The sequence below is a fragment of the Girardinichthys multiradiatus genome, chromosome 15 (genome assembly GCF_021462225.1).
Source record: "Girardinichthys multiradiatus isolate DD_20200921_A chromosome 15, DD_fGirMul_XY1, whole genome shotgun sequence".
In the NCBI taxonomy this organism is placed as follows: Eukaryota; Metazoa; Chordata; class Actinopteri; order Cyprinodontiformes; family Goodeidae; genus Girardinichthys; species Girardinichthys multiradiatus.
The window spans coordinates 31,518,660-31,767,442 of NC_061808.1; the positions used below are offsets into that span (position 1 = coordinate 31,518,660).

The 248,783-nt window shown below is 40.0% G+C and overlaps 6 protein-coding genes and 2 long non-coding RNA genes across 13 annotated transcripts; 3 read left to right on the forward strand and 5 right to left on the reverse strand.

Annotated features, from left to right (window-relative positions):
- Positions 1-2,977: 2,977 nt before the first annotated feature.
- ankef1a (ankyrin repeat and EF-hand domain containing 1a) lies at positions 2,978-26,556 on the reverse strand. 5 transcript variants are annotated; one of them, XM_047387213.1, is made up of 11 exons: positions 26,380-26,517; positions 20,925-21,096; positions 20,264-20,425; positions 14,107-14,306; positions 13,860-14,009; positions 12,185-12,308; positions 11,050-11,875; positions 9,509-9,735; positions 9,117-9,253; positions 4,484-4,639; positions 2,978-4,352 (listed from the first exon to the last, which is right to left on the reverse strand). In XM_047387213.1, exons 2-11 carry the CDS (start codon positions 21,076-21,078, stop codon positions 4,167-4,169), a joined length of 2,322 nt encoding a protein of 773 aa, XP_047243169.1. In that variant the 5' UTR covers positions 21,079-21,096; positions 26,380-26,517; the 3' UTR covers positions 2,978-4,166. The 5 variants fall into 5 exon arrangements, with proteins under 5 accessions (XP_047243169.1, XP_047243167.1, XP_047243170.1 ...); XM_047387211.1 differs by having other exon boundaries at positions 20,889-21,096; XM_047387214.1 differs by having other exon boundaries at positions 20,998-21,096; positions 26,380-26,422.
- Positions 26,557-26,663: 107 nt separating this feature from the next.
- LOC124882062 lies at positions 26,664-79,797 on the forward strand. Its single transcript, XR_007041806.1, has 3 exons — positions 26,664-27,277; positions 55,382-55,462; positions 79,685-79,797. It is a non-coding gene; the product is annotated as an uncharacterized LOC124882062 (long non-coding RNA).
- Positions 30,637-78,629, reverse strand: emilin1a (elastin microfibril interfacer 1a). The gene is made up of 12 exons (XM_047388205.1): positions 78,253-78,629; positions 52,312-52,428; positions 44,830-45,017; positions 44,614-44,713; positions 43,727-43,835; positions 42,883-43,050; positions 41,087-42,364; positions 37,667-38,081; positions 37,258-37,374; positions 34,872-34,889; positions 34,638-34,772; positions 30,637-32,881 (listed from the first exon to the last, which is right to left on the reverse strand). The coding sequence occupies exons 1-12, from the start codon at positions 78,363-78,365 to the stop codon at positions 32,571-32,573; spliced, it is 3,069 nt and encodes a 1,022-aa protein (XP_047244161.1). The 5' UTR covers positions 78,366-78,629; the 3' UTR covers positions 30,637-32,570.
- A 14,443-nt stretch (positions 79,798-94,240) lies between the features above and the next one.
- Positions 94,241-118,288, reverse strand: LOC124882407. Its single transcript, XR_007041894.1, has 6 exons — positions 118,059-118,288; positions 117,443-117,502; positions 107,379-107,447; positions 96,304-96,476; positions 94,622-94,723; positions 94,241-94,540 (listed from the first exon to the last, which is right to left on the reverse strand). It is a non-coding gene; the product is annotated as an uncharacterized LOC124882407 (long non-coding RNA).
- Positions 118,289-133,296: 15,008 nt separating this feature from the next.
- On the forward strand, positions 133,297-156,685 carry stmn4 (stathmin-like 4). The gene is made up of 6 exons (XM_047388217.1): positions 133,297-133,454; positions 141,495-141,557; positions 141,753-141,848; positions 142,016-142,221; positions 153,006-153,197; positions 155,466-156,685. The coding sequence occupies exons 2-6, from the start codon at positions 141,545-141,547 to the stop codon at positions 155,523-155,525; spliced, it is 567 nt and encodes a 188-aa protein (XP_047244173.1). The 5' UTR covers positions 133,297-133,454; positions 141,495-141,544; the 3' UTR covers positions 155,526-156,685.
- Positions 156,686-156,935: 250 nt separating this feature from the next.
- il17a/f3 (interleukin 17a/f3) lies at positions 156,936-162,588 on the reverse strand. The gene is made up of 4 exons (XM_047388218.1): positions 162,431-162,588; positions 161,867-162,072; positions 160,050-160,193; positions 156,936-158,748 (listed from the first exon to the last, which is right to left on the reverse strand). Exons 1-4 carry the CDS (start codon positions 162,437-162,439, stop codon positions 158,619-158,621), a joined length of 489 nt encoding a protein of 162 aa, XP_047244174.1. The 5' UTR covers positions 162,440-162,588; the 3' UTR covers positions 156,936-158,618.
- Positions 162,589-191,862: 29,274 nt separating this feature from the next.
- On the reverse strand, positions 191,863-199,364 carry mcm3 (minichromosome maintenance complex component 3). Its single transcript, XM_047387218.1, has 17 exons — positions 199,165-199,364; positions 198,806-198,918; positions 197,500-197,708; positions 197,254-197,384; positions 196,946-197,184; positions 195,862-195,970; positions 195,633-195,786; positions 194,854-194,985; positions 194,557-194,765; positions 194,307-194,481; positions 194,095-194,221; positions 193,874-194,024; positions 193,633-193,773; positions 193,434-193,543; positions 192,899-192,972; positions 192,511-192,604; positions 191,863-192,391 (listed from the first exon to the last, which is right to left on the reverse strand). The coding sequence occupies exons 1-17, from the start codon at positions 199,237-199,239 to the stop codon at positions 192,193-192,195; spliced, it is 2,442 nt and encodes an 813-aa protein (XP_047243174.1). The 5' UTR covers positions 199,240-199,364; the 3' UTR covers positions 191,863-192,192.
- A 5,430-nt stretch (positions 199,365-204,794) lies between these two features.
- Positions 204,795-208,718, forward strand: paqr8 (progestin and adipoQ receptor family member VIII). 2 transcript variants are annotated; one of them, XM_047388445.1, is made up of 3 exons: positions 204,795-204,991; positions 206,959-207,046; positions 207,471-208,718. In XM_047388445.1, the coding sequence occupies exon 3, from the start codon at positions 207,494-207,496 to the stop codon at positions 208,562-208,564; it is 1,071 nt and encodes a 356-aa protein (XP_047244401.1). In that variant the 5' UTR covers positions 204,795-204,991; positions 206,959-207,046; positions 207,471-207,493; the 3' UTR covers positions 208,565-208,718. The 2 variants fall into 2 exon arrangements, with proteins under 2 accessions (XP_047244401.1, XP_047244400.1); XM_047388444.1 differs by lacking the exon at positions 206,959-207,046.
- The last annotated feature ends 40,065 nt before the right edge of the window (positions 208,719-248,783 follow it).

Sequence of the window (248,783 nt, forward strand, 5' to 3'; positions counted from 1 at the left end):
TGATGATCCCAGGGACTGACCTTGAACTATTTTGTGAAAAAAAAGCCAAATTAGTCACTCTCTAGGTATGCAAACCCAGAATAGACTAGTGGTGCCCCGATTTCCTTAAGATCGGGTGATCGGCAGATACTCATCCACTGATTTTATCTACTTGTCTAACCTATTGTGCAAGTTTTGTTTCTTTTTAAAATGTGATAATGAAAGACTAAAGGAACTGCAATGCTCTAAACTTTTCATTTATTTCTGAGAGCACCACCTCAAGTGCAGTTAAAACAAGTTTGTATATTTCACAGGTATTGTTTAATGTTTCGGCTGCACGGTGGCGCAGTTGGTAGCACTGTTGCCTTGTAGCAAGAAGGTCCTGGGTTCAATTCCCAGCCTGGGGTCTTTCTGCATGGAGTTTGCATGTTCTCCCTGTGCATGCATGGGTTCTCACTGGGTACTCTGGCTTCCTCCCACAGTCCAAAGACATGCCTGTTAGGTTAATTGGTAACTCTAAATTGCCCTTAGGTGTGTGCATGGTTGTTTGTGTGTTGCCCTGTGATGGACTGGCAAACTGTCCAGGGTGTACCCTGCCTCTTGCCCATAGACTGCTGGAGATAGGCACCAGCTCCCCTGTGACCCACTATGGAATAAGCGGTAGAAAATGACTGACTGTTTAATGTTTCTCAATAAAATAAGACTAGAACATTGAATGTGTGTTATGACCTCACAACACCTGACAGTTATAAAAACAAAAATTATATCGGCCATTCGCAGGAATTGGCAGGTCAGGCTTTTTAAAGATCGTAATCGTGAGAAAACTGCAATCTAGTAGAAACATATCCCATTTGATCTGATAATCAAATTTGCTTCTACAAAGCATGTTCCAGTGGGCCTGAATACAAATGCACTGCACACTTTTCAGATTGTATTTACAGTATGTATCATTTTATTTCCATAGTTATACAATTACAATTATTCAGTACTTTGTGTTGGTGTCTCAAATAGCTCTATCTCAATAAAATATATTGAGATTTCTGGTTGTATTGGGAAAAAATCTGAAAAAGCTCAGGGAGAAGGACTACTTTTTCGAGCTATGTTTACTATTGTAAAAGTTTGCATATTTTTGTGTATGGGTCAACACATGTGACATGCAGAATTTGTGTATGAATACATTTTAGCCTAAGGATGTTTTTATTGGATTACATGCATGTGTGAGCACATTTGTGTCTGTGTTTGTGCAAGCTTTATGTAAGCAATGGTACAGCAGTAAATATGGAATATCAGCATGCTATACAATGAGGTAAAGGGCTATAATAAAATATTTTATCGTGTGCTCTGTTTGTGTATCTCGGAGGACTGTTTTGGGACGAAAAGGGTTAGAAGTGCTGAGTAAGCGGTGCAGGGCCAGAGCTTGGAGACTGCAGTGCTGCTGGCTGCAACACACATTGATTGAAGCTCAGACTGATGCTAAGCAGAGAATTGGCGGAGGGCAGGCAGGGGAGCTGCAAAGAGGGGAGATGATTAGCGGAAAAAACCTCTTAAACTGTGAAAAATACCCTCAGATTTCTCTATAGATCGATGTATATTCCACCTCTCACAGAGACCCATTCACAAATCCATAAATGCATATAGTCCCAATAAACCAGTACATGCACACTTGCATAAACATATTAAAAAGTGTCACTAAGGAACTACTGTTTGAGGGCTTTTGTGATGACAATAATAAACTGACCCATATATCTTTGTGTTCTGAAAACGTGTTTAACAGCAACTCACCCAAACACCGTGCACACAAGCACAGATACTGCATGACCATATAAGCCTGAGCCCACGCCCTGACAGACACACTGCGTCACAGCCAACAATCAGAGCCAGCAGCTAGCCTTGTTTACTCCCTCTAACCTGTGTGGCTACTGATTGTAATAGAAAAGCCCTCATCTGCTCCCGCCCACTCCTCCGCTCTTCCCCCTCTCATTCCTCCATCATGCTCCCTCGCCATCGTCTGAGTCACCCTCTGCTGCTCGCTGTCACTCCTCTTTTCTTCTCCCTCCATCTCCTCCCCTCATGTCCCTTTGCCTTCCTAGCTTTCACTGTGGGGCCTCACTGTCACTCATCCCTCAGATGTCATCATTGAATGACCCTGCTGGGGTTACAGGGTTGTTTTGCAGTTCCTCTTCACCGTCTCTGTTTCTCTTTCAGCATATCATTACACATGTTTGCCTTTGTTATGTTCTCTCTCTCTTTCTCTCCATCATCTTTCTCTTCACTCGTTTTTATGACTCTGGCTATGTATATTTGAACAATCCTTGGTGTTTTATACCTCAAAGCTGCCTCCCTCCACCTCCTCTGCCTGTATTTTTTGATTATATAACTGTGTCCCTGTGGACCTTGAAGACACTGCAAACTAATTTCATTTGCCGATGGTGTTGATGATGATGAGCGTGCCTGCGTTTGCTGTTTATTACAGAAATGGCCCCGTTTTCAGAGAATATTCCTAAAATGTGCATTAAAAAAAGCACAAATTATGATGTAGACAGAATGATTCATGCACCTGAGGCAAATATAAAACAGTGAGTGGAGGTGCATTTTTTTAAATCTTACAGGTACATTTTGTGATTACGAAGTAAATTGTTACCCTACAGTTATCAGAGCGATGCATGCGAGAGTGGCGAAAACTCATCGCTGCCATTTTGATCTTTCTGTACTAGAAGAGAGAGCTCCCTCCAAGTTATTTCCTTTTTTGATCTACCAGCCTAATAAACAACAAAACCCTTATGTTGTTAGATTTGCCAAACAGCATCACCTACTGGTCAAAATATGGAACTACAGAAAGAAAACCCTCAATCAATCAGAACAACCCTTGTAAAGATTAAAAACTCCATCAGGTATTCCCTTTGATTAAGTCCCCCTTTTTGCATGCACTTGGTGAAGGATGGCGTTCGTTTTTGACAGGAAGACTTCCAATGGATGAATCTCAAAAGAAGAATGGTGCTCAGAGGTGTGGACTTTTATTAAGCAAATGTGTTGGCTTTTTCACTTGTCATAATGTTACAACCACAAACTCAAATTCAAATGAACACAAAATAGCTCATAACAGTGTAGTGGAAGTAAAATACATTCTTTATAAGATGTTAAACAATATTTTACAATTACATGTCTGGAAATGTGGTGAGCATTTGTATTTAGCATCCCCTTACTCTCATATACCTAAATAAAATCCAATCTAGCTTACAGAAGTCACCTACCAAGACATGGCTGTCCACCTAAACTAACAGGCTGAACAAAGAGAGCAATAATCAGAGAAGCAGCAAAAGGCTAATGTTAACTCTGGAGTAGCTGCATTGATCCATGGCTCAGGTAGGAGAAATTTGGTTGACAGAACAACTACTGCTGCATTCCAAAACTCTGGCCTTTATAGAAGAGTGGCCAGAAGAAAGCCATTGTTGAAAGGAAGCCATAAAAGTCCTGTTTAGAGTTTGCCACAAACCATGTAGTAGAAACAGCAAACGTATGGAAGAAGGTGCTCTGGACAGATGCGAACAAAATGAAACGTTTTGGCCTACATGCAAAATTTTACGTGTGGCAGACAGCTGACACTGCACTTCACCCTGAACACACCATCCCTACAATCCTACATGGTGGTGGCAGCATCATTCTGTGGAGATGCGTTTCTCCAGCAGGGACAAGTAGCCGGTATGAGTTGATGGGAAGACTCATGGAGCTTTACCACCATGGACCTTGTTGGGGCTGCAAATGGCTTAGACTAGGGCAGATGATCACCTTCTAGGCGGACAACTCTGAACATTCAGCCAGAGCAATAATGAAAAAAACCCAAAAAACATTAAAGGGTAGGAATAATTTGGCAAGGGACCATGGGTGAACATTCTATCGGCTTCTGTAGCCAAACTGGAAACTGGCTCAAGAAGAGAAGATCCTAAAATCTAAATGCAAAATAACAAAAACAGTCCCAGAACACTAAAAGAAAAAAACCTTTTATTTTCACTTCATTACTTATTATTCTCATTATCTCTATAGCTTTGTGAGCTAGTTATTAAAATCACATAGACCGGAATAGGCATATACTGGATGTGTTTTTTTCATGTTAGATGTCAAGAATATAGAAAAACTAAAACAAAAACAAAAAAGGCAAGAATGATGACAACATAAAACGAGTAACATTATTATGACACTTGTCTCTGTCTTTCCTCCAGTTTAGTCTTTGGTTTTGTTATCTCCAGGATCCTGGTCTGGAAGCGCTGGCTGAAAGGCATCAGCAAGTCATCAAAGTCCACCTCCAGGGTTAGGCGCTCCTTTTGTCTCTCTATGTTTGACATCAGCTGGCTGGTGCTGGGGGGTTTACCCCAAACCTGAGACAAAAAGGCATCTGGGTTAGGGGTAACACAAAATAATACAACAGAATGTGAAATAGATTTATGTCAAAATGTACAAAATACAGTGTATTTAGTTTATTTGTACAAGCTGGTTAGGCTTGACATACAGTTTTTGGCACAAAGCTGATATCCACTGTGTTAGCTTTTCCTGCAGCGATCCTGCTGTTATAGAGGATGATGCTCTTGGAATTAATCTGTGTGGGGGTCTTCCCTGATGTCTCAGTCATTGTCTTACTCTGCACAGCCCAATTTCTAGTAGCCACCTAAAGAGATCAACAAGAACTGATGTAATGAGCAGCATCTCAGCCTGGAGGTGTTTGACAGCTTTACTGGAGCCACAGATATCATGAATAAAGCTGATATTTAGATCACACACACAGGCTGTGTGGAACACAAAGTGATGTGGTAGAAATAGAAAAATTACACGTGAAAGGTTTACAGCCCTTCAAAAAAATGCTGATGGATGTCTAAAAAAACATTTTTTGGATTAATCAAAATCTCCAAAATGTTCCTGGAGTCAGAAAATAAAACTCAAAGAGCAAAACATGCTGAAAAACCGACAGGTGAGTGAATTCTGACGTATATTTAATCACATAATAACATAAAGCAGGTGTTTTTATCTTCTCCCAGTAGTTTGGTACACAGCATAACTCCTGTTTGGAACGGTGACTGTCACGTTTCTATAGATGCAGCGTTAGCAGCTAAACCAAAGACCTCCCTACCATCTGAACATAACAAATGCAAAGTCTGCATCTGTTGGCCGGCTGTAATAACAAAACCTTCTGCTTCAGACTGACTCACCTGCTGCAAGTTCACTAGAACTTTAGAAGTTACAGAAACGCTATGGGATAACATAAGTTAGGAATTATATTTTCCTTGTTTTTAGCATCTTTGCTTCTGGGGGCTACATTACTGATACAGTGAGATTAATTAATAACTCAACTGTTAATTGGTGACATTAATTATTGTTCACTCCTTAATAAAATGTCATACATTTATACCAGTAAATGCTAGAGAACTGTAATAAACCAAATCTTTCTTGCCTGAAGACGAAGAGCCTTGCTAGGTTCACAACCTTCTGAACATGCAGCTGCTCTGACTCTCTTCCTCTTTGCTGGTGCTGAGCTGAACTGCAGCTGAAGGCTGTGTATCTGTGGTGGTACAATAACTAGGCCTGGCTTCAGGTGACTTTTGTCGATTCCACTGAGTTCCTTCGTCAGCTACTTGTCTGCTTCAAAGTACATCACCTGTAAAAGCTGCTCACCGTAGCACAGATACCTGCTTTCCTGACATTCAACGTGGTATTTTACTCTGTATGATTATTCAGATTTGGAATAACTACAACTATCCCCACACAGTGCACTTCAATACATTAGGATATGTTCAAAATAAATATTTATTACAATGCTTGAATTCATAGTGAAAACTAAACAAATTCAGTAAACAGAGAGTGATATATACAGGTGCTTCTCAAAATATTAGCATATTGTGATAAAGTTCATTATTTTCCATAATGTCATGATGAAAATTTAACATTCATATATTTTAGATTCATTGCACACTAACTGAAATATTTCAGGTCTTTTATTGTCTTAATACGGATGATTTTGGCATACAGCTCATGAAAACCCAAAATTCCTATCTCACAAAATTAGCATATCATTAAAAGGGTCTCTAAAAGAGCTATGAACCTAATCATCTGAATCAACGAGTTAACTCTAAACACCTGCAAAAGATTCCTGAGGCCTTTAAAACTCCCAGCCTGGTTCATCACTCAAAACCCCAATCATGGGTAAGACTGCCGACCTGACTGCTGTCCAGAAGGTCACTATTGACACCCTCAAGCAAGAGGGTAAGACACAGAAAGACATTTCTGAACGAATAGGTTGTTCCCAGATTGCTGTATCAAGGCACCTCAGTGGGAAGTCTGTGGGAAGGAAAAAGTGTGGCAGAAAACGCTGCACAACGAGAAGAGGTGACCGGACCCTGAGGAAGATTGTGGAGATGAAGATTTTATTTTTCAGCACGACCTGGCACCTGCTCACAGTGCCAAAACCACTGGTAAATGGTTTACTGACCATGGTATCACTGTGCTCAATTGGCCTGCCAACTCTCCTGACCTGAACCCCATAGAGAATCTGTGGGATATTGTGAAGAGAACGTTGAGAGACTCAAGACCCAACACTCTGGATGAGCTAAAGGCCGCTATCGAAGCATCCTGGGCCTCCATAAGACCTCAGCAGTGCCACAGGCTGATTGCCTCCATGCCACGCCGCATTGAAGCAGTCATTTCTGCAAAAGGATTCCCGACCAAGTATTGAGTGCATAACTGTACATGATTATTTGAAGGTTGACGTTTTTTGTATTAAAAACACTTTTCTTTTATTGGTCGGATGAAATATGCTAATTTTGTGAGATAGGAATTTTGGGTTTTCATGAGCTGTATGCCAAAATCATCCGTATTAAGACAATAAAAGACCTGAAATATTTCAGTTAGTGTGCAATGAATCTAAAATATATGAATGTTAAATTTTCATCATGACATTATGGAAAATAATGAACTTTATCACAATATGCTAATATTTTGGGAAGGACCTGTAATTTGTTGAGCTGCTGCTGTATGTCCTTATCTCTCCTGAGAGAGTCAATCTCACTCTTAAATCTAATAACTCAGTTTGTTTTTTTAATCACAAATCTGTATCTGTATCAGTAACAACTGGAAAGGACCATTTACTAGAAACAAAAATCTACTTAGTAGAAATCTCTTTTTTTACTGCTTACAAAAAAAAGTAACTTGATCTAAAACAGAAATCCTTACAGGAAGAAATGTATACAACAGTATATTTTTAAAAAGCCCATTTCTACATGATTGTACATGTACATGATTGAAATGTTGATAAGCAGACCACAGGGCATGTTTTATTAGATTACTGGCTCAGAGCCATAGGCTACAATTACATGGTGATGAAAAACAGATGAAGGACATTCCTTTCTGTCTTCTTTTTCCTGTATTTGTTTTGGATTTTTAAACTTTTGACACTTCTGCTGAGATCTTTCCTCTTTATTGCAGCAACTGCTTACATTGCTGGCCACATTTATTTTCCTGCCTACTAAAGATGCGTTCAAAAGCTCTTTAAATAAATCTATGTTTCATTGCAGCATCATCAATTCATCCCCAAAAAAAGTTAAATCCAACCTTTATATTTAGCTAATTCATTCAGTGAGAAAAAAACAAAACAGTTTTAAACAAAACACCCAGCGTGACAATTATTGGCACCCCTGTGTCCTTTTACCTGCAGAGCAGCTCTCAGGTCTCTTCCTGTAACATTTCACCAGGCTGGAGCATACAAAAAGAGGCATCTTTGACTATTCCTCCTTCCACAGGTTCTGTTGATCATGGGGCTTCTGCTCTCCCCTCTTCAGCTCACTCCACGGCCTTCCTGTAGACTTTTAACATTGTGGTAGTTTAGATAATGCGCTTCTGGCTGGTCCCTCTTTGTTGGGGCTGGGCAGCTTCTTCAGTCGTCCAGCTGGGTGGGCGTAGGTCCTGGTTCTGGTCCATTCTTGGGGGCCATCCCCAGCCTTGGGCATTATGGGGTTTGGTGATGCTGCCATTAGCCATGGGGCATGGGGTGGATGTGCCGGTGCCTTGGTGGATCTTGGTGAACAAGGGTTCCTATTGAGGTCATTGCTTGTCCATTGCGTCCGTAACCATTGCATTTAAAATAATCCCAAAGCAATTTCGAGTAAAGTTTTCTATATTTTTTATATATATATTAAGCGGAGCATTATAGAGATAGCCATAACGCTCCACTTGTGAAAGCAAATCTTTTAGTCTTCGTCTTGGCACTAAGAGAAGAATTCTGAATGCTACTCTGCCGGAGAAGACACGTTTAAAAAAAAATATAAGGCTTTACCCTGGTATTACTCCCAAACAACAAGTTGGCATGTATAATGGTTGCTATGGAGACTTGGTGATCCCAAGGTGCGACTTTTACATCCCAGAGCAACAGAAATTAATGGTTTACTAATCAGAACCTCCTGGAAAGTTGGATCAACTTACAAAGGGGAAGAGGAAATTACAAAAATAGTTTTAGTTATGTTTATTTTAAAGAGACTGATAGGTTGCAATAACTGGGCCATTTTGTTAAAATAGTTCATCTTAATGTGGGATTTTCTTCCCTGAACAACATATGTACTGCAACTAAAGATAGATAGGTTTGTTTTGTAAAACTGCCTAGTTTGAGATTACAGTACCGCAATAAAACATGACTTTATTTAGTAGATTTATGGTTAAGTACATAATAATATGTAGTAAAAGTATTCTGGAGCTACTTTCAGAGCTTTAAAGCAGAACATCCTGTCAGTAGTGGCCTGATTGTAATAAATGTAATAAACGCCTTGTAACGAGGCATGTCTGGTGCAGTTTGTTTTTAAATTCCTGGCTGAAGCAATCAGATCTCATTACAAGTTTGGGGTGTTTTTAAACTATGTACTCAGAAGCCATTATACAAACAGTGTCAGGAATGTGGCTTTACTGAATCTATTGCAAGTGGTGTTAGGAAATAGTTTTTTCAGTTCCATGGTTTCAACGTTTTTCTGTCAGGACACTTTTTATAAACAATACTAAATGTCCTTGTGACACATCATATACACACAAAACCAAAACAAAAGTCTCATGCAGAAGGTTTTAATGGTGTTCAGGTAGAGTGCTGTGAAAAGACGGAGCTACTTGGGTACCTTCTTTTTAGCAGGGTTAGATTTGGCTGCTGTTCCTTTTGCGGTTTTGATTTCTGGCAGAGAGCTCATCTCGTCTTCTATCAGCTTCACTATCTTTGAATCTCCAAAACTTATGGCCATTTCCAGGCAGTTTTGTCCTGGAAGGAAAAAAAGTTGAATAAATGTAGTTATTGATGTGTTCAGGAACAGTACTCCTTTTGTGCTTGTTATGAACATTATGAACTGTTGTGAACACTTAATGCCAAGTAGCTCAGATTTTTTGTTATTCCTGTCTGGTATTTTTGTTTATCAAAATATTACAACATTAATTTCCATTTGAAACAGTTTGAGGTCAAATTTAAATTTAAAATAACTTTTCGTCTAAACCTTTGGTAGCTCAGACTAAGTCAGACCTTTCTTGCTCTCTGCATTGACTTTGGCCCCCGCCTTGATGAGGAAGTCCACACACGAGAAGCTGGACCTCTCGATGGCTCTCATGAGCGGTGTGCCCTCGCTGAGGGCCTTTGCGTCGACTGCGGCCCCAGCCTTGACCAAAAGCTCGACAATTTCGAAATGTCCCGCGTGAGCCGCATGGTGAAGGGGCGTCCAAAAGAACTGGTCACACAGGTTCATATCAGCCCTGTCAGATGCAGATGGGAGCTTGTTTTTAATAAGGCTTTATTACTTGTGGAAAGGTTCTAAGCTGCACATTAGAAAGAATTCATGTAACTGTCACCAACAGGAGTTACTAGTGAAAACCAAACACAGAGCCTAAATACAGTATTCATATTATAACAACCACAAACCCCAATATTGGGATTATATGTGAAGTCTTTTGGAGTACGTGTCTACCAGCTTTGCACACTCAGACTGAAATTCTGACCCATTTTCCCTGCAAAACAGCTTAAACTCAGCCAAATTGGAAGGAGAGTGTCTGGGAAAATAATTTTTTTAATCTTGGTCTGGACTTTGATTGGGCCGTTTCAACGCACAAATGTGGATCAATGTAAACCATTTCATTGTAGGTCAGTCTTTAAAGAATGCCTACATGGTGGTGCCAAGATGTTCTATTGGATGTGATTTGCAGTGTCAGTTTTCCACCACCCAGTGTTAATTATGTACAATAAAAAAAATCCTTATTTGACAAGAGCACCATGTTTGCTGTGCCCCCTTAATGGATTATGACAAACTAGACTCCATACGGCTTTCTTCCAACACTGACTTCCTTCTTACCACTCCTGTGTAAAGGTCAAATCTGTTGAGTGTATGGCCAACCAACAGTTACAATGTTAATATATTCTCGCACCTGAGCTGTGGATCTCTGCAGTTCCCCCAGAGCTCCAAGTAGGCTCTTGGCCCCCCTGTGATTAATGCTCTCCCTGCCTAACCTGTCAGTGTAGTTGGACGGCCATGTCTGGGTAGGTCTGCAGCTGTGCCATCCTCTTTCCATGTTCAAATGTTGGATTGAACAGAACTCCGTGACATATTCAAAGCCTGGGATGTTGTTTTATAACCAACTCTGTTTCAAATGTCTTCACAACATACTATTTGTTCTCTAATGTTCTCTAAGAAACCTCTAAGCCCTCCACAGAACAGTTGGATCTATACTGAGAATAACTTTCACACAGGTAGACTTTTAGTACTATGTGACTTCTGAAGGCAGTATGATGCACTGGAGTCTATTCAGCGATATTATTGTGAAGGGGAATAAATACTAATTCATTGTGTTGGTCTATTACATAAAATTGCATTAAAGTCCATTAACGATTTTGTTATATCACCACAAATGCTAAAACATTTAAGGCATAAGAATACTTTTGCACAGTTTTTTACACTGTGAGCACCAGGTTTGAGTTTGAAATGTGAAAACTCCTTTTGTCAAGCAGATGGAGGGAAAATAAACTGCCAAATCAACCTTTATCAAACTGTATCCTCTGGAAGACTGCTTACTCACCCCTTGCTCAGAAGGTACTGAGCCACCTCGTAGTTGCCACTAGAGCAGGCCTCCATCAGTGGGGTCTTATAATATTCATCCTGAACATCAACAGGCACTCCTTGACTGAAGGCGAGGTCCAGAGACTCCAGATCTCCATTCGTCACACAGTAGTTGATGTTTATGTAAATTTTGTTTGGCTTCTCTTTGTACCATCCTGAGTCATTGACTATGGGATGCTCCGGAGGGTGGTCATGGTCAAACCGGTGAATATCTGATAAATTCTGGTACTTCTCAATCATGAAGTGAGGAGGGCCTCCATCAGGTCGTCTAGGCTTGAGCTCTGGTACGATGGTGCAAATGGGGATGGGGAGGACAAATCCACCCTTCTTTTTCTTACCCCCCTTTCCTCCCTTTTCTTTCTTTTTCTTATGAGACGTGTACACAGAAAGCCGGAAGGCTTTCTTGATGTATCTGACGCCTTTGATGAAGTCAGTCACGTTGATATTGCCTTCTCCTTTCTTGTCGTGGGCTAAGATAACCATATGGAGTTGGGATAGTTCAACCGGAGCGATTAGCTCCTCTAACACTGTCAGAAAGGTCTCTGTGTCAACTGTGCCCAATTTGTCCCCAAATGCTTCCCTTAATTCAGCCTCATACTCATTTGACCAATCATGAAGGGTCAAAGCCCAGAGATCTGACATCAAGGTGCTACTGTCCGATTTTTTGCCCTTCCCATGTTGCCTCTCGGCTTTCCTCAGCTCCTTGGCTGCTGCTTTGTGACCGGAGTCTTTGGCAATCTGACGTGGCAGCAAACCTTCCTTGTTCTTCAGTTTAGGGTTACAACCTGAACACAGAGCAGAGTGCTATGAAAAATGAAAACACTCGATCACATTACCTAATTTAATTTGGAGCTGCGTTTGCAGCTGCATATTCCTCTATTTGATTTAATTTCCTAACTTCTGGCTCCACATGCATCAAAGCAGAGATATAAACTTGCAGTACCAACATACAAAAGGTCTATTCTTCATTTTGTAACCAAAATCCTTAAAGCTCTGGAGGACATGTTCCGAGATCAAGCTTCTCCTCCAAGGATGAAGAAATACTTTAGTTTATTGCATTAAAATTAAGGAACCTTTGCGAAGTCACACAGTACCTCTCTGAGCTAAGAATTTGCAGGAGTTGGCATGGCCTGTGGCAGCGGCGTAGTGTAAAGGTGTACAGTTATCCATGTTAATCACATCCATATCTGCTGCAAATGCTGACAACACTTGAATGACCTGAAGGGCACAAAACTTTACAGAGTTACACTTTATAGATTGCCAAATATAAAGCACTCTTTGTGCATTACTAAACTATAAAATTCTGGTTCTGGTATTGTAAAATGTTGTAGCTTTACCTTTGAGAGACTGTTACAGAACTGAAAAACTATGTTAAATTATATTGAAGTGCCAGGACATTTGTTAGTCTCATAATCTATTAAAAAATCATTTTGAGGGATGAATTTATCTGGAAGCTACAGTGTTTCTATAATTTAAAGCAGGACTGAAGAACTTCTGTAGATCTATAAAACTATGATTATTACATGTAAGCGAGAATAATATGTATTGTTAGTCACACTGAGGTCACCTTAATAAGGTGTTTGCAATGACAACCCAAAAAGTACCCACTAGCTATCTTGGAAGACATACAAAAGCCCCCCAAAGAGCAAAGAAATCTTCACTGAGAGCAAAGTGTACTGGAGTCACATTTCTTGTTTTTGTGCACAAACTTGGCAATAAAGATGATTCTGATGAGTGTAACCATGGTGACACATACAGAAATATCAGTAAAAAGTACTATTAGAAGTAAAAGGAAGTTTTTTTTAAGAAAATACAGCAAATAGGTCAAAGGTCTGAATAATTGGTGCTTTGGGAGCCCCTTTCACTGTTTGTTTCAAATCACAGAACATTTGGATTCACTGCCCATATAGTCTAAGCTCTGTTATTTTGCATCTGCTTAGAATTTCAAAATTGCCCTTTGGACTAAAATGGTTGCTGATCCCTGGTTTAAACAGCAGAGTGGGAGTGCAAAACACTCCCATTCTGCAAGTTTCCAACATGTAATCTTCAAGGAAATAAAAAGGAAGGCTTCTATCAAGAGTTTGGCCCTTAAATCCATATCTAATTAGGAAGAACATTTTATTAATTGTGGGTTGTTTTTTTCCATTTGCTTTCCTGAACTCTAAACAAGCAGAATAAGATCAGTCCCTTTGAAGGACATTTGGGTTATATTGACATCTGAACAGCATAGTAATGTCAAAACACACTCATATGTTTAAGATTTCGGGATATAATCTGCACGGTCATTTTAACCAGATCTAACCAGAATACATGGTGGTATTATGCACCATAATTGAAACATACTGTAGGTTTGGTTCAGATCTAAATTCAAATAGGAATTTATGGCAAAACTTGAAAATTGGTGTCTCTAGATGTGCAAAGCTGATAGTGACATACGGCAAAATACTATAGCTATAATAGCTATAGTAACTAAATGTGGTTCTACAAAGTTGTTATTCAGTTGGGTAACACACTGTCAGACTTTATTTTGAAACAATTCTAAAAACCATGCATCACTTTCCTTCCACTTTACAATTATTTGCCACTTTGTATCCTAAATAAAATCCATTGAGGTTTATGGATGTAAAATGTCAAAAAGTTCAAGGCAGATGAATACATTGCCAGGACACTGTATCATCATGTGACCCATATTTGGATAAACTTTCTACATAAACTGATGTGTTTAATGGTTCTTATATATCAGAAAAAGTTCCAGTGTAGCTCCTACACCTCAAAACAGCCGCTCAAGGCAGCATAATGTGCTGCATTGAAGCGCTTTTTATCCAGGGTATTAGGGTTTCCACCCCTCCTGAGAATGTCTCGAACAACTGGCAGGGAGCCTGTCTGGGCTGCCTCCATTAACGCTGTCACACCAGTTTCCTGAGAAGAAATCACACAAACTCTGTATATTTAAATACTTCTTTCTCTTCTTCTCCACCATTCAAATTCTTTTTGTCTTGTTTTTTTTTTTTTTTACCTTATTTGTTGCATTAGGGTCTGCACCAGCTTCCAGCAGGAGGAGACACAAGGGGGTACACTCATCAGCTTTATCACACATCAGCTTAAGGACATGGACCCCTTTCACAGAAACATTGTTAGGATCAGCCTGGTTCTTCAGTGCCATTTGAAGACAGCGGGCGTGACGCTTGGTGGGGTAGTTGCAGTAGAACAGCACGCCTGAATTGCAAATGAGAGATGAGATATGCAAAAATTATGACAGAATTGTCTTTTATATACAGACTTTGGAGAGAATGAATATAATATTGAAATAATCAAATGGATGTTTTAACAGGGCCAGTAGAAAGAGGAAAGTGATGCGGCGTCGCCTGGCACGGCGACGACCCGAGCTCTGGCCCCATCCAAGAGCCAGGGTTGGGGTCGGGGTCGGGACTCCTGGTGGCCAGGTTACTCCTCGTGGGATGTGGCTAGACTAAGCCTAAATGAGAGAACTGGAGCCGTCCCCCAGCGGGCCCACCACCTGCAGGGAGAGCGGTGAGATACCGGTGCAAAGAGGATCAGGCGGCAGTCGAAGGCCCGGAACTCAACGAGCCAATCCTTGGTTGCTTAAACTGGCTTTAGAGATGTGGAATGTCACCTCATTGGGGGGGAAGGAGCCAGAGCTTATGTGGGAGGTTGAAATAGTCAGGCTCACCTCCATGCACAACGTGGGCTCTGGAACCCAGTGCCTTTAGAGAGGTTAGAGTTTCTTCTTTGATGGAGTGGCCTGTGGGGAGAGGCAGCGGGCTGGGGTGGAAGAGGCAGCAGGCTAGGATGGGTTTGCTTGAGACCTCCCAGCTCAGCCATCTCGTGTTGGGGTTTACCCCGGTGGCTGAGAGGGTTGCATGCTTGCTGCTTTCGGGTCGGGGAGAGGTCTCCGACTGTTGTTTCGGCCTACGGGCCGAGCAGCGGTGTGGAGTACCCAGCCTCCTTGCCATTCTTGTCAGGGGTGCTGAAGAGCGCCCCTCTCGGGGACTCCGGCATTCTGCTGGGGGACTTCAACGCCCTAGCAACACCTTGAAAGGTTTGATTGGGAGGAATAGCCTGAATCAGAGTGGTGTTTCGTTATTGGACCGCTGTGCCAGTCATGAATTGTATATAACGAACGCAACGTTTAAGCATAAGGGTGTTCATCAGTCCACTTGGCACCAGGACACCCTAGGTCGGAGGTTGATGATCGACTTTGTTTCAAAACAACGTCCAGCTGTTTGTATTGTAACATCGCAGTTGTTTCAAATATTTCTTCAACATGAAAACTATACTGTGTTTTCTCCGAATAATGCACAAATTAAAACCCAGCCATGTTGCTGGCTGCAGATGAAGAGTTGCTAACGGATGCAGGCGTGCTAACAGTGCTGAATGCAGAGGTTGTTGCTGTATATGTGAGGCAGATGAGACAAATCTTGTTCTTAACTAGGTGCTCCCTCAGATTAGAAGTATTCCTGCTGCTGGCCTTGCACTCTTGGTTGGATTTTAGGACTCATGAGGCAGCTGAGGGGTACCGAGAGGCCAAACATGCTGAGGCTGGGCAGTAACAGAGGCACAAACCTGGAATGGGAGGAGTTTGGTGAGGCCAGAAAGTAGGACTATCAGTTGGCCTTGAAGGCGATTTTGGCAAACCGTCTGGTGCCTCAGGAGAAGGAAGCAGTGCATCACCAACAGTGTTTACAGTGGGGGCTGCTGATTTCGACTGGGGACATCATCAGGCACTGGAATGAGTACTTCAAGGATCTCCTCAATCCTTATGCTACATCTTCCTGGTGCAAAGACTGGGGTCTCGTAGTTGGACTCGTTCAACACCCAGGCTGTCACTAAAGTGGTAAAAAAGCTCCACGGTGGCAAGGCTTCGTGGGTGAATGAGATTCACCCTGAGTGCCTCAGGCCTCTAGATGTTGTGGCGCTGTTGTGGCTGACACATCTCTTCAACATTGCGTGGCGGTCGGGGACAGTATCACTGGACTGGCAGACCAGGGTGGTGGTCCCCCTTCACAAGAAAGGAGACTGGAGGGGGTGTTCCATCTACAGGGGGATCACACTCCTCAGCCTCCCTGGGGCCTATGCCAAGGTGTTGGAGAGGAGAGTCCAACCGCTAGTGGAACTTGGGCTTCGGGAGGCATTACTGTGGACACTGCACTGGTCCGTTGTGGTGAAGAGAGAGCTGTGCCGAAAGGCAAAGCTTTTGATTTACAGGTTGCTCTATGTTCCCAACTATGGGCATGAATTTTGGGTCAAGACCGAAAGAATGAGATCACAGATACAAGCGGCAAAAATGAGCTTCCTCCCCAGGGTGGCCGAACATTCCCTTAGAGATAGGGTGAGGAGCTCGGCCATCCGAGAGGACCTAGGAGCAGAGCCATTGCTTCTCCATACCCAGTGAAGTCAGCTGAGGCAGTTAGGGCATCTATTTTGGTTAGCCCCTGGACGCCTCCCTTGGGAGGTGTTCCAGGCACGTCCTACCGGAAGGAGGCCTAGGGGCCAGCCCAAGACACGCTGGAGGGACTATGTCTCTTGGCTGGGAACACCTTGGATTTCCCTCTAAGGAGCTGGAGGAGGTGTCTGTGGAGAGGGAAGTCTGGGCGTTTCTGCTTAGACTGCTGCCCCCAAGACCCAGTCCCGGATAAGTGGAAGACGACAAGTAAGTTTTACCAGACACATTTAAAATTAGCTTTAACTTTGAGTAGGACTCTGTGTTTTTAGATTCTCCATCGTTTCCTGCTTGGTATAGGTAGTACTTTTTTCTAACAAAAGCATGCTTTAGTTTTCTGTTTATCTTCTGCTTTAAGGGGAATCACTTCATTACGGTTTTTCCCACTCAGATACTCCATTGCACACATACAACTGATCTCTTCGGTATTTATGTAAACACTTATGGTAGCAGAGGTCAAATTATAAGGGGTAGTAAAAAATTATAATTAACGAGGAAAAGGTACATTATTAACTGGTTTAATATAAATAATATTGGAGCATCATCTTTAGTGATGAATCTCACAGGTGTGTTTTGCATAGCCACATCTCTATATCTGGAAACCCTTTGATTCAGTCCAGGAGAAGCAAACAAGAACAGGGGAGTGTTAAACACTAGTGAAGTTCTCATTGGGCTGGCATGTCTACTTGCACTGCAAGTTGTTTAGAACAGTGCTTGACATAATCATTGATTTAGTGGTAACACCAACCTATGTTTGGGTCAAATATGTGATACGGGGTTGCACTGTGGTGCAGCTGTTAGTAGTGTTGCATTGCAGTTAGCAAGTCCTGGGTTTGAATCATGACAGTGGGCCTTTCTTCACAGAGTTTGCATGTTTTCCCCATTATGCATGGGTTCTCACTTGGTACTCTGGCTTCTTCCCACAGTCCAAAAACATGCATGTTACTTTAACTGCCCTTATGTTTGAGTATCTGCATGGATAGATGTTTTCCCTGTTTGTATATTTGTTCCCCTAGGATCCACTCGTCTCACCTACTGATTGCTGGAAATAGGCACCAGCCCCTTTCTTGGCACACCTTGGGCCCCTTAAGATCAACTGAGCATTGTATAAACACCACCGTCTCCCAGAGTACTGCTGCTGCTCATGTCCATCCCTTTATGAACACAGTGCAACTATCTTCTGATGGCTAATTACAGCAGAATAATGCACCTCATCAGTACTATTCACATTCTACACTACTGACTTAATGATGATTTCTCGCTAACTTTTTCTTGATTTTTGTTTGATTATTATGATCAAATCACGTTTATTTCAATAAAACACAAAGTAGCTGTTAAAACCAATGTCTCCCCTTCTTGCTTGTCTAGTAAACCGTATCTCTGGTGGTGGGACAGGCTGGGTATGTTTAAGGTCCTCGCTCTGCGATATTCAAGTGCTGCCTGCACTGAATATGTGCTTACATTTTTGTATTTGGATGCAATCAGGAAAATAATCTGGATTCAGATTTTTTCAGGCTTGTATGTAATAATTGAAAATGTGTGACTAATAAAACTATGAAGAAAAGACCTGGATGTAAATGGTCTGGTTTGGCTGAACATGCCTCTAGGGAGTGAATTATCAGGTTACTGAGCAGGTTTCACATGAGAGGATCACTATGAGGGCTTGATCTGTAATTAGATGTGTCTATGGGGCCTGACCCACGTCCACAGGCAGTTACAGTTGTACTTATGAACTCATACAAATATACAACATAACAAAACAGAGCATTTACAACATAAAAATCAAGATCTGCCTTGGATCTGCTTGCCTGATCCCTTCATGTTTTACTGTGTTTTCTGATCTGAATACACAGTAGTTGAGGCTATCATTAAAACAAGAACAACCTCAGGTTACCTGATGGGATTGTCTGGGATATTTCTTTCTCGTGAATATCTAAAGGGAGGCAACATGCATGTTCAAGAGATGTAAGGCGATGCAGGGCATTTAGCTGACCTGACTTAAGATGGGCAAAAAAATAAAAAATAAACTCTACTTGGACTCTCACTCCTTCAAGGTCACATGAGAATATATACAGCTGCAATTTGGCTGCATAAGTTTGAAATTATTGTGAATTTCCTCTGATCCAGGGTCAAAATAATACCCGCAAGGTTCTGAAATCGTATATTTCTATACAGTCATATTCAATACATTTGAATATATTAAAAAAGTTAATTTATTTCTGTAACTCAGTTCACTAAGTGAACACATTATCTTGATTAATAACACACAGACTGATGTTTTTAAGCCTCTATTTCTGTTAATTATGCTGATTTTACACTCACAGCTAATGAAAACACAACATTTAAGAGAAAACATTACATCAGACCAGTCAGTCATTTTCTACCGCTTATTCCATAGTGGGTCACGGGGAAGCTGGTGCCTATCTCCAGCAGTCTATGGGCGAGAGGCGGGGTACACCCTGGACAGGTCACCAGTCCATCGCAGGGCAACACACAAACAACCATGCACACACTCATTCATACACCTAAGGACAATTTAGAGAGGCCAATTAACCTCACATCAGACCAATTAAAACATTTAATACACAAATGTGGATTTAATATAATTATGATTAAACCCTGCTTAAATTTTATTTTAATGGCACTTTTAATCTTACAAATGAGCCACACTAGAACCATAATTGTTTCACCTTTTCTGACATTGAATCAGACTAATCTTTTCCTGTTTTAGGTCAGTTAGGATTACCAAAATTATTTCTATTTACCAAATAATAAGAAAGAAAGATATTTTTTGTTAACTCTCCTCAAACTCAGAAGTTTATATGTACACTATCGGTCAAAGGTTTTTAGAATGCCTTTCTTATTTACTGGTTTTCTTTATGTGTACATTGTACATAGATTCTCACTGAAGGCATCAAAACAGTGAATGAACACATGCAATCATGTAGCAAATGAAAAATTGTAAAATAACTTTAAATATGCTTTATCTTAGATTGCTTAAAGTAGCTGGCCCTAGCTGTGATGACTGAAATATTAACCTTTGGCCGTCTCTCAATGAACCTCTGGGAAGTTCTTTCAAGACTCTTTGGAAACCATTTCAGGTGACCACCTCATGAAGCTCATTGACAGAATGCTAAGAGAGCAAAGCAGTAATCAGAGCAATGGGAGGCTATTTTGAATAATTTTAAATATTAAAATGTTTAAAGTGATTAAACACTTTTTGTTTACTACATAATTCCATGTGTGTTCAGTCATAGCTTTGATGCCTTTGGTGAGACTCTACAATGTAAATAGTCATGAAAATAAAGAGACTTTGGAACAGTAGTGTTTCCTTAAAATATGGAACAATTATCGTCTAAACCATATAACTTTCACAAGCTTTTCTCCCTACAGTTTACTGGAAAATTGGTTTTGGAATAGATGAAGCGTTTACTAACATCTACAGCCTATAGCACCGTCCAAAGTTGCCCTGAGCTCAAGCTTATTGAAAACTTTTTCAACATCTTTAAAAGCAGCTCTGCACCATAAAACTAACTCGTTTAAATGAATTCTACCATTTAAAGGTTAACACACTTGTTACCCTTTGCGTGTCTTTAGTTTCCACTTCTTTATTCACTACTCTACAACCTGCTATTTGTGTTCTTGTTAAGCTGAATCGAGTCTCATGCTGTTTGAAAGTTTTACTCTTTCATTATTTCCATTATCTGCACACCTTTGCCCTCAGTGTCCACTAGCCTCATGTCAGGTTGCTTCTGGAGCAGCAGCGATAAAATCTCCTTGTTGCCCAGTTCAGCAGCCAACATAGCAGGCGTACGGCCCAGCATGTCTTGGACGTCGGGATGAGCTCCAAGGGTGAGGAGGAAGTCAACCAGGTCTGCGAGGAGACAGAGCACAGAAACACTCAGATCGACATGAACCTGATACACTACGCCTGTGGAATTGTATGAACTAGAAACTCGGTTTGGAAATACTGATGATTAGGATGTCAAAAAAAATCCATCATTTGCTAGTCTGCTGCCATTTTCTATTTGTCTGAGAAATAACATGCGTGTCTTGCTCATTGCGTTTTATGGCTAAATAAACAGATCATGTAGATTACAGTTTCTGAGGTTTTACACATTGGATCAAATTACCTTAATATAATAAATACAACTTTCCAGTTATATATAAATAAAAATGTTGCAGTATGATTGCATTTGGATGTTTGCTGTCATTAAACTTAACTTAGAGAAACTTTAAACGATCACATGGTGCTTGGTCCTAGTATGCAACTGGAGCACTTGTTATCTTAAAAGAGCTAATTTGCTATGGGACAGAGCAAAAATGAAGTCTATCACCGCTATTATTGGCTGAAACTGCCAGATGAAGCACACCCAAGCCGTCCTGTGGCTCTGTGAGGTTAATGAGGTTCTTCACCCCAAGCTTCACCATCTTCTCTATCTCCACCTTGTCTCCTTTATGGATCCACTGCAGCAAGCGGCAGATCTGAAGGACCTCCAGACGGCCCTTTGCCAACGCAAAGCTCATTCTGGTGTCCCTAAGGGCCTGATGGACAAATGTTTGAAAAAAAAGTAGAGATATGACTTCATAAGACAATAACAATGGCTGAGTAAACCTGAGTAGCTAAAACAGAAAAACTAATTTTAAAGAAAAAGCTTCAATAACTTCAATTAACTTCAATAGAAATGAATTGATCAGTCTTCCCAGCCCAGCACTACTCACTATGGAGTTTTGGAGCTAGTGGAGCAACACTGTTATCAACACTGATTCCTAGAATTGATCTTAAATACATCAGAACATCTGAATCTGTAAGCACAGGGCAGGTTTCATCATTTATTCAAACACAACCAGAGCCAGGGAGAAGACTTTCAGTTTCTATTTATGACAAACTTAAAGGGATTCAAAAAAATCAAAAATAAATAACAGAATTTTATGCCAAAAACACACAACAAACTTAGCATTGTGTTACTTGATAATGCTTTTTAATAGAATAAAAGTGTTTTAGAGGCTATTTTCAAATATTACAATTCCATATGGTATCGATAAGCCAGGGTGCAGAGAAGTAAATGTATATGGTGTGAGTACCTGAAAGTAAATCAGTTACAACATTTTATCGAGGAACAAGAAATGTCAACAAATTTGGTAAGACAGATGTGTTTCAGCAGCAGCATGTGGGGCCACCACTGTTTCAGATGTTTTATGAAATGGAAAGGAGATTGCAACCAGTAGCCTAAACTTGATTTGCATTATTTTATGCTTATACTAAAACATATTCTCACTCTTAAATGATATTGAAAAGGGGTTTTGCACATTGATGTATTGCTAGTTGAGAAAGGATAATGTTTTACTTGTTTACTTGTAGTCCATAATGCTCTACCATGCTTAAAGCTGCAGTAGAGAGTTCTGAGAAAACCCAGACCTGGCCTGAAAATTTGAAAAAGCAAACCTTACAGGCCCATCCCCCTTGCTCTCTGCTGCGCTACAGCCCTCTCTCCACAGCTACTCCCCCACATCGGAGCCTGGCGTCAACGCGCCGCTTGTTTTACGTCATCAATCTTTTTCTGTTTACCGGCTTTGCTTTCTGAGCAAGTGCCACTTAAGAAATTGACAGTTTTCCTGTAACGTTGGGTTGTTTCTTTTCTATTACCACAGCTGCAGCAGACCGGCAATCTTAAGCTTGAACCACTGTACAAGCTGTGTGGGGGAAGGGTGTGAGCAGTGTGTACACAAGCGTGATTTACACTGCTAAGTCATTCCTCCAGGCTCTGACTGGTTGTTTCTGACCTGGAGCAATGCATTTCTGCAGATTAAAGTAATATCACTGGGAGGAGCCAGAGGAGCTTGATTTTTTCACAGATCACCTGTCTCACATTCTACTGTCAGGACATAGTGACAGTTTTAACAAATATGTAAAAGATACATTTTTACTAAAGTTACCTCCTGCAGCTTTAAAGAAATATGCTCAAAAACCGATGTAAAACCCTGTGGTCCACTGATTCATTTAGAAACAACTGTCAGTAATCCAAATAGTTTTTTACTACAAATAGTAGTAGGAAGGTACTCAAATAAGGACATACAAGTACATAAATAACATAACAATGTTGTTGTGTTCTTAGGCTTGAGAAGGGCCATTAAACTGCATTATAACGTCCACAGTCATACCTTCTGTACAATGAACACTCCAACATGTAACCACAACAAAAAGTCCAGTCTAAACTTTAGCTTTTTTTACTAAATGGTTAGCCTAATCTGCATCCAACAAAATATTGCAAAAATTATAAATATCCTGTCCAGGAGTGACGCTGAAAAACTAGTCCATGCATTTGTTACTTCAAGGCTGGACTATTGTAATTCTTTACTATCAGGATGTCCACAAAATGCAGTTAAAAGCCTTCAGCTGATTCAAAATGCTGCAGCAAGAGTTCTGATGAAAATTAAAAAGAGAGATCATATTTCTCCTACTTTAGCTTCCCTTCATTGGCACCCTGTTAAATCCAGAATAGAATTTAAAATTCTCCTCCTCACATATAAAGCCCTTAATGATCTAGATCCATCATACATCAGAGATCTGATTGTTCCATATGTTCCTAACAGAGCACTTTGTTCTCAGACTGCAGGTTTACTGGTGGTTCCTAGAGTCCCTAGAAGTAGAATGGGAGGCCGATCCTTTAGTTATCAGGCTACTCTCCTGTGGAACCAGCTCCCGGTTTTAGTCCGTGAGGCAGACACCCGGTCTACTTTTAAGGCTAGGTTTAAAACTTTCCTTTCTGATAAAGCTTATAGTTAGAACGGCTTAGGTTATCCTGAGCTATCGATGTAGTTATGCTGCTATAGGCTTAGGCTGCTGGAGGACATAATGACCACTTTCTCCGCAACATTCTCATACCACTCACCAATTTTGCAGCATTTGCTATTATTTCAACTTTCTGTTCTCTGTGTTTTTCTCTTTCTAGAAGCTACATCTGACCTGGTTCTGTGTTTAGCTGTGGCACCTTTCTGGAGGGGGACATTGGCCAAGCAGCTGCTGCCACCAACTTAGTGCTCACCTTATACAGATGATACACTTTGCCCTGTCTTTCAGTGTTTAACCCTGTGTCTCCTGGACATAGGTACTGGCTGAGCTTCTACTGTGACTAACTGTCCTCTCTTTCATACTCTAGACTGTCTCTACATGCTCATCCAGGAGGAGTGAATGCTACAAGTCACTGACTCGATGCAATCTGGTGGGTTTCCTTAGTTAGAAAACTGTTTAACCAATTTAAATAATCAACTGAATCCGACTGCACTGTTTGATAGTTAGGATTAATTGGAATGTATGTACCAGACTTGAAATCTGTATAATTTGATTGAATTGACTTTGTAAAGTGCCTTGAGACAATGTGTTGTGAATTGGCGCTAGATAAATAAAACTGAATTGAATTGACTTGAATTGAAAGTAGGAACATTTTTTGACTGCATTGTATTATAACTACAATCACATTGAAATGCAGGTAATAGAATTTACATGTTTATATAATTTATTAGGTCTGATATATACACTGCTCAAAAAAATAAAGGGAACACTTAAACAACACAATATAACTCCAAGTAAATCAAACGTCTGTGAAATCAAACTGTTCACTTAGGAAGCAACACTGATTGACAATTAATTTCACAGCTGTTGTGCAAATGAAATAGACAACAAGAGGAAATCTTTGGTGATTAGCAAGACAGACTCAATAAAGGAGTGGTTCTGCAGGTGGGGACCACAGACCACTTCTCAGTACTTATGCTTTCTGGCTGATGTTTTGGTCACTTTTGAATGTTGGTGGTGCTTTCACACTCGTGGTAGCATGAGACGGACTCTACAACCCACACAAGTGGCTCAGGTAGTGCAGCTCATCCAGGATGGCACATCAATGCGAGCTGTGGCAAGAAGGTTTGCTGTGTCTGTCAGCGTAGTGTCCAGAGCCTGGAGGCGCTACCAGGAGACAGACCAGTAAACCAGGAGACGTGGAGGAGGCTGTAGGAGGGCAACAACCCAGCAGCAGGACCACTACCTCCACCTTTGTGCAAGGAGGAACAGGAGGAGCACTGCCAGAGCCCTGCAAAATGACCTCCAGCAGGCCACAAATGTGCATGTGTCTGCAGAAATGGCTAGAAACCGACTCCATGAGGATGGTATGAGGGCCCGACGTCCACAAATGGGGGTTGTGCTCACAGCCCAACACCGTGCAGGACGCTTGGCATTTGCCAGAGAACACCAGGATTGGCAAATTCACCACTGGCGCCCTGTGCTCTTCACAGATGAAAGCAGGTTCACACTGAGCACATGTGACAGACGTGACAGAGTCTGGAGACACCGTGGAGAGTGATCTGCTGCCTGAAACATCCTTCAGCATGACTGGTTTGGCAGTGGGTCAGTAATGGTGTGAGGTGGCATTTCTTTGGAGGGCCACATGGTCCTCCATGTGCTCGCCAGAGGTAGCCTGACTGCCATTAGGTACCAAGATGAGATCCTCAGACCCCTTGTGAGACCATATGCTGGTGCGGTTGGCCCTGGGTTCCTCCTATTGCAGGACAATGCTAGACCTCATGTGGCTGGAGTGTGTCAGCAGTTCCTGCAAGATGAAGACATTGAAGCTATGGACTGGCCCGCCCGTTCTCCAGACCTGAATCTGATTGAGCACATCTGGGACATCATGTCTCGCTCCATCCACCAACGTCACGTAGCACCACAGACTGTCCAGGAGTTGGTGGATGCTTTAGTCCAGGTTTGGGAGGAGATCCCTCAGGAGACCATCCGCCGTCTCATCAGGAGCATGCCCAGGTGTTGTAGGAAGGTCATACAGGCACGTGGAGGCCACACACAATACTGAGCTTCATTTTGACTTGTTTTAAGGACTTTACATCAAAGTTGGATCAGCCTGTAGTGTGTTTTTCTACTTTAATTTTGTGTGTGACTCCAAATCCAGGCCTCCATTGGTTAATAAATTTGATCTCCATTTTGTGTGATTTTGTTCTCAGCACATTCAACTTTGTACAGAATAAAATATTAAATGAGAATATTTTATTCATTCAGATCTAGGATGTGTTATTTGAGTGTTCCCTTTATTTTTTTGAGCAATGTATTTCTATATATGCATCTGAATGCAAAGGGCCTTGAAATGAAATCTGTTAAGAATTTGGTTGCTGAATAAATAAGCTAAATACCCCAAAACACCAATACTTTTCAGGGGTTGCATGGTGCAGCTGTTGTTAACACCGTTGCTTGCCAACATGAATTTCCTGGGTTTTAATCTTTCTGCAAGACTCCCTGTGCATGTGTCGGTTCTCTCCAGGTACTCCTGCTTCATCCCGCAGGGAGGACATCTAGCTGTCATGTTTTGGGGACATAACTGTTGAGTTAATTGGTGGACCTAAACTACAATTGGTTGAGAGCTATTGGCTGATAGCTGCTCCTTTTATACCCAATCCATACCCCAAATAATGTGCTAATAGTACCAACAGTCTTCCAAAACTAAGAAACCTAAATTTTTCTCTAAAATGTACTATTCCTAGCATCCATTTTTATATCTATTATAATGTGTGTTCTAAGATAGAGTTAGAAAACAAACGAAGGTAAATTATTCCGTTTGAACTTAAAAGCACAAAGAATAGGCTAAAATGGTGTAAATGGAAGCTCTTAACTGTGAGAAACACAAAACTTACCTAAAAATACCAAATATTTATGCAGTTTACCAAATCGAAAAACTTCTGGTGAAAGCCAGAGCTATTTTACGTCACATCTTAAAAAAAGTAAATAAAACATGGTGGATAAAACATCTCATAGAGCCATCAATGACCCACCTGTGAACAGGGCGGACAGACTGGTTAGAAAACACCCTGTCTGCTCATCGACAAGCCACTCTTGTTCCCTGTTTTCCTTCACAGACGTTTCTATCCAAACTTTAAAGCACAACCCTTCACTCGGTGTGAGGGGAAGGTTGTGCGTTGTGGGGGAGAAAACAAAGTGGTCTCCATGGCAACGTGACACGCATATATCGCGCGGGGGACGTCGTTGGAGCCGCAACCAATCTCAGTCACGTGGCCCCGAGTGTTCAGCTTTCAAAGAATAATAATAATAACGTTACAGTACTTTGTGTCAATGTAGTGCTCGAGTCTGCCTTGTGCACTTTATCTTTTACTGGCATGTACAGAGGATTTTGAAATATCTGCACAACTTGTAAAAAATGAAACCAAGATTAATCGTTTGAGAACTTTTTCCAACTTTAATATAAAACAACCTATAGCTGTAACGTTCCGGAGCTGTTTGGACTTGATATTCTTCTGTGTGTGGATTTGAATCATTTCTTTGCTGTTTATTATGTTACTTAAATCGTGCTTTCTTTACTTTATCTCCTGTGCTCCAATCATTGGGTGTTTATCTTATCAATTCATTCTTATCAGTTTTGCTTCTTCTAGTGTTTGTACTTTCAGATTATTTTCCTGTTAGATATTTCCCCTGGGGTTTCTTGTATCCTGTTCAGCTCCATTCATGTTTATCCACCCTCAGCCACAGCCGTGATGCAATCAGGTAGATTCTGCTCACCTGCGCCGCCTCAATTAGTCCTCGACCTGCACCTGTTTCTTTGCCCATTAAAACTCTTTGTTTGTAATTGTTCCCTGCAGGATTCTACCCTTTGTCTGTTTATCTGCCATTCATCATCGCTTGTTTAATTCCACCTGTTCCTCCCATGATGACTTCGTGAGTTCCTTTTTATTATTAAAACTTCTTTTTTTGCTACTGTTGCGTTCTGCACTTGGGTCCTTCCTCATCACATCAGGACAGTAGCCTGCACAAATAAAGAGAAAAAGAAGCTGAAACATTTTAAAAGAAAATAATGTGGCTGCATTAGTTTGCACCCAGCATTGCATCTTTTCAAAAAGGTTTCAAATCTCTGTATTACGAGGTCATCTCTTGTCATTTGAGCTCCTCTTTATATTCAACTTTCTATCTAAAGGCAGAATATTTAATACCATCACTGACTGAAATCTGAAACTGTTCATCATCCCCTCTACCTTGACTAACACACCAATCCCAGCAGAAGAAAACCAGTCCCACAGCATCATCAGGTATTTCTTAGTTCAGTCATGATTTTTTCAGCATGCTAATCTTATTCAGTAGAGGTTAATGTTATGCAGTCGCTGTCTATGACTTGCCACACTAAACAAGATATTCTCTTGGTGGCAATAAAAGGAAATGAGATCCAAGTCACTTGGGTTTATTTTTTTTAAGTAATAGTCCTTTAATTATCTCTGGTATTTTTTTACTCACGCCGCACAGATTGATTGCAAAATGTCATACGACTCAGTAAAATCACCCCACTGTAAAAACAGTCCATATCCATTTCCCATCTTGTTGTGCATTCTTACGTCCTAAGTAGTCTAGGTTGAATTACCAGTTTGCTCTTGACCGGCAGAGCATACAGCTCAACTTACACAGTCTGGAGGATGACGTTTTTCTGTGAACGACTGTAGAATGACAGCTCCTGAATCTAGAGATGTTAATCAAGATAACTGTGGCTGCCGTTGATGATTAATGCATGTGCAGAGAATGAGAGACAAGCGATCCCATTTCCTTTTGGGAAATCCTAAATTCTTTAAGTCATGAAAGTTAGTAAGAAGAAGCAGAAAAGCTGGATAGTGTTGATCCTGACCACCAGGTGTCCCTAGAGAGCAGTAAAATAAATCACTTTTCAGCACTCGCCTTTAAATCCTGAGCTGAAAGTAGCCCATGGAGGTCAAAACAAAGAGGGAGAGAGAGGTTTAAGCAGAAGTTAGGGAGTAAAATCATTCCAGCTGTGTGTATTTGTGAAGACCAAAAGAGTGCCAAATTAAACACGTCCAAAGCAGACCAAACAGTGTGTAAAAGGTGGAACAGTTTGGTTGATTTAATAAAGGAACAAAGAGTACTGATGTGGGCTGTGTAAAACTGGGTATCTATATTTGAGGCACACACGTGGGAAAACATTCAACACATATACAGTAACTGGCAAGGTGAAGTGGTAGCTTATAAAAAATGTTATCGGGCTGCAAATGTAGGAAAATATTCACATAAGGACAAGATTTCTCAATACATAGAAATATCAATTTAATGTACATTCCCATACTGAGGACAGAGGAAAAAACACAATGAAAAAACTCATAAGATCTGGATGTAAAATTAAGCTCTGTGTCAGTAAAACAAAACGTTGTGTTGCTCAGTTTGAAAAAAAAAAAAAAACTGCAGTATTTGTTTTTAACATCCATTTAAAGCTGAAAACATATCAATCAACCTCTCATTATGTGCAATAAACCTTTAAAGGCCTGCAACGCTGTTCATAAAAGACATGGCTTTTGCTGCAGAGCATTAAATATGTTTAATGTGATTAATTAATGTTTACCAAGATAAACTTTTAGGAGCTTTGCACAGTGAGGAAAATAAGTATTTGAACACCCTGCACCTTAGCACATTCTCCCACTTAGAAGTCATGGAGCGGTCTGAAATTTTCATCTTAGGTGCATGTCCACTGTGAGAGACATAATCTAAAAAAAACAAATACGGAAATCACAATGTATGATTTTTTAAAAATAATTTAAATGTGTTACTGCTGAAAATAAGTATTTGAACACTTGTCAATCAGCAAAAATTCCGGCCCTCAAAGACTTGTTACTCTGCCTCTAAAAATCCACCTCCACTCCACTTATTATTCTAAATTAGAAGCACCTGTTGGAGGTTTTTAGCTGCATTAAAAACACCTGTCCACCCCACACGATCCGTAAGACTCTAACTACTAACATGGCTAAGACCAAAGAGCTGTCCAAAGACACCAGAGACAAAATTGTAGACTTCCGCAAGGCTGGTAAGGGCTACGGAGCAATTGCCAAGCAGCTTGGTGAAAAAAGATCAACTGTTGAAGTAATTATTAGAAAATGGAAGAAGCTGAACATGACTGTCAATCTCCCTTGGACTGGGGCTCCATGCAAGATCTCACCTCGTGGAGTATCAGTGATCCTAAGAAAGGTGAGGAATCAGCCCAGAACTACATGGGAGGAGCTGGTCAATGACCTGAAGAGAGCTGGCACCAGTGTTTCCACGGTTACTGTGGGTAACACACTAAGAAGTCATAGTTTAAAGTCATGCATGGCACGGAAGGTTCCCCTGCTTAAATCAGCACACGTCCAGACCCGTCTTAAGTGTGCCCATGACCATTTGGATGATCCAGAGGAGTCATGAGAGAAAGTTCTGTGGTCAGATGAGACCAAAATAGAACTTTTTGGTCTTAATTCCACTTGCCATGTTTGGAGGATGAAGAATGATGAGGATGAGGACCATCCTAAAAACACCATCCCTACTGTGAAGCATGGGGGTGGAAGCATCATGGTTTGGGGATGTTTTTCTACACATGGGACAGGTCAACTGCACTGTATTAAGGAGAGGATGACCGGGGCCATGTATTGCGAGATTTTGGGGAACAACCTCCTTCCCTCAGTTAGAACATTGAAGATGGGTCATGGCTGGGTCTTCCAACATGACAATGACCCGAAGCACACAGCCAGGATAACTAAGGAGTGGCATATCAAGGTTCTGGAGTGGCCTAGCCAGTCTCCAGACCTAAACCTTATAGAAAATCTTTTGAGTGAGCTCAAACTCCGTGTTTCTCAGCGACAGCCCAGAAACCTGGCTAATCTGGAGAAGATATGTGTGGAGGAATGGGCCAAAATCCCTGCTGCAGTTTGTGTAAACCTGGTGAAAAACTAGAGGAAACGTTTGACCAAATATTAACAATGATTTTCACAGGTTTTCAAATACTTATTTGCAGCAGCAACACACATAGTATTAAAAAAATCATACATTGTGATTTCCGGAGTTTTGTTTTTATTTTTTAGATTATGTCTCTCACAGTGATCATGCACCTAAGGTAAAAATGTCATACCCCTCCATGATTCCTAAGTGGGAGAACTTGCAAAGTCGAAGGGTGTTCAAATACTTATTTTCCTAACTGTATATATAGTTTCTGTCAGAAGTTTACACCCACACATCAGGGACATGACAGCCATATGACAACACACAACAACAAGAACTGGGTCTGGAATTTTTAATATATTGTGCATTTTCTCTTATTTACAGTGTCAAAATTATACCTCAATATATATACACACACATATATGTATACCCCAGCTAATAATGATCAAATCTCCCTTAGCAGGCTGTAAAGAAATCAACACTTTTGAAGCTAAGAAGATTCTGACATTTGTCATGGATGTTTGACCTCTGTTCTTATCAGAAAAAATAAACAGATGGTTTCCTGGCATTGACGCAACTTTTGAGTGACGTCTACACATTTATTTTTTAAAGGGTTGTCAGGGCCACTCCAAAAGCCTTATCTTAGCCTGCTTTATCCATTTGAAACAGGAACAGTTTTGGTGTGTGTTTGGGATGCCTGTTCTGTTGGAAAACCAAACTTTGTTCAAAATTCAACCGTAGCTGAGTTGAAGTACTTAGAGTTGGCCCTCCATTTTTGTTATTTCATGCAATGCATCAGTGCCACTGGCAGCATGACACTGCCATCACAATGCTTGACATTTGCCTTGCCTGACCTTAAAACGTTTCTATAGAAGGTATTTACCTTTACCAGGTGGTCAACTTCAGATTTCAGCAATCCTTGACTACGCCGTTAATGTTAAACTAATATTACCATGGGAGGTGACACTGGTGTCCCAGCAGCCTACAGTTTGATAGACTTGAGCCTAGGTGGTTCCTGAGTCATTCCTGATCATTCAAACTCACATTTAATTTTAATCGAGGGGGATACCTTTGTTGTTCAAACAGGACTGATTAAAAACACATCAAAAATAGCTTTGGAAGTCATGCATGAATCTTCCTGAAGGGCCAATCAAAAGCCCTGACACCAACCTTTTGGAGAATTTGTAAGTTATGCTTAAAAGCTAGGTCTGTGCCAGGAAATGAACCAATTTCAAACAACTCTTATTAAACCAAGAACTTTGATCAAATATCCAGCCAACTGGTGGTTTCACTGTGGGTGTGGGTCTGTGCAACATGCTAAGGGGCATTTATTTAACAAATAATGGAGGTGTATGTATATATTTAAGCCTGTACGTATGACATCTACAATAATAACTGTTTGCCACAAGTCTTGTATTAACTGGCACTGTAAGAACTGTAAGCATAATCCTTAAAGATCTCCAGAACTTTAACTACTAATCCTCATCTTCTAACTTTAGATGTTCCTTATTAGGACACAAAGGGGGAAAAAAATCCCCTCTCTTCTAGCTGACAAATCCTCTCCTTCCGCTGTGTTTCAAGGCACAGCCAAAGTCCTAAAATGGTCTTATTGTTTTGTGGCTGCATGATTTATAAAATCCTGTGGTTTCTGTGCTGAACTGTCAGTGACTTCATTTGTGCATTTCCTCCTAAAGAATAGTGGTTTGGACTTTTCCCCCCTGCATTTCTTCGCAAGACAATTGGCTCTAAGCCTTGCATTTCTGGGAACTTGCTCGTGGTCAAAATGACACTGTAACAAAAAAAAAATGACCATAGTAAAAAGGAAAAAAAAAGATGAAACAGCTAAGAGTGTGTAATGAATGCTGAAGACTTGATGGGGTGTGGGTGGACAGCACAGATAAATAAAAACACCCAGAGCTTTAATCTTTCTTAATTTTGCTAAATGTCCTTTCTTTAACAAAAGTGAAACTTGAAGGGTGTGCGGCCACAATTAGTAGGGTATCCAAGTTTATAGCAGGGCAGGAACCTTTGGAATTACCCTGCAGTGGCTTTTTTTCCACAGAAGAATACACATAAATCGTAAAAAAAAAAAGAAAAACTTTTCCTTTAACCTGTGAAACTCTAACATTTTTTCTTCTGGCTGGATGAATCCAGTCCACTTGTATCAGTTTTACCAACGATCGATGACTGCTTTGTGTTCGAGTCTAAACAGAGGTTTTAAGCAACAAGACGAACTCATACTCTGAAATCATACTGCCTCCTGTCTGACGGTCTAGTACAGCAGCATCCCACTGAAGATGGTCAAAGGTTCAGAAGAGAAGGCCAGCTTGCCCGTCACGAGGTCGATGCAGACCGTTTCCCCGGCCTCTAAGGACAGGATGATGTTAAACACAGCCAGAGCTCCAGGGATGTGTTTGGCTTCTGCCATGGGCTTCTCCAGGCCTTCAGGCTGATATCCCGCTGAATCCACTCGGGCAACGCCGACGTTTGACTTGGAAAGCACCGCCTCAATCTTCATGTTTTTGTGACCGGTCAGGATGCCGCTAAAAAAGTATCTGCCACGCTGGGGTGCTGTAAATAGCCCTGTAGAACAAAACAGTGATTAATGCAATGTTTATGTTACATATTAAAGGTTATTTGAGTGGGGAAAATAATATTTAGTCTTTTTTTTTGTAAGTGTACAGTGCTGTAAAATGTATTCAACATCTAACACATTTCTGCTTCTTTTTCACATTTAAAATGTTTCAGATGATGGAACAAGTTCTAAAATAAGACAAAGATGAACAGAAACAGAAAATGGAAAATACACTTTTTAAATGATTGAATTTATTAAGGGAAGCTTTCTAAAATAAACCTGACCCTATGTGAAAATATTATTTCCTCCTTTGTTAAATCATTAATTAGTTATTAACCACAATGTTTGGACAACTCAGTTTAATTTTACTTCCCAGATGTAGAATTAAGTCACTTAAATAAACCTGACAACATGAAGTAGGCTAAAATATCTCAAAAGGCAACACACTATGCCTCAATCTAATAAATTTGAGAACAGGTGAGAAACTCATGAACATCTATCAGTCTGAAAAGGGTGATAATGCCATTTCTAAGGTTTTGGGACTCCAGTGAACCACAGTGAGAGCCATTTTCCATGAATGGAGAAAACATAGAACCACCTCAGGATTGGGTGGCCTAGCAAAATTACTCCAAGATCGAACGACTCATTCAGGAAGTCGCAGAAGAACTCAGAACAACATCTAAAGCTCTGAGGGTCCAACTTTACCTCAGTTAAGGTCTGTGTTCATGATTTAACAAGAGCAAAGATATTAAACAAAAGAATGGCATCCATGAGAGGTTTCCAAGAACAAAACCACTGCTGAGAATAAAGAACACAAAGAGCCATCTCACATTTTTTTTCCCCCAAGACTTTGGGGAAAATATTCTGTAGACTGGCAAGACAAATTGGAACTCTTTGGAAGCTAAGTTTCCTGCAGCAACTGGTGTAAAACTAACAGCATTCTTTGAACATCTAGATGGCCTGCTGTAATTGATGGATCCAAGAATTCTGCTTTCCAACAAAAAATCCTGAAAGAGAATATCCGGCTGCGAGTTCAAGTTCAAGCTCAAGTGTGCTTGGTTTATACAGCAGGAGACTGATATGGACAGCACTGGAAGGTCCACCTTTTAGATGGTCTAAACAAATCACAAAACAAAGGATTTGGACCAGCCGTTCATGCTCCAAAACCCTCCCGTGTGGCTGAATTAATAGAATTCTGCAAAAAGCTGCAGGCCTGTTTCTCTTGTTAAGAGTGCATCATCAACCTTTTTCATGACCATTTTGAGTCCCTTCACCTAAATCCTATAGAATACCTGTGGGGAGCTAAAGAAAGAGAGGAGCAGGATTATGGAGGATCTAGAGAGATTGTGCGTAAAGGAATGGCCTCTCTCTTTCTCTCTCAGACAGATAGTATTTTGTAATTTCTTAATGGATGATATTAAGAAGCATTATTTTTTTTCCATGTAAAACGTTAATTGTGTAAAAACATAAGTACATTCTCAAAAACTGACAATATTACAAATTACAACTTATTCTGGGCTGTATCACCAATAATGGCTGGAATTTAATTGAATTTTGTATTAATTTAGGTTTCAATTTACCTTTTTTTTTATATATTTCTGTATTTATTCTTAACGTTGACATTTCTAGCCCTCCATATTATTACTCGTTTTAAATCAATCAAACACAACCAATGAACCTGAATATAGAGAACATCTGCCGTTTCTAACATTATAAACTGAATTGACAAGAACCAATAGAAATGTTTGAAGCACTAAAACACACCTGTTTTAGGATCATAGGCATTATTTTCATTGACAAACACTTCGTTGAACTCTATAGTTCCCGTTTTCCTCATTGGACGAGTTAGTGCAGCAGAGAAGGAAAGGCGTGGCACCTGGGCATCAGACCCTTGAAGACCTGATGACAAAGTAGAAAAAAAGAGTAGAGCTTAGTGAGAATAACAGATTAAAGTGTAATGAGGTCTGTCATCTGTTGTTCAGTGAGTACAATACATACCCTGTTCTCCTCTGAGCCCTGGAAAGTAAGATGAGAGATATAAAGAGTAAGATTAATATCCAGCAGTGCCATTCATTGGTGTTTCTACATACAGAGCATTTTAAAATTATTCATACAGCTTAAACTTTTCCACATTTTGTCATATCCTATCCACAAACATCAGTGTATTATATTGGGATTTTATGGGTTTTACCAACAGTTAGTGGTACATAATTGTGCAGTGGAAGGAAATAAACATTGTTAACAAGTAAAAACAAATACAAATCCAGAATATTTGGCGTTGGTTTGTATTCAGTCAATTATCATCAAATAATTTCCTGAATAAAACAAGCACTACATCATGATGTTGCCACCACTATGTTTCACAGTGGGATGGTGTATCCAGGGTGATGTGCAGAGTTCATTTTCTTCCTCAAATTGTATTTTGAATGTAGGCCAAAAAGGTTAATTTTGGCCTCATCTAACCAGATCAGCTTCTTCCAAATGTTTGCCCTGCGTGACTTGTACAGGATTTATATGGCTTTCTTATTACCACTCTTCCATAACATCAGATTTCTGGAGTACACAACTAAAATCTTCCAAATCAACATATTCTCCCATCTCTGTGGATCTCTATAGCTCCTCCAGAGTTGCCATGGGCTTGTCGGTTGCTTGTTTGAGTTATGCTTTGTACTTCATAATGGTGTTTGCTCTCTAGTGTTCTGTAACAAACCTCTGGGGCCTTCAGAGAAAAGCTGGATTCATACAGAGATGAAATTACACACAGGTGGACTTTATTTTCTAATCAGGTAACTTCTGAAGGAAGTTGGTTGCACTGGATTTTATTTACTTGTATCAGAGTTAAGGGGGCTGATGAGAAATGCACTACACACTTCAGATTGGTTTTGGGAAAAAAAATTTAAAACCATCATTTATCTCGCTTTCACTTCACAATCATGCACTACTTTGTGTTTTTATCACAGAAATTCAAAGACACCCCATTGCAATTTGTGATTAATTGTGACAAAATGTAAGAGATCTACAGGGGTTGGACAATGAAACTGAAACACCTGGTTTTAGACCACAATAATTTATTAGTATGTTGTAGGGCCTCCTTTTGCGGCCAATACAGCGTCAATTCGTCTTGGGAATGACATATACAAGTCCTGCACAGTGGTCAGAGGGATTTTAAGCCATTCTTCTTGCAGGATAGTGGCCAGGTCACTACGTGATACTGGTGGAGGAAAACGTTTCCTGACTCGCTCCTCCAAAACACCCCAAAGTGGCTCAATAATATTTAGATCTGGTGACTGAGCAGGCCATGGGAGATGTTCAACTTCACTTTCATGTTCATCAAACCAATCTTTCACCAGTCTTGCTGTGTGTATTGGTGCATTGTCATCCTGATACACGGCACCGCCTTCAGGATTCAATGTTTGAACCATTGGATGCACATGGTCCTCAAGAATGGTTCGGTAGTCCTTGGCAGTGATGCGCCCATCTAGCACAAGTATTGGGCCAAGGGAATGCCATGATATGGCAGCCCAAACCATCACTGATCCACCCCAATGCTTCACTCTGGGCATGCAACAGTCTGGGTGGTACGCTTCTTTGGGGCTTCTCCACACCGTAACTCTCCCGGATGTAGTGAAAACAGTAAAAGTGGACTCATCAGTGAACAATACATGTTTCACATTGTCCACAGCCCAAGATTTGCGCACCTTGCACCATTGAAACTGACGTTTGGCATTGGCATGAGTGACCAAAGGTTTGGCTATAGCAGCCCGGCCGTGTATATTGACCCTGTGGAGCTCCCGACGGACAGTTCTGGTGGAAACAGGAGAGTTGAGGTGCACATTTAATTCTGCTGTGATTTGGGCAGCCGTGGTTTTATGTTTTTTGGATACAATCCGGGTTAGCACCCGAACATCCCTTTCAGACAGCTTCCTCTTGCATCCACAGTTAATCCTGTTGGATGTGGTTCGTCCTTCTTGGTGGTATGCTGACATTACCCTGGATACCGTGGCTCTTGATACATCACAAAGACTTGCTGTCTTGGTCACAGATGCACCAGCAAGATGTGCACCAACAATTTGTCCTCTTTTGAACTCTGGTATGTCACCCATAATGTTGTGTGCATTTAAATATTTTGAGCAAAATTGTGCTCTTACCCTGCTAATTGAACCTTCACACTCTGCTCTTACTGGTGCAATGTGCAATCAATGAAGACTGGCTACCAGGCTGGTCCAATTTAGCCATGAAACCTCCCACACTAAAATGACAGGTGTTTCAGTTTCATTGTCCAACCCCTGTATAAGTATTGCAATACACTGTTGAATACACATTGATCACACTGTACCAGCATGACATGATGGATCACAGCTAGAACAGTTTGTTTTTTCTGTACCTGGGGGTCCCACTGGTCCCTGTCTGCCGTCTCTGCCTGGGGATCCCACCCTTCCTTGTGGTCCAACAGGACCCTGTGGTCCAGGCTCGCCTCTTTCTCCCTGGGGGCCTGGTGGACCTGATGGAATGGACCATTTAGAGATAGCACAGCTCAAACACCCACAGAAATTCCTTTAAGCAGTGAAAATGGTTCTGAGTAGCTTCCAACAACAAGAAGATTAAGTCAAGAAAGCCAAGACATTTAACCCAGCAAAACTCCAGATGTGTCTTTCACACTTGTGTTTATAAAATGCTATCCTTCAGACAGACAACAGAGTTTATGGGCCTTTAAATAAATTATTTTAAACATGACTGCACATAACTGTATCCTCTTGGTCAAAAGTGAAATCCCATGCTTCCTTGAAACTCACCCCTAAAGTCCTGTTCCCTGAAGACGGTGAACTGCCTGCCCAGGTCCAGCACTGAGGAGTTCAGCTTATGTATCCTGGAGTGGACATGGTCGAGCTGGATGTTCTGGATATTGTCAATAAGCTCTCCTTGGGACGTTACGGTGACATTGAGCCCATTAACACAGCCCCACAGGCCAGACACGTGTCTGTTCAGGCCCTCTTTGATTTTCTCTAGGCTGTCTGTGAAGGAGTCCAAGCGGCTGCAGACTCCCTCCAGCTTGGAGAGCCTTTGGTCCAGACCGTCTCTGGAACGCCGGCACTCCCCCACCTCTGTCACATAGTTGTTCCTGATTATCTGGATCTCTCTGCCCAGATTGCCAAACTGAATCTTCGAGTCGTCAATATGCTCTGTCAGCTCATTCTGCAAGTCATTCACCTTGAATAGGAAACAGAAACGTATTATTTTTTCTGTTTTAAAGTTTCATTTGTTAAACCTGATATGTTAGATCTTTGCCACAATTCATTTTCCAGTGGTATCTCACACACTCCATCTTAAAGATGTCGATGGTATACTTCCAAAGATTCATAACAGCAATAATATTATGAAAAACCTTCATCCATTATGGCCTCTAAGATAGCCATAATGGATGTTTGAATGAGCCAATGTTTTTGAAGCATGCAAAGGAAACTAATATTTACTGTCATACATATAATAAAAAAATAACCATATAGATCAGTCATATGACAGATGTTCTGTTTAAATGCAAGATGATAAAGTGGCGTTGGATCACGGGGTTAATGAGACATTGAAGCAAAACTACTGACACAACTACACACACACTGATGCTGTATTTCATGCAAAAGGAGCCCCAACCAAGTGTTGGATTCATACACAATACAATGCATGGATAAACATTCAGTGGGCTAATATTTCTTTATTAAAACTTCTTTTTTCATTGGTATTATGAAATCTTTTTGCTTTCTAAGAAATGGAATTTTGGGTTTTCATTACCTGTAATCTTCAAAATTAAAAGAAATAAATGCTTCAAACTGAAGCCAGATATTTACTTACACTCTATAAAAGACATGTAACCTTTCTTCATACTGTCTGACATGAAATGAGACTAAACCTTGTTTTTCTTTGCCTAAATGCCAGGTTGATGAGAAATAAGAGGATAAAAGAGGATTTTTCCTTACTTTCAGTAAATTTACAATTTTAAACACACCTGGATTACATAGCCTTTAACGGACTGCGAAAACCCCGCATGTTAATGTTATGGCTTTGATTCTCAACATTTGAGTTAAAAGGAGGAACACCTGCAAATGAATCTTAATGCAACACCCCAAAAACTCTGCTTCCTTGTGTGACATCATGTCAGAATCAGCCAAGATATCAGGACTAGAATTGTGGATCTGCACAAGTCTGGTCCAATTTCCAGATGCCTGAAGCTGACATGTGTAATTAAATTAAATTAAAGTTTTTGGCAATAATCACCATTGTTACATTTGGGGGACAATGAGGAAGCTTGCAAGACTTATAACACCCCACCAAAGCTGTGAAGCACGGGGTTGGCAGCATCATGTGTAGGTTTTTTGCTGCAGGAGGAACTGGTGCATGATACAAAACAGCATTATGTAGAACTATTGAAGCAACATGCAAGACATACACTAGGAAGTTAAAGCTTGGGAACAAGTGGGTCTTCCAAATAGAAAATGATCCTAAGTATACCATCAAATTAGTCACAAAGTGCCTTAAGGACAACACCCAAAAGCCTTCCTCAGATCTGGTCATGGACTGGGAATTCAAGGATTATATATTGTTAACAAGACAGGTTCCAGCTCTTAAACACCTTTAATGCCACACAGACTTTTCACGTGTTTTGCTTCAAAACAATTTAAACCTTGAAACAAACAGTGACCCTTGTAACGAAACATTTTTTTAAAGACAGAGACCCAACTTCTCCTTAAAATGGACACTCCACAAGAATCAGTTTTAGGCCCTTTATGATAAGTTAATGGTCATGCAGAACATTGTCTTGATGCATATCTACAAATGTCTGCAGATGACACTGTTGTACACGTACATGCTAATTCAGCTGAAGTTGCAGCCACCAAGGTAACAAATGTGTTAGAGAGGATCACATATTGGCTTGATCAATTATGTCTGAGCTAAAATATAATTAAGACTAAGTGTATTTGATTTCCCCAAAACCATGGTACACCCTCCTACTGTTGACATTCTTGTTTAGAGGAGAACAAATTAATATAGTTACTGAAAATGAAAACCTTGAACTGACCGTGGATCCAAATCCAAATTCTAAGAAAGAAAAAATAGACAAAAATATAATTTAAATATATTCGATATATTAGTAGCTGCCTATCAGTGGATGCTTCAAAGATATTTATGAATGCAATGATTTTGGGGGAAGGCTGGTGTTGCTTACGTACAACAAATTTGGAGAGTTTTATCAAATTTAAGTCATTTTTAAAAGTGTAAATGGTTTTTCTGCCCCCCTTCAGGCAGCTTTCTCTGTAAAAGCAACAAATCAATGTGACATGCTGCCAGAAAGAGCTCTAGCTCTTTTAGATTCTTTAAAGATTAAGATAATATTTTCATATGTGATGATGTTGCTGGATTATGGTTGTTGTGTATATTTTATTGATTATTCTTATTTAGATTCTTAACTTAAGCTTAAGCTTAAACTTACTCTTCTCATACGGACCTATAAAGGGACTGCAGATATGAATTAGCTATAAGCTATAATCTGGTAAAGTGCATTAAATGGTGACATTCATGTCTAATTTGTACATTATCTTTTTTTAAATAAAGTTATAGGTAAAAAACCGAAGAAGCTTTTCATATAAAAGGTGGAACAATCACAAAAATAAATCTAGTTCTTGTACTGAAGAACTCAGGAGAGCCATTATCATTTTGGAAAGCATTGGCAGTTTCAAAACTCTTAGTAACGATTAGAACCTTAAGATGGTGGTGACATTATCAACGACATTAGCCACTGGCACAGAGCATTTTATAGACTTGGAGCTTACAGCAGGTTTATTTGGGTCCATAGTCCAGGTCTATGTTGACTTAAAAGGCACTATCCAACTAGGAATAGTTTTATCTTTCTGAAGATAACCGGACATATTGGTATCTTGTCAGAACTAAAGTGACACCCTAAGCATGATGTTTTTCTAGTAGAGTGGTAGTTGGAGTTTCACACATACGCTAGATATTAATGATCAAGATGCTAACCCTCCCAGAGAGAAGTACAGACATTGTGATGATGGATAACATATCAAAGAGTTAAGAAATTTAATATTTTCCCAGTACTTCTCAGCCTCATTTTCCAGTAGACTACTTACAATAAGGGGTTCTACATGGCCAATGTTGTAATATACAATCTTAGGTTTAATAGCAGTGATAATATTACATCAGCTTACCACAGATATGGTTTTGTCATTGGTGTTGAATAGATCTGTCAGCGTGGTACCATGTGTCTTCACAGTCCATCCCAGGTCCTTCAGTGTGTTATTAATGTAGTTAAAAGTTACCATGACATTAGCCAGCTCTCCTTGGATGGACTTTAGATCACCGCCTAATTTCCCACTGTGGAAAGTATGACCATCCAACCGTTTCTTCAGGTCATTTATGTTAGTTTTACACTGTCCTGTACATTCCTCCACATCCTCTCTTAGTCGTCCCACCTCTTCCTGAAGGTTGGAACACACCTGAGAGCAGGCGGATTCCCCCGAGTCAACTTTTTTCCGCAGATCTGTCAGTTCTCTCTGGCACTTGTTAAGACCGATCATTGTGGAGTTGGTGAGCAAGCGGAGGTCCTGCTCGATGTTGCGGCAAACAAGACAATCCTCAAAATCTCTGCCCAGCTTATCAATCTCTGTAACAATGCGTGTAAAGTGTTCACCATTCTGCCCGGTCACAGCTTTTATCTTGTTGATGTCATTGGTTAGATCAATCACTCTGTCAATCAGGGAGTCTCCTGTCACAGACAAGTTGTTAAGGGTGTTGTTAAATCTCTTGATGTGTTCTTGATTGGTTACAACTCTCCACTCCAAGGTTTTTATAGTCTCATCTGTCGCTGGGCCTTTTCCATTGTGCCCGCAGGTCTCATTGCACATCTTTGTGGTTGAGGACAATTTTCTGTCAAGGAAGGTTGTGATGTTCTCCAGCTGGCTTAAACGTCGGCTATGGTCCGTCACTGTATCTCCAAGATCTGCCACATCCATTTCTATTTTTCCAATTTTAAAGCCGTGGTCATCTAACTGATGAAAGACCGAATTACGCAGCTGGTTGAAATCTCTTTGGATGGTTTCTTTCAGGTTGCTCCCAGTGTTCGTACACTTCTGCTCTGTCTTCCTCAATGTGGTATTTAACCTCTTTTCCAGTTCTCTTAGCCTGCTGTTAAACCGATCTTCAGTGACTTGACCCTTTCCTCCACCTGTCCTAGCAAGCTCCTTATCCAGCCGCCCTTTAATGCTGTCGCACTTGTCTGAGGTGGACGTGAGTCGAATGTCCAGATCCGACAGTCTCTTCTCTAGCTCTGTGATGGTGTTGCAGCAGCCCTGGGAACGCTCGCTTTCTCTGCGGAAGATTTCCAATTTCTGCCGGACATGTTGGTCCATAGAGCTGATCAGCTTCTCCAAGTCTCTGATCCTTTCTCTGTCCTCCACCTGCTCTCGTCTCAGGTCCTCCACACCGGCCTAGAGGAAAAACATTTTTATTAGGACAATGGACTACAGATTTTTCACATCAAGTTTCCCATACATAAGAGTAAAGTTATCGATGAACTATTTTATTAGTTTTAATAGTGGAGAATACCGTTCACCTGTGTGCTAAATATTGTTTGTTCTATCAAAAGCATTACATAACTGAAATCCCTATTGCATCTTGTAAACTGCTACTGGATCAACAGTATAACAACAATAGTTACACAACATTTCTTGTTTAAATGTTCAGAAAAATCTAAGTTAATTTTGTCTTGGTCATAGCATTGAGGTCTTAATAGTGTTATATGAAATATTTCCATTCTGTTTTAACTTGTTTTTAATTTATTTTATTCTTTAGTTATTTCTGTGTTTTGTGTAAGAGTCTGTATGACTCCATTAGAAGTTATTGCTTTAAGATGGATAGATCACCAAAAGTGCAACACTGGCAGTACAGCAGAACAATTTATTATGTGAATAAGTTTGAGATCTGATGACAGCCTAATGATCTTTACCTGACAGGAAGAGCAGGACAGAGAGACCCTTCGCCCCAGCTCGGTCAGGATCTCTTCCTTCAGTGTGTTCAGCTGGTTTCCTCCTCCTGTCTCAACATTTTCATCCAGTTGATTTCCGCCTCCGTTCACCAAGTGGTTGTTGATGTTGAGCAGGGTCTCATCATGGACCTAAATCATAGATTCAGGGATTATGACCTATGCTTCTGTTACATAGTTGATTGAAGAAACAGACATGGCAGATAGTACAAAACTCATCTTTTATGTTGACATGTTTTCATAAAACGGCACAGAAAAATAATCATGTAATCCAAACTATGTTTTAGAATTTGGTAAATTCAATCTAAGATAAAGAACAACAAGTCTAACATATTAGAGTGGGTCACTGTCTGAGTAAAACACCGCTCTTTATAGATGTGCTGCTGTGTTTTAGTTTTTTGTCCTCTTGAATAACCAGTTCTGTATCACTACTACATCTGTTGGACAAAAAGCCTCAAATTCACCTTTGAAAAACTTTGGTGTACAAAGGAGTCCATGGTCAATCCCTCCACCAAATAACTATGTGGTTATTACTAAATAAAAATCTCCACATTGGTATCATCAGTAGAAGAGCCCAGTAAAACATGCTCCAAAGTAAAAGGAAATTATGAATAGTTCCAAATACCGGTCAGTTTTAAAGCCTTCAGCTGTCTGCTAGAAAGCTGAGGATTTTATTTATCTGCATGACAGCTACCCCACTTATACATTCAAATTAACAAAAGTATCCCTTTGGGTCAGAAGTAAAAGTGCTGGAAGTGTTGGAATGGCCTAGCCAGAGATCAGAACAAAATTTGATGTCAAGGATTACCTGTGTTCTGTTGTAGAGATGGTCCAGCTTAGTTTGGATGCTGTTGATGGTTTCTTTCATGAATGGCTGAGCTGAATCTGCAGCAACAGTGGCCCCATTCAGGCTGGGACTATAAACCAGAACATGTAGAGTTTCATTGGCTTAAATCAAGACCTGCGATAAAACAGTCAGTAATTTTCTCTACCGCTTCTTCCATAGTGGGTGGCAGGGAAGCTGGTGCCTGTCTCCAGCAGTCTATGGGCAGGAGGCAGGGTACACCCTTGACAGGTCGCCAGTCCATCACAGGGCAACACACAAACAACCATGCACACACTCATTCACACACCTAAGGGCAATTTGGAGACCAATAAACCTAACAGGCATGTCTTTGGACTGTGGGAGGAAGCTGGAATACCCGGAGAGAACCCATGCATGCACGGGGAGAACATGCAAACTCCATGCAGAAAGACCCCCGGCTGGAAGTTGAACCTTTTTGCTGCAAGGCAACAATGCTACCAACTGCGCCACCGTGCGTTATTAAAACTTTATTCCGCATTTGGTATGTGATTTTTTTCTAAACACATTCCTGGAGCAGGGAAGTATCATGTTGGAAAATAGGAAGACACAGATTCTGTAGTTTGTTTTACATGCTATCATATTATCTTGTCCACAACGAACTGTTTATCTCTTCCTGTTTCTATATTTGAGTAGAGAAGGAAATCTGTTCTCCAAAACTGACCAACAGCCATAAACATTGACACACAGTATATTATACACAGTGTGTTCCAGATGCTTGGTTTAGAAAATGCTGAAAAACTAACATATTAGTGCATAAACATTACAACTTGCAGGTGATGGCACTTCACAAGGTTATACATGCACTTGACGGATGGAAAACATTCACATACAGCTTTTGGTTTATGCCATCAATGGTGGTCTTCATGTCGTGGAGTTCTTTTTTAAGACTGGTGATTGTGTCCTGCAGCTCCTGGATTCTCTCACTCTCACCTGAAATGAAGAAAAAATTACAGTCTGTATATAAACGGAGCATAAAGTCACATTTCTTAAAAGTCACAAGCAAAATTTAAATGAGTTTGTTTTTTAACTTTATTGAACTGTCCTACCCTCTTCACCCTTCTTTCCACCCCCGGTCTGTGTCGTTTGAGTCTGCCCTCCGTTGACCCGAGTGTCAAGGGTCCCATGCGGACCCTGGTGGCAGTCCTCCCCTGAGTAACCGTGGCAACACTTCCACTCCATTTCTGTCACCATCTTGTAAGCTATCTTATACCTTGGCCTCCTATATGTTCGATAGCTGGAGACAGACAGGACAATCAATGTAGAGATGCATTGCTGTCGGCTGGTCGTGATTGGAGAAAACATTGTGTTCTGGCAACAATTTCCACATTGAAGACAGGGTACTGAGACGGACCAACAGAAGACCAGGTAGTGCATACTGTAATTGTGAAGTAGAAAAAATGATAGATGATACATCTGTATTTAGCCCCTCTGAGATTATGAAATCAAGATTTTCAACTGGATTTAGGTCTGGACTTTGACTAGGCCAGTGGTCTAAAACCTGCGGAACTGGAGTCTCTAGTGATTCATTGGACCTTCCAGGACCAACTAATGTTTTTAAATATACAGTACAGACCAAACGTTTGGACACACCTTCTCATTCAAAGAGTTGTCTTAATTTTCATGACTATGAATATTGTAGCTTCACACTGAAGGCATCAAAACTATGAATTAACACATGTGGAATTATATACTGAATAAAAAAGTGTGAAACAACTGAAAATATGTCTTATATTCTAGGTTCTTCAAAGTAGCCACCTTTTGCTTTGATTACTGCTCCGCACACTCTTGGCATTCTGTTGATGAGCTTCAAGAGGTAGTCATCTGAAATGGTTTTCCAACAGTGAAGGAGTTCCCAGAGATGCTTAGCACTTGTTGGCCCTTTTGCCTTCACTCTGCGGTCCATCTCACCCAAACCATCTCGACTGGGTTCAGGTCCGGTAACTGTGGAGGCCAGGTCATCTGGCGCAGCACCCCATCACTCTCCTTCTTGGTCAAATAGCCCTTACACAGCCTGGAGGTGTGTTTGGGGTCATTGTCCTGTTGAAAAATAAATGATGGTCCAACTAAACGCAAACCGGATGGAATAGTATGCCGCTGCAAGATGCTGTGGTAGCCATGCTGGTTCAGTATGCCTTCAATTTTGAATAAATCCCCAACAGTGTCACCAGCAAAGCACCCCCACACCATCAAACCTCCTCCTCCATGCTTCACGGTGGGAATCAGGCATGTAGAGTCCATCCGTTCACCTCTTCTGCGCCGCACAAAGACACGGTGGTCGGAACCAAAGATCTCAAACTTGGACTCATCAGAACAAAGCACAGATTTCCACTGGTCTAATGTCCATTCCTTGTGTTCTTTAGCCGAAACAAGTCTCTTCTGCTTGTTGCCTGTCCTCAGCAGTGGTTTTCTAGCAGCTATTTCACCATTAAGGCCTGATTCACACAGTCTCCTCTTAACAGTTGTTCTAGAGATGTGTCTGCTGCTAGAACTCTGTGTGGCATTGACCTGTTCGCTAATCTGAGCTGCTGTTAACCTGCGATTTCTGAGGCAGGTGACTCGGATGAACTTATCGTCCGCAGCAGAGGTGACTCTTGGTCTTCCTTTCCTGGGGCGGTCCTCATGTGAGCCAGTTTCTTTGTAGTGCTTGATGGTTTTTGCGACTGCACTTGGGGACACTTTCAAAGTTTTCCCAATTGTTCGGACTGACTGATCTTCATTTCTTAAAGTAATAAGGGCCACTCATTTTTCTTTACTGAGCTGCTTTTTTCTTGCCATAATACAAATTCTAACAGTCTATTCAGTAGGACTATCAGCTGTGTACTGTATCCACCTCCTGCACAACACAACTGATGGTCCCAACCTCATTTATAAGGCTTGAAATCCCACTTATTAAACCTGACAGAGCACACCTGTGAAGTGAAAACCATTTCAGGTGACTACCTCTTGAAGCTCATCAACAGAATGCCAAGAGTGTGCGGAGCAGTAATCAAAGCAAAAGGTGGCTACTTTGAAGAACCTAGAATACAAGACATATTTTCAGTTGTTTCACACTTTTTTGTTCAGGATATAATTCAATTCAATTCAATTCAATTCAAAAATACTTTATTAATCCCAAAGGGAAATTAAATGTTGTTATAGCTCATATTATGAAGGTTTCCTCAAAGAGCCGTTGTAGATGCTGATGGCTGTGGGCAGGAAGGATCTCCTGTAGCGCTCCGTCTTACAGCAGATCTGAAGAAGCCTCTGACTGAAGACACTCTGTTGTTGTAGGACAGTCTCATGAAGAGGATGCTCAGCGTTCTCCATAATGTTCTTCATTTTATGAAGAATCCGTCTTTCCACAATAATCTCCAGAGGTTCCGGAGTCCCCAGAACAGAGCCAGCCTTTTTTATCAGCTTGTTGAGCTTTTTTAAGTCCCTGGCTCTGATGCTGCTTCCCCAGCAGATGATGGCAGAAGAGATCACACTCTCCACAACAGACTTATAGAAGATATGCAGCATCTTGCTGCAAACACCAAAGGACCTAAGCTTCCTCAAGAAGTACAGTCTGCTCTGTCCCTTCTTGTAGATGGCTTCACAGTTGCATCTCCAATCTAGTCTGTTGTCCAGATGCCCGGTACTCTGGCTGGGTCCTTTGTAGGGCTTGGAGTTCATCCAACTTGTTTTCCAACAATCTCACATTGCCCATCAAAATCGACGGAAGAGATGGTTTGAACTTCCTCCTTCTCTCTCTTCTCATAGCTCCTGCTCTGCATCCACGGCGTCTCCTTTTCAACTCATCGGGGATTTGGGGTTGTAGCTGAAGTATTATTTGAGCTTTTGAGATATTAATCAGCTGCTCCCGGTTGTAAGAAACAACCCCGTTGCCATGGCAATGCATCATAACAAATGTCCAAAAATAGAAAGTATTAAGAAAAATCCTCCAAGCTGCACAGCATCCGACACTGGAGTGGACAGTCATCCAAAAAAAATCAACTGTATCTCCCACAAGAGGAATAGTTCCCAAAAAAGAATAAATCAGAATCAAAAGTAACAGAGCTACTCCAACCTGCTGCCACCTTGAGCGGCGCAATTCTAGAACATGTGATTTCCACATGTGTTAATTCATAGTTTTGATGCCTTCAGTGTGAAGCTACAATATTCATAGTCATGAAAATAAAGAAAACTCTTTGAATGAGAAGGTGTGTCCAAACTTTTGGTCTAATAAAATGCAGGTTTTAGCAGTTTTTCAGGGTTTTCATGGAATAACTGCATTGAATTTCCATAACAGAATGACACTAAAAGCACAATTAACATAATTTTAGATCTATTTCTCTTGTCATTAGGTTGGAAATTATGTGCTTTTATTTTAAAGAAGTTTCCACAAATATCAACATCCCATAGAGGAAAATGTACCCAGCGTCTTGTTGCAAATGTTTCTCAGCTAGTTTCCAACAGAAATCCCCTGCATTTATCTGACTAAATCGGATTTACTTGTTCATAAATGACCTCCAGAAATATGTAAAAATGTTTTATTTGGAAGCCGCTGCTGCAGTTTTCTCATGAATGTGTCATTCAACTCTGTGCCAAAAGAGTCTCTCTGTTTCAGTAATTGCACAGTAAATAGCACAGAATTAGCCAGAAATATTAATATGAGATTCAAGCAGCATCAGATGTAAGCTGGCAAGGGCACACTGCAGGTTTCTCTTCTTTATCTTAATCTACAAACAGCCCTTGTAGACCTTTGAGAAGGTCGCAGAAAGGTCAGCCGATGGAAAAAACAATTTGGGTGGGTGGGTGGGGGGGGGGTGGGGGGGGGGGTGTATGTAGAGCCCTGTAGAGCTAAGAATGAGAGGGAAAGAGCGATAATCACAAGAAGATAGCCAGAGTAGAAGAAGAGATTGTTTTTGAGGAGAAAGACTAGACTGTGGTGCCTGGAGCCCCTGTTGGCTTCAATCTAAGCATAGCCTGGGTTTATGCCGAGGCCCCTGGCAGGGACGAGGATCAAGCAGCGGGCCCAAAGTCAAAACAGAGGGAGAACTTCAAAAGAGAAAAAAACATAAGCAGTGTTTGAGTAATGTTTTCGTGTAAGCACAACATTCACGTTTGGAAAAATTGTTTACCAAGTCCCATAAAAAAGTACATTTGGAGCTGGATTTGCAGTTCTGGATATTCCCTTTAGTGCATGAGGCAGACTGGACGGGACCTCATCCTCACCAACACGTGAGACTCTGACACCAACACTATGTCATGATCTTGAGGTGCCTGTGTTTTTTCTTGTATCTTCTCCTTCTCCATCCCCTCCAACCCCCAGCTGCTAATCCCCATTGTGCTGCAGATTTACCTGAATTTAAACATTTCACCAAGCCTGTGCTTATTAGGACCAGCAGAACTCTCAGTCACCACCTGATTATTAACATTGGTTATGAACAACCCACCTTCATCTTCCCTTAATCCGCTGTCAGATAAGATCAACAGTATCTACAGATGGGTTTAAACCAATAGCGCAGTGAAAAAAGTGAGTAAAGCTCAAAATCCTTATAAAAGCTTTTTTTTTCCAAGCATGCAGATGGATCAGAACACTGTACTATTCTGAATCACAGCATATTGAAAAAATAGATATATCACTATACAGAAAGTGAGGAAAAATGAATAAAAAACTCAAATTCTACTCCTTAAAAACCAAAACATTACTGTATAAACTGAAAATCCTAGAAGATTTTGCTTTGCTGTGAATCATTATACTAAAATTTAGTTGAATAACCATTGATTCTGAGAACTGCTTCACATATATATTGCTTGGAGTGGGGTAAGGCTGATTGGACTACACGCCAAAGTTCCTCTGCAAACAAAAGGATTGACATCAGCCAAAACATTTTGTATTAGATTAAGGTCCTGGCCACTCTATAAAATTACACTAGAGCCACATTCACCCAATCGCACTCACTAACGCTCACACATTCATACACCAAAACGCAGATCAGTAGGCAACTTGAGGTTAAGTGCCTTGCCCAGGGGCACATCAACATATGGCAGGAGGAAGCTGAAATCGAATCCACAACCGTCTGATTGCAAGACGACAACTCTTCCTACTGAGCCACAGTCGCCTCTCAATATATATATATATACATATACAGTACAGACCAAAAGTTTGGACACACCTTCTCATTCAAAGAGTTTTCTTTATTTTCATGACTATGAATATTGTAGCTTCACACTGAAGGCATCAAAACTATGAATTAACACATGTGGAATTATAGACTGAACAAAAAAGTGTGAAACAACTGAAAATATGTCTTTTATTCTAGGTTCTTCAAAGTAGCCACCTTTTGCTTTGATTACTGTTCTGCACACTCTTGGTATTCTGTTGATGAGCTTCAAGAGGTAGTCACCTGAAATGGCTTTCACTTCATAGGTGTGCTCTGTCAGGTTTAATAAGTGGGATTTCAAGCCTTATAAATGGGGTTGGGACCATCAGTTGTGTTGTGCAGGAGGTGGATACAGTACACAGCTGATAGTCCTACTGAATAGACTGTTAGAATTTGTATTATGGCAAGAAAAAAGCAGCTAAGTAAAGAAAAACAAGTGACCATCATTACTTTAAGAAATGAAGGTCAGTCAGTCTGAAAAATTGGGAAAACTTTGAAAGTGTCCCCAAGTGCAGTCGCAAAAACCATCAAGCACTACAAAGAAACTGGCTCGCATGAGGACCGCCCCAGGAAAGGAAGAGCAAGAGTCACCTCTGCTGTGGACGATAAGTTCATCCGGGTCACCAGCCTCAGAAACCGCAGGTTTACAGCAGCTCAGATTAGAGAACAGGTCAATGCCACACAGAGTTCTAGCAGCAGACACATCTCTAGAACAACTGTTAAGAGGAGACTGTGTGAATCAGGCCTTCATGGTGAAATAGCTGCTAGGAAACCACTGCTGAGGACAGGCAACAAGCAGAAGAGACTTGTTTGGGCTAAAGAACACAAGCAATGAACATTAGACCAGTGGAAATCTGTGCTTCGGTTTGAGATCTTTGGTTCCAACCACTGTGTCTTTGTGCGGCGCAGAAGAGTTGAACAGATGGACTCTACATGCCTGGTTCCCACCGTGAAGCATGGAGGAGGAGGTGTGATGGTGTGGGGGTGCTTTGCTGGTGACACTGTTGGGATTTATTCAAAATTGAAGACATACTGAACCAGCATGGCTACCACAGCCTCTTGTAGCGGCATGCTATTCCATTCGGTCTGCGTTTAGTTGGACCATCATTTATTTTTCAACAGGACAATGACCCCAAACACACCTCCAGGCTATTTGACCAAGAAGGAGAGTGATGGGGTGCTGCGCCAGATGACCCGGCCTCCACAGTCACCGGACCTGAACCCAATCGAGATGTTTGGGGTGAGCTGGACCGCAGAGTGAAGGCAAAAGGGCCAACAAGTGCTAAGCATCTCTGGGAACTCCTTCAAGACTGTTGGAAAACCATTTCAGGTGACTACCTCTTGAAGCTCATCAACAGAATGCCAAGAGTGTGCGGAGCAGTAATCAAAGCAAAAGGTGGCTACTTTGAAGAACCTAGAATATAAGACATATTTTCAGTTGTTTCACACTTTTTTGTTCAGTATATAATTCCACGTGTTAATTCATGGTTTTGATGCCTTCAGTGTGAAGCTACAATATTCATAGTCATGATATTAAAGACAACCCTTTGAATATATATATATATATATATATATATATATATCTTTGTTAAATTATATTGTTGTTACAGATAAAATAGTAAAAATGATATATAATACAAATTTTAAAGTTTATTAGCTGTGTTATCTTGTCCAGTTCCAGACTATGTTTTTTTTTGGTGGAAGAGGGAGCAAAATGGCTCTTATGGTAATTCAGGTTGCCAACACTTGATCCAGCTGACTGAACTCCAAACCACTATTATTTTAAACACACCTCCTTTCAATTAACGATTCAATAACACAGAATCATGTCGGGTCTGTGGTTTTCTATTACTCTACTACATCTACTAAATTATTTGGCATGTAGAAATACCTTTCCCACAATAAGCAGTGATCATTCTTTTTAGTGGTGTTAGAGTGCTATTATTTTCAATACAGCTATACCTGGGTAACCTATCTCAGTCCTAGAGAATCCACCACGGGTCCTCTTCACATGTCATTCTCCTTAAAACTCCACTGTGTGTCAGCCCTGTTTCATCCTCATTACACATTACCAACAATCACCGTTGCATTTGGATCATACTAAGCTCTCAGGTAATGGCCCTCTGAGGTAAACCAGCTAAAAAATGAGATGTTATCATATAGCTATCCCAGTTACACACATAACCTTTCCTAATAAGGCAGTAAGAAAGGCAACTGAATAAAAATGACAAAAGCTGAGGGAAATTAGTTTTTCTAGACAGGAAAGCAGAACATATAACGGAAGAACAGAAGATATAAACCCAGAGGACAGGAAGTTAGAGCGGCAAGGATGAATACTGATACTAAAGTCTAGTAGCAGAAGGGGACATTTATGGAGAAAAAAAGGCAGTAGATACTCACGCCACTCGAGGACATTGGCCCCAGGTACAGCGTTGATAGTCTGGTTTGATATATGTCTCCACTCCGTCCTCCATAACGCAGCTTACTGTCCTCGTCACCACATAAGCACACCAGTTCCTGTGAAATGGCAGAAGAGAGTTAAGTTCAGAATCGGGCACAAACAGCCTTCGTCTCGTATACAGAACTCTGTTCCGATCTTAGAATCCACCCTGACTGCTCTGTGGACCCGGGGAAAAACAATAACCATTAAATGTCTATTTACTTGTTGATTTTGAGGCTCCACTATACGTTTGAGATTGATAACTCAAATCCTGGACTCAGCTGTTATTCTGTACTCCAGAAATGTGTGCAAATGTCCGATCAGTTTAGGATAACTGTGGTTTTAAACAAATGCTGCCATTGTGCTCTGTTTCCAATGCTAACCAGCCCCCACTGAATTTTACACACAGGCTACACATATCAATGCTGTATTTAGACTGCATATCTCTTAAAAAAAGCTAACCCAGACTCATTCATAATGTCTTGCCTTAAAGTATCTTTCAATGTTAAAGTGCACTGCTTAAAAACTGTTAGTTTTATAGTTGACCCTCTGCAACAAAACTATAAACAATAGATGCAACTGAGTGAACAGAAGAAAATAGTTTTAAAAATGGTGTGACTTTTGTATGTATCATTTATAGGCAAAACCTTTTCCTCATCTTTCTTCTTCCACAAAGTGTTGGACTCAACACACTCAAATGAAATGACAGATTTCTTTTTTTTTTTACCGTATCCTGTTCGGCAGAGTAGTGCTCAGAATTGTTGTGCCAAGAAGCCCAACAGATTTACTTTCACAAGTGGAGCAATACAGCTAACACTTTAATGCTCTCCTTGATATGTATAAAAGGAACTTTATTAGAAACTGCTTTGGGATTATTTCAATTGTTACGGACACAGAGACAGAAACGAAAAGGAAAAAATAAGAAGCACGAAAGAGAGAGAGGTGGGGCAAATAGGAAAAAGGGAGAGAAGGAGAAAAGAATGGGGGAGAGAGAGAAGGATGAAGAGAATACAAGATAACACCCTGCTCGCTTCTACACCTGCAGAAACATACATATTAACAGCTTTTTTACCAAAAAGTGCATGGTACTTATGAATGCAAGCTATATTTAGTGATAAATGCGGCTCAATATAGAACATTTGTGTATCTGTTAACACCTGAATCTGTTAACACCTGTGGGTCTGAGTGTGAGCGCGCTTGTGTATACAAGGTTTCTCCATAAAATTATGCAATGGCGAGTGTGAGGAGCCACAGACCTGCCCCCCTGGACCTGGGACAGATATGGAAGAGAGCCGAGCCATAGACATCCAGAGGCTCCCCAGAGCACAGGAACCCCAGGAGAACCATTGCCGGGACTACCACAACACCCACAAAGAAGAGAGGGGGAGAGTCCCAGGGGAACCACCCAGCAGCCACAGTGCAGAAGCACAAAGGAGCTGCAGCGACAAGCCCACAGGCCCCGCCGGCAGCTGTCTATTTGAGAGCAAATCCAGCCATGGACCCAGAGACCCAAGACATATCACTCCCCAGGCAGAGGCCCAACAGAGCCCAGGGGTCCAGGCCCCGTCAAGCAGCCACCGAGAGTGAGCCGGCACACACCAGAGCACCTAGCCCCGGACATCAAGAACCACAAGTACACCAGTGGGCAGAGACACCAACCTCCAGCAGGTAGTGTGTCGGGGAGGAAATAGGCCCCACATTTAAAGGGGGGCCTAAACTGATCCAGGAGAGGGAGCAGTTCAAGACCCAACCCGACACAAAAAACAGGCACACAGTCATGATCACAGATTTCCACCCTTATGCGTACACATAAAGACACTCACGCACCCAATGTAAAGACAAACAACAATGGAAGTCCTGACCCCAGTGCCCAACAACCCCTATCCTCATCCAGAGAGGGGCCATGTACAAAAGAGGGGTCTACCCAGTCCAAACGAGCCTGCCAACCAGAGCCGCCACAGGATAAAACAGTCCCAACCCCCCAATGAATTCCAATCTCAAACCCATGAGCCCCCCACCTCCCATGAACCCCAACATGAATTTCCCAACAAGGCAACCCCCAACCAGGCCACAGATATCAAACACATGCCCCTGAACCCAAACGCCATGAATCCCCTCCCCACAGCGGCACACCCCCACAGGTGAGCTCTATCCCCAAAAGGCCGACAATTGCCGCAACCACACAGCACAAGATCCACACAAGCTCTGCTCCAAGCACCCCTGCCGCATCCTGCCCCCCACCAGGCCCTTAGGGTTAGCTTGCCTTGCTGTTGTGCACCACGACAGCAAGTATATGGCTTGACACTGTATATTTTGACACCTTCTATAAGAATCAGTATTAACTACTTTAGAAATTATAGCTACAGTGGCCCTTCCATTGCATGCAGACTGCATGAGCCAGACCTATTTCCCAATGGCATTTGGCCACCCACGATCCTGTGACTGGTTAACTATTGCTCTTTTTCATCGATATGGACCACTTCTGACTGGCAACAAGTCTGTAGTTTTAGAAATTGCTCTGACTCAGTTATATAACTATCACATTGGTCCTTTGCCAAACCCCCTCTAATGCTTACACTTCCCACGTTTACCTGTATGTGGAATTGGTTGAAGGAATGTTATGAAACTGTTACATCATTGATACTTTACCAAGACCACTTTACTGTTACAGCATTACAGACCTGGTTTTTATGTTATTTAGTTATTTTTGCAGTACAGTAAGAAATAATTTATCATCTTGTAATCGGAAAACTTTGCAACAACACTACACCCCCACCCCCGCGTGCAACAACACTACACCCCCATCCCTGCGTCCAGAACAAAGGGAAAACAATTACCTGTATGTGGAATTGGTTCAAGGAATGTTATGAAGCTGTTATGTCATTGATACTTTGCCAATATCACTTTACTGTTACAGCATTACAGACTTGTTTTTTTTTTACATTGTTTAATTATTTTTGCTGTACAATAATACATAATTTATTATCTTGTAATCAGAAAAAGAACAACCCTATTTCTGTATTTTTACAGCCAGGAGCAAGCAGGACTGTCTGAAACTCAAAGGACCCAGCCTCCCACCACTTCGCTTGAGCCTTTATCTTCTTCTTTGAGGTGAGACGTCTATTCTGCACACCATTGTAGTTACAAAATAACCCTGATGTGTCATTACAGTGTTAGAGGTTTCAACATTTGTTTGCACAGTTTTTTATACATAACTGCTTTTTGCACATTTGTTGAAAATTCTTGTTTTTAATAAAATCCCATTGTTTGGAGATAAAACTGTCCAATTCAACTTGTTTTTTATTCATTGTGTTGATATTATGCTGTGCACAATTATACATTTTGATGATACACAGGGTAAAAGTAATGACCAAAGGCTATGTCATATGCAGAATGACTCCAACAAAGGTAATCAGTACTTTTATTTGACCAGATTCCCTTTTATGAAGTAAAAAACACATTCGGCACAGTTTTGGCACATTTGGCTAAATTGTGCCGAAATCCTAGCTCTGCCTTCCACATTGCCCACTAAAACCTTTGTGGAACATAAATGCTTCAACTGATTCAGTCCAAATTTGCTGCAGTTGCCACCATGATGTTGATGAATACAACCTGGGGGTTCTCTTAGGATTTCCAAAGGATTTTCATGGTGTTTTAGAATCAGAATCAGAATCAGAAAAGCTTTATTGCCAAGTACATTTTTGGACATACAAGGAATTTGTTTTGGCGTAGTCGGTGCAATACAGTACAAATTAAACAGTATATACATATCTACAATATAATATAAATATATGTGCACAGTTTTAAGTGCGTGAGAGTAAATGTAGAGCAGTATAGGATGCAAGAGCAATACAACAGTGCAGGTGATCATTGTGCAATGTTTTACAATGTTTATTTAGAAAAAAATTAAGGTGAGGGCCAAAAAATAGAAAACTTTCTGTTTAATCATGAATAAATCAGACATAGGAACCGTTGCAACAGTGGTTCCACTGGAAATATATTTATTTATGTCTTACCTATACAGATGTACCAAACGTTTGCATGTAGTTCTTGTAGTTGTGGAGTTATACTTGATTAATATAAAGTATGTAATTTCAGGCGGAAATTGCTCTAAAACCCCTTAGGGCTTAACAGGTTAAAAAAAAACAATCAATCTCTTTAACTTCTTTGCTGTTTACAAAGTTTCTCAGGAAGGTGTTGATATAACTTTAAATGTGGCATGGTTCATATTTACAACTTAGCATATATTTGTGAATCTCTGCCAACTTCCATGTTTTAAGTACACTCCCACATTCTCCAACTGCCTGCAGGGTACTTCATGTGCCCCCTCTAACAACAGCAGGAACATTTAAAACAGACGCAGTTCTGTCATTTTCTATCATCATTTTAATATTGCCCAGAATCCCTACATTGCTATTTCTCTGTTGGTATTATGGTCAATTAGTGTCAGTCCGAGAAGCTCTGAGAACCTTTTGGATAAAAGCCGAAGCACACAAGGACTTTGTTCATCCAGGAAAGTCAATCAGCAGCTTCCATCTAAGTGTCTTCTAGTCTGCCAGTATGTCTCTGCCTCTATTTTGTTCTGTCTTTTGCTTTATATCCTCTTTGGATTTGCTGTATTTTAGATATATTTGCAGTGTTTTGTCAAAGTACTAAACATTTGTTGATAGATTTCATGTGAAACACCATCACAAAGCAGTGCATTAATGTGAAGTGAAAGGAAAAATAAAACAAGGTTTTGATTTTTTTTTTTTCAAAATTAAAATTCAAAAAGTATGGCATGCATTTATATTTAGCGTCTTGTCTGTTACCCTTAGATAAAATGCAATTCAACTAGTTGCCTTCAGAGGTCTGCCTGTGGGTAATTTCATCTCAGTTTAAACCCAGCTGTTCAGTAAAGGCCTTTGAGGGTTATTGGAGAACATTTGTGAACAAACATCATGAAGACCTAGGAACACAGCAAAAAGGTCAGAGAAAGTTGTGGAGGTATTTAAAGCAGGGTTGAGATATAAAATATTTTCCCAAGCTTTGAACTATGGAACCTCCTACAGAGCTCTGTTCAATCCATATTCTGAAAAATAACAGTATGGGATCTACAAAGAAATGTCCACCTAAATTGAAAGGCCAGGAAAGACAAACACTGAACAATCAAGCAGCCGAGAAGGTAATCCATGAGGAGATGTAGAGATTGAAAGCTCAGGTGAAAGAATGTCAGACAGGACAACTATTAGTCATGCATGCCTAAAACCTGACTTTTATGTTAGTGTGGCAAGACAAAAATCTATTGTTGACAGAAAAGCATAAGAAGTGATATTGTGTGTTTGCCACAAGACATGTAGGGGACACAGCACACATGGGAAGAAGGTGGTGCTTTCATGATTTGCAGATATTTGAGTTTTGTGTCTTGCCTCTGGTCGTTATTATTTATGGTCTCCAGGTGGTGCGTTATAGTTCATTCCTTTTGTTTTAGTTTCTTACTTATTCTGTTTATGGTGCATTTTTAGTCCTGTTGCATCTGTGAAACATTTCCTTTGGTTAGATTGTGTCCTTGTATTTCTGTGTGTAGTTCAAGTCATGTTTTCATTTCCACTCTCAGCCATTGCCACCATAATCAGCTTCATTCAGATCACCTTCATTCAGTTCACCAATCTGTCTCCCTGTCTCAACTACGTGTGGCACTATACAGGTCTTTCTCAAAATATTAGCATATTGTGATAAAGTTAATTATTTTCCATAATGTCATGATGAAAATTTAACATTCATATATTTTAGATTCATTGCACACTAACTGAAATATTTCAGGTCTTTTATTGTCTTAATACAGATGATTTTGGCATACAGCTCATGAAAACCCAAAATTCCTATCTCACAAAATTAGCATATCATTAAAAGGGTCTCTAAACGAGCTATGAACCTAATCATCTGAATCAACGAGTTAACTCTAAACACCTGCAAAAGATTCCTGAGGCCTTTAAAACTCTCAGCCTGGTTCATCACTCAAAACCCCAATCATGGGTAAGACTGCCGACCTGACTGCTGTCCAGAAGGCCACTATTGACACCCTCAAGCAAGAGGGTAAGACACAGAAAGAAATTTCTGAACGAATAGGCTGTTCCCAGAGTGCTGTATCAAGGCACCTCAGTGGGAAGTCTGTGGGAAGGAAAAATGTGGCAGAAAATGCTGCACAACGAGAAGAGGTGACCAGACCCTGAGGAAGATTGTGGAGAAGGGCTGATTCCAGATCTTGGGGGACCTGCGGAAGCAGTGGACTGAGTCTGGAGTAGAAACATCCAGAGCCACTGTGCACAGGCGTGTGCAGGAAATGGGCTACAGGTGCCGCATTCCCCGGGTCAAGCCACTTTTGAACCAGAAACAGTGGCAGAAGTGCCTGACCTGGGCTACAGAGAAGCAGCACTGGACTGTTGCTCAGTGGTCCAAAGTACTTTTTTTGGATGAAAGCAAATTCTGCATGTCATTCGGAAATCAAGGTGCCAGAGTCTGGAGGAAGACTGGGGAGAAGGAAATGCCAAAATGCCAGAAGTCCAGTGTCAAGTACCCACAGTCAGTGATGGTCTGGGGTGCCGTGTCAGCTGCTGGTGTTGGTCCACTGTGTTTTATCAAGGGCAGGGTCAATACAGCTAGCTATCAGGAGATTTTGGAGCACTTCATGCTTCCATCTGCTGAAAAGCTTTATGGAGATGAAGATTTCATTTTTCAGCACGACCTGGCACCTGCTCACAGTGCCAAAACCACTGGTAAATGGTTTACTGACCATGGTATTACTGTGCTCAATTGGCCTGCCAACTCTCCTGACCTGAACCCCATAGAGAATCTGTGGGATATTGTGAAGAGAACGTTGAGAGACTCAAGACCCAACACTCTGGATGAGCTAAAGGCCGCTATCGAAGCATCCTGGGCCTCCATAAGACCTCAGCAGTGCCACAGGCTGATTTCCTCCATGCCACGCCGCATTGAAGCAGTCATTTCTGCAAAAAGATTCCCGACCAAGTATTGAGTGCATAACTGTACATGATTATTTGAAGGTTGACGTTTTTTGTATTAAAAACACTTTTCTTTTTTTGGGCAAATGAAATATGCTAATTTTGTGAGATAGGAATTTTGGGTTTTCATGAGCTGTATGCCAAAATCATCCGTATTAAGACAATAAAAGACCTGAAATATTTCAGTTAGTGTGCAATGAATCTAAAATATATGAATGTTAAATTTTCATCATGACATTATGGAAAATAATTAACTTTATCACAATATGCTAATATTTTGAGAAGGACCTGTACTCTTCAGTTTTGTTTGCACCCCGCTGCTTTATACTGTTTTATTGATGCCATGTCTGCCCATGTCCGTGCCTGATTCTGCCACCTCATATCTGGCTGTAAGTTTTTTCTTTTCATTTCTTAAATATTCATACTCACTGTGCTGCTTCTGGCTGCCTGATTCCAACTGCAATCCAAGAGCCCTTCTTGACAGGCACACAACCAATATTGTGCATGATCTTGTGAAATATGGTGGTGGCATCGTTGTGCTGCGGGAATTTTACTTCACGTCCACCGTGTTGTGATTATGAATGTGAATATATTATTTAATATTAATACTGCAATATTTTATTAAATAATATTTTGGTCTGTTAAGGGTTGTCCTGTGAATACCAGCCCAATAAGGTGGTGGTATTAGGACAAAATTAAAAGGGATGAGCCAAGCTCTGGCATTATTGAACAGCAAAACTCTGCACACACAGAATGAATTCACACAATTTCTTAAATACAAGAATGTATGAACAAAAATAAGTCAACTCAAAGTCAAACATATTTCAATCAACAAACTCTTTACTATGCTAAAACAATCCAACTAAACTACCAAGCAGGATTAAAGAATAAGGAAGACTAATGGGCTATGTACAATATAAGCAAGTTGATCAAAGATGGTTGAACCATGACCGAAAGAGTGATGCAACATTACCATGCAATGTTATTTATGTTTGACAGCCAAGGATTATCTTGAAGAATCTGGAAATGAAGTTAAGTTAGTCTTGGAACCAACTTAGGCATTAATTGGCATACCTTCAAACAACCATTCACAATGCAAGATCAGATAAAACATTATTTTAATAAAATAATAATTTAAAGAATGATTTGCTGAATAAAACCAACCTTCTGGATGACCAATTCTCAACGGTGTTTAATTAGCTGCCTTTATTTATTAAAATAATATTTAAAGAAATATTGTTTTGAATAAGAACCAAATCTTCCAGGATAAATGGGTCTTAATGGTGTTTACTTAGTTATCAAGTTTAGTGAAATAATATTTAGGGAAATATTATTTCCTAGATTGGAAAGTAACAATCTTTCTGGGTAAATGATCTTCAGCTGACTCATAGGGTGTATTCACACTTGCCACTTTTGGTCCGCTTTAAACGGACCAGAGTTCGTTTCCCACCTTGGTCCGGACCGTTTATGCAGGTGTGAATACACTCAAGCGAACCCTGGTCCGGACCGAGACCCACTTTTTGAGGTGGTCTCGGTCCGCTTCCAAACGGATTCTGGTGCGGTTCGCTTATGGTCTGAATACGAACCGGCCCCGATCCGAATCAACTGCAGAAAACGTACGTCTCTTTGGACTTAACAAGCCACCGTAGCCGATAGCAAAGCTGTAAGTTATACTCAAATCATACCTGGCCAGCTGATTGTTGCAACACCGGCCATGTGGGACCGGGCACGCAGAGCACACCGTCTTCTTTGGCGTTCAGCACGCATTCTCCAATGCTGTTCCAAACTTATAAATAGAACGTTGCAAAATCTGTGTTTGAATGAGCTGCTCTTCACCCTCACAATAATATTGCAGCTGTAATAATGGCACAAATATGCAGAACAGAAGTGCTGCACGCAGCACGTCTACAGTTGTTTTCCTAAATTTCCGGGTCTGAGCTCTGTCATTTCTGTCCAATGGGAGCAATGATCGTCACCCGCGTGCCTTTGTTTACAAGTAATAGTTCACTTGCAAAAAGTACAATGTGAAAACCAAACCACACCAAACAAAAAAATAAAGTCCACTTTTGCTCCGGACCAAACAGGCGGACCAAAGGACTTTCCTGGTGTGAATACACCCATAAAGTGGGCGAGCACATGTTCTTAGCTGTTAGCGGTTGGAGCTAACAAAAGAAACTTGTAGCTTATCATCAGAATCAAACACATACCTTTAAACTACCACCAATAAAAGGGTTAAAATGCATAAGCATGGACGGCGTGTTATAGCCGATCTTCTGTGTTTAAAATCACCCTTTAAATAAAGTTGGTCTTAGCTTTAAAAACACAAACACAGAACACATAAACTGAGCACATGTGCTGAACAGCTAATCTGCTAGCACTAAGATAGCTGAGTTCTCAGCACAACAAAACCAAACATCATAAAATGAAAAATGTTTAGATTATTTCATTCTAAGCTAAACGTCTCTCTGCTTACGTGAACCGTGCTGAGGAAAAGTTGTCCGGGGCGACGAAGTTGAGGAAAGTATCCATAGTGAAAAAAGGGTTAACTTGCAGCTAACCTCCGTAGCTGTAGGTGGGGCGACTCATTCTATCGGGCCGACTGAACTGCACATTACTGCTGTAGCCACGGTGACACAATCCAGTTGTCCTTCCTTCAGACCGGGAAAAACTGCTCCACTCGTTGTTGTAGAGACAGGATCTCTGCTGGGAACTCTCTGGAACAGTTTGCTTCTGTAGACCTCAGAGAGAAAAGTCAAGCCACGCTTGCATCTTAATTACCCCTGTTCAAGAATGAATACTGGATACACAAACAGCAAAACATTCCTACTTAACTTAGTGCATATGATCGCGTGAACGTATGACACTCTTGGATCCAGTTTGAAGAGTTATGTCTGTTTGCCAGCAAAGAGACATTAGCATGCTGTGTTTCTCCTTCCAGCTCCGCTGGGGACCTGCGTGGAAGAGGTCTGTCTGTCGCAAAGCGGGGTTTTTATTCAAATAGTGACGTCACGGGAAGTCCGTTGTTCCTCCTGTTCCTGGCTGTGCTGGAAGTAGGTTAATGCGATTTATTTTGATAGTTCCAGAAAAGTTCTTACTGGCCTTAAATGTTGTAACCCATGGCTGGGGTCCCAAATACAATAATCTTAAACACACAGCCAGGGCAACAATGGAATTGTTTAGGTCAAAGCATATTTATTTTTTAGAACAGCGTAGTCAAAGTCCAGAACCTAATTCAAAATGAGACTCAGTGGCAAGACTTGAAAAAGGATGTTCCAAGATGCTCTCCATCCTGTCTGACTGAGCTTGAGCCATTTTGTAAACAACAATAGGTAATGATTCCACTCTCTTGATGCACAAAGATGGTGGAGGCATACTGCAGGACCTGTAGCTGTAATTGCAGGGAATGGAGTTTCTACAAAGATTTTGTGGTTGTAACATGACGAAATGCGAAAAAATCAGAGGTATAAATACTTTTCTGAAGCAATGTATGCGTTTTATTTTAGCAGCTCAGATTTAGTCTTACACCTGTTTTTTTCATGCCCATTGGTGTTGACCAGCTTATCCTTCCTGATATTTTTCTTTTCTCAGATGAAGTGTCTCCCCTCATCTCCCCCACACCAGCCACTCTCCTCTTCATACCTGAGCTTCTTTTACTGACCCAATGAGGTTAACGTGTTCTGATCCTCCCAAAGCTTCATGGCCTACTCCTCATGACCTTTATGTAATGAACGAGAGAAAGTAAACATAACTAACTAGCTTACAACCCGTACTTTATTGCTTTTTATCATTTTTACCAAGCAGGTACGATGACAATATTTACATATTAGAGTATATGTAAAATAAACATTATTAATCGAAGAGCAATAGGGGAGTGTCAAGAGTCATTGTCAAAACAAGTTATTTTTATTTTTCAGAGCAATGAATGTTATGAATATAAGCAAAACTGTTTGCATGCTGCAAACACTGTAAAATAGTGTAATACTATAAAAATCTGGAACATTGTATTCTATAAAGTTTTTCACTTTTTCTACTATGGTCATCATTTGGAGCCAGAGGCATCTGTGAATAGACCATCAAACCATGGAAACATCAGTTTTGCTCTAGACCAAATGCAAAAAAGAGTAACCAGACTGTTCTGTGCAGCAGATCCAAAGCCAGGCTACGTGATGGTATGTCACTGAATAAGTGCCCTTGGCAAAATTCATTTCCACTTTTCTGACGGCAGCTTAAGGCAAAAAAAAAAGACTTCTGTGCCACATGCTTCCTTTAGGATACATGTTTTCCAAAGATGCACTTCTCTCCCCTTGGTACCCCAAACTTCCTATCACAGTTTCCTATCTTGCTATGTATGGTGCTGTATTGCTGTATTTAAAAACAAAGAAGGGGATTTTGTAGAATACCAAGACCTGTCACATCTTTGAAGTGTGTTTGTTGCTTTTGACGCCTTCCCGTTCTGAAAAAGTCATGCGTAGTAAGACCAAGGGTGTGGAACTCACAGTGTTCTGCTGCATCAGGACCAGGTATGTTACTTTTATTAAGATGCCACCTTCTTGTACAATACATGGTGTGTGTGTGTAGCTCATTTTGACATGTCCAAACAATCTGTGGTTTATCTGGTGATCAAATTGTGTATGCTACATTCAGAGCTGGCCCAAAGTTGCTGAACAGAATTTGACTTGGGGCCCTCTTTCTGCAAAGAACTTTGCCACCACCAACTGTATTCAACACAAATTAGGCAGAATCTGGGAGATGGGCCAAGTTTAATTGCCTGAGCTTAAAATAACAGATGTTTGGTAATTATTTGCTAAGATGTATTTGTGAACAAGCAAGCTAGAACACAAAGAAAAGATCAAACTTATAGCATCAGATTGTAACTATGTTAACATAAACAAACATTGAAGATTATGATTTGCACTTTTACAATGTAAATTTGCCAATTCCTTTAGATCTACAGTCTGTTAAAATTCAACCATTTATGGGAGACCCATGATGGTTTGTGGCCCCTAAACAGCCAGCTTTGACAACAGTGTAAGTCAGGCGATGCCAGAGTCAGGCAATGCCAGAGCAATTTTCCTTCCATGGCTTCTTACATCATTAAAATGAAACAATGTGATGGGGTATAATGTTTTTTAATAGGATGGATACAGCCGCAAGTACACACACATCAAGTAAGCCTGCAAAAAATACACTACTGTGTTTTTATTTTTTCTAATAACATCTCTGAATCCAGCTAGATGTACTAGAAGCTCACTTCCTTCCTTGCAGGTGACAAAGCAAATAGTGCATCCTGATGCTGTGTTGCATAGCTGTGCCAAACCTCAAAGCATCAAAGGATGTGGTGGGGATTATGACCTTGATCACCTTTCAAAGCTATTTGTTACCAGCCTGGTAACAAATATCAGGCTGGTTTTGAGATGTTGCTGAACAAGGGGTTCATTTTTTATTGTTACAGTCTTTGAAAGTAGCAGACTAAAGCTTTGTACACACCTTTAAGGCCTTCATATACTTATCTACGTCCGTACATCCGCTTGTAGAATAAAAGAACCGAAAAGAAAGCATACAGTTATTTCACACCAGGATATTAATGCAGTTTTGTGTCCTTGTTTTCCATGAAAAATAAAGTAGCCACTCTGAGAAAACAGTGGATCTCTCCTCATCATATTTCTCCTGCTCATGGTCTGACCCATTGTTTTCTTTATATTCTGGCTTTTTTATCCTACCCTCTGACTGCCGGTATTATTGTCCCTTCTAGCTTGTACAGTGCATTTAAGAAATATGTCCTGCATGTGGATGTATAAAGAGGCAGGTACTGATGATGAGGTTTATGTCACACGGGCTTTGCGGCCGAGCAGACAGTAGAGCCCACTGAAAGGTATGAATTAGGCCTTAGGTCACTGTTGTGAAAAATACTTCACAAAATAAAACATTATATTATCCTCCGAGCCTTGTTCTAAGCTTAAAACCCAACTGCATTTAAAGACTTCGTAGAGAAGACCTTTCCAATGAAAACTGTGCTCATCCAGTACATTCACAGTGTATCATATTGCTGCGAGCTAAAACTCTGAAAGAGATTCAGCTCCGTTCAGCTTATACTGGAGCCAGAATCAGCTCCAGCATAACTGAATGTCATTTGGCTGAAATCATCTAATACTTATCTAAACAGTTCTGGAGATCTCTTTTTGTATTTGTGGGTTTTTGCTGTGATCCAGCATTACATTCTTGTTTTGCTTTTCTGTGGTTTTATACATTTTATAAGTTTTTTTCTTTTTTATTAGAACTGTTCCAGATAAAACTGTGACATCAGAAAGCATTTCTAACTATATCATGCTGTCTGGGTTTGTTCATTTATCTTGTTCGAGTCTCTTTTTATTATGCAGTGCATATTGGACAGCAGGATATATAAACAGGAATCCAACATCGCCATCAGGAGCTGAACAAACAGCAGCAGCTGTATATTTTAGAACAGTTCAGATGTCTCCCCATGTAGTCCAACTGTGTTGTTTTTGTCATAGTGATTCAGTGAGGCCTCTATCCAGTTTACTATCTCAACTTACAGAGTCACAGACAGAAGATAAAGCATAAAGCTGGCTACTCACACGTCCTATCTAATCTGACAGAGAGCAGATACTGCTCTTACACAAACAAACCATCTGTCATTTTTTCACTTCTGACCAGACAGATGTCTGTACAGAAACACTTAATGTGTGCACTACTGGCTCTATTTTGCCAGGTTCCACACATACGGTCCGTGTCGCGCTGCCAGTGAGTTCATTTTCCATCTTTTCATCCTCGAATTCTGTGAGAGAAGTCTTTGTGTTTGTTAGAGGAGGAGCAAGTTTGAGCCTAAAACCAATTAAGTGCATGTGGGTGCTGGGTAGCTCAACTGGTTTGGTGGGCAGTCCACATGAAAAGGGCTAAAAGTCCACGTTGCTATCTGTCACTCTCCACATTTAAATAAAGGTCACAGGAGCCTTTAAAAATGCCAGCGGACCTCTACCCCTTCCCCCAAACAACACAATAGGTTTATTTGTGCGTGTTCCTGCATGCACACTGTCTGTTGCATGGGCGCTACGTTTAAAAAGGTTGTGCTGCAAAACAACTGGCCTTTTCTTGCTGTTTTCAAAGTGTTCTTTCATGTGTTTCATTTCCAGAAATGTGAACAAGTGAGAAAACTTTCTAATGAAATGTTTACCAACTTGACTTGAGAACCTTTCCATCATTTTAATCGCCACAGACCAAACATTCATATAATGACAATTACAAGAAATCCACTTGGCTTAAACATGGCCATATATCTTTATGATTTAATATCATAGAAACGTTTATTAATTTTAAAAAAACAGCATGCATGCAGACACCATTAGAAGAACGCATCCTTTCTTCCAAGGTATAATAAAGAGGGAAATATGAATTAAACAAATACACATTTATATTAAATTATAATAGTATCAAAATAATAATGTGTTTAATTTCAAATAGTGAAACTCACATATAGATTCATTTGCACAGGGTGATATATTTCCGGTGTTTATTTGTATTTATTTTGATGATTCTAGCTTATAGCTAATGAAAACCAAAAATGCTGTTTCTCAGAATAAGACAGATTTTTAATACGGAAATGTTATGGCCTGCACAGTTATTGGGAAGGGTGCTGACTTTACCGCTGTCCCACAGACAGTCATTAGCACCATTCAAGAATAAGGTAAGCCACAGAAGGGGATTTCTAAAGAAGTTGGCTTCCATACAGAGTCTCGTATCCAGGCATATTAACTGAATGTGTCTGGAAACAGTATGGTGGAGACAGAGGAAAAAGCAACATGGGAAACTGTTGCCATGAAAGTTTTATGGAGCTCATTCAAGAGTTTGGGGGAGCTGCAGCTATAGTAGGAGTTTCAAGAGCAACCTCACGCAGGATTGGGAATACAACTATCTGAGTCCTTGTACTCCTAAACCACAGACGACATCAAAGGCCTTATATCTGGGCTAAGGGAAAAAAGGACTGGACTGTTCCATCAGTTTGATAAAGTCGGGCTGCACGGTGGCGCAGTTGGTAGCACTGTTGCCTTGCAGCAAGAAGGTCCTGGGTTTGACTCCAGAGGATCTTTCTGCATGGAGTTTGAATGAATGTGTGCATGGTTGCCTATCTCAAGCAGTCTATGGGCGGAAGGTGGGGTACACCCTCCCTGTGGTCGCCTGTGTGTGTCTGTGCTGCCCTGCGATGGACTGGAGACCTGTCCAGGATGTACCCTGCCTCCCGCCCATAGACTGCTGGAGGTAGACACCAGCTTCCCCATGACCGACTATGGAAGAAGCGGTAAAAATGACTGACTGTAATAGAGTCTAGAGGTTCTCTGTCAAGAGAAAATAAAAATGACATACATTTAATAGATCACAAGGAAACAAGTGGTAAATAACTCCAAACACAAATATGGCATCAGCAACAAGGAAAACGTTAGATATTCTACAAGCCAAACATCTAAAAAAAACCTCAAGATTCTGTTTACAATGCCTTTGTATGTGCTAGTGTTCTATGGATTTTGGAAAGTCTTTACTACATGATCAGACTTTGCTTTGAATGATATGCATAAGTTTTCTCAATTTACCTTGAGGTATTTTTTTGAGTCTTTACAAAATAATCATGTTTATTTGGTTGCAAAGTGTATCAATAAAACGGATACTTTCTTGTATAAATTAAATTCTGCTTCCAAACTTTGGGCCTGTATTGTAGGTGATGCCATCAGTTTCACTTTATGTTTCAAGAATTCGCCATCCGAGATGAGTTCATCCTTATCATTGCAGACAAAGCATCTGCATAGTTTTGTATGCGATTAAGTATTGTTACTCTAAAGTCATTGCTGTGATATTTATGTAGCACTTGCGTAAATGCTGGAGCAGTGGTGCATAGTATGTACAGTATACATGGAGTGTAAGAGCTGCAGCGCTTATGCTGTGGAGCACATGTTGCAGTATTTTTTGACATGTCCAAAAAATGTATGGCAGTTTGGTTTGACTGTTGATCAGATTTTGTAGGCTACATTGTCAAATGAATAGAAAGGCAGTGCTAGAGCATTATTTCTACACTGAATTTTTCCATCAGCTATGAAATGTAAATGATAAGTAAGCAACCACAATTGGCATGAAACAGAAATATGAGTAGGAAATAAACACCGATGGTAACTGGGAGGTGTTAGATGGTCTTCGTTACAGCAAGTCCAAACGCCTACCATTGAAACACACATTGCGCAGGTTTGATTTTATTTACACAGCCATAACTCAGCATGAGTGGAAACGCTGCACCTGTCTGGGCATCGCTTTATTTCCCAATAAATTTCACTTCCAATTCACCAGCAGACCCTTCAAAGCCGAGCAGGAAGTTACAGTCTGACATCTCAACCCACACATGCTGGGTCCATTTCACTCAACAGCATCTCTGCTTGAGCCCTACAGGGATGAACTGTGGGTAAAAGAGGAATATTCAGTTGCAAGAGTGACAGAGTAGGAGGAAAAGGGAATTAACGAAAGAAAAAAAGAGGGCTGGGGTTCAGTGCTTTACCAAAGCAATCACTTGGCAGCACCCATTGGAGAGGGAACTTTCTTTGTGCTTTAAAGTAAAGTCCCGGACAGAGACCTGAAAGAGTGATGGGGGGGGTGACGTGTCTCCTTATTTGAACTGGGACCCACTCAGGTCAAGCACCTCTACAAAGCTGTTGTAAAGACATACCCCTGTGCACAAAGCCAAAGGAACACATACTGTCACAGTACACTCTTGAGTGAACTCACTCTTGCCTGACTGAACACACTCCAAGAGACAAACACCCAGAAAGGCAAACGCCAACTTTTCCCTTTGGAACTGCTCCAAAATCGAGGGACAGCAGCCCTGTGTAAACCTTTCTCTGATTGTTTAGCCTGACGATCAAGAAGATATATACAGAAGGTTTCTGATACAGCTGTTTGGTTCAGTATTACTCCTCAGATATAAAGTGCTGACATCTCAAGGGCTTTTTTGGTGCTTCACTTTTAGCCATTTATGGAGGAATTTGTTTGAGTCAGGACAAAGCCTTAAAATAACAGCTGCCCTAAAAGACCCTCAGCTAGTTAAAACTTTACTATCCTCTCTGAAGACTGTCTCCCCATGCTGCTTCATTTAGGCTTTAGGAAGACGTTTATAGTTTCAGTTTTTGTGTTATGGGGTGGGATTTGATAACTGTTGGGAGGCTGTCCAAGCCTCTTCAGCACACCCAAAGGTTAGTTAAACATAATAAACCATGTGAATGCCATGAATGCTGGAAGATATGCTAATTAGGTGACAATAGTGGAGTCTGGAACACATTCCCTTTCCCACAGCATTACCATAAGCAAGGATATTCTTTACTAAACTAATTAATGGTGTGTAAAAATCACAGAGATTGTAGGTGCATAAGAAGAGGAAAATCCTGTTATGCTTTTATTTCCTGATTACACATCAGTATGGTTTGATGGGGTGTAACTGTGTGACAGAGGGACAATACTCATTGAATTGCAGGAAATAAACAGCTAGGCAATGGATTAGAATCGCTTCTTAAGAATTAAACCAATAAAATTTGGGGCTACAAGGCTAGAGACAGGGTTGATGGACCAGAAAAGGCTATGGAGCTGTGCAAGTCCATAAGGGCACTTTCACAGAAGAGCTGTTTAGCCTGTTTTAAAGGGACTAGACTAGGATGGTGTAAAAGCTCATCTAAACTCTGGTGCAGACCAAGCAAGTGAACCCTGGTCTTCCTAAAAACGTGGGTCTCGGATTGCTTGCAGTGAACCTTGGTTAAGTTTGGTTAAAGTTTGGTTAAGTTTGGTTGCAGTGAACCTTGGTTAAGTTTGGTTACAGTGGGAATGCAACTGAACTATTCAGCAACCCAAAAGAAATGAACCAAAGATAGGAAGTGATATCTCTTGAACATATCTGTGATCTGAAAACTTTTAAATTATTACACTACCTCCCTTGGCCTCTGTACTCTACTCCAGTACTGCTGCACTTGTCTCGTGTGAACCAAGCAACAGGCTTGAACAACTCACTGCCTCACTTGCTGCTCATACCTGGGGAGGTTCTTATAATAGCAAGACCAAAAGACCAGCTGTGGAAACTGCAATGGAGAAGTGACCCAAACCAAGTGGTGTGCAGTGTTTTGGCATTTCCCATCCAACTGAACCAAGAAACACAAAATTTACTTATTAGTAAGAAAAAGGTAGGCTACGTCCCCTTTGTCACGTGTCAGTCTCGGGCCGAGGTAGAGAAGTTGGTGACTTGTTTACCAACTTGTTGGTGGTCAGCACTGTTCCAGTCTGCCTTAGTAAAGAACGAGGTGAGCCAAAAAGCAAAGCTCTTGTTCAAAGTTAATCTATGTTTCGACCCTGATCTATAGTCACAAGTTGCGGATCATGAAAGAAAGAATAAGATTCTCGTTACAAGGGGCTTCCTCCCAAGGGTAGCTGTGCCTAGCCTTAGATATAGGGGGCGGAACTCCTTAATCCAAGGGAAGCATATGAGTGCTGATCCTCCACAATGAAGGGAGTCAGATGAGGAGACGTGGACATCTGATCAGGATACTTCCTGGGCACCACCATTTTGAGGTTTTCTGTTTACGGCCTGCTGGAGGAGACCTTGGGGCAGATACAGAACACACTGGAGGGAGTATATTTCCCCTCTGGAAATGGGGATAGGCGTGTCTGGGTTTCCCTGGAGTTGTTATCATTGACGGATGGACGGACTCTGCTTTGTCTTTAACCCTTGGCTGTTCATGCATGCCCTGCCCTACACTGTTTACAGCTGAGGTTCTGTGAAGGCATTTCCTGGGAATACCAAAGGCTTTAAATTTGAAGCCATGAAAGGCATATGTTGACTTTCTATTTAAAAGTGTAACACATTAACTTCAATAAGAGAAAAAAGAGCACATCAAAAGTCATGTTCAAATTAATATATAACAAATTACATGTCTATAACACAAAAAATAAGAAACTAAACCTTAATTTCTGATACATGGCTACTTTAAATGAAGTCTCTAACTGTTTGAGGAAATGTAGTCAATTCTAGAGCTGCACAATATATTTAACTGCAGTCGTAATAGCAATATGAAAGCACAAAATATGATAATCATAGATAACTGCTTAAATGTGACAGCTTAATACATTTGCCAGTCAAATAGACTTTTACCTCACCTCACTGTTATATACTATATGCTCCCTATTTGGCTTAAATGGCACTTAGAGAGTAGAAGGGAGAATTGTGGTGATGAAAAACCAAGAATGAGGAAAACTTGCATAACTTATACTGTCTTTCCGATATTTAAAAACATTATCACTGTTGCATATTTTTCTAATATAACTTCCAAACTTAACTTGAACCTGACATATTACAAGGGAAGAAAAACTGGAAAGCTGCTGTATTTGTACATCTACAGTGTTCACTATATAAGTAACCTCTGCAGTAACTGACTCTTTTCTGCTACACCGTCTTTGATCGTATCACTCTCCAGCATCTTTAGTACATCTGGCTTTCAGAGGTGGAAAGAGTATAAAATTATATAATCAAGTAAAAGTACAGTAACTTTGATCAGATTTTACTTAAATACCAGTAAAGTTACCAGTTTAAAATGTTACTCAAATAAAAGAAACAAGTACCTAATTAAAATTTTACTTTAGGTAAAAGTTACTTAGTTAGTTACATTTTTATGAGCAGAAAAGTCCCTTTTGTTCACTTCATAAAGGAAAAGAGAAAATATTTTTCCCAGGTTTTAATTACAGGAGCGCCTTTATAATTTAAAATGCTACACACAAATAAAACATGTCAACATATGAGATTATGAATATAGGTGAGATATTAAATGTCCTGTTTTCTTCTGTCAGCTGCTGTCTTTATGGTTCTCTGCAGCTGATCATCTCCTCCATCTCAGCATCCTTTTCGGTCACATCAAATCTTCTGCATCTATGAGGCTTCTCTCTCGTTTTCCTCTTCCTCAGAACCTGGCAGTTCTGATCTTCATTACATCCTTTGTCCAAAATATCCACTATCCCTCATATCTAATGGTTTTAAATACCTGACTCCAATCTTATCACCTGATCCTCTGTGTTCTTTAGTCAATATTATTATAATCACAAGTACCTGATAAAACTGTCATTATTTACATTTATTGTTAAAATATTATTTAGCATGTTTACAAGGTCAGAGTCTTGAACATAAACCAGATACTGTCCACTTATTGACTACTACCTGCAGACATTGGATGTGCACCTCGTTAGCACTAATAATGCTATTTGTAGCTTTAGATTAAGTCCAATGTGAGGAACAATGTGATTATATTATAAAAATTAACATGTCCTGTACCAATGTCAAAGAATAATGAATGTCAAAGAATAATCATAGTTTCTCACTAAACTCTAAAACCTTATTTTACTTACCTACAAGTGCTGCGTTGGTTCCATGTTAAGTTTTTAAATGAATACAGTTTGATCTCTTTAGGCAAACTAGGTTTACACTGTATAATAAAACTGTTGCCTTTATTCTAGTTATAGTTAAATTGGTCGCTGAAGTATGGCCATGGCTTTTCTTCTTTTTCTTGGAGGTCAACTTCAGCTGTACTTTATGGGTTTTTATAGCACCTCTAGAGACGTTTGATGTGCCTCCATGTTAGGATCTGATTACTAACTCAGTCAAAGGATTAATGCTGTTGCTTAAGATGTTTTTTGTTCAATTTTATTTAATTTATTTTTCCAATTAGTAACAGACGAGATTTCAAATGTAAAATACTTAAATAAAAACATACTCAAGTAAAAGTTCAGCTTTTGTAAACTACTTTAAAAAGTGCAAGTTACAGACAAATAGTCCTTAATTATGTAACGCAAATAAACGTAATTTGTTACTTTCCATTCCTGATGGCTTTAGTATATCTTTAGTACAATTCAGAAATTGTTAAATTTGTTGCTACACTTTCCTAGAAGACTTTCTATTTTATCTGTCAACCTTTAAGCTCCACCTTTACGTTTCATAGATTGCATTCGTTGCTCAATCTTCACGGTTAACCAGAACGTATTTAATGTTGCTTTGGCGTCAGTGATTGACAGATAATGTTCCACATTATGTAGCACTAATAGGCACAAGGGTTTTCCAATTCATGACTACTGAGTTACAAGCGCCTCAGAGGCTATTTGTCATATACCATGATTATGGGGCCGAGTGCAACACCACCTCCAAGGGCTGGACCACTGGCCCACTAACCCACTGGCCCATTGGGGAAATCCCCAGTAGTCCCATAGGCAAGTCCGCCCCTGATGGCTCATGTTTAGGGAGATTGTTCTGATTAGTTCTGAGGTCTTCCAGCCACAGGTCCATAGCCCCTTTCTGAAGACAGTTCTAAGCTCCACCTTTATAGACAGAGGTAACTTACAACACACTAGTCAAGCTGGCTAAGTTCAGCCACAATGTGTGCCAAAACATGCAACCTTTGTCTAACAATCTTGCCATTTCGTTGCACATAATTACAGTCTTATTCTACCCTAACATTGGTGGGTCAACTTCCACCTTCTGTTTTATATGAGCCCTTGCATAATTAACACCAAGGCATGAACACCACAACTATAGCCAAGCTTAAAATGATCTTCTACGAGGACCTATTGGTGTTATGTGATGCCTCCTTCTCTGACTGCTTCTCCATTATTGGTCAGTCTCTAAGCTGGCTGGATCTTTTCTCCTTAAAATTATCAATAAGTTTATAAGGTACACCTTATTGTATTTCACCTAAGCAGAATGCAGATGGCTGCAGTCATTTTCAAAATAATCTACCCAGTTATTGTTATAGCAGTTGAGACATTTTACTTAAAACCACAAACTTTAACTCCATGGTGGTCCTAAATGAAAACCCCTGAGAGATATTTAAGTCTGGATCAACTGGCTGACATAACCTTCCACAGAGCCAAAATCTGGAGCTGTGTGTGTTTAAAAGCAGACAGAAATCCAGTCCTATTAAAGCCCTTGTTTACTGTTAAACTACTTTATCATTAGTTTGTCCTTAACCTTGTAAGCCATTTTACAGTAAAGAAAACAGGTAACTTCTCTGATCAGTTTTCTGAGATTAGACTATGGTGTCTTTTCATTAGACAAGCAAATCTACTGGCATTTTTACTGAAAATAATTTAATTGTAGTTTATCACACTCTCATAATAAAATACTACTAATTCATAATGGGGGGAGAACAAAGACACTGTAGTTATTCCCAATGGACCCACTGGCATTCATTAGAGACAATTTTTAATGGAGGCTAAATTACAGACAGCTGTTGGCCTCCCATGCCCATATTGGCCAACTCTACAGCATTTTCAAGAATGATTCCTGTCTGTGAGTTGCTGCTCCAACTTTTACCACAATTCCTTTTGGCAACATGCTCTTGGTGCCTCTGGTCACGCACGTAAGCAGAAAGGAAAAAAAGAGGGATGGGTTTCTTTGAGCTACAGGACACCATACTCTTCTGAGGCACCATATTAGTGAAAAACAATTATCTCTACCCTCTTTCACAATATGCTTTAAGCTGTGACTTAAACGCCTTCTCATCATCTCTGAGTGTTTTCTGAAAGAACCAATGTGGAAAGGGGGGTTGAAGTTGACCCTCCTCTGTCACCCCTTCGAAACACAAAAGGAGCTGGTCACAATTCCTTTTGGATGATTTTTGTAAGAGTGAGACAGCTTTTTGACCAGCTGACCAGGGGATTTCAGGGAAAAACATACCGAGACCTTTGAGGAGGTTACTGGACTTCCGCTAACGTTATTTCTATCAGTTGCTCAGTACTTGAGAATAAAACAAGGTGTTTAACCCCTTTGAATGGGAAATGTCTGACACTAATGACCATTCTGAGTCCCATTTCAGGCCTCCTTTGGTTCCATTTTATTCTTGCAATCTAACATCTGCACAGGACATGGTTTGAGTTGTCATTTATGAACCAGAGGCAGCTTAGAGAGGGACTGGTCTTTGCGACTTTATGACGGAACTGCTTTGTAAAAGAAGCTTTGGTGTTCAATTTATTCAGGTGACCTAAAGCAGGTATTTTTGTTAAGCTCATATCTTAGTACAGAGTCCTGGCCTGGCCAAGCGTTTAGTGTGTTTAATTACAGGTGATAGCTGGCACTGTTTGCCAATGGTGAGAAGGTTCTTGGGTTGGTCCTGCTGGTAGCATGTTTTTGAGAAGTTGATCTCCAATTACCAATTAACATTACAGTTTCTGTTTTGACACCCACTTAAATGAAGCAGCCTTAAATAAACTTAACTATATGTCACTGAAGATGCAAATGATTAATGAGAGTGAGCTGATTAATCCTTTTCTATCTCCACTTCCTGCTACCATCCAGTGGCGATCAAATACCTTGTCCATCAAATGAGCTAAAACAGATGAGCGGTCCACTTGTCTAGCCTTAACTACTCTGCCCTGTTCAGTGCATCTAATGGGGTGACGGATAGTACTGAAACTTTGGCAGGAGATGTATCAAAAAGCTCTGGGTCCTCCTGTTTCCCCTTAAAACCTTGTTTAATAGCCTTTGCCACTTTTGGCATACTTCACACATCTGTCAAAACAGATCAATTGAGTTCAAAGAGATGTCAGAGGGGCAAACCGAATTGCCACAGGCCTGTGCATTCTTCCTTCTGATGGGTTACTATGGGTGCGTGTGTATGTGTGTGCGTGTGTGTGTGTGTGTGTGTATGTTTGTGTGTGTGTGTGTGTGTGTGTGTGTGTGTGTGTGTGTGTGAGGCAAAGGGTGGTCAAGCAGACTCCTTCACAGGGAAGGCATTCAACAACAACCCAAGCCCCCTCTTCAACCTATCAGTCTGCATTTTCTCCCATCATGTCTCTCCCCCCTGCCCTTTGTTGCTCTTATATACCCTCTTGTCTTTCACTCCAAATACTATTTTAGTTTTCTCCTAACAAAAAAGTTCAGTTTATCCATTCTGCTTTTCTTATCCAAACAAATCGCCCCTGTCTGCCCCTCTCTTTCTGCCCTTTGCAGCAATCAAGCGTTTAGCCTCCTCTTACACCAACTGATTGACCAGATCTCATCACTCAGGCAGCCAGTGCAACCGCAGAAGCAGCAGCAGGAGTGAACTGTGCCAAACTGAGCAGGAAAACCTAGTCGAAGCCCTGGGCCCATAAGATTGGCGTGCCGTGTGTCCACAAAGTGTAAACACATGCAGGCGAAAAAGCAGACGAGCACCACATGGAGAGAGATATGTCATTCATTCTTGATGATGTTTTGTTGTGACCTCTATAACACTCGCACATGCACACCATCCGGTTCACCACTCAACTGGCTTGCCGAAATATGCTAAGTTGTTGATTTTACAAGCACACAATCTGCACACACAAAACACACACATGCACACAGATTTACGTTCATGGAGGTGGGGGTGGGGGGCTTCTTCCACACAAGGATTCTTCAGGTGGAAAATGGTGAACAATAGAAACATTCATGCCTTGGCGGTAAGTGACTATTTATCACTGTAATCTAAATAATATCCTGAGGAGGTCAATTTAGTACTAGCTGAAATACTGATCCAAAGACTGCTGGGATTTGTAATAAATACAGTTTCATGTACAGCCCAGAGAACATGTGAACTATATTATGAGGATAAAGATTTTGCAGTTGATAGATCATATTTTTAAAGACTCAAGTGAACAGTTAAAGATACAACTGGGAAATGTGTAGAAAATGTGGACCCCTCAAAACATTTCACCAAGGGCTGTGGAACAGTAAATATTTGTAATCCTTAGAAACTTTGTCTTTCTTAGTGCCCCTAGAATCTCCACATCACCCACCCACTGACTCATGTATTTCTCTCCTCAGAGTGCCCACTTAGCAAGAGCCCTTATAACCAATGAGAAACTTCCTGCAAAAAAAGAGACGTCAGTGCATGTGTAACTCCTTTCACTTCAGAATATATTGACTTTCTATGAAGGTAATGCATAGGATAACTTTACCCCTCTTAAAAAGATGGGTTCTTTTTGTTGAAATTATTGCTCATGCGAGACTTTTGTTAAATAAAACTGTATGAAAAAATTGTTTTTGTCAGATCACAAGACTTAAAGTGACATAAAATTGACATGCAGCACCTTTAAAACTACTTTCACTCATTTTGGAACAATACAACTACATATTTCCATGTATTTACTATGGATTTTATGTGATAGATACCCCCCACACCTGATACATGTTGAGGGCAACATCATGCTTTGGACATGCTTTTTTCCAGCAGGGGCAGGAAACCTGGTTAGAGGTTCTGGGAAGATGGATAGAGAAACATAAAGGAAGAAAACCTGTCAGAGGCTACAAACGTCTTGAGACTAAGGCAGATGTTTATCTTCTAGCAGGACAAAGAATAATTGTATATTATTGGCCCAGTCAAAGTCCAGACCTAAATCTAATTGAGTCTGTAGCAAGACTTCAAAACTTCATTTCAATGACGGTTTCCTTACAATCTAACTGAGATTTCGTAAAAAGAATGGGCAAAAATGTAAGTCTCTACCTTCTTTCCACATGTGGCACCACGGTTCAGAAATACCTTAAAACAATTGCAGCTCTGTATCCAGGCAAAGGTGGTTCTATAAAGTATTCATTCTGGGAGACTTTATACATTCTGTATGCATGTCAGACTGTTCAGGTTAATATTGGTAAAACCAGTGTGTAACAGGTATGGATGTTTTCGTAAGGCACAGCAGAATGGAAACACCAATTATTATTTACCCATTATTCGGTTATTGCGTTTACGAACGACGTCATAATGTGTTGCTGGGTCCAAACATTACCTCGGGAACCACAAACATATTTAAATAGAACTTTTTTTCATATTTGTCCTGCAGAGCCGCAGGTTAGTCTTACTGCCCCGACCTTACCTGTGTCTGCTCGCCGCTCTCTGACCTGCCTGAATGCTCGACTCTGCGACATATCCAAGACCCGAACACCCGTGGGTCAACACGAAGGCGAGTAGGTAAAAGAAAGTCTCCATCGTTTCAAACAAATCACTGTCGTGTAGGTCCGAAGCGTCTCCAGGTCAGGTTTACCCTGATATCCGTGAGCCTCAGTAGCGCGCTGGCGGGGCATGGACCAGCAGAACCATGGCTTCAGCGTGAGTGGGTCCGGGAGCTGGGTCCAGACATGTGTAGATCAGACGGTACACTGCTGCTGCTGAGGAGGGAACTGAGAAAGTTTCCTGTCAGACTTCCAGCAGCTCCGATGCCAGCCCTCTGTTTCTCTCTTTCTGTGTCAGAACACATGTTCCCCAACCCCATCCACACACCCACCATACACACTCATAACCTGCCTTATTTCCTTTTCTGTTTCGCTTTAACATTCAACAGAGACCGCATCATTGGCATTTAAATTATTTTTGGATCTTTACAACAAGCACTATTACTAAATAACGGTGCAGAGGAAATCAAACCCCACGTACAATGTTATTGAGAACAGGTGGAAGTTGTTGCAGCAGAGAACATAGAAACTATTTTGCCATGGTGTAGAAAACTGTACAACTCCATCTGAAATTGTAGCAGTTTCTTTTTCTAGCAGACGTTTTCCCTATTGTAACAAGTTTAGAAATTCGAAAAACTCTGGAAAAAACGAATTCCAATCTTATATTTGACTGTAAGATAGTTTGCCAGTGCATTTTAAATACTTTTTTATAAATACCTAACCATCATTTTTATAACATTTTGTTGGACCTTAACGGATATTTCTGTTGGTGTGGATGTACGGATTAGCCTTAAATAGTCAGAATATTCATGGTGGAATCTAACCGATGGTGCAAAAAAAAAAAATCTCACTTTTAGAACACATTTATGGCAACCAAAGCAACTTGAGCCTGAACAATGTCCCGCTGTCGGGGAGGTTCAGGATATTTGACATACATTTTTTTTTTTTTTTTTTTTAAGTTATAAGCAGCAAAGATTCTACCTGCAATGGAGCCAAATGTACCAAAATGGACTTCCATATCTTAAAACAACTCCAGTCTTTTAAAACGTCTTTGCAGTTCTTAGTTGGTATTGCAAATGTTATTTTATGAACCTTTAATCATCACTCTTAAATAAGGTAGCTGTTTACATTGGAGCTGATGATTATTTACACAGAAAATGGAGGCAGGAGCTGGTGTGCCACCAATGACCTTCTTTTGTGAAAAGTACTGAGTAATGAACAAATTCAAAGTTTTCAGTCAGAGCAATTGTCTAATATAAAAGAAAAGTGGTATAAAAAGCAAAAAGCGTTTAAATAAACTGCCATAATGTCTTTTTAAGATGACAGGATTCTGAACTGAAATGTCTCTTATTGCAGGTGTCCGTCATTTTCCAGGTTCCCTGATGACTGAATCTAAAAAAAAAAAAGTCTTAAAGAATGAAAAACTAAGATGGTAAAATAAATAAATCTTGTGGCCACCTAAAGAGAAGTTGAGTCCCCGAAGGTAATGAAACAGGCGCAGACTGGTGGGATGTTAATTCAATCTCATATACTTGTTTTCAATAACCCACTTGTAAATTTGTATCATATCTTGTTTATTTGGCTGTCAATATTTTATTTTTGTGTTTTAATTGTTCATCTTTGTCTACCCTAACATTCATATATTTTTGACTGCTGCTCTGTGTGGTTTATGCTTCCTCTGAACATGTCTCTTAGCCTTTATGTATTAACTTAAAGAACTTTGCAAACTTTCTCTGACTGAAGTGGTTATGATACAGTTTCACAGTGTAAACGCTGTGAAATTTTCACAGGTTCATGGCTATAACAAAGGGTTTTAATCCAGACCAGAGTTGCTTCTCCTTTTTTCCCTCTTCTGTTGCTTAAGGTGATAGATCACAGAAATCTATTACACAATCCCTTTAAAATTTAATATAGTTAAACTTTTCCACGAACTTTGTAGAGACTCTATATAGGTTATAAAGTGTAGACAGAATCAATGGTTATAGTTTTATGATGAAAATGACAGCTTTTATTTTTGCAAGTGTCTCTGTTACACTTACTGAGACCTCACTGAGACTTCATCTGGCTTTTTTGACTTCACAGTGGAAACATACAGGAAAAGGTCAGAGAAAATAAAAGTTCGGGGAAAAAAAACATTCTGGGTCTCATATTCAAAACACTTCTACAGTTTGTGTCTGGCTTCCTGTCATATTTTGTAGTTTTCAGAAGTCTACAATAGGCAAGTTACACTCAGCCAGGCAAAAGTACTAATTTGGCGTACTTTATATCGTGCACCTTTGATACCCCCAAAACACTAGCAGCTAAATGCAATACATAGACTTGTAGTATTGAACCAAGAGTGCTACAGCAATGTGGTCTATAGCTCTTGGTTCTTGAGTGCAAAAACATTCTGACATCTGGCTTTACACCACAATCAGGAGCACTTCTTGCATGAATGGCACCCTGGCTAACCCTAACCCTTTAAACAGTGAGACTCATTAATTTATTTGCCATGTCACAGGTACCCATGGCCACACCATTAGCCATCCACGGTGTACAACCACATGTTCTTACAGCACACAAATAAATGCTAACATTTAAAAGAAAATTCACGGTGCAACTGAAATATAACTGTGTAGGATCTAAATGATAGATTGGAGATGGATTGAATATGTAATGGTTCTTACATACTGCAGTATTGTTCACAGGCTGGCTGCAGCAGTCAGACTGTCTATAAGTGAGCAATTTGTGTTTTCTCTGGTATGTTGGTTGATCACCACCAGCAGGGCTGTTACCAAATTCGGTACTTTTATAGGTTTCAACCAAATTCCTTCGGTACCACCGAGAACGGATTAATGGGAAATCAAACGATACCATGTTTCGGTACCTAAACGCATCATCGTGACACTGAGGGAGTGGAAGAGTGGGCAATTTTCCATGCCAGACATGAACACATCATTGCACGCCCAGGAGGGTAATGGTGTGAGTAGCCGCTGGTACCGTCAACAAAGCATGGCTGATAGAAAGCACTTCTCTTTCAAAATGCAATGCAGATTATGCTCGCTTCAATATTTGTGACGCAAAGTGCAAGGCCAGCGGCGGGAATACTTCTAATCTGAGGAAGCACCTGGTTAAGCACCAGATTCCTCTCAAGACTGAAGAGTACACAATTTTCATCAGCCTCAGATCTATGGCTACAACTCCTGCATTAGGCACCGTTAGCACGCCTGCATTCATTACCAATTGGTCGTCTGCAGCCAGCAACATGGGAGAAGAAATATTTGAAACAACTGAGATGTTACAATACAAATAGCTGGTTGTTGTTTATAATTAAAGTTTATATACTGAGAAATAAACATGTTAAATTGAAAAATGTTGAGATTTTATTATGAAACGGATTAACATTTATTAGCACATAAACACACACAAAAGTACCAGAAACTGGTACCGGTGAGTACTAGTATCGATTCCCAGGTTACTGGGTATCGATACAGTATCGGTTCAAATGTGAAAGGTACCCATCCATAATCACCAGTTCATATTATTGCTGAGAGCAGACAGACAGGTACGTTAGGGGGGACTGAGCTTATGTGTAGGACCAAAATCATCACCTGAGAGTGAGTTTTCCTGGTGAGTTTTGTAGTTGGGAAAACATTGAAAAGACTGAGCCACGAGTTAAGTTCCAGGTTGATATTGTCGAACACATTGAGACAAGGAGTAAGCAACAATCAATCCTTTAAAGCACACTGCCTGGCCAAACAAAAAGTTGCCACCCAAAAAAAAAAGGTCACACACTTGTCACTCATATTTTGTTGGACCACCTTTAGCTTTGATTACAGCATGCATTCACTGTGGCATTGTTACATTAAGCTTCTGCAATGTCACAAGATTTATTTCCACTCAGTGTTGCATTAACTTTTCACCAAGATCTTGCATTGATGATGGTAGAGTCTGACCACTGCACAAGGCCTTCTCCAGCACATCCCAAAGATTCTCGATAGGGTTAAAGTCTGGACTCTGTAGTGGCCAATCCATGTGTGAGAATGATGTCTCATGCTCCCTGAACCACTCTTTCACAATTCAAGCCCGATTAATCTTGGCATTGTCATCTTGGAATATGCCTGTACCATCAGGGAAGAAAATATCTATTGATGGAATAACCTGGTCATTCAGTATATTCAGGTAGTCAGCTGACCTCATTCTTTGAACACATACTGTTGCTGAACCCAGAACTGACCACCTGCAGCAACCCCAGATCATAGCACTGCCCCCACAGGCTGGTACAGTAGGCACTTGGCATGATGGGAGCATCGCTTCACCTGCCTCTCTTCTTACCCTGATGCGCCCATCACTCTGGAACAGGTAAATCTGGACTCATCAGACCATATGACCTTCTTCCATTGCTCCAGAGTCCAATCTTTATGCTCCCTAGCAAATTGAAGCCTTTTTTTCCAGTTAGCCTCACTGATTAGTGGTTTTCTTAAAGCTACACAGCTGTTCAGTCCCAGTCCCTTGATTTCTCTTCGCATTGTTTGTGTGAAAATGCTCTTACTTTCACTATTAAACATGAGCCGGGGTTTTACTGTTGTTTTTCTTTGATTTGATTTCACGAAACGTTTAAGTGATCACTGATCATGATCATTCAGGATTTTTTTCTAACCACATTTCTTCCTCGAAGACGATGGGTCCCCGCTATCCTTCCAGTTAATAATGCATTGGACAGTTTTAGTAGTTTCTGCAATCTCCTTAGATGTTTTCTCTCCTTGATGCCAATGATTTGACCCTTCTGAAACAAACTTACATCTTTTCCACGACCACAGGATGTGTCTTTCGACATGGTTGTTTAATAAATGAGAAGCAACTCATTGCACCAGTTGGGGTTAAATAACTTGTTGCCAGCTGAAACATTATCGCCCAAGCAGTAAATATCCAATGGGAGGCTTGTACCTATTTGCTTAGTAAAATCCAGGTGGTGACTTTTTTTTGTCCAGGCAGTGTATAACTAGAAAGAGGGATTGAATAATGCAACCAAGGTGGACAATCTCGCACCACATGGAGTTCCTGCTGGTCTGCTGTGGCTTGCTGAATAGATAGTTTGCAGGTCAAAGTGTCAAGAAACTTTAAGCTAATAATCCAACCTCCTGCTTTCCACGGGTATTAAGATGATGTGACACAGACACATTATTCTTTGCACCGGGAAAGACATGAGAACACACTGTTTAGTTGATACAGATGTGTGTTAGTCTTCGTAATTTAGGAAATGCCAATAGAAAATGGCTACTCACCTAAACTGGCCCTCATCTACAGTAACATAGTTTTGACCTTTAATGTCCCTGAGTATGACATTTGGTTAACAGTAATGCCTTAAAAACATTATGTGCAAGACTCAATATAATTAATGTAACCAGACCAATTTAGCTATAAATGTATCAATTCAGTTAGACAAAGGTCCTGTACTCGGGCCTCCTTAAATGGAGAGAAGGATTTGTTCATTGATGAAGTGCATTTATTGTAATCGGAAAAAAGATAAAGTTAAGTCTATTATGCTTTGCCCTGGGTAACCTGCATCTCTGACCAGATGGAATAAAAACAGCTAATTAAAAACTTTGAATCAAAAATGCTGCATGAGGACATTCCATGCGTAGGAACGGGAGTGGTAAGGAAGGTGTCAAAAGCCCACTGCTAGCGAGCTGAAGTCATTGTTTCAGTATAAGAGGATTGAACTGCAAGAAGAGGCATATTCATTTTAAGGTTCTTACACAACTTTATTAGTGTTGGACAGTCCAGTGGCTTGGTTAGGTTAAGGTTTTGGAACCATCTTTTCAAGAATGGAGACAGATCATGTTTTGACCTTTAACACAGAATTATCACCTCGTGGCGAAGTCTCAACAGTGTGGGATGGTATATTTATGTAACATTAAAAAAAAGTCAGAATTTACATCTTTTACAATCTGTGTCCTTTCTAAACACTTGATCATTGATCTAGATATAATGCTGTAAAATGTAAAAAAGCCATAAGATAAACAGAACCTTTTAAAAATAATGTTACGTTAGCCTAAATCAACAAGTAAAAAGTGCAGATCATAATGCAAGGGTGCAATATTTGCAACTATTTACTCTGAGGTTGAAATAACTGTTTAATAAATAATTAAAACAATTCATGAATATCAGTACAATGACTTGCTAAGATATTAATAAAGGGGACTGAACACAAAGGTATGGCACCCAGTGTATTGTAGATTTTCCTTTTGTGTACTATTTAGTTTATCTTATTCTTGGAGAAAAAATCTAAAAGCTAATTTGTTACATGGATTGGTCAACGTGTGTGTGTGTGTCTACAGTGATTTGCAGGGGCATTGCCTCACTCTTTATAATCAAAGTCAATCTTTACAAATTCCGGCTGTCTGCTCTGTGTCCCTTTTGATCTGTGAGGCAGATTCCAGTCTGAAATATGCACAACACACACACAGCTGCACAATCTGCATGTAAGTAGCAACTCCTTATCTGCTGGATAAGAAGGCTGTTTGCAAGGTGTGATTGATGTTGTTGTCCTCGTGGAGCCCAGAGACACTCCTGACTTCTGGCCTTGATTTATATTGCACTTTATATTCCCTTCTACTTTTTTTCCTTGTCACTATGTGGATCCAAAGTGGAGTACATTAGTTGCCAAAAAGTTAAAAATAGGACGCTGCAGGCTCAGCAGATCTGCTGTGTGTGTTCCAGAAGTCAGTTTGAATTTCATGTCACTCCAGTGAATTATCTTTGTGCAGTTTACCAAAACACATTTAGACACAGATATTGGACTCCAGATGTTGGTACTGCGTGAATCACAAGGAAACAAAAAGGGCGGATTTATGTTTTTTTTTTCGTTTTGGAAAGTAATTCAATCATCTGCTCTTTGAGCAAACTTTAAGAGAATCTTTGTCATGGTCTTGTTTCTTGTGAGACTTCCTTTGGCTGGATGATTTTTGTTTACTTGTACTGTGATTAAAACCTGTGTGTCTCCTCTGTAGAAGAATACCCAGTTCAGCAGTCCTCCCATCAGCACGCTAATAAGACCAGCTCTCCCAGTTGCTTTGTGACAGCACTCCCCACAGGGAGCGAAACCAACCATACTGAGATGAAACCAAAACAAAAGCATACAGCCACATTCTCATGCATGATGTTAAACAGATACTTGCTTACTTTGTACTTGGTCCAGTACTTACACGAGCCCAGAATATGGATCAAATAAGTAAAAATCTGTTTCCTTGTGCACAGTTTGATAAGTTCGAACTTGCCAAGAATTTGTTCTGTTTTTCTTGTTCTTACATCCTTATGTATCTGTTTGACAGATATGGATCAAACCATGCAAGTTTTCTCTGGACCAGTAGAAATGCATTTCCACCAATGATCTTTTTGCATAGAGCAGTTGAGAGTCATTATGATTTGCAAAAGTGTTCATTCTCCTTAAACTTTTGCACTGCAGATTGCAATGTATTTTGTTAGGATTTATGTGATAGACCAACGGAACACAGTGTATAATTGTGAAGTGCAAGGAAAAGTGTGAGGTGCATTTGTAGTGAGTTTATTTTACTCTGATACCCTTAATTAAAATCCAGTGCAATCCTTACCTTTAAAAGTCACATAATTTGTAAACAGTCACCCTGTGTGTAAATCTGCAGAGGCTTCAGGGGTTTGTTAGAGAATATTAAAGAACAAACAGCATCACGAAGACCAAATAACACAGCAGACAGGTCAGGGAGAAAGTCGTGGTGGTGTTTAAAGCAGGGTTAGGTTAGAAAAAGCAGTATTCCAAGCTTTAAACATCTTGCAGAGCTCTGTCTAATCTACACTACAAATGGAAAGACTGCAACAGTAAACCTACCAAGACATGGTCATCCACCTTAACTGACAGGAGGGCAAAGAAGGCAGTGGTATGGAGGCGACGGTAGCAGCAGTGATAGGAGTCCTGTAACCACTGGGTGGCTGGTTCGAATACCCACTCTGTTGCTCTAAGTTGTTGTGTCCTTGGGCAAGACACTTCACCCACCCTGCCTGCTGATGTTGGTCAGAGGGCTCGGTGGTGTCTGTGTATGGCAGCCTCGCTTCTGTCAGTCTGCCTCAGGGCAGCTGTGGCTACATTGTAGCTCACCATTGTCATGTGTGAATGCGTGAATGAATGGGTAGATGACTGATTGTCGTGTAAAGTGCTATACAAGTATAGGTCATTTGCCATCGTAGTCGTACTCGTCGTCTTCCACTTCATCTGGGAACAGGTCACGGGGGCAGCAGACTCAGTAGAGACACCCAGACCTCCCTCTCTCCAGAAACCTCCTCCAGCTCCTCCGGAGGGAGCCCAAGGCATTCCCAGGCCAGCCGAGAGACATAGTCCATCCAGCTTGTCCTGGGCCGTCCCCTGGGCCTCCTCCTGGTGGGCCGTGCCTCCCTCGGGAACACCTCCCTCGGAGGCATCCAGGAGGCATCCGGTATAGATGCCTGAGCCACTTCCACTGGCTCCTCTCGATGTGGAGGAGCAGTGACTCAACTCCGACCTCCTCCCGGATGGCCAATCTACTCACCCTATCTCTAAGGGAGTGCCTGGCCACCCCACAAAGGAAGCTCATTTCAGCCGCTTGTATCTGGGATCTCTTCTTTTGGGAGAAAAACCACACTGCTTCTCCTGAAGCCAAAGTTCAACTATTGGCCGGACTCTCCTCTCCCATACCTCCAAAACCTCCAATACGCCAGGATTGAGGAGATCCTCAAAGTATTCCTTCCACCGACTGATAATGTCCCCAGTCGAGATCAGCAGCTCTCCACCCCACTGTAAACAGTGTTGGCATAGCACTGTGCAGCACTGCTTCCCCCTCCCGCTGGACAATTTGCCAGAATTGCTTTGAGGCCAACCGGTAGTCCTTCTCCATGGTCTCACCGAACTCCTCCCAGGCCTGAGTTTTTGCCTCTGCCACAACCTGGGCTGCGGCATGCTTGGCCACACAGTATCCGTCAACCACCTCAGGAGTCCCACAAGCCAACCACACCTGATAGGACTCCTTCTTCAGCTTGACAGCATCCCTTACTGCCGGTGTCCACCACCGGGTTCGGGGATTGCCGCTGCGACAGGCACCGCAGACCTTATGGCCACAGCCATGGTTGGCAGGATCGACAATAGATGCGGAGAACATGGTCCACTAGGACTCTATGTCTCCAACCTCCCCCCGGAATCTGGTCAAAGCTCTCGGAAGTGGGAGTTGAATACATCCCTGGCCGAGGGATTTTCCCAGCAGACCCTCACTATGCGCTTGGGCCTGCCAAGTCTGTCCAGACAAAATCCACTTCCAGACAAAATCCTCTTCCAGCGGATCCAACTCACCACCAGGTGGTGATCAGTGAACCGCTCAGCCTCTCTCTTCACCTGAGTTTCCGAAACATGCAGCCGAAGGTCTGAGGAGACGACAACAAAGCCGATCATCGACCTCCTGCCTAGGGAGCTTGTAGGCCAAAACGACAGTCAGAGACCTGTTCCCAACCTGAAGGTGCAAGGATCCACTGGGGTAAACCCCAACATAAGATGGCTGAGCTGGGGGGCAACAAGCAAACCCACTCCAGCTTGCTGCCTCTCCCTGTGGGCCACTCCAGAGTAGAAGAGAGTCCAGCCTTTCTTGAGGAGCTCGGTTCCAGAGCCCATGCTGCGCATAGAGGTGAGCCCGACTATCTGTAGTCGATACCTCTCGACCTCCTGCACAAGCTAAGGCTCCTTCCCCCCCAGCAAGGTGATATTCCAAGTCCCTAAAGCCAGCCAAAGCATCTGGAGATTGGGCCGTCGAGGTCTCCACCTTCATCCGCTGCCCAATCCTCTTTGCACTGGTCCCCCATGGTTCCCCCTGCAGGTTGTGGGCCCACTGGGGGATGGCATCGCGTCTCTCGTTCAGGCTTGGCCCATCCAGGCACTCTCCGACGAGTCCCGACCCCAGGTCTGGGCCCAGGGTGGGACCCCGTCTCCGCCGCACCGGGCATTTAAGCCCCAGACAACATAGCCTCTAGGATCATTCGAGCACTCAAACCCCTCCACCACGTTAAGGTGGTGGTTCAAGGAAGGGGCCATTTACCATTCTATCATCAATCAGAGAAGCAACCGGAAGGTTGATGGTGAAATCTAGAGGATTTATTAAATTCGTTGGTGTACATGTAAAATGCTATGTGTGACAGATAATGATTATCAAATGGCACCCTCAATAGACCATTGTTATGGTGACACATGGTGGTGGCAGAATTATGTGGTGGGGATATTTTTTTTTACTCAACAGAGACAGCTGATGGGGAAGATGGGGGGGAGCTACATACAGGACAATCCTGAAAGAAAACTTTTTACAGCTTGCAAAGGCTTCAGACTTGGGTAGAGGTTCATCTTCCAGCAAGACTGGTCAATAAACAGAGAGCCATAGCTAAACTGGAAATTTCACATTAGAGTGGCCCAGACTTAGATAAAATTTAAAATATGTGGCAAGACTGGAAACCTGATGTTCACAGATACTCTCCATACAATCTGGTTAAGCTTACATTATTCTTCAAAGAAATTTATACAATTCCAGTATATAGAGAAAAGCAGGTATGGACATACCCCTGAAAGTCTTGCAGCTGAAATTCCAGCAAAACATGGTTCTACAAAGGACTGACTCTGGTAGCTGATTTCAAATGCACATCACACTTTTCAGAATTTGATGTGTAAATTATTTTAAAAAACATGTATCATTTGACTTTGACATCACAATTTTGCACTTCTTTGTATTCATCTATTGCATAAAATCCCAGTAACATATTTAAGGTTGAGGTTGTAACATGCCAGCATGTGAAAAAGTTCAACGGGTATGAATGCTTTACAAGGCATTGTAGGGCTTCCTGTCACTTTTGGTGACAGGAAGCCCAAATCCCTTTTTCTGCAAAGCACATGGATAATTAGGACCAGCTGCAGGCAGAAATATGGCTACTGTACCTTTCAAATGATGTGTGGCTGGCGTGAGACACTAACCAGGCCACCCTAAAGTGATAAGGCTGAGAATAAATGAGGGACCTCATGAACCACGTGATGCACGACACTAACCAGATATAAGAAGAACCTGCACTGTAATGGGAGGAAGCTGAAAGCAAGGGCGGAGGTTGTGAAGAGGAATGACGTTCATCATGTAGGAACGCACAAAGTGGTGCCCACACTACCTCTGTTTATTACTATAAATCCTATGGAAGCTATTATTCTAGACAGTTAGAGATGGACAGTACCACCCTATTAACAATTAGCCAAATTCCTATGACAAAATTGCTTCCTTCTCTAAATGTAAGCCTTCCTTTGATTCATATGTATTTCCAAATCAATGGAGCATATGAGGAGCTTTTATGAGCTTTTAGAAGTCCCATTTCAGACAGGTGTTGCCAGTTTATCAACTTCCGATGGGGGAGTTCTTTGTGTTGTGAGCAGATTGTGCAGATTGTGGTGTTCAATTTTCTTTCAGACTATAGATCTAATCAGTTCAAAGTCTATTTATGGAAAAACAGAACAAAGTATGGCACAGCTGCAGCAGTTATCAAGATATAAAATGAAAGAATGTCCCAAAATGCTAGATATTTATTAGCCCTTTAATTATTAGCACTTTAGGTTTCAAGCTTCCTACATCCCAAGATGAGCGAAACCTCATCAGCGCAGACATCAATAAATGTATATATATATATATATATATATTTATATATATATATGGTACTGTCATGGGTTTACTCAGCTGCAGTGCACAGTGAGTCCGCCTTTGACAAATGTACAGGGAGAGTATTCTTCAGAGCCAGCATGCACTGCAGATTGTCCCTTTCAGCTGTGCAGTGTTTACTCGCTAGGCCAGTGGACTCTTGGCCAAAGCCCTTAGGAAGATTAACATTCCTGCAGGGGAACCAGTGTATCTCCACTGTTATAAATAGGAAGGATTAGGCCATGTACACAATAAAACAAACACCGTGCTTTTATGTTTTTGCTTGATAGAATGTGTGATTGAGTCCCCCATCTACATACACTGTCAGTATATTTTACTGTATGAACATAATAAGTTCTCCATTGTATCCACTGTGCCTTGTTTTTTTGCTACGCACCGCTTTCACCAACCCTTTATCTAAACTCTGTGTGTGTGCTGTTTGACTGGCAGATGTTTCTGATGCTTGTTGACATTCTTTGAGATTTGCCCTGCATTTCTCACTTGTGCAGGCCAGGGTATTTTGTTTGCCTTAACTATCATGAAATACCCCCAGTTGGTGTTGCAGAGTTTGGAGACACTATTAAAAGGCATCTGCGGGCATGCTCTGTTTCATCAAAGAAAAAAAAAAATGGAGCTCAGAGGAGGTGGCATTATGGTCAGTTTTTACGGGCTTTCATGTCTGGACTCACTTATTTAAGCTTTAACATCATTGTTAGTTTTTGGCCTTCGAAGATGTATTTGGACCATTCTTATGTCATTGTGGTATTCAATAAACAACTTGATTGGATTCTTTAAACAATAATTGGATTCACACTGTTTGATTTATTGTGGGGTTTTTAATCCACATAGCGTCAAAATCCTACTTAGATGATTAAACATACACAGACAAATATTTATCATACTATCTTTTTGTGGCTTTTAAGCACTGTCCATTTTGATTTGGGTTGCAGTCACAGGTATTCCAGAACATTAATAAGCCCATGTTATTCATTCCAAAATCTGGGTTCATTGTGCTTTTGGAATACACAATTATTCTACCCAATTTGTGCAATGCACCAGTCCCACTGGCAGCTAAACAGATCCACAGCATGATGCTTCCATCCACCACGCTTGCTTGTTGGAGATCCTGGTTTTGATGGTCACATCTTCATCCCTCCGAACATACTTCTTCTTACTGTGGCCAAATATCTCAATCTTTGTCTCTCCTGGCCATAACATTTCTTTTGAAGGCTTGTTGCATTGTTCACCAGCTGTGTATTTCAGTGGTCGTTAAGTCAATGAAAGGCTTGAGCCTTGGTGTTTCTGGGGTTGTTCCTTAACATCCTAACCATGTCCTTTCATCTGAGATTGACAGCTTGGTTCAGATGATTGATACTTAAATACAGGTGGCTGTTCCAACACGACCAGTAACCCAAACAAACAGGTTTTGGTGGGGACAGATCAGGCTCCTGGAATGGCTTTCTCATAGCCCAAGGGTCATCACAAGAAGCCATCCAGTGGTCAAGTGTCCAACAAAAAATCTGTGTTGACTTCTCTGTAACTTACTGGGGAATATTACTGCAGATGTGTGTATATATTTAATTTTGTATGTATAATTCTGATTAGAGAGAAGAGAAAAAATGTGCAAAACATTTAATGGAAACGTTTCACTGGGCCTGTGTGAGACAGCCATACTTTTCTATGCAGTCTCTTTAACTTAGGAGAAGTCCTATTCAAACTAACACTTCATGTGCTGTTCATGTATTCCAGACTTTGCACAGGCTGCAGGAGACTCTTGTCTCTGGAACTTATCTTGACTCTTTTATATTCCCCCACACTAGTTATATCACTTTGGAAAATGTCTCATGTTTCGACACACAAAGGGAAATAAAGCATAAAGTTAAATGTGGCTCAGGTGAGTCAAGTCTGACTAAGGTTGTTTTACCATTTGTCACCTGATTTGCTATCATAAGTCAAAGGTTTTAGTTTTATTGTAAATCATGAGTTCTGGAGTGTTCACACACCAAAAAAGGTACTGCAACTCCGCTGAGTGTCGAAGTGACTCTCCTCTTCGGAACTCCAGTTCAGACACCTTCTTCAGGAGAAATTTTAACTCTGGGGTTTTGCCCTGACACCATTATTGTTTATCATGACTTACGCACTATTCCCATGGAGTCACGCAAAATGATACCTTTTTGACTCAGCTCAGTGCATCTCTAGAATAATCCACTCATCTGTTTTTGTGTCCATTTAATACTTGGGGCGTATTGAGACCTCAGGCATAAGATCAAACATAAAAACACCACTATAATTCACTTTAAAGCAAAGTTTGTCTCACAAAGTGCTATCCAGTCACTGTTTTAGCTAAACTGTCTGGCAATACTTGATTATATTAGCACTGAAGACATCCCTAATGACTTTTAATGCGGCAGCATTAGGGTAATCATTGTAGAAATAGGAAGAGAAGTTGACAGAGAGAAAAACAAGATACTAGCTGATGCTAAACTCAAGGGGTATTTCCCAGTTTTGATGGAATCTGGATCGCAGTGCAAACACAAACTGGCTACAGTCTACAAAAGGAATGGACAATACTGACCTCAAATTTCATCTTGATATTTTGTGGTATTTCTTAAAATTCCTCAGTCTTTTGGCCCATAAATCTGTAACTGCCAATAGGTCAACGTCTAACAAAGACAAATACTGCAGTAAAACTAATATGTATGGGTAAGCAACACATAATGATCAGATTTAACCAGCTATTCGTTCATATCTAATTGATTGTTTTATGGAATACACTTAGGGAAAATTTCATGTTTCAATTTTAAGAGGTTGCTAAACAATCAATCAGACTTTATCATGTTAAGAATTGTGAGTGAGCAGCAAAGCCTCAGTGACCCGTCCCCCCCCTTGTCTTGTGTCATGATGAATGTTTGGATGGGTTGTACTGGAATTCTAATTTCCCCTCGGGGATCAATAAAGTATCTTTGAATTGAATTGAATAGTTTTCTTCCCAATACGATAGTTTGCCATTCCTAACCTACACTAATTTGAGAGTCTTTAAAACACAGTCTGAGATTTATTAAATCTTTTTTCTATTTGTTAATCCCAAAAAAAGTCATTTTTGTGAGTCATTTTTGTGAGGTCAAACACTGATGTTAGATGAAAAGACCTGGATCAAAGTCTCTGCTTTTTTTCATCCCTAAGGTGTTTTATCGAGTTTAGGCCAGGGCTCAGTGCAAGTCTGTCAAATTCTTCCACACCAAACTCCCTCCTCCATGTCTTTGTATATATTATTTGCTCATGCAGTTTGGCGAGGTGTTGCATATCTACTAAAGACATGTCGTTGTGTGTGTGTGCGTGTGTGTGTGTGCGTGTGTGTGTGTGTGTGTGTGTGTGTGTGTGTTTGTGTGTGTGTGAGTGTCTAGACAGACATTCTTTTTTCTACTGGCTTGTTTTAACAGATGCTCTTTGCTAAAACAAATATTGGGAGAACTTACCCTGGAGTGGCAGTACATTTACCAACTATTTCAGTTTACTATAAAACAGAGCCAAAGAGCTGTTTATATGCCGTCATCGCCCCACTGATAACTGATAATATTTTTGTATGAGAACTGCCCATCTGAATAACCAAACAGTCTACATTGCTGTCCCATGGGTCTACAGCCAAAGACCCTCCCTGGAGTTAGTTGAACAGGATATTGTTTGAAAAGTGACAGATGGACACACCCTTTTACATTGTCAGATTTAGCTTTCTGAAGCTCATTTAAAATTTGGGTAAATAATTGTAATTGTGATTATATAGTAAATCTTAAAGGACATTTCTTTAGTTATTTATGAAAAACAAAGCTTAACTCATGTTTAATTGTCTCCCATGTTTTATTCCATTTAGCCTTAAAAATAAGCATTTGCTTTCTAACTAATTTAGATGTAACTAGTCTAAATGTCAGATTTCTGGCATCAATTTCTTCAAATTTAAAGGAAACTTTAAACTTGTGCAAATGGCTTCTCGTTTCATGTGCCATTCTCCATATTAAAGTTGAAACACTTAAGCAAGATTTTTTTCTCAAATATTAGTTTTCCTATCCAGATGCACCAAACGAAATCTGATCTAGCTTCCCTCAAGCAAGAGAATATTTACCTGGACATGTCCCAGATAAAAAAAAAAAAAAAACAGTTCCATGACCAGGTAAACACGGACGCTTTCTTGCAGCTACTTTAAAATGATCCAACTGCAATCTGATGGAGTATTTTAAAGATCTGATTTATTTCATGTAAAAGTGTAAAATTTGTATTTTTTTGTCCTTAATAGATAAAAAAATAAAGCATGACAATGGGAGCTACCAAGTAAACGGTAGAGTGAAAGTATTTTTTTAAGCACCTGTTGCTGATATGCCAGCAAAAGCTGCTCCATCTTTTCACCAATCAGTCCAGTTTTCTTCTTTTTATAAAGTCCAGTCAGCTGAGGAACCTATTCATCCAGTGCAGCATAAAACACATAAGGCAGATGCTGATTTGTGATCCGTTAAAATTCACAGTAGGGCTGAGGAGAATTACAAAAGAAGGACATGAACAAAAACACTGCATACTATATGATCACTGTATCTTACACAGTTGTACTTACCTGCGTCTCATAAAAGAGTCCTGGTCAGCTGTCCTTAAGCTCTGATACAGGAGGAGAAGTTGTGATGATCTCTTCATATTGGACAGCAAAGGTGCGCATCACCTAAAAAAACACTACATGGCAAAAAATTTTAACTTTTGTCATGTAATGGCTAAAATTCTTCTCCGTGTCATGGCTTGCCTCCGACATGGCTTACAAGTTCGGGCAAGACACCGTGATGGCGTGCAAAGCTCAGTGAAGACGTAAGAAACAAGAAGTCTCTCTCAGAGTTAGTTAACTGGAATATTAACATGGGAAGTATCAGGTAGATTTGTGTAGTGGTTTAGGCACTCAGTTAGCGATTAGAAGGTTGAATCAATCGATCTCTTGGATTATATCATTTAGTCTAAAAAAAAAAAATCATATCATTATTCAATTTTACTGTCTCCATAATAACACTAAGAAAAATAATAAGTGCCATTCTCTGCAAATTCTAAACTAACATGAAACTGGATTATTTTGTGGGTTTAAATCCCAATCAGCACCTGATAAATGCAGTTACTGTGTTATTCACTCGTTTTTCTAGGGGTCTTCCAATTCAGGATAAAATCCCTGCCTATATGCATTCAGCATTCCTAGACTGTTAACTTTTAGACACACAGTTCATAGAAGTTACTCTAGCTATTTAGCAGAACTGATTAAGAATAATTTACTTCTATTAGTAAGATTCACCATTGGGTTTTTACAGTGTACCATTGCAGACACACAAACGCTAAAATGTATTTATTAAAAGTTTTATTTATATTTAATTAATTGATAAATTAATTAATACATTATTGTCAGTCAGTCATTTTCTACCGCTTATTCCATAGTGGGTCGCAGGGGAGCTGGTGCCTATCTCCAGCAGTCTATGGGCAGGAGGCAGGGTACACCCTGGACAGGTCATCAGTCCATCGCAGGGCAACACACAAACAACCAAGTACACACTCATTCATACACCTAAGGGCAATTTAGATTGACCAATTAACCTAACAGGTATGTCTTTAGACTGTGGGAGGAAGCCGGAGTACCCGGTGAGAACCCACGCACGCACGGGGAGAACATGCAAACTCCATGCAGAAAGACCCCTGGCCGGGAATCAAACCCAGGACCTTCTTGCTGCAAGGCAACAGTGCTACCAACTGCGCCACGGTTAAATGTTATTATTATTATTTTTGTTTATAATTACCAGGGCCAGCTGGCTAATAAATATCTAGCATTTTTGGACATTCTTTCATTTTATATCTTGATAACTGCTGCAGCTGTGCCAGACTTTGTCCTGTTTTTCCATAAATAGACTTTGAACCGAAGTTAATGGTTCACAAAATCTGGAATGTTAAAGTGTGTGGATACTTTTGCAAGGCACTGTAAGTTTAATAGTTGTGGATATGTGTCTCCAAAATGTTCGAAACTGGAGGTCTGTCTACAAAAAACAGATGCACTTTCCCTTAAATGCTTCCAAGACTTACTGCCCCTCCAACAGCAATGTAGGCAAGCCTCCGTTTATTTTCCCATTATAACATCTCATCACTATCACATGGAGAAATAAATAGCCAGGGACAGGTCTCAGCCTTTGATACTGATCCGGCTCTGCTGAAACTTGTGAGGCAGTGATGTCGGGGCGGGGCACAAGGGAAACAATTTCTCATCATTATAGTCATTACCCGCTAGCCTTATCATCTCGGATGTTTGTCTTCAGATGTCCTGCGTTGACTCAGTCCTTAGGATCAGGGTTGGTATTATCCCTTGTGACTGAGACAATGCCTCGACCCACTTCAGTTGGTTGAGTTTGCATTTATTCAGCCAGCTGCACATCTGCAGAGAGCCCCCTGTTCCCCTGCAAAACAGAAGGCAGATGATTATTAGTGGGGCCTTGCAGTGCAAAATGGAAAATTAAAGCGAGGTGCAACAGTTCCTTCACATATAATTGCTGATGGCTCAACATTCCTTTTATTTTTACAGCACTAATATCTGCCTTTGATGGCACACCTTATGCTGTGATTCCCATATTATCATACATGAGGAAACCATGCTCCTGTGTGGGCTTTAATGTGTGTCTGAAGAAAGTGAGCTCATAAACACACCATGAGGGAGTTGCAGCAGGATGTTTATGGGGATGGGAGGTAGAATGAATTAAGAACCGCAGGGGTTTAGGCACCAGGAGCCCCTTGCCACGCATGTATACACACTCTATGCACACGTATCCCAAATATGCACACAAACACAATGCAACACCTCTGTGTTTTTCATACAGACACAGACAGAGACTGCCACCAACCTTAGATGCAAAAACAGCACTTTAATAGTGTGTAAAATACGCTTAACAAGTTTGGTTTAGTTGTGGTGTTCTCATTCTCTGAACTGTAAAAGCCTTTTCTCACACTATCGGTAGAGGTGGGGGTGGGAGAGTAGGTCACGGATGGAGAAGGTTTGCATTAAAGAAACAGACAAACAGACAGGATGTCAGAAGGAAAAGATGTCCACCAGTCTGAAACCCATCCAGAAAGCTTTAACCTGGAATCTGCTCTACCATTAAATGTTCAAAAACAAGAGCAAATGGCACGACGGTAGCACAGAGGTAGAGCTCGCAACCCATGTACAGAGGCCTTAGTCCTCGCCGCAACCCGTCACGGGTATCAGTCCCAGGCCGTTGACCTTTGCTACGTGTCTTCCCCCTCTTTCTCCACCCCGTTTCCTGTGAGCTCACTTTAAAAAAATAAAAGCTACCAGTGCTGCAAAAGAACCCATAAAAATACAAGTTCAAAAAAACATACAATCACATTTGCCTAATTTCTCACATTATGAACATTGCCCTTCAAGCTTAATGTTTACCACGTGTCTGCAGCAATCGCACGCATCCTGTGGTGGTTACTTCATCACTATGTTTCTCTGTAGAGCGTTAAAGCAGGCAGGTCATAATATTTGGGACTCTGCTTTTTTGTCCTCATTTTGTGCTCATTTTCTGTTATATGAATTTTAATCCGAAGCTGGTCCTTTTGGGACACAAACACGTTCTGGTACTCTGTCGGCCTGTTTTGTGCTTTTCAGTGCTTCATTCTGTTAATTGAGAGGGAAACTGAGAGGAAAATTATTTGGGTTCTGAAAAGAGTGGGATAAAAAAACATGAAGATGTGCTTTATTCTAAGCTGTCTAGTTGCAAGTTTGCTGTTCTGTGTCTCAGCCAACACAAAGCAAAGAAGAGAAAGACATCGGGCTTTGCTCTGAACACAAAGATCAACACTTTCAAGGCAAGGAAAGTGACCCCTACATGGCCTAGGCCTTCCCAGGTCAGAAGTCAAAAATCACTGCAGATTAAAGCATCTTCTTTTACTGGGCCATTAAAATAGCAGGATATATTTCTGTGTGCTTGATCAGGATCCCACCTATATCCTGCTCCCAAACCTATTTATGCTGTTATAGCAAAAACAGTGTTAAAAAAATTACACAGGATGTCATAAGATTTATGTTTCCTCAGATTTTGTCTGTGCATTACTAGAAGAATGAGTCAGACTGTTGATAGCTATTATGACTGTTTTGGCTGAAAAGGAGTAAAAGCAAAATTAAGTTAAAATGAAATGGCAACCAACATAATGTCAGCCCCATACAGAAGCAAACTCTTAAAAAAAAAGTTATTAATTGAGCAAAATACTAACCTAGCATTCAAATGGACAAAAGCAAAATAAAGTAAAAGGATGACATATTTTTAACAGGATACATATTATCCTAAGAAGCATCTTTCCTTTGGATTTCAAAAACACACTAAACTAAGTGATGTTATTCTGGGGATTGGCACGGCCCTGTTACCAGTAATAATGAATACCAAGGTTTAAAATGTTTAAGGTTTCAAAGCCTCTATGAAAGTATTATGTTGTTGCAATGGTTGAAAAATCATTTTAACAAGACTCTTATAGGACTATGGAGATCTGCATCTCTATGGTTGGTGGGATTTTGATCTAATTGCTATGCTGGGGCAGGAGGTGGCAATAACGCCAGTATTGATGACATTCAATTTCAAAAGAAAATCCTGAGCATGACGAAAGCAGTGCAATGCTGAGGATTTTCCAATCCAACATTTGAGGTTTAATGGAAACAGTCAGGACAAAGTCAGTCAGACAATAGGAAAAAATAAAACAAAATTAACTTTATTTTTATTGTGGTTTTTAGCAAAGAAAGTGATTTTTTTTTTTTAAGTAAGAATCAACCATCCACCTTTGGGTGATCATTTTGACAAATACTTATGTTAGTGTAGACTTGGTCTAAAGCAGTGTTGTCCCTCTTCTATCTGTTACTGTACCCTGTTAGTCAGTACAAGGAGCACACCTTTGCATGCCTAGACAAATTCATCTACAGCGGGGAGAACGAGTATTTGATACACTGCTGATTTTTCAGGTTTTCCACTTGCAAAGCAGGTAGAAGTCCTTAATTTTTCTCATAGGTACTCTTCAACTGTGAGTGACGGAATCTAAAACAAAAATTCAGAAAATCACATTGTGTGGTTTTTAACTAATTAATTCGCATTTATTGCATGAGATAAGTATTTGATACATCAGAAAAAAACATTTTTAGTACAGAAACCTTTGTTTGCAATTACAGATATCAGACGTGTTCTGTAGTTCCTGACGAAGTTTGCACACACTGCAGCAGAGATTTTGGACCACTCCTCCTTACAGATCTTCTCCAGACCCTTGAGGTTTCAGGGCTGTCACTGAGCAAAACGGACTTTCAGCTCCCTCCAAAGATTTTCGATTGGGTTCATGCCTGGAGACTGGCTAGGCCACTCCTGGACCTTGAGATGCTTCTTATGGAGCCACTCCTTAGTTGCCTAGCTATGTGCTTTGGGTCGTTGTCATGTTGGAAGAGATTGGAAGGGAGATTGACCGTCATCTTGAACTTCTTCCATTTTCTTTTAATTGCACCAACAGTTGTTGCTTCTCACCAAGCTGCTTGGTTATTTTCCTGTATCCATCCCAGTCTTGTGCAGGTCTACTATTTTATCCCTGAGGTCCTTACGCAGCTCTCTGGTCTTAGCCATTGTGGAGAGGTTGGAGTTTGTTTGATTGAGTGTGTGGACAGGTGTCTTTTATACAGACAAGTTCAAAGAGGTGCAGTTAATACAGGTAATGAGTGGAAAACAGGAGGGCTTCGTAAAGAAGAAGTAACAGCCCTGTGAGAGCCGGGATTCTTACTGGTTGTTAGGTGATCAAATACTTATGTCACGCATTACAATGCAAAATAATTACTTACAAATCACACAATGTGATTTTCAGATTTTTTTTTTTCACTCCCAGTTGAATAGTATCTATGATAAAAATTAAAGACTTCTACATGTTTTGCAAGTGGAAAAACCTGCAGAATCAGCAATGTATCAAATATGTTTATACTGTTATACCTTGAAACCATGGTATTTTTACTCAAGGTAATCATATGTGACAATCTCACACCCGCCCATGCCTTGTCTAAGATCTGTTGAGCATGTCTGCCAGGTCATTTAAGAGTGAAAGGTTAGGTGCTAAGGGCAAAAAAAAATGTAAGCTTCTACTAAGACAGCCAAGAGGCAGAGCCATGTTTTTTTCACATGCAAAAAGGATGATATGAAACAACAATGTTGGTATATCCAGCTGGATTACTGAGTCAGAGAGGTTGCTATGGAGCCAGTCAAAAACAAGGGAAAGCCTTGTTTTGTCTGCAGAAACAGGTTGTAAATAATCTATTGTTATTTTTCAGACAACCACGAGGAGGGAAAAGAGAGCAGTGCATTTAGCTGTCGGTTTTTAATGTTTTAATCCACTGCTGGCCAGTGGCTCTGTTGCTCAGCTAGTGTCTCCAAGCTCCCCACATTATGTGTGCCTCCAGTCCAATCTGTACCTGCCTTTTTAGTTGTTACATGCAGTGGCTAAAATGAGCTTCTGCCGCCTGTTGGCCGGGCTCGTCTTGGTGATAAAGTAAGGAGGGGGCTTGTACTTAAAGGACTCAGTTTAGGTGGTTCGGCCATCTGATAGGGCACCCTAGGGCAAACCCAGTTGGTGGAACACACTATATTTCTCTTCCGGTTGGGAACACCTTGACGGTGAGCTTGAGAACGTTGCTGGGAAGAAAGATGTTTGGGTTACCTCAAAATGTTGCCCCCACAGCCCAGTGTCAGATAAGACAAAGGGTGGATGAACGGACGGATGACTCTGTAATAATGAATGTGGATGTTGGTAACCTTGATATAACACTTAAGATATTAGATGTTTAAAAGGTCCAAACAAACAGAACTCTATTCAGAGAGGTCCCTTTATTCCTCTGCATCTACAGAGCCCGTATCTGTGGCTTTTACATGCATGACTGCTCCCTATCCTGTCCAAATCTCCAAGAAAAATCTATGATATGCTTTATTATTGATGCCAGACTCTTACTCATTGTCTTCATTGTGGTAGCCCACCTGACAAGTGCTTTTGCCTCTGCGTCTGTGCCGTCAATGCAATATTCCCATGTTAATCAAGTGTCAGAATCACATTCTTCAGCCCAAAATATACTGTCGTAAAAGGTTAGATAGTGGCGGTGTCTAGACTTTAAAGTCTCCCAAATAGTTTGCGTGGCCTCTAAACACCTTAAAAGGGAATGTCAAGTCTTCACAGTTTGAGGTCTTTGAGGTCAAACCAGTGCTTGACTGCATGCGTCTCAACCTGATCACTCAACTAATTCCCTCATTAAAACCCAGAAAGCAGCAGCAGGAACTTTAGGGAAAGAAAGACATGAAAAAAGAAATGTATCTTCCTCTGGGAGAAAAAGGACTGAAAGAAAACATTTAGAAGGCAGTGTTTCTTTTTGGATTTAACTTCTGCTTGTGGGAGGAAACCATCATCTTCTGAACTGGCATCTACTAGCAGTTGTCTCTGGCAGCAAGATAGGCTCCAGCAGCAGGAGTGTAACAGTGTAACTCCATCCAAAGCAAACAGAACTCTATACTCATTTCACTTTGGATTCCCGCTACCTGGAATTTTAGTTTTCTCAAAAGTTCCCATTTGTCCCTGTGGATCGATCTGGTGAGGTCAACACTCTCTTAACGCTTGCCCTGGAGACCTGTTTAACTGATTAACTGAAACAGATCCAGCCGCTACCACCTGAATATGCTCACTGGCGACCAGGAATAGAGTTGGTGACTGACTCTTGCAGACCTGGCAGTAATTTCCTGATCTGCACCCCACACCACCTCCTCTATTTTTCCTTCCTGCTAAAATTCCCTGGAAGGAAACAGCCCAGTAGCAGTGATAGTAAATTGCTACTATTGCTTGTCCCTGCAGTTGCAACAACCTATTTTTATTAAAGCTAGTTTTCTCAGCCTCTCCTTAAGCTTTGATGAGAAGGAGCTCAATAGAATCATGAGAAAGTAGTCTGAATTTCCCTATTAAAATCTATTTGTTTTTTTTACAGTAGCAGTCAGCCAGGCCCATTTTTGTTCCCCCTTCATGCTTCCACCTAAGCGGTAAAAGTTAGATGTGTTCCCAGCCCACAAATGCCAAAGTACAAAGCCGGGTATTCATATGTTCATCCAAAGACCTCCACACCCAGCTCTGATGGTATACTGAAAGCAGCAGCCAGTTGGATGGAGGGAAAGTCTGAACAGATATTTCACAGAGAGGAAAAACCCAAAGAGCTCTAAATGAACGGTCGCCTCAACACAGTCTTTTTTTTCTATGAAAGAAGGGGTAGTGTTTGAGGACAACACAGCAGTGATTCAAATTCAACCACTTTGAATTCTTTATTTGAAATCTGTAGCTGCAACTATACTACATCTCATGGGTGAATAAATAATGTTCATACTGGAAAAAATACATAAGATGTCTGGCTAAGAGATTTGAATTGCTTTTAAGGCCCACTTTAATCTGTTCCAGACTGTAGCCATTAATTATGGGACTAGTGTTTCAGTCTTGGTCTGCTTTGAAGCCTTGATCTAATCAGGTTTAGAACTAAACGCTTTGTCTTAAGTCCAGCAGCTTTAAGAGAAAATTATCACGAACAGCTAACTTTGTTAGCACACAACTCCATTCTGTTAGATCTTTAATTTAAACCCGAAAAGTACTTGATACATTTTTTTGTTAGGAGCTCCCAGCTGGTTTCTCTCCGCTGTTTTGGTCTGTTAATCTCAACTAAACTACGACACTGCATTTTGTTTTCCAGATTATATAATTTCATACATTTATACATTGTGATGGATTTCATACATTGTGATGTGAAAATAAGCAGAAATTAAGCACCGTGGGGCTGCAATGGAGAGGTAATATAAGGTGGAGCTACTATTTATAGGGCTGGTGGACTGAAGCAGAGGACTCACACTCCTATCTTGTAGAGCTGATATTATGCAACTTTTCAGATAAGCCCCGAATCAAATTACTAAAATCCCTCCTCAGCATGCAATTAAGAGTCCTGGAAAAGCTCTGAATTAATTGTCTTAGGTGTGTTAAAGCAGATACACATCTAGACTTTGCAGAACACTTGTCTTCCAGGACTGGAGTTCGAGAGCCTTGCAGTAAAGCAAGGCTTGCTGTACCTATACTCCTGGTGTTGTAGCAGGTGTTCCCTTCAGGTTGTGGGGGAAAAAAAGCATTGGAGAGCTGATCTCTGGCTCATCTGAAAACACTCCCCAGTGGCATGAAGCAATGATGGTTTAAATAAGACTTGTTGTTGAGGAGGAGGTGAAAATAAAAAAGACAGCCCATCTGAGTGATGGGGGAATCATTATCACCGCCCAAAACTTGAGATTGAGCATTTCACGCGATCCCTATATCAAGCTTCTGCCTTAGCTATAGAGCATATCTTATCAGTATGCCATAATAGCCTCTCCCAACGAGGTACACTTGGTGCTTAGAAGGGAGACCTCAGCCTTAAACCAGAGGTAAACATCACAATTGTTCTTCCAGAAACATCGCTAGGAAGTACTACTTTTACATAGTTCCTCCGGGGCATCATATAACTTCAAAGAAAACAACATCACTGGATTTCAAGTATCACTGTTGAGCCCTCTGGAGTTGTAGGATCATCAGCAAGACATCAGTGAATCAGGGTGTCCACCGAATGGCTCCAATAACCAACCCACCCTCCTATAAATTAATACTATCTCAGAAGCTGATTCATTACAGTGATTAAAACATCTAATCCGATCAAGAATCCTATTGTTTGCTAACTCTATGCACCCTGGCTGCTAAAATATTCAGGAACCAATCATTTGAATCTACACACTCAAAAAATATATTCTGTTTCTCTAATCAGCAGTTCTTCTGCATACTCTGACAAATATGGATAAAATCTTCTTTCCCAGTAAAGGCATGAATCTAGCTTTTCTGAGGTGGAATACATTTGTCAGTTTTAGCACACCCAACTTTGGCTAGCAACACAGATGACTGGTTGAAAAAAGAGCTGCAAAAAATACATTTGTCTTAGTAATGAAATGTAAAATTAACAAATGAAGCGTTCTTACAGAAAGCCAGCAAATGTTAAATTTACTATTTTTAGTAGTATAGTAATGTTTAAATGTACTTTTGAATTAGCTATGCTCTGTGCAGCTGTTAGCATAACTGCAGCTAAGATGCTCGCTACATACAAATACTCCACAAAATCCCGCTTTAAAAATCTGAACTATTCCATTATTCCTTTATTTTCTTTTATCTTGCAAAGGCCATACGTGCACTTAACAGAACTGTACCGAGCTTTCATGTCAGACTCAGTTCTTCCATCTACATTAACAAAATTTCTGAAGCTATCATGGAGGCCACTAAAGGTCAGCAGAGAATCCTGACTGTGACTTCTTCTTCAGCTTACTTTGGCACTTAGTATTTTCAGACCAGGCAGAACAGAAGCTAGCGCCCATTTATAGACCTGATTGAAAATGAGACTTAGCAATAACAACAGTGGCAGACGTTATTAATGTCCTGACCCTGGTTGAATTTCTCAATAAACAGTCTCTTACTGGGTCATTATCATTTAAGAGCAGGCCCAGGTCGAGTAAACGAGTGAACTGGATTCTTTCTGCTCCACAAACAGTCAGCCACTGACCACCAAGTGTCAGTCAGTATTGTATGACTTATCTCCCACATCATCATGCACTTCTACACTTCATTTAGGGAATCATTTGGGGCTTAGGAATGAAGGCTGGGATAAAGATTGACCAATAATAGCAACACTGTTGCACATAGATGTTATTGGAGGAAAAGAAGACAGTGTTTCAAAATGTCGAACTTCTGTTAATCTTTCACTTGAACCAATCACACCAGTTTATCTGAAATGGTACCAGTGTTTAGTGATTCAGAGGTGATGATGTCATGGCAGGGCATGAGAACAGTCTTGAGTTGAAGTTCTCTGTCTGCCAGTTCTCAGAGATAAAAGGGATCTTGTTCACAGATCCGTGAGCCCTCCCTATCTCTGGTTAGTTGCTTGTGTCAAGGTGGCTGCTCTTCCCACACAGCTGGCATCCATGGCCGAAGTTCCTGGCAAGTACATTAAAGGAGGATTCTGGTGTTTTCTGCTCAGATCTCGGGACATACTTGCAGCAGCCCTCATGAAGGCAACATTTGAAGGGAAAAATCATTTTGTAACTGTTGATATGCTGCAATATGTTGCATTCATGAGTAATGGCTACAGTTTGTTAACAAGAAAAAACACCAAATAGGTTCAGTCCCATCAAGGGTAAATCTAGTGTTGATTTCAACTGTAAAGGAAGTTTTGAGTTTGGCTTGTTTTATGCAGACCTCTCCCTGATTCTGAAAATGATATCCATCTGATCTCTGTATATTGAATGTTCATCGAAACTAAACTTTAAAATAAACTAAAAAAATTAAAGTAGAACCTAAAATAAAAAGGTGCTCACCATGGTCCTGACAGTAAAATAGCTTTCTTATAATATGACTTCAGCAAAGATTCAAACTCTATTTTACAGACAGGAATGCATCACCAAACAACATGCTGATCCACACCTACCTAATCAAAATTTTAAAACTCAAAGTAAATAAAAACTAAACCAAGTAAATGTAAGTAAAAAGTCTAAGGTTCAAATAAAAGATTAAATACGGTCACTTTGTGCTACAGAAGTCTTGCTTGTACATTATCCTTGAACGTTTTGATGAAAGTTAAAAACAAGGGAGACCATAATTACTTACAATTGTGTAAAATGTGGGTGAACCTTCAACAAAATGATCCGTTACTATGTTCTTTTATTTTCATGTTTTATGTTAAATAAACTTTAAATGTTCTGGAGATTGTTTTATAAACTTTTACCTTTTTTATTGTCGATGGTATTTATATATTATATATTTATTATATATTTTATACTTATTTCAGTCAGTTCTTTATGAATCTTATAGGGATCTGGGTACTTGATAATACTGTAAGTCTAACTTCTATTAGCCATAAAAGCCAATGGCAGTGTAGTTCTGTCTGTTTAATGTGTCCAAACAGTAAGTGAGCATCCTTATAAATAAATAAAGGCTGTACTGGACTTTGTTTGAGACTAGTTAATGTGATACATTTGGGTCTGCCAATAGCAGAAATAAGTTGGAATAGTATTGTTTAAGAATGCAACAATGATATCAGTACATTGTCCTCATTATTCTCTTTGTTTTCCATCTTTAGAAATGCCCTGCCACTTTCCATGAGCTTAGGCCATTTAACAGTATGTTGGGACAACTGTGCCAAGCAATTATTTGTGTGCAGAGTGTTAGTGGATGTCATATGAAACACAATACTCCTTTAAATATTAATTAAAAGAAACTGCAATATCTCACACCCTGACAATGTGATGAGGATTTGTGGTTGTGATTTAATGTGCTCTGCAGCTCCAAATACAACCTGTCAATCATAAAAATAAACTGTTTATTCCAGCAACTGGCACAATGTTCTATATGCACAGCGGTCATATTGAATCTGGACTTGGAGTTTGGTTGAGAACCTCCTGGTTGAAATTTGAACTTAAGGATACGTTCTATTAGATTTTTCACAGTAGGAACTTAGACATTTCTACTTCCCAGTACAAACAGAACAATAATTCTACCAGCAGCTACTCAGACTTTATCCACAGAACCTTTAAGTTATTCCCTTTATCAAACCAAGTTAGGTTTAAATGTATCCTGTTGGGTCAGTTCCCATATTGTATCTATTCAGGATTTTGTGAATACCTTGTACCGCAGAGTTTCTGCCATCTTCAGATGATCCTCAGCACAAGTCTCACCAATGACTAACATTTACAAGTCATCTTACTGCACAAATCCTCTAAGACGAGCTGAGAGAATACTCAGATTTATGTGATAATCAGTAGTTGAAACCAATATTAAAACAGAAGTATAGGCTGTAGCAACTTTATATATGTGTGTGTAATGCCTAATGCCGTAAAACAAATAAACACCAAGCTGCCAAAATTCTTAACTATCCCTTTATCTGCTTAGAGTAGGTGCGGGCACAGAAAAGCAACCCATCTCTGGAGGCTTGTCGAACTACACCTTTCCTTGGTGGGTAACTCTGTTGTGTCTACACCTTCTGCTTAAAACGTCTCTGCTGTTGCAGCTGTGGACAATTTTACTCTCAAACAACCAGTCCAATTATTTCTTGTTTTATGAACCATCTGAGACTCTGCCTTCATCCCGGCCCTGCAGGACTCATTTAGAAACTGAATGTGATATTCGGGAGTGGCACCGTCAGACTGACTGTGTTTTTGTAGGAGCAGAGCCATTGGTTCCAGCTTAGTTTTGGACCTTTTTCACTGACTCACATCAGGATCACAGGCAGGAAGTTATGCAGGAGGACAGCTGCAGATAGTGGATGGTCTCAGGTTGTTGAACTGAATAGAGAGAGATAAAAATCAGTGAGGAAGACAAAATAAACATTGGCAAGAGAAAATGATGAAGCACTCATATTATGTTCTTTTGTGTCTCAAAGTTCAAAGTAAAAGGACAGTCTTTGGTAAATGTACAACAGGATTACAGTACCAAAGGCGTATTAGGCAGCTTGTCGTGGAGCTCTTTTCTCTGCTTCTGATTTTAGCGACCACAGTTAGGCACCTTGATCCCTTACTTCCATCACAGTTACATAGTTATCCTAAGCCTTTAATAGCAATCTATTCAAAACACGCTTTACTCTCAGATGTGAAAAATGTGTTTATTAGTCGTATACATGTCTGTTTAAATGCAATTGTTTTAAGAACAGTCATGCCAAAGTGACCTAGGTAATCAAATGCTGCATTGTTGACACAAATACTAAGTTGCACATTGACCAATCATGGTCCAGCTCCAGTAAATGCATTGTTTGCATTTATGATTTTCTGTTCCTCAAGTATCACTTTTATAATTGTAGCCTGTTTCCTTTTCTCTGCAAACCAGTTTTAATGTGTCTGGTATCATTGTCCTGTTAGAATATCCAATTGTGTCCAAGTTTTAACCATCTGATCTAAACTGTTACAACCAGATCAAATAAAGCTGATTAAGATGCCGGATGCAAGCGTCTGAAATGAGCTTCCTTCTTCTAATTAAAATCCCCAAATCATTATGCCAGTAATGCCAGTGATCTTCAGACCAGAACTGTATATGGGTTAAATGTATGCAATGATAACAATTTGATAATGATAGCTACTCACTGACACATAAAATAAATAAAATGTCTTTTTTAGTTTTGGGTTGGAAGGAAAAATATTTTTGCTAAGCAGTTATTTAGAAATATCTGGGACTAATCTGCAATTCTGTCATGAAATTCTAAGTGTCAGAAATGCCCAACGGTCATGATCACAGTACAGACTTATGCAAATTAAATTAAAAGGATTTTGTAATAGAGAAGCAGCATCTTGTTTTTTGGACTAATAGTGCAGTTTGACATGAAAAAAACGTATGCGTTCAATCATGACATCCAGCTGGTTAGGGATGAAAAGCTGAAAGACTCTTAATGTGGACAACAGAGTGAGGCTGTCTTTTATGTTCAGTCCTCAGGGAAAAATCATGAAGGTAGAGGTGATGTTACCACACACACACACACACACACACACACACACGCACACACACACACACACACACACACACAGCAGCTGTAGTCATTATTTATAGAGTATTGTTTCCCCCTCAGCTGAAGTAATAGACCTTACAGACGCTGTAACACATATCAAACACTCCCACTCAAACCAGAACATTTCACGCTGGGCCCTCACAACCATCCCCCTCCACTCAAGCTTGAATCCCACTCCCTTCAGTGTTGTATAATCATTCCACACTTCCTCTAAGCTGCACTGTGACAGCTTGAAAAACAGCCATTTTCCTGTTTGGGAGGGCAGTGGTTAATGGATAGTTATGGTCTCTGTCAGGTGAAAACCTTGAATCCTCAATATGCCCATTTTTCAGGGTGAAGGACAAGTAGCAGTGGACCCAATGGAGTTATGTATTTTACAAATTAACTTTACAGAAAAATGACACTCTTATTTTCAGGTGGCTAGCCTAACAATCTTCTGTTAGTTTAATGCAAGTATTGTAGCTGTTCTCCCGGAGTGTTTTATACTAATACCAAGGCCCAAACTCATTTTGTCAGCAAAGTAAAGTATTTATACCCCTTGAACTCTTCAACATTTTTTCTTGTTACGAGCACAACCTACAGACCAACATTAAGTACTGCTGGGTTTTGAAGTGGAAAGAAAATGACACATGTACATCAGTATGTAAGCAAATGGAAACCTGGAAAAAGTGTGCCATGCATATGTATTCCACCCCCTAGACCCGGATACCGCACAGGCCTTCTTCAAATTAGTAAAAATAGCCCTCCTGTGTGTAATTTCAAAAGTGCAGCATGCATTTACGGATATTTAGCCCTACTGTGTCAAGACTTTCAGTGCAGTTACACCTATAAGTCTTTTGGGTCTTTACCAGCTTTGTACATATAGGCAGTGGAACTTTTGCCCATTTTTCCTTGCAAAATAGCTCAGGTTCCATCAGATTGGAGGGAAAACATCTGTGAATATCAATTTTCAAGCCTGCTACAGATTCCCAATTAGATTTAGGTCTGGGCTATGACTAGGCCATTCTCACACACAAATATGCTGCTTTGGCCAAAACCTTTCTGTTGTAGCTCTGGCTGGATGTTTAGGGCCACTGTCCTGCTGGAAGGTGAACCTCCACCCCAGTCTGAAGTCTTTTGCAGCCTTGAACAAGCTGTCTTCCAGGACTTTCCTTCATTTAGCTCCAGCCATTTTCCAATCAAATCTGACCAGCATCTCTCTACCTACACAAGAAATACATCCCACCACAATGTTCCACCAGTGGGTTGGTTTCCAGGGTGATTTCCTGTCAGACATAGAACACACACATAGAAGCTAAACCTGTAAAATATGTGAGATATAAACCTTGTCTTTAGTTCCGGGTGGTGGGGGTCCAAAACACCAAAAACAAATCAAAATTCTTATTAAAAGTCAGATGTATATTTTCTTTTACTCCAGTCACTTTCATGACTCTTTCATTCAGCTATGAGACATGTGGTTTGCATTGTGCAAACACTGTGAAATTTTAAAAATACATGCAGGTTCTTTTTACTTCCTGTCTCTGAGCTACTTTTGATGAGAATGTCCAGGGAACCACTCCTGAGGGAATGTTGTACAAAGTAAGATCAGACAGATGACTGCAAGGCTTCAACAATGAGTCAAAGTTAAAACAATAACAGACAAGACTGACCATCATCACACACTCTACTAAGCTATTCATATGGCAGAGAATCTGCTTTTAGTCTGTCTGTCGTTTTTCTCTGGTTTTACCCACATTTACATTTTGTCCACCAAGCTGTTATCTGATCCTAAAACTGTAGTGATCAATCATTTTAAAGATCCCAGTGAATTAAATATTGTCATATCTGCCCTAAAAGCAACCGCCTGCTTGGTTAAAGGAGGTAACAAGTGGAAAAATGAAATGATCGGCCTTGAAAAACAAACACAGAGCTTAGTGGAGCAATTGTGGTGTGTTGTTTTTTCAGAATCAGAATCAGAATCAGAATCAGAAAAGCTTTATTGCCAAGTACGTTTTTGGACATACAAGGAATTTGTTTTGGCGTAGTCGGTGCAATACAGTACAAATTAAACAGTACAAACATATCTACAATATAATATAAATATAAGTGCACAGTTTTAAGTGAGTGAGAGTAAATATAGAGCTATTTGAGGGAGACCTGTTTTTGGTTAGTGTGTTTCTCTGTGCATCACCGAGAACCCGATGGTGTGGCATAGAAGAGAAATCAGGATCAGATCAATTAAAGCATTTATAAATTTTAACAGTTTTTTGGAACCTTGAAATATGCCAGCACTGACTTTTAATATTTGATTTCACATGAAAAATGTAAAATATTTTTTTGGACTTATAGACCCCTGTGTTACAGTCTATAAGTGTAACAGTGCATGGCATCAAGTGTTTGTGATAACTGGCAATGAGTGTTTTGCATCAATATGGAGGAATTTGAACTTGGAAGCTTGAAGTCAAACTGATGACCAGACAATTTCCTTCAGGATTTCCTGGTAGAGACGAGAATTCATGGTCACATCAATTACTGCAAGTGATCCAGGTAAAGCAGCCTCAGACCATCACACTACCACCATCAGGTTTTACTCTAGGTATTATTTTTTTTCTGAAATTATGTGATAGTGTTACTAGGTGTAACGAGACACACACCATCCAAAACATCTGGATGGATGCTGTTGTAGCCCAGTCTTTTTCTTATTGTTGAATTATAAACTGTGACATTAACTGATTGAACTGAGGCCTGTGGTGCTTTAAATGTTTTTCTAGGTTATTTTGAGAACTTCTTGCGGTAAATTTTGATAGGCCGGCCACTCCTGGAAAGGTTTTCTTTTTATGTATCTTCCATTTATAGTTTATGGCTCAACATGGTAAAAAGTACATGTCCTGCTCTTGTATAGTGCTTTATCAAGTCCCCAGAGACCCCAAAGTGCTTTACACAACAATCAGTCATCCACCTATTTATACACACATTCATTCACTGACTGTGGTAGGCTACATTGTAGCCACAGCTAAAGACCTACAGAAGTGAAGCTAGCATACAGTCGGCGCCTCCAAGCCCTCTGACCACCATCAGGAGGTAAGGCGGGTGAAGTGCCTTGCCCAAGGACACAACAACTGAGTCAGACAGAGCAGGGGGTTTCAAACCATTAAAATTTCCTTAATGATCTAAAACATCTAAGTGTGACTAAAAAGCAAAAACAGATGAAATCTAAAAGGGGCAAGTCATTTTTCACAGCACTGTTTACCTCCCACTGTATCTGTAGTGAAACCTTATATATTCTGTGTATTTCAACCACAATTTAAATTATGTGTCTATAAACAAATGACATCAAATGTGCCCCTTTACCCCAACACGTGTCTATGTCCACACACTCGATGCACCCATTCATCCCTCATTTGTCTATGCGTCCTGCATTAGCCTCCCGCAGCACTCCTGCACCAAGCAGCAATGTCACGGTCTTTCAGGCATGTCAGAGCTGCATATTTTATGTTCCCCTGTGCCCCCTGCAGGCCCAGCGGCTGTGATTTAAAGTACAAGGAGAAAAGAGGCAACCTCAGGAGGCTCAACTTCCTGCTTTTAAAGTCTGCCACAGGGGAAAATCAAGCTATGAGCTTGGAAGGTAAGACCTAAAATATTTGGAAACACACAGTGGATTTTATACTAGATGAGGAGGGGATACTCTTCAAAGAAATTCTTTCATTCCATTAATCTTTCAAATAAAATATACAGTTCTGTTATCAGCTTTGTGCCAGTTATTTCAGCAATGAAATATTTCAGATTCTTTAAGCCAACTTTAATAAATTTTAAAAACGTTTAATCGGAAGTCTCTGATACTGTGGTATCTTTTCAAATGGGTGTTTTTAGCCTTTTTCCGATTTCTCTCCAAAATTTAAAGAACATGCAAAACAGGTGACACATTAACCACATCCAAATGAATGTAGCTAGCTTTTGTATACAGGAAATGCTATTTGTGTGAATTTGACACATTCACACTTTTGTATATAGCTTAAGCTGTGCTTCTTCAGTTGCATATCTTGTTATTTTCATGGGTCTAAATCTGGGTATTTAAAAAGCATTTTGTAGTGCTGTCATGTACATGTAGTATGTGTTGCATTTGATGTGCACATGCTATGTGTAGTGCGTGTATATTGGGATGAAGTCAGTAAAATTCACAGTGTTTTACCGCATCTGGATAGGGTACGTGACTTTTGCTGTGACATCACCTTGATAGCTCAGTGCTCTATAGACAGAACACAACTGCCTTCAATTATTGAAATTCTTTTTCTTTTTAAATAATTAGAAAAAAACGTGCCACTTCAGGCATGTCGAGATGGGTGAATTTTCATCACTGCAGGCAAAGTGTCTGCATAGTGTAGATATTGAGATTATTATTGGATCAAAAAACAACATTTAGCCATCCTGCCCATCCTGTCACAGTGATGGATAACTTTGGTATATGTTTCACTTGGTGTTGCCAAGCTCATGCCACTGAACTGTCTGGCATCTCCAAAACCTCTAAGGAAGACTGTCTTAACTTACTTGAAGCTAATGTTGTCCACATAAGTGAAGAAGTGACTGTAGGATAAAATCATGGTGACCAAGTAGAATGCCTTGTTGAGAGAGGGTGGCTAGCCAACTAATTGGCTAATTTGTGCCACACTCCTGTCTGTCAGTTTTTTGGCTTTCACATAGACAAGTGCTAGTACATGTCATTGATCCTTTAAATCATATACTCCCAGTAGGTCCCTTAGTGAGCAAAGCTTATTGGTTGTGCCATGTACCAGGCTAAAGACAAAAGGAGACAGAACATTTCAGGCTGTGGCCCCAAGACTCTGGAACGTCATGGATCACAAGTTAGGAGGTGGACCTAAGTGCAGACAGATACATGTGATTAAGTATTTTTTGAACAAAAAACTCACAGCCAGGCACAAGCAGAGCAGAATATGTAGCGCGACTAAAGAACTGGGCAGATCAACATGGAAAAACAGGCATGGTAATGAGCAACAAGCAAACATGAAGTTAATGAAAGAATCCGGCAATTAACAATGAGAACCAATGAGCATATTTAATGAGGGTGTGGAGAATGACACAGAATGTATGTGTGAGTAATGTAGGGATAATGAGGAACAGCTGGCAGAAAGCAGACAGAGAAACTGAGGGAGGAAGATTAATTAACACAGAGGAGCTGATAGGAGATATAAAGAAACCCAGATGAAATATCTAATAGAGATCTAACAGAAAATAACTCAACAACTAAATAATAACTAAACACAAAAGAATTAATTAATATGGAGACTCGTACTAGATAATAAACACAAAGAGAAAATAACTAAATAAGAACATTATAAGGAAATGATCAAAATATTTACATAAGAAAACCAAAGCCTTATTCTTAGTCAGTTCTTGCAATATTAAGCCATCAGAAATACATTGCAAAGGGTTGTGAACTGTTGAAAATTTTGGTGCAAAACTCCCAAAGTAAAATTACATTTTGTTACGTTTTTAATTTAGTTTCACATTTTATGTCAAGTTAAGATCATTTTATATTAATTTGCTTTATACCTTTTATTGGCAAAAACAATTTCACTTAAAACATTTTAACTTTTAAAAGCTGTGATAAATGGTCAGCGGCACTTCAAGATGTGAGGGGATCAAAGGAGTGGCAGAGGTCTGGCCTTGGTTTACAAGAGTGTGGCCATCAGCCCACGGGCCTCAAGATCAGAGGCAGAATTCACTTTTCCACGCATGTGTGTTTGCCACCATGAAGGAGCAGAACTAATGTCAAAAGGTCTGTTCAGACTTGCTACAGGCTCTTTGAAAATTGGTCTGTTGTGTTTCTTTTTTGAATTTCACTACTGACACCCTTAGTTTGTTATTCTTGATTCAAGAAATTCATGTTTGGCCAGAACATTGATTGGTCAATTTCTCAATTTAAAATGCATCACTTATCACATTTTTTATTTCTCCTTCATACATTGAGCAAAACCGACTGGTTACAGGCATAACATTTGTTGAGTTTAATGCTGAGAGGAAACAAGTCCACACAGACTTTGACAGACATGCTTGCTATAAAACAATATCTGATATGTTATTTTACCTTGACATTACAGACTGAAATAGTCCACGGTGCCACCAGAAAGAGAAGGATTACTAATTAAAATCACATGGGTGGTGATTGAAAACACATTTGTCCCGTTATGAAGAGGACATCAAGTTGATCACTTCAAGGTTGATTTTGTTGTTATAAAAACAGTTACAGTACAGCACAATGACCACTGCAAAATAAGAAAGAGTGTTGGTTGACACAGTTTAGGAATGCATGTAATTCAAATTCCCAGCATTCCCAGCTGGACCACCCCAGAGAACAACAACAACAACAAATTTAGAACACAATGAATGAATGAATGAATGACTGAAGACTGGAAACAAACACATAGGAACTGCTGTCTGGTGCAATGCAAGCAGAATGGTAGCATGCTCAGGAGAGTTAGTCCTCATAGAATATGCACAGATCTGCTCCTTCTCAGCATGTCATTCACAAAGCAAACAGAGCCAATGACATGCAGGTGCAACAATGGCAATAATCTCCAGCAAATGTAAATAATTTGCACACATTTCCTGGTAGATCACACAAGCTTTTAAATCATGATCTAAAAATGACCTGCAAGCACCAAAGTAAAAGAGAGAAATAGAAACTGAATTATTTTTGAAACCATCTTCAGATCATTACAAACCTCTCAGGTACTCCTTAATTGTGAGAACAAAGGAATTATACTTTTAAATAATGTTTCTAAATAATTAGGATATGTAGATGCTTTAATGCCCTTCTTTTAACTGATTCACTCTACGATTAAAAAAAAAATAACCGACTGAGCTTCCAGAACATTTCAGACTATACAATAAGTTTATGTAGTCTTTATAAATATGTATTATAACAACCTGTGATATTTTGTAATAATAATAAAATAATTGGCAATGGGAGTTTTTGATATGGGTCATTAGGGGAACTTGCCCAGGGGGGCATTAAACGGGGAGCACACAAACACTGGATACAAAAACAAAATGTGTCAGAAGTGCCCTGAACAAGTTTTCTGTTGCTTTTATGCAATTTGGCACCACTGTAGACTGAGATGTCCCCTACTTGCTGCTGAGAGTGGGGAGATGATCCTACGTGCTTTGTGTGGGGCTGCATTGGATTTTATGCCTATATTCTGAGATAATTGCCTACATTTTAATTGCATTTATATGAGGACCACCACTGATCGCTGGATTTTAAAGCGCCTATGAAATCTTCCCAGACTGGGAATGAATTTATGCATTGGTATTTCTTTTGGACTTTTTCAGGTACCAAAACAGTAAAAGTGCAAAATGGCAAAGGGCAGAAATGATCAACACCATCATCTTTTCATAACTGGGGATTAAACGAGATAAAAGACAGGACTGGGGGAAAGAAACATGTGACATTTAATTATTTACACATGTTTTTATATTCTTTGTCCCAAACGAACCACTAAACAGCCATGTCAGCTTGTCACCCACCCCCACCACCTGTTCGATAAATAACTTCTGCCTCCTCCGTACTGTATCCATCTAGGGTGTATTTTAGGCAAGAGACCACAATTAGAAACAGATCCAGGTGGTGACCTGGTGAAAAAACAAAGACTCAGCCTTGCACTGCTATGACCTTTGACTCTCTCTGGTAAATGAGTTGCACACAGGGGATGCGCGGGGTCAGGCCGAGCATGTGTCTTAGGGCCGCCTGTCATACTTCATTGAATAAAATTTACCTACTGTTAACCTTTTGCCTGGTGGCTGTAACACAGAGCTCAACTATAACTCATAACATGAACACAGAACTGAGAGAAAAATCTGGGATTTCTTAACAAAATAGAGTTGGATTGCTTCAGTTAATTGTTTATTCTCTTGGTATACCTTTTCATTAAAAAACATCCTTACATGGAGGATATTATGATTTAACTCATCAGCTTGATTTCATTATCCAATATACATGCATTACTGCTCTTCAAGCCTTCAAAACACACTAGTGTTTATGTTAAAGTTTAATTTGTGCCTCTTGCTCACTAAAATCCCTCCAGAATCCATTTATGAGCTAAGAATATTTTTGCTCATTGGAGGTAAATTTATGAAATATTTTCTAATTATTTTGAATAAATGAAGAGTCTTTGTTTCTGTTTTGTCATTCTTGCCCCTGTGTCCATCTTTGCTTCTCGGCTACTCAGCCTACAGTGAATTCTGCTTTTGTACCACATGATAATCACAATTATTGTTGAACAAAACTCACCATTATTAGTTTTTTAACCTCATCACCATGCATAAATTACTAATTTCTAATAAATTAAAATTTTTATGCAGGAATTTTGTCAAAAATTTAATGAGAGACTTTTTCATACTATCACACCTTTTTCTTTTTAAGACAGTTAATACCCTGTCTGATTTGCACCACCAACTGTTAAGTTAATACAATATTTAAGTAAAGTTGTAAAAATTATAGCCAGGATCACAAAAAGTGTCAGATTCTAAAAGAACAGCGACACACAATATATTGTACCTTTTCCTGAGAGCTGCTAATAACGTGAAACAGGAAAAAGCCCAAATTGCTGCAATGCTGGATTTACAAAAAATCTAAATGAATGTCATCCTCTCTTAGTGTTATTGTATGTGTACATAATACTATTTAATATAACACTTAATATGATTTGTGTTCTGTTTTAGCAGAGATTGCTTCACATTCAGAGGTTAAAAAGCATAACTGAAAAAGATTCACTTTGTCCTACTTACCCAGCACAGCTCAGCCCAGACCAGATATCCCACTGAGAGCATAAATGAGTCCACTACTTCCTGTGAGTAAAGAGTGATCATTGAGCAACCCTGAGAGTAACAGTCTACTGTAATGAAATGTAGTTATGTGACCCCAACGAAAATCTACTAGCAGAGGATCTGTAAAAGTCCTTCTGGTTTTATCAGAATGATCAGATTTCATAAAACCGGCAATAACAGGAATCCGAAGCACAATTAAAATAAGTTGTGCATATAAGATATAAAAATTAATTATTCATGAAATCTATGAAAATGGTTGGTGGGAAATTCCAGCATGTTTTGTGTCAATGGGTGAAGGGCCCAGAGTCAGAGGGCGCTCATGCTGGTCAAAACAAAAAAAAGTGTATTTGTTATCAGGTGATTAGCCTCCAGTACTCATGTAGTTACCTAACAGAAATACATCCCAGGTTCTTCATTTAACAGCTGTGTTGATAAAATTCACCCCGGCTCAGTTTTTTTAAAGAAACTGAAGTTTTCTAAAACTACAGTTTTCATGAAAAAATAAGTGGGGAAAGAGATAGCTCAGAATTTTTGAAGTGGAGTTCTGTTAAAAGGTTACAAGCAGTTTATATCTTACCTGCGGTAAATAAGTCCCTTAATGTGTTCATTTATAAATCCGGATCAGTTAGACCAAAGCTAACAGATAGTCTGATGGAGCCAAAGCGAAAGTGGACTTCTACTATCTCAAAACAATTCCGGTCTCATAAATGTAAAAGTGGCTAAAGTGAATTCTCCTAGGAACGTTTAAACAGTTGCATTTGGTTTAGTCAGTTATTCAAACCTAAGCTGATGATTATTTACTCTGAAAGGTTAGGTAGGAGGTGGTGCGCCACCAATAATCTTCCTGTGTGAAACACATACTCAACATGTAAACAGTTTCCACTCAAAATACCTGCCTGATATAGAAGTAAGGTGGTGCACACACAAACATCATTTTGCAGTTTATTTGAATGCTATTAATTTATTTTAATACAGCTTTACATTTATATCAGTTTCTCTGATCAGAAACAATTCTCAATATGTTTTTAACACTGGAAGATAAGTGCTGGTGCATCACTTCTGACCACCATTTCCTGTGTAAATATTCATCTGCTTCTGCATAAATAACCACCCACAGCAGTTCAAAGATTCATAAATAGCAATCACATAAACAGCTAGAATGTTTTGGGATTTAGATTTAGTAGGCGAACTGTTAGCTCCATCCTCAGATAATCTGGATTTAAACTAAATGAGGATGTAAAAAGAGGAATTTACTGCCGGTAAGATATTAACTGCTTATAATCTTTTGACAGAAGCTCACTCAAGGTGACAGCGCAAAATAAACAGAGCATTGTAACCTTTGAGGATTTATGTATTTTTAAAATTTCTCTTCTATCCTTAGAATTTCTCATTTTGTGCTGTTATTCCCCTTAGAAAGTAATATAAACCTGTAGGGTTAACAACAGCAGGCGTTTTAGGTGGCATTTACGCTTGAATGTCAGGCCAAATTACTGCTACAAACAGATAGCTATAATCGACATTAATCTACTGTTTGTTCTGCTGATTTTTTTTTTGATTCAGTTAATGACTTTCATATGGTGCTCTTTAAATCCTTGAGAAAATGAGGTTTGTTTATCTTACACAGAATTCACAAAAGATAGAATAAGGTCCCCCATTTTTACCTCTTTTGCATAACAATGGACAACATTATAGTTTATATGGTTGATTCATATGAAAAACTGCCCCCATATGGTATCCAGATGGATTTAATAGTTAAAAGATTTGAGCGCATATTTTTTTCACAATATAGCTCCAGATCCAGTGTGATTTAAACACTGAAAACAGCTCCACAGCCATTGTCTGGCAAACCACCATGTTTGGAGCTAATTTAGTCAATCACATTTGTATTTGAGAATTTTAACATTTCTGTTCTATCAGAGCATCTTAAAAAATGTTGATAAAATGTTATTGCACATCTGCTGTTTTCCTAAGTTTAAATTTCAGTCACATTCAGGCCATTTTCCACAATAGATTAGACTTTGGAAATGATTCAGGCCACTGGCACATGTATTTGGCACATATCTGTTATGAGGGTAATATTTCAGCTTCCATTTCGGAGAATTGAGCAACCACACATGTTCTTCTCATTGGTCGTTGATTTCTCCTACCATTCCTGTATAAACATTACAACCCCATCTAGTTACAGTTAAGCTCATTTGTACAGAAACATTTCAGCCAAATACATTTTTGAAATGCACAAGGTGGGATGATTTTGGATTTTATCATGGTCTCCTCAGCTCCCCACTGTGTTTCTAATTAGCTGCCTTGCATCCTTGCACTGCCTTGCAAAACTATCCATACTCCTTGAACTTCAATGTATTTTATTGGGGTTTTGTGTGATAGAACAACACAAATCAGTGCATGAAGAAGTGGATGGAACAGGATGGTTTTCAAAATGTCTGTGGAAGTTGCATTTAGTCCTCTTTACTCGGATACCCCAAAATAAAATCTTGTGCAACATATCACCGTAAACAATTCCCTCCTAAAAAGAGTCCTTATGTGTGTAATTTCATCTCAGTAAAACCCCAGTTGTTCTGTGAAGGCCTCATGGGTTTGTTAGATAACATTAGAGAACAATCAGCAACATTGTTTGTATGCACGAACTTGGCAATAAAGCTGATTCTGATTCTGATTCTGATTCTGATGATGATCAAAAAACACAGCAGACAGGTCAGGGAGAAGGTTGTGGAAAAACAGGGTCAATTAATTGGAATCATTTGCAACAAATGCAGCTAAGAGGCCCAACTATTACTATAAAAATTTGTCATTATGAACAGGGAGTAGTAAGGAAGGGTTGTTCTAGGAAAGCCACATGAATTCAAATTCAAAGTTTGTCACAAGCCATGTAGGAGACACAGTAACATGTGTGGCAGAAGAATAACACTGGACACACTATCCTAACTGTGACACATGGTGGTGGCTGCATCATGATGTGGGGATCCTGCAGGGACAGAGGACCTTTTTTAGGGTTGATGGGAAGATGGATGGAGCTAGATACTGGGAAGATAAGCTGTTAGAGGCTGCAAAAGACTTGAAACCAGGGTGAAGGTGTCACCTCAACATTCTTTTCAGTCTCTATACATAACAAGCAGGCAGAGACATACTAAAAAGGCTTGTAGATGTAATTAAAATGAAAAGTGACTCATAAATGCACACCACACTTTCTGGGTTTTTATTTGCAATAGACTTAGAAAACTTGTAGCTGTGAAGTTTAACAGATATTCATATTTTTGTAATATACTTTGTGATCTCAAGATGTCCTGGTTATCTGGCTGATCCTCCTGTTAGCTGGGTTCCTTGTTCTTCGTGCCCAGATGTCATTTGTATTGCAGAAATCTCAAAGACTTAAGTTTGCTTCTTTACTCCCTATTCAGGCCTTTTCAGTCATACTTTTATAACACTGAGACACTGCTTTTAAATTTACCCCAGGTTTTGTGTGCATTTGATTTAACATTGCAGGTGCATGTGGATATGCCTGCTCATTGCATGTTGTAGCTTGTCTGGTTGCCTGTGATGTAAAAGTGTTGCGGCCTTTACTGTGGAGCAGATGTCGGGGTAGAACTTCATGTGTAACTGCTGAAGGTACCAATTTTGGTTTTGTGGTGCTGAACCACATCTGCTGTAACTGTTTGTTGGTCCTTGTGTTCTGGCATAATCTTTACGATTTGTGAAGGTTTTTGCAGTAACAGCAGTGATGACTGGCTGATACTGGAGAAATGCCTCATTGCTTACATTAGAAATGACTTCCAGGCAGTGGCTGCTGCAATTACAAAGGGGTTTCAGCTCATTGGATTTTCCATGCAGTGAAGTCATCCTTTTTATGGGCAGCAGAGGGTGACAGAGCTCTTTAATATGATCAGCTGGTGATGGATATGCTGCAGCCTTTTGCCATCACAGATATTTTTTGACAGTTTTTCTAACTAAAAAGCCTAGTCACTTCAGATTAAAACTGAGTTTCATGTTACCATTAATAATTTAGGAGATAAACTGAAACAACTTTGTATCCTGTCCCTTTGCCAATTGTTTTTTTAATTGTAGATTTATGTTTCAAGTTGTTGGATAGAGATGTTTAATTCAAGGTTTTGCCAAAAGAACTGCATTGTTCTAGTACATTTTAATATATCATAAATTTAGGATCATGTTAAAAGATTGTTCCAACTTAATTGGACATCCTTCACATTAGAATATGCATTATCTTTGCCTCATTTACATTAGTTCCTGCTTGGTTTTGCACTTTTTTCCTTAGTATGTAAAAAGCATTCCTTCTCATTTCTTGATAGCTCTCCATTGCTTTGCCTTTTTTTTTTTTTAGCATGTCTTTCATCAGTGCTCATTCATCTGCATCTCTTAAAACAGACCAACTGAGACCCGCCTTGGCACACCAACCACCAGGTTTGTTGTGCTTTGGATTATCGGAGTATATTTTTTCCTTCTTAATATTTTATCCTTTAACAGATTTTTTTTTTTTTTCTCCAATTAAAATTATACAGACACAAAGTCACAACAAAGGCAAATATAGTTTAGGAACCACTGCTATAAAAGCAATGTTCCTTGTAGTCCTCCTTTCTGAAGGTCTTTATCCGTTGAATTGAGGAAGCTTTTAATGCCTGAATGAGGTCAGACTTAAGTGGCTCAACAGTCAGAATGACTCAGGCACTGGACTGGGAATGAGTGGGAAAAGTCCAAAGAAAATCTGTGAAATTTCTTTTGGAAAGCCTGAGGAGTTATTGACAAGGTGACCATTTGAAAAAGTTTTTTTTTTTCTTGGAAGTGAAGTGTAACAAAATAGGAGGCTCTCAGAAAGATTTGTGAGAGGTCCACATTTACTGTATGCAGCTCTCTACAGAGGACATCCATACACCAAATATCACTGATCTGTAGTATAGAGAGAAAGGTGCAAAAGGTCTGTCATTTTGGTCTGTCATTTTGGTTTAAAAATTTTCTTTATATCCCCAACATTTTGTTTTTAAAGTTAGATGAGCATAATGGACATTGAATTTGTTTGATGTCTATTTCCAAATGTCTATATAGCTAGCCATTGTAAAACATAGATAAATCAATCAAACCAATCTAGACTTAGTGGATGCTAAGGGGAGAGATTCATCCTTACCAAATTAATTTTGCCTTCACCATTTATTACTTTCATGCCTTGTGGGTATTCTCAGATCATCACATTGCTCCATTTTTGTAAAAGATAATGATTCACGTTCTCCTAAGGTTTATCCTTTCTCTTATACGTAAAGTTCAAGTTTTTCTGGGTAGTGTTGACCTTTTTCACATTTTTATTTAAAGGGGCATATGTGGAGGGAAGATGTTTTAAACTGCTGCCTCTGTATTTCAAAAAACAGAAACCAGATGAAACAACAATTTAAGGAGAAAACAATCATAGAACAATATTATAGCCACATTAAAGCTACCAAATGCATAGTTACGATGACTCCTAAATAGATAAAAATCTGTTCTAATAAATTTTTATGACATGGAGATAAGGTGGCTGTAGCCAAGGACATTGCACACTGTCTGTTGCAATTAAGAAACATGTAATGATGATTAGTTATCCTGCAGGGGAGTGACAGCACTACCTTTGTTCCACAGCCAAAGTGATCAAAGCTGACTTATAGGTACAAACTAATGAAATATAATAAATGCTAACACAAAGATCCCGTCACAGTCATCTGTTTTAATAAACAAATACAGCCTGGGAACTTTAATTATTGCACTGGTAAGATGTGCATGAGTATGGTGGCAACACTGATGTTCAATCCAGATGCTCATGCATCATCTTCTCCTAGAGTATGCCTATGTTTTTAACAAAGCGCAACTTCCACATTAGTCACCTGATGTGTCATCAGAAAGTTGTTTAACGTGGTCGCATTATTATGGCACATTGGTTTTCAGTGTACACCAGAAAAAGGCCAGTATGGCCAGAAGATGGCACTAACACAAGACGCCAGGACAGTTCCTCTGAAGCTGTCAAAGAGTGTTCCTACTTAGATATTAAGGGTAACAGCACCAGGCTTGTTTAAATGTTATTTGTCTGACAGAGTCCAGTTTGTTCATGTAAATGATAAATCATCTTCAGACTCCAGGGTTAATTGTGGAGTAGCACAGGGTTCAGTACTTGGGCCAATTCTCTTTATTATATACTGGTCCTTCTCAAAATATTAGCATATTGTGATAAAGTTCATTATTTTCCATAATTTCATGATGAAAATTTAACATTCATATATTTTAGATTCATTGCACACTAACTGAAATATTTCAGGTCTTTTATTGTCTTAATACGGATGATTTTGGCATACAGCTCATGAAAACCCAAAATTCCTATCTCACAAAATTAGCATATTTCATCCGACCAATAAAAGAAAAGTGTTTTTAATACAAAAAACGTCAACCTTCAAATAATCATGTACAGTTATGCACTCAATACTTGGTCGGGAATCCTTTTGCAGAAATTACTGCTTCAATGCGGCGTGGCATGGAGGCAATCAGCCTGTGGCACTGCTGGGGTCTTATGGAGGCCCAGGATGCTTTGATAGCGGCCTTTAGCTCATCCAGAGTGTTGGGTCTTGAGTCTCTCAACGTTCTCTTCACAATATCCCACAGATTCTCTATAGGGTTCAGGTCAGGAGAGTTGGCAGGCCAATTGAGCACAGTGATACCATGGTCAGTAAACCATTTACCAGTGGTTTTGGCACTGTGAGCAGGTGCCAGGTCGTGCTGAAAAATGAAATCTTCATCTCCATAAAGCTTTTCAGAAGATGGAAGCATGAAGTGCTCCAAAATCTCCTGATAGCTAGCTGCATTGACCCTGCCCTTGATAAAACACAGTGGACCAACACCAGCAGCTGACACGGCACCCCAGACCATCACTGACTGTGGGTACTTGACACTGGACTTCTGGCATTTTGGCATTTCCTTCTCCCCAGTCTTCCTCCAGACTCTGGCACCTTGATTTCCGAATGACATGCAGAATTTGCTTTCATCCGAAAAAAGTACTTTGGACCACTGAGCAACAGTCCAGTGCTGCTTCTCTGTAGCCCAGGTCAGGCGCTTAACCTGGATGGCATTAAATTGACCTCCGGTAATAAAGTAAAAAACCTTGGTGTTACTTTTGACCAGGACATGCCATTTAAATCCCATATTAAACAGGTTTCTAGGATTTCCTTCTTTCACCTCCAGAATATTGCCAGAATTAGAAATATGCTGTCCAGGAGTGGCACTGAAAAACTAGTCCATGCCTTTGTTACTTCAAGGCTGGACTATTGTAATTCTTTACTATCAGGATGTCCACAAAATACCATTAAAAGTATTCAGCTGCTGCAAAATGCTGCAGCAAGAGTTCTGAGACACCTTGTCTACTTTTAAGGCTAGGCTTAAAACTTTCCTTTTTGATAAAGCTTATAGTTAGAGTGGCTTAGGTTATCCTAAGCTATCTCTGTAGTTATGTTGCTATACATGACCACTTTCACTTCTTCTGCTACATTCTCATACTACTCTCCAATTTTTGCGTTGTTTGATGTTAACTCAAATTTTTGCGTTGTTAGCTTTTAACTCTATGTTCTCTCTCTGTGTTTTTCTCTTCCTAGAAGCTACATCCTGACCTGGTCCTGTGTTTAGCTGTGACACCTTCCTTGATGGGGACATCAGCTGAGCTGCTGTTGCAAACAACTTAATGCTCACCTTTTACTGATGATACACTTGGCCCTGTCTTTCAGTGTATAACCCTGTCTCTCCTAGACATAGCTACTGGCTGAGCTTCTACTTTGACTAACTATTTGTGCTCTCTTTCAGACTCTAGACTTGAAAACTGGCTCAGAGTTAATCTGCTTAGCCGGTCTTCTCTCCTAGATGAAGCCAGTAAAGGAGCTACAACCATTATTGTTTCACTTTCCTTTTCCATAAAAAGTACTCCCGGATCAGTGCTTCTGTGTTCTTTTTATGTCTCTGCTTTGTTCTCTCAAACCCCCAGTCGGTCGTGGCAGATGGCCGCTCACACTGAGCCTGGTTCTGCTGGAGGTTTCTTCCTGTTAAAAGGGAGTTTTTCCTCTCCACTGTTGCTACATGCATGCTCAGTATGAGGGATTGCTGCAAAATCAACGCCAGTGACTGTCCACTGTCTCTACATGCTCATCCAAGAGGAGTGAATTCTATAAGTCACTGACTCAATGCAATCTGCTGGGTTTGCTTAGATAGAAAAAACAGTTTTAACCAATTTGAAAAATAAACTGAATCTGACTGCACTGTTTGATAGTTAGGATTAATTGTAGTGTATGTACCCAACTTGAAATCTGTATGATTTGTCTGAAATAACTTTGTGATGTGTCTTGAGACGACGTGTTGTGAATTGGCGCTATATAAATAAAACTGAATTGAATTAAACGTGAGAGGAGAGCTTTTGAGAATTTTTTTCATTACTTTGTTACTGACCTTGATTGACCAACAAACTGGCACAACCTGAAACCCGTAGAGAATCTATGGAGTAAAGTCAAGAGGATGACGCCACAGTGATGCATTAATTCATGCAAAAAGAGGCCTGACCAAGTATGGAGTGCATAAAAATGAACAAACCTCTCAGAAGTCTGACATTTCTGTTTAAAATATCATTTCATGTTTATCTTATGTAATATTCTAATTTTCTGACACACTGAACATTGGGTTATAATTATCGGTAAGCCATAATCATCCAAATTACAAGAAATAAATATAATATATAAGTTTCACTTTCTGAAATAAGTGACGAAAATATTTAGGTTTTAATGGGAATCTTTTGAGGTGTACCTGTAAGTGTGATAAATCGTAACAGTAGAAGAAACTTGTAAAAGAGCAAATACTTTTTCACAGCACTTTACACCACAGACCTATTACATGAAAAAGAATTTCCACTGACTTAATTGTTTGTTGCATAGAAAATTAGTCCTAACCCAGCTTCCAAACCCCCTAGAAGTTTCTGTTTCTGCATGACTTCCTTAAAAAGTAAGGAAAAATTATATTATGTCTCTGTGTATATGGATCTGCTAAGATATTAATTCAGATAAAAAAATCCATATAGTGAACGTATTTGAAAATAAAGTGAGAAGGCATTCTTGTAGAAGCTGTTACAGTGAAGTGATGATAATCTTAAAAAAAAAGGCATGTTTGTTTAATAAACATTTATGAAGAAAGCTAATAGCAGCATTCAGATGATTCTCAGAGGTGTTTAAATGAAAAACAATTTTAAATTCCACTTAACACCTTATTTGTTTTTTATTAAACAGAAAAATCCCAAGATATAAAGGAAAGTAGGATCAAACAAATGTCCAAGATGTTTTCAAAGGATTAAGCTTCTCTACAATGATCCTAACCCTAACCCAAAATATGTCATCTGTACATTTGTGCAGATGTAATAATTGTCCAGTGTAATACATTTTTTATTCAATCAATGCTTTTAATCTTTGAGCAAATCAGTTAAAAGGCTGAATCATTTACAATATGTGGCTGTGCATTAAAAACATCTTCATCTCTTATTGATTTCAGAATGCCATCCCAACCTCAATTTCTTCCCGATACAGTCAGATGTTGTACTTCCAGGTTTATCTGGAACGACAGAGAGCTTGCTGTGAGGAAGCATCATTTCCTTCTTCTCTCTGTTACTTCTGCCTGCTGTTTTTGTGGTTTCAAATTTAAACTGTAATACGAGGACCTGGATCTGAAGTTAGTTATGCTGTAAATTTCTCACATTTGCTGAAGTTAAGAGGCATGTTTGCGCAAGTGTGTCATCAATCTCATTATCTTTGTTAATGAGACAGAGCAGATAGCAATCCTCTCTGATTCCAGTTCCTTTGTTTATTTGTCCTTTGTTAGGTTAGATTAGTGCAAAATTTCAGAAAACATGCATAAAATTTCCAAATACTACAACAAATCATGGTCACAATAACTTAACAGTGTTTGGCTGATAGAAACAATTATATGTCTATGATGAAACCCTCAAATCTCCAAAAATATATTTCCTCCTCTGACCCAGAGCAAGGTTAATCAATATTCAATACCTTGCAAAAATAACTTTGACTGGAATTTGACTAGGCCATTCTAACACATGAATATTCTTCAATCTAACTCTGACTGCATGTTTCAGGTTGTTGTCCTGCTAAAAGGTGAACCTCTGTCCCAGTCTTAAGTCTTTTGCAGCCTCTAACATGTTATCTTCCAGGATTGGTATTTAGCTCATCAATTTTGACCAGCTTCTCTTTCCTTCCCTGAAGAAAAGTGTCCACATAGCATGATGCTGCCATCACCATGTTTTATCACAGGGATGGTGTGATCAGGGTTTGAAATGTAAGTTATTGTCAACAAACAGTGGCCAAAAAGTTCCCTTTTAGTCTAATCTTGCCAGCACCTTTTCCTACATGTTTGCTGTATCCCCTAAATGATCTGTGGCAAAATGCAAATAGGACTTTTTAAAACCTTTTGTCTTTCCTATGACAGAGGGTGCATGACCAATAACTGTCCTGTTGACAGATACTACCACATAAGCTGCAGTTCTTCCAGAGTTACCACAGACAACTTGGCTTCTCTGTGATTAATGCTCTCCTCGGCCCACCTGTCATTTCAGGTGGACATCAGGTCTTGGTAGATTAGCAGTTGTGCTATCCTCTTTCCATGTTCAGATGATGGACTGAACAGTGTTCTATGAAATGTTTAAACCTTGGGATATTGCTTTGGAACCTAACCCTGCTTTAAACGCCTCCACAACGTTCTCCCTGACCTGTCTGTTGTGCTCCTTGGTCTTCATGGTGCTGATTGTTCTTGTCTCTTGAGCTGTGAAAAATGTGAAAAAGCTCTGCCTATGCAAATAGAACATTTCTCTGGGTTAACATTCATTTCTTTCTCACACTATTTGTCTGCTCCTTGTTGCTATGGTTTCGGGTAGTTGAGGACAGCCTTTTTTTCCACAAGTAGAAGATCCCAAAAAATGATAACTGGATTGAATTTAGGTCAAGACAACACTGCAGGGTGTTGAGTCCACTGTGACAATGCCTCATCAATCTTATTATCATTCTAACCATGGTTATGTTAGCTTATATTTGATCATTTCTGCTGATGCAGTTGTAATTTGTGTTTGGACCCTCTAACTTTCAGTTGAATGCTCTTCACTCTGTAAATGGGTGTGTGTTATCTGTTTCCTCATGACATCAGCCCCTGACTGTTTAGATTCAATTGGAGTAAAAAGCTTGTCAGCTTCAATCACATCACCGCAGAGTGTTTTACTGCTAATCAGATTGGCCCACATCGGACACCTTGGTGAGCACATACCCTGTTCATCCACTCACGTGTTCACACAACTTGACTCACAGTCTGTTTCACTCACTCAGAGATGCACAAACACCCAGCAGACTGGGTGAAGGCTGAAGTTAAAGGAGGGTGATCTCATCCTGAGATGCTGCGAGGATGATGTCAGATTTTAAATCGGAGCTTGCGTGCTGCTGCTGAGCTCCTTTAATTGTTTATGTGCTTAAGGGTCACGAGGGGTCGCAGGGCCCGAAGAGAGGAGAGGGTGTGGGGAGAGGTGTCCACTGCTGCCTGCAGGGTGGGAGCCATGACTTTAGCAGAACTCAGGAAGTGATACCTCTGCTTTTTTGATATCCTGTTTTTAAACTTAGTGTCTGCACATCAGTAACCTGTAGCAGTCCCAATATGTGTGCTAAGATTTTCTCCTTTTAACAGAGAAAGGCCCATTTCTTTTTCCTATTCCTTATCTATTCCCTATTTTGCCTGCCACATTTATTTTCTGTATAATTTCTTATTCCTCCTTTCCCAGCTCTCACATGGGTGTTCCCACTCCTCAGTCTTCCCTCTCCTATCCTTGTTGTCCCAGAATCATGCAATCTCTGTAATCTTTTTTTTGTCCCTTCCTCCTCCTTTTTCTTCTCCACCCATCCCCAGCCCCCTTTGCATCTGTCTTTGTTTCTCCATTCCACTTTCCTCTCCCCATCCAGTGATCTCATTTCCAGGATGTGTGCAATATTTAATGTCACACGTTCATTTCCCATCAGAGGGTGGCAACAGGAGAGGAGAGCAGACAGCAGCGGCAAGACCCACCCTGATGCGACCTCATGCACATTTGTGTCTGTCCTCCACCTCTGTCATCTTACACGTCGGTGGACAGCATTGTGACATCATGTAGGCTGTGTGAGCTGAATGCAGGATCAGAGAGAAGCTACTGCACAGATGTTTACCACAGTTTAACTATGTTAGGTTACCAAATGGAACAATTGCTCTCTTAGCTTTAATGTCTTTTATGCATTGTTTTGATAGGTAGATAATCTATTTGGTTACAAATAGCATTAATAAAAGCAATAGGAACTGAGGCTCCACCCCAGTCTCACAGAAAAAAAAGTGTGGTTAAATTTGGTTGAAATGTTCAAATTATAGACATGTCAGGTATAAGAAGTTACACTTCCCTGGAACCAGAACTTGCTGTTGGGAATATATTACTAGTCTTGCCTGGAAATAACATGGGATTCCTCAGAACGAGCTGGAGAGTGTCATCAGGGAAGGGGATGTCTGAGTTTGCTTCCTGGACCTGTTGCCCCTATTGTCTAATATAGGATAAGTGGACAAAATACAAGCATTCTTTTAACATAGATGACATAATGTAAGGACTTGTAGTCAATTTATCCATCCATCTATCATCTAGTTTTTCTGTAGTTTTTTTTGGGTCATAGAGGCAAGGAAGGAAACGTTAAAATTCCTCTCCCCAGTGACACTTTCTCATTCTTGGGTAACCCAAGGCAATCCAAAGCCAGCAGAATTTATAATCTTTCCAGCAAATTTTGGCTCTGCCCATGGGCCTCCTCCCAGTGGGCAATTGCCAGTAAATGATCAGAGTGAGGTGCCCAGGAAGCATCTGCACTAAATGCCCAGACCACCTCAACCCACTCTTTCTAATGTGGACAGGCAGCAGCTTTACTAGGTCTCTAAGGCTACATCTTAGCCACTTCCCTTACTACATTCTGCTCCACCTGACTATCACTTGATAAAGACACACAAAAATACTTGAACTCCTCCACTTGGACCCTGATCTGGAAGTAGCACTCCACCACTTTGCAGTGGAAAATCATGTCTTCAGACCTATTCATAAAACAATAATTAATAGAGACTAAGAGCCGTTTGCCTGTTAATCAGGTGGTGCCCTGACTTGCTACTTTGATTAAAATGATCAAATAACTTTGTTAATAACTGCCATTGGCACATGAGGTTATTCATAGCCAAAACAAATGTATTGGTCCACAATACTGTTGTACTGCCAGGGGTGTGGCAGTCGTCTTAACTGCTTTCATTATTGCATCATGTTGTAACTCAAACATGCGGACCCACAGCTTTGTCATATGGATGCCAAGGTGCTGAAAGCACAGCTATAATGACCAGCTGGATTCAGATAAACTGATAAGGAGACAGTCAAAAACAAAGAAACAGCATTCCCCTAATTGCTGGTGAACATGCTGAGGGTGCACCTACAGCTGTGAAGAATCCATCTTTATGTTCAATGAATTAGCAAGAAAATTCAAGTGTGTTGTTTCCAGCAGTTCGCTTCCAAGCTGTTCCCAGTTTCCCTTTCCAAGCACGCCATATCTTCCGTTCTTCCTTGCCCGGCGCTGTCAGCTGTGCCACACCCTCAGCTATACCATCACTTCCCTCCAACAAGCAGTCCATCATCCAAGGTCATCATAAAAATCTTAATAAGGTCATCTGGAGCAAGAAGGGTCTGCATAGTCATTCTCAAAATGTGGGTGTCTATAACAGCCAGGTTCTGGAAAGTTCAGAATCCACTCCATATTGGGCTAAGAATCTACAACAAAGCATTTGGTACATTTCTGGTTTGTGCACTAGGTCTGTTGGATTAATGTTAATATTTTTGTGGAAGTTTTTATTTTATTTGTGGGGCACTTTGTGATCTTTACAAGTGAAATGTTCTATATACAGTCTTTGGCAAACGTTTTCATACCCCTTGAACCTTTCCACATTTCATCACATCTTAACCACAAAATTCAATATATTTTGTAGGAATTTTATGTGCCCAACACAAGTGCAGAAGTGTGAAGCAGAAGGATGCCTGTTTTCAAATTATTTTTTATATAACAATCTGAAAAGCATGGTGCACATTTCAATTTAGCAACCTTTACTCAGACACCCCTAAATAAAATCCAGTGCAACAGAGAGGTGGCCATTAAAACTGTATGGCTGGGCAAGAAGAGCATTAATCATAGAAGTAGCTAAGGGGCCAACAGTAGCTCCGGAGGAGTTGCAGAGATAGAACGGTCCAGTCAAAGTCCAAACCTAAATATAATTAAGAATCTGTGGATAGATAGACTTGAACAATGATGCTCACAAATGCTCTCCATAGAATCTGTCTAAGCTTAGGGTATCTCTAAATAAGAAAGTGGTAAAATGTAGTCTCTAGATGTGGAAAGTTGGCAGAAACATATCTAAACGACTTGCAGCTGTAACTGCAGGGAGTTTCAAGAGGCTGAATACAAATGCAGACCACACTTTTCAGTTTAATTTGTAAATATAAGTATTTTTAAGCAATGGGTTTAAATAAAAATTAGGATGCAAGGAAATATAAGATTTCTATTTCAACTTTCAACTTGAAGCTGAACACCACCAAAACCAAAGAGATGGTGCTGGACTAGAGGAAGCCAAGGGGAGACCCTACTCTACTAAATATTACCAGGGACGGGGTGGAGCATGTCTCCTTCAGAAGGTATCTGGGGGTCCACATTGCTTGTGACCCCACCTGGTCAGCACAACATATCAGCAGTGTCAGCAGCATTTCCTTAGATTACTGAGGAAAAACCATCTCAGCGTCAAACTGCTGTTGAGCTTCTACCAATCCAACACCGAAAGTGTTTTGGTGAACTGCATTACAATGTGGTCCATGACTGCACAGCAGCAGACAGGAAAGCCCTGCAGGAGGTGATATAGTCAACACAGAAAATCATCAGCTGCCTCATTCCCTCAATGGAGGACATTGCTAGGTCTTGCTTTCTCTCCAGGGCTAAGAAAATGCTGACAGACACCCTGGTCAAAGACTCAGACTTTACAAAGTACGGCAAATCTTCCACCCATTGGCTATAAGACTGCTAAATACTGATTCTACGAGGTGAAATATGGCAATACATATTTTACAGGTACTTTAGGTACAAGCTAATGTGCAATATTTTTAAACTTTAAATTTTACTGTCTGGGAAAAGGAAGACGCTCGATAAAATAATTGTGTTATGTGAAGTTGTTCACTAACAAAGTTTCTAATCTTCTGTTGTAAAAGCACTTGCCTAAGTATATTATAATTAAGTAATATTTTAGTATACCCATGTTTAAATACTATTAGTGTTTTTTAGTTTTTATAGTATTGACTCTTTTAAAGGTCTAGTTTTATTTCTTTCAATATGTAAAATTCTGTGTCATACACATTGCAAAAGGATTTGTGTTCTTTCCTTTATTTACCATCTGCACCTAACTAATTTATATCTTCACATGCCTTCAAGCTCAGTCTCCTGCTGAGACAGACAGTAGCACACACACAAACACACTCACTGCTCCTTACCAATTTCTCACTACCTCCCTTCTGCTCAGTATACACACGTGCACGCACACATAGTCCCACCCTTCTGCACCATGCAATAAAACACTGACTCCAACACCCACCCTGCAGTACAACACAAAGAGCCGGCGACCCTCCTTCTGCTAACTACCTTCCCTACCCGATTGGCTGAGAGGTTTGGATGCTGGCAGTGTCACGGACCAATGAGGCGTCTCCAAGGTGATGTCATGGAAGCGGCATTGATGCTGTTGCTGATGCTGTTGCCCGGCGCCTGCATCCACAGAGTCAGACTGGGGTAACCACAGTCAGCCGTCCACTTCCAGCAGCAGAGACCACAGGAACAAAAGGGGGGTAAGTTTGCGGCACACGGCTGCACACATCTGTCTCAGCTGGCTCACTCTGGGTTCGTATAGTTAAGTTTGATCATATAACCGAGAGTCCGTGTTCTCGAGGGTGATGGCGGGATGCAGTGGGGTGAAGGGGAATAAATTAATCATGCAATGGATGGTGGGAGCAGAGACGGTAAGAAAGGGATAGAGCACCACTGTAACCTCTGTCATTTATTATTGATTCTACATGACTTTAAAATGCAGCCACCCTTTACAGAAAGGAGAGTGGGGGAGGAAAACGAGGGAGGGGTGCATGTGCTGCAAAGAAGCGTGCAAAAGACAGAAACAGACACAGCGACAGCATGCAGACAAAATTGAAAGGTGGTAAAAACAGTAAAAGTTCAGAACTGTCCAATACTCTATTCACTGTAGTAATAATTTAATACATGTCAAGAATCTCCATGTATTATTGTATGTCCAAAATATATTTATGCAAGCATAAAGCAAGAAAAAGCAGTTGACTGACTGACAATTAGTTTTATGACAATACATTATACTGGATGTGGCTGAGATGTTCTAAGAACTTGTGAACACATCTCCTGAAGTCATCCCATGACACAATCAAGGTAATAAAAGGTGATTCTGCCAGGTTTGGAACAGTGTCTTGATTTGCAGCAATACTATCGTATTAACTCGTGTTAATTGGACATAAAATAAAGCAGAAGACAAACTGGTAAGTAAAGTGAAACTTCTTTGAAGCTAAAGGCTGAAGATGATTAAAATCTGTGCTGAATGAGACAAGCATTATCAAATTTTCTTCTTTTTTTTTTTTTTTTCAATGAAAAAAATGTGTCTGTTCAAGTAGAATCTCAGCAAGAATGACCAAAGTATCTCTAAGGTTTTTCTCAGGATGTTAGACATTTTCTTTCAGCTTAAAGTCACAACTAAACAACCTCAAAGGCTGCCTTCAGAGAAATGTCACTGACTTCCATACATGGAGTACTATCAGCTATGAAGCTGCAGCAAAATCCACATTTGAATCTGGCGGGTGTGGTCTGGTCTTATAAGACACTGTCACTCAACAGATGACTGCTGATGTGTGTCACCATAGTTTCAGCCCAATGATGTTAGCTGAGGCTTGTGATTTTGCTCAGAGGATGTTACATTTTGGGTTAAAGGTAACATTTCCACATTGGTAATGGCATAGTGAAATAGATACTCCTCTCACCTGCAGCGGGCGTCTTCTCCATTGTTTTTAAATAAATAATTAAATGTGATATGCTGAACTTTAACATGTCAAATATTAAGACAACATTTGCTTTAGTGTTTATATGTATGTATGTATCTTTGGGTTGGAAAGCCAGATGTTTTGAGAGTAAGTAGATTGCATCCTGAGACAAAACATTTCCTGAATAAGATGTTACAACAAAGTTCAATGTGATGAAACTTCCTATCAGCATGTCTTTAAAGTTCCCCGGTGTGTGTCTTTGTAAGCTGTTCTCTTTCTCTGTGTCATCAACAACACACAGAGCGCCTTGACTCCAACAGGAAACAGCGCATTGATCTGCAACCTGGGTGGTGTCACAAGATTAGCTGCAGCTGTGTGTAAATGTGTGTGTGCATTCCAACAGTGCTGCAAAGCTCCACTTTTACTGCCTGATTAGTATGTGAGTAAGGGCTGTCCTTGTGTGTGTCTTTCCCACTGGGAGCCATGACAGGCAGGTCATGTAAGGGTGTGCCATGAAGCATATTTGCTCTCCTTGTTGGTGGTGTCTTTCCAGTACACGTCTCCTTCTACAAAGCGTTTTTTAAGGTCAAGCCAATTTGTCTTGTTTGGTTCAAATAGTAGAAGCAGAACAAATCAGCTAGCCTGACTTATTTAGTTGTACTGGGTTAGCTAACAGAGCTAAGCTAGCTGAGAAATATGCAAGTAGGTTAACAAAAAGTGTTCAAGTAACAGTTTCAGTCAGAACAGTGAAAGATTTTTACACAATCAGTAAGTTTTATTCAGAGCCTGACCAAGGTTGTATGGGGCCTTAGACAGAAACTGATTTAAAGGCCTGCCAAACAGAAACAGCCACTTCGCACTTTAATAATCCCAAAGGGAAATTATATCAGGACATTCATTAAATACTTTTTTGGACCTTTGATCAGTCCTTGTATTTTCGAACAGTAGAAGATCAAATGCAGTCCAGACTCATTAGAAAACTGTGAACTGGCTGTTTAGTTTGCACAGTTTGAAAGCACCCTAATGGATGCTGACTTTAGCATCAATGGTGGGTAACGGTTAGCCAGTCACAGTATTGTCAAAGTGCTTAAAATGCATTTGTCACTCATCATCATTCCCTTCTTCTACTGAATACATAAAAGGCTTCTAGATTAATGATTTAGAAGTAGTAGAGTCTTGATGTTTTCAGGGACCACTTGCAACACAGGAACTGTTTCCTTTTTAATTTCAAAATAAGAGCCTCAAACATAAACAATAGGGATTCGGGGATCATACTAATACCTTACGCATTTCACATAATGAAGTCACATGCCAGTGGTTAAGGCTAACAAACTCTTCTTTAATGAAAAATAGTTTAGCATTTTAATTCCGCTAGATTGCATAGCAGTTAGTGCGAATGATACGTGACCCCCAGCACATACACAAGCAGCAGAAACTATTAAACTTACATCAGTAGACTGTGGACATAGCTATGAGGATTATTGTTTTTATTTTTGCAACTAGTGCAACTGTCAGTTTGCCTGAATCCAAACCAGATTTACATTTTCAATGTAATTTGTCAATGAATTCCAAACTTTTTAATTTCAGTGAGGCAATAAAAAATAGGGTTTATTTAGGGATGTCTGAGTAAAGGGTGCTAAATTGGTCAGTGCCGTGGGTGAAAATATAAATTCTCTTGAGAGGCCTCCTGCTGCAATTGAGAGCCCTGAGCAACAGCTTATTTTACCTACGCCTCAGGTCGGCTCTGTTTAGGCTAAACCTCTCTAAGTTTAGCCTAGCATAATTGCTACTGCTACTAGTGCTTCCATTCCTGTTCTCACAACAGTAACAAAATGGACATTAAAAACACTTAATCTCGTTTTTTTACTTTAGAAATGGAAAACAAATAGTGAAACACATACTTACCAATTAACTAACACTTTCCCCTTAACCAGTGTTCTAACACTGAACCTAGTCTTTCATCAAGCCTTAACAAAAAACTGATATAACCTGATATAACCACAATGTTTTCTGTTAAATGTGATTTCAAATTTTCTCTTACTTCAGCGAGTTATTCCCCCAATTAAACAACTTGCTTGGAACAGATGGGCTCTTGCCAGACAGCTCATTTTTATTAAATTATGCCCATATCAGGAAGCACCAGTGTATCTCAACCTGTGGTGGAAAAGAGTCACTTGAAACTCATTGTTTTCCATGCTAAGATTTTGATTCTGCTGCATAACCACAAGATAAAAAAGCTTGTATGCAAATTACATTAGCTCCAAGAATCTAAGGAAACTTTATTATGCGTGCACTTATCCAAGAAAAGAGAAGGACGCAACTAGATTTTTCATTTTTATCAAGTAAGATTTTTGTCTTATAATGCTTTTCTTTTTCTATCATATTTGAAAAGAAGCAAGAGAAATAGCATGAAAGAGACAGATTTATTTTTTCCTTCAGATGTCCAAGCATGGATGGCGCCATCTGGCATTTTTAGCGACAAAGTAATAGCAGCCGGTTATGAAATCTGATCAGACAATTTGATGCTCTGCTACCTCTGTCTTCCTGCGCAAATTTTCATCCCGTTTTGAAATTGATGAAAAATTTACTAGAATCTTCTCACTTACTTGCATCTTTAGCTCTACAGCTACATCTCCTACTTGTCTTGTGCCTTTGATTCATTGATTCAGAACACAGCAGGCTGAGAAGAGGACATGTCCTCCTAACCCCCAGAAACTGGGATTTTGGGGCTTTACTGTGAAGACTGATGGGCATGGAGCAGTGCTGGATCAAGAGAAAGTAGAAAACAAGCTCTGATAATTGAACCTCATTGGCTAATACAAAAGCATTTTCTTAAAATATGTCTGACAGACTTCCCAAAGAAATGGTCATCTTGACATAATACCTACTGCAACTCTCCTAATTATTCACTAATCAAAAACTCAAAGTTGGTCCGAGAGTCTGCACCAAGGCTGCTTACCAAAACCAGTAAGGTCCAGTATCACCTCTCAATCACTAGGCTAGCCTTCAAACAAATGTGGTATTTAGTTCTAAAGTCCTCCTCTTCCTGTCGTAAGAGCCTTGAAAAATATGGATCCTAAACAGGCATGAGTCAGCTAATGGTATCAAGGTGTACTATTTTTGAGTCCAATTTACCATCCTCTTGAATCTGTTTGTTGCTGCTTTAAAAGTTTAATAAAATAGTTTCCTTTAGCCTCTGCCAAACATTTCTTGCGAGATGTCGTTGTGTCATAGAGAGTGGGCGTGACTCAGTAGCTTTGGGGTGATTATTATTCACAGAACTGTAATATAACTTGTAGCTTTTTTAGCTTGTAGAAAAAATTTGTAAAACCTGTAATATTAAAAATCAATTGTTTGTTTTTATGAATAATATCCACTAATACCCATATTATATTTATATATATTTATGCTTTATGAATCTGAAGTAATTATTAGTATATTAGTTCCTTTGTACTTTTACAGTATAGATGATTGGACCATGTAGAAAGATGAAGCGTAAAACATCTAGACTACTTCTAAAATGTTAGCCTACTCAACAACACAATATTCTACCCTGAAAAAACCAACATATAATGTGACTACAATAATTAACGTAGAAAATTTTAAATATCAAGGATCAAAAGTTCAGTTTTGCATGACTACCACTGAACTGTTATTCAAACAAAAAAAAAACTTTTACATTTGTTACCTAACAACCCTCTGTGTTATACTGATTTTACCACGAAGGCTACATGTAAACTTGAATTACATATGAATCACCATTAAGTCTACACATAACCCAGATATTGATGTAGATATTTCTTCTACGTTTAGATTATATTTAGACCGAGCAGTTTTGCCCACCTAAGTTCATTTCAAGATGTGACTCGGTTAATTAAAATATGGAGTTTCACATTCATTTGCTGTGCTTTAGTTCAATCATGTAGCTACACCAGTTAACATGCTCATAACTGAGACATTGGCAGCTTGATCCTTGAGCGTTTCATGTTTGTTATATAGTTTGTTGCTCTATCAAAATTTTGACATCTAATATACATCTGAAAACCTGATTTAGATCTAACATAGTTGTGAAAGGACAATTCAAACATTATTTAGATGTAATGCTCAATGGAACTTTCTAGTGCTCTGTGGAGCGCCATGGTGGTTTTGGGGTTTCTGTTCAGCTTGCATTTGTCTTGGGCTGACTCTAGTTAGATGTTATGCATTGTATGGTGCTCCTACAGTATTCCATCTTAAGCCCAACCCCCAGTACTAGGGGCAGAATTTAACTTTTGTTTTCTTCTACTTTCTTTACTGCAAGTTTCATTAGTTAAGCATAAACATATCTAGTATCCACAGAAATAGTAGAATCTTGGCTAGAAGCTGATATAAACCATTTCTACATACACCAAAAACAGTTAAAACTAAAGGCAGTTGAATCAAAATATAAACAAACTCCACAAAATGATGTAACCGCAAAACTCGTTCTCTCCACACGGCTTCTACACAGACAACCAGCGTGTCTGCTGTAAGCAGAGAGCTCACAGATTCCCAAAAATACATTTTATCGCAATCCACCCAAGTTTTAGTCAACCAGCAGCAAAGGAAGGCCAGAATTATCACTCCAATTTGAAAAAACGTAATTATTAAGATAAAGATTGTTTAGATAGAGTATGTCAATTCTCAAAACATTCAGCTAGAGTTAGTCAACTCCTGGCCGGGGGTCTTTCTGCATGGACTTTGCATGTTCTCCCCGTGCATGCGTGGATTTTCACCAGGTATTCTGGCTTCCTCCCACATTCCAAAAACATGACTGTTTGGTAAATTGGTCTCTCTACATTTCCCTTAGGTGTGCATGGTTGTGTGTCTGTGTTGCCCTGTGATGGATTGGCGACCCGCTTATCACTCTATGCCTCTTTAGCCCGGGGACTGCCACTCCCATTTTTCACTGATGACCTACCTCTGTGTGGGGCACATGGCTGCCTCGGAGGAAATGCCCCGTGTTTGTCTGCCTGGAGCTTGTCCTGCCTTATAGAGCCGAGTATTTGCTGCTTTTGGTTGTTGTGTGTTGCAGGCCTCCTACCGCTCTCTTCGCTCTAACAACAGGTTACTTTTACATCAATGTGGCCTGCCTAATTTGATGCTGGGTCCATTCTTGATTTAATAAAGTCAATCAGGAATTTAGTACTTTGTCTTGGCATATCCTTTTTGAAGAAAAGAACTGTTATGTTTTTGCTTTAGTCACACAAAATATTTTATATCATGAAGCAAATTTAAATGTCAGACAAAGATCACAGGAATAAAGACAAAATGCAGTTTTCAAAGAATAATTTTATTTAGTGAATACCTAGCCCTATGTGCCACTCTGTGAAAACTAGCAACAGTAATTTTACATAGCTGGGGAAGAATTTTGGCCCGCTCCTCTTTGCAGACTCATTATAATTCACCCACATTGTTTTCAAGCATGAAAGACCTTTTTAATGTGAATAGCATCAAATTTAGATCTGTAATTTGACTAGGCCACTTGAAAACTTTGGGACTTGCTTGCATGATTTGAATCATTGCCCTGCTGTATAATGCAAATGTATTTGGAGTTTATCATTACAAAGTGATGGCCAGACATTATGCTGTAAGATTTTCTGCCAGAGTGCAGAATTCATGACTTCATCATCATTTGTCCAAGCTTGTCAAGGTTCCAAAGAAGCCAAGCAGCCCCGCACCATTAAACTACCACCACCATGTGTGTCTGTCAGTTCTGAAATGCTGTGTGTTATATTTTCCCCAAAGTCTTGGGCATAACCCAAATGTATTTTGGTGAATGTGAGACGGGCTGGGTCGGCAGTTTTTCTGTCCTTGGCACTCTTCAACGAATACAGTGTTTTCCAGTGTCATGCTTGTTGCTAAATAATGAACACTAACAAAACTGAAGAAACAAAGGCCTGCAGTGCTTTAGACATTTCTGTTTTTTCTATGCACTCTTGGAGCAGTTTTTGTAGGTCTGCAACTCCTGCATTGTTCATGTTTTCTCCATTCTTAGAAAATGGCTCTCATTGTGATTTGTTTGAGTCCTAAAGCATTAGAAATGGCTATGTAACCTTTTCCACACAAATAAATGTCAGTGCCTTTAATGAGATGCTTTTTTAGAATCTTTCAGCCTACTTCAAGCTGTCAGACAAATTCTATTTAAGAGATTTTATATCACACATCTGGCAGTAATTCGGCAATGGTGTTTCTAGTGAAATTGTGCTCAGCTTTCCAGCAGATGGGGTTAATCACAGTTAATTTATAATTTAGCATGGTAAGTGTTTATGTTTTTGCATAGAACCAGTTTGGTTTGGATAGTTTGGTCTGAAACATTTTTGGGGTGTCGAAATAGGAAAAGGAAGAACTCTGTAACATGGGAAATACTTTTATACAACACTGTACATTAGGTTAGTACAGCAACATCATAACGATCTCACTTGCTAAAGAGGTCATCATAAAATTGATTGAGTTTTTGTCTTGTCATTTGTAAGATTCTTTCAGATTTGTAAGTTCTTTTATTTACAAGAAAATCATGTAAATGAAAGAACTACATATCATACATACTTACTAGACTGCCAGTTTGGCAAGTCTAAGATAAAGGAAGCAAACAGGCCAACAGAACTGAGGAAAAAATAGGGGACTAAGGCAAAACCAAAAACTGCACAGCACTAGAACAATGCAGAATGCAGAACCTTAAAGGGTTTGAGGTTTTACAGATGCTCTGTAGTTTAATCCTGTCCTCAGTTGCTCTATCTCAGATTCATCGTGTGACCTTTGAAGTTGCCTCATTAAAGCCTTCTTGTGTCTCTGTGCCTGCATGTGTCCTGGCAGAGTGACAGCGAGCTTTGGTTTCCCTGGAGAGTTACATCCGCAGTTACAAGATGACTCTAGCAGGTAAATGCGGTCGCAGCAGAAACTCATTTCACCTCACCGCTCCCTCACACTTATTCCATTTATTGTTCAGTATCAGAGATGTGCTGATCACTGGCAGTGTCACTGCAAATGAGCACCGCATCATCACTTCTCTAAATGCTTGCTCATAATTTAGTTTAAGTGAACCAATGTTTGTGTGTGTATCTGTGTCCTCAGCGTATAAAGAGAAAGTCAAAGAGCTCCCCCTGGTGTCTCTGTTTTGCGCCTGCCTGAACCCACAAACTGCAGAAACCACCAATTACAAAGCAGAAGGTACAAGTCATTTATTTCATAGTAATCTACAAACAAACAAAATAAATCAACCATTAATCCAGTCAGGATTTACTTTTTACTTATATGATCCAGTTTTGGTGGATAAACCAAAACATCCAGAAATGTTTATATCAATTATCCTAACAAAATGTTATCAAATACTAAAGATGCAGTGGACCTAGGCTGGTGCGTCATGAAAGATGTGGAGGTGATTGAGTTGAACAAGCGGACATCGGGCCAGGCCTTTGAGGTCATCCTGAAGCCTCCATCCTTTGATGGCCTGCCAGAACTCAACACCTCCATGCCTCAGCGCCGAGACCCGTCCCTGGAGGAGATCCAAAAGAAGCTGGAGGCTGCCGAGGAGAGACGAAAGGTGAGGGACAGAAGGGATAGCATCATAGCCATCTTAAAAACATTTCTGGGCCAGCCCTTGTCAGTAAGTTTGCGGAGGGGTTCTGTTAGCAGCTCACCTGCAGTAAACAAATTGTTTTTTCCAACCAATTCAGCCAAGTGGCCTAAAGATTTAGAGGGAGTCAATGTAGAACACACTGGTTTCACTAGAAAGGGCCAAAAAATAACGTCATATTTGACTTTTATAGATAGCACAAGTAATAAGAGGGTTGGATAGGATTTGGTTTGAGAATGTTTTTGTGATTTCTAACTTCCTTATTTTCTCTGTGATTATGAAAAGTAAAGCGTTATTTGAAAGGTTGTTAAATGGACATTATAAATACATTTAAATGTGAATTATTGTTTAAAAGTTTGTGAATGAAGCTATGTAATGCACACCAACTAAAACATGCTATAAAAATGATACAGTAGGTGACACGAGAACATTTGCCGCTTTGAATTTGACTTTATTTGTTTTCAAAATTCTGCCTCTAATGGAATCATATAAGTTTGATTGAGTCTGCAAATAAGAGGAGCTGAAGTTACTTAACTTGGAAAGCTGGCAATGGAGAAAACAATCCAGAGAATGGAAATGTTTGAAAAGAAGAGAGCAAGGACCACTCCTTAATATCTTAACGGGTGATTCTATACAGAAACAAGCTCCATACTGCAGCACAGCTAGCTAACCGCTAGTCTGACTGGGATTAAGACAAATGTTTACCTCTTCCATTCTAAAATAATTCCAGTCCCAAAGTTGTCATTGTGGTTCATGCAAATGTTATCCAGGAAACTTTTAAACTGCTGATAAATGACTTCACCTGCACAGGGAAGATAAGTAAAGAAGATTTCCTAAATCTTCTTTACTTATTTGAAAATACAAAAAAATGCCTTTAATGCTTCTGTGCATTCAGATGATTTTTCAATTCAATTCAGTTTTATTTATATAGCGCCAATTCACAACACATGTTGTCTCAAGGCACTTCACAAAGTCAGGTACATACATTCCAATTAGTCCTAACCATTGAACAGTGCAGTAAGAGTTAGTTATTTATTCAAATTGGATAAAACGTAAGGAAACCCAGCAGATTGCATCCAGTCAGTGACTTGCAGCATTCACTCCTCCTGGATGAACATGTAGAGACAGTGGACAGTCACTGGCATTGACTTTGCAGCAATCCCTCATACTGAGCATGCATGTAGTGACAGTGGAGAGGAAAAACTCCCTTTTAACAGGAAGAAACCTCCAGCAGAACCAGGCTCAGTGTGAGCGGCCATCTGCCACGACTGACTGGGGGTTTGAGAGAACAGAGCAGAGACACAAAGAGAACAAAGAAGCACTGATCCAGGAGTACTTTCTATGGGAAGGAAAAGTAAATATTAATGGATGTAGCTCCTTTAGTCGTTTCACCTAGAAAGAAAGAACAGATAAACTCTGAGCCAGTTTTCAAGGTTAGAGTCTGAAAGAGAGCACATAGAGTTAGTCACAGTAAAGCTCAGTCAATCGCCATGTCTAGGAGAGAGAAAGGGTTAAACACTGAAAGACAGGGCTATGTGGATCATCGGTAGAGGGTGAGCATTAAGTTGTTGCCAGCAGAAGCTCGGACGATTCCCCTCTCCAGAAAGGTGTCACAGGTAGACACAGAGTCAGGCCAAGTGTAGCTTCTAGGAAGAGAAAAGAGAGAACAAGGTTACAAGCTGAAACTAGAAACCTGCAAGCAGCTTTGAAGGCCCTTGCACCCCTCAGCGCAACTCGGGCTGTTGAGCAACCGCAGGAGCCTGGCATCACCTCATACACGCCACCGACGATGACACTGCTTCACTTCAACACGTCGCCAGTAGATGGCACTTTGAGCAACATGTCGTATGATCTTCGGTCATGCAAAGTTTCAGTCTGGCAAAAAGCATTCAAAATTTGGAGTAAATCGGACCTTCCAGATGGAAGCTGCACTCACTTGTTTGTTTGTGGGTGGGGCTAAAACGACATCATCAATTGACTGTGTCAACATGTCCATCATTAAGTCATGATCATGTATACTACATTTGAAATGGATCCGAGGACGTATGAGGGAGATATAGCCCTTGAAGTGTCCTTGGGGGCGCTGTTGATCTAAATTTAAATGTAATCCAATAGAGCTGTTTGGGGGCTGACAAAGATCAAGCATATTCAGTTTTGAGTGAATCGGACCATGCATGTGTAATTTAGAGCCAAACATATGGCCATGGCGTGACATCAGAATTCGCCACGCCATCATATTCACAGCCTCCAGCTAAAGCAGTAAGTACTGTCGACTGTCTAAGAGCATCATGTTATCTGTTATATGTTGACAGTTTCACATTGATTAGGTGAAGAACATCAAACATTGAGTCTGTAAAGGAAAACGTGATACTTCCTGTTCTGAGGGTGCGGGGCATCGATGATGTCAGCATCTGATCAGTGAATATTGTTGAGGCCTAGAGGCAGATAAATCCCAGAAGGTTTCATGTGTCTGTGACTCTCCTTGTAGGAGCTATGTCAATTTAGTCTTTTATGGCGAGAAGTCATATTTTGAGGCGTGGCCACTCCCACATGCTTTCATGTATCAAAAAGCTTTTGATAACTCTTAATCCCCAATCCCTTAAGAGTATACTGAGTGATTTTGATGTCTGTAAGTCAAAAGCTGTAGGAGGAGTTCGCTCAGATATGCGTGCTAGAAACGGTCAAAACTGGGTCAAAATGGCAATTTCAATTCAAAATGGCCGACTTCCTGTTGGGTTTGGACCAATGCTCCAATAGAGTTTTTTGTAGGTCCTGAGAAGTTACATATGTGTACCAAATTTCAGATTCCTCGGTCAAAGCATGGCTTGGGGCTGATTTTTTCTAATTTCGTAGGGGGCGCTGTGGACGAATTAGGCCACGCCCACCGAATATGTCATCAGATCTCTGTTGAGGACTGGACAAGGATCAATCACATTGAATTTGGTGCAGATCAGATGATCTATGTGGAAATTAGAGGCAAACGTATGGCCATGGCGTGACATCTGACTTCGCGGCGCCGCCACGGCCACGCCCTTTTATGAAAAGTTACTGTGCTTCAAGCGAAGTTAGACCCACTAGTTATCTGTCTTCTGACAGATTCAAGTTGATTGGGTGAAGAGGGTCAGAGAGGCACCTTTCCAAGTGAAAAAAGTGACTTCCGGAGGGGGCGTGGCTTTGATGATGTCAGCATATGACCCCATAGGATTGTCGGGAAGCCGAAGGCCCTCCTTCATGCCAACTTTGGTGTGATTTGTATTTTTTTTTTGGGAACGTTATTGCAATTTTTCACTTTCGGCGCAAACGCCAAGTTTGTGGCCCGGCCACGCCCCCTAAACATGGCCAAAAACTCACGATTTTGATAACTTTTAATCCCCCATCCCTTAACTGCATGTTGACCAAATATAAACCCGATAGCTCAAAATCCCTAGGAGGAGTTTGTTAAAGTTCGAGGTGAGTAAAAGTGAAAAACGGGCAAAAATCGGCCTTTGACCCAAAATGGCCGACTTCCTGTGCATTTTAGGGCATACCCCCAGGAGACTTTTTTTATTGTTTTGAAGTGCTCTAGCATTGTGCCAAATTTCAGATCTCTACGACTTACGGTTCGGGCTATCTCACGTTTGGGGGCGTGGCTAAGTGGTTAGGCCACGCCCACTGATGACGCCATTAAGGATCTAGAATTTTCGTTGGGGGACAATTTTGTGTAAAAGCGTGTGCATCTAGGGGCTTGGCAAAGTCCCCATATTGCCCCGCAAAGACGCAACGGAAAAAAGAATAAGAATTCGAGCGATTACAATAGGCCCTTGCAGTTTTCCTGCTCGGGCCTAATAACAGCAAATAATGCAAAATTGGAGAGTAGTGTCAGAATGTAGCGAAGAGGGTGAAAGTGGTCATTATGTCCTCCAGCAGCCTAAGCCTATAGCAGCATAACTACACAGATAGTTTCAGTTCAAATTATTTAGTTAAACGGCGCTTATTTACAACAATGTCATCACAAGGCACCCCACAAATGGTCCCACTGATGGTCATTGTTATACTAAAAACCACAATGATTGGGATACCTCCCTCTGTCAGACTGATCATAACCATTGGAAAAGAGAAGGGGTCACACAGGTAGCAGAAATGGAGGGTGTGTTTGCACCTCTACCATAACTGAGCTGGTTTAGGCTAAACCTGACTCCCCCTTACTCCAACCAACAGGGAGGGAGGAAGGCTCCCTCCCTGATAACCTAAGCCACTCTAACTATAAGCTTTATCAAAAAGGAAAGTTTTAAGCCTAGCCTTAAAAGTAGACAGGGTGTCTGCCTCACGGACCAAAACTGGGAGGGGAGCCTGATAACTAAAGGATCTGCCTCCCATTCTACTTCTAGAGACTCTAGAAACCACCAGTAAACCTGCAGTCTGAGAACGAAGTGCTCTGTTAGGAACATATGGAACAATCAGATCTCTGATGTATGATGGAGCTAAATCATTAAGGGCTTTATATGTGAGGAGGAGAATTTTAAGTTCTCTTCTGGATTTAACAGGAAGCCAATGAAGGGAAGCTAAAATAGGAGAAATATGATCTCTCTTTTTAATTTTCATCAGAACTCTTGCTGAAGCATTTTGAATCAGCTGAAGTCTTTTAACTGCATTTTGTGGACATCCTGATAGTAAAGAATTACAATAGTCCAGCCTTGAAGTAACAAATGCATGGACTAGTTTTTCAGCGTCACTCCTGGACAGGATATTTCTAATTTTGGCAATCTTCCGGAGATGAAAGAAGGAAATCCTAGAAACCTGTTTAATATGGGATTTAAATGGCATGTCCTGGTCAAAAGTAACACCAAGGTTTTTTACTTTATTACCGGAGGTCAATTTAATGCCATCCAGGTTAAGTGATTGACTAAGCAGTTTCTTTTTTAAAGACTCCGGTCCAAAGACGACAACTTCTGTCTTGTCTGAATTTAGAAGCAAAAAATTTAGTCATCCAAGTTTTTATATCTTCAAGACATGCTTGCAGTCTGTCTAACTGGTTGGGTTCACCAGGATTTATGGATAAGTAAAGCTGAGTATCATCAGCGTAACAGTGGAAATTTATCCTATGTTGCCTGATAATTTGACCTATTGGAAGCATATACAGGTCCTTCTCAAAATATTAGCATATTGTGATGAAGTTCATTATTTTCCATAATGTCATGATGAAAATTTAACATTCATATATTTTAGATTCATTGCACACTAACTGAAATATTTCAGGTCTTTTATTGTCTTAATACGGATGATTTTGGCATACAGCTCATGAAAACCCAAAATTCCTATCTCACAAAATTAGCATATTTCATCCGACCAATAAAAGAAAAGTGTTTTTAATACAAAAAAACGTCAACCTTCAAATAATCATGTACAGTTATGCACTCAATACTTGGTCGGGAATCCTTTTGCAGAAATGACTGCTTCAATGCGGCGTGGCATGGAGGCAATCAGCCTGTGGCACTGAGGTCTTATGGAGGTCCAGGATGCTTCGATAGCGGCCTTTAGCTCATCCAGAGTGTTGGGTCTTGAGTCTCTCAACGTTCTCTTCACAATATCCCACAGATTCTCTATGGGGTTCAGGTCAGGGGAGTTGGCAGGCCAATTGAGCACAGTGATACCATGGTCAGTAAACCATTTACCAGTGGTTTTGGCATTGTGAGCAGGTGCCAGGTCGTGCTGAAAAATGAAATCTTCATCTCCATAAAGCTTTTCAGCAGATGGAAGCATGAAGTGCTCCACAATCTCCTGATAGCTAGCTGCATTGACCCTGCCCTTGATAAAACACAGTGGACCAACACCAGCAGCTGACACGGCACCCCAGACCATCACTGACTGTGGGTACTTGACACTGGACTTCTGGCATTTTGGCATTTCCTTCTCCCCAGTCTTCCTCCAGACTCTGGCACCTTGATTTCCGAATGACATGCAGAATTTGCTTTCATCCGAAAAAAGTACTTTGGACCACTGAGCAACAGTCCAGTGCTGCTTCTCTGTAGCCCAGGACTGGGGAATGCGGCACCTGTAGCCCATTTCCTGCACACGCCTGTGCACGGTGGCTCTGGATGTTTCTACTCCAGACTCAGTCCACTGGTTCCGCAGGTCCCCCAAGGTCTGGAATCAGCCCTTCTCCACAATATTCCTCAGGGTCCGGTCACCTCTTCTCATTGTGCAGCGTTTTCTGCCACACTTTTTCCTTCCCACAGACTTCCCACTGAGGTGCCTTGATACAGCACTTTGGGAACAGCCTATTCGTTCAGAAATGTCTTTCTGTTTCTTACCCTCTTGCTTGAGGGTGTCAATAGTGGCCTTCTGGACAGCAGTCAGGTCGGCAGTCTTACCCATGATTGGGGTTTTGAGTGATGAACCAGGCTGGGAGTTTTAAAGGCCTCAGGAATCTTTTGCAGGTGTTTAGAGTTAACTCGTTGATTCAGATGATTAGGTTCATAGCTCGTTTAGAGACCCTTTTAATGATATGCTAATTTTGTGAGATAGGAATTTTGGGTTTTCATGAGCTGTATGCCAAAATCATCCGTATTAAGACAATAAAAGACCTGAAATATTTCAGTTAGTGTGCAATGAATCTAAAATATATGAATGTTAAATTTTCATCATGACATTATGGAAAAATAATGAACTTTATCACAATATGCTAATTTTTTGAGAAGGACCTGTATATAGTAAAGAGAATTGGCCCAAGTACTGAACCATGTGGTACTCCACAATTAACCCTGGAGTTTAAAGATGATTTATCATTTACATGAACAAAGTGAAATCTATCAGACAAATAAGATTTAAACCAGCCTAGTGCTGTTCCCCTGATCCCTACATCATATTCCAGCCTTTTTAAGAGAATATTGTGATCGACTGTATCAAATGCAGCACTGAGATCTAACAGAACCAGAACAGACACAAGTCCATTATCTGAGGCCATAAGAATATCATTAGTGACTTTCAGCAGAGCTGTTTCAGTGCTATGATGAGCTCTGAAACCTGACTGAAACTCTTCAAACAGGTCATTGCTATATAAATGCTCACACATTTGATTAGCAACTATTTTCTCAAGAATTTTAGATAAGAATGGAAGATTGGATATAGGTCTGTAATTTTTCAAGTCATCTCGATCAAGCGAAGGTTTCTTAAGTAAAGGTTTAATTACAGCTAACTTAAAAGCCTGTGGTACATATCCATTTACTAAAGATAGATTAATCATATCTAAAACAGGGCTGGTAATCAGAGGAAACACTTCCTTAAATAATTTGGTTGGGATTGGGTCTAACATACAAGTTGAAGGTTTAGATGAAGCTAATATTTCTGATAACTCAGGAAGCTCCACAGAATCAAAACAGTCCAAACACAAATCAGGTTCTGCAGTTATTTCCAATGTTGTCTCACTTGGTGAGGATGAAGTAATCATCTTCGGGAGTATGTCATAGATTTTATTTTTAATAGAATCAATTTTATTTAAGAAGAATCCCATAAAGTCATGACTGCTGAGAGCTAAGGGAATGGATGGCTCAACAGAGCTATGACTCTGTGTAAGTTTAGCAACTGTACTAAAGAGAAACCTAGGATTATTCTTGTTCTCTTCTATTAATGATGAGAAATAAGCTGTTCTGGCTTGGTGAAGTGTCTTTTTATACAACAGTAGGCTATTTTTCCAGATTAAGTAGGAATCCTCTAGGTGTGTAGAGCGCCATTTTCTCTCCAAATTTCTAACATTGTGCTTTAAAGTACACAGATCTAAATTAAACCAGGGAGCTAGCCTCCTATGAATGATTACCTTAATTTTCAAGTGGGCTGCATTGTCTAATGCATCACGCATTGATGAAGAAACACTATGAACAAAAGAATCAATTTGTGAAGGGGCAGAAACAGAATTTTTGACCTCCACTGTGCATTTCAGTGATAATGAGGAAATTAAAAGTGGGACGGATTCTTTAAAGGTTGTTACAGCATCGTCTGATAATGATCTACTGTAATGAAATTTTCTTTCAGGTGTGGAGTACTCGGTTAAATTAAACTCAAAGGTTATTAAGAAATGGTCAGACAGGACAGGGTTATGAGAAAATATTGTTATGTCTTTACACTCAATGCCATATGTCAGCACAAGGTCCAGACAATGAAGACAAAGGTGGGTAGGTTTGTTAATGTTTTGAGCAAAGCCAATTGAGTCTAAGATAGCATTAAACACTATATTTAGGCTATCACTTTCAGTGTCAACATGAATGTTAAAATCCCCCACTATAATAACTTTATCTGTATTTAAAACTAAATCAGGTAAAAGGTCTGAAAACTGATCTAAAAATTGAGAGTAAGGGCCTGGTGGACGGTACAAAACAACAAACAGAAGTGGTTTTAGTGCTTTGCAATTTGGATGAGGAAAACTAAGGATTAAATATTCAAAAGAGTTGTAGCTATTAATTGGTCTGGGACTAATCAATAAATCGGACTGAAAGATGGTTGCTACTCCTCCTCCTCGCCCAGTATTTTGAGGAATGTAAAAATTTAAATAATTAGTAGGAGTTGACTCATTTATAGTAACAATCTTCTTGCTGCAGCCAGGTTTCTGTGAGGCAAAATAAATCAATCTGATTGTCACGAATCATGTCACTAACTAGCAAAGTCTTTGAAGAGAGAGGTCTTATGTTCAGTAGGCCACATTTAATTGTTTTATTTTTCTTTGCGGTCTGAGTTGTTTATTTTTATGAGATTTTCCTGATTTCCTCCTTTTAGATTATTTTTCAATCTATTAAATTTTGGCCGTGGGCGAGACACTGTCTTAATAGGGTAATGGGTGGGTAGCAGTACGGAAGCTGCAGAGAGGAGTGTTAAACTACGACCCTGCTTCCTGGTCTGAACCCTGGGTTGTCAAGAGTTTTGGAGAACTAATAATTTTTTCCAGATTCCTAGAAAGAAGAGCTGCTCCATCCAAAGTGGGATGGATGCCGTCTCTCCGGATCAGACCAGGTTTTCCCCAAAATGTTCGCCAGTTATCAACGTAACCCACATTATTTTCTGGACACCACCTAGACAGCCAGTGGTTGAATGACAGCATGCGGCTAAACATGTCGTCACTGGTCAGATCGGGGAGGGGACCAGAGAAAATGACGGAGTCCGACATTGTTTTGGCAAATTTACACACCGAAGCAACACTAACTTTGGTGACCTCCGATTGACGTAACCGGGTGTCATTACCGCCAGCGTGAATAACAATGTTACTGTATTTACGCTTATCCTTAGCGAGCAGTTCAAGGTAGGATTTGATGTCGCCCCTTCTGGCCCCTGGCAGACATTTGACTATGGTTGCTGGTGTCTCTAGTGCCACGTTTCTGACTACGGAGCTGCCAATTACCAGAGTTGGCTTCTCAGCGGGTGTGTCGCTAAGCGGGGAAAATGTGTTAGAAACGCAGACGGGTTGGTGGTGACCTGTGGGCTGGGATCTAGGACTATGCTTTCTACGTACCGTCACCCAGCTGCCCTTAGGCCCCGGCAGCGCGGGCTCTGCTGGAGGACTGCTACGGGGAGCTACCCTCAGTGGCTCCACGCTGCCTAAGGGGCCTTGGCTATCTGTTGGTTTTTCAACAGCGCGGAGCCGGGCCTCCAATTCCAACACCCTCGCCTCCAAAGCTACAAAAATGCTACATTTATTACACGTACCATTATCATTAAAGGAGGCAGAGGAGTAACTGAACATCTGACACAGAGAGCAGGAGAGAGGAGGAGACTCAGAGAGAGAAACAGTAGCCATGGTGGAGCTAAAGCTAACGCTAAGCTAGCGACCCCTTACCACCACTAGAAAAACCGTGTTAGACACGGAGAGTCCCCAAACGTTAAATACAGCAACAGAAAGTTTTAACGTGCTTATGTATTAGAACAAGTAAGAGATATCACAGTAGAGAGAAATCAGATCAAACGAGAGAGCCTTCACACACCAAACAATTCACCAAGTGCAACAGCGAAAACAGGAAGTGACGTTACCCCAAATTCCATGATTTTTAAATCATGCATGAAAATATTAGTGGTCTGAGTTATTCTAAACTGATAACAGACTAATTGAATCACAGTTCGTGATAAGTGAAAGCTTTATTTGGGGACTTGCTGTTTTTTTAAATAGTATTTTTAAAATCTTATTTCGTCTTGTGTCTCATCTCATCTCTGGAACTAATTGTATTGTCTGCAGACTGTTCATCTTCTGTTTTGCAGTATGCATTTAAAACTGGAAAGTCATTGTTACAGACAGCAACCAGCAATGGTTGTTGTGGCAACCAACCATCGACTTATTTGTGAATAACTATCTAATGCAAAAAGGATGGTGGTCCAATTTTGTTTCGGCCAAACTTTGATTTAGCTGTCGGCTCTAACACTAATCTCTGTTTCATTCTAATGAAGACGCTAAGAGAATGAAATCCTGCATTACCCCACCTTGAAAAATCTGGATTATTCTGTTAACCGTGGCTATTTGTAGCTCAATCAAACAGATGTGCAGGAGTGAGTGAACAGGAAGCTGAAAGCAGAGTGGGAATGTGGAGGGGGTACAAAAACATCCATGTGAGGACACAAGCACAATGTTTCATTTTTACAAGCAAAAGGGGGTGAAGGAAATGTTCTTGTCCAAAGATTTGGTTTGTACATTGCATCAGGAAAAGACAAAGAACACAACATTAATCTAACAAAAACCTTAAAAAATACCTGAAGCAGACGCATCAAAGGGAAAATTACTGTCCTCTGTCTCCCCCTAGTGCCAGGAAGCTGAACTGCTGAAGCACTTGGCAGAGAAAAGGGAACACGAGCGTGAGGTGATCCAGAAGGCCTTTGAAGAAAACAACAACTTTATCAAGCATGCTAAGGAGAAGCTGGAGCAGAAAATGGAGGCCAACAAAGAGAACAGGGAGGCCCTTCTAACAGCTATGCTTGAGAGGCTGCAGGAAAAGGTACAACCCAGCTGACTCTTGGTCTTTCCCTCTAGAAATACTTGCAAACAGATTCAAACCCCTAACTGGCAATCTGTATTTCATTTCTGAATAAACTCCTTTCTCATGAACCAATTCCTAAGAATTGTCAAGCATTCTTGGTGGATTTATAAAAAGAGAAAGAGAGGGAAAACAAGATCATAGCAGGGCCAGATGGATCATGTTTTCCACTGTGAGGCTTGAATATTTCTGTAAAGCCAGGAGCCTGTTCTTGTTTAAATTTTACCGAGGCTGTTCAGTTGTTTACACTTAAAAATATATGGAGTCATTTTACTTAACATATTTTCTGCTAATTGTTCTCCAGTGGTTGCTGTTCTGACTAATCTGAGTTTCAAATGAAAAGGTGTTTCCTGAATATTTCCTGAATCAATTAGTTTAATGACTTTCTAACCGTAAGTTGGAATTGATGCCAGTCATGCCTGCATATAATTCTAAGAATAGCATCTGTAACCCATAATAAATCTGTCAATAACACATATTTTTTTTCTGGACTTAATTAACAATTCCAACTTATCACATAAAGAATGTTGGACTCAAAAAAGGTTGTACCTCATTTTCTTGTTTACTAAATTATATATATTTTAATTAAAAACAGTAACTTTAAAGAAATGCCCATAGTTACATCAAGAGCCAGTTTACCACTTGTTAACCAAGAAAAGCCTCTAACACCCACAACCATGTGGTTTCGAGATCGGTGGGAAAGTGCTGAGTTGGCCTAAATGACTAAGCAGTAGTCACAAATATCTAGCTGCTGCAGCTCTGATCAACATTAACAGTTACTTAAAAAGTGTACTCAAGGACCTTTTGCATTTTTCTTTCTTTAGTCACTGTGACAAGTAGCATTCGAAATTAATAACTCTCCACCAAATGAGATGAGATGGGAGGTTACAGTTCTGCAAGACTGCTGGCAGCTCATTTTCAGCCTGCAGAATTATAGTACCTTGCAGAACTTTTAATACCCCTGGAACTTCAGAGATCTATTTAGCATTTTACTGAAATATTATAATAAACCAACACAATGTAGTGCATAACTGGGAAGTCCAAGAAAAATTATGCAAGATGTAATTTCAATAAGCACCCACAACGTATGGCATGCATATTTGTTCAGCTCCCTTTGGGGCTGGTTAGGACTTGGACAATGGAATGGCAAGTTCAGGAAAATGTTAGTTTCTCTCCATACCATTATACATGTAGGCCAAAAAGTTCCACTTGGGCCTCATCTCACCATGACACCACCACATGGCTTGTGGAAAACTGTAAACTTCTTGAGGTTTTCTGTCAACAATGGCTTTATAGAGTGCATGAATAATAGCTGTCCTGTAGGCAGATTCACCCGCTAGAGCTGTGGATTTCTGCAGTTAACACGGCCCTTATGGCTGCTTCTCTGATTAATGCTCTCCTTGCTCAGCCTGGTAATTTAGAGTGACAGCGCTGTCTTAGATAGTTGGCAGCTGTACCATACTCTTTCCATTTTCAGATGACGGATTGAACAGGGCTTTGTTCCATTGTTCCAAGCTGCGGATATTGTTTGATATCCCAATGCTGCTTTAAACTTCTCCCCAACTTTCTCCCTGACCTGTCTGCTGTGTTCCTTGGTCTTTATCATGCTGTTTGTTCTTTAATGTTCTCTAACAAACCTATGAGGCCAGAAACAAAACAGCTGTATTTGCACTGAGATTAATTACACACAGAGTGTATTTACTAATTTGATGAATGGTGAAGGCGATTGGTTGCACAGGAGTTTATTTTGAGGTGTCAGAGTAAGGAGGGGTTGAATGCAAATTAATGTCAAAGATACTAAATTACACAGAGACAGACTCCTTTTACTAAGCAGCACACCTCTAATAGCAATCTGTTGTTTTAGATTTTATTTAGGGTATTAGAGTAAGAGGGATTTAATACAAATGTAAGACACACTTTTCAAATTTGAAAAACCTTGTTATAATTTACTTCTACCTCACAATTGTGCAATCTATCACATAAAACCCTAGTAAAATACCTTGTTTGTGGTCATGATCAAATGTGAAAAAGTTGAATCAGGTATGAATGTTGTTGAATAATTTCCAAATGTAAATACAACCCTAAAGCAGATTTGCCATTCAGTTTTAAAATGATCCAGAGGCTTGATCCATAATCATCAATAAGGTCTGACTCATTACTGCCAATCAATTCATGAATGTTGCTGACTCTCCTGTTTTCCCTCGCTCCGTGTCTGTGTTTGTCTGGCAGGATAAACATGCAGAGGAAGTGAGGAAGAACAAGGAGATGAAGGAGGAGGCATGCCGATAGATCCAACAGAGCCAGAAAAGAAAGACAAAAGTGAAGGGAATCAAAACAGTGCAAAAAAACGATGAACAAAGGACTTAACAGTGACTTGAGTGAGATTCAAAGAAAAGCTTTTACATTTGATGTGTGCTATAAGACGTCTTATGCTGTACAAAGTTTAGCTAATGCTTGATGTGTATTTCTTTCTCTAATGGAAGCTGGATATGGGAAGGCTGGTGGGGTGGGTGATCTAGCTCTTACTTCCTAATTGTTTCTGTCAGAAAGCAGAAAAAGAAAATTGCCTGAGTTAAATTCTTCTGCCGAGTTTATTTTCTCTCATCACTGAATGTTTATTTGGCAGCAACACAGACAGAAAAACACAGATAATTTCCAATAAGATTACAACTCTGGAAACCACAGCTGTAATTTGAATTGTTAGCTTAGTAAAAATGAAATGAGGTTCTGCAAACTGAACTTGGAAAGAACATCTTTGTTCCACCACAACACGAAGAAAACCAAAAGCTGTTTGTGGTTAAGACTCACCAAACAAATCAAGAGTATGAAATGAATGTTTTTGCTTTTGTTTGCTCCAACAGGTTTTGTGGAATAAGGGGTAAAAACAAGCTGAAAAAGTGAAGGGTTTATCTGCTGTCTTCTGCTATTTTCAGGTTCTGTGAAAGTTTCGTTGTAGTGTAGTATTAGATTGTTAACATTTACTTGAGTCTTTTTGATTTAGAGCATTGATTGCACACTTTTTTTATTAAGCACAACTTAAAAGCACATAGACACACAAGAGTTATCATATCAGTCAAATAAAATCTAACCAGGAAAAGGTGAATCCCCGATCAGCCTCAGTTCATGACCTGTTACCATTCTATGACTTAAATGGCTAACCAGCAGGCTCTGTTTCTCTTGGCTTGCATCATTGTGCTTTGATTGTTTCTTTGTAATTTTGAAGGGAACTGAAAGCGAAAAGAAAATGCAGAACATTAAAATGTGCCCGAACATTTGAGTCATACTGACTTTATCCTGGCTTGTCTTAAATTATCTAAATGTTTGTACTGTAACCCGGGAGGGAACAGGGGGTTCTGGACTTGCTGTAACTGTGTGTTGCTGTGTATCTCAAAGAGTGGACTCATTGTATTCACTTGGCATGATTAGTAAAGAAAAACAGCTCAATTAAATTCATGGTTTTGGTCTATTCATTTCTTTATCAACTATAAATATCTGGCTGATTAGTTTTGATTTATCAGAAATGGAGCCCAAAATATAATTTTTTTGTAGATTATTACAAGAAATCTGAACTTCCATCAAACATAAGCAGAATTTGCTATGAATCAATTGTGTATTTCTTCAAATCAAGTGCATGTGGTGAAATGGTGCTTGGCCAAGGGTAACACATTTCAGCGGAAATGAATGATTTGCTGCTCTGTATTATTAGCAAAAAATATATTTAAATCAAATACAGCTGCATAGACATTTTTACCTCTTGTGTGAACAAATATGAATCTGTTTTGATATTGTCAATACAATTAAAACAGAAAGGAAATCGAACAAAGTACAGCAAAGCAAACAATCATAAAATAACAACCATGATATATACTCCACTGAATAACATGTCACTAGAAACTGTTATGTAACTTATCAGTCCAGCACATAAAACAATACAAAGAAATTCAGCAAAATAAATCCTTTTCCTACTTTTAGCCAAAAAAGCCCTTTTTTAAATATCTTAGCCTATTAAGCGCCATCGGGGAACATGCAATTCCTTGTTACGTTTGAAAGAGGATCAGCAACATTATGTCATGAGTATTTTATGTTTAAATGTATGGTTTGCAGTGATTCCTCACAGGGCTAACTACCATGATGACCCACTCTAATCCTCCAAACATTAAATATGTCAAGATGGCTCTAAAATTTGGCTTTTGTTGCTGAACATGAGGCAAGTTCTTTATAAGCTGGCCTATTAGCTGAAGGTTATAGCATCTTAAATAATCAGTTTTTATTTCCACCATCACATTTGCATCAGATGGATATTTACACTGATTTCTATAGTTATGAAAAATGAAGGTGTTGGCTCATGTTGCCCAACAACTGGGCTAAGATAAATACAGACTGGAAAACAAATCTTGTAAACGTATCTAGCCAGAGAAAACTAAAGAAATAAAGCAAAAATATTACAGTAAGAAAAAAATGGAAATTTCAGTAAAAACTACTTAATTGATTTTTACACGGCCTTACTTTTTCATCACAATGGCTGGATACTCTAATCTTCTGTTTTGCAGTAGGCTTTTATCAAAGGGCAGCACACATCAAAATGATCAGATGTGCGTCAAAAAAAATGTGCCCCAGTTGTTTTCTATCAATCAATCTTTATTTATATAGCAGTACTACACACAAAAGACTGACCAAGTGCTTCACAGGTAAAATAAGAAAATTATAAAAGCTACAAGCAATAACACACAATGTCACAGTTTGAATAGATAAAAAACTAAAATAATAACTAGCCTAATGCTGAAACTTCCCAGAATTAAAAGCCAATCAAAACAGATGAGTTTTTAAAAGTTATTTAACATTACTCAAGTTAGGGGCGCGGCGCAGTCCACAACCCATGTATATCCTTGACGCAGCTGTGCCAGCGCCCCACAGACCTATGCTGCCAGTCTTCTCCCTCTCTACAACCCACTTCCTGTCTAACTACTTTGGAAAAACAAAACAAAAAAAAAGGCCAATAGTGCTGCAAAAAAACATAAAAAAAAAAAACATCCAAGATACTGGTGGACCTTATGATTGAGTTCTTGGAACGACTAAAAGTAGTTAGTTTTCAGATTCCAGCGTCCTACAAGGACTGTGTTTATGTAAAAGTTCAGGGAGGTAAGACGGTGCAGTAGTTCAGTCTAGTGGTAATAAAATCATAAATGACACTTTCGAGGACATTCTGAGGCTTAATTTTGTTCATCAACCTCAAATGATAATAGCTAGACTGGACTGCTGCACTGACTTGCTTAACAAATCTGAGATCAGTGTCGAAAAATAACCTGTGTTGACTAAAAAGTTACAGACAGTAGATCATATGAATGATATGTGAGACCGGAGCATTTGTTGGATGTCCTGTGATTACTGTTGTGGTATCACACTGGGTCTTACACAGGTACAACCAACCGTGATCTCTTCAGTCCCCAGCATAAAAACATACTTCTTCTTCACCTTCTTCATTGGTTTTTTGTTCTTTCTTTCCTTTCTTGTTCTGTAGAGGGACAGAAAAAATATAGGGGAGCTGATAATTGCTAGTTATGTATATTTCCAAATAAATTTAGCTTGCTTGTTCTGAACATTGTCTGCTGTTAAAAATCAGACAGAAGGTCCCTGGTTCCAATTTCACATCTGGGGTCTCACTGCTTGGATTTGCATGCTCTCCCTAAGCATGCATGGGTTCTCCCTGGGTACTCTGGTTTCCACCCACAGTCTAAAATCATTACTGTTAGGTTAAGTGGTTACTTTACATTTTCCTCAGGTATAGGTGTGTGTGTAAGGTTGTCTGTCCTGTGTGTATTTGTTTTGCCCTGGCAACCTGTCCAGTGTGTACCGGCCTCTCATCCCATGACTGCTGGAGATAGGCTCCAGCCTCCTAATGACCCTGCATGGATAGGTGGGTATAAACGATGGATGGATGGATAGAAACAGGTATAGTAGAGACATTAGTCATTTCAACAAAATCTAATTGTTTCCCTAAAGCTTTGAGGCTAAACTCAGCCAAGCCTTAGCATAATAAAGAAGAACAGACTCCTGTTTTTCCAATACAGCTGAGGCTACAGTACTAAATATATATGATATGGAATAAACAATTTGGACCAAAACGCACTGTGGAAAAACACAGAATTTTAAAAACATCTTTTTCTACTGTCTTTAAGACATACAGTTATTAAACATGTCTCTGCAACATTGTCTCTGTTACTGAGACTGCCCATAATGAACAGACTCTTTTATGCTGTTTAGATTCTTATCACGCAATGCGAATGGAATGCTCTCTGTTTCTCACAGAACCTTTAGCCAGAGGCATTAGGTGTTATTTTTAGGAAAATGAAGACCTCAAAAATGCAGCAGGAAAACAACTACCCTTACAACAAAGCTCAGTCTGGGATTATATGTATAAAAACATAACACAAAAGCATTTACAGATTTATACCCAAAAATAACAGAAGGCCTTTCAAACCAAAAATGTTGGAAAATATGCATACCCATAGTAGTGCTGGTACTGTTTAAACAGCATGTGTGTCCACTGGGTTGGGTCTTGTTCTGTTTACTTTGATTTATCTGAAACTAGTTAGGTTGCCATTTTAAAATCATCTAAACATCTGATGCTGCTAGATTTTAAAACAAGTGTTTATTCTCAACAGATGTTCCCAATTGTTTTTCTCCACCCTGCTTCAGCAGGAAATGTGTTAAAACACAGAGAGCAATTCCTTTGAATTTATGTCCCTAACCTTCTAACATAAGTATTTTTGGTGCACAGATCTGTAAGCTTTAAACTAAACCACAGAGGCTCACCTGTACAGAACCAGGACCTGATATTTGATGGGTTTTGCCTCCAGAGTTGCATCCTCCCCTCCGTCCTGGAGGTTCAGACAGCCAGATGTGCTGCAGTTGGCCTGTAAGATCTTCTCAGGCAAACGGAAGGGGTTAAATGAATCTCTAGAAGGAGAGAGAGGGGAAATTTATCAATCATTCAATCAGTTTAAAAAGAAACATTTTATAATGATTTATAAATGGGCGATGTTCCATTAAGTCATGAGTTTAGAATCAGAATCAGAATCAGAATCAGAAAAGCTTTATTGCCAAGTACGTTTTTGGACATACAAGGAATTTGTTTTGGCGTAGTCGGTGCAATACAGTACAAGTTAAACAGTACAAACATATCTACAATATAATATAAATATAAGAAAAACAAAATAGTCCCAATAACAAAAAACACAATCTCGTAGTTTGGAAACTACCTATAACTCGTGTTAAGACAGCAGTGTTTTAACAATACAACTGGCAAGCTATGAGCCACATTGTCTCTAAAGCTGACTGCAGGCTAGCAACCCGAGCACATAGGTGGCGGCCGTGGCGAAGGTGGCAGGGGTTCGTCTTGTAACCGATGGGTTGAGACCCCCGCTATGTCTGTCTCAGTCGTTGAGTCCTTGGGTAAGACACTTCATCCGCCTTGCCTGCAGATGGTGGTCAGAGGGCTCGGTGGCGCCTGTTTATGGCAGCCTCGCTTCTGTCAGTCTGCCCCAGGGCAGCTGTGGCTACAATGTAGCTCACCTGTGTGAATGTGTGTATGAATGGGTGGATGACTGAATGTAGTTTGAAGCACTTTGGGGTTTCTGGGGACTTGATAAAGCGCTATACAAGTACAGGCCATTTACCATTTTACCATTTACCATAGCCCAAATAATTAACCAGCGAATGCAAGCTGGAAAAACTGACAAAGAGGTGAATTTACCAGGATCCCATGCCGCCTCATGCCTAGCCGTGTACTAAATGAAAAACTACTGTCAGAGTACCTGAGAGCCATCCTTGCCAATAAACTGTGGCATATGAGACATAAAATGTGAGATGAGAGCAAGCCTTAAACAGTGTCTTTGTGATTCAGAGAGAAAAATCAGCAATACAAAAATCTGATTCAGAAGCAAACCAAGAAGCCCCTTAAATTCAGATGTGGCAAAACCACACGGGTGGTTTTTTCTCAATCCTTTCAATCTGTAAATGCTTCTAACTGAACGCATGTGACTACAATTGCCCTCCACTGTGTCTTTTCGCCTGTATAACAAACAGAAAAGATCTAAAGCACAAGCAAAACTCCGCATGCATAAAGCGGCTAAATGGGGTCTAAAATAAAACATTTGCCGACCCAGCTTTTTATTTTGGAGGTTTTGGTTTTACTTGTTGCAATAATAAACTTCAAGTCATACAGATGAGATTAAAATTAGTTCAAAACATTTCAAATTGATTAACTTGTAGAAAGATTTTGCTGTCTTTGTTAAGAAAGGAATGAAATGGACATCTTGGTAATTTGAAAATCTCTAAAACTAACTGAAATTAAAGTTATTAATATCAGCTCATGCTTGCACCCTTTCTTTAACCCTGACAATCTAAAGAAATATAGCTACTGTCACTGGAAAAATAACTTTAAAAACCGCATGTTGTCCAACAGATGTGGGCCATCTGCTAAGGCAAAATACATTCATGCAGCACTATGTCCCAAGCAAACGGCACATCATCATTTTCAGATTTCAGAAGTTCTAATCTTAGACCAAACATTCAAACATTTCAGCCCTGGGAACTGTAAAGCAATGCAGCGGCGTGTGGTGTTTCCTCACATGTAGGTCCACGGTGACAGCGACAAGTTGCCAATGTTTGATGCAGATCTGAAGGAGAGGTAAGAGTTCACTGAGGGATCCAGAGTCAGTTTCACAGTTTGTCGCCTCGGTCTGAGTTCCTTTCCCAGCTGTACCGAAACCACCCGTTTTTTGCTGGCAGCTGGAAGCACTGAGGCGAAACTCAGCAGCAGAAAAACTCTCGTCACCTAAAAAAGTGAATGAAGAGAAATATGAGATAAGGGCTGTTTCAACATGTTGTATAATGCAAGACATTAAAAACATCTATGCAGTTTCTGGCTTCTTTTAACCTCTGATTATAGTTCAAATGTAATTGGATTAAAAATTAACAAATGTAATTTAATGCCTTAGAAGTTAAATCAAAAATCTCGAACCCAGTCAGTTTTAAGACAGGTCTCTTGCTACAACTCATTTTCCAAACTTATGCAGAAACAGTAAGCTATTCCACATTAACTGTGTTATGTCATATAACCCTAAATTTCACCCTGTGAAAAGATCTCCTGGTGTCTGATGCGAGACAGAGATAAGTAAAGCACTTTGACTCACCAGCAGCATGACTGTGTCTTCTCAGTGTTACAGCTTCGACTGTGGCGCTCCCATGCAGCCTTACTGTGCTCAGGCAGTGTTTATATGCAGACAGACCATGTTGGTGTGTGCGCTGCCAAAAAACAAAGAGCATTTCCGCTAGTCTTTAACAGATTTTGAAGATACTTGACTTTGTTTTTCCCTTCTTTGCTTGTTGTCTGATTTTCTTTTTTTTTTTAGATCCACCTCAATGTGTTCCCCTCTCATTTCATTGGCTGAGCATGCATTTTTTTACATTAAAAAACATTAAGTTCCCCTGTGGGATATTTCAAAGCTAACAAATTCTCGAGTCAGTCAAAAAGTGTGAAAACCTACAGACTCTTCACCTACAGACCTTTTGTTGTTTGTTTTTTTCAAAAGTTGACTTCTTGTTACCGGCAAAAAAAAACAAAAAACTGACCTGTGTAAAGAAAGAAAGAAAATGTAATTCAAGCTTCAAAATAAATGATTCATTTCATTTGCAAACAGGTTTGCAAATGATCACCCGCATCTTTAAACACAGCGCAAAACAGGCTACTTTTTCAATCCATTTTCTTTCTTTCAGTATGAACTGATTGGATTCTTTTTTTACTTTGATTAAACTCAACTCAACTTCGAATTCTTAATTTTTTCTAATTACCTGCATGAGTCATTTACAAGGAAAGCTTGTAGCTACACCTACGCGCTACTAATGCAGATTTTACAATGTAGGTCAAGGAAATGCTGACAGAGCTTCTTGTAATAAATCAGCATAACTCCAAAGGCAAACAAAGTGATAACATCTTCTCGCCTCAAACATCATATATGAGTAAGGACTCGACAAACTGGAGCACAGCTGTTCTGGACAAAAGAGAGACATGTTTCTCAGCTACAGGCAGTTTAGCACCTTTAGCCCCAGCTACATGAAATATTCAAAGAAAATCAGATAAATGCATAATAACATTGAAACAGGTTTTAAATAAGCTCCATAATCAGCTTCTCCGGGTATAGTTTATCGAAACTAAAGAAGAAAGAGATGAGTTTCCGAAAGCTTTTACATTCTCATTGAATAAACCTATACTCAACTCATGCTTTATAGTGCCTTCAAAAGTTTTCAAATTCCTTATTTTTCACATTTTCTCATTTTGCAACAACAAAAGCAATGAATTTTATTGAGGTCTTAGGTCAAAACAATGTAGTATATAAATGTGAAGTAGGAGAAAACTGATTTAGCTTTCCATAAACTTATTTCATTTAAAATCTCAGTTATAACTGTAAGTCTTTTTGGGTATGTCTACAAATTTTTTACTCCTAGTAAATTCTTTGGAAAACAGCTGAAGCCCAATTAGATGGCCTGTGAACAGCCTCCATGTGGAGTGCATGACAAATAGTTATGGCCAACAGTTTTTCCCACCTGAGCTCTGGATCACCGTATGGTTCATTCAGAGTTCTTGGCTATTTCTTTCATTTTTCTGAGGGGTATCACAGTAAAGGGGGCTGGATATACATGTATTCCACACTTCTCCAGTTTTTATTTGTAGAAAACTTTGAAATCAATTAATCCTTTTCCTTCCACCTCTCTTATTTACTATTTGTGTTGGTCTACCGCATATAATCTCATATCCCATGTAGGAAAAACAGTCAGCACTGATCTCCAATGAGTCCAAAGCATCCAGGAACACCTAATATAAAATATGGAAATCACTGAATGATGTTATCTGGTCACAGCAACTTTTTAATCACTTTAACCGCACATAAAATTCCTTAAAAATTATATATTTGCTGGTATTCTATTAAACTATTTTGCTTAATAGCAAATGCATAAAAAAACCAACGGAAATGTACAAATGCTTGCAAAAATAAATAAGAAAAAATTTATATTGCGGTTCTCTTAATTCATAATTGTTGCATTATAAGGGTTTACAAATTGAATGTGGCCCTCGGAGGATCGACTTTCTAAAATTTGAAATAGCCCCCGAGAGAGAGAAGAAAAAGGTTTCCAGTATTAGCCCTGGAGTTGCTCAACACTGATTTGTTTCTGAACAGCTTCTCCACTTACAGTTGGGGCTTTTTTTTTCATAAAGTCAAGATATAACTTACTAGCATTCTTAAAGCTAAAACTTAATATTTACAAAGGTTTTGGAGATGTATAGCTTAATTTAGCTAAGCATTTCAACAGGTAGACTGAGTTCTGTACAAGAGCTCTTTATTTTACACTTTTTTGTTACTTTTTTGCAAAGCCTCGGTGACCCGTCCCCCCCTTGGATGGGTTGTACTGGAATTCTAATTTCCCCTCGGGGATCAATAAAGTATCTTTGAATTGAATTGAATATAATGCTGAGATTTTACCCATTTGTACAGAAACAGAAGTGCTACTTGACCAAACCTGATGCTAGTTAGCTTAGCATAAGAGTACGCTAAGCTATGCATATATATATATATATATATATATATATATATATATATATATACAGTACAGACCAAAGGTTTGGACACACCTTCTCATTCAAAGAGTTTTCTTTATTTTCATAACTGTGAATATTGTAGCTTCACACTGAAGGCATCAAAACTATGAATTAACACATGTGGAATTATATACTGAACAAAAAAGTGTGAAACAACTGAAAATAGGTCTTATATTCTAGGTTCTTCGAAGTAGCCACCTTTTGCTTTGATTACTGCTCCGCACACTCTTGGCATTCTGTTGATGAGCTTCAAGAGGTAGTCACCTGAAATGGTTTTCACTTCATTCAGCTGTGTACTGTACACAGCTGAATAGACTGTTAGAATTTGTATTATGGCAAGAAAAAAGCAGTTAAGTAAAGAAAAACGAGTGACCATCATTACTTTAAGAAATGAAGGTCAGTCAGTCCGAACAATTGGGAAAACTTTGAAAGTGTCCCCAAGTGCAGTCGCAAAAACTATCAAGCGCTACAAAGAAACTGGCTCACATGAGGACCGCCCCAGGAAAGGAAGACCAAGAGTCACCTCTGCTGTGGACGATAAGTTCATCCGAGTCACCAGCCTCAGAAATCACAGGTTAACAGCAGCTCAGATTAGAGAACAGGTCAATGCCACACAGAGTTCTAGCAGCAGACACATCTCTAGAACAACTGTTAAGAGGAGATTGTGTGAATCAGGTCTTCATGGTAAAATAGCTGCTAGGAAACCACTGCTGAGGACAGGCAACAAGCAGAAGAGACTTGTTTGGGCTAAAGAACACAAGGAATGGACATTAGACCAGTGGAAATCTGTGCTTTGGTCTGATGAGTCCAAGTTTGAGATCTTTGGTTCCAACCACCGTGTCTTTGTGCAGCGCAGAAAAGGTGAACGGATGGACTCTACATGCCTGGTTCCCACTGTGAAGCATGGAGGAGGAGGTGTGATGGTGTGGGGGTGCTTTGCTGGTGACACTGATGGGGATTTATTCAAAATTGAAGGCATACTGAACCAGCATGGCTACCACAGCATCTTGCAGCGGCATGCTATTCCATCCGGTTTGCGTTTAGTTGGACCATCATTTATTTTTCAACAGGACAATGACCCCAAACACACCTCCAGGCTGTGTAAGGGCTATTTGACCAAGAAGGAGAGTGATGGGGTGCTGCGCCAGATGACCTGGCCTCCACAGTCACCTAAACCCAATCGAGATGGTTTGGGGTGAGCTGGACCGCTGAGTGAAGGCAAAAGGGTCAACAAGTGCTAAGCATCTCTGGGAACTCCTTCAAGACTGTTGGAAAACCATTTCAGGTGACTACCTCTTGAAGCTCATCAACAGAATGCCAAGAGTGTGTGGAGCAGTAATCAAAGCAAAAGGTGGTTACTTTGAAGAACCTAGAATATAAGACATATTTTCAGTTGTTTCACACTTTTTTGTTCAGTATATAATTCCACATGTGTTAATTCATAGTTTTGATGCCTTCAGTGTGAAGCTACAATATTCATAGTCATGAAAATAAAGAAAACTCTTTGAATGAGAAGGTGTGTCCAAACATTTGGTCTGTATACCTTTTATTGTTCCTAGAAGATGGACCATTTTCTTGGTTTATTCTCAGCGTTCTGTTGAGTCATTGAGTTGGCTGTCACTGTTTGGGATCAAAGGCAGAGCTGAATTATCATGTACCCCATATTAACCTCAACATTCACTTCTAGTCGATGGATTTTTATCTCCAAAACAGCCAATTTCTGCAGAACTTTGTCAAAGTCCTCTGTCATGAAGGAAGGCATCTTGTGCTGATTAGTTGGTGTCGATTTAGGAGCACAGCACCACTTTTTCCTACTAATATGGCTCCATGTCCATTTGCTTCTTTGTCTTTTACTCTTAATGTTCATTCTCAGGATAATAGGACGGGTTGTTCATGTCAGCAAGTGTTTTCATAGCATGTGTGTCTGTGAAACATGGATTTATGGGGTATCTCTTAGCTAAACACGGACTCAACACTGGAAGCAGAGGGGTGCTACTTCATCATCAGGAGATGTGACAGATACTACTCACCAGTTAGTGTATACTCACAGTATTCTCTAATGTTCACCAAACAATTGACAGCACAATCACCAAAAATCACAACCCCTCCATACATTTTATTGTGCTAGAAGCGTAGGAAGGTAATTTACCATACAGGTCCTTCTCAAAAAATTAGCATATTGTGATAAAGTTCATTATTTTCCATAATGTCATGATGAAAATTTAACATTCATATATTTTAGATTCATTGCACACTAACTGAAATATTTCAGGTCTTTTATTGTCTTAATACGGATGATTTTGGCATACAGCTCATGAAAACCCAAAATTCCTATCTCACAAAATTAGCATATCATTAAAAGGGTCTCTAAACGAGCTATGAACCTAATCATCTGAATCAACGAGTTAACTCTAAACACCTGCAAAAGATTCCTGAGGCCTTTAAAACTCCCAGCCTGGTTCATCACTCAAAACCCCAATCATGGGTAAGACTGCCAACCTGACTGCTGTCCAGAAGGCCACTATTGACACCCTCAAGCAAGAGGGTAAGACACAGAAAGACATTTCTGAACGAATAGGCTGTTCCCAGAGTGCTGTATCAAGGCACCTCAGTGGGAAGTCTGTGGGAAGGAAAAAGTGTGGCAGAAAACGCTGCACAACGAGAAGAGGTGACTGGACCCTGAGGAAGATTGTGGAGAAGGGCCGATTCCAGACCTTGGAGGACCTGCGGAAGCAGTGGACTGAGTCTGGAGTAGAAACATCCAGAGCCACTGTGCACAGGCGTGTGCAGGAAATGGGCTACAGGTGCCGCATTCCCCGGGTCAAGCCACTTTTGAACCAGAAACAGTGGCAGAAGTGCCTGACCTGGGCTACAGAGAAGCAGCACTGGACTGTTGCTCAGTGGTCCAAAGTACTTTTTTTGGATGAAAGCAAATTCTGCATGTCATTCGGAAATCAAGGTGCCAGAGTCTGGAGGAAGACTGGGGAGAAGGAAATGCCAAAATGCCAGAAGTCCAGTGTCAAGTACCCACAGTCAGTGATGGTCTGGGGTGCCGTGTCAGCTGCTGGTGTTGGTCCACTGTGTTTTATCAAGGGCAGGGTCAATGCAGCTAGCTATCAGGAGATTTTGGAGCACTTCATGCTTCCATCTGCTGAAAAGCTTTATGGAGATGAAGATTTCATTTTTCAGCACGACCTAGCACCTGCTCACAGTGCCAAAACCACTGGTAAATGGTTTACTGACCATGGTATCACTGTGCTCAATTGGCCTGCCAACTCTCCTGACCTGAACCCCATAGAGAATCTGTGGGATATTGTGAAGAGAACGTTGAGAGACTCAAGACCCAACACTCTGGATGAGCTAAAGGCCGCTATCGAAGCATCCTGGGCCTCCATAAGACCTCAGCAGTGCCACAGGCTGATTGCCTCCATGCCACGCCGCATTGAAGCAGTCATTTCTGCAAAAGGATTCCCGACCAAGTATTGAGTGCATAACTGTACATGATTATTTGAAGGTTGACGTTTTTTGTATTAAAAACATTTTTCTTTTATTGGTCGGATGAAATATGCTAATTTTGTGAGATAGGAATTTTGGGTTTTCATGAGCTGTATGCCAAAATCATCCGTATTAAGACAATAAAAGACCTGAAATATTTCAGTTAGTGTGCAATGAATCTAAAATATATGAATGTTAAATTTTCATCATGACATTATGGAAAATAATGAACTTTATCACAATATGCTAATTTTTTGAGAAGGACCTGTATATGGTAAGGATAAACATTTTCACCATCTGGCTTAAAATGTGATGAAAATATTTGTTTTGTCCAAACTCATCAAAATTCTAGAAGTTTTTTTTTATGCACTTAATATAAACAAATGAATACATGTAGCTCCTAATTACAGGGGGAAAAGCTCCACCTTGCACTCACCTATAATTCACAACGTGGGTGTGCACGATCTTTCGCCGCTTTACTGCTTGAACTAGGCAATCCTGTGTGGATTAAACAGGTTCTGTTTCAATTTAGTTTATTTATATTGTGCCAATTCCCAATAAAGTTGTCTTTACAAAGTCAATTCAGTCGAATTATACAGATTCCAAGTCATGTACAGACATTCAAAGCGATTCTAGTTATCAAGCAGTGCAATCAGATTCAGTTAATTATTCAAAGTGGTTAGAAGGTTAGGAAACCCAGCAGATTACATCGAGTCAGTGACTTGCAGCCTTCACTCCTCCTGGATGAGCAGGTAGAGACAGTGGACAGTTGTGTTGTAAAATGGGAGTTTTTACTCTCTTTCCTCCCTGTGCATCACCGGGTCCGTTTCTGTCCAGTTCCGAGACCCAACCAGTAAAACCAGCAAAGTATTTACCTTGTGAAATAATGAGAAATGGTTAAGTATAAAATTAAGATTTAATGCCAAAAGGATCAGTGTGCAGAGTATACAATTGAACAGATATAGAGTGACATTCACCTTCAGTACCGGGCCCCCTTTAACCCATCTCAGGGATGAACTGAGAGGAGCAAAGAATGGAGCGTGAGTCCTGCTTTTATCTATGCCTGTTCTTAACCCTCCTAAAGGGTGTCATCCTCTTGTATCAGTTTATCCTTGACTATGTGTTGCATCTTATGTGAAATCAACAGTTGTGTAAGCTGTAGCAGTGAGCTGTGCGGCAGGTAAGCAACAAAGGCAGATATATTTAATTATGGTAGCAAAGAGATGATTAGAAAAGGCCACAGAATCATACATCCATAACAGTTGCATGCATTGTGTCGCTGACACAATACAGCAATCCCTCATACTGAGAATGCATGTAGCAACAGTGGAAAGAAAAACTTATTTTTAACAGGAAGAAACCTCCAGCAGAACAAGGGTCAATGTGAGCGGCCATCTGACTGGGGGTTTGAGAGAATAGAGCAGAGACACATAAAGAACACAGAAGCACTGATCCAGGAGTACTTTCTATGTTGTGACTATGAATCTGAATATATTATTTAATATTTAATATTAATACTTTAATATTTTATCAAATAATATTTTGGTCTGTTAAGGGTTGTCCTGTGAATACCAGCCCAGTAAGGCGATGGTATTAGGACAGAATAGAAAGGTGTGAGCCAAGCTCTGACATTATTGAACAGCAAAACTCTGCACACACGTGGAATGAATTCACACAATTTCTTAAATACAATAATTTATTAACAAAAATAAGTCAACTCAAAGTCAAACATATTTCAATCAACAAACTCTTTACTATGCTAAAACAATCCAACTAACTGACCAAGCAGAATTAAAGAATAAGGAAGACTCATGGTCTATGTACAATATAAACAAGTTGATTAAAGATGGTTGAAACCATGATCAAAGGAGTGATACAACATTACCATGCAATGTTTATGTTTGAGAACCAAGGATTATCTTGAAGAATCTGGAAATGAAGTTAAGTTAGTCTTGGAACCAACTTAGGCAATAATCAGCAAACCTTTAAATAAACCCTTTAAATAAAGTTTGTCTTAACTTTAAAAACACACAAACACAGAACACAAAACTGAACATGTGGTGAGCAGATAGCCTGCTAGCACTAAGATAGCTGAGTTCAACACAAACAAAACCAAACTTCATAAAATGAAAAACGTTCAGATCATTTCATCCTAAATCTTTCTATCACTCTGCCCAAACCTAACCTCATGAACCACGCTGAGGAGGAGTTGTCCTGGCGACGACGAAGTTTGAAGAAAGCTCTGCGAACAAAGGGTTAGCTTCCAGCTACCCTCCGGAGCAATGACTGGGGGGCCGCTCTGTCGGGCCGACCAAACTGCATGTTACCACGGTGATGCGGTGTCTGTTGTTCTCCTTCCAGACCGGGAAAACCGCTCCACTCGGCTTCGTAGAAACAGCGTCTCTGCAGGGAATTCTCTGGAACACAGTTTGCTTCTGCAGGCCTCAGAGAGAAAATCAGGAAATGCTTGTACCGTAATTATTCCCGTTCTTGAATGAATACCGGATACACATACAGCAATTCATCCGTACTTAACTTAGCGCATATGATCAATGATCGTGTGACACCCTTGGATCCAGTTCAAAGAGTTATGTCTGTTTGCCAGCAAAGAGACATTAGCGCGTGTCTCTCTGTCCAGGCCCCAGGGTGACCCGCGTAGAAGAGGCAGGATGTAGCAAGAGCGGTGCTTTTATTTGGACAGTGACGTCACAGGAAGTCTGCAGTTACCCCGTTTCCAGGCTGTGCCGGAAGTAGGTTAATGCAATTTATTTTGAAAGTTCCAGGAAAGTCTGTACTGGCCTTTCACATTGTAACCATGGCTGTGGGTCCCAACAATGTGAAAGAAAAGTAAAAAGGTAAAGGTTGTAGTAGCTCCTTTAGTGGTTTTATCTAGGAGAGAAAAACAGCTAAGCAGATTAACTCTGAGCCAGTTTTCAAGTCTAGAGTATGAAAGAGAGCACATAAAGTTAGTCACTGTAAAAGCTCAGCCAGTAGCTATGTCTAGGAGAGACAGGGTTAAACACTGAAAGACAGGGACAAATGTATCATCTATAGAAGCAGAACATGAAGTTGCTGGTTTTGGGGACATCCTGATAGTAAAGAATTACAATAGTCCAGTCTTGAAGTAAGAAATGCATGGACTAGTTTATCAGCCTCACTCCTGGATAGGATATTTCTGACCTTTCTGGAGGAGAAAAAAAGGAAATCCTAGAAACCTGTTTTGCATAACAGTGGAAATGTATTCCATGCTGCCTGATAATTGTACCCATTGGAACCATACATGTATATAAAGTAAAGAGAATTGGCCCAAGCACTGAACCTTGTGGCACTCTAAAATAACCATGGAATTTTAAGAAGATTTATCATTTATGTGAACAAACTAGAATCTGTCAGACAAACCAGCCTAATGCTGTTCCCCTGACTCCTACAGCATGTTCCAGCTATACTAAGAGAATATTGTGATTGACTGTATCAAATGCAGCACTGAGATCTAACAGACTAAGTACAGACACAAGTCCATTATCTGAGGCCATAAGAATATCATTAGTGACTTTCAGCAGAGCTGTTTCAGTGCTATGATGAGCTCTGAAACCTGACTGAAACTCTTCAAACAGGTTATTGCTCAGTAAATGCTCACACACTTGATTAGCAACAATTTTCTCAAGAATTTTAGATAAGAATGGAAGATTGGATATAGGTTTGTAATTTTTCAAGTCATCTCAATCAAGCGAAGGTTTCTTAAGTAAAGGTTTAATTACAGCTACCTTAAAAGCTTGTGGTACATATCCATTTACTAAAGATAGATTAATCATATCTACAATGGGGCTGGTAATCAGAGGGAACACTTCCTTAAATAATTTGGTTGGGATTGGGTCTAACATACAAGTTAAAGGTTTAGATGAAGTTAATATTTCTGATAACTCAGGAAACTCCACAGGATCAAAACAGTCCAAACACAGATCAGGTTCTACAGTTACTTCCAATGTTGTCTCACTTGCTGAGGATGAAGTAATCATCTTCGGGAGTATGTCAAATATTTTATTTTTAATAGAATCAGTTTTATTTAAAAATAATCCCATAAAGTCATGACTGCTATGGATTCTATTACTGATGAGAAATAAGCTGATAATGAATTATTTATATTCACTTTACATTTTTAATATATAATGAAATAAATTAGCAATAATAATTTCTTCATTCAGTTATTTAATTATGTATTTTATAAATTATTGAAGCATGTATGTTATTATGAAAATATATAATTATTTATATAAAGTATACATGTCCACTTTCTTTAACCTATCATATATAGCTATAAATATTTATTTGACAAATTATTAATTTGTTGGACTGTGGACTTTTGGCCTTTAACAGTTTCAGCAGGGTATCAATCTCTGCGTCAATCTCAGCATCAGAACTGTGCGTCTTCTGCCACCTGGTGGTTGTCATATACTGAGACAAACTTCTACGAGCTCATTGAGCATGCGCCCTTTATTGAGCATTGTTGGTAATTCATATTATTTAATTTCATCTATAAACTTTGGGATTTAATTATATAACCAAATTATTAAAAATGTGGTATATCTTTGCAAATATTATAAGACTGTTGAGTTACTGAAAGTTCTCAAATCCTTCCAAGTTCCTTCTAATCAGTAAAATTTAAAAACAACCAACCTGGAATTATGTTCCATCATGAATAATTTTCCATTTTGCGCACAGCATGTTAAATTAGAATGTTCAGCATCAAAGCACATTGTAACATCAGAGCTGATGACATCACGCTGTAATACATCAAAGGAATCTTAACTAATATTTGACATCAACCCAGACAGTCTTTTCACTGTTTCCGACCTCCTTCGTGACAGTCCTCTTTTGAGAGAGCACATTCGAATCTTAGTGAAACATTGAGACATTGATCTCAAATATCAGACTCCTTTTAGAGAAGCGAGAACATTTTACAGAAAGTTAGACATGGAGCAAAAGCAGGTTTTTTGTGAGAAAGAAACCTCTCCAGCTAATCTTTCTTGGGCAGACATGGTTGATCTCAACATCCAATTCGACTATGATGCCATTATTTTCCCTATCAAGGATGACAACAACAGTACCAGTGTGCTGCATCTCACCCAGCCAGAAGACAGTACAGAGATTCAAGGGGAATTGGTTCCTTCTGGTGCATTAGAGACTCCCCTCTCAGTGGAAACTGAGCAGGAATCATCTCTCTCTGCTTGTTCTGAGAATTTTTCCTCAGTGGAAATTCAGAAGGAATCATCTCCCTCTGCTGACTCTAGGCTTATCAACTCAAGTGAAATCCAAAACCAAAGAACCAAACCAAAGAAACACTACAATGCCTCTGCTTCCTCTCAGGCACCTCATCATACCACCAATCCCAGCATTTCCAGGGCCGGTACCAACAAGCAGAATGGGAAAACTTCCCGGCTCCAGTTTATTACGTGGTTTCTAATGCCCAAGACCACAAGAGAAAGTCAAGATCTTTCCAGGCCACTGGAAAGTCAGAGGCTTGTCAGCCTCAGTACTATAAGAGTGACAAGATGCCCCACCATGCCTCAGCTGTTACGATGATCCCCCCTTCCATGTACATTGAAAAGGCTCTCAAACATATCAACAATCTCACGCTGGAGAAACTGGAGAAAAGTTTAGAACATGAACGCCACATGAGAGTCAAATGTGAAGAGAAAAAAGAGGAGCAGGAATCATTTGTTGCACCACAGACTACAGGTGTATCAAAACTTCCACGAATTACTAAAGTTACAGTCGATGTGAGCGTTTTGAATGAGCTTCAGTTCCTTAACCCCTAACCCGGAAACCACCTTGACACTCTCCCTTTCCCCCACACCCCCCCTTTTTTGCTGACAGGACACTTGTAACTTGTAACTATGCGTTACATTAACGCTCAGCTTGGACTCCTGCTTTACTTGCACTGCCATAATTGCACAATGATAACCTGCACTGTTGTACTGCTCTATATTTACTCTCACTCACTTAAAACTGTGCACATATATTTATATTATATTGTAGATATGTTTTTATTGTTTAATTTGTATTGTATTGCACCGACTACGCCAAAACAAATTCCTTGTATGTCCAAAAACGTACTTGGCAATAAAGCTTTTCTGATTCTGATTCTGATTCTGATTCTGATTAAGAGGCAGGCTGAAAAAAATGCCTTGAACAGTGAGAAGCTGGCAAAGGCTTTTGTAGAAGAACAGCAGCTGAGAGTCAAATATGAGGATCAGTTGAAGAGTAACACTGAACATGCCTCCAGATTCAAAGAACAGGAGGAAACAATCAAATCCCTTAAGAGTCAGGTTGCAGAACTGACAGAGTTGAACCTTGCTTTAAAAAATGAACATCCTCACAAACAGACATCTCCAGTCAAACAGAGGTACCCAGGCAAACAGGGTTCCACAGAAACAGAGGTGTTCACACAGTTAGAGTCCCCCACCATGAACACAGAACACAGAATGCTAACAGAGGCCACCATTCAAACCCAGGCATCTATATACATGCCGGCCATCGTCCGAACCCAGGCCTCTACCTTCATCCAAATGCAGGCTTGCAGGCAAATAGAAGAACTCCCCCTTACAGAAGCCAATAGGCAAACTAACTTGAAGGGTGTTCTTCTCATGTAAATATATGTTAAATTTTATAAATATATGTAAATACAACTGATAAGTTTTGCCCAAAAAAACAAAAAATACCCAAAAAATAAAAAAGTAACAAAAGTGAACACAAAATCAGCCAGACAAAAACAATGCAACAGAAGACAAAAAGATCAACACAAAAAAGACCAAAAAACAATAAATACAATTAAAAAAAACACAAAATGTCTCTCAAAAAAACAAACACACTATTTTAAACAAACAGAAAAAAACAGAACAACACCGAAAAAGAACCTAATATAGACCTGGGCACAAAAATCCTTAAATATACTCTAAAAAACAACCAAAAAAAATATAAGGAAAAATTTGAGAAAAGATAAAACCAACCCAGGGGAAAAACTGTTGAAAAGAAAAAGGAGAAAAAGTTCTATTTAGTTGAGGGCTGCACGGTGGCGCAGTTGGTAGCACTGTTGCCTTGCAGTAAGAAGCCCCTGGATTCGACTCCCTGCCGGGGGTCTTTCTGCATGGCGTTTGCATGGTCTCCCCGTGCATGCGTGGGTTCTCACCGGGTACTTCGGCTTCCTCCCACAGTCCAAAGACATGCCTGTTAGGTTAATTGATCACTCTAAATTGCCCTTAGGTGTATGACTGAGTGTGTGCATGGTTGTTTGTGTGTTGCCCTGCAATGGACTGGCGACCTGTCCAGGGTGTACCCTGCCTCTCGCCCATAGACTGCTGGAGATAGGCACCAGCTTCCCCACGACCCACTATGGAATAAGCGGTAGAAAATGACTGACTGACAACTGATAAGTTTTGCCCAAAAAAATAAAAAATACCCAAAAAATTAAAAAGTAACAAAAGTGAACACAAAATCAGCCAGACAAAAACAATGCAACAGAAGACAAAAAGTCAGTCAGTCAGTCATTTTCTACCGCTTATTCCATAGTGGGTCCATAGTGGGTTTTATGCCATAATCACAAAGAAAACAAAAGCAGACATTGCTTTTTCGTTTTCGTGGTCTGCCCGCAAAGTACTGCCCAGAACACAAAAACGAAAAAGCATTCCGAGCAGCGGGCACAGCAGAGTGACGTCAGCAGCCGCTCTTCCTCAGCTCCCTGCTGACCGAGCTACCCATCTTGTTCGGTAGGGGGCGCTGTGCACGTCTGCATTGCATTACATTGCAAATGTGCCGAGAAATTGATTGAATTGCAGCAGGGCCGAGCTCAATTTGTGGCAGTGGCAGGCAGAACTGGTAGTTCCGCCACTGCCTGCCACCAAAGCTGCCACGGAACTGCCACAGCCTGCCGCAGGGTGGCACGGGATTCCGCGTGGATGCCAGAAGGTGCCTGACAGTTCCGTAAAAGCTTGCCAATGCGGTTGCCGCTGTTTTTGTGGAAGCTGATGCTGATTATCGGCAAACTGGATGTCTTTGTTGTTATAGCCTGTTACCTTTAAATAATGATTTCATTATTGATTATTATTTAATAAACAGCTTTAGACCCATAACATCAGGTGATTGTATTTACTTGACATGGAAAATAAATAGCACTATGTGTATGTGTGACGTGTTGAAAGGATGACGAAGATTTATTGCACAAACAGCCGGTTTATTATAGAGCACGAGCGGCTATTCTGAATCGTCACTCACAGAAAATTATAAATAAATGCTTAAAAACACGCTGGATGTCCCAGGCCATAAGGCTGCCACGAGGATGCCACAGCCTGCCACCGGAACTACGTTTTCAAGTTCTGGGCAGTACTTTGAGGGCAGACCACGAAAACGAAAAAGCAATGCTTTGTTTTCTTTTTGATTATGGCATAAAATGCGCAGTCGTGAAGAAGAAAATGCAAATAGGATTATTGATTACTAATTTCCTCTATGAGTCAAACAATGCAGCCACATTCTTAAAATGAAAAAGCATTTCTGAAAATGTTTTTTCATTTGAAATATGGTAACGATTTGCTTCCATACCGCTCAGCCTGTGTTGCGACCGTGGGAGCCTGGCATCTCCGCCTCCACGCCACTGACGAGGTTGCTGCTCAATTCCACGCTTCGCCACTAGGTGGCACTGTGAGGAAATGTGGAAGAGGGCGGTTTTATCACTGAGCTAATACAATTAACACAGAAATCAGAGAAATCTCTCTTCCCAGCCTTTACGGGGGGAACTTTTATTTCTTACAGCGCACAGAACATCTTCATCAAAAAAATTCCCAGTATCCCTCTTTTCAGTTCTTATAGGGCGGTTTTATACAGATGCAAAGCATTGATGTGTATTGGGGTCCTCTTGACCAATTGAAATCATCATACTCATTTATGCAAAACTTTTGGCATCCACAACATTGGTTCTCGGTCGCAATTTCGGGAATACACTCCAGCCCAACATCTGGAATAGATCAGATTGGCCTACGTGACAGTTTACAATAACATTCTCATCATTTGGTCAACTCCTTATTCCTGAGCTAAACTGGACTGCTGAATTGATGTCCCAGTGACCTGGCTGGAGTCATGAGATATCCTGGCTGAACTGCAATAACAAACCCATCAATCATTTCTCACACCAAGAACTTTTCCCTAATGTAATCTATTTCCAGACGGCCTGCATGTTTACTCAGAGTGAACAATTCTTCACAGAATTCATCTTGTAATGGTAAACACAATGATAACATTTTTAATCTAACAAAGAAAGCTTTAAGCTTCCACACACCATGTCATACGTTTTTCGGTCATGCAGCGTTGTGCTCTGGCATGAAGCATTCAAAATTATGGCAAATTCCGACCTTCCGGATGGACGCCGCACTGACTTGCTTGTTAGTGGGCAGTGCTAAAGTGGTGTCATCAGTTAACTGTGCCAACATGTTCAGTATTTGTCCATGATGATGCATACCAAATTTGAAGTGAATCCAATGATGTGTGAGGGAGATAAGGCAGTTAAAGTTTCCTAGGTTACGCCAAACTCCAAATTCCAAATTCCAAAGAAAACCAATAGAGCTGTTTGGGTGATGACAAAAATCAACCATATATTTAGTTTGGAGAAAACTGGACCATACATGTTTAATTTAGAGCCAAACGTAAGGCCATGGCGTAACGTTATACTTCGCCACGCCGCCACGTTCACACCCTCCAGCCAAACCTGTCAGTAGTGCAGACCAACTTACCGAATCATGTTATCATCATGTTGATTAGGTGAAGGGGGTCAAATATGGAGCATCCAAAGTGAAACATTACACTTCCTCTCTTTTGTGCTTCTTATTTTTTCCTTTTCATTTCTGTCTCCATGTCCGTAACAAATGAAATAAAATAAATAAAGTTTCTTTCATAAATATCGAGCAGAGCTTTAAAGTGTTAGCCATAATGCTCCACTTGTGAAAGTAAATCTGTTGGGCTTCGTCTTAGAACTCAGACAACAATTCTGAGCGCTACTCTGCCAGACAGGACACGGTAAAAATAAAAAAGGTAACTTCCTGGTCTGAGTGGCTTAGATGATGTCATTATATGACCCCCATAGGGTCGTCGGGAACCCAAAGCTCATCCTTCATGCCAACTTTGGTGTAATTTGGTGTTTCTTTGGGAAAGTTATTTCGTTTTTTAACTTTGAGCTCAAATGCCAAGTTCATGCCCCGGCCACGCCCCCTAAACATGCACAAAAACTCATGATTTTGATAACTTTTAATCCCCCATGCCTTAACTGCATACCAAATATGAAAATTATAGCTCAAACTGTCTAGGAGGAGTTCGTTTAGGTTTGAGGTGAGTAAAAGTGAAAAACGGCCAAAAATAACCCTTTGATCCAAAGTGGGCAACTTCATGTGCATTTTAGGGCATAGCCCCGGGTTTGAGGAGCTCTACCAGTGGGCCAAATTTCAGATTTGTACAACTTACGGTTTGGCCTATCTCAAAAGGTTTAGCCATTCCCACTGATGATGACATTAAAGAACAAATATTTTCATTGGAGGACAACTTCGGGTAAAGTTGTGTGCATTTTGAGGCATGGCAAAGCCCCTAAATTGCCTCACAAACACGTAACGGAATAATAATAGGAAATCGAGTGATTACAATACGCCCTTACAGCGCTTGCTGCTCGAGCCTAACTAAATAGTTCACATTAATTTTATCTGTATATTCATTGTAATTATAAATGCAACATTTAGTATTTGTCCAAGTGAACACCTGTGGAAATCCAAACTTAACGCAGTAGTACAGTAGTAGAATTCTATAGTCCATGGTCCTTTTTACACATAGTCACTTTCTTTTCGGTCTTAAAGGAAATTTATTTATTAACTCATTGATTTTTCGAAAAGCCCATTTAAGAACATCCATTATTTTCAATAGTGCAGAGCCCAGAACAACAGCACAAGATACAATTAAATCAACAAAAAGAGTTAACAGTAAAAATCATGATAAAACACTTCAAATCAATAAGATTAAACTGAATCTGAGACACTACAATCATTGAAGTAACCCCAGATATGAGGTGCATGAAATGGCTGACCCTAAGTTCAGTATAAATATTTGAGATTAAAACAATTAATATTCTGGGAAACTACATACTGGGATAAGTATGTAGCTTTCATAGCATAGCTTTTCTGATAGTGACCAGCTAGTCTTTCAAAGGACAAGACTGTTCAACTTATTTGTAAAGCAATATGAATAGGCAAAAAATAGATTTTATACTAAGACATGCTTCAGTCTTTAAATCCCTCTGGTGTGGCTCTCGATGTTGCATCCTCCTCCTCTTGTGTTTGAAAATGATAATCGTCAAAATAAAGAATACATGTAAAATGATTCATGTATCAGATGAGAGCAATATGTTACAATGTTGTTTTAAATTATTACATTATTTAGTGTAATAACCTGCAGAAAAAAAAATTCTTAGTTTTATACTTAGACTGTGTCTTCTTTGTACCCTGATATTTCAGATTGTAAAAGAACATTTTCTTTAGACCACCACTTGAATCTGGGTACTATGCAACTATTGTAAATACATTTAAATGTTAAATAAATGTAGAACTGCATTCAAAGTAAATAATTTTCTGATTCAAGTGACAGAGGTTCAACAAAGCCACCATCAGCCATCGCTACCATTCAGTGCCTTATACAGGTCCTTCTCAAAATATTAGCATATTGTGATAAAGTTAATTATTTTCCATAATGTCATGATGAAAATTTAACATTCATATATTTTAGATTCATTGCACAATAACTGAAATATTTCAGGTCTTTTATTGTCTTAATATGGATGATTTTGGCATACAGCTCATGAAAACCCAAAATTCCTATCTCACAAAATTAGCATATCATTAAAAGGGTCTCTAAACGAGCTATGAACCTAATCATCTGAATCAACGAGTTAACTCTAAACACCTGCAAAAGATTCCTGAGGCCTTTAAAACTCCCAGCCTGGTTCATCACTCAAAACCCCAATCGTGGGTAAGACTGCCGACCTGACTGCTGTCCAGAAGGCCACTATTGACACCCTCAAGCAAGAGGGTAAGACACAGAAAGACATTTCTGAACGAATAGGCTGTTCCCAGAGTGCTGTATCAAGGCACTTCAGTGGGAAGTCTGTGGGAAGGAAAAAGTGTGGCAGAAAACGCTGCACAACGAGAAGAGGTGACCGGACCCTGAGGAAGATTGTGGAGAAGGGCCGATTCCAGACCTTGGGGGACCTGCGGAAGCAGTGGACTGAGTCTGGAGTAGAAACATCCAGAGCCACCGTGCACAGGCGTGTGCAGGAAATGGGCTACAGGTGCCGCATTCCCCAGGTCAAGCCACTTTTGAACCAGAAACAGCAGCAGAAGTGCCTGACCTGGGCTACAGAGAAGCAACACTGGACTGTTGCTCAGTGGTCCAAAGTACTTTTTTCAGATGAAAGCAAATTCTGCATGTCATTCGGAAATCAAGGTGCCAGAGTCTGGAGGAAGACTGGGGAGAAGGAAATGCCAAAATGCCAGAAGTCCAGTGTCAAGTACCCACAGTCAGTGATGGTCTGGGGTGCTGTGTCAGCTGCTGGTGTTGGTCCACTGTGTTTTATCAAGGGCAGGGTCAATGCAGCTAGCTATCAGGAGATTTTGGAGCACTTCATGCTTCCATCTGCTGAAAAGCTTTATGGAGATGAAGATTTCATTTTTCAGCACGACCTGGCACCTGCTCACAGTGCCAAAACCACTGGTAAATGGTTTACTGACCATGGTATCACTGTGCTCAATTGGCCTGCCAACTCTCCTGACCTGAACCCCATAGAGAATCTGTGGGATATTTTGAAGAGAACGTTGAGAGACTCAAGACCCAACATTCTGGATGAGCTAAAGGCCGCTATCGAAGCATCCTGGGCCTCCATAAGACCTCAGCAGTGCTACAGGCTGATTGCCTCCATGCCACGCCGCATTGAAGCAGTCATTTCTGCCAAAGGTTTCCCGACCAAGTATTGAGTGCATAACTGTACATGATTATTTGAAGGTTAATGTTTTTTGTATTAAAAACACTTTTCTTTTATTGGTCGGATGAAATATGCTAATTTTGTGAGATAGGAATTTTGGGTTTTCATGAGCTGTATGCCAAAATCATCTATATTAAGACAATAAAAGACCTGAAATATTTCAGTTAGTGTGCAATTAATCTAAAATATTTGAATGTTAAATTTTCATCATGACATTATGGAAAATAATTAACTTTATCACAATATGCTAATATTTTGAGAAGGACCTGTAGATAAATTCCATCCTTTCACAAATAACCAGTTTGTGAAAGGATGGAACCAGTGCAATGATCAAGGACTACTTAGATGCCATGTTTCTTTCAGCATAATTTTGAATGAGCTTCAGCTTCCTGATTAAGGGAGAACTGTACACACAATTATTGAATCTACTGAAAATTAAAGCATGCACCAGTGTCTGTTTGCCATTTTAATGTAAAACCCGTCATTCCTGCAATTTTTATGACAGGCTAATTTATTAACATGCTATTCAGTTGAAATTCTGATCTGAGTCCAGGATAACAATTTATTTTGCCTACTTCCTAGTCTTTGGGACATCATCAGTAGGAATACATCGCAAGTATCTAGACGTATGTTTTTTTACAAATAAAAAATAAGGGTCTTAGATTGCCTTTCTTGAGTACTACAGTATTCAGCCTTCACTGTTGTATGGCTTGGCAGATAGCAAACAGGAGAAATGTTTAGGATGTTTGGTGAAGTTCTTTAGAAACTGCAATACAAGTGTCAGCTTTGTTTTGACACATACAAGTACATTTTAAATTAAAAGACTAATCAATGCTGTCTTGAACATGATACTTTACATGATACTAGTGACATCAACAACTCACAAAAATATGTCATAATTGTTCTAAAAGTTTGCTTCTTGAACAGAAACCATACTCCAGAAAAGAATGCAATTTACCTGAAAAATAGCTCGTTCACTCTTTAGTTGTATCCAAATTCTGAGGCTACATCCGTTGAAGGACCCTGTCTACCTGTATGGGGTTCCATTAATGCCAAATACATGTTTATGTGTCTGCGTAATGTGTATATCTTGTGTGCGTAAGGTGTATATGTAGTTTGCTTATGGATATGTACCATGCCTAATGTGTTATGCAGACCAATACCAAGTTCACATGAAACTCCTCATGTCTATATAGAAACAGTTTGTTTGTTTGTGTGGTGAAAAAAATACTCGGTTCAGCTCTTGATAAAATAAAAACAGAGAAAGGGGAAGTCAGTACTGGCTTTATTTTCTAAAATATGTAATTTGAAGAAAATAAATGTCAGGTTAGTAATCTGGATTAAACTGGGACGAACTTTGTGGATCTCTTAAATACAATTACAAAATGAACTTTTTTTTGTTTTGTTTTTTTGTTTTTGAACAACAGGGAACAAACCATGTTTGTTTTTAAATAAATCCAAAAGTTTGAGCCTGTATCATGCCACACTCCATGTAGTGTCAAAGACATCATAGGTCTGATGGATGGGGAGGCGCAGGGTGGCCCTGCAGGACCACACTTTTCTATTGCCATCATCAAAATGAAGGAACTCAATGGTTGGGCGTCAGGGATACCAAGTGGGGGGATTGAGTTCAGCCCTGAAACGAACACTAAAATGAGGTTCAGTGTCATTGGTCACATTCCCTCTAAAAACAGTGAAAAACAGAAAGAAGAAAAAAGTTACATTGACACTATACTGTGGCTACTAGGGATCCTAAATTTTAACTGATTATTACAATGTTATTATTGTCTAAGATGTAATATGTAATACAAATATAGATACACATACAAATGCAGTGTCTACATGTCAGTGAGTGGATCCTTCTTCTTCTGAGTTTCTTCCTTTTCTTGTTGTTAGGTTCCTACAGCCAGGGGGGGTCCTTGCCCTTTCGGAGTTCTGGGAGTTTCTATCTGTTCACCTGTTTACCTGCTACTAACCCCATCCAACCTCTAGATGGCACCAGACACACGGTAGGAGCTGAGTCCACAGGTGTTCTCCATCAGCCTCATCAGCAGAGTAGCTTAAGTACCCAATGTTGCCAACACTCCAGTGCCTGCGTGTTAACCTGCAGTGGTAACTCTAGCTGGCCAAAACAAGTCTCCTTGTGATTATTTTCTGAGTGCTTACCTTCTCGTGTCCTCCATCCCAGGTTACTTCCAGTTCTGAGCTTCTTATCCAGCCTGCGTATGCAGAAAATCCAGACTCTCTCTCCGCAAGAGAACTTCACGGATTATCTTCTTAGTTGGCTGCATTCGGGTTTCAAGTCTCCTCTCGCAACCTGTGATCGAACCTGGCTCACTCTCTACCGTGCTCCCCTCCATGATCATCCACTTGGTGCCACTTCCACCTCAAGTGCAAGTAAAACAGAATTACCTGGACCTTTCACTTACCCAACATGCTCCCGGAGTTTTCCATCATCTCACTTCTCCTCCCCCCTGGCGGATCTCCTAACTACCCTGTGTAAGCAAAAATATATCAAGATCAACTACCCAGAATATTACCTGTCACTTACCATTGATTCCTTCTCCATACAACGGCGAGTTCCTGTTTCTCCAGAAATCAAATATTTCTAAATAAACTTGTTAAAACTTTTCCTGTTTTCCTGAGTGTATTTCTGCATGTGGGTCAAAGCAGCTAGAAAAATGATCACGGAACACTCAGGCCAGTCTGACCCAGCAGATACACTCGGCAGGACTTTCAGATCATAGCCTCCAGATCCAGTCCCACGGAAACTCACTTCAATCACTCCTGAAACAACAACACCACACAAACCAACAGTTTGAACAGATGTCCTCTTTACTCCAGCATGCTCTGAACAGTCTAAACCCCGCTGCACCAGAGGTCGCCGCTGAGTCCGGTGCTGAGTCCGCCATCTCACACCAACGTCCTCATTCCCGTGACGTAATTTCCCCCAATCCGGAGAAGTCTTCCGGTGAGGTTGGTAGTTGTGGAGGTTTCCTCCTACTGTGCTCCCTAGTGTTTAATCGCTTTCCACAATCTTTTCCCCATGATGACTGAATTTAGGACTCCTTTCTGGAAAGGCACTAAGATGGGCTGAGACTTGCTTTACCGATCATAACCGCTTCAGCTGCACTTATAATGATTTTATAAGTGAATTCAAGCAGATTTGTGACACTGAATTAGATCAGACCAATACAGCCCGCCATCTGTGGGCATTAAAACAAAGAAATAAAGCAGTTTCGTACACTAGGAGCTGCTTCAGATTGGGATACCTGAGCTCTTAAAGCCGCCTTTTTCCAGTGCCTTGACGAATCTTTGAAAGATGAGTTAGTTTTTCTAGATGAACCCAAGACTCTAAATAAATTTATAGCTTTAGCTACTCGAGTTGATAATAGATTGAGAGATAGAAGGAAGTCACATTTTGAAAGGTTTGCTGTAAGATCACAGGCACCTCTGAGCTCAGCTGCAGCACCTCGCCCTGAACTACTTACACCTTCTCCAGAACCCATGCAAATTGGTCGGACTCGGCTCTCCCCAGAGGAACGTCAACAAAGAATGGAATCCAAGCAGTGTTTATACTGTGGCACACACGGACACTTCATCGCCTCATGCCCAGTGCGACCAAAAGAGAGGGTCCGCCAGTTGTAAAGGGGAACCTGACGGACCACCATTTCACCCCTACCAATAACAGATTCACCATACCAGCTACCAAATTGTTCTCCCAAGACTCACTCCATTTGTCAGCTCTCATTGACTCAGGAAGTGAGCAAAACTTAATTGACCAACGCTTGGTGGAAAAGGCTCAGATCGACACAGAACTCCTTCCTATCCCTCACCTGGTTTCTGCCATTAACTGTGAGAACCTTCAACACATCACACACAAGACCAAGCCTTTAGAATTAATAATCTCTCAAAATCATCGTGAACTGATATCCTTCTTCATGTTTCCTGTATCTCAGTACCCCCTAATGTTAGGTTTTCCTTGGCTCCAGAAGCACAATCCATTCCTTAACTGGTTTAACTGTCAAATTAGTTCTTGGTCCACTAACTGCATCTAATCCTGTTTACATTCAGCCGTTCTACCCAAACAACCAGAACCTGATCCTGGAACAGCAGAGTATCCTGGCTTAACTTCAGTTCCCGAGGAGTACATGGATCTAAAACAGGTCTTCAGTAAAACTATGGCTCTGTCATAACCCCCTCACAGGCCATACAACTGCACCATTGACCTTCTCTCTGGGGCACCTCTGCCCTCCTGTAGACTCTAATGTCTCATGCCCAGAACGACAGACCCTCGAAAAATATATCACTGAGTCCCTAGCTGCAGGCATCATTCATCCCTCATCGTCTCCAATAGGGGCGGGTTTTTTCTTTGTGGGGAAAAAAGATGGATCCCCTCGTCCATGCATTGACTACAGGGGACTAAATCTTATCACAATCAAGAACAAATCCCTCCTCCATACAGCGGTGAGTTCCTGTTTCTCCAGCAATCAAATATTTCTTCATAAACTTGTAAAAAAAACGTTCCTGTTTTCCTGAGTGTATTTCTGCATGTGGGTCAAAGCAGCTAGAAAAATGATGACATGCCCTTGACGAGCTGAGTGTAAAGCTGGGAGAGGAGCTGGCCCCATTGCCTGTTGGTTTGACATGTGAGGGTTTCTTTTTGTTTTTTATCTTCTCAATGCGTTCAGTAGTCCAATTTTCTGTTTCTTGTGTGTTAGAGTAGAGTGGTCATCTGTGCTGATTGGTCTAGATGGGGACAGTGAACCATCTGAAAATTTGTCCTATCACCGCTACAAGCATGTCTGTCATTGCATGAAATTGCTGACAAGTTTCAGTCAGACTTTAGATCCCATCATAGTACAGAATCTGCGCTACTGAAGGTCCACAATGACGTCCTCACAGCGTTAGACACAAATAATTTAGTTGTGCTTGTGATGTTAGACCTTACAGCTGCCTTTGACACTGTAGATCACGCAGTTCTCATTTCCCCTTTGGAACACTGTGTCAACCAGTGCTTAAATGGTTTGCCCCATATCTGACTAATAGGTCTTTATCAGTGATGACTGATTACTTCACATCTAAAATAGCCCCTCTGCCCTATGGCAGTCCACTTGCCCCTAGTTTTGGCCCCTTTCCCCCTCCATTCACTCCAACTGAGAGGAACCTAGGGGTAATATTTGACAGTGCCCTTAACAGATGAACTCAGTGATCAGGGCGAGCTTTTTCCAGTCGAGACTCTTATCAAATGTCAACCCTTTCTATCTTGGGTAGATCTTGAAATAGTTATTCATGCGTTCATTAGTTCAAGGTTTGACTACTTTAATGCTCTCTATACTGCAACCAGTCATCCCTTTCTCCACAAGCTTCAACTGGTACAAAATGCAGCTGCCCAACTTCTCTTCAACATACCTAAACACCCCCAGTTTGTCGTCTCTCCACTGGCTTCCTGTAAATCTGTTTGCTGTTTTCAAGGCTGTCAATCACCTTGCTCCAGCTTACCTGTCTAAGCTTTTAACTGTTCGCCACCACTTCAGGGCTTTAGGCTCATCTGGGCATACATCTCTGCATGTCCCCAGGACAAGATTTAAAACATGGGGGGTTCCTTTGCTGCTTTTGCTCCTAAGCTGTGAAATTATTTGCCAATAGAGCTATGTTGCATTAGTGAAATAGGAGTTTTTAAATCCCAGCTAAAAACGCATCTGTTTCCACAGGCATTTCACTCATAGTGTTACTTAGGTGTGGTTGATGTTTTATGTCTGAATGTTTCCATCTAGATAATATCTTTTACATGTTTTATTTTGTTTATGTTTTCTAAAATCCTTTTATATCACTTTACATGTTTTAATTGTGCTACAATGTATACTATATATTTATATATTTCCTTTCTCTCTTTTCACTTCTACCCATTTTTGTCTCAATATCTTCTTGTTTTAATATTGGCGTGTAAAGCACGGTCTCGACTGTTGAAAAATGCTATATAAATACATTTTGATTGATTGACCACTGTAGCTTATCTAAGCTGTGCTGATCTTTATGCTCAGTTTGTTTCTAGCCTGCTTACAGGGCCAGGTCCCCACTGCTGTAAGTCTCTTCTTTGGTCCGATGTACTTCCTCAGATTTGACGTCAACGATGAATTTATTGTTGTTGTGTGTGCAAAAATGTCTCGGTCTGCACATACATCCTCACAAAAACGAATGCAAGGTGTTACAGCGTCAGTAAATCCATTGAAGTCTGAGGCTGGAGCTTTATAACCACTCCAATCTGTGCTGTTAAAGCAGACCTGTAACATCTGCTTTGATACATCAGTCCACTTCCAAACAGGCTTAGATGTTTGTTTCGTGTTTACTAATAGCACAGACATTATTTTAAACCCTGTGGGATTTTGGGCCTTATAGAAACCATTCTTAGTCATATCTGAAAGTGTCATTGTGCACTTCCAACATATTGCAGTGATTGTAGTTTACTGCTTCTACCAAAAAGGTCAATCAGAGTAAAGTTTACCAGATAGATTCATAGGTCACAGTATAAAACAGATCAGCAAACCTGTGGCATCATTTCGCAACGTGTATGGAAGTGTAAATCCCTCCCACACAAAGTGAGATCTGGATTTGATGGGGGTTTCAATCACTTCTTGTAAACAGAGGTGTTGAGGCAGGAAGACGTTTAACCATGAGATAGTTGTTCTGAGAACTGGCAAAGTTCCCCAGAGTTACTGACCATTTTTTCTCTAACATTATTTCCATAAAACTGAAACACTCCTCGCAGTTACCGATTCCATGCAGTGATTTCAATGCAACCCAGTTATAATTTTAACTAAACGGATAATTGAAACAGCAATTAAATGCATTACATACAGGGGTTGGACAATGAAACTGAAACATCTGTCATTTTAGTGTGGGAGGTTTCATGGCTAAATTGGACCAGCCTGGTAACCAGTCTTCATTGATTGCACATTGCACCAGTAAGAGCAGAGTGTGAAGGTTCAATTAGCAGGGTAAGAGCAGTTTTGCTCAAAATATTGTAATGCACACAACATTATGGGTGACATACCAAAGTTCAAAAGAGGACAAATTGTTGGTGCACGTCTTGCTGGCGCATCTGTGACCAAGACAGCAAGTCTTTGTGATGTATCAAGAGCCACGGTATCCAGGGTAATGTCAGCATACCACCAAGAAGGACGAACCACATCCAACAGGATTAACCTTGGACGCAAGAGGAAGTTGTCTGAAAGGGATGTTCAGGTGCTAACCCGGATTGTATCCAAAATTAAATGTGCACCTCAACTCTACTGTTTCCACCAGAACTGTCCGTCGGGAGCTCCACAGGGTCAATATACACGGCCGGGCTGCTATAGCCAAACCTTTGGTCACTCATGCCAATGCCAAATGTTGGTTTCAATGGTTCAAGGAGTGCAAATCTTGGGCTGTGGACAATGTGAAACATGTATTGTTCTCTGATGAGTCCACCTTTACTGTTTCTCCACATCCGGGAGAGTTACGGTGTGGAGAAGCCCCAAAGAAGCGTACCACCCAGACTGTTTCATGCCCAGAGTGAAGCATTGGGGTGGATCAGTGATGGTTTGGGCTGCCATATCATGGCATTCCCTTGGCCCAATACTTGTGCTAGATGGGCGCGTCACTGCCAAGGACTACCGAACCATTCTTGAGGACCATGTGCATCCAATGGTTCAAACATTGTATCCTGAAGGTGGTGCCGTGTATCAGGATGACAATGCACCAATACACACAGCAAGACTGGTGAAAGATTGGTTTGATGAACATGAAAGTGAAGTTGAACATCTCCCATGGCCTGCACAGTCACCAGATCTAAATATTATTGAGCCACTTTGGGGTGTCTTGGAGGAGCGAGTCAGGAAACGTTTTCCTCCACCAGTATCACGTAGTGACCTGGCCACTATCCTGCAAGAAGAATGGCTTAAAATCCCTCTGATCACTGTGCAGGACTTGTATATGTCATTCCCAAGACGAATTGATGCTGTATTGGCTGCAAAAGGAGGACCTACACCATACTAATAAATTATTGTGGTCTAAAACCAGGTGTTTCCGTTTCATTGTCCAACCCCTGTACATACACTATAATGCCAAAGGTATTTGCTCACCCATTCCAAGTAATTGAATTCAGGCGTTCCAATAACTTCCACGGCCACAGATGGATAAAATCCAGCATCTGGGCATGCAGACTGTTTCTACAAACATTTGTGAAAAAATGGGTTGCTATCAGCAACTCAGTAAGTACTGTTCTGTAGCTCAGTGGTACTCTGATAGGATGCTACCTATGCAACAAGTTTACTAAAGAGATCTCCTCACTCCTAAACATTCCCCCATCATCTGTCAGTGGTTTTATAAGTGGAAGTAATTGGGAATGACAGCAACTCAGTCAAGAAGTGGTAGGCCATGTAATGCTGGATGGAGCAGGGGCAGCGGATGCTGAAGAATATGGTGTGCAGAGGTCTGACTTTCTGCAGAGTTAATGCTACAGACCTCCAAACTTCATGTGGTTTTCAGATTAGCTTTGGATTAGGCAAAGAGCTTTATAGAATGGGTTTCCATGCCCTCGCAGCTCCATCCAAGCTATACATCACCAAGTGCAACGTATGTCGTCCCTCTACAGGTCCTTCTCAAAATATTAGCATATTGTGATAAAGTTCATTATTTTCCATAATGTCATGATGAAAATTTAACATTCATATATTTTAGATTCATTGCACACTAACTGAAATATTTCAGGTCTTTTATTGTCTTAATATAGATAATTTTGGCATACAGCTCATGAAAACCCAAAATTCCTATCTCACAAAATTAGCATATTTCATCCGACCAATAAAAGAAAAGTGTTTTTAATACAAAAAACGTCAACCTTCAAATAATCATGTACAGTTATGCACTCAATACTTGGTCGGGAATCCTTTGGCAGAAATGACTGCTTCAATGCGGCGTGACATGGAGGCAATCAGCCTGTGGCACTGCTGAGGTCTTATGGAGGCCCAGGATGCTTCGATAGCGGCCTTTAGCTCATCCAGGGTGTTGGGTCTTGAGTCTCTCAACGTTCTCTTCACAATATCCCACAGATTCTCTATGGGGTTCAGGTCAGGAGAGTTGGCAGGCTAATTGAGCACAGTGATACCATGGTCAGTAAACCATTTACCAGTGGTTTTGGCACTGTGAGCAGGTGCCAGGTCGTGCTGAAAAATGAAATCTTCATCTCCATAAAGCTTTTCAGCAGATGGAAGCATGAAGTGCTCCAAAATCTCCTGATAGCTAGCTGCATTGACCCTGCCCTTGATAAAACACAGTGGACCAACACCAGCAGCTGACACGGCACCCCAGACCATCACTGACTGTGGGTACTTGACACTGGACTTCTGGCATTTTGGCATTTCCTTCTCCCCAGTCTTCCTCCAGACTCTGGCACCTTGATTTCCGAATGACATGCAGAATTTGCTTTCATCCGAAAAAAGTACTTTGGACCACTGAGCAACAGTCCAGTGCTGCTTCTCTGTAGTCCAGGTCAGGCGCTTCTGCCGCTGTTTCTGGTTCAAAAGTGGCTTGACCTGGGGAATGCGGCACCTGTAGCCCATTTCCTGCACACGCCTGTGCACGGTGGCTCTGGATGTTTCTACTCCAGACTCAGTCCACTGCTTCCGCAGGTCCCCCAAGGTCTGGAATCGGCCCTTCTCCACAATCTTCCTCAGGGTCCGGTCACCTCTTCTCGTTTTGCAGCGTTTTCTGCCACACTTTTTCCTTCCCACAGACTTCCCACTGAAGTGCCTTGATACAGCACTCTGGGAACAGCCTATTTGTTCAGAAATGTCTTTCTGTGTCTTACCCTCTTGCTTGAGGGTGTCAATAGTGGCCTTCTGGACAGCAGTCAGGTCGGCAGTCTTACCCATGATTGGGGTTTTGAGTGATGAACCAGGCTGGGAGTTTTAAAGGCCTCAGGAATCTTTTGCAGGTGTTTAGAGTTAACTCGTTGATTCAGATGATTAGGTTCATAGCTTGTTTAGAGACCCTTTTAATGATATGCTAATTTTGTGAGATAGGAATTTTGGGTTTTCATGAGCTGTATGCCAAAATCATCCGTATTAAGACAATAAAAGACCTGAAATATTTCAGTTAGTGTGCAATGAATCTAAAATATATGAATGTTAAATTTTCATCATGACATTATGGAAAATAATAAACTTTATCACAATATGCTAATATTTTGAGAAGGACCTGTATGTAGTCCCAGTCTATTAAAGTATGTCAAGCAACAAAATGAAGACAATCAAAATGTGTATTTTAAGCTACAGCTCATAAGCACTGGAAACATGAGTTGGAGAGGATTACTAAATAACAGCAGAAGGCAGAAACCCAAACTAGTTTTGGCTGTGAAAAGAGGCAGAAGCACTGAGTTATGGTACACCAAAACATTTAATTTGATTTATTTTTTTATTACAGCTACATTTATTTGAAAAACATGTCAACTATTTACAGATTTATAACTGAAGCAGACACCACATTATGTCGGTTTCATTGAATACCGGATCAGAACACAACAGCTTCCAGGTTGGTTTCTTTAAAGACAACAGAAGGAAGTGAACAGATACATGCATTAACCTCCTGGAGCTTTTCTGTACAAGAGCATTTAATAAAGCAAGGACCAGGTATCCCAGTATGTGGTGTTCATATTCCACTGCTTCTTTCCAGGGATGTATGACTTGGTTTTGGGAAACCATCTTTCCTCAGATGAGGAAGACGATGTCGTCAGCCACCATGACCTGGTTATTGTCCTGCATGCGGGCGAGGGCAGCGCGGACCTCGGGCTCTGTGAACTGGCGTTCGCGCTCCTTGTTGACCTCATCCATGAGCTTCGTCATCTTCACCGACTGTGCGTGAGCCGACTGGAAAACGCCGAACAGAGACAACTTGAACTCTTTCAGCCTGGAAGATGAAATCAGAGGAAAAGTGTTTGGGGGTTTCACCAATACTGCATAGGCTCAAGCTTCACGTAAACAGTTCAGAGTAGAATCCACCGCAGCCGTTAGAAGTCAGCCACCCACCTCTCAGCAGACAGTTCAGCGCCTTCAGTCTTTGACGTGGCCTCCATGGGTTCCTCCTGCTGAGGTTTGGCTGGTTTCGGGGTGCCAGCCTGAACTACAGAATAAAGCTCAGAGTGAGATCTCAAACAGGAAATCTAGACCCCTCTTATTAAGTATGATTCCAACATCTCATTTTATCCTTCTTGGTTAATCCAAACAGGTAAAGATCAACATAGAGGGAATAAAACCTTAAAACCTTAGTTCATCTTTATTTAGTGTTTTCAGAGCAAAGTATGAAGTATTTCCTCCTTATCTGATGCAGGATAAGTCAGGAGCCAGCAGGTGAGAAAGATCTGGCTCATACGAAGTTCAGTCATTAAGAAAGTGGGACGATGAGATGGCTGCTTACTTTCAGGGACGTCCTGTTCTTCGCTGAAGTCATACGGGCTGTAGGGCTCGCTGCCCTGAGAGCCAAGGCGCCCCCTGCAGGACACAAGGAAGAAATGTCTGCCATCTGAGCAACATGGAACAAATCGACAGGGCCTTGCAGAAGTATTCCTACCCCTTCAACATTTTGGCCTCTAGTCATGTTAAAGCCACAAACTTCAGTGCATTTTAAAATTTGGATTTTCTGGGATGGACCACCGCAAAGTGGTGCATGCTTCTTTTATACCATTTTAGACCGTTTAGTAGAAAAGTTAAATGTAACTGACTGCGCTGGATTTTATTTTAGGGCGCCAGACTAAAAGGCGTTGAATTCCATTTAATAGTAAAAACATGCAGAAACCATGCATCTTCCTCCTCCACTTCATTATTACACACTACCCTGGGTTGGTCCATAAAATCCCAATAAAAACTATTACCGTTTGTGGTGAAAACTTTTGCTAGGAACTTTAAAACAAATGTTAGTGAAATAAAGAGTGTGTGTTTGTGTGTGCCGCTACCTCTTCAGAGTTCTTTGTGAGCGCTGGCTGGCCGGCGCCTCTTCGTTGTCCTCTTCCTCTGAATCAGAGTCGCGCTCCTGCCTCGAGCGCTTCTTCTCCTTCTCAAGAACCTAAATCGCAAAGTGCACAACACTGATGAAGCAGCAGAACTCTGGGAATCTCGAGCAGTTTCCTCCCTAGAGTTTAATGGATAGCAAACCTTTTTAAAGTAGGCAAACTGGACCAACTCCACGGCAACCTCCGTGTCCTCCAGCTCCACAGCCTTGCTCATGCGGGCCTTGGCGTGCGCCGTGGAGAGACGGATCAGGGTCTCTAAAGTCCGGGCCGTCACTGGGGAGGTCTAGGCGAGAAGGGAAAGGGGTCAGAGTTCTGGTGTGAAGTTCGTTCGGGGTTTTTTTTATTTATTAAATGAAGTTTGCAGGCTAACGTGATGTGCTCACCCTGGCGATATCCGCCGCCATCTGCTCCTGGCTCCTCAGCCTCGAGTACTCCTCTGCAATGTGATTGGCTGCTTCCTCGGTCAGCACAGGTGTAATAATCTTAGAGATATGGATGTACTTCCTCATAAACTCTTTACTCAAAATCTTATCCCTGGAACAAAAGGAATTCCTCTTATCATTTGCATACACTTTGATTCCCTTTTATGAATGTTACTCCTTACTTCTTTTTCTTGCTTCCATGCAGCAGGTTGTTGTGTTTCTCATAAATCTGCAGCTCCTCATGATCCTCGGCCATGGCGTCTGGGTCATCTGTGGCCAGCACGTCCACTGACCCACCCAAGACCATAGCTGGAAAACAGACCAGAACAAAGGACGTGTCAGGACATGCCAGCCTGACTAAAGCAGTCTTTTTATAGCCTCCTGTGTGCAGTACCTGCTCCCTCCTGCTCCCGGGGGTCGCGGTATCGATGCATCCTCAGCACATGGTCAGAGATCTCTCGGTCCTGTTCAGGGTCCATCTGGTCCAGCATGATGAAGAGCAGGTCAAATCGCGACAGCAGCGAGTCCTGAAGGCCAATGTTATCCATGGGGGTTTTGTACTGGTCGTACTGCAGAGGAGACGGAGCGCGTTAGGTGCCACGGTTCACAGCAGGATGCAGCCCAGCAGCACGTCTCTTACTCACCCTGCCATAGACCGGGTTGGCCGCCGCCAGCACAGAGCAGCGGGCGTTAAGCCGGGCGTGGATGCCGGCCTTGGCGATGGTGACCCGGCCCTGCTCCATCACCTCATGGATGGCTGTGCGGTCCATGTCGGACATCTTGTCAAACTCGTCGATGCACACCACGCCGCGGTCGGCCAGCACCATGGCGCCCGCCTCCAGGCGCCGCTCTCCTAACAGATGAAAACAATCGATTTGTTGCCAGATTCAAAAGCAGAGAAAAAAAAAGTTTGCGGGGGGAAAATATCAAGTGGAAAGTACCCGTCTCCTGATCAGTGGTGACGGCGGCAGTCAGACCCACACCGGAGGAACCTCGGCCGGTGGTGGGGATGGCTCTGGGAGCTGTGTGGAGCACGTACCGCAGCAGCTGGGATTTGGCCACCGATGGGTCGCCTGAAGGAGAGCAAATGTGATGAATAAAGGTTTCCAAAAAGAGAAAAACAAGATGTCTTTGGAATCCAGAATCCTAGTGCAAACTCAACCCTGACATTAAGATAACGTCCTTCATGATTGGTATCCCATATTACAATCTGATATTTATTGTTCCCAAACTCATTGCTGATTTTGGTTTAAGTTACTGACTTAGCCCACAGTGAATGCGCTCATTCACTTCACTGGTTGTGAGGTTCTAGCCCTGTTGAATCTGGGCTTTTAACAAGGCCGCTGCTTCTTAAGATGGACGCGATTTAGATTTTAAAAAGTAAATGAAGGTAACAAAAGGCAAACCTGTGCTTTAAAGACAATCCTGTCCAGATTTCATACGTCTTAGCGGTATTAGATTTTGAAACTGCGCTGATCTAACTTGGTTCAGGTGCAACAAATAAACAGTGAAATAGCCATTTATCACCATGAAGACCCTGAAGCCTAATTATTACCTGAATCCCCATCTTTGCTAAGGTTTTTCACTTAATTTTCCACAGTAGCTTTCAAGAAATGAAAAATACTTCAATTTTAATCTGGGGAAACAAAATGTGGAAGTCTGAACTGGAAACCACACAGGAACCCTGTCAACACACTGATGGTGAACACAGCTAAGGTACCGATGAGCAGGACGTTGATGTCTCCTCGGATGCGGGTGCCGTTCTCCAGAACCTTCTCCACCCCTCCCAGCAGCATGCAGAGGATGGCTTTCTTGATGTAGTCATGCCCATGGATACTGGGAGCCAGCGACCGGGCCAGCTGGTCAAACACGTTCTGGGAGGGAAAGAACTGGATCAGCATCTTTATGTGTGATTGTTCTACTTAACAGCTGACCAGCTTCAGACTTACTATGGAGCGAGTCCGACTGAAGTTCCTGATTTTGGCCACGTCGTCGGCAGAGAAGGACTGAGACACCTCCTTGCTCATTTGTTTCACGTGACACGCTATCATGATTGTCCTGTAGGTGGCAAAGGTAAGAGAAATACAACAACTTTCAATCAGAAACAAATCAAATGTTTTACTGAAATGTATTCATTTGCCTCTGCTGAAGAACAACATCCCCACAGCACGATGCTACCCACCATCCCCACCATGTTTCACAGTGACGTGCAGTGTAAGTTGCTCTGCTGCAGCCCTCCAAGGTTAATATTTTGTAGTACCATCTTTCACTACAGGTACAGCTGCAAATAGATTTGAGCAACTAGAGGTGTTACTTTTACCCAATTTTCTTGGCAGGACAGTTCACATCCAGGCTGACTGAATCAATTAAGCTCTACCCAGCTTTCTTGTCCCTACTCAAGAAAAACATTCCCATAGCCTCATTAGGCCACCACCTTGTTTCACAGAAGGGACGGTTTGTTCAGGGTGACGTGCCTTTGGCAAGGCAGTGTGGGCACATGATTCAGACCCTGCAATTAACACTTTATTGTCTACAATATCACTTTTGATACACATATTTCTGAGACCTCTACCTCTTACAATATTGTTACAGTCCTCAAAGACCTGCTGTAAAAAAAATCCCATGCTCGTCTGGTGCCCTCTGGTGGAAGATCCAAGTACAACAGGTGGCAAGTGCCAGCTATCTAAGAAGCTGAGTTTTCAAGGAGTACAAAGTGCTTCTTTAAATGGTTTCAGGAACTGAGTCAAACAACAATGATGTATATTAAGCATAAACCTTATTTTATGGCTGAGTTTGCAAGTTGGTTTCTTGTTTTGTATTAATGTCAGCTACACTGAAATAGACATTTTGAACTTTAGACTGGAGTATCCTGGCTGAAATATATACGGATTAAAATGACATTTATGTCTACCGTAAATTTTCACACATAACCGATCAATGTAACGCAACATTATTAATATTTATAGCCCTAAATATTTTACATCGGCCTTCATAGGGTGAATAGCCCCAAGCTATTGCAAAAACCTGTCTCACCTGAAAGTGCCAGAGGTAAACCCTCCCTTCTTCCCGGGCAGGCAGCGGTACGTTCCGATCACCTGCACTCTGTCTCCTGGTTTGGCCAAATCCACCAGGTCGTTGTCCAGGATAATGTCCACAGAGCGAGGCAGTTGGCCAGCAGGGGCCTTCTCTGGCATCTCCTGCACCGTGATGGTCTGGTGGTCCTTGTAGACGGACAGACCAAATTCTGTCTCCAGCGGGTTGTTCTCCTCATCCTGTCAGAATATTCATGATGACGCACAGGTTTTCATGACAATGCTTTTGAATGAATCCTGAGTGTGTACCTTAGTGGGGTAAATGGCACTAGAAGGGAAGGCATCCAGGGAGGTCATGTCTGTGTACTTTCTCTCCATCGTCTTCTTAGTGGCAGGACAGTAGTGAACGCTGCGCACCACTTTGGGACGGACCAGGGAACCTACAACACAGATTCAAAGAAGAAACACGGTAAACCATGGACACAGCTCTACACCCGACAACAAATATAACCCAACTGCAACACAATGAAGAGAAATGGGGAAGGCGAAACTCACACTTTGTGATGATGCCCTCCACACACACCATGCTGCCCAGCAGGCGGGAGGTCAAGGTCCGGGGGGAGACGTGCTTGGAGCCGAAGCTGCCCTCCAGGCCGATGAAGAACTCCTCATGCTGCTTGGCGTAGGTGCCGTCTACCGAAGCTACCAGGTCCTTCAGAGCCTGCTGGAACGCCAGCAGCTCTTGAAACGCATTGTTCATCAGTCTGAGGGACATGAGGAGCTTTTAGACAACAATTTTTATACCCATAAAAAAAACAACTTCTTTGCAACTTGTCATGCTACAATCAAAAGCTGTTTTTTGGCCACAATTCTTTGTAAAACAACTCTATTTAGGTCTGGACTTTGACTAGGCCATTCAAACACACGGACAGCCTCTGATCTAAACCATTCTATTCCAGCTCCGGCTGGCTGTTATCCTGTATGAAGGGAAAAATCCACACCAGTTTAAAGTCTTTGACAGCCTCTATTTACCTCCATCCATCAGCTCTGACCAGTTTGCTTGTTCCTTAGGAGGAAAAACATCCCTTCAGCATAATGTTGCCATGATCGCGTTTCGCCATGGGCAGAGAGTGTTCAGGATGATATGCAGTTTCCCACCACAGATGTTTTGCAGGTAGTCCCAAAACTACAGGCCTGCTCGACTAATACTTTACTTGTCAACAAATTGTCCCTCCTGAGCTGTGGATCTCTCCAGCTCCTCAAGAACAACCACGGGCCTCTTGGCTGTTTATCTGATTGATGTTCTCCGTCCAGGCCCGAGGGTTAAGACGCTGTTTATGTTCAGGGCAATCTTTTGTAAGGTTTTTGAACTCAATTTCCAGGTAATGAACTGAACAAACCATTACCTCTGAGGCCAGAACACAACAACCATATTTAACTAACACACACAGGTCGACCAGCTGTGAGACTCGAGATGGCAACTGGTGGCATTATTCTGGGGTAGCAGAGTAATGGGGGCTGAATCCAAATTCATGCCACATTCTTAAGATTCTCCTATTTTTCTTTCACATTATAATAATGCACTTTGTGTTGGTCTATTACAAAAATACACTGGAGATTCGTGATTGTTACGAGATCGAATGAGGAAAAGTTTAATGGGTGTGAATAATTTTGCTAAGCAGTGTAGCTGTTGGGTTTTCTCCAGCCACAAGAGGTAGTGGTGAGTAAAACCCCAGAATACATTCATCTACTGGGGATTTACTTTGATCAACACTTTAATTTGGTGTTAAAGGCTGAGAGTTTCCATGGTTTAGCTATCAGCATTCAGACCTGGTATCTCAAAGTAATGAGCTTGTCTTACTTCGCAGCCCGGGCCTCGTTGCGCCTCCTCAGGTCGTTGATGTTCACGATGAGCCGGGCTTTATTGTTGCCGATCATATCCCGGACTTTGCTTTGGTAAATGCCCTGGTCTTGCTGCGATTTGAACAAAAGTAAAAACGTCACACAGGAAATTCACGTTAAAGCACTCGCAACGTTGTATGAGTGAACTAAGCAAAGCATATCAATCTTTGCACCACTCTACACAGGATCATACATATTGGGGTTACCGTTAAGCGAAAAGTGTTTTTTTTAACCCATGAGATTAAATAATTCGCACTTTCTTTGTTCCAACCGCATGCTTTCTCCTTGTATTGAAACATCAAGAAAAGCAAGACTCACATCGTCGTCCAAGAAGTCCAGGTAGTCTCTCTTAGCTTCCCTCATCTCCTGATCATCTGCGAGGTCGGTTGCCATTTTTGTCTGATAAATTAATTTCTTCTAAATACCGCTAAGGACTCAGAGATGCTCTCCCTGCTGCTGGCTTACCACACCACTGACTGCACGGTTTTCGCGCCACGGCGTCCCGCGAGCGAGGAAAGCGTGACATACGATTGGTCAACACGGAAAGTGCTGTTTTCCATACTGGGCAGCCGTCCAATAGAAAGCCCTGGCTGACGCGTGATTCCGCCCTCCTGAAGAAGTGCCGCGAAAACGAGCAGGAAGAGGAGGAGCCGTTTGTGGTTCAGGAAACGAAATCATAAGTGTGCGTTTGTTTTGTCGTCCAAGAGATGGCGACAAAAACGTTTTTTAGGAATCAATACACTGACAAAACTAAAGAGAAAGGTTAAGTTGTTGGAGAGCAAAGCAACTAAACAAACGTCATTATGGTGTATATTATAGCTTTATTTCTGTAAAAATAAGCCACTGAGAAAAAAAAAAATCACTTAACACAAGACATTGTCTTGCAAAGGCACCTAAAGTCAAACTAACTTGCAAAAGATATTACTGGCAAGCACAGTTTGAATGCATGAAATATTATAACCTACCAAATATTAATGTAGTCCTCTGCGATTGTCATATTGCATGTATTAAAACAGCAATGACAACCGATATTATGTGGAGCAATAATTCCACTGTTCAGTCCATCATCCTACATACAAAATTATATGTTTTGTAGAAAATGAACACTGCAAATCAGAATACACCAACCCCACGGTGAAATACGGTGGCAACAGCATCATGCTTTGGGGATGCTCTTCTTCAGTAGGTTGGCCAGAGTTGAATGGAAGATGAATGGAGCTAAATATATGGGAGTCGTAGAAGAAAATCTGCCAGAAGCTGAAAAAGACCAAAACTGAACCAGAGGTTCCTCTTCCAGCAGGATAACAACCCTAAACATACAACCAGAACAACAATGGAACGGTTAAACCGAAGGACATTCTTGTGTTAGAATGGTCTAGTCAAAGGCCAGACCTTAATCCAACGGAGAACATGTCATAAAACTTGATAATTGCTGTTCACAGATGCTCTCCGTCCAACCTGAAGGAGCCTGAGCTATTTTGCAAAGTAGAATGGGCAGGGAAGGTTGCTTCTCCATTCCACCTGTGTGTCTCAAGAAGTCAGGTGAAGATGCAACTGGAGAGACTGAATAGGAATAAGGCTGCAGGTCCAGATCATGTCAGCCCTAGAGTCCTGAAGGCCTGTGCAGAGCAGCTCTGTGGGATTCTGCAGCACCTCTTCAATCTTAGCCTGGCCCAGAAGAATGTTCCGGTGTTGTGGAAGACCTCCTGTCTTGTTCCGGTACCAAAGAAAACTCAGCCATCAGTCCTCAATGACTATAGACCTGTTGCCCTGACATCCCACATCATGAAGGTCCTAGAGAGACTCCTGTTGGCCCACCTGAGTAAGCAAACAGTAAACCATCAGGACCCCCTTCAGTTTGCTTATCGCTGTGGAGTTGGAGTTGAAGATGCCATCATACACCTGCTTCAACAAACCCACTGTCATCTGGACAAAACCAGTAGCACTGTGAGGATCATGTTCTTTGATTTCTCCAGTGCATTTAATACAATCCAACCTGATTTGCTTTGTCAGAAACTCTAGAAGACTCAGGTGGAGGCCTCAACAATCTCCTGGATTAAAGACTACTTGACAAACAGACCACAGTTTGTGAGACTGAAGGGTTGTGAGTCTAACCAGGTAGTCAGCAGCACAGGAGCACCACAGGGGACTGTACTCTCACCATTCCTTTTCACTCTGTACACCTCAGACTTCCAGTACAAGACAAACTCCTGACATCTGCAGAAATACTCGGATGATTCTGCAGTCGTGGGGTGGATCAGAGATGGACAAGAAGCTGAGTACAGGAAGGTGGTGGACCACTTTGTGGCATGGTGTGGAAACAATCATCTCATTTTGAACGTGACTAAAACAAAGGAGATGATTGTAGATTTTAAGAGAAACAGGAATAAGTCAAAAACTATTTCCATCATTTGAGAAGAAGTGGAGGTGGTGGAGGAGTATAAATACCTCGGTGTTCACCTGGACAACAGACTAGAGTGGAGATGCAACTGTGAAGCCATCTACAAGAAGGGACAGAGCAGACTGTACTTCTTGAGGAAGCTTAGGTCCTTTGGTGTTTGCAGCAAGATGCTCCATATCTTCTTTATGTCTGTTGTGGAGAGAGTGATCTCTTCTGCCATCACCTGCTGGGAAAGCAGCATCAGAGCCAGGAACTTAAAAAAGCTCAACAAGCTGATAAAGAAGGCTGGCTCTGTTCTGGGGACTCCTCTGGAACCTCTGGAGATCATTGTGGAAAGACAGATTCTTCATAAAATGAAGAACATTATGGAGAACCCTGAGCATCCTCTTCATGACTGTCCTACAGCAACAGAGTGTCTTCAGTCAGAGGCTTCTTCAGATCTGCTGTAAGACGGAGCGCTACAGGAGATCCTTCCTGCCCACAGCCATCAGCATCTACAACGACACTTTGAGGAAACCTTCATAATATGAGCTATAACAACATTTAATTTCCCTTTGGGATTAATAAAGTATTTTTGAATTGAATTGAATTGAATAGAAATTATACAATTTACTGATTTTTTAATTTTAAATAATTTTGAAACCATGTATCATTTTTTTTCCACTCTACAGTTATGCTCTACTTTGTGTTGGTCTATCATATAAAAACCCCACTAAAATACATAAAACGTTGTGGCTGTGACCTGACCAAAATATGAAAAAGGTTCAAAAGGTATGAATTCTTTTATAAGGCACTGTAGATATATATGAACTGGTTTACCAGAGGAGCATGTTAGCGATAAGCTAAAATGGAGAAATGCAGTATGAAATGCTGTGGTGACCCTTGAAGGGAGCAGGTGAGCAGGCTGAGAAAATCTCTGCCAGTGAGAAGGTCCATATTTGTGCAGATGTTGTGCATTGTCTTTTAAAAAAATGATACATCAAATATCAGACATACACATCACCATCACCAGAGGTTTATTACATGTATATCCATTTCACAAGCTACAGTTAAGCCCAAAATCATTCAGACCCCTGGCAGATTTAGATTTAAAATAATTTCCATTCAATCAATAACTTTGTTTCTGAAAGGAAATGAGACATCTCTCAAAAGATGTGAGTTTTGAAAAAAATAATCTTGTATTAACTTCTTATTGAACAATGGCACATCAAAAATGATTTATACCATTGTCAATAAGCAATTAAAAAATCTTTATTGGTTTTACAGAAATCAAACCCTTCTTTTAATCGGTGAACAGCCTTTTGTACAATTTAGCAGTTATTTTACCAATTTATCTTTGGTGATGTCTTTGAGGTTGGAGTACCTCATCATCACACTAATCTTTATCTCCCTCCACAGATCCCCGGTTCTATTTGAGTCAAGACTCTGCCTGGGCCACTCTAAAATGTTAGTATTGCTTCCAGTCTTGCAAGGGCAATAGAAGATAAGCAGGCCCACAGCATCACATGTCCTCCACCATACTTGATAGCTGGCATGAGGTGTTTTTCCACGTGTTCGTCCTTGGTTTTCCAACAAACAAATATTGTTGGAATATTAACATTCATAATAGTAGGACAGAAAAGGCTTTTATTGGCTTGAGTCCTAAACATCCAATTATTTGGTTGATAACAACTAATGAGGGCAGCAAAATTATAATAAAACATTTAATTTCAGTAATTTGGTTAAAACAGTAACTCATATATTACCCAGATTTATCACACGCATTGGCATACTTCACACATTTATTTTCATTTTAATTATTACTACTAACAGCTGATAACAACCTTAACAACATGCCTTTATTAAAATTTATTTGTTATAGATCTGATGGGATATTCTTATTCTCTGAGAAACTGAATTGTAGGTTTTTATAATCTGTAAGCTTTAATCATCAAACTTAACTGAAATGAACACAACATATTTTACACTATGGAATGAATCAATTTAATATGGGAGTTTGACTACTTTCATTTAATTACAGAATTTAATGAAAGTCTTACACGTGCCTCTGGAGAGCCACATAGAAAGAGAAAGAGAAAAAAAATGGGGGTTCATTTTTCAATGTCATATTTTCCCTGTCAGTCATAGGTTTGTAAATGTCACATTTCCAAACTAAATATTTAATTAGCAATTTAAATTTTTAGTTTCCAAACTAAATATTTTATTAGCAAGTTAAATGTTTAGTTTACAAACTAAATATTTTATTAGCAAGTTAAATGTTTAGTTTACAAACTAAATATTTTATTAGCAAGTTAAATGTTTAGTTTCCAAACTAAATATTTTATTAGCAAGTTAAATGTTTAGTTTCCAAACTAAATATTTTATTAGCAAGTTAAATGTTTACTTTCCAAACTAAATATTTTATTAGCAAGTTAAATGTTTACTTTACAAACTAAATATTTTATTAGCAATTTAAATGTTTAGTTTCCAAACTAAATATTTTATTAGCAAGTTAAATGTTTACTTTACAAACTAAATATTTTATTAGCAATTTAAATGTTTAGTTTCCAAACTAAATATTTTATTAGTAAGTTAAATGTTTAGTTTACAAACTAAATATTTTATTAGCAAGTTAAATGTTTAGTTTACAAACTAAATATTTTATTAGCAAGTTAAATGTTTAGTTTCCAAACTAAATATGTTATTAGCAAGTTAAATGTTTAGTTTCCAAACTAAATATTTTATTAGCAAGTTAAATGTTTAGTTTCCAAACTAAATATTTTATTAGCAATTTAAATGTTTAGTTTCCAAACTAAATATTTAATAAGCAAGTTAAATGTTTAGTTTCCAAACTAAATATTTTATTAGCAAGTTAAATGTTTAGTTTACAAACTAAATATTTTATTAGCAAGTTAAATGTTTAGTTTACAAACTAAATATTTTATCAGCAAGTTAAATGTTTAGTTTCCAAACTAAATATTTTATTAGCAAGTGAAATGTTTAGTTTACAAACTAAATATTTAATTAGCAAGTTAAATGTTTAGTTTACAAACTAAATATTTTATCAGCAAGTTAAATGTTTAGTTTACAAACTAAATATTTTATTTGTAAGCTAAGTATTTAGTTAGTAAGCTAAGCGTTTTTTCTTTTATAACAGGCTAAATAACCCAAAATATGCTGTCAATTTGCGACTGTGTAACTTTCCAAACGGCACCCCACAGTGGCACATTTTATTGGGGTTCCCCACCCGTGTCCCCTTTGTAGGCGCCACTGTGAAAACGATGAAGGAGGGTTGGTCAATAGATGGAGACAGACATGCAGACCTATAATACCCTAGTCCTAATGTTCAGAAAATCAGTCATTGTTTGCAGGAATTTTAGCTCCAGAAGCTGCATTATTGCACGTTTTAAATGTAACAACAAATTAAATAAGCTTTGTTTAAATTATAATGGAAATATTTTAAAAATATTGCTGTAATTTGTAAACGTAATGTATTAATTTTTGGCCATTAAAGCTCCATGCGGGGCGTTCCTTGTCAGTCTGACCCCGCCCACACTTCCAGCTCGCCGGGGCTGTCGCTTCGGGTCAGCTGCCTTTTACCGGTGTCCTCCGAAACAGACACCTCTTTAGCCAAACATGAAGGAGTCGTCCGGATGTACAGGGCTGGACAAGCGGCAGCTTTAACAGATCTCTTCGCCTCGTCTTGTTAAAGGGTCGCGAGAGTTCAGGAGAGCAACAGGTGTCCGTCCTGTTCGGCAGCCGCAGGTAAAAAGGTGTTCCTCCTGCCTCATAGCACTTTTTATCTCTTCTAAATCAGGTGATCTCATATGAAAGTCATGTTTTCATGCACAAAACAGCCGTACAAAAAGTCTTGCTTTTTCCTTGTAGATAAATGTGTGCATTTATTAATTTGATTTATCATTAAGTGAGTTTAATAAGTCAAACAAAATCCACATGTATTCAAGAAGTCTGAAAACACACTTTCTGCAGTAAAATTCTCACCTTATTACTAAATCCTCCAGATATTCTATAATTGTTATTAGTGCTCAAGGTCAGATATGTACTGTCTAGATTGTATATATGTTGCCAAACAATACAGAAGTTGTGGTGATGGCACGCCCTTTAGGAGAAGAAGCAGCTCCATTCTACTCAATAACAACAATAACAATAACAGTGGCGGTGGTTGGAATTTCTTTCAGTAGCAGTCACTGGCAGTTGGTAATAGATGCATGTTTGACCACATACCTGCTTGGTCATTGTTAGGGTTCCCATGCAGGAGACTTTTCCTTTTCTTTGTTTGAACATGGTGCATCAAGTGGAGGGATTTTAAATAGTGAATTATTATTCCAAACAAAATCTAGTTCTATGATAGGTTCACACAGTAGAACTGAATCCACTTGCGTTTATAATTCCAACATGAACTAGTTCTCGATCATTCATCACTTTTTATGAAAAAAGTCTTTAAAAATATAAAGATAAAGGTAAGGATGTAATGCGTCAGTAAGCATACTGATAATGTCATCATCAGTATGCTAGCCGTTACAACCTAGAATAAGTAGCTGATTTATAAATATTTAAAGTGGAACTAAACCTGATGTAAAAGCATAACCGTGCCCCTAGACAAATTTGGAAACTTCCACCAAAGTTTGGAGTGCCAAGAGACACTTAGGGTCAAGGCCAAGTGTGTGGATGAGTGGAGGCGGTTAAGCAGGGGTGTGGTCGGGATGACGAGGGAATGTGGCAGCTAGCTTAATTTGACATGTGGGGAGTGAGCAGAGCAACGCTGGTAGTTTCGCCACAGATAGATCTATTAATGTGGAGGATTTTTCAGCCCTCTCATCACCAGAGGTTAAGGAAGGCTTTATGGACCTCAGTGGCCCTGAGCCTTATCAGTTGGAGCCTCTGGCTCAAGGCGCTGACTCAGTGATGCCTGAAGCTGGTGCTGCTGAGGCAGTGGAGGACAGAATGTTAGCAGCATCATTGCTAACATGGGCTAACGTTCAAAGCAGTAACAAACTTTCAGAAAGTTTACACGTACATCTAGATTTATATTATCTCAAGTAAAGCATACGATCAAAGGTATAAAGCCTAAAACACTATGATCAATGCTCGCAACTCCACCTCCTGACCTCCTGACTCGCTACGGGGACGTGTGTCTGAGTGAGATGGTTCTTATACCCGGACACGGGGGCTGTGCTGTAGACATGTAGGAAAATTCAACTACTGTAGCCACCGTTCAGCCCAAAGAGGGCAGCACTAAGACAGTTTTAGGACAAATATTACAGAATATAACACGTTTAAATGAAAATGTGAAAAGTTGCACGGTAACATAAAGATAGCACCCTTAAGGCCTAATTTATAAAGTTTATCTGCAAAAAAAAGTTGATTTTGGGTTTAGTGCCACTTTAATTCTCAAATATTCTCTTTGCTCATGTAAACTGTGTTTTAAGTGATTTCTCAAAAAAAGAAAAAAAAAAAGAAAACACAAAATGAGCCTGAATGTTTGACATTTTGGCTATGAGGGGTGTATTTTTAATTGAGGTCACCCTTAAACCTTTGCAAAGTTGGTGTTCCTCTTTACTTAAACCCTGGCAACAGCTGACAAAATTGACATATAAATTAAACACAACATTCAGTTATACTGACCTGTATGCTGGTCTGAGAGAAAAACCTGTAGGTCACCGTATGGATTAAACAGCAGCATTATTCCTTTGTTTGTCTCTGCTGTACAGCTCAACTCAGTCCCTGCCTGCAGCAGGCTCCTACACAGTAATAACAGAGTTGGGGTTCAGAAACAACTCTGCATAATCAGCTTTGATGGTAAGGACACAAGCCTTCAGTTTATGTGCGTAAGTTTAAGGCCACGACAGAAAAGTGCACATTTTAGTAAAAGGTACCCACAGAAAACAAATGCATGTGTCTATCAGCCTAAAAAACACAGTCACACTTACATATGTGAAGCACACACTCAGCTGTCACCAAATCCCTCACTAAAAACTGGAAAAAAAAAACCAAATAGAGCACTGTTTAATTATGCCAGGGAGAGCTAACTTTTAAATCCGTCCTGTCTTACTAAGTTCAAAGGTCTCCATAAAGCTGATGCCACTCATTAATATGCAGCTTTGAACGTTTTTGTGCACAAGATTCTTTCTGTTAAACTAATTTTGATTATTTTTCTTGCAATGCATTTTTCAGTGTGTAGCATCCAGAAATCCTGTATTAATTTATTGTCATTTATCTACAGCGTTAAGCTAACAATCAGAAGTTATGTCGGCTGACATTCTGCAGCGAATCAGCACCTTGACACTGAGTGTCAAGCAACTCAGCAGATTTCCTCACCTTTCGGACCTCTTCCCTTCCTTCCTTCCATCACCCTGCCCCACTGTCACCGCCTCCCAGGTCCCTGCTCTTTTCCGAGAGCCCTACATCCTGTCGGGCTACCGCCCCATCCAGCAAGACTGGCGCTGCTACCTCCTGAGCCTCTTCCAGCTCCACAATGAATCCCTGAATGTGTGGACTCATTTGCTCGCAGCTCCAGTACTACTGCTTCTCTGGTGGGCCAACGTGGGCGCCCTGGGGTACACCTTGGATGTGGCTTCCGTGCCTCTTGCCTTATTTATGGTATCTTCTCTCACATATCTGTCCCTCAGCGTGGCAGCTCACCTCCTGCAGTCTCACTCCGAACGTGCACACTACTTCGTCTTCTTTTTGGACTACGTAGGCGTAGCTGTATACCAGTACGGCTGCTCGCTCGGCCATTACTTCTACTCATCTGAGCAGGCATGGAGAGAAAGCATTGGGATGCTGTTTCTGCCTGGAGCTGCCTTCTTTGGGTGGCTCTCTTGTGCAGGCTGCTGTTTCGCAAAGGCCAAATACAGGCGGCCGTATCCAGTGCAGCGTAAAATCTTCCAGCTGATCCCTACCAGCCTTGCCTATGTGCTGGATATCAGCCCCATAGCCCACCGTCTGCTCACCATCTCCTGGATGCAGGAAGCCTCCCTCCCCTTCCACGCTCTGCAGATTGGCTCATTCATTCTGGCTGCCTTCTTCTTCTCCTGCCCCATGCCTGAGCGTTTCTTTCCAGGTCGCTGTGACTTTGTAGGCCAGGGTCACCAGGTCTTCCACCTGTTCCTGTCCTTGTGCACCGTGTTCCAGCTGGAGGCTCTGTTCCTGGACTATGCCAGGCGGCGGGACATGGTGGTAGATGTGTTTGGAGAGAGGCAGCTGCGGTGGGCTTGTGTATCCTTCCCCGCTCTCTTTATGTGTTGCATTCTCACAGCTCTTATCTTTATGAGGCACATGAACAAAGAACTGCAGCATGTAGGGAAGAACAAGTGACAATTGTTAGTGTGTCCAAAAAGAGGGATGGGCTCAAGAAAATTGTGAGAATATTCAATAGAATGCAACCTTTAATTTATCTATTTAACATCCCATGTTTGTGAAGAATGTGATTACTTTTAATATTTAAACAATAAAGCCAGTTTTAACAGAATCAGTGCTGGTCCAATTATTGGGTCATCTGAAAATTCCTAAAGGGTTTAATTACTGAAGGAAATACTTGGCTATACTGTATATATACACTAGTCACAAAATATTAGGGATATTTGTCTTTCGGGTGAAATTTATGGAAAATATAAAAAGTTTGTCCTTTAGTGATATTATATCATGAAAGTAGGGCATTTATGTAGAGGCATGCAATGGTGATTTCTTCATCTCAAACATTTAATTGAAAGAAAAACCAACAGTGGAAGTAGGTATACCATGACAAAAATATCAATGTCTCAATAACCTGTCTTATGTCCTTGAGAATCAATTGCAGCTTGACAACGTCTCATGCTGTTCACACATCCACTTACTGTCTGCTGAGGCATTGCATCTCACTCTTCTTGAAGGGCAGCCCTCAAGTCATTGTGGTTCTGGGGTACAGAGGGAACAACCTCTAGACGGCGACTCAGCTGATCCCATTAGTTTTCTATGTGATTCAGGTCTGGAGAACGTGCAGGCCACTCCATTCGAGGTTCCCAAGTCTCCAGCAGCCATTCCATAATGATGCTACCTCAATGAGCTGAAGCGTTGTCGTCCATGAAGATAAAATTAGGCCTGTTTTTTTCATGTAGGGGTACAATGATTACATTAATGACGTTAAATGGGTATGTCACTTTACCATTCACAAAGTGTAGAACAGTTCTGTAATGACTAGGCACACTTTCCCACACTGTAACATCGCCACCAAAGGCTCGTCTTGTGACAACAGTGGCTGATGCATAGAGCTCTTCTTGAAATCTCAAACTTCATCATTTCAGCTCAACGTGAATCGACTGGTCCCTTGTCCAGCATCCCTGATCTCTGGCCCATGCAAGACGATTCCTGTGCCTGGTGGTGTTGTCAGGTACCCTTGAGGGCCATGTAGAACGCAGACCACACTGATGTAAATAGTTTCGAATGGTCTGACGTGACACTTGAATGCCTCTCCTCTCCTTAAATGTGCCTGGAGTTGAATGGCAAATAGTAATGGTTACATGGAACGGTTACTATTTTTAGTACCTGCTTGCTTGCAGTTCCAACTGCGCCAAGTTGTGCTAAAAATGCAATGTCAGACGTCTGCCTGTCACTGATTGAGTAGAGGGTGCGTCACTAGTCATTAGCTTATTTTAATAACTAATATCTTCAACTGTTAAATCTTTGTAGACTGGGCTTTATGTGTACAGGTCCTTCTCAAAATATTAGCATATTGTGATAAAGTTCATTATTTTCCATAATGTAATGATGAAAATTTAACATTAATATATTTTAGATTCATTGCACACTAACTGAAATATTTCAGGTCTTTTATTGTCTTAATATGGATGATTTTGGCATACAGCTCTTGAAAACCCAAAATTCCTATCTCACAAAATTAGCATATCATTAAAAGGGTCTCTAAACGAGCTATGAACCTAATCATCTGAATCAACGAGTTAACTCTAAACACCTGCAAAAGATTCCTGAGGCCTTTAAAACTCCCAGCCTGGTTCATCACTCAAAACCCCAATCATGGGTAAGACTGCCGACCTGACTGCTGTCCAGAAGGCCACTATTGACACCCTCAAGCAAGAGGGTAAGACACAGAAAGAAATTTCTGAACAAATTGGCTGTTCCCAGAGTGCTGTATCAAGGCACCTCAGTGGGAAGTCTGTGGGAAGGAAAAAGTGTGGCAGAAAACGCTGCACAACGAGAAGAGATGACCGTACCCTGAGGAAGATTGTGGAGAAGGGCCGATTCCAGACCTTGGGGGACCTGCGGAAGCAGGCAGTGGACGGAGTCTGGAGTAGAAACATCCAGAGCCACCGTGCACAGGCGTGTGCAGGAAATGGGCTACAGGTGCCGCATTCCCCAGGTCAAGCCACTTTTGAACCAGAAACAGCGGCAGAAGCGCCTGACCTGGGCTACAGAGAAGCAGCACTGGACTGTTGCTCAGTGGTCCAAAGTACTTTTTTCAGATGAAAGCAAATTCTGCATGTCATTCGGAAATCAAGGTGCCAGAGTCTGGAGGAAGACTGGGGAGAAGGAAATGCCAAAATGCCAGAAGTCCAGTGTCAAGTACCCACAGTCAGTGATGTTCTGGGGTGCCTTGTGAGCTGCTGGTGTTGGTCCACTGTGTTTTATCAAGGGCAGGGTCAATGCAGCTAGCTATCAGGAGATTTTGGAGCACTTCATGCTTCCATCTGCTGAAAAGCTTTATGGAGATGAAGATTTGATTTTTCAGCACGACCTGGCACCTGCTCACAGTGCCAAAACCACTGGTAAATGGTTTACTGACCATGGTATCACTGTGCTCAATTGGCCTGCCAACTCTCCTGACCTAAACCCCATAGAGAATCTGTGGGATATTGTGAAGAGAACATTGAGAGACTCAAGACCAAACACTCTGGATGAGCTAAAGGCCGCTTTCGAAGCATCCTGGGCCTCCATAAGACCTCAGCAGTGCCACAGGCTGATTGCCTCCATGCCACGCCGCATTGAAGCAGTCATTTCTGGAAAAAGATTCCCGACCAAGTATTGAGTGCCTAACTGTACATGATTATTTGAAGGTTGACGTTTTTTGTATTAAAAACACTTTTCTTTTATTGGTCGGATGAAATATGCTAATTTTGTGAGATAGGAATTTTGGGTTTTCATGAGCTGTATGCCAAAATCATCCGTATTAAGACAATAAAAGACCTGAAATATTTCAGTTAGTGTGCAATAAATCTAAAATATATGAATGTTAAATTTTCATCATGACATTATGGAAAATAATGAACTTTATCACAGTATGCTAATATTTTGAGAAGGACCTGTATATGACCACTATAGCAAATTAGCTTTAGGTAGCGTTAGCTTACCCACACACATCCTCTAGCTTGTACCCTTCAGTTTGATACCGCTCCATGACTTCCCTCTCTCCTGTTCTTATCCAAAGTGCTTCATCTTGCCGTCCGCAGCCTTCTCAGGCTCTTTTTTCACTCTGAGTCTGACAAAAGCTATAGACCAAGCACCAGTTTCTCAGATGTTGTTGCGTGTTGAGCAGCAGTCAAGGCTGTTGTTGTGTTTGTGTCACATTGAAATAACATCACGTTACTTCTTCGGACTGTGGGGATGCCTTGCTATTGACGATATAATGGAAATGTAATGGAAAATGACCCAAACCATGTAGAGTAGAACTGACCCGATATGAACTGTGTTGAGTAGGTACTAATGGAAAATGAGTATCTGTGAAACTCTAAGCTCCGAGGCCTCTATCGCCTGAGAACATTCTGTTTGAAACCTTGCAAGGGCGAGGTACCATTGCTCAATTGTTAGGCGTTGTCTTGGTCTCATGATGTCCAAATGTGAACACCATGATGAGGAGGACTGTTTAAATACCAATTCTGACTGAACCAGGAATGTATTGATTCATGGGTCAAACACCTGTTTTAAATTTTGCTCTTAAGCTTAGAGAATAGTGAGTTGTGAAAAAAGTACTGAAACGCTGAACAGTTGGACATATGCATTCAGACGTTTTAAAACAGTGACATTAAGTTCACTTCATTCAATCAATAAGTTATTAAATACTTGGTTATACATGATAATTTCATTAAAATTTAAAATATATATCTCAAGTAAATAAAGAAATACATTTTCAATATGTTTTAATAGTCTCAATTTATTACTGAATAAAGCAATTAAATTGGTGAACCTGAATAAAATCTCAATCAAATATATGGTAATATCATACATTTTTATGGTAAAGTCATACGTTTTTGTCCTACTGAGTGATTTTTATTGGTATGGCGGAGAGAGAGAATAAATTTATGATGTGCTGAAGCACATGACCATGCAGTAAAAATATTTATGAAATAATTGCTAATAATCTGCATTTTTTTAATTTAAGATAAAGATAGATTGTTTTTTTTTATTTGAAACAGGCATGTCCAGTTTCTTTTGGTTTTCTATACATGCTGGGGGGTCCAAATCGTATTGTAGGTTACTGCTTGTTTTATATGTTTGGATTTGAGCTCCAAATGCCATGGGCCGAATCCTCCTTTAGCAGTTAAAGGTTATAGAGCTGTATCTTCATTTCATTCACGGCCGCTCACCTCAAACCAAGATCCTCTGTGCAGCGATGAGGAATGTGGAGCAGGTTTACTTAACAGCGCAGCCATTACCGTCTATAACGTCCACAGAACAAATACAAAACATGTCTCTGACAGGGACTGCTAAATTTGTTAACGCCAGTAGACCAGACACAGAGATGTATAGATATATACAAAGAAATTAATTGGCTTTTAATTTTTCCTTTTGGTAAAAGTTCTCATTATCCTCTGTAGTGAGAAGCAGAAGAAAATACAGAGAGAGTGAGCAAATCTGGATTATTGTGTTCAGTAAAGAGGATAATCCAGAATCTGGGGTTTAAGTAAACAAAGGGCCTCATTTATTCCAAATGCAGATTGACTGAAGGCTCGTTGGTATATCGTTTCTTTAGCTAGGTGAAATGCCCGACCAACCCAGCTTCTAAGAAAGTTGTGAGCAGGAAAGTTTAAACAGGTCACGCATTCTCTTACATTGTGTAACAAGTCAGCAGTAAAATGACAATGAAGGCAGATTCAGTTTCAGAAGAATTTTAGATACTTTCCTGTTACATGAACTTTAAATCCTGAACTCTGAGCACCCAGAAACTGATGTTAAACAGAAGCAGATCCTTGTAACTGCATCAGCCAATAGCAAAATGGACTTTGTTTCTCTGTGTGGTTTTACCAGTTCTTTGCCGGGTAAGACTTTCTATTTTTAGGCCATCCTGATGCAGCAGCCACACCTTTAGTTCCTAGTATGTGGAGAAAATTATGCAATGACAGGTTTCAGGGTGACCCAGTATCAGAGTTCCTTCTTAACAATACAATTTACTCTCTACATCTGTCAGCATGACCATAGGTTGAAGGATGCCACCAAACATTGTCGTTGCTGTACCCTTGATTTACCACTGAAGGCACATGTGCTAAATAATCACTTAGGCTCATGTTTTTAGGCTTTTGTTTCTGTTTAAAATTTTCCACTGGCTTAACATATTATTGTGCAACCTTCATAATTCACTGAAAGTTGTATTGTTGAGTAAACTTTGGACAAAGTTGAATGTTCCTGCTGCTTTTTTTTTCAAGCAAAAAAGCAGCTGTAGTTTTATATTTGACCAATGAGTATCAGATTTACAGTTAGCAAAAAAGTAAAGGAAGCTTTGACCAACAGCTGCAATTATTTAGATAATTTTACTAGTGATCTTACTTGAAATATAAAGAGCTAATTAATAAAGGTTTTTCTGCAGCAGCCGAATAGACCCTGTGACAGCAGTGTGGATTCATGCACACATGGAGTAATCCTATTTTCCTCTGCTGGGTTAAAACAAACAGAACTTATTTGTTAGCTGGTTTAATGAGTGAACAACTCAGGCATTCAGGATAGTGGTCCTCCAGAAACCTTTAATTGAGCATGATTTTCCTCCATGTCCCCTGCTGTAGCAGAATACTCACAGGGTTTCCTTTGTACTTGCAAATATTGTTCAGACATAGTTCAGATATAGATTGAGTGTTACATCTGGGTTCAGCAGATGATTCGGTCAGGATGGGGCTGTATTCGACATGGGTGTCACTTTGATGTAGGGTGATGTTGCTGAAATTTTTGTTTAAAGAAATAAAGAAATAATGGTAAAATGAGTGTACGGGGGGCAGTGTATCAACTGACACAAAATCAATATACAGACTTTATTTAATAGCAAACATATATATGTGTATATATATATATATATATCTATATCTATATATATATATAGATATAGATATAGATATAGATATAGATATATAGATATAGATATATATAGATATAGATATATATATCTATATATATATATATAGATATATAGATATAGATATAGATATATATCTATATATAGATAGATAGATAGATAGATAGATAGATAGATAGATAGATAGATAGATAGATAGATAGATAGATAGATAGATAGATAGATAGATAGATAGATAGATAGATAGATAGATAGATAGATAGATAGATAGATAGATAGATAGATAGATAGATAGATAGATATGCACAGTGGTGTGAAAAGTATTCAAACCCTTGGATATATTTATATCTATCATGTTTTGACACAAAACAACTACAACCTGTGAACAAATGCTAGTGCACAAGTTTTTATACTTTTGTTTTGCAAAACAATGTCCCTGCTAAAGTAAATCATCCCCACAGCATAACGTGGCTATTACCATGTTTTATTGTGTACACACTGGTGTGTTCAAGGTGATGTGCAGCGGTAGTTTTCTGCCTCACATACATAACGCCAAAATTATTGGATCACTTCCTTTCACACATGGGATAACCTTTTATGATAAGACTTTAATATGAATCGTCCCATCCTTTGTAGCTATAACAGCTTAGAATCTTCTGGAGAGGCATTCCTCAAGGTTTAGGAGTGTGTTTATGGGACTTTTTGGTAATTCTTCCAGAAAGATGACCTAACTAATGTTGGCCTCTCTTGCAGTTTCAACTCTAATTTATCCCAAAGTTGTTCAAAAACAACTGAAGTCAGTGATTGGGAGAGGTAACCCAATACTTTCAGTACTATCAGCATTGTGTAGCATTGGCCAAAATGTTAAACTTTGATCTTATCTGACATGCAATCAATATGCAAACTATATTTCACATTAAACATGTCATTACGATGACGATGCTATAAATAACTTTTACATTTCAGCAATTATACTTCACCTTTAACACGAGTAGGTTACCAACACATTTAGACTTGGTACATGCACAGCTAGCCTAGCATCCAAACAGGAAAACTGACTGTGCAAAATTCAAACCTTGATAGCAATGAACCCTAACCAGTCACTTCATGAACTCCAGCTTTACCGAAATTTGTCTCTACTCTCCTTCAATGTCCAAATTGCTCCAAATTGTTTTGGCCAAACACAGAATATACAGCACAGGTGTTTTTTGTTTTTTTTAAAGCAGTTTTAATGGCTTCAGCTAGGCTAATGTTTGATAAATTCCTGTCCAACAAAGAGGCACCTCTACTGGAAAATAACTGATCACCACAACTTAATAAATAATTATCATGCAGTGGAGTGCTTTTACATAACGCACTGAAAGTTTGACAGTGTAGGGGAATTGATTGGCTATGTAAAACTATACCAGTCAATAAAAAGTCAGTTTCATTAAATATTAATGAGCCTCTTCCCTCACCTCAGCTTCATATATTAATCAAAAGTGATTTTATTTGAGAATGAACAATACACATTTTTGTTAAAATGGAAGGGTCATTAAAGATTATTCAATAGAATCAATAACTAACTTGTTAGTAATCACACTAATCATATTGATTGAGTAAACAAAAAACAACATAAAATAATAAATAGGACAACTAACACTAGTTTAAGATACATTCTAAGACTGGGAATGGACTTCAAAATATTGCCTTAGCTGATAAAACAGAAGGTCTACCTTCTGTCTGGGCTTTAACAACAGGGCTTGTTGCCTAATACTGAGTTACGATATGTAACAATAATTTTACTAAGAAATGATTTGGGAGAGAAAGAAAAAAACAAAATGACTTACTGTGATCTGGATCATGTTGGGTCACTTCTCAGTGACCGAACCCGATCTTATGACCAGCAGCTGGCTTGTTTAGTCCAGCTCATTGGAAGGTTGCCCACTTTGAACGGAACTGGGAAGACAAATCACTCTAACAGAAAGTCCCTGAGTGATGTTCAGCAAGTCAAGCTTTGGAGGAAAAATTTCACAACTTGAAATTTAAAAGGTTGATCAGGCTTAAACCAAGTGAGCTGTGTAAAACGTGTTGGTTTAGTGTTCTGATTCTCTCTTGGTTTTTTAGTGTTTTTCTCTGAATTAGCTTTTATAGAGTTTTGGGAGCCGATAGCTTTCAAGGGATCATACATCACAGGCCAATCAATTAACCAGAAACGGCTAATTGGCAGGTTACATGAAACGACCAATAAGAAAAATTCACATATTAAGATTAAAATCTCCATTTGTTCTAGTTTTTGTTTTTTTGTTTTTTTCAAAAGCATCCCATAAACAGAATGAGGAATGCAAAGCAAACTTTGATGGCAGGCATGTAAACATGTATGATCGTAAAAGCATAGCAAGGTCATAAGAACATTTTGTAATGCAGACTCTGGATGCCATCTTTATGCAAGAGTTGAATGGAAGTGTTTTCAAGGTTATGGAAAAAAGCCATAAAAGGTGTGTGAAAGGTCAAATTTTAGTTATTTGTATGGACTACAGCAGTCAGACAGTCACAATAAAAGGCTTCTGGCATGGTTGTTCTGCTTACAATGACTGCTTCCTTAACAAGAAAAAGGGAGTGTTAGACTGTGAACAAAACAATTATCTGGTTCATTGTTTTCATCTTGTTGGTATATGTTTGTTTATGCTGTTATTCAACAAGATGGGGAAAGGAAAAGGGGTTTGGCAGTGGATCTTTTTCCAAACTGAGAAACTCTTGGTTAACACCTGCTTGGAACAATCTTGTTTAGTACTGTACTCACTCAAGGGGTCTCTATTTGCATCACACGAAGTAAAGTTTCCCTTTCTAATGGTTGCCCACATGGGGGGTATGCAACGTACTTTTAACACCTGAAAGATAATATATGAAAATAACCTTTTTTAATCCATGAACAATTTATGTTTTTTTGTGCTCCTGGGCCCAGATGTATAAAAAGCCTTTTGTGGATAAACCTGGTCATTCATATATTAGTATTTCTGTCAAGTGGGTGTCTGAGAGTATGCTCCCCCTGGAGAAGATTTTGAAAAATAGCCCCTTAACTGATATTATAGATTCTGGTGAATTTTGTAGATATAAATGAACAGCAGCCAAATAAGAGATAAAAAAAACCCAATGTGAGCCTACACAGCAGTTTCTTTGGGTAGAGCTCCAGGCTTCTGGGCCCCCTTCGCTCTTAGGCCCCTGGCCCTGGTTAGCCCATTTAGTAATCATCCCAGCTTTTAACTAGCCACTTCAGTGCCTGCCTATTGCTCTTACTGTACGTTCACAACACCAGCTACCAAAGCTGTTAAATTCGCCTGAAGTAATTCACTTTATTTGACAGGAGCGACAAAAATGACAGTAACACTTCATTTGAAGGGGATGACAAAAGGGTATCAAGAACATTAGTAACACTCTTTTAATGATCCTGACTGTTCTCAATAAGTGTCATTCAGTTTTTGCACCATTAGTAAATCAGTCAGTCATTTTCTACCGCTTATCCATAGTGGGTCGCGGAGAAGCTGGTGCCAATCTCCAGCAGTTAATAAATCCAGAAGCTAATTCACCCTGTTGCATTCCTCCAGCATTTGAATGAAGCTGTTGTTGACTGGCCTGATCAACCTGTTGGAAGGAAGATGAAGTAAACTTTGATACTAAAAAATCTCCTTCCTGTTTAGGTGACTTCTGTCTATCATAAACATCACTGCAGAATTTTTGACTTCTGAGCTAAATGGGCTCATGAGGGTCTTGGCTGCACTGGATACCAAGTGAACAGTGTTTCCTGAGATGTCCAGCAGATTAAGGTTCTAGCCCAGACGTCTTTACCCTCGTTACTGCACAGTTGTCCTGTAGAATACGTGACTTGTCTCCAATCCAGCCCATATGATTGCATCCTTTCACCCTGCCTGCATCCTTGTCATAAAATCGACCAACACATTTAAAATTCTATCTATACTCTTGTCCATGGCTTCATTCATGTTGAGTAGAAACATGCCACCCTTTAGCTTTTCGGATCGATTTTTTTTTTTTAAACTATGGTGAGATACCATGTGTGATTACAAAGCTAGCATGCTGCCTTGAAACAGAAAGGTGCACGAGGGTGATTTTATCCACTGCTAACTTCTTGCATAACCTGAGGAGCGGAGGAGCGATGGTAAATGACAGATCTAGCTCAGTGATGAAGGAGCAGACGCAAATTTTTAAATCAGTCACACGTTTGACCAGAGAGAGTGGGATGTCTGCTGTGGATGTTGTCCCCATCAAACACAAGGTGTGTTGAATACTCGGACAGCTGCTTTATGACTAGGGTCTCATCCTGCCGAGACAGAACTTTTTTTCCGCTAGTTCCACATAGCATCCTCCTTGCACACAAAGTGCAAAAACATATGCTAGGTTGCCAGAGGCTTTGGCACTAGCTCCCAAAGGGTTTTCCGTCACTACCTACCTCCTCACTACCCATGTATTCTTCATGTCTTTAGCATCTTTATTGCCTTCCCTTGGCTTCATAAACTGGTGACCAATGCTCAGTGCGCATTCCCAGTATGGGAAACAGTGACATTCAGTAGCACACAGAACGACTGCTGGATCTGAATCTTATGGCCCTTTTTCATTGGTATCTACTTTACTTGACTTGGGTCAGGCCGGCTCAACATGTGTGGTTTTCCATTACAACTGAGTACCATCCAAATGTGGGCGGGATTGTCATAGCAAGACAACCCCACAGTCCAAAAAAGTAACATAATGTGATTTCTAGTGACACGGATACAACAGCCTTGACTGCTGCTCAGTCTGTGGCTGGTATGCTATCTATGAATTGGTACAGGAGCCAGATGGAAGCCATGGAGTGGTATCAAAGTCAAGGGTACTAGCTAGAGAAGGTATGAGAAAATGCTAACGCTACCTAATTCTAACTTTCTATAGTGGTCATATACATAATAAATTTAGCGTACAATGATTTACCGTTGAAGATATTAGTTATTATTATATGCTGTGACTAGTGACAACCCAATTAGTGACTGACAGTCCTCTGACTTCTTGTTTTAAGCACGACTTGCCACGGTTTGGAAATGGATCAAACCAGTTATTAAAAATAGTAACGGTTCCATGTAACTGTTACTAATGGAAAAGTGTAAAAAGAGAGGAGAGCAGTGCTGAACCACGCTGAGTAGGGACTAGGGTCAAATGTTTTTCCAAGACCAAAGGCCTGCCCCCACCTTTTTTCTGATTGGCTAGTATGCCTATCAAATGTAGTTAGAAGTGAACGTTGTGCCTCTGTTAGATTCAGAGAAATAAATAATTTCTGGGCAATCCCGATTGTTTTTTTCCCCCTCAACTATGCTGGAGATCCGGCATGGCACCAGTTCTGTCATACTTATCCATCCTCACTCAGTGTAGTCAACACCTCAACTTTCAGATAAGCCACCGCCTCATAAGGAAGTATAAATATAATAAAAAATCTAAAACAAAATGAGGAAACAGAGGAGTAGAGGATGGCAGGAGATTGTGGTTGAGAGCATCACTGGTTGATGTTGGGATACTGCATCCAAATTTGAACTGTGATTTCTCTTGTTGGGACCCCAGCCATGGGGACAACATGATAAGAACTTTTCTGGAACTTTCAAAATAAATCGCATTAACCTACTTCCAGCACAGCCAGAAACGGGGTAACAGCGGACTTCCCGTGATCTCACTGTCCGAATAAAAACCCCGCTTTTGCAACCAACTGACCTCTTCCACGCAGGTCCCCAGAGGAACAGGATGGAGGGACACAGCACGCTAATGTCTCTTTGCAGGCAAACAGACATAAGTCTTCAAACTGGATCCAAGAGTGTCATACGATCACGCGATCATATGCACTAAGTTAAGTAGGAATTAATTGCTGTTTGTGTATCAGGTATTCATTCATGAACGGAGATAATTAAGGTACAAGCATGGCTTGACTTTCTCTCTGAGGTCTACAGAAGCAAACTGTGTTCCAGAGAGTTCCCAGCTGAGACCCTGTCTCTACGACGCCGAGTGGAGCAATTTTCCCGGTCTGAAGGAAGGACAACGGGACCACGTCACCGTGGTTACAGCAGTAACATGCAGTTTGGCCGGCCGACAGAACGAGCCGCCCCACTCCACAGCTACGGAGGTTAGCTGCAACCTTTGTTCACTGTGGATGCTTCCTTCAACTTAGTCGCCCGGACAACTTTTCCTCAGCATGGTTCACGTCAGAGGTTGTGTTCTGGGCAGAGAGAAGTAGTTTAGAGTGAAATAATCTAAACACTTTGCGTTTTATGACGTTTGGTTTTGTTTATGTTGAAAACTCAGCCATTTTAGTGCTAGCAGATTATCTGCTCAGCACATGTGCACAGTTTGTGTTTGTTTTTTTTTAAGTTAAGACAAACTTTATTTAAAGGGTGATTTTAAGCACAGAAGATCGGCCATAACGCGCCGTCCACGGTATTTTAAAGGTATGTGTTTTTAAAGGTATGTTTGATTCTGATAATAAGCTATAAGCTTCTTTTGTTAGCTTTAACCGCTAACAGCTAAGAACACGCGCTTGCCTGATAAAGATCATTTACCCAAAAAGGTTATTAGTTTTTAATCTAGAAAATAATATTTCCCTAAATATTATTTTACTAAACTTAATACCTAAGTAACACAATTAAGCCCATTTCTCCAGAAAGATTTGGTTCTTATTCAAAACAATATTTCCTTAAATATTATTTTACTGCTTCTTTAAATATTATTAATAAATAAAGACAGCTAATTAAACACCGTTGAGAATTGGTCATCCAGAAGGTTGGTTTTATTCAGCAAATCATTCTTTAAACTATTATTTTATTAAAATAATATTTTATCTGATCTTGCATTGTGAATGGTTGTCTAAAAGTATACCAGTTATTGCCTAAGTTAGTTCCAAGAATCAAGATAATCCTTGGTTCTCAAACATAAATAACATTGCATGGTAATGTTGCATCACTCTCTCGGTCATGGTTTTCAACCACCTTCATTTCACTTTTTTAAATTGTATATAGCCCATTAGTCTTCCTTATTCTTTAATTCTAGTTGGTAATTTAGTTGGATTGTTTTAGCATAGTGAAGAGTTTGTTGATTGAAATATGTTTGACTTTGAGTTGACTTATTTTTGATAATAAATACTTGTACTTTAAGAAATTGTGTGAATTCATTCCATGTGTGTGCAGAGTTTTGCTGTTCAATACTGTCAGAGTGGGCTGCATGGTGGCGCAGTTGGTAGCACTGTTATCTTGCACCAAGAAGGTCCTTGGTTTGATTCCTGTCTGGGGGTCTTTCTGTATGGAGTTTGCATGTTCTCCCCGTGCATGTGTGGGTTCTCACCGGGTACTCTGGTTTCCTCCCACAGTCCAAAGACATGCCTGTTAGGTTAATTGGTCTCTCTAAATTGCCCTTAGGTGTGTTGCCCTGTGATGGACTGGCGACCTATCCATGGTGTACCCTGCCTCTCGCCCATAGACTTGCTGGAGATAGGCTCCAGCTTCCCCGTGATCCACTATGGAATGAGTGGTAGAAAATGACTGACTGACTAATGTCAGAGCTTGGCTCATCCCTTTCAATTTTGTCCTAATGCCGCCTTATTGGGCTGGTATTCCCAGGACAACCCTTAACAGACCGAAATATTATTTAATAAAATATTAAAGTATTAATATTAAATAATATATTCATATTCATAATTACAACACTCTTCCTGCAGAGCCGTCTACATAAAACAATGAAAAATGCTAAATATTGATGAGTTGACACTGCACTAAATTAGGTTGACATGAACAACCAGTCTTAAGGAAATGTCAATTTATTTTAGGTAGTGTTCTGATCGTTAAGGGGTTTAAATCACTATAGATTTACATGATGCCAAAAAATAGGTAGTAAGCCTAACAAAATTAGTTCATTAATCCTTCATGCCATAGATTCCACAAAGGTACTGGAAACATTCCTCAGAGAGTTTGGTCCATATTGACACGATAGCATCACACAGATGCTGCAGATTTTTCGGCTGCACATCCATGATGCGAATCTCCCGTTCCACCACATCCTAAAGGTGCTCTATTGGATTGAGATCTGGTGACTGTGGAGGCCATTTGAGTACAGTGAACTCATTGTCATGTTCAACACACCAGTCTGAGATGATTCGTGCTTTATGACATGGTGTGTTATCCTGCTGGAAGTAACCATCAGAAGATGGGTACATTGTGGTCTTAAAGGGATGGACATGGTCAGCAACAATACTCAGGTAGGCTGTGGCGTTGCTCAGTTGCTACTAAGGGGCCCATAGTGTGCCAAGAAAATATCCCCCACACATTACACCACCACCACCACCAGCCTGAACAGTTGATACAAGGCAGGATGGATCCATGCTTTCATGTTGATGCCAAATTCTGACCCTACCATCCGAATGTCGCAGCAGAAATCGAGACTCATCAGAACAGGCATCGTTTTTCCAATCTTCTATTGTGCAATTTTGGTGAGCCTGTGCGAATTGTAGCCTCAGTTTCCTGTTCTTAGCTGACAGGAGTGGCACCCGGTGTGGTCTTCTGTTGCTGTAGCCCATCCGCCTCAAGGTTCGACTTGTTGTGCATTCAGAGATGCTCTTCTGCATGCCTTGGTTGTAACGAGTGGTTATTTGAGTATCTGTTGCCTTTCTATCAGCTTGAATCAGTCTGGCCATTCTCCTCTGACCTCTGACATCAACAAGGCATTTGTGCCCACAGAACTGCCGCTCACTGGATAATTTCTGTTTTTCGCACCATTCTCTGTAAACCCTAGAGATGGTAGTGCGTGAAAATCCCAGTAGATCAGCAGTTTCTGAAATACGCAGACCACCTCATCTGGCACCAACAACCATGCCACGTTCAAAGTCACTTAAATCACCTTTCTTCCCCATTCTGATGCTCGGTTTGAACTGCAGTAGATTGTCTTGACCATGTCTACATGCCTAAATGCAAGGAATGACTGCCATGTGATTGGCTGATTAGAAATTTGTGTTAACAAGCAGTTGGACAGGTGTACCTAATAAAGTGGCCGGTGAGTGCATATCAACTTACATTTTTCAATTAAATACGATGTTACAATTTACAGTGCCGTCACATACAGTATAGAAATCTTTACTAGGAAAGTTAGATTTTCAACTATTTGCACTAAGCGAAGTTAGAAAAAATATAAATTGAATTGGAATTCCAAACCAGTTAAACATATTCCTAAGCTTTCCCTTTTCTTATTTTGTAATTCAGACCTAAATTTAGTGCAAACTGTCATAAAAGTAATAAAAATTGTATTATATGAACTTCTGCTAGTAGCATTATTTTCTGCTATCTACACTGAGTTAGAAGATAGCAGAGAAGTTCTAAATGCTTGGCGTATTTGTGCAGGAGTGGCTTGAACAATAATCTTTATTACTATAGTAGTTTGATCTGCTGGTATGTAACCTACTACACCCAAAAACAATTAAAAAGAAAATACTCTGGAGACATTCTTGTCACATTTATGCGCAGACGTTTCTCACTAACCTCATTACTCACAATGACGTAACTTTAACTACAGATGCTTGAATTCTTTAGACTGATCAGCTTTGGAGGATAGCACTGAAACTGCAGCCGCAGTAATCCAGTTAGACCCGGGTTCTGCTTCACGTCCGGCTCTGAGCTGTCAGTGCAACAGAACAAAGATCCCTATTTTTCTGTAATACCTTCCTTGTGAGAATGATTTGAACAGCCATAATTCCTCCATCAGAGAGGTGGAGGAACTAGCTTACAGCTAATTAAAACCTGAAATTCAGTTTCTCAGAAAAATGGAATATAATATAAGGCTGACAAAAATGCCTTTTAATGCAGAAATGTAGGTATATTCATGTACTGTGCAATATATGTACTCAAAACGTGGCTCCTTTTGCATGACTTACTGCATTAGCTCAGCATTGCATGGAGGAGATCATCTTCTGGTTCTGTTGGGGTGTAATGGAAGCCCAGGTCGCTTTCATAGCGGCCTTCGGGTCATCTGCATTGTGTGGTCTGGTGTCTCTTATCTTCGTCTTGACAGTACCCCATAGATTCTCTATTAGGTTAAGGTCAGGCCAGTTTTCTGACCAGTAATACCATGATCATTAAAGCAGGTATTGTTTCATTTGCCGGTATGGAAAGATGCCAAGTCCTGCTGGAAAATAAAATCAGCATCTCTGTAAATCAAAATGAGGAAAGCATAAAGTGCTGTGAACCTTCCTGATATACAGCTGTACTGACCTTGATAAAACACAGTGGGCAAATACCAGCAGATAACATGGTTCCCCTAACCATCACTGACTGAGATCTCCACCCTGGGCCTCAAGTAGATTCTATTCTGTCCTTATCCACTCTTCTTTCAGACTCTGGGACCTTGATTTCTAAATGAAATGCAAACTTTACTTTTATCTGAAAAGAGGAATTGTGCTATGGCTCTTGAAGCTCTGACTCCATCTGCAGTGCACACCTTGTGAATCTCAATGGACTGTGCCTGACAATCCTCTCTAGGCTGCAGTAATCCCTGTTTCTTGTGTACCTTTTTCTATTTGACTTTTTCCTTCCACTTAACTTTCGATTAATATGCTTGAACACATCTTTCTTTGAACATCCGTCCTCTTTAGCACTGACCTTTTGTGGCTTACCCTACTTGAAGCGGTTGACAGTGACTGTAGTGAGCTGTCTTCTCATTATGATGGATATAACTTAACATTTCTGAATCAAAAATTATTGTCTATTGACCTTATGTAATATTTTAAATTTCTGAGAGACTGAGTTTTGGTATTTCAATAGCTGTAAGCCATAATAATCAAAATGCAGAAAAACAAACTCATGAAACACATCACTCTATCGTTAATGAACCTGTTTAAAATGATTTTAAAATTAAATCACTGAAATAAATGCACTTTTTGGTGACATATTAATTGTACTGTGCATTGTTGTTTGAGTAATTTTGTTACAAACAAGTACATTACCGGCCAAAAGTTTTAGAAACATTTCTCATTTAATGGTTTTATTTATGTTTATGACTATTTACATTGTACCTAGATTCTCACTGAAGACATCACAACTGTGAGTGAACACATGTGGAATTATGTAGCAAATGAAACATTTTAAATATAGCTTTAAATATGTTTAATATTTTAGATTCCTTAAAGTAGCCACCCTTTACTGTGATGACTAAAATATTACCATCTCTCAATGAACCTCTGGGAAGTTCTTTCAAGACTCTGGAAAACCATTTCAGGTGACCACCTCTTGAAGCTCATGGAGAGAAGTATTTATATAGTAAACACTTTCTGTTTACTACATAATTCCATGTGTGTTCATTCACAGTTTTGATGTCTTTGGTAAGAATCTACAATGTAAATAGTTGTGAAAATAAAGAGACCCATTAAGTGAGAAAGTGTATTTAAAACCTTTGAACGGTAGTGTATATGAACATATATTAAATCCAAGACACCTTCAGAGAACAGCATGATGAAAACAACCCCATCCTATCATTTTCTGCAGTGATGTTAACGGCTGCTAGGGGGAGGTGCTGTTTGAGTTAGTGTGTGTTTATGTTTGTGAGTGCACTAAACAAGTTTCCATAAAGCAATAGCATGCATATGGATTAGTATCTGTAGCTGGGTCACCTTGCAGGTTTTCCTCTAAAATCTAAGCTACAGTCAGCTTAAATATTCCACTAATCCACCTGTTACAGTGCCAGAATTTTTTGGCACAATAAATTGCACTCCTTGGGGCTCCATCATCACGACAGGTACGAAGGCATTTGGCAACTACGATGTGACAAAGCAGACAATGAGCGACCTCTGGGTTCTGTCAGCACCTCCTTCGCTGCAGACAGGATGTCAGCCAGCAGAGTCCCTCCCTAACCTGCCTAAATGCTGACAGGCACTTAAAGCAAAGGCAGGTGCATGACTGACATCCAGTTGGTGAAAGAGCAACAGCTAAGCTTCAGCAGAGCCAAGCAACAAAGAATGTAAGTTAGAACCTCTGTTTCTATTGGATTTTCTTTTTTCTTTCTGGGGTATTTGTGAATTTTTCTTTTTTTTTTTTGAGAACTTATCTGCAAAGTTTTGTCCTTCCGTGTGTCAGATTTTTATCTGTTTTTTTACATGCAATTTATTATACATGGGGAACACTTCTACCACTCACTTTCTTCTCACCTCTGCTTTTGCGCAAAAATTCTAAGAGAATTGGACTATATGTAATTATATCTAATTGTATTGCATTGGAATGAACTGGACTGATTTTATCATACATCTCTAGATATTGAAATATAAAATTTGACCTGTTTGTCTTGCGAACTGAGACTTACTGTGAATTTGAGCAACATAAATTAACTGAAAGGAATTGCCTCGACGTTGTAATGTATGTTCTGTTGAACACGTATCCTTGACAGAGCGTTTGGGAAAATGGCTCCAATAGGGATGGATGGCGTTATGAGCTGGTTTTCGTCCCCAGAAGTGGGCATCATCTCTTTAGTCGCCTTCTTCATCCTCAGCATCACTCTCCTTGCCCTCTGTGCCAAATGCAACAGGTAAGAGGACAAAAAAACAATAAAAAAGTGACTTGAGTTTCTTTGTGGCCTGTTCTTGTTATGTCAAGTCTGGCTTCCTCTTGTTCCATAATAAAATGAATGGAGCCATTAACCCCATGCTCTGCCACCCCACCGCCTCACAGGAATTACAGAAATTAAAACAGTGTTAGCAAAGAAATAACTGAGATCAACAAGTTTTGGTTTGAAGTGGCACACTCCTCAGGTGATTCATATTTTCTGTTCCCAAAGAGTTTTTGTTGTCATCCATTTGTCCTAAAGCACAGCAGAGACTTGTTTGACCTGACAGGTGGTTGTGGATGAAGGGCGTCGCCAGGTTGAGGAGAAGGAATTATCATTTTGAAGGAGAGAAAGGGTAGCCGAGTCAATTGGGTTGGGCGTGGAGGCACCATGGTCTTTATTCAGGTGTTTAAGAGTGTTGCACAACCCTCACACACATCAGCGTGCATGCACGTGTTTGTTTGAATTACTATGGTTGCCACACCCAACATACCAGTAAGAGAGACACTGAGGAAGAAAACACTGAAGGCTATTTTTCTGCAGTGTGTTTCTAAATATTCTGCTGACTGTTAATTTTTTCTTTTTTCAGAGGGAAGAAACTGTTATTGAGCTAAACAGATCAACTGATAGAAACATTTGGTAATAATCCAGAATGTCTGTTAAGCCAAAACCCTACTAGTACTGTTTGTCCTTTAGTTAATAAAGAGAAAAGGTGTGACACACATCTCACACGGGTAAGTATTTTAAAGGGATAGGTCAGGTTATTTTAAAAGATTAAAGGCATTTAATATCTGAACCCAAGTGGATAACACTTCATTTGGTATATATGTAGACTAAATGGCCCTGAGTAGCCAAGACCAAAATGGACTTCTGCCATCCTAAAACAATTCCAGCATAAAAATAATCATAGCAGTTTATGCAAATGTGCTTTTATGAACCAATAAACTGTTGTGACGTTTGCATTGGGCAGTTATTCATAGGGACGTCAATCATTATTTTAACGGGAAATGGAGGTTAGAGGCGGTAAATTGCTGATGATATGCCTGAGTAAAACACGGCCTGAGAACGGAGCACATTTCTTGAGAGCTACTGCCCGATATGAAAGTAAAGCGGTGTAAAAATATTACAATGGTTTAATTGAGCTCCGTTTTTTGGATTTTTTAACAGCTTTACATTTTTTGATAGACACTATGAACAGAAACATTTTAAATGTTCTATCTAACAGAGGCCTGAGAAAAGAAAGGACTTCTGCCATCTTGAAAAAACTCCAACCTCCAAAACATCATAGTGATTTATACAAATGCTGTTTAAAGCCTTTAAATTATTGCATTGTTTACATTAGGCGGTTATACATACAGAAGCTTATGATAATCTACACAGCAAATTGAGATAGTATTTACACTAACTGGAAATGTTTTGATTGTTATGTTCTCTGCATGTTTCACACTGGAAGATCATTGGAGGTGCATGGATTCATACTTTCATTTCCTGCACAAATAAATAACCACCCAATGGAAATGTAACAATGCTTTAAAGGCTCATAAGACAGTGTTTATATAAACTGAGAAGACCTTTTTTAAGATGGGAGAAGTCTGAGTAGGTCTAGGCTCCTTTTGGACTAGCCAAGATGCAGGCCTTTTGAAGGGAGGTTCTGTTGTAAGGTTATCAGTTAATATGTTAACTACGATATAAACCTCTCTTAGCATCTTAATTTAGCATAAATTCAGATCAGCTGGTCCTGGAGGCTGAAGCTAATGGCTAGACCGAGAGGAACCAACACTAAACCCGACTAATGTTGTTTTAAAAGAAACTTCATCCTTAAAACCCTCACAGAAGTTAATGCAAACATCTTTTTATGAACCTTAAAACCTTAACGGTATTGACATTGGGTGGTTAACGCAGAAAACAGAGGTAGGAGGCAGTGCGCCAACAATGATCTTCCTGTGTGAAACCCGGCATGAGAACAGAGTGTGTAAAGCATTTCATACAGATGTTCTGATAAAAAAAACTAAAGCAGTGTTAAACTAAAATATTACAGTGCTTGAGTTCATTTATCACACAGGAATACTATTGGTGGTGTTACCTCCATTCCCCTTCAGTGTGAATAACAGCTCTATGCAAATGTGGTGAAAATTGAAAGGATTTTAAAATTGTTTGCATGATCCAATTTGAAATTTTTAAAGTTGGAGCTCTCTAAAGATAGAAGAAGGCAATTTTGGACAAGTTTCTGGCTTTCGCTTGAACTACCTCTTTAAGAAGAAGTAATTGCTAATGCCTAGTTCACAGCAAGATTTTAAAACTGTTGGTTGATTTTCAAAACCTGAGAGACCCTACACATGATGAGAAAAAAAATCGCTGATATTTGTAGGTTTTTGGGTTGTAGTATGATGGTGTTTGCAGGTTTGGTCATACAGTTTGTGGTGTCCAGCCACACAGCAAGCACCACACACAAATAGATTTCATTCACAAACATTCAGGTGTCAGGCGGGAAAGCTCTGAAAGGCTGCGTGTTGTCCTCAGGGAACGGCCCACGCTGTAGGATATCGGGGCAAGACAATCCAACATGTTGAATATCCCTGATTTGAGGTCGGATTGGTATTGACTGCGTGTCGTGTTGTGTCGTGTCGGAGTGAGATGGTTTTACCCGAACCCTGAGGGCTGTGATGTAAGCATGCACCAAGCTGTACTGTTTGAACCAATGGGAAAATTCAACTGCAGTAGCCACCATTCAACCCAAAGAGGGCAGCAATAAGATGGTTTTAGGACAAATATTGCAGAATTAAACAAGTTCACATAAAATGTAAAAAACTAGCACAGTAACAAAAAAATAACACACTTAAGACTCAGTTGATACGGTTTATCTGCTAAAAAAAAAGTTGATTTGGGGTTTAGTTCCTCTTTCAGAGCCATCATGATGGTTGGGGAAGGGGGAAATCGGGTAAGAAATCAGCACAAAAATCCTGCCACGTGAACCAGGCATTCAGTTAAATTAAGTAAGTAGTAAAATGTTTGCAAAGTAGAAAACCCATATATCCTAATCATAAAATGTAATGTTTGCATCGATTTGTCAGTCTAAACATTTTGAGTTGGGTCTAAAAAACATGGAAGTTATCATAATGTTGTCTAAACAAATTAAAGTCATCTTATTGAAAGACTCTCCTTTCAGGTTCAACAGTGGTCTCGAGAGTAGCCAAAACAGAGCAGTTTTCCCGAACAATACAAAAAAGTCTAAGAGGTCGACCGTTCTTTATATTGTGAGGATGATGGTTCATTCTGGCAGAACCGATGGTAACCTGAAATAGCTGACTGAGTAAATTCACCCCAGGCGAAACATGGTATCAACACAAACAGGAATGAACAGTTCAGCGCACTGGAATGGCAGATGGGAAGTGAAGCAGGACAGGGTAGGAGGTTGATTACTATCATAGGTACACAGAGATTTATGCCTGAAAGCAGGACGTGTAAACGACTGTGAATAAGGGAAGGCAGACTTGCAGGTGAAAATAAAAGGTGATAAATGGTCCCAGTTTTGAGCTGTAAATCAAACTTTCCCAGGCACATAACTCCTCATCCACAGAGAGTAAACATAATGTGAATAATGAAAATGTCTTTACCTCACTTGATGATCTCTCATGTTTTCTCTTACATCCACCCACAGGGGCAGCAACGCCTATGATGTGAACAGTACAATGGTATGAGTCCCTTCTCTTATTCCATCATTCTCTCTTCCAGCAGTCGCATTTCCCTTCACCACTTTATCCACTAGTCTCCATCCAGAGAAGCACTTCATGCATGCAGGGCGAGGGGGGGAACTAAATTTTGTGTAAAACTAAAGAATGGTGATAATGATAATGGTGAATCTGAGGGGTCTGGAACCTAGAACTGACAGATGTAGTTCTTCCTTTTCTCCCTGACAATGTATCATGGATCAATTGAGTCACTTTTGCATTGTGTTCTGCTGTTTCCATAACCACACTGAGGTGTTGCACTATTAAGACAGATCATTAGAAAGCCCAAGCAAGCTGAAAGCAAGCAGAAAGCAGAAAATAGAGCTAAAATATTGTTTAAACAGAATGCATGAAACTGCAGCACAGTTAACATGGTTTGATGTATTGACTGAAGAAAGCAGGAGTGCTGAGAACTTCCAGACAATGACACCAAAGGGAAAATACTATAAATCCCCACATTAGAAATCAATGGAGCAATACCCCTAACAAAAAAAAAAACTATTACACTGCATCATGTCAGAGGAGTGACGTCCACCCACACAGATAGACATCTGCAGTTTTATCAGATGTTCCTGTTCTGTGAAATGTCAGGTGCCCATCAAGCAGCACATGCATGACTGAAGGAAAATTAGATAAAAGCCTCTACAGAAATTTCCACTGATGACTGAGAGGAGATATTTCATTCTTCTCTGGTTGTTTCTTTCCTGTGTGTTTGAGTTAGAGGCGTTGCCACATGCAAGGCATGAAGGAATCTCCAAAATGTTGACAGACGGCAGGTGGATGAAAAAACCTAAATAGTAAAAGTAATCGGTAATGAGAACCTCATGTGTTCTCACAGACTTTAATCATATCCCTCATAAATAATTTCAATACACACACTGGGCCAAAAGACACTTTCACACAAGTTTAACAGAAAAGGTCCAGAGGTTTAGCATGCAGGAGCACCCATAGCATGGCATCTGCTGGGCTTACAGTCATTTAATCCTCAGGGAGAGCTCCCATTTTTAGTGATGCCAAGGTGTACTCAATAGAGTAAAATAAGGATAACAGCTAAATACTCAAGAACATGAGATTTAAAAAAAAAAAAACCTGAAACTGAGAAAGAGGAATCTGTGGTGACGATTCAAAGCTTTGTTGCAGAACATTCCAAGTAAGAGACAAGATTTATACCTCCCCAACTCTGTGGAATTTGTCGGGGTTTTTGGAACTGAGCCATGATTAAGAAAAAAATAATTATCATTCTAGAAAAACACGTATGACTGACACAGAGATATTTTTTTTAGATTTGCTCTGTAAGTCAATAAGTAAAAGCTATTATCTCTTTCTATTAAGAGAATGGGCTGACCACTTTTTGAGGAATAGGTTATGAAGTAAGAAGTCTCCTGCATGTGGAGATATGAGGGGTATAGTGGATTTCACTCCCATAAATGACATCACTATAATCCGAAAGGTGTGAAAACAGTGTAATGTCATCTGCATAAAGACTGAATTTACAATTTTATAAAGAATAAATACTGCTAGTTGTAAATGGTTAATTTTAATGGCCTCCAGAGAGAACATTGAGCAAAATTTACCTGACCAATCTTCTGTATAAAATTAATATTCTTATTAATATAATATTAATAAGAATATTAATAAGAATATTAATAAGAATATTAATATTATACAAATCATTATAATTATTATTATAAATCCTAACCAAGAAATTATCATTACCTTAAACAATACACAGTAATAACAAGTTAAATTATTTTTTAAAGAGAAAGTAAATTGCTGCTATATTCCTGAGATAGCATGAGTAGCCTAAACATTTATATTATGTAAATGTAGCTTTAGGATTTTTTTGCAACTGGGTGAATATAGTCATAAATACAGCTAAAAATAGGTATATTTACGTGCCTTTCTAAAATAAGGTACAAGAGAAGATTGATTTGACACTCGTGTCTGTATGGAGCTAAAGCTGTCACTAGTGCTAGCAGCTAGCTTGAAACATGACTAAATTTTGTATTTTTATATTTCCTGAAAAAGGCACCAGCTTATTTATTACAAAATAATATATTTTTTAAGATTTGTAACTCATGTATCTGTCAAACAAGATTCTGGGTTACCTTCAAAATGCTGGAGAGGACCGTTTAGCTTCCTTTTTAAACAACTACCTGTCTACCTGTATACCTGTTTCAATTTAAAAAATTGCTAGCTGTAGTCAATCTTTTCAAAATATATGTGATGCCTTTATTCAAGCATCAATTCTGGATATACATTTTATTGTCTTTAAAATCTTGTTTGTTTCATTGTGACAGACTGATGGAGGAGCCAATGGGAATATAAAGGCAGGAGGTATGTTAGCTGTAAATGAAAAGACGTTTACAGCAGAAATGTAAAACTACATGTGTAAACCACTCACATTTGATTTCTATATATTTAGATGCAGATGTTGAAACCAAGACAGCATGGAGAGATCACAAAAGCATGCCACCAAGCACACTGAGAAGACATTAACCAAGTACTCAACCACCCTTTCACCATGAGAAAACATAATTTCCAAGACAAGAAGAAAAAAACACCATTTCGTCATGCTCAACATCCACTTTTCGAACTTGAGATTGAACCCAATGGATAGATGGATGGTAAAAGAGGAGACACAGTGGGAGGAAGACCTGAGCCTGTCCTTGGCCAGACAAAGCAAGCGTCCACCTTTTTTCTCATCATGACAAGCATTTATTTATCTAGATATCATATTATAAAAGCATTCCCTTGTTAAGTTATTTGTGGATCATGACATTCAATTTCTATCCACACTATTCTGCTCTTTATTGTGATCAGAAAGTAGGTTTCTCTAATTTACCTACGTACATAGATAGCACAGCTCACAATATGTGGCTTAATCAACAGCATGTAAGTGTAAACTATGCAGGCATTAGCAATAGAAAGTAGCAAATCATCTGTGTGTAATTTTATGATGCTGTCTGAATCATCTCAAGCCACAACACTCCTGTTTGGTGCTATCTGCTATCTTGACATCTAATATCACATTAAAAAAAATCACTTTTCATTGTGATAGTAGCTCAATACAGTAGCAACACTGTAGCATATATAATTTGATCACCAGTCAAACCAGACTGCCATAGTCTTTGGATATGTCAAAAAATTCTGCAGTGTGAGCAAAACATCTATCACAAGTATACAGCTACAGCATTTACATGGCTGCTCCTTAAACATTGCAGCAGTGACCCAAGAGTAGCATGTCTTATTCTCATGCAACCTTGTGAAAATGAACGCCCTATCTGTACTCATGAAGATTCACTCACCTCAGGATGAAAGATGCTTGAAATCTAAAGTGAAACTGATGGCTTGACTTAGTTTCTGATTAATTCAGCTAATAAATATTGGAATAATTGGGACCACTAATAGCGCACTGACTCCATCCTGACAAATAGAACACTGTGAATTCCACACATTTGATCCCCATATATATGCAGTATTCAGACAAAGAGCACAACAAAAGTGATGCAAAAATTTGACAAGTTTGATGTTCCAAATAATTCTCTTCATTTCCTCACAAGGTCTGTATGACGTGTTTTTCAATACACCACCACAGATGGCAATATAGAAAACATCTTCATTCTGGCTTAGCTCTGTCCTAAGAATAATTCATTGGTTACAGAACAATTTAATGGTCAAACCAGTGGTTTTGTTTATTTTTATTCTGACAGATCACTTTGAAATTAAATGTGGGTCAATTTTAGGAGTACATATACATTTTAGAATTAGAATCAGAGTACTTTTATTGTCATTGCATTGTTCAATATACAGTACAAAGAAATTTGTTTTAGCAGTTCCCTAATTTAACAAGCAGCAACAAAACAGCTTAAAGTTGAGTGTTAAGATAACAAGAATGAATTTGTTTCAGTTTTGGTAAACCAACACATTGGCAACATATTCTCTTACTTTTGCATAGTGACTTACAAATGTGAGGAATGTTATGTTAAACTTTGTGAAAGAAAAAAGCAACAACAAATTTCAAAATACTATGAAGTTGCCATTACTTACTTCAAGACATCTTGAAAAATGTGGTTAATATAGAATAACGATGAAAGCTCCGAAATTGATTCAGCCTCCGAAAACAGCTTTGGTTTATTACTCCCTCAATTAAGTTTTTACAGCTTCAAGTTGTGATTTGCAATGGGTTGGGTTGCTTTCAGGCGTCTGACACAGAAGATTCCATTTTAAACTGTAGTAATATTTTGTTCCTTTTTTAGATAACTAAAATAACCTTCACTAAACATCAGATATGTGATGATGCTTGCATAATGTTTCCATTTAACATTTTGTATTCTTAATAACAAATATTTTTCATGCTCTATGCCTGATGAAGCTATAGTTGAGAGTTTTCTCTCAATTTTAATCTCAATGTAAAGATCATACTTTTCTATTTATTTTTTATGTGTTTTATCTGTTTTATTACTTTCTTCCTGTTGAACAGTCTTCATTCTTGTTAGGTGATGCATATGAAGTCTGTGCTAAAGTATGACCTGCAATGTAAACAGACTATTGTTGATTTAATGGGAGGGGCACCGGGAACCTCGAAGAATTCAAAAAGAAGCAAAGGTCACGAGGCCTGAAAGCAGGGTGGAGTTGTCATTCTTGTAATGCCTGTTGTCATGCCATCCATTACCATATAAATCAACTGATCTGTTCAAGTATGAAAAACCCAAATGAGAGACATGTTTGCCAATGAGCCACTGTTACTGCCATGGTACATTAAAGACTATGAAACCTCATTCTGTCCACTATTTGTGTTTTGTTGGGATCTCACTGAGGAAGGGCAGATACAAAGGATAAGATGACAGCAGTAGGTGGATTGTTGGGTGAATGTCATCTAACAGTGCTCAGACATACTTATCTGAGTAGGTGCTGGGTTTAAGAACATACATCTGTATTTTTTGGATTTGTTTATTTATCAAATTTAATTCCAGACAAAAACACTAATCTATGTTTGTGTTCTCTCTATCATTGCCCCTAGATGTCCTCAGTTACCTTAATCCTGTAGATTACCTTGTCACCACCTCATCATCTCTGTTACTGATCACTTAGCTGCATCCACACCATCCACTAATCCACTATCGTCTTCTTAGTTTTTTTTTTTTTTTATCAGAACTCCTTTGTCTTGTTTCAATCTCAGATTATATTTGTTTGTATTTTTTATTCTGGATTGTATTGCATCTTTGGTATGCATCATTTTGAGTTAATGAAAGTTTTGAGTTCTATTCCATCCCACCATGGGTCATCACACCAATAAATGTAAATAAGGAGAAAACAGAAATGAAAGCTTTTTTTCAACAATGTTATTTTGTAATGTCTGCCCAAAGGTTGACATTTTCTAAACATTGTTAGCACCATTCCTGCCTACACTATATGCTGGCTTTCTTTAAAGATTGCTCTGTTCTTAGATCACCAATCATCGATTCTCCCATTTAAATCATTCTACTGTAGTTATAGCTTCACTGTCCTGCTAGAAGGTGAACCACCACCTCCGTCTCAAGTCTTTTACAGCCTCTAACAGGTTTTCTTCCAGGGTTACCCTGTATTTAACTATATCCATCTTTATATCACTGCTGTCCAGCTTCCCTGACCATCCTAAAGAAAAGCATATCCACAGCATGATGCTGCCACCACTGTGTTTCATTATAGGGGTGGTGGTGGTGTGCAATGTTAGTTTTCCTCCAAACATAGTGTTATACGTGTTGGCCAAAAAGTTACATTTTGGTCTCATCTGAACATAGCATGTTTTTCTACATGTTTGCTGTGTCCCAGCAGGGCTTGTGGCAAATTGCAAACAAGGTTCTCTGTCAGCAATTGCCTTCTCCTTTCCCCTTTTCCACAAAGAGTCATGGAGCACATGACAAATAGTTTTATTGTCAACTTATTCTCCCACTTGAGCTATGGATCTCTGCAGCTCCTCCAGAGTTACCAGGGGCCTCCCGACTGCTTCTCTGATTAATCCTATCATTGCCCTGCCTGTCAGTTTAAATGGATGGCCATATCTTGGTGGGGTTTAGTAGGGATTAGTAGTCTTCTGGTTCACAGTGGACGTTCCATTTGTTATAGGGAGTTGTTCCTTAAGGGAGATAGTGGTGTGTATGTTAATGTGCTGGCAGAGTATTAGGGGACAGGGTGGGGCAGGGTTGGACCATGGTGGCTGTGCCTGCTTCTGTGGGCCTGGCAATGCTAAGGCTCCAACATCATCATGACAATACATAGAAGCCAGTGCTGCAAGTAAGTATAACACTTGTGACACTCCAGCTGCCATGTGAATCCTGGCCCGCCAATGTTCTGGGCTCAACCAAAACCAGAAGCTGTGAACAACCCATGCTCCCAACACTTTTAATACTGCATCATGCTCACATTTCTTGGATATAGAATCAACATGTGACATGCCCTGGAGTACGGCTTTTTGTTGGGGGAAAGCGCACACACCTCCAAAGTGTACCCAGACTCCCCTGTGCTCATAACTGGGTGTTTAAGTTGTGAGTCTCCATCAATTTTCTGTATCTTTTCTAGTCTAGTTCTGGGTTGCAGAGCAGCTGAATCTTCTCCAGCAGTAAGTGGTAAGGTCACAGCACAAGCAAATTGTAGAGGTGATGCCAAGAAATTTAAGATGTTTCACCCTCTACTTTATAGTACATGGGTCCTTGCTGCACCTCATTTCTTTCCTGACCTGTTTGTATGTTACATATATCCTGACATGCTATGCTCCACCTCTTTCTCCCACCCTCTTTCTCTTTTTCAGGAAAGACCAGTGGGGCAGGGATGGGTGAGTCTGATGCTGTTGGATGGCGCAGGCTGCCTGTGATTTGTTTTGTTGACAGAAATGCACCTTTTTTAATAATTAAGATTTTCACATTATCTGAAGGCCTAACAGATCTCTGCTAATCATTTTAATGTTACTTTGCTTTAAACAATTACTAAAAGTTCTCCATCTTTAGCTGTACTACCATAGCCCTTTCCCCCCTTGTCCATTACTACAGTCAAACCAGCCTCCATTTAGAAAGCAACGGTCAAGCCAGCCCTCACTGGGTTGTGTAGGCCACGCGAACAGCATGCATTACGGGAGTAGCCCGAAGAGCACATTTCAAAATAAAAGCAATATGCTTTATTTATATTGGCCGGAAATGGTTGATGTCATGATGTTGGTTGCTATATACATATATATTTTTTTCGGTTTTGTATAGCTTTTTATATAGTTTTTTATATAGTCTTATATGGTGCGGTCATCATTTGACAGTTTTCATTTATTTTTCATTAGATTCAATAAATATAAAAAAAACTTTTTTCCAGTGACTGCTTTCAATTCTGCTTGACATTAGAACACCTCCAGATGGTTCTCACCAGAGTTTACCAGCATCTGATTTGGAATTTCAAAATTAAAGACCCTCTAAATCTCTATTTTTTGTCACTTTTCACTAAGTTTCTGTCTATCTTGCAACAAAATGTCTGTTTACAGTAAATGCATTAAATTCTGGGTGACAGTAGAACACCTCCAGATGCTGCTTACCAAAGTTCACCAACATCTGATGTGGAATTTCAAAATTAAAGCCCATCAAATTCTATCTTTGTGGTCAATTTTCACTAAGTTGCTGTCGATGTTGCAACAAAGCCATCTGTTTCCAGTTTCCAGTCTGTTTCCAGGGAATATTTTTACTTCAAGATGACAGTAGAACACCTCCAGATGTTTCTCGCCAATGTTCACCACTTTACTTTGAAGAACACAACAGACATTTCCAGCTGGTTTCCCTCCCGACTTTCAGGACATCTTCATGTAAGCCTAGACACTGCTTATGGAACCATCTCTCACATGTGTCACATTGTACCTGCAAAATAATTTAGAAATCTCATTCATTAGGGGTTAAGTGAATTGGCTTGTGTTTATGTTATCTGTACATTGTGAAATTTTGTTATTAAATGGTGGATTACATCTGGTGAAACTATGTACAACAAAGAATGTTTTAGTAAATATTTAAGTGATTAACATTGGGAGTCAACCACCTTTAAGATGTCCACCACATCTGCTCAAAAATAGGGGACCTAAATGGAAATAAGTTAATGAATTTCAAATGTATTAATTTATACTAAGATGTGGAAGTAAAAATGTCCTGTAAGTCACTTCTGTTAAAAAAGTATCTCAATAGGTAATAAATGTACTGTATATGCTATACATCCCCTAGTCCCAGATGAGTTGAAAATGAGACACAGAGGATTCAGAAAAGCGAGAAGAAGAGAGAGAGAGAGGAAATTCATACCATCTTATATCAATCATTTTTGCAATGTGAGATAATTAGCGAACAAGTTGGATGAACTCGAAGACCTAGCAAGGACCCAGCCAGAATACCAGGATTGCAGTATTATGTGTTTCACTGAAACATGGCTGCAGGATCATAACCCCGACTCCAGCATCTCTCTGCCTGGCTTTCTGACCATACAAGCAGAAAATAGGTAGGTGGACTGGTAGTGCTTATGAAAAACAAATGGTGTTAGCTTGGACATGTTACTGTGAATTTTCATTTCTGCAACCCAGAAGATAAACGGTTAGCAAGTTTTCACCCATATTATTACCCAAAGAATTCGTCAGTGTTATCTTAACAAAAGCCTACATTCCACCATCAGCTGTTGCCAACACTGCATGTGATGCCATCAGCTCAGTTGTTGCTAAGCTACAACTGAGCATCCCATTGCATTTGTGGCAACAACTGGTGATAATAATAATAATAAATAAGGCCTCTATCAGTTACACTTACAATGTTTTACCAGTATGTCAGTTGCCATACCAGAGAAAACAAAACTCTGGACTTGTTTTACACAAATGTCAAGGACTCATACATCTCTAAAACAAGACCTCAGCTTTGCAAGTTCGTTTTTTCTCTGCTCACATTATGAGCCATTTTTTCAGAGGGAACCTACAATAAGGAGAACTGTAAGAATATGGTCACAGGAAGCTGAAGAAGCCATGCAAGGTGGTTTGGAGTGATTTGGTGATTTATTGGGCCAGCCGCATGGAGAGGACATCAGTGGCATGACTGAGTGTGTGACTGTCTATATGATCTTCTGTGGGGATAACACCATCCCCACCAGAAGAGTGAAATGCTTCCACAACAACAAACCCTAGATCAAGGAACTGCTAAACAAAAAAGGGCCTTCAGGAAGGGAGACAGGGATTTGATCAAGCAACTTAAATTTAACATAAAAGACAGCAAGGAGGTGTACAGGAATAACCTCGAGAGCAAGGCCCAGCAGAACAATATTACAGATGTGTGTTCAGGGATGAAAATGACAGGGTTTCAGTAGAATGAGGATCAAACAGATGGAAGTGTGGACAGAGCCAAGTGAGCACATTCTTCATTAGGTTCAGTTCAGGAACAAGCTCAGCATCCTTCTCCACTCCAGACAGCTGAACAGACAACCCACCATCCTTTTACCCAGAAATAGGATTGTAGAAGTATTTTAAGGAGAGAAGTTTTCAAAACAGGTACTTTGACAAATACGTCTTAACAAATGCAAGACCTAATTAATACCACTGATATCATAATAAAGTAATGACATGCACTATTTAAACTCAAAGGAAACATATGTTACAATGTCCCTAATGAAATAAGTGATGAAAGCTCTAAAAAGATGCATTCTTACCTTATGTAAGCAGTAACCTTAGTCTGTAGTGATAGCTTGAATTATTTGTAGTGTTCAGTCCAGTGCACTCCTTTGACCAAAAACTATTATCTGAGAAGACATTGTCATCATACTTTTCACCACTCGTCCTCTGCCTCTGATGCAATGTCGTGCGTCAGTATTTTTTTTTCCTGTTGACTGGAAAAATAAAGTCATTCATTTCAACAAATGGTAAGGCATTTGTAAAATGATGTAATAATGACAGTAAAGAGTAATTAGAAAGTGTTGTACTCATGCCAAAAAGCCAAAACTGGAAAACCCTATGTGAAAGTGAATAGTATGAATGTGTTAGTACAGTGCAGGTCGTTTTAATGATCTAGTAACAAAAGACTGCTATTAAAGACCACAACCTTACAAGACAAAAAGATTAGAATCATAGAACATGCAAAAATATCTGTTTAAAGCCATTCAATAATGTATATTACAAAATATTATCATGACATATTATGTAAAATGGTCATAGTCTAATTCTTGATGATACATCTATTAATCTAACTTTGTTGACCCCTTTATGGTGTGTGAACATGACATTTTTCCTGTATTGTAACAGTTCAGACACCATTGAAAATAACTGCAGAACCTGATTTGTGTTTGGACTGTTTTGATCCTGTGGAGCTTCCTGAGTTATCAGAAATATTAGTTTCATCTAAACCTTCAACTTGTATGTTTGACCCAATCCCAACCAAATTATTTAAGGAAGTGTTCCCTCTGATTACCAGCCCCAATATGATTAATCTATCTTTAGTAAATGGATATGTACCACAGGCTTTTAAGTTAGTTGTAATTAAACCTTTACTTAAGAAACCTTCGCTTGATCGAGATGACTTGAAAAATTACAGACCTATATCCAATCTTCCATTCTTATCTAAAATTCTTGAGAAAATTGTTGCTAATCAAATGTGTGAGCATTTACACAGCAATGATCTGTTTGAAGAGTTTCAGTCAGGTTTCAGAGCTCATTAGCACTGAAACAGCTCTGCTGAAAGTCACTAATGATAGTCTTATGGCCTCAGATAATGGACTTGTGTCTGTACTGGTTCTGTTAGATCTCAGTGCTGCATTTGATACAGTCAACCTTAATATTCTCTTAAAAAGGCTGGAATATGCTCTAGGGATCAGAGGAACAGCGCTAGGCTGGTTTAAATCTTATTTGTCTGACAGATTCCAGTTTGTTCATGTAAATGATAAATCATCTTTAAACTCCAGGGTTAATTGTGGAGTACCACAGGGTTCAGCACTTGGGCCAATTCTCTTTAGTATATATATGCTTCCAATAGGTCAAATTATCAGGCAGCATAGGATAAATTTTCACTGTTACACTGATGATACTCAGCTTTACTTATCCATAAATCCTGGTGAACCCAACCAGTTAGACAGACTACAAGCATGTCTTGAAGACATAAAAACTTGGATGACTTTAAATTTTTTGCTTCTAAATTCAGACAAGACAGAAGTTGTCGTCTTTGGACCGGAGTCTTTAAAAAAGAAACTGCTTAGTCAATCACTTAACCTGGATGGCATTAAATTGACCTCCGGTAATAAAGTAAAAAACCTTGGTGTTACTTTTGACCAGGACATGTCCTTTAAATCCCATATTAAACAAGTTTCTAGGATTTCCTTCTTTCACCTCCGGAACATTGCCAAAATTAGAAATATCCTGTCTAGGAGTGACGCTGAAAAACTAGTCCATGCATTTGTTACTTCAAAGCTGGACTATTGTAATTCATTACTATCAGGATGTCCACAAAATGCAGTTAAAAGCCTTCAGCTGATTCAAAATGCTGCAGCAAGAGTTCTGATGAAAATTAAAAAGAGAGATTATATTTCTAGTACTTTGGCTTCCCTTCATTGGCTCCCTGTTAAATCCAGAAGAGAACTTGAAATTCTCCTCCTCACAACCAGCTCCCGCTTTTGGTCTGTGAGGCAGACACCTTGTCTACTTTTAAGGCTAAGCTTAAAACTTTCCTTTTTGATAAAGCTTATAGTTAGAGTGGCTTAGGTTATCAGGGAGGGAGCCTTCCTCCCTCCCTGTTGGATGGAGTAAGGGGGAGTCAGGTTTAGCGTAAACCGGCTCAGTAATGGTAGAGGTGCAAACACACTCTCCATTTCTGCTACCTGTATGACCCCTTCTCTTTTCCAATGGTTATAATCGGTCTGACAGGGAGAGGTCTCCCAATCCTTGTGGTTTTTAGTATAACAATGACCATCAGTGGGACCCTTTGTGGGGTTCCTTGTGACGACATTGTTGTAAATAAGTGCCGTTTAACTAAATAATCTGAACTGAAACTATCTGTGGAGTTATGCTGCTATAGGCTTAGGCTGCTGGAGGACATAATGACCACTTTCACCCTCTTCGCTACATTCTCACACTACTCTCTAATTTTGCATTATTTGCTGTTATTCCAGTTTTTAACTTTATGTTCTCCCTCTTTTCTCTTCCTAGAAGCTACACCTGGCATGACTCTGTGTCTACCTGTGACACCTTTCTGGAGAGGGGCATCGTCCAAGCTTCTGCTGGCAACAACTTAATGCTCACCCTCTACCGATGATCCACATGGCCCTGTCTTTCAGTATTTAACCCTTTCTCTCTCCTAGACATGGCGATTGACTGAGCTTAACTGTAACTAACTGTATGTGCTTTCTTTCAGACTCTAACCTTGAAAACTGGCTCAGACTTTATCTGTTCTTTCTTTCTAGGTGAAACGACTAAAGGAGCTACATCCATTAACATTTACTTTTCCTTCCCATAGAAAGGACTCCTGGATCAGTGCTTCTTTGTTCTCTTTGTGTCTCTGCTCTGTTCTTTCTCTCAAACCTCCAGTCAGTCGTGGCAGATGGCCGCTCACACTGAGCCTGGTTCGGCTGGAGGTTTCTTCCTGTTAAAAGGGAGTTCTTCCTCTCCACTGTCGCTACATGCATGCTCAGTATGAGGGATTGCTGCAAAGTCAATGCCAGTGACTGTCCACTGTCTCTACCTGCTCATCCAGGAGGAGGGAATGCTGCAAGTCACTGACTGGATGCAATCTGCTGGGTTTCCTTAGACAGAAAAACTTTTTATCCAATTTGAATAAATAACTAACTCTGACTGCACTGTTCAATGGTTAGGATTAATTGGAATGTATGTACCTGACTTTGTGAAGTGCCTTGAGACAACATGTGTTGTGAATTGGCGCTATATAAATAAACTGAATTGAATTGTTATTCTTCAAAGGCAGCAAACTGAGTTATTGTGTATAAAATAAAAAAAATAAACAAAGTAAAATTTGCCTATCTTTGTAATTCAAATACACTATCAACTTGGATTAAAAAAAGAAAACAGGTGTTCGAATTTTTAAATATACCAAACATGCTTATTTCAGAAAAGTTAAAGAGACTACTTAACATATACATAGAGTTTGGTTCATATTGACATGATAGCATCACACAGATGCTGCAGATGTTTCGGCTGCACATCCATGAAGCGAATCTCCCGTTCCACCACATCCCAATGGTGCTCTATTGGATTGAGATCTGGTGACTGTGGAGGCCATTTGAGTCCATCTGAGATGATTCGTGCTTTATGACATGGCGCGTTATCCTGCTGGAAGTAACCATCAGAAGATGGGTACACTGTGATCATAAAGTGATGGACATGGTCAACAACAATACTCAAGTAGGCTGTGGTGTTGACACGATGCTGGATTGGTACTAAGGAGCCCAAAGTGTGCCAAGAAGATATCCCCCACACCATTACACCACCACCACCAGCAGCCTGAACCATTGATACAAGGCAGGATGGATCCACGCTTTCATGTTGTTGACGCCAAATTCTGACCCTACCATCTGAATGTTGCAGCAGAAATGGAGACTCATCAGACCAGGCAACGTTTTGCCTGAAAATTATATTTCTCTATGATTAAAACTACTCTCTGTTGGTTAACTGAAAAGAGGGCTTGTTAAACTCCTATTAGATTAAAATTGATTAATATATGTGATGTGACCAATAAAAATACTATTTCTAAGGGCGTTAACTTGGAACTTAAAGAAAAATATTGGTAAACTCTCTTGGGCAACATTTGGAGTTGTTCTATCATCCTGAAATAAAAGTATTCACCAGAAACAGTTTTGTTGCAACATTGACAGCAACTAGAGATTTAGAGGGGCTTTAATTTTGAAATTCCATGAATCAGATGTTGGTGACCTTTGGGAAGCAGCATCTGGAGGTGTTCTACTGTCACCTAGAATTAAAAACATTCACTAGAAACAGACATTTTGCAACGTAGACAGAAACTTTGTGAAAAGTGACAAAAAAATTAAGATTTTAAAGGGCTTTAATTTTGAAATTCCACATCAGTTATTGGTGAACATTGGTGAGAAACATCTGGAGGTGTTCTACTGTCATTCAGAATTGAAAGTATTCACTAGATGCAAGCAGTTTTGTTACAATATCAACAGCAACTTAGAGAAAAGTGACTCAAATTGATTTTTTTTTTATATTTATTGAATTTAATGAAAACTAAATGGAAACTGTCAAATGATGAACACACTAATAACCATATAAAACCAAATTAATATCCAAGTATATTCCAATATATGATATAAGTAAAGTATATTGCTTTTATTTTTAAATGTCCTCTTCGGGCTTGACCATTGTTTTAGAAGTGGAGGGTGGCTTGACCATAGTTTTTCAATTTCAGTAACATTCAGATATTACTCGAAATTTATGAAAGGCCTCCGCACATTAAGACACAACTTTACCTGTTTTAATTTCCGTTCCCCCACCATATTTAAGACCTGTGTGTTGTTGTTTTCACTGTATACCAAATTCATATTTAAGCATACTATTTGTGATTGAGAATGGACCAAAGGAAGAGGACATACAGTAAATGGACGGACAATGAGGTCCAGGCAGTGGCCCCACAAGGGGGGGAGCAGGGGGGCCTGACTTGGGGGCTGATTTGGAACGCAACCATGGCACATATTATCTGGTTTATTCGCCTTTATTTTTCCTTTTATGTTAATGTAAAGCTACGTTCTGAAGGCAGGACTGTGATGCAGTTTTAAAGCTCGCCACTAGGGGCCGGTTTGTGAGTAATGGTGATAGATGTAAACAAAGCAATGAGAATCATCAGAAGAGTTTGGATAAAGTTTGTTTAGTATCTTTGAGAGTGTGCGTCCAAAGGACTGGTGAGTTGTGTAAACTGTTCTAAAAAAATAATCTGTTAATTTGGTTTGTTGTTCTGGACATTTTGTGTTAGCTCTTTTTACTTAATATAAGATATGGGTGACACCGCTTGAGTTGGTACATTTTTAATATATTTAGTTGGCTTTTTCTAACTTGATATCCACATCATAAGTGATTGAAATACAGGACTGAAGTAATGAATAAATGGTATATTTCATTTGTTACCAACTACAGTTTAGGCTACAAATAAAGACTTTTGGGCCAATTAGTTAGGCTTACAATAGAGCATTTGGTCGGAATACTCTATGTAATCTAATGATATGAGAAGTTGTGATTGAAGTGAATTATAATTTGTTTTGTGTGTTCTTTTTTTTTAGAACAACAAACACCCGTACCTGTATACCTGAATCTGCTTATTAAAGAAACCACCTGGTTTTGACTTAGGAGTCATACAGGCATTTAACCAGTGTACACTCTAAAATTACCACCATAGTAAAATTAATCTTAGAAATCACCATTACAGTTAATGCATTCAGTTATGTTTAGAACCTTTATCAAACACGGTATGAGCATCCATTTGTTTATTTTTAGTTTTCACTGTGCTAGAAAGTGTTCTGGAGATGCAAAGATTATCCCGGATGCTCTGAAAAGGAGAAATGAATATCTGGACCCATCAGAGAGTCACTTCTGAGATATGTTGATGTCAAAGGCTTTTACATGTGGGCTGTGAAACTTTAAATTCTTGTTTCTAGCACCACTGGGTCCAGGCTCTTGAGCGTTTTTGCTGATAAAGACAGACTTTGAGTTGGCATGATAAGAATCATATTACCGCCACCAGCTGGACTGGAGGTGTCCTGCAGTTTTCTTCACAACGTCCCCCATACATCATTAGGCTGATTTAAATATACAGCTGCCTTTCAGAGCAGTGCAAACAGAAAGCAGGGCTAGAAGGTTCTTGCTAGCTATTCGGAGTCCATCACTTCACAGCGAGAAAGACTTTTTTCACAAACTGAATTCTCGCTTTGGGGGATTTTTGAGGTCATACTTTGGACAGAGAAGACAGATGATTTGAGAAAGGAGTGAAGGAAGCCATCTACATCAAATGAGAGAAAACAACTCTAAATAGAAGAATAGGCCTCAGATTTCATCTTTTAAAAACCTACAGTTCAGCATTCAGTTCTATTAACCTTGGCAGTCAGAACTGGGAAGTCGGAGTCCAAGCTTTGAAGTGACAAAGCCCTTCAGATGAAGAGCAAAATGTCTTCAACTACATGAATTGAAGTGCAGTTGATTGTTTTGTTTTTTTAACCTTTGCTTGATTTGCCATTTCCTGGATTACTGAGAATCTTCACTAGGACCATAAGGCACACTATCACATTTGGAGAAACCCAAACACAACATATCAGCATAAATACATCACATCAGTTGTCAAACACAGTGGTGGTGGACTACTGATTTGGGCTTGTTTTCCAGCCACATGAACTAGGTTATTTAAAGTCATTTGGTGGGGTTGTCATCGCCTGTTTAATTGTTTTGACCCACATGCAGAGAGACACTCAGGAGGCAGGAGAAAAGTTTAACAAGTTCATTTTTTCAATAGGGAATAATGGAACTGATACTGGAAACAGCAGACTGTACGGGAGAGATGAAAGGGGTAAGCAATCTTGAAATATGGTTTGGAAGCAATAGAAAATGACTTTCAGCTTTTGCTTACTGGAGATGAAGATGAGTTTAGATGAGGGAGAATGATGTGGAGCCAGGGAGAGCAGTGAGACTGCTGCTGAGTCTGTGAGTCAGTCCAAGGCGGTAGTGAGTTTCATAGGAGAAGGTTCAGGTAAGTTCTTGACAGTTTGATTTCATAAAACTTAGTTAACTGGTGAGGTTTCTGTTACGGTTTACTTGATATTGGACCCCAAGATGCAGACGAACAGGCATCGTGACGGTAAGTGCAAAAAGGTTTAATTAGAAAACTCACACTCAGCAGGAACAAAACAAACGGGCAGGCAAGACAGGCATGGCATGATAAAAAAAAAACAAGACTTGATTAGCGAACAAGACATGAGCATGAGAACAAGACATGGGCATGAAAAATGAGAAATGTATCCGCGCGTGTATATCTAATGCTGTGGTTTCTTTTCCTACGTACCGTTACTTTCACTGTTGTATAACCAGATTATTGAAGCTTTTTTTCCCTTTGGCAATATTTTTGTTGAATAATAAAGAATACATGTCAAATTAATGCAGAGTTCTGAAATTATTTACATTACCTGTGTGTAGACAATTTACATCCAGACAAATCCTAATAAATAACATGCCACAATGTTCATGGGATGTGGATTGAAATTGAAGGTTAATCTACCTAAATCTAGTAAATGTGTTTTAGAATGGCTGCCAGTATATATTGAGGCCAATATTTCCCCACTGAAAACATCATTTAACCATGTGTGCCACAACACTACAGTAAGGTCTCTAACTCTCACTGCTCCTGCTCTGTAATTTGTTCTATATTAATCACCTCTGAGGCCTGGCCATTGGCCTGTCAGTGTTTAAGGGTAAAACTAATGTTTGATCCAGAGAAAACCCCTCTGGTTTATGTGTATGATTCTGATAAGGCCTCCGTTATACTCTCTCAGACTGTATCAGTGCTCAGAGCCTAAAATCCCTGCTGACTGGATGTCTGGTGGAGAGGGTGCAGACAGCCGACACTAATCCGGCCTCTCCAACACAGAAACAAACACGCATAAACACACAGTCGAGTCCTCTGTGATATGCAGGCAATTCATCACATGATGTTGGGGGTTGATATCAGGGAATACAGGGATATCAGCTGTTAGGCTTGCTATTTGATGCTTAAAAATGCTTGGTCTGCATGTCTATCATTCAAATTAAGAAGGACGTTCTTCTCTTAAACTGGATTAATAGCAGTCAGATTACACAGTCTAGACAAAAATCTACAGGAAATATTCATGTGGTGTATATTTGGGATTTGCAGGTTTTTAATGAGGCATTAGTTAGAGGTCATTTCTGGGTAACCTCATTGTAGTTTGCAGATAACGGTTCTCAAATTTGGCATCACTT

Bases quoted from the DNA above. Each gene is read 5' to 3' on its own strand.
- ankef1a (XM_047387211.1), bottom strand. From the start codon at position 21,078: ATGAGCTTTGCGTTGGCAAAGGGCCGTCTGGAGGTCCTTCAGATCTGC. The intron at 12,309-13,859 runs GTGTAGGAGCTA...TGTGCCCTTCAG, and splicing joins CCTTGAGCGGCTGTTTTGAG to GTCATTCAAGTGTTGTCAGC. The intron at 4,640-9,116 runs GTACCCAAGTAG...TGATCTCTTTAG, and splicing joins CTAACCCTGCTAAAAAGAAG to GTGGCTACTAGAAATTGGGC.
- emilin1a (XM_047388205.1), bottom strand. From the start codon at position 78,365: ATGGAGACTTTCTTTTACCTACTCGCCTTCGTGTTGACCCACGGGTGT. The intron at 52,429-78,252 runs GTAAGGTCGGGG...GCCATTTCACAG, and splicing joins AGAGCGGCGAGCAGACACAG to GAACTGGTGTGCTTATGTGG. The intron at 43,836-44,613 runs GTATGTGAATGT...TCTGGTTTATAG, and splicing joins GATGGCATAAACCAAAAGCT to TCCCAGCCTGAATGGGGCCA.
- stmn4 (XM_047388217.1), top strand. The intron at 141,849-142,015 runs GTACAAGTCATT...CAAATACTAAAG, and splicing joins CACCAATTACAAAGCAGAAG to ATGCAGTGGACCTAGGCTGG. The intron at 142,222-153,005 runs GTGAGGGACAGA...GTCTCCCCCTAG, and splicing joins CTGCCGAGGAGAGACGAAAG to TGCCAGGAAGCTGAACTGCT.
- il17a/f3 (XM_047388218.1), bottom strand. The intron at 160,194-161,866 runs GTGAGGAAACAC...CTCTCCTTCTAG, and splicing joins CTGTCACCGTGGACCTACAT to AGATTCATTTAACCCCTTCC. The intron at 158,749-160,049 runs GTGAGCCTCTGT...GTCCCTCTACAG, and splicing joins CAGGTCCTGGTTCTGTACAG to AACAAGAAAGGAAAGAAAGA.
- mcm3 (XM_047387218.1), bottom strand. From the start codon at position 199,239: ATGGCAACCGACCTCGCAGATGATCAGGAGATGAGGGAAGCTAAGAGA. The intron at 198,919-199,164 runs GTGAGTCTTGCT...TTCAAATCGCAG, and splicing joins TGGACTTCTTGGACGACGAT to CAAGACCAGGGCATTTACCA. The intron at 194,986-195,632 runs GTACCTTAGCTG...GCTCTCCTTCAG, and splicing joins CATCAACGTCCTGCTCATCG to GCGACCCATCGGTGGCCAAA.
- paqr8 (XM_047388445.1), top strand. From the start codon at position 207,494: ATGTCGGCTGACATTCTGCAGCGAATCAGCACCTTGACACTGAGTGTC.